The sequence below is a fragment of the Stomoxys calcitrans genome, chromosome 3 (assembly GCF_963082655.1).
Source record: "Stomoxys calcitrans chromosome 3, idStoCalc2.1, whole genome shotgun sequence".
Taxonomy (NCBI): domain Eukaryota; kingdom Metazoa; phylum Arthropoda; class Insecta; order Diptera; family Muscidae; genus Stomoxys; species Stomoxys calcitrans.
The window spans coordinates 191,236,044-191,472,810 of NC_081554.1; the positions used below are offsets into that span (position 1 = coordinate 191,236,044).

At 37.2% G+C, this 236,767-nt stretch overlaps 1 protein-coding gene across 3 annotated transcripts; it reads left to right on the forward strand.

Annotated features, from left to right (window-relative positions):
- Positions 1 to 14,325: 14,325 nt before the first annotated feature.
- LOC106080484 (neuronal acetylcholine receptor subunit alpha-7) lies at positions 14,326 to 204,312 on the forward strand. Of its 3 annotated transcripts, none has more exons than XM_013241858.2 (12): positions 14,326 to 14,721; positions 54,958 to 55,097; positions 110,114 to 110,158; positions 115,248 to 115,538; positions 119,358 to 119,433; positions 137,608 to 137,802; positions 147,887 to 147,973; positions 156,382 to 156,491; positions 198,438 to 198,589; positions 203,192 to 203,326; positions 203,412 to 203,550; positions 203,996 to 204,312. In XM_013241858.2, exons 1-12 carry the CDS (start codon positions 14,451 to 14,453, stop codon positions 204,146 to 204,148), a joined length of 1,794 nt encoding a protein of 597 aa, XP_013097312.2. In that variant the 5' UTR covers positions 14,326 to 14,450; the 3' UTR covers positions 204,149 to 204,312. The 3 variants fall into 3 exon arrangements, with proteins under 3 accessions (XP_013097312.2, XP_013097313.2, XP_059220680.1); XM_013241859.2 differs by having other exon boundaries at positions 203,192 to 203,311; XM_059364697.1 differs by lacking the exon at positions 147,887 to 147,973.
- The last annotated feature ends 32,455 nt before the right edge of the window (positions 204,313 to 236,767 follow it).

Here is a 236,767-nt window from a genome sequence, read left to right on the forward strand (position 1 = left end):
GGTCAAGAACCTGATATAGCTCCCATATACACCGATCTCCCGATTTGACTTTTCAAGCCCTTACAAGCCGCGATTTTTTATCGGATTTGAATAAAATTTTGATTAAAAGTGTTCTGTTATGACTTTGAATGACGGTGCCAAGTACGGTCCAAATCGGTCTATTACCAGATATAGCTCCATATTTTAGCAGAATCCGTGGTGGTGTGTTCCAAGATTCGGCCCGCCGAACTTAGCACGCTTTCGTTAATGAATCCCATTTTAATTTTGGTAAGATCTCGGTTATAATGTTATATAATTCTGATTCCTCTACTTTGGCCAAAAATTTATTAACTTCCCTAAGACTCCTCTCTCTCTCTCTCTCTCTGTATCTCTAACCTCTATTTAAGTTGAGGCCTTGCTCATATGTTTAGCAGCCATTTGTGTCTCTGCCATTCTTATCATCAGTGTCCTGTAAGAATATATAACCATCTTTATGTTTTGAATTGCTCTGCTGGAAAATTGTTAAAGATTTATTTGGTTTGCCATACTTTAAGGAGTTTGAAAACTCATTGAAAATGCAGTATGCTTACCAGCAACCGCATCATCTAAGATACTTACATACACTGTAACGACAAAACAAAAGAGCAGCGATGCAGGAGAATAAGGGACAGCAATGCGGAATAGTTCCAAAACACAAAGTGGCACTTATTGAAATATTAAATTTTATGACATTTGCAATTTAGCAGCTGCCGTGCACATGTGGTGTAGAAGAATGAAAAGCGAAAGAAAGAGAGAGTGAAATGGGAAAATTTTTCACTACAACTATTGTCAATGTCAATTTTCATAGAATATTTAGGACAAAAATTTTAGAAAGGGCTAAGAAGAAGGCTGGCCTTATCTTAGCCTTCACTTTTACTCCCCTTAATCTACATACCAACTCACGGTTAACAAATTTAGGAAGAGAATGGCTGTTGTTCTCCTTCAAATGCAAAAAGGATAAAGTTGTAAAGAGTTTTATGTTATTAACAAATTTCTTTTGGGGTTTGTCTTAGGCTGATGGACAATCTTTTTGCAAGTCATTACTATTACCCAGAGCCCCTAAAGGTTGTTTATGGACAGACTTTGGCCAAGGTTAACATTAACTTATAAAGGACATGGGGGAATGAGTTTGCTTAAATTTGTGTGTGTGTATGTGGAAAAGAATCTTGAAAGCCAGTGTGGGGACATTTGGCCCTGTAATTTTAAATTAATGCATTAATATGACAAACTTTTAATTAAGTGTGCAGGGCCAAAACTATGCAACATTTTCAAATCTAAGGTCAGCCTAAAAAGTCAACTACACATTTTTAACAACAACAAAGTTAGGCAAGAAACAGAAAGTTACCATGGTTTTTGGAATTTTTTTTTAGCAACTATTTACTTTGGAGACCTTTACTACATGTGGGGTTAAAGTAATAAAAAAAGTTTTTTCTAAGTAGTTGTAATTGGAAAAGGTTTTTTCGGATGTTTTCATCGCATTTGAATTGAAAGCAAATAGTAAAATTAATAAAACTATTAACGGTGGTGAGTATAGCAAAGTTAGATGCAAGTTATGAGAGAAAAAAAATTTAGTCTAACCGAATGAAAATTGCTCCCTCTATAGGCACAATGCATTTCAACAGATACATTGTGTGTCGGATCGCCTATTTGTGTTCAATTGTGAAAAATAGATCTTTGCCGATAGTATCGATAGGAAAAAACATCAATCGATATTCAGACAGAAAATAAATTTTCGATAGTGCGATCGTTATTTTGCCAGCTTCTACTATGGATGACATATGACAAGTTAGACAATTTTTATGGGCACTATATGAGGTTATAAACCGATTTGGACCATACTTGCAACAATGAATATTGGAAGTCATAGGCAAAACACTTTGTCTAAAATAGAAAATTAATTGCTCCCATCGATGGCTTAAGGAGACCGATCGATTGGCAGATAATAGGCAGATAATAGAAGCTATCTTGCGAAATTTTGTTGAAATCGGCAGAAAAATTATGCTCTCAAGGGGACCAAAAAGTAAAAATTGGGAGATTGGTTTATGAGAGGAGCCACATCTAAACATGGACCAATTTAACCCATCTACGCTCCCAACTAACCCCTACTAATAAGTATTGGGTTGCCCAAAAAGTAATTGTGGATTTTTTAAAAGAAAGTAAATGCATTTTTAAATAAAACTTAGAATAAACTTTAATCAAATATACTTTTTTTACATTTTTTTTCTAAAGCAAGCTAAAAGTAACAGCTGATAATTGACAGAAGAAGAATGCAATTACAGAGTCACAAGCAGTGAAAAAATTTGTCAACGCCGATATATGAAAAATCCGCAATTACTTTTTGGGCAACCATAGTATTTGTGCAAAATTTCAAGGGCATAGCATTATTCCTTTTTGAAATGCTGTTGTTGTTGTTGTTGTAGCAGTTTGTTGTGTTCTACATTTTGTCTGCTTGATTCTGTTGAGTGTCTTGATCCAGGCACTCTGCGACTAAGATGGGGTGCCTACAGAGGGGATTTCGGAACGTAATTGAGCCAGAACTACTCTGGTTTGCCGGTGGAGGTCAATTTCTTCAGGGTGCAATGGGAGGCGGTCGTTCTCCAAGGAGCTATTTGCCGCATCTGCTACCGTGTCTGCATGAGTGATGTCTAGGACCCACCCGCTTGATATGCCGCTTGATCTTGAGGTTCTCTCTTGGAGCGTTGAACCTCACGCTCTAGATCATGCAGATCTTTCTAAAGGCTTCTCCCATCGTCCATCACTTTCAGCTCAGTATTCATCTCACGTGTATTTGTAGTGAACAATGTGGCTGAAGATTTGGTGGCAAATATCTTCGGATCGCTTGGCGCAAATATGAGTTCGTTGAGATAGACGTTCAATCTATCGCAGATGTCAACAATGCGTGGGGTCTGATACCATGATCGTACAATCGCCAACATATGATACGATCTCTATGCAGTCTGGAGGGGATGGAATGGAGGATAGGTAGACGTTAAACACTGCCGGAGATATCACCCCGCCTTGGGAAACTCCCTGTTTCACTCTACGGTACTTCGACTTTTTTATCAGCTAATTCGGGACCCAGTTTTTCAGGTCTGGGTGGAGGGACGTGTTGGCGATGTCCTCAAATAGCTTGGCATGACTGACCGTGTCGTTTTGCCTTTGACAGGTCCCAGTGCCACGAGGACCGTCCTATAACATGGCCTGGGCTGGTTGAAGCCACAACAAATGTGTGCGGTATGTACAGCTGTTGTTGTGCTATGCAGTCTCTTTAAATCATGCTGATGCTTGGGGAATGGAAATTTTCTTACGAGGCTCGTGAGGAGTAATGCCTCAAGCGTCTTGGCTACTGGTGATAGAAGGCAGATTTGTCTGTACAGGCTCTTCCAAACTTGGGTCCTTTCCAGGCTTCAGAAGCGAGAGCACTCTGCCCATTTTCCAGACATCGGGAACTATAAGAGAGTTCAAAGACAGGCTGAGGACCTTAGTAAGGCTTTCTACTCCAGTTAGATCCAGATTCTTCAGCATAAGTGTAGAGATTTCGACGGGTCGCAACGCTTTGGATTATTTGGGGGCCTTGGTTAATATTCGTAACTTCGTCCACGGTAAATTGTGAGGGGCTGTCCATCGGTTCTGAGACCATGGATACAACGAACGGCTTCCCTATTCGCCCTGTCACTCTCGGGTTGCACAATAAATTGAAGGTTGAGCAACCTGGTGCATTTTTTCGGATCAGTCACGATTACATCGCCAAAACTGACTGAGATTCTGGCATCCCGTCTACCGGCGTTCGAGAGTGACTTAACAGTAGACCACAGCTTGCCTTAACCGGTGCCTTAGTTACATTGCCCCCAAATGTTCCAGCCACAAGTTACGCATATATTCGTAGACTACCCTGTTTATTTCCAGATTCAGCTCGCTGATTCTGTGATTCTGGGGTTAGTGGGGATCGTACAATGAATGCCATCACACTCGTCTGCTAGTACCACTGCCTATACGGCACGGAATGGTTTATCATGTAGGTCAATCCCCAATTTCCCGTTCCTTGAGCGATCCTGACGTAGCACATTGTATCCGTGCACCTTTTATAGCACCAAAACCTTAAATCGAGAGATCGGTCTATATGGCATCTATATTCAAATATGAACCGATTTAAGCCGAATTCCAGAAGGATATCGAAGGGCCTAACACAACTCACTGTCCCAAATTTCAGCAAAATCGGATAAAAAATGTGGCTTTTATGGGCCTTACACCCAAGATCAGCGGATCGGTCTATAAGGGAGCTATATGAAGATATAGTCCGATATAGCCCATCTTCGAGTCCGATATAGCCCATCTTCTTGATTATAGGCAAAAACAGAATTTGAGCAAAATTTCAGCTCAATATCTCTATTTTTAAAGACTGTAGCGTAATTACAATAGACAGACGGACGAACATGGCCAGATCGTCTTCGATTTTTACGCTGATCAAGAATATGTAAACTTTATAGTGTCGGAAATGGATATTTCGATGTGTAGCAAACGAAAGGACAAAATGAATATACCCCCATCCTTCGGTGGTGGGTATAAAAATGATACACTTCCCGGCATTGGCCTGGCAATATTGGGGCTGGGATGCTGCCGCCTCACGTGAGAGATCGTCGGGGTCCATAGTCCGACGAGGACGAAGAAGGCGATGATTGGGACCCACTGCAGTCTATGTTTGATCATCACCTTGCAACATATTCAGTGTGACTATACTCCCTTAGTGGCGGAAGGCCAGAGCAAGACCGGCAATATACCCACTACATGCACTGGTTACACCTCACCGACACATATCGGAGGCGGTTCTGGCAAACCGAACAGAACCAGGGTCAATCCCGGCACGGACCAGAAGCGTGCGGAGAAGGCACTCCGCTATATGCCTCTCCCATGACGAAAAAAGGACGACCACGTACACTGAGGCGCCATGCCGATGAAGATTCCATCGTGTATATCCGGTGCGAACAACTGGCTGCCATGGGATTGTGAAAGTACTGTAACTTCATAAAAGTTTATTCATTCAAACTTCGTTCATTTATACTCATTTCTCTTATGCTATTTACTAAGGCTAAGCCTTCTATTCGTCTCTCATGAAATTCCCAAAGGATTTGACTACAATCCCTGAATAAAAAATTCATATCTTTCAAAAACACATAACTACAGAGAAAAAACAAAGCAAAAATATTTGTGCCATATATCAAAAACTCTGAATCAATTAATCAAAGCAAAGCCATCATCACCATCATCATGGCTAACACCTTCAAAATCACGCCATCCATTTCATTATATGGAATGAGGCCATCGCACCCTCTAAAAAAACGAATAAAACAAAGCGAATACGCAAAAATCTAAATATCCCGGGGTTAAATGTTCCCAAAAACATACTCGTCGTACTCAAAACTCCCACTATGAATGGCACAGCACCCATCATTCATTATCCTTAGAGGCTTTTACATACCTAAATCTCTGCTAGAGCAATGAAAGCGTAGCTAAGTGTGTTTGGACAAAAGAAGAACAAAAACTGAACTGAAAACAAAAACTAAAAACATATGCAAAATTGAATTTTTGCTAGGATTGTGTGTGCCAAATGATTTATCATTATAACAGTATCCCGCCGAAGCATAAGAGAGGTGGGAAAAGTCTAACAATGCAGTAACCCAGACATCATGTGATGACATTTGTTGAAGGAAACCCATGAAGAGGAATGTCAAAAAAAAAAAAAAATATGCGGAAGTAGAGCATGATACAAATCCCCATACATTTGAATTTATGGAAACAGTACCCATGGCTCTGTAAAGCATTAGTCAACGCTCATAGTATGAAGTTACATGTATGCACTTTTAATATACTCCCATTAGCATACGCATACATACAATAACTTAAGCGTCATTGTAAGTTATGGCACAATGGGAGAGAAAGTGAAAAAAAGCAATTTAAATTTTTTTTTTTAGGGTTTTCTAGATCAATTTCTTGGTCTATCCCTTCTAGACCAGAAAAGGAAGTGACAACTGCGCAGGATATAGACATACTGGTCTAGCGGATCACACAGGCCCTGAATAACTCGCTTGTGTCACCATGTCCTAGTGCTGAAGGGTCAAACAGCGACTGCCATGGTGGACGCCAGAGCTTGTTGGTCCAAGGAATGGCTGCAGAAAACTCTTCAACAGTGCGAAAGCCGCCAGAGCACTACACGATTGGGGCATCTATAAGGCTGAGCTAAGAAAAAATAATATCGAGCTGAGGCTCAGAACAAATCCTGGGTAGAATTCTGGAGCTCCGTGAAGGATACATATGAGGCCTCTAGGCTAAGGAAGATTCTGCCCGCGAGACCTATTACGGTGGAGTATATTCAAAAGTCTGAGAATGTATGGACAATGTCTAGTGAGGAAACACTAGTGCTACTCGTTGATACACATTTCCCGGGAAATTCTCCAACGGACAACGTGGCACCAGAAGAGGTTTTCACTGGTATGCATTCGTCGGAGGTTATTAGGGATATTGTGTCTGAGCCGAAAATCCTTTGGGCTATAAGAAGTTTCGACTACTTTAAGTCGTGAGGCCCTGATGATGTATCAGCGGTTGTATTATAAGCTGGTTCCTTGGCTTAAGGAGATATACTCTGCTTGTATCAGCAAAATTTGCATTTTTTATGAGGACATCGAAGAAGAAAAGACTATAGAATACATTCTGTGTGTGTGTGTGTCCCGCAATGGCAGTCAGAAGGAGTTCCATTTTAGGTTCTCATTTCTTTGAGAACCTGCATGGTTTAGCGGATGTGAACATTCGCAAGTTGTTGGTCTTACGTAATGCAATTTTGCCTATGAACATTCCTTTAATGAATAGGGACAAACTTCTCACATATCACTAAGTGATGTCATCCTTTTTATAGCCGAATCCGAACGGCGTGGGGCAGAGTGACACATCTTTGGGGAGAAATTTTTTCTTGGCAAAGTACCTCACAAATCTTGCCAGCATTAGGAGAGGATAATCACCGCTGAACATTTTTCTCTGATGTTCTCGCCAGGCGTTCAGCGTCATAGAAAAAATCCTCCCACTGTGTTATGTTGCACAATTAGATTAATAGGCACGTACTTGTTAATTTAAGGCCCGAACATGATAATTAAATACCCATAACATACGAAAGAGATTTATTGTAGCGTTGTGGACGGAGTTATGAAGAATGGGTCGCAGAATATTTTACTGCTGGGGTTTTATTTTGCGATATTTGATGAGCTTTTAAAACTACGTTAGCGATACGTGTATTGTTATTTTGAATTGCTAGAAACTCAAAAATTAAGTATGAATACCTCGCTTAATGGTTATCAGAAACTTTTTGTTGATGAACACGAATTTGGGACAAAGGTGTTTTAGATTGATATTATCACCTTCGAGCGAATATAAGGGCTTTTTCGGGTACTTTGTCGAAAAATAAACGCATTTTTCTGCCTAACTTTAAAAAACAAGTTTTTTTTCAGTTCCATTTATAATAGAAACAGATTACCCTATGGTCTGCAGCCGAATAATATTTGATTGTTAAAAACGCTCTTAAAAAATGTTAAATAAATTTTTCAAGAACACTCCTTAAAGGAACAGGTGATACTTCTCTCATATCCGTCTTCCGATTAATGTTTAAGCCCAATGATAAGAGGCCTCCTTTTTAATGCAGAGTCCGGTCGCATAACAACACCTCCTCGTGGAGAAGTTTCTAACATGACAGAACCACTGCTGAAAATTTTTCTGGTGTTCACGTCGAGATTTGAACCCAGACGCTCGGTGTCATAGGCGGACATGCTAACCTCTGCACCACTTTGCCGTCCAATTAATTGAAACAGTAGGTATTTGGTTTTTGTTTTTCCTTTTGCAATACAACGAAATATCAATTTTCGACCCTACAAATTTTTATACCCACCACCATAGAATAGGGGGTATATTCATTTAGTCACATTGCAACACATAGAAATATCAAATTCCGACTCTACAAAGTATATATATATATCGGATCGTCGGAAAAATCCAAGATAATTTAACGATGTCTATCCGTCTGTCCGTCCTTCTGTTGTAATCACTCTACAGCCTTGAAAAATTGAGATATTGGGCTGAAATTTGGCACAGTTACGTCTTTTTGATGCACGCTGGTTGAGTTCTCGAACGGGCCAAATCGAACCACATTTGGATATAGCTGCTATATAGATCGATAAAGGGTCTAATGGCCATAAATGGTTTATTTTTCATCCGATTTTGCTGAAATTTGAAAAAGTGAGTAGTTTAAGGCTTCCCTTCTGACCTAAATATGGTTCCGATCGGACTATATTTAGATATAGCTGTCATATGAACGATTGGTCCTTTAACAGATCTTCGGTAAAGGATACTTGGGCAGGCAGATATGGCAAAGAGGAATAGTAAATGATTTTTTATTCGAACAGCCCATTTTGTCACATCCACAGTCGTGATGCTAGATTGATGCTTTTGATTATAAATGCCACATAACTTTGGATGTCAAGTCGGTACGGGTTATCGTTAACCTATCGCCATAAATTTCAGCCAAATCGGATATGGATTACGCTTTCAAAAGGATCATGAATTATAATCAGGAAATCGTTTTGCATGGGGCTATATCAGGTATTGAACCGATTTCGACCAAACTTAGTGCGTATATTATAAGGTATATAAAAAGCTACTGTGCCAAATTTCAACCAAATCGGAAAAATATTACGCCCTGTAGACGCTCAAAAAGTATATTTTGGATATCGCTTTATATGGGAGCCATATCTGGTTTTGGCCCGGACCATACTTGGTTCATGCCAAAGAAAACGTCATAGTAAACCTATAGAAAGGCGTTTAGTTGGGTCTGGCCGAACTTTGGATACCCAACACCTCGCGTATATATGTAAACCACCTTTCGTCATAATGCCCTCATAGCAGCTATATCGAAATATGGTTCGATATGGACCAAATTCGACACGGATATTGAGAGGTCATATAAGTACACTTCATTCTTCACTTTTGTAGAACAAAATATTGGTATTTTTGATAGCCATAACCTAATATTGACCGGTCTGAACCATATACGACACGGATGTCGAAAAGCCTAATATAAGTCACAATTTCAGCGAAATCGGACAGTAATGTGCTTTTTATGGGGCCAAGATTTTAAGTCAAGAGATCGGTCTATATGACAGCTATATCCAAATCTGAACCGATCTGAGCCAAATTGAAGACGACTGTCGAAGGGCCTAACCCAACTCCCTGTCCCAAATTTCGACGAAATCGGGCAATAAGTGGGCCTTTTATGGATCCAAAACCTTAAATCGAAAGATCGGTCTATATGGGGGCTATATCCAAATCTGAACCGATCTAATCCAAACTGAAGAAGGCTATCGAAGGGCCTAACACAACTCACTCTCCCAATTTTCGGCGAAATCGGACAATAAATAGGCTTTTTATGGGCCAAAAACCTTAAATCGAGAGATTAGTCTATATTGCAGCTATATCCAAATTTGGTGCGATTTGGGCCAAATTGCAAAAGGATGCCAAGGGGCCTAACACAACTCACTGTCCCAAATTTTGGCAAAATTGGACAATAAATGTGACTTTTATTGGACCAAGACCTTAAATCGAGAGATCGGTCTATATGGCAGCTATATCTAAATCTGCACCGATCTGTGCCATATTCCAGGAAGATGTCGAGGGGCTTAACCTTATTCAATGCCTTAAATTTCGGCGACATCGGACAATAAATGCGCCTTTTATGGGCCCAAAACCATAAATCGAGAGATCGGTCTATATGGCAGCTATACCCGAATCTGAACCTATCTGGGCCAAATTGAAGAAAATCGGATAATAAATGTGACTTTTATGGGCCTAAGACCCTAGACCGTCGGATCGGTCTATATAGGGGCTATATCTAGATATAGTCTGATGTATCCCATCTTCGAACTTAACCTGCTTATGGACAGAAAAAGAATCTCTGCAAAGTTTCGGCTCAATATCTCTATTTTTAAAGACTGTAGCGTGATTTCAACAGACAGATGGAAAGACGGACGGACATGGCTAGATCGTCTTAGATTTTTACGCTAATCAAGAATATATACACTTTATAGGGTCGGAAATGGATTTTACAAATTGAATTAGTTTCCCGTAGAAAGTTATATCGACAATGAATGTCATTGTAAATTTGGTCGAAACTTTTTTTGGTCAATCTCGCATATGTTGTTCTCGCACAGTGTCACTCCACACGCCCATATGTTGTAAAATGTTTCATTTGCAGGATATGGGAGTGTATCCATCTCCGTCCTGATTCATGATAGCGCCTGGAATCTTTGCCTTTGGCTGGCGAATGCCCACTAAAACCCAACGGCAGTGGGGTTTCATTGGAACGTATATGGGACATTTCCGGCCTAGTGCACAACACCGTCAGCCTTAACGCTTTGAAGATTTGTCAGATCTAACCTATAGATTGTGAGACAACTCGTTTCACGTCGCAATGCCCGGGCACTCATCGTAGTTAGATATTGCCATCTATATATCATAGCTTCTTCCAGCAAATACATATTTCCACAAACACTCGCATGCTCGTCAATCATCATGGAGAACTTTCTAAGGTCCCCAGGCTGGGGTCTGGCCTAAAACCCAGGGTCTTTGTTATATTAGACAAAAACAGACATCGCTAATTTCTGGAATTGAGACTATATGCGATTATTGTCCTTAGTTTTTTGTATTACATCGTTCCCACTCAGAGTCCCTTCGAAATGCCCAATAGTATCCCAAATGATACATTCAGCTTCAGAGACTCTGGGGCTAATCATTTCTGTCATATCATTTCTTTGCATACACCAACCAGCTTAATCCATCAATCAGTGATGTTTTTCGTTCAAGTTCGTCAGTTCCAGGAAAAACATGGTATTTCCTGGATCCGTAGTAGTTCCAATGTAAGCCAGAATGCAAAGGGCACTTTAAGCCATAAGCATCCATATAAAATAGGGCTTGGTTATGCCCATTAGATACGGACCCCCTATATCAATGGTTTGATTAAGATTTGGATTACACTTTTTGTTTAGCATAGTGCTAAACTTTTGCTCAGCACTGTAGTGCTAAACTTTTGCACATAACAATAACTAGCGGGTTGTCACTGCATGCATATGCAATGTATGTGTGTGTGTCAGCAGCCGCTAGTTACAAGTTTTTTCATCTCATGGTTGTTGTTGCCGTCTGCTGAATTCAATCAGCAGCCGGCTTCAGTGACAAAAGAAGAAGTCAAAATAATTATTAGTGATCGATACCTTAAACAAAACGTTCGCTCTCCCCGTGACAACAAACAAAAGCAACAAAAAAGGGAATTAGAATTTTTGAAAATTAAGAACAAATGTGAATGTGAAACCAAGTGTATAAAAAAGAAAATGTACATAAATCAACTTTTGTAAACCAAAGAAAAGAAAACAAGTTTAATAAAAAGACAAAAATTGGAAAATAACAAAGTTCAAAATCTCAAATTACAACAAAAAAAAAATGAAAATGAATTTTATAAGCTAAATTAAAATTATTAAAACTATTATTGCACGAATTGATTTAACCTAAATTATATTGCACCTTTGTTACTATATTGCACTTACCCATCGTTTTGATACATAATAAATTTGTGAACTGAAAATTAAAAGTGCCAATTGTACATTCCTTGGAAAGAAAAAACAAAAGGTTTGTACACGAACACTTTTTATAAATTTTATTTTTAAAATTTAATTGTTGTTCAAAACACCTAAGTGGCGTTTTTTGATAGCTCTTGGATTCCTCAATTCAATATTTTAACTTCACCTATATTCATTTAGAACTGTCTTACCATCTGTCTAAAGTTATCTGCCAATTATCTTTTACCCTCATCACTGAAAAGGTATAAATAAAATGATAAGGACAAGAAATCGGTTAAATCTGCATAAACTTTCCATGAAACACATAAAACTGTAGCATACCTTAAGGAATAAGCTTCAACATAAATGTATTCACACACACACATACACACAATAAAACATTTGAAGCCATTAATCTCATAACATTTTTCTTCTCACTTATCTTTTCTGCAGGAGTTATCTGCAACGAGAGGGGCAACAACAACTACAACAGCAACCAAATAGAAGAACTTTTTATATCACAGTATACGTCACTGCCATAAACATAAGAGACACCGAACTAACGAATACTGGCAATTGTAAAGAAAAAACAAATTCAAATCAAGAATAAGCAGCGATAAATTACCGACAACACAACCAAAAAAAAAAACCATAGAGACATAAGCTTAAACTTTAAGGCACCTAGAGAGAAGCGGAAGAAAGAAAGAAGAAAAAATACTACAACAACAAAATACCAGCAGCAGCATTTAACACAACAACAACTTCAACAAGAACACCTAGCAAACAAAAGCACTCGCAGGAAATTTAAAAAATTAAACATAAAGCACAAGCAAAATTTAAGCAGAATTTTTAAGAAAAAATAGAAATAAAAGCTCTTTGGGTTGTTAAAGAACTGATAATAATACAAATTAAAAACCACAAAAGATCACAAAAGCTACAAAAGCACCTTTTATTAGAGGTCTGCAAAAGAACTACAACAATAAATGCAATACTCGCCATATTAATAATAATAATACAAAAAACAACCCCTAAAAACATGCAACATAAACCAGCAAGGCAAATAAAACAAGCTTAGAAGAAAGGAAATGCAAAATGTGATGTAGATTAAAAAAGCTTCTCCTGAGTCATACAAAGAAAAGCTGTTGGCATCAAAGCTTTTGAAAAACTCATAAAAAGCTTTTAAGAAATAGGCTTTAAGAAGCTTTTGCCATAAAAGCTTTAAGAAAATCTCTAAAAGATTTAGACAAAATCATAGTTCTACCATCTATCTTCTGTTAAAAAGCTCTCAGCCTTTCTTTTCTTTTGTCCATTATATCGAACTTGCTACCCTCCTTTTCCTCCCCTCTGCCAGCTACATGGATTGGTAATTAATGGCTCGTTTTTGATAAAAGCTTAAAAAAGCCTTTAAACCGATAAACCACCTACAATAATAACATGCTGCTGCACAACGACGAAGACGATTTTATAAATAAAAAGCTTTATATAAATCACAAAACCCGACGGAAAACAACGGGTCTCAGCTTAAAAGCTTTAAAAGCCCCCAGGCTTAAAACCAACTATCCCATATTCAAAGAAAAGCTGCATTTGGCTTTCTCATGGAGAAAAGGCTTGGGGAAAGGGCTTAGAGGGACGAGCTTAAAGCTGTTTCCTAGTAAACTTTCAAGCAATAGCATTAAAAACAATCATCACAAGCAGCATCAACAGCACCATCTACAAGCAAATGATGAACAAAGGTTGTCTTCTTTATCCAAAAATAGAAATTATGAGACTTTTTTAATTAATGGCAAAACAAATGCTAAAAAATCCAAATATAGAACCAACAACAGAGGACCTGAGAATGGTCCGTCACCATCAAGTTGTAGCTTTGGCAAATATACAAAAAGCTTAGAAAGCTTTAAAAGCTTTGAGAATGGCGTTGCCATTGCAGCAGTGGTTAGAGCGACATCTACATCAACTACTGACTTAAAACAAAGACTGGCTTTATGCAAACGCTATTTAAGGCGTAAGAGAAAAAGAAAATTTCATTTGCCATCAACCATCAAAGGTCAGCGAAAATTGTTGGTAGCAGAAGAAGAAAAAGAAGAAGGAACACAACAACAGCAGCAACAACAACAACCACAAATATCATTAGGTCCTAGTAAAACATTTGTAGAGTTTTCAACAGCACCAGCCATAGTTAAAACCACAAGCACTAGCTTAGCTAAGACAACAACCAAACATGTCCAACAGCAAGAGATTCATCAACAGCTACAGCTTCAGCAGCAGCAGCAGGTTAATCACGAAACTCATCATCACCACCATTACGAGCATCAGCAAAGTCTTAACATAAAACCAAATTTATCGTATCCACCATCAACATCGCCACCAAGACTTAGCAACTGCCATAGCATCAGAAATAGCAGCAACAAAGCGATTAGCAACAGATCCCTTTGCAATCCTTGCAGTCTCAACCCTGCTTACGATATGTGGAAGATACTGTTGTTAAGTGTAGTACGTATATGTGTGACCACAATTGCAACACTGTACGGCAAGGCGGTAACCGCATTGCCACAAACCGCACAGCATATTGTGAGAGCTGTTATTGCTGCCACAACACTGCCAATTATACAAAGAATACAACAACAACAGCGACAGCAGCAGCATAGACATATATTGCCATCATCACCATCATCGTCATCAACAAAATCTCTCGCACCACAAAACCCTGAAAAACAATGGGAATATCCTCGTCCAACAACACCATCGCTACAACAACAGCAGCAACATCACCAACTGCTTAAAACCCATCCCCTAATGCAGCAGCAGCCGCATCAGCTGCACTATCTTAGCCAGCCCGAAGACCAACACCCACAGCAATATTGCCACAATCAGCAACAGCAGGTGTATCACAGTAAGAGTAGCAGCAGCAACAACAACAACATCACCATAAGTAACAGCCACAGCAAGTCATCGCTGTTGCAACGTTGTCATCGTCGTCGTCTCCAACTACTACCACTGACAACAAAAGGACTTAATAAATACTCATGGATATTTTTATTAATATATTTAAATTTTTCTGCTAAAGGTAAGTGAGATGCATCATCAAAACCTAGCTAACGAACCAATAACAATAAATACGCTGACAAATTAAGACGAGACATACTATAAATAGTTAGAGGAAACAAGCCAATATTGGTTAAGAAGTAAAAATATGGGAAGCTAAGAATGTTTTAGCTGAGACATAAACCAAGGACTTGTGAAATTTAGCATTAGTTTTTGCAAATTTTTCAAATATTTTTAAGTGGCAATCCAAAGGAAAGTCGCAATGCAGCTTTTAAAATTTTAGAGTTGGAAATCATTGATGGAAAACTTTTGAAAATTTGAAACTTTCAGCAAAATCGGGAGTCAAATGATCCTTTTAAGGGCTTAAGACCCTAGTTGGAAGATCTCTATCCCTTCTTGGTCTCGTACCTGAGGAGACTTCCCAGATAATCACCTTCATAAGTTGGTGTAGACCCTATAGACCCAGACATGAGCAGAGCAAATGCTCATCCTCAACATACCCTGCCACACACTTCGAACTTATTGTCCTCAATCCCAAAGTCTTGTGGGCCGCAATACTGTCTACATAAACCCTAAGTTTCGTAGGTTGTAAATCGCTTCCCAGGATTATATTTCCGGTAGTCTCAAATTCATACCGATGTGTTTAGTTTCATTCCGCAGATGTGGTGGAGAGGCTGAGCACGGTCTAAGACCGAAACCGATTTGGGAAAGGATCTTCGGATATCGCCGGGGGGGTCGTGCGTCAAGATGTGGTGAATAGCTACCGGGTCAATGTGTTACCCGGTGGCTATTCACCGTATCTGCACGAATTTTGTCTAGATCTGCTTAATATGCCTATTCTGAATTTCTTCGCGGGCAGGAATGTATGTACAAAATACTGTTCTCCAGTATTTTGAGAAAAAACAAACACAGATTGATGGATCTATAATAATTTTTCGTCTTCTGTTTTATTTTTCCCGCCTTGAGGAGAAAGACCACCCTGACCAATCTCCATGCCCTGGGTATGTAACACAATGAAAATTCACTGCGGCCACAGAAGAGTAAATCCAAGGGACTCCTGCAGTATCGTTGAGATGATTCCGTTGGGTCCGGCTGGAAAATGCAAATTGACGTTCTCTAGTTACAGAAATAACCATAATTGCCCTTGAAACACCTGAATAGTAACATAAATCAGAAATCCACGAAATCCAAACTGAGATACCATCTGTGTGGTATGGCCTAGGAGCTACTCAAATATTTGCCATAAATTTATTAATATTTTTTTTTATTATTTGGGAACTCTTAGTTTGTAGGAGAGATAGGGGATACTCCAGACTTCACCTTACCTTTCTCTTTCACCTTAATTGCCCTGGAAACACCTGAATTGTATCGTAAATCAGAGATCCACGAGCTCCAAACTGAGATGCCAGTTAATTCGATTCTCATGTGTGTGGTATGGCCTAGGAGCTAATCAGGTATCTGCTATAAATTTATTATTATTTATTTATTATGCGGGAACTCTTAGTTTGTAGGAAACCCCTGTCTTTCCTACAAACTAAGAGAATATTTCGATTCAGACTTCACCTTACCTTTCTCTTTCACCATAATTGCCCTGGAAACACCTGAGTAGATACGTAGAAAAGAAATCGAGGAAATCCAAAATGAGATGCCAGTTAATTCCAAAATCTCATTTGTGTAGTATGGCCCATGAGCTTCGCAGATATCTGCCAGAATTTTATCAATATTTATTTATTATGCGGGAACTTTTAGTTTGTAGGAAATACAGGGGACAAAAAATGTCCCCTTACCTTTCCCTTTTAGTCCACAAAACTGAGAAATGCTGTAAATAAAATTGCCTGTTGATAATCATGAGATAATTGATTCGATGATCATCGTTTTCAATATTAAAATCAATAAGAAAATTCAACTATTCCCATTTTCAAGAAATATTTAGTTTTATGCAACAATAAAGTGTCCAAAAAAGTTTTCAATTCTTTAAAAATATATCTCTCCACATACTTTGAGCAATATACGAAGTATCAAATCTGAAGCATACTTTCAGGTGCTCTCATATTATGCTGCAATAACAAACTCATAATTATATCAACATTTTTAATGACTTCACAAACCATAAACATACAAGAAATGCACATAAATTCCGAGCAACCATAAGATTGTGTATGGACTAGAACATTTTATCTTTCGGATGAGCAGTGAATGTCATTATGAATTTCATTTCCATTTTATGGCATAAATTATGATTTTTTGCACATCCTCATTACATGGTAGTCTTGGCAGTTTTTTAAAAATGAAAAAAAAAAAATCAAGGAAGGCTTAAGTCTCTTAGACATCACCTATACTAAGAGCTCACTAGGTAACTTTCGGTCCCAATTTTTACTATCCCACACATTAGTAGTAGCTTTGGTACCATTCCTCATTTGCTTTGCTTGCTTTTATTTGTGGAATGTAGACCTTTCAATTTTATTCCTTATCCCTATCATCTATGAAACATCTGTGAAATATGTTTGCAATATTTATTTTATTTCGTTTCGTTCGCTTTTTTATGCTGCACAACTGTTACGAGTTTCGTGACGCTTGAGTTGTAAAGTGTTGTATATATTTGAAGTTGTTGGCCGTGCTTGTCTTTTGCTGCATGATGATGTCTACTATGACGATGACTCTTTCGTGCCATGAAAACATGCAATTTATAACATTTCGGTGTGCATTTGCTGCAAAATCATAGTTTATGTATTCTTGCAATGGAAAACATCCACACAGTCGTAGTGTGAAATACCAACTCAGTAAACGAGACTTTTGAGTACCCTAAAACATGAAAATAGTGATATACTTATAGAGTGATTTGGTTTGTTTTACAAAGCAACAAAATTTTTCCAACCTGGAAATTCCAAAATGGGATTAAAATTCGATGAGAAAGAATAATTGAAGCATAATTTTAGGGGCCCAAAATGGGAACAAAAACACAGTCATAATCATGGTTAGAATTATCAATTCAGCAGCCAGCAGCCTTTTGAATACCCTATAATATGAAAAGGTTGACTTGTTTATAAAGTGATTTCGTTTTCTTACAAAGAAATGGGGTTCAAACGGCCTGACAATTATATTATTAGAGTAAAATTTGAAAAAAAAAAAATATGAAGCATACTTTACGGGGTCCAAAAACAAATTTGTAATCATTCCAACATGAAAATTATATTTTTAGAGTAAAATTTGAAAAAAAGTATGAAGCATACTTTATGGGGACCAAAATATGAAGCATATAATTAGGGGACGAAAAATAAATTCGTAATCATATCAACCTATAATAAATTTTAAGCCGCGCACATGTAAAAAAGGCCTGAACATTTTTAAATATAATTCAAATTTGTGAAAGAAAAATTTTTTCCATCAACTTTGCTCATGTCGGGTCTTACACAGCCATGGTTTGAACTATCATCTTACGATCCAGCAATTTTGAATACCCTATAATATAAAAGGTTGACTTGTTTATAAAGTGATTTAATTTTCATTGCAAAGAAATAGGGAAAATTATATTCTTAGATTGAAATTCGGTGAAAAGCAAAATCTGAAGCATACTTTTGGGAGGACTAAAATAAATTCGTAATCATATAATTTTTTCATTAATTTCAAACTGTGTATTTTTAGAGAAACTTGTAAATTCTGAAACATAGCTGAAATTGCAACTCAAATTCGCCAAAATTTTTTTTCCAAAAATCGTTGCTTAAGTTTAAAGTTGGGTCTAACGCAGTCATAGCCTGAATTATCGACTTACGATCCAGGACTTTTGAATAAAAAGGTTGACTTGTTTATAAAGTACTTAATTTTCATTGAAAGAAATAGGCAAAATTATATATTAAGAATGAAATTTGGTAAAAAGCAAAGTGTGAAGCATACTTTTGGAGGCACAAAAATTAATTCGTAATCATATGAACTTTCATCAATTTCAAACTAGTGTATGTTGAAAAACTTTTAGATTCTGAAATATAGCGGAACTTGCAACACAAATTCGCAAAAAAAAAAAAATTCCAAAAATCGTTGCTAAAGTATGAAGTTGGGCCTAACGCAGTCATAGTCCGAATTATCAACTTACCAGCCCTGAATACCCTGTAACATGCAAAGGTTGACTTTTTATACCCTCAATGAGTGTATATTAATGTCGTCATTCTGTTTATAACACCTCGACATTTTCGTCTAAGACCCCATAAAGTGTGTAAATTTTTGATCGTCTTGACATTTAAGTCGATCTAGCCATTTGAATGAAATTTGCATGAGGTGTTTTGTTATGACTTCCAACAACTATGCCAGGTATGGGCCAAATCGATGCGTAGCCTGACAAAGCTCCCATATAAACCGATCCCCGATTATACTACTTGAGCCTATATAGGATCCAATTTGGCTGAAATTTTGCATAATTACTTCAATTTTAGTCTGTAACATCCAAACCAAGAATAGCCTTAATTGGTTCATAACTTCGCATAGCTCTAAAAGCATAGCAATTCTTATCCATTATCATTTGTTTGCCTATAAAGAGACATTGGGCAAAGAACTTGACAAACGCGAGCAATAGTGGGTAGTATATCAGATTCGGCCCGGCCGAACTTAGCACGCTTGTACTTGCTTATCAAGTAATTTCGTTTCCATTACAAAAAGTGGGGTTTAATGGTCTGAAAATTATATTATTAGGCTAAAATTTGGTGAGAGCCAAAATATGAAGCATACTTTAAGGGGAGCCGAAACAATATCGTAATCAACTGAACTTGCAGATCGAATATGTCAAAGAAAATTTTATTCCAACAATCGTTGCTTAAGTTTTAAGTTGGGCCCCACACGATCATAGTCGCAATTATTTACTTAACAGCCAATACCTTTGAATACCCTATAATATGAAAAGCTTGATTTGTTTATAAAGTGATTTCGCTTTCATTACAAAGAAATAGGGTAAAAAAGGCCTGAAAATTATATAAAAAGAGTAAAATTTTTTGAAAAATAAAACTTGAAGCATACTTTTGGGGGGACAAAAACAAATTCGTAATCATATCAACTTATAATTACTTTTAAACCTGGAATTGGCAGCTCAAATTGGTCAAAGAAAATTTTTTTCCAACAATCGTTGCTTAAGTTTTAAGTGTGGCTTAATGCCATTAAATTTGATACGACGGGTGTCGAAAATTCTCTCTTGCCGAACTGAATACTCTTCCTCCTTTAGTTTCTTTATGTTATCCGAATAAGCAAACATTCATGCCAACAGCTGCATTTAACCACGCCAAATGACGCTGCTGGCAAACTAACATCAACACCCGGCAGGAAACACGACTGAATCCACGGGGAATGCTTCAGTCTTGATAACTTAGTTAAGTGTTCACATTTGTCAGTTCGCTTCATTTAACAACGAAATGCAATGAAAAGCGAATAAAGAATTTGCCATCCAATGGCAACCAACACTTTCACAAGAATCTACCGACTTCTGTTAAAAAAAAAACAGCTAAATTATCTACAATAAATGAACACAGATACCATTATGAGATGATGAAGAGGAAGAAAGCGAACAGCAACAACAAACAAGGATGTGAATCAAAGCAACAAAAGAATAGCTCTCATTCATTTTAATGGGCAAAGAGCCAACACTGAGAGGGAAAAAAGGCCCACTGAACAATAAAATTATCCAAAGCCAAAGTGAAGGAGATATTTGTTGGTCTTAAAGCGGAAACGGATATGATTTCTGATATAGCCATTCATAGTTGAGGGGAGCCAAGCTCATAAAGATAATTGAAATGCATGTTCTTTCATGGCAAAAGAAAAAACACAATAAAAGGCAGTAAATAAAACAACAAATTAAAGTTTCAGATAAGAACCACTTGAAATATGAAGTTAAATGAGTTAAAGCTAATTTTATTAATCCATAATGACGAATATAAAAAAAATAGCCAAAAATGTAGCTATTGAGAAAGTGGCAATGGTCAGCAACTGTTTTCCTGCAATGGACCTCAAGAGGCCATTAGTCCTTAGCATATACATCTCAACTGCTACTTAGATCTCCACATGTGGGGTAGTTGCTTTTAAAATTCAAGTTTTGATACGAATCAGACAACAATTCTCTAACCAGAACCCAAAGTTGGAGTATACCAAATCCCACTCAAAATCCAAGACAATTTAAATGACATGTAGTACTTTCAATCATATTCCTTCAACTTAAACTTATTCCAGGCTTTTGTCATAGATTTCTTCTCAAATTGAATGTCTTAAATGTTCACCATCTACTGCAACAACAATAAAAAAAAAACACACTCACTTAAGCATGCGATATAGTTTTGGCCCATGTCATGAAACTCAACTTTTACATGACATCCAGAGTGGCTTTCGTTGCATGATGTTTGAGAAGTTGTATGCCAACCATTTTGCCCCTCTAATGCGCTTCGTTAGTTTTCTACAGCAGACACATGTCAGTTGGTGTGAAAATTGCATGTAGAAAAAATGGAAAACTTGCTCCATGATTTGACAGAAAAACTAAATAAACAAATTGGCAAAAACTAACACAACCACAAACAACAACAAAAGAAAAATAAACCAATGACAACAATAGGAAAATTAAGCGAATCAACGGAAAAGCTTAGCAGAATGTCTTGCACCTCCCATCTTATAGTTGGTGGCATGAAAATAACGCAAATTTTGGGGGTGCAAGGAAACATGAAAGGCTTTTATCTGCAGGATACTTGAGTTTCAAGCATGAACCTTCACAGAAATACATGGAGTAAAGAGACATGCAAACTATATATAGACATTTCTGTTGAAGGAAAAGAAATCTAATTTACTTTTGAGGAGTTTATTGAATGAAAAATGAAACCACGGTTTAACAACATTTCACCGAAATTAGATTTTTATGGAGTATATGATAAAATTTTGATTTGTATCGGATTTCAAATAAAATTTTCATTAACATTTGATATTCATTATAGAAAACGTTTTCTAAACTTGAATTTCTTATTTATACCCACCACCATAGGATAGAGGTGTACTAATCTAGTCATTCTGTTTGCAACGCCTGGAAATATTGATCTAAGATCCCATAAAGTCTGGATCGCCTCGACATTCTGAGTCGATCTAGCTATGTCCATCCGTCTGTCGAAATTACGATAGCGGTCGCAGGCATAAAGCCGCTTGAAATTTTGCACCGGTCGTTGGAGATTGCAAGCGGGCCACATCGGTTCAGATTTTGATTTAGCTCCATATAAACCGATCTCCCGCTTTGACCTCTTGAGACCCTGGCAGCTGCAATTTTTGTCCAATTTGGCTGAAATTTGTGTGTTCTTCGACATTTTTCTGCAACTTGGCCCAAATCGGTCCAGATTTGGATATAGTTGCCATATAGACCGATGTCTCGATTTAAAGACTTGTTCCATAAAAGGCGCATTTAAAGACTTGTTCCCATAAAAGGCGCATTTATAATCCGATTTCACTGAAATTTGACACAGTGACTTATGTTAGGCTTTTCGACATCCGTGTCGTATATGGTTCAGATTGGTTTATTTTTAGATATAGCTACTAAAAAGACCATTATTTTGTTAAACACAATTAAACAATGATTAGTAATTATTAGCCATAGCTGCTATGATGTAAAAGGTATGCATTTTTCAACGGACTTTGACGAAAGGTGGTGGTTTTAAGCGGAACTTAACGCTTTTTTACTTACTGCGCTAAGTATGGTTCAAATCAGTCCATAACCTGATATAGGTGCCATATAAACCGATCGTGAATCTTGACTTCTTGAGCCATTAGAGGACGCAATTCTTATCCGATTTGGCTGAAATTTTTCATGACGTGTTTCAAACAACTGTACCAAGTATTGTTCAAATCGGTTCATAACCTGATATAGGTGCCATATAAACCGATCGTGAATCTTGACTTCTTGAGCCATTAGAGGACGCAATTCTTATCCGATTTGGCTGACATTTTGCACGAGATGTTTTGTTATGATATTCAACAACTGTTCCAAGTATGGGTGAAATCGGTGCATAACCACAACGGTCTTGACTTCTTAAGAGGGCGCAAATCCTATCCGATTTCTCTGATTTCGCGCTCAAGGCCTTGGGGCGAGAATGGTGAGGTCGAGATGCGTGGCGGACTGTTTGGAATCCCTGGATAGGCTCCGGGCCCACGATGTGACGCTGACATGGGTTCCTGGGCGTGAGGGGATTACATGAAATCAGAGGGCGAACGAGTGCGCCAGGAGGGGTTCGCCTGCGCCGGGTGCACCAGTCATCGATCTTGCCAACGTGCCATTTGTCGAGCTACTGAACACAGTAGAGGGGATGGCCATGGCGTCGTCGGTGGCGAGGTGGGACACGGTAGATGGTTGTCGGATTGCAAAGACGCTATGGCCGGTCATCGACCGGAGGAGGACGTGGGAGCTGCTGGCATTCGATAAGAAGTTGATGAGTACTTTGAAGGAGGTCATAACCGGACACTGTGCCATAGGCCGCATGGCGGCGCGCATGGGAATACCCCAAAATGACTTCTGTAGGAGTTGTCTCGACGAGGATGAGCACTTGCTGTGTTCCTGTCCGGGTCTGCTTTCCTTTTTGGGGAGGTATTTCTTCTGTGATCTGGTTGAACTTGCGAACGTACCTCTGGTATCTCTCCTGAGGTTTGTTGAGGGAACAGTATGGTTCCGACAGGGATGTGACACAGTCTCCGGCGTAGTAAGGTCCGTGCTTGTGTAGGGAAGGGCGGTTCTTTACCTCCTGCTCGGGTTTCTCCACTCCTCCTATCTTTTACAAAACAAATACACAAATAAAAAATGTGTGTATAACCTTTAGTACGAGGTCTCACATTTTCCTTGTTCTTCCCTTTCTCTCTCTAGGGTACCACAATGGGCCAAACTGGCCTCCGAGTGAACTCACCTTTGGTGGGTGACTCATTTAACCTAACCTAACCTTAATTGGCACATACCGTCTTGTCGCCCTTCTTGTGTATAGGACATAGTATGCTGAGGTTCCAAACATCGGGTATGCGTTCTTCTAGCCAGATTACGTAGAGTAGCTGATGCAAACGCCTTATCAGCGTGACACCTCCGGCCTTAAACAGTTCGGCCGGTAACCCATCGGCTCCTGCTGCGTAATTACTTTTCAGCTGAATAACTGTTACGTGCACTCCGTTCTGACTAGGTGGTACAAATTCTATACCATCATCAGGGTTTGGCTCTGGGGTATACTCATGGTAACCATCATCGAATACCAGCAGCTGGCATGTCCTGTATGTGCATGAGGATGTCCCGTACCAAAGCCATCGGTTTAAGGTTTAATTCTGGCTCCTGAACATCTCGATTCGTTCACACTCAAGTCTTTCCATTTTGAGTTTTCAAGGAAAATTTCAAAATTTCATTTCAAATTATTTGAAATTTCCATTATTTTTGGGTTTTTTCAGTTTTTTAACTTAACCTCTAGTGGTCCCACTTTATCAAGATCGTACTAAGGAAACGTTGAGTAAAGTTTACAAAATTTTGCGTTTTTTCCTTTTACAGAGTTTGTTGCTTATTTTTTGCGAAATTGTGCTACAAGTATGTGAGCATGTGGCTGGGTGTGTGTCTTATGCTATGGTCCTTCCTCTACATAAACACAAACACACCCCCATCCACAGTTCCAATATGCATGTGTGTGTGTGTGGAAGCAGATTGTACTTAAATTGCGTGCCATCAAGAAAACTTGACTTGCTGCCATATGTTTTGCCGTTTTTTCAAAGACTTTGTCACCGAGTCCTTGTTGCTCCTGCTCCTGCTGCTGGTGGTGTTGTTCTTGTCATAGTTGTTGTACTTGTTGTGTGGCAAAATATTTCTAATGCCACTGCAACTTGGTAACTTTTCAAGTCAGCTTCAATGTACTGTTGCAAATTGTGATTGTTACTTTGTTGTTATGTTGTTGTTGTTTTCGTTGCTGTTGCATGACAGCAATTTTGTTGTTGCTGTTACACTGAAAACACTGCGTTGCATTCATGTCACTAATCCACTACTGACTCCACTCATGTCATTCACTGTCAAGCCACGCACGCACACATTTACACACTCCACCTCCTACATGTACACACACACGCGCGCACATACAAAAAGTCAAGTGAAATATTTCAGTAAAATGAAAAATAATTGAAAATTCCTAAGAGTGCTTATAATACGCGACAGGGGAGAGAGAGTGAGAGAGAAATTTAAGTATGTGTGTTATTTTCTTTTACTTCATGCTATCAAAAGCTTAAAATATTTCTTGGAAAAAAAGGATTTTGTCAAAGATGGCATGGATTGCCTAATGGAAGTGTGACTTAAAATCAATATAAAAATGACATCGTTAGCAATTTGTGCCATTGCAAAGTTCGAGTGCAAACAATCAACAAATAAATGATGGTGATGGAAGATAACGACTTTTAAGGAACACTTCAAGTGTCCTCAATAAGAGTAACAGCGTTGAAGTGTTTCTAAGAAATTTATCGTATAAATTCCCATGTCGTCATTTCAAAATTCAAATAGAAATTTTCTATGAAATTCAAATTTCGTTGAAAATTTGTATGAAAATAAATTTGTATACCCTACACCACTACTGTGGTACAGAGTATTATACAATACTATCATATATCGCCAGATTTTCACCCCAAGAGCCACCTCAAGCGCATTGTTTAACCAATCCTTCCAAAATTTTCCACAACGTTTTCCTTGACGATTTGCAATGATGTCATTGTCAATCTAGTTATTAGAGTTTGAACATATTTGCTCGCCGAAGTCCATCAAAATTGATTTAGAATTGGATATAGCTCCCAAATTGTACGCCCGACTTTTGCCCTTCCTTACTGGTTTTATATATATTTTTCATATCGAGAACATCACATTTCGAGGAAATTGGCAAAGAAAATCCAATTTCCAAAAAAATTTTCAAGGAAAATAAATGTAATGTTCAAGGAAAACTAAATTTCGACAACCGGATATTGTACGGTTGGAGATCATAGGGTTTTTTTATTGCAAATAGTAAACAAAAAACCCTATTTTAAAGTTACTCAGAAAATGGGTTTTTGATTTGTAATAGCATTTGACTGGTTTCCTAAATTTCGATTAAATTAAATTTTTTTGAAATTTAAATTTTCTTTTAAAATCAAGCTTCCATCAATTTCGCTGAAATTTTATAGGAAAATCAAATTTCCACCTAAATTCCTATGGAAATCAAATTTCATTTATTTAGATTCCATTGCTGGATATTGTCCGGTTACAGATCATTTCGTTCAATGCTTTCTATTCAAAGAATAGCACAGCAAAGAACTTTCAAAAGTATGGCAAAATGTGTAACCGGCTTCTTGTATCACGATTTCTGATTTCTGACATGGCGGCACATCGCATGTGGTGTAGGTACCACTGCCTATAGAGAAAACGGCACTGGCAGCATCAGCCGATGGCTGATCTCAGTGCAGAGAGGAGTTGCTATTGGCATTGTTGGATAAGTTGGATTTGAATAAGGGAAATAAGATTTTACTGGTTTTCTATTGCGCTTGTGAATCAAGTCGTCTTAAAGAGTCCTGTTCAAATTCTGATGTGTGCTTTCAACCTACTCTAGTTGAATTGGAATACAAAGCACTGTGATACATAGGACAAATTTCTGCTGATGAAGATTCTGGCGAATCAGAAATCTCGATACAGAAAACCTGTCAAATGGTTTAAAGCAACATCACACATTTTGCCTTACCTTTGATAGATCTTTGCTGTGCTATTCTTTGTCCCGTTATGGTGCAGACAAGTCACCTTAGGATGCGAATGAATAAGCGATAGGGTGTAAGGATGCGAGCGAATCGCGTTATTTGATAATTAAATCCTTAGGGTTTAGAGGCTTTCTGACTGCGGACTATGCCACACGATTTACTATTCTGTCTGCTCAATGACCCATGCCCAGCTTTAGAAAGATGTAACATTAAGTAGCAATCCCTACATAAAAAATGAGAATTTTATTCCACCTATCTTGTCAAAAAAGACGTCGAATAACGGTAATCAATGCGAGCACCGGTGTCAATAGGCAAAATGCCCTTTTCTATGGCCGACCATATGCCCTACACAATTTGCCCATTAACATTCCATTCAGGAACAGAGGCAAACTTCTCACATATCAATGAATGCTGGCCGATTCAAGTTTAAAGTCAATGGTAAGGGGCCTCCGTTTTATAGCCGAGTCCGAACGGCGTGCCGCCGCGACACCTTTTTGTTGAGAAGTTTTTACATGCTTGTCATGCCAAATGGTACCAAATGTCTCGGGAGGGGATAACCACCGCTAAAATTTTTTCCGATGTTCTCGCCAGGATGCGAACCCAGGCGTTCAGCGTCTTAGGCGGACATGCTAAGCTCTGCACTGCGGTGGCCTCCGCATTGGTGTGTCTGAATGTTCATCACTTGTGCTCAGGCCTTGCGTAATTAAATATATAGAGAAATGTTGAGAAAGGTTGTGCAACTGAACCGTGAGTATTTATGAAAAAAAAAAATGGTTCTAACATGTCGGTTGGACATAATTGTGTGTGAATGGTTGTGTGGCCCATGTGGATTAATGCAAATATAAGCGGACGGTTATAACGGCACAATGAACAGAAACATAACCATAGCACAGTGGCGAGGATCATCGTAAAATGTAACACATTTTGTCATATATATAATATGAATACAGGGTTACTAATGAAGCACAATGGTCAGGATGACATAAATATCATGTACATAAATATCATGCAAACTGACTCTTTACAGTACCCTGATATGACCCAATGTTCGTCTCAAAGCAGCATGTTTATACTATTGAACAGCTCACAAATTATTTGGGCCTAATCGGATTGATGAAAAGCTTTGGTTAGGTTCAAAATCGCGATTTCCGTAGCCTGCCCAATTCATCACACCACATTTTGCCTTAACTTTTTAAAAATGATTTTTATTTTGTCTTCTATTCAAAGTACAACCAACCTCCAAAACTTATTGGTTTCAGCTGGCCAAAGATATCCAACAACAAAATTAAACAACCAAAATTAAAGGAAATAAAAAAACAGAAAAGTCTAATTTGTAAAGTTTTCAAAAAAAAAAATCTAAATTTAACCAAATCTTTTATGAAAATCCAAAATTGACCCAAGAACCCTAGTAATTTAAACAAAATCTTTAAAAAAAAATCTACTTTCATATTTCCTATATTATAACAGGTCAGTATAGCACCTATTTTACATCCCCATATGGTTCGAAAATCTAATATTTGTAATCCTTGTCAAGTTAAGTCCATTTTTATGACTTTAAATAGTTCAATAGGTAGATAGCTCTATATAAAGGATATGTCAAGATATAAACAATCTTCAAAATAGCCTGCGCCTGTAGTTATGCTTTAGAAAACTAGGCGGATATCTTCCTAGATAGTTTATTCTATCTTTAAGCTGATACTCTTGCCTATCTTTAACACTTATTTTAAACTACAAAAATATAAAGTTACAGCTTAGCTTGCCTACCATTGGGCAACTATGACAAAAAGTTCTACTCTTACATTTGTACCTTCCCATTTCCACTCCAGCTTTCATTCCTTTCACTTCAAAGCTTTAGGCCTTAGTCTTAAATATGGGTCACGCAGAGTCTTTTGTGCAAATTCATTTGTAAATTTCGCTCTTTTTTTCTTAAATTACTTTTACAATAGCATTGTGTTCATTTCTACCAAATTGAAATACATGGACTTGCTGATGCTACCTAAAGTTGGAAGTTTACGTTTTGCAGTCCCACTCAAATGCTTGGCGTTACACACTACAAGTGTCAATGTTTTGCCCTTAGGGCGAAAGCGTACTCTTAGACGGGCTTTTTGCTATACTTCTTAGTTTGTGTTTACAGAGGCAGAGACAAATGGTAAAAACCATAGCATACTTTATGGGGAGGCGGCCAAAACCATACTAAATGCAAACAAAAAAAAATTTACATTTGTATGGAGGCGCTGGTGGGGGGGTGGCTAAAGAAGGAAGTTGTGTGAAGGCGCAAGTGCTTAACAAAACTTAAGGCTAGAAACTTTTTATTTACAAGACTTTAATTTTCCATCTTGAGTGAATGCCAGCGCCTTAGTACAGGCAAAACAATTAGCTAAGTACAACAAACTATTTTTAAAGCATAATTTTGGGGGTTTCTTATGTCACGACCGGATCAAGGCGATTTACATAAACACATTTACTATTCCTTTTGACAGAGTCACCTTGCTTCCGCTTTGCTTTGTTCTTTGCCGCGCCACAATTAAAGATTACTTTTCAAAACTGCATGGAAATCCGCCCTTGTTAAGGCTGTTAAGCTTTAGTCCCTTTGTCTTCTTCGGCCTTTGCTGTTTGGCTTTGGAGCCTTTATATAGACATTTTGAAGCGTTTGTGTTGCATTTCGTTTCTGGTTCTTGGCAAAATATTAAGAGATATATTTTTAACATTTTTCTGTTTGGGTTGGGTTTGGTTCAACCAAAATTTTCTGTATTTTTAGAATGCATTGATACCTCACTTTTGTACTTAATGATCTGTAATTAAGTTAAAGTACACACAAAAGACTAAACTTGCTACTTTATAATAAGGAGAAGGTTTGTGGGGGGAGGGGCCTTATTTGAGTTGAGGGTGGTATAGGCAATGGCTTATTTGCAGCTATACAGCATGCTGTTAAACATTTGGCTAAGCCATAAATTACGATTTTGTTAAATTTTTGGTTAATGGCTCCCGAAAGTATGCAAAGTTTTTAGAAATGTAATTTTATACACACACATCTACTCACGAAATGCCTGAACGTATTTTTGCCTCTGAAAATGACCAGCCTTTTATGAATATAAACAAATTGTGATAAAGTTTCTCGGCGAAAGGATTTACGCTATTTTTTTCTAAAATAGAAAGGATTGGCAGGAGGAACTTTAGTGTGAAAATTTTTAAAATAAGGTCAAGTTATTTTGTAATTTTATAAAATATTTAGGTAAATGCGTTAGGCTTGGGAGAGGGAGTGAAAAATATTTCATATTAACTGGTTTAGATGAATTAACACTTCATAAATGAAGGAAGGTACAACAACAACATTATTGTGTGTCCTTTGAGACATTTTAGGACCTGCCAAACGAAGAATTTTAGGAGGTTCAGTACTTCGAATTAGAACACTATGTCAAAGATGCAGTTAGAATATTAGAAAATATAGTAAAGATCTGAAGATAGCAACTGCCGAGAGATAGAATATGAACTCTGAACTCTCATCACAAAAAAATCGAGAATGGAGAAGAGTACTATAGCGTACAATATAAAAGAGTAAAATAGAGTGGGGTGGATTAGAGTAGAGTTCCGTAGAGTAGATGAGAGAAAAATAGAGTTGATGAGAGTAGATTGGAGTAGAGTGGACTGGATTATATTAGAAATGAGTAGAGTAAATTAAAACACAGCAGAGCAGAGTAGAGTAGAGAAGAGTACAACAGAGTAGAGTAGAGTATAGTAGGATAGAGTACAGAACAGTAGGGTAAAATAGAGCAGAGTAGGGCAGACTAGAGTAGAATAGGGTAGAATGGGATAGAATAGACTACATTAGAGTGGGGAAAAGTATAGTAGAGTAGAGTAGAGTAGAGTAGAGTAGAGTAGAGTAGAGTAGAGTAGAGTAGAGTAGAGTAGAGTAGAGTAGAGTAGAGTAGAGTAGAGTAGAGTAGAGTAGAGTAGAGTAGAGTAGAGTAGAGTAGAGTAGAGTAGAGTAGAGTAGAGTAGAGTAGAGTAGAGTAGAGTAGAGTAGAGTAGAGTAGAGTAGAGTAGAGTAGAGTAGAGTAGAGTAGAGTAGAGTAGAGTAGAGTAGAGTAGAGTAGAGTAGAGTAGAGTAGAGTAGAGTAGAGTAGAGTAGAGTAGAGTAGAGTAGAGTAGAGTAGAGTAGAGTAGAGTAGAGTAGAGTAGAGTAGAGTAGAGTAGAGTAGAGTAGAGTAGAGTAGAGTAGAGTAGAGTAGAGTAGAGTAGAGTAGAGTAGAGTAGAGTAGAGTAGAGTAGAGTAGAGTAGAGTAGAGTAGAGTAGAGTAGAGTAGAGTAGAGTAGAGTAGAGTAGAGTAGAGTAGAGTAGAGTAGAGTAGAGTAGAGTAGAGTAGAGTAGAGTAGAGTAGAGTAGAGTAGAGTAGAGTAGAGTAGAGTAGAGTAGAGTAGAGTAGAGTAGAGTAGAGTAGAGTAGAGTAGAGTAGAGTAGAGTAGAGTAGAGTAGAGTAGAGTAGAGTAGAGTAGAGTAGAGTAGAGTAGAGTAGAGTAGAGTAGAGTAGAGTAGAGTAGAGTAGAGTAGAGTAGAGTAGAGTAGAGTAGAGTAGAGTAGAGTAGAGTAGAGTAGAGTAGAGTAGAGTAGAGTAGAGTAGAGTAGAGTAAGTAGGAGTAGGAGTAGGAGTAGGAGTAGGAGTAGGAGTAGGAGTAGGAGTAGGAGTAGGAGTAGGAGTAGGAGTAGGAGTAGGAGTAGGAGTAGGAGTAGGAGTAGGAGTAGGAGTAGGAGTAGGAGTAGGAGTAGGAGTAGGAGTAGGAGTAGGAGTAGGAGTAGGAGTAGGAGTAGGAGTAGGAGTAGGAGTAGGAGTAGGAGTAGGAGTAGGAGTAGGAGTAGGAGTAGGAGTAGGAGTAGGAGTAGGAGTAGGAGTAGGAGTAGGAGTAGGAGTAGGAGTAGGAGTAGGAGTAGGAGTAGGAGTAGGAGTAGGAGTAGGAGTAGGAGTAGGAGTAGGAGTAGGAGTAGGAGTAGGAGTAGGAGTAGGAGTAGGAGTAGGAGTAGGAGTAGGAGTAGGAGTAGGAGTAGGAGTAGGAGTAGGAGTAGGAGTAGGAGTAGGAGTAGGAGTAGGAGTAGGAGTAGGAGTAGGAGTAGGAGTAGGAGTAGGAGTAGGAGTAGGAGTAGGAGTAGGAGTAGGAGTAGGAGTAGGAGTAGGAGTGGGAGTAGGAGTAGGAGTAGGAGTAGGAGTAGGAGTAGGAGTAGGAGTAGGAGTAGGAGACTAGACTAGACTAGACTAGACCAGACTAGACTAGACTAGACTAGACTAGACTAGACTAGACTAGACTAGACTAGACTAGACTAGACTAGACTAGACTAGACTAGACTAGACTAGACTAGACTAGACTAGACTAGACTAGACTAGACTAGACTAGACTAGACTAGACTAGACTAGACTAGACTAGACTAGACTAGACTAGACTAGACTAGACTAGACTAGACTAGACTAGACTAGACTAGACTAGACTAGACTAGACTAGACTAGACTAGACTAGACTAGACTAGACTAGACTAGACTAGACTAGACTAGACTAGACTAGACTAGACTAGACTAGACTAGACTAGACTAGACTAGACTAGACTAGACTAGACTAGACTAGACTAGACTAGACTAGACTAGACTAGACTAGACTAGACTAGACTAGACTAGACTAGACTAGACTAGACTAGACTAGACTAGACTAGACTAGACTAGACTAGACTAGACTAGACTAGACTAGACTAGACTAGACTAGACTAGACTAGACTAGACTAGACTACACTACACTAGACTAGACTAGACTAGACTAGACTAGTCTAGAGTAGAGTAGAGTAGAGTAGAGTAGAGTAGAGTACAGTAGAGTAGAGTAGAGTAGAGTAGAGTAGAGTAGAGTAGAGTAGAGTAGAGTAGAGCAGGAATAGGAGTAGGAGTAGGAGTAGGAGTAGGAGTAGGAGTAGGAGTAGGAGTAGGAGTAGGAGTAGGAGTAGGAGTAGGAGTAGGAGTAGGAGTAGGAGTAGGAGTAGGAGTAGGAGTAGGAGTAGGAGTAGGAGTAGGAGTAGGAGTAGGAGTAGGAGTAGGAGTAGGAGTAGGAGTAGGAGTAGGAGTAGGTAGAGTAGAGTAGTGTAGTAGAGTAGTAGAGTAGACTAGACTAGACTAGACTAGACTAGACTAGACTAGACTAGACTAGACTAGACTAGACTAGACTAGACTAGACTAGACTAGACTAGACTAGACTAGACTAGACTAGACTAGACTAGACTAGACTAGACTAGACTAGACTAGACTAGACTAGACTAGACTAGACTAGACTAGACTAGACTAGACTAGACTAGACTAGACTAGACTAGACTAGACTAGACTAGACTAGACTAGACTAGACTAGACTAGACTAGACTAGACTAGACTAGACTAGACTAGACTAGACTAGACTAGACTAGACTAGACTAGACTAGACTAGACTAGACTAGACTAGACTAGACTAGACTAGACTAGACTAGACTAGACTAGACTAGACTAGACTAGACTAGACTAGACTAGACTAGACTAGACTAGACTAGACTAGACTAGACTAGACTAGACTAGACTAGACTAGACTAGACTAGACTAGACTAGACTAGACTAGACTAGACTAGACTAGACTGGACTAGACTAGACTAGACTAGACTAGACTAGACTAGACTAGACTAGACTAGACTAGACTAGACTAGACTAGACTAGACTAGACTAGACTAGATATGTTAATAAACAAATTTGCCAACTTTACGGGTTAGAAATTTTGTGCTTGTGCTTGTAAAATTCGAAGAATTTCGTGGAATATACATTTTTTGAATTATTTTTGACGTTTTTGAGCTTTTTTAACCTTTTACCATTTGCGAACAGCAGTAAATGTTTGCTGTTTAAGCAACAATTTACTGCTGCCCCATTTTCAGTAGACTTTCTGTTGTTTCAGCAAATATTTTTGCTGCTTTTACTTACAAATTTCTACGAGTGTAACTATGGAAATTTGCCCATCAGCATTCCATTAAGTAAGACGCGAAAACTTATCACATATCAGTGAGTGCTTAATCGCCTTTGATGCTGAATGCCTGGTTCCGAATCACGGCAATAACATCAGAAAAATTTTCAGCGGATGTTATCCCCCCCAAATGCTGGCGACATTTGTGAGGGACTACGCCATGCATAGAAGTCATGTAAAACCTTCTCCCTAAAAAGTTGTTGCACTGCGACACGCCGTTCGAACTCGGCTATAAAAAGGAGATTCCGTTTCGTAAAGATTTCCCAAAAACATGTAGTCTAAAATGAACATTTTAGATGCAGCTGCACTATTGAGAGATCTGCCGATGTGTGGTCTTGAGCCGATACAAATAGCATTTTGTTTTCTTAAATTTGAATCACATGGTAGGAATAGGCACTCTGGTATGACTATTCGACAAATGTGTGTTCATATCGTACAATATTTGACATAGGTGCCATATAGACCGATCTGCCGTTATGAGGTCTTGAGTTTATATAAACCACGTTTATTGCCTGATTTCGCTAAAATTTTAATGATAGAGTGATGTCAGATCACTCGGCATCTCTAAGGATTATGGTCCATGTAGGACCATATTTGGGTAAAGCTGCCATATGGACCGGTCACCCGTTTTAGGGTCTTGAGCCTATAGAAAGTGAATTTTGTTTTCGATTTTGCTGAAGCTTAGAAAAGTGGGTATTGTATTGACCTGTCAACACCGGTGTTGAGTGTTGATCTCCTGATTTAAGACCTGAAGCCAAGAGAAGATGCATTTTTTACCCGATTTCGCTGAAGTTTCGATCAGTGAGTAGTATTTGACCCCTTGACGCCCGTGCATGGTCGACATTGCAGCATATTTAGATATAGGGCCATTTTATTTTATTTAAAATTTAGAATAGTCAGTAGATTTAGTAGGTTGGTAGGAGACTACCGCAGCACAGAGGTGGGCATATCCACCTATGATGTTGAACGCCTGGGTTCTTGCTGGCGACGTGTAAGGTACTAAGCCATGTTCAAACTTTTCTCCAAAGGACTCGGCTATAAAGAGGACAGCATTCATTGATATGTGAAAAGTTTGCTCGTATTTCTTAATGGAATGTACAAGGGAAAATTTTCTATAATAAGCAGTTTCGACTTCCTTGGTATCCTTAAAAGAAAATAAATTTCTGAGTTCTGAGTTACGACATTATTGTATATCCATGGTGGTGGGTATGCGCTTTTATATGTTTTTGATCAATTGTTTAGGAAGAGTTCTACACCAAGCAACCAGAAACAAATTATCACTTGAAACACCTAGAATTGAAATAGGCAACCATGTCATCGATAAGAACAAGAAGTTACTTTATCTTTAAATCAACCTTGAGCAAAATCATTGAAAAAAAATCTACAAGTAGTTTTTTATAAGAATTCCATCTTTTTGTGAACCACCCCATGTAACACCTAGCCTGAAGATTATGTAAATGTCTTTTGAATAAAAATCTCAGAAAAGAAAGAAAATATACAGGGTCCATTTATTTGCACCTTTTTTGCTTTTCGCGATTATATTTAACACGTTTAAACATAAGTATTATGCTAATGAAATTCTTCGTTACCCAAAAGTATGCTTTATAATTTACAATTAACATTGTCCCCTAAGCTATGTGCTTCCTATTGCTTCCTATTGTCACATTGCTTCCTCAATTCAAAACTACTTGCACAACAAGAAGGGCGCTTAACCCATAGCCTGTGGATGCGAGTTGTCTTTTCCTCCTTTAAGAGGTTAACTTGTTTGGCTTAGATCTTCTGCAGCTCAAGTTACGATGCCACTAGGAGTCTTCTTTTGCACTAAACACCACAACAATGGAAACATTTATGCAGTCGAGTTGCAGCTGAGAGATATGTTGTCATGTGAAAGGAACACATAGACATATACAAATACTCTTTTTTTTAAGACGTATGTATGTAGATGGACTTAGGCTTGTGTCTGTTATTTTGTTTGTTTATATTGTGGTTGAGAGTAAAGTAAGTGCTAGATATAAAAACACTTTAACCACTTATTGTCATTTTACCACTAAAGGCCTACTCGCCGTTTGGCAGAGTGAATCTGTCTTCATTGTTACTGTTATGACATAGACGTTTGCGGTTAGGCTGCTTGACAGACATCATTGCAGTTTCAAATTATGGTAGCTGCCTTAAATAAAGCTTTGAGAGCAAAAACTGTTTAAATCGAAGAAATTAAAAATTTTACATTTCCCGCTCGATTTCAATTTTACATTCAAGGTTTCTGGGGCAAAACTTCTGGGAATTTGTCAGAGGTTTAGATTTTGCGCTTTACTGAAGTATATGCCAAATACTGAAAATTTATGGTATTGGCATTTTCAAAAGTTTTCACCGGTCCAACGTCATCGGTGTTTTATTTGCTTGAGTGTATTTTTGCCTACTCTACTCTTACTCCTCTCTATTTTAAGTTTTGCCAAAGAAGGCATTCGTATTATCATCCACAAGTTTTAGTTTCAAGTATTTGTCGACTATGCTGTCAAACCGAAATTTGCATATTATTAGTCAAAGGGGAAAAATGGCAAAACTCTGTAACGATATGTACATTTACTGACTGCTCAGAGGGATGTTTAGTTTTAGTAAAACTACAAATTATTCCCACGATATTGCAGTTATTTACTTCAGTTGGCAAAGAGTGCATGAGATTAAATACCAAAGTGGACTCAAATGGGGAACGATTTTCACTAGGAACAGCAAACACCAAATTAAAATAAATACCTTTGTATGGACTGAAGTGCAAATTTTAATGGCATATTGAAGTAGGTTTTATTTCTATAGAAAATAAAAGCAAAAATTTACTACAAATGTTTTTTTTAATTTAATTTTTTGAAGGTTTTGAACACTGAACTTTTAGGAAAATTTTTTTAAATATTTTTTTTCAATGTAAAATTTTGGCAAAATTTGATTGTTTTTGGAAACATTTACTACAGATTTTAGTACTATTAAAAATTCAATATGAATTAGTTTTTCATAAAAAAATATCTTAAAATTTTATGTATAAAAAATATTTGTCGAAATAAAGTTCCTAAAGAATATATTGTGAAAATTTATTTCTATTTTATTGATTTTTTTTGCCCATCACCATACGATACACAGTGGGATAGAATAAAAAAATCTATTAAAAATACCCCGTACGAGAACGAATAGTGATAAATCTTTGAAATTTTGAGATGGTTGGACTGAATTGTAACCGAGATCATGTACAGATTTCGTAGGATGTCCAGGTTCCTTATGGCAGGACCCTAACGTTGGACACCTTGGCATTTCGAAAAATTGTTCAGGCTGCCAAATATTCATTTGATGTTAAATTTTCAAAATTCATAAATGGCTTAAGAACCACATCATTTTTGATACATTGGTAGAAGAGATACCCACTATATCAACCGGAAAAGCAAAAGGAAGACCAACAAGTTAAAGCGTGCTAAGTTCGGGCGGACCGGATGTTTGGAGCCCTCCACCATGGCTTTTACTAAAAATTTATACAAACTAAATTTAGTTGAAGGGCATAATTTTAGTCTACATACCAAACTTCAGTCAAACTAATAAAATTCAAAGCTTCTAGGAACCGAACAAGGATAATCGAGAGACCGGTTTGAATGAGAGCTACATCAAGTTAAAGTCTGATTTGGACTGTACTTGGCACAGTTGTTGGAAGTTGTCCAGAACACCGCATGTAAAATTTAGCCAAATCGGACGAAATTTGTGGCTTCCAGGGGCTCAGAAAGTCAAATAGGGAGATAGGTTTATATGGGAGCTATATCAGGTTATGGACCGATTTGGACCGTACTTAACACAGATGCTGGAAGATATAAGAGAACACTATGTGCCAAATCTCAGTGAAATTGGATGAAATTTGTGGCTTCCAGGGGCTCAGGAAGTCAAATCGGGAGGTAAGTTTATATGGGAGCTATATCAGGTTATAGACCGCTTTGGACCGTACTTAGCACAGTTATTGGAAGTCATAACAGAACACTATGTGCTAAATTTCAGCTGAACCGAGCAAAAATTGTGGCTTCCAAGAAGTCCAAGTCCAAAAAGAAGTCAAATCGGGAGATCGGTTTATATTTGAGCTATATCCAAATCTGAACCTATATGGCCCATTTGCAATCCCCAACGACCTACATCGCAATTACGTATCTGTGCAAAATTTCAAGCGGTTAGCTTAACGAGTTCGACCGCTGTCGTGATTTCGGCAGGTGGACGGACTCGAAGCCTTTCGGGTCGACGCAGTCCGAGTTAAAGGAGTTGGCGACACATGCGCATGCAACATTGTGGATCAGCGAAATGGTCGGTAGGACGGCGAAAATCATATGGGGGGATCCAGATCGTCAGAAGACGAGGCTATTACTGAAAAGAAGCAAGAAGGAGGTCAGTATAGCTATTGGTATCATAACGGGACACATAGGACTGCGAGCTTACTTATGTAAAATCGGTGCGGCAAGTGATAGCATGTCTAAGGGCATTCGGGCAAGATGATGAGACGTTGGAGCATTTCCTTTGTCATTAGGTGGGGACACAATACCAGACATGAACCAACTTAGGGGAGTGGTATGGAATACAATTAAGGATTCTGTAAGTAGCACGGAATTCATATTAAATTTTCTTTTTCTAGGTTACTTTTTAGTTTTAAGAGCGCGCAATAAGCCGATTACTGGCTTAGGTGTATGTACATAGTGGCATGGGGCGGATTAACATCCGCACCCTATTTTCAACCTAACCTAACCTAGCTGAAATTTTGCATGTAGTGTTCTGTTATAACTTCCAGAAACTGTGTCAAGTGCGCTCCAAATCGGTATATAACCTGATTTAGCTCCCATATAAACCGATCTCCCGATTTGACTTCTTGGGCCCGTACAAGCCGCAATTTTTGTCCTACTTGGCTGAAGTTTGACATGTGATGTTCTGTTAAGATTTCCAAAAATAGTGCCAAGTACGGTCTCAATTGGTCTATAACCTATTTGGTTGCCCAAAAAGTAATTGCAGATTTTTCATATAGTCGGCGTTGACAAATTTTTTCACAGCTTGTGACTCTGTAATTGCATTCTTTCTTCTGTCAGTTATCAGCTGTTACTTTTAGCTTGCTTTAGAAAAAAAGTGTAAAAAAAGTATATTTGATTAAAGTTCATTCTAAGTTTTAATAAAAATTCATTTACTTTCTTTTAAATAATCCGCAATTACTTTTTGGGCAACCCAATAATATAGCTCTTATAAAAACCGATCACCAGTTTTGACTTCTTGAGTCCTTACAAGCCCCAATTTTTGATCGATTTGGCTGAAATTTGGCATGAAGTGTTTTGTTATAACTTTCAGCAACTGTGAAAAGTATGGTCTGAATAGGTCTATAACCTGATATCCCGATTTGACTTCGTAAGTCCTAACAAGACCCAATTGTTGACCGATTTCCCGATTTGACTCCTTGAGCCCCTGGGAGCTGCAACTTTTGTCCGATTTGGCTGAAATTTTGCATGCGGTGGTCTGCTACGACTTCCAACGCAAATGCAAATTGCTAATTTTGCCCATGAACATTCCACTAAGGAACAGGTTCAAGCTTCTCAGAAGTCAAAGAATGCAGTCCGATTCAAGGTTAAGCTCAATGCTAAGGGACCTCCTTTTTATAGCCGAGTTCGAACGGCATGCCGCAAATGCGACACATCTTTGGAGAGAAGTTTTACATGGCATAGTACCTCATAAATGTTGCCGGCATTAGGAGGGGAAAGCCACAGCTGAAAATTTTCATAGGCGGACATGCTAACCTCTGCGCTATGGTGGCCAACACTTCCAATAACTGTGCCAAATACGGTACAAATCAGTCTACAACCAGATATTGCGGTCTCTCGATAATCCTTGATCGGTTTCTAAAAGATTTAACTGTTGTTCAGTTCCTAGAAGCTTTGAATTTTGCTGGTTTGATAGAAGTTTGGTATGTAGAATAAATTATGTCCATCAACTAAATTTATTTTGTATAAATTTTTAGCAGAATTTATGGTGCTGGGTTTTCGGTCCGGCCGAACTTAGCACGCTTTTACTTATTACACCCTACACTACTACAGCGGTACAGGGTATTATAACTTAGTGCATTTGTTTGTAACACCCAAAAGGAAGAGAGACAGACCCATTGATAAGTATACCGATCGACTCAGATTTACTTTTTGATTCGATTTAGCTATGTCCGTCTGTCCGTCTGTCCGTCTGTCCATCTGTCTATTTTATTTTGTGTACAAAGTACAGGTCGCAGTTTTCATCCGATTGGGTTTAAATTTGGTACAAACATGTTTTCCGGTCTAGAGACAAAGCCTATTGAAACTGGAAAAAATTGGTACAGATTTGGATATAGCTCCGATATATATTTTCGTCCGATTTTTATACCCTCCACCATAGGATGGGGGCATACTAATTTCGTCATTCTGTTTGTAACACCTTTAAATATGCGTCTAAAAACCCCATAAATTATATATATATTCTTGATCGTCATGTCATTTTAAGTCCATCTTGCCATGTCCGTCTGTCTGTCGAAAGCACGCTAACATTCGAAGGAGTAAAGCTAGTCGCTTGAAATTTCGCACAAATACTTTTTATTAGTGTAGGTTGGTTGGTATTGTAAATGGGCCAAATTGGTCCATGTTTTGATATACAATAGCTGCCATATAAACCGATCTTGGGTCTTGACTTCTTGAGCCTCTAGAGGGCGATATTCTTATTCGATTTTACTGAAATTTTGCAGTTAGTGTTTTGGTATCACTTCCAACAACCGCGCTAAGTATAGTTTTAATCGGTCCATATTTTGATATAGCTGCCATATAAACCGAACTTGGGTCTTGACTTCTTGAGCCTCTAGAGGGCGCAATTCTCGTCCGATTTAACTGAAATTTTGCACGTAGTGTTTTGGTATTACTTCCAACAACTGCGCTAAGTATGATTCAAATCGGTTCATAATCTGGTATTGCTGCCATATAAACCGATCTGGGATCTGGACTTCTTGAGCCAATAGAGTGCGCAATTCTCATTCGATTTGGCTGAAATTTTGCATGAGGTGTTTTGTTATGACTTCCAATAACTTTGCTAAGTATGGCGTAAATCGGTACATAACCTTATATAGCTGCCATATAAACCGATTTGGGATCTTGACTTCTTGAGTCTCTAGTGGCGCAATTCTCATTCGCAATTCATTTTGTCATTCCGTTTGCAACACATCGAAATATCCATTTCCGACCCTATAAAGCATATATATTCTTGATCAGCGTAAAAATCTAAGACGATCTAGACATGTCCGTCCGTCTGTCTGTTGAAATCACGCTACAGTCTTCAAAAATTGAGATATTGAGCTGAAACTTTGCACAGATTCTTTTTTTGTTCATAAGCAGGTTAAGTTTGAAGATGGGCCAAATCGGACTATATCTAGATATAGCCCCCATATAGACCGATCCGCCGATTTAGGGTCTTAGGCCCATAAAAGCCACATTTATTATCCGAATTTGCTGAAATTTGGAACAGTAAGTTGTCTTAAGTCCTTCGATATCCTTTGTCAATTTGGCCCAGATCGGTACAGTTTTGGATATAGCTGCCATATAGACCGATCCTCCGATTTAGGGTCTGAGACCCATAAAAGCCACATTTTTTATCCGATTTTGCTGAAATTCGGGACAGTGAGTTGTCTTAAGCCCTTCGACATCCTTATTCAATTTGGCCCAGATCGGTGCAGTTTTGGATATAGCTGCCATATAGACCGATCCTCCGATTTAGGGTCTTAGAGCAATAAAAGCCACATTTATTATTCGATTTTGCTGAAATTTGCGACATTGAGTTATCTTAAGCCCTTCGACATCCTTCGCTAATTTGGCCCAGATCGGTCCAGTTTTGGATATAGCTGCCATATAGACCGATCTCTCGATTTAAGGCTTTGAGCCCATAAAAGACGCATTTATTGTCCGATGTCGCCGAAATTTGGGACAGTGAGTTGTAATAAAACTTTCAATATTATTTTTCAATTTGGCTCAGATAGGTCCAGATTTGGATATAGCCGCAATATAGACCGATCTCTTGATTTATGGTTTTGGGGCTATAAAAGGCGCCTTTATTGTCCGATTTCGCCGAAATTTGGGTTGTGTTAGGCTCTTCGACATGTATCTGCAACGTGGTCGAAATCGGTCCAGATTTGGATATAGCTGCCATATAGACCCATATCTCGATGAAAAGCCTTGGCCCAATAAAAGGCGCTTTTATAAGCCGATTTCACTAAAATTTGACACAGTGACGTATGCTAGGCTTTTCGACGTCCGTGTCGTTTATGGTTCAGAGCGGTTTATTTTTAGATATAGCTACTAAAAAGAGCAAAATTTTGGTTTACACAGTTGAACAATGACTTGTACTTATTAGTATTTGGTCCAAATCGGAACATATTTCTATATAGCTGCTAGGGGTCATAAGGTATACATTTTTCCACGGATTTGACGAAAGGTGGTTTATATATATACCCGAGGTGGTGGGTATCCAAAGTTCAGTCCGGCCAAACTTAACGCCTTTTTACTTGTTAATCATTTAATTTTGTCTCTGCTCCTAGTCCAAACCACCGCCCTAAAAGCGAAATAAACCAAACAAATTGTGAAAGTAAAATGTATACCTTAGGATATTTTATTCTCTCCATCTATCTCCCCCTCTCTCTCTCATTCATATTCCAGACAATGGAAAAAATCATGCCGAAAAGTTTTATTGTTCAACAAAGCGTAACAGAAAGTTAGAACAATAAAAATTGTATGTTCGCATAAAAACCATATAAAACGAAGAAAAATTATTGGGTGAACGAACATATACAAATACAATACAAATGTAGGAAATATAAAAGTACTTTAATTATCGAAAGAAAGTTAAATAGGAAACAAAAAAAAAACTCAATCCAAAAAAAAGTTTTGGAAATGATTTAATCCAAACAAAAATTACTTTTGTGATAAAAAAAAAAAACATTGATGCCTAAATTGATAACCGGTCTTATATAGGCCGGTAAGAATTGCGTATAGCTTTGGCTTTCATATCATCTTCAAAAATCCTGTGATTAATTCATATAAAATGTGAAAGAAAGGCAAGGTTTATGGTTTTTATCAAGCCTACACCTTATATTGCCTAGTATTTATCATTGAATCCGTTTGAACTCTTCTTGCATATACTTTCCTTAATATTAAATTCCCATGCAATTTCGCATAAAAAACATAATTTAATTGTCTTATCCACCATTTTCAGCTAGCAAATTGATAACCTTTGACATATCAAGTGCTGAAGATGCACAATTTATAAATAAATAAATAGGAAATACCACTGGTGCACTGGTCCAGTGGTGTATGTGCGTGTAATTAATTTTACATTTCCTCGTTTTGTTGAAAATGGAAAATTTTTATTTTTCATGGTTTGGTGGCAGCAGTGTTCCATCATCACCATCATCATCATCATCATTGCGTGTGTAACTGATGATGTTTTAAATATTGAATTATTTATTACCATTATGAGCATTTAATCCGTACAGGGACTGAGACTGAGTGAAAAATGTGTTTCCGTATGAAAGTGCATTTTTTATTATGTTGCATGTAAAACAATGCCATTACTTAAGCCACAAAAGGACCCAATTAAATTACTGGCCACACCTTGTATGCACGTTAAATGAAAAACAAACAGGCTGCATAGGATATGGGGTAATAAGGATATACAATGGGTATCCATACAAACGTATAATTCGCTTGTTTTTTTTTTTTTTTTAATGCAAACTTTAAATCAATTTAACGTTAATTGATGCCTATGGAAAGTTATTTGTTATAAAAATTTCTAAAATTTTCTTTCCATAAAGTTAAAAATTTTTACTATACGCACCACCCTAGGATTAAGGGTATACCAATTCGGTCTTACGTTACTTTACTTTACTTAAATTGGCCATGACAGAACATTTGTTTCACTAGCCGAACGTAGAATAGCATTCCAAGCGCCTCCGTCTGCTGCGCTCATTCCAAAATCTCTGGCACCAAGTTTCGAGGTGTCTCCCACCACTTGATCTTTCCATCGAACTTTTGGTCTTGACGGTTTGGGTGTACCACCGTGTTCGCCTTCAAAAGACTTCTTTGCTAGAGCTTCTTCATCCTTTCTGACAACATGACCTAGTCATCGCAGCCGTTGTATTTTGGTGCGTGTAACTAAGCTATCGTCGTCATACAGATCGTGGTTCATACGTCGCCTATATTATCCATTAACGCAAACTGGTCCATATATTTTACGAAGAATCTTTCTCTCAAATACTTCAAGCACTGCCACATATGCTTTCACAAGAACCCATGCCTCAGAACCATATAACAGCACTGGTAGTTTCAGTGTCTTGTATAGTGTGATCTTCGTCTGTCGAGAGGTAGCCTTGTTTCTAAACTGCATACTTAGTCCAAAGTAGCATCTGTTTGCCAGTATTATTCTTCGCTTTATCTCAAAACTGGTGTCATTCATTTCGGTTACAGCGGTGCCGAGGTAGATAAGGTTACTGACTGTCTCAAAGTTGTGGTTCCCAACTTTCTCCATTTCCTTTATCTGCTCGGTTGTACAAGGCGTTTTGGGAGTTGAAACCATCCATTTAGTCTCATCTCCATTTACTGCTAGACCCATTTTCAATGACTCTTTTTCGATTCTTTCAAAGGCTACAGTTACTACTTCCGGGTAACGACCTATGATGTCGATGTCGTCAGCATAGGCGAGTTGAATGTGTTCTCTTGTGTTCTCTATTCACACCTGCACTCGTACAATCTTCTCCAACAGGATTTTAAAGAGATCACACGATAGGCTGTCTCGTTGTCTGAAACTTCGTTTGATATTAAATGGTTCGGAGAGATTCTATCCTATTCTTACTGAGGAACGCTTAGTAATTTTGCAGGAATACCAAACTCAGAAATGGCTTGAAATACTTTTGAACGTAAAGGGGTATCGAAGGCGGCCTTATAATCAACAAAGAGATGGTAGGTGTTTATTTGTCCTTCTCGGGTATTTTCCAGGATTTGGCGCAGTGTGAATATCTGGACCAGGCTGGATTTACCAGGCTTAAAGCCGCATTGATAGGGCCCAATTATCTCATTGACTTTAGGTTTGTATGTGATGAAAAGAAGGCTAATTCCTCTGTAGTTGACACATTCCACCTTGTCTCCTTTCTTGTGTACGGGACATAGTATGCTGAGGTTCCAATCATCGGGAATGCATTATTCTAGCCAGATTGCTCAAAAAAGCTGATGCATATGTCTTTTCAGCGTGTCGCCTCCGATCTTAGATAGTTCAGCGGGTAACCCATCGGCTCCTGCTGCCTTGTTGTTCTTTAGTCGGGTCACTGCTACTTGGACTTCATTCTGACTAGGAGATAAACATGCTATACCATCAACATTGATTGGTTCTGCGGTATCCTCTTCGCCCCCAACGTCGGACACTAGCAGTTGGGTAAAATGTTCTTTCGATATCCTCAGCATGTTATCTGTGTCAGTTACCAGATTTCCTTCTTTGTCTCTGCAGGAGGATGTGCCTGCACCAAAGCCATCGGTTTGATGTTTACTTCTTTGGTAGAATTTCCGGACTTCATTCTGACTCCTGTACATCTCAATTCCTGCTCGGTTCCCGGTGTTTTTAAAAATTAGGGTAATGAGAAGTGCTTTTTAGGGGAGAGATGGCAAATTTCGACTCAAATATGGATATCAAATTCGTGCTGCACTTCCAAATCCCTTTAATTTGAGCCCCATATTGCCAAGGCCAGTAAATATGAACCGTTTGGAGGGTGCTTTGAGGCTGGGGCGACCACCGGTACTTTGCACTGAAAATAGATATCAAATTCGTTCTATATTCCCAACGGAAATTAAGTTCAGTTTACGAGGTGCTTTAGGGCGTACCCCAAAACACTTGGCTGCAAAATTGGTTATCAAATTCGTTTTCTACTCTCAAATCCCTTTCATTTGACTCCCATATTGTCATAATGGGTTAAATAACTCATTTGATGTATCTTTAGAAGGAAAAGCACGACCTAGACTTGAACGCAAATTTTAATGTCATATTCGTAATCCACTCCCTAGTACCTTTCATCTGAGTCCCATGTAGCTATGGTCGGCTAATATGTCCATTTGGGGGTATTTGGGGGTATGCGATCTCCCATTACTTGGACTTAATGTTTTATGCCATATTTGTAATCTACTGCCTAATACTTTTCATTTGAGTCCCATATTGACATGAACTTCGAATATATCTGTTTAGAGGAGTTTTGGGGCTGGGGGGGGGCCCGCTGGGTACTTGGACCCAAAGTTTAATACCATATTCGTTTTCTGATCTCCAATACCTTGCATTTGATACCCTTATTTCGGATACCCTTCGGACCAATTTCGGATACCCTTCGGACCACTTTCGGAAACACAGGCTATAACTAATATAGACTGTATTTCCTTCCAGACAAAATTTAAAGAAAATCGGTTTAGCCAAGTATCATATAGTCATAATGGGTCTATAGCTTTTTTGAGGGGTGGCGTGACCCCCTATACTTCGATCGGATTTTGTCTGCCAGATTCGAAATCTACGCCAGAATACTTTTCATTTGAGCCCCATACTGAAATGAACGTCCAATATGTATGTTTGGGGGAGTTTTAGGGTTGGGGCGGCCCTTTGGGAACTTGAACTCAAATTTTAATACCATATTCGTAATCTTCTCTACAATGTCTTTCATTTGATACCTGTATTGTCCCGAAAGGTCCACTTTTGATTTTGGGTTGTGTTTTTGGCATAAGAAGGAGGGTCCCCTTCCCCTTCCCCTTCCGCCATCGAAAAATTATATAGCCTATGTTTCCTTCCAGACCAACCAATACACAATATGTAAAAATTTCGAGAAAATCGGTTTTGTCGTTTTTCTATACGGAACAAACAAACCGAGTCCCATGTATCCGTGATTGGATTGACCTCCAATTCTTGACACCTTGACATGAATTTGTATGCCAGATTCGTTATCTACTCCCGCATACTTTTCATTTGATACCCATATTGCTTTATCGGTCCACTTTTGATTTTGGGTGGTGTTTTTGGGGTAACAGTGGAGGGTCCATACCCTTCAGTTATCAATATATTATAAAGCCTATTCCTACTTTCTCACCATATTCGTAATCTACTCCCAAATACCTTTCATTTGAAGCCCATATTGTCAAGATCATCAAATAAACCTATTTTAAGGGGTTTTGGGGCAGGGGCGGTCCCCCAGGTACTTGGACCCAACTTTTATTATGAAATTCGTACTCTACTCTTGAATACCTTTCATTTGAATCCCATATTGTTCCGATCGGTCCACTTTGATTTTTGGGTAGTACTTTTGGGGTATATGGGAAGGTCCGCCCCCCTCCCGATACCAACAAATTATATAGCCTATGTTTCCTGCCAGACCAACCTACACAGTCTGTGAAAATTTCAGGGTAATCGGTTCAGCCGTTTTTGAGTCTAAATGGAACAAACAAACAAACCAAAACAAATTGAATTTTATATATAAGAATAAAGAGTTGTAAAAGACATCTTATTTTTATACACTCCACACTCCAGGATAGGGGTATACTAATTTCGTCATACTGTTTGTAGCACCTCGAAATTTATTTCTGAGACCCCATAAAGTATAGATATTCATGATCGTCATGACATTTTAAGTCGATCTAGCCGTGGTCGTCCGTCCGTCTGTCCGTCCGTCTGTCCGTCCGTCTGTCCGTCCGTCCGTCCATCCGTCTCTCCGTCTGTCTGTCGCAAGCACGCTAACTTTCGAAGAAGTAAAGCTAGGCGCTTGAAATTTTGCACAAATACTTTTTATTAGTGTAGGTCGGTTGGGATTGTAAATGGGCCAAATAGGTTCTTGTTTTGATATAGCCGCCATATAAACCGATTTTGGATCTTGACTTCTTGAGCCTCTAGAGGGCGCAATTCTCATCCGATTTGACTTTTGCACGTAGTGTTTTGGTATAACTTCCAACAACTGTGCTAAGTATGGTTGAAATCGGTCCATGTTTTGATATAGCTGCCATGTAAACCGATCTTGGCTCTTGACTTCTTGAGCCTCTAGAGGGCGCATTTTTCATCCGATTTGGCTATGATTTCTAACAATTGCGATAAATATGGTTCAAATCGTTACATAACCTGATATCGCTGCCATATAAGCCGATCTGGGGTCTTGACTTCTTAAGCCCATACAGGGCGCAATTCTTATTCCAATTTTCCAAAATGTTGCACGTTGTGTTTTGGTATCACTTCCAACAACTGTGCTAAGTATGGTAGAAATCGGTCCATGTTCTGATATAGCTGTGATATAAACCGATCTTAGGTTTTGCCAATAGAGGGCGCAATTCTCGTCCGATTTGACTAAATTTTGAACGTAGTGTTTAAGTATCATTTTCAACAACTGTGAAAACATAGTACAAATCGGCCTATGTTTTGTTACAGCTGCCATATAAACCGATCTTGGGTCTTGACTTCTTGAACCACTACAGGGCGCAATTTTCGTCCGATTTGACTAAAATTTTGCACGTAGTGTTTTGTAATGACTTCCAATAACTGTACTAAGTATGGGTGAAATCGGTTCATGTTTTGATACAGCTGCCATATAAACCAATCTTGGGTCTTGATTTCTTGAGCCTCTAGAAAGCGCCATTGTCCTCCGATTTGGCTTAAATTTTGCACATGGTGTTTTGTTATGACTTCCAATAACTGTGCTAAGTATGTCGCAAATCGGTACATAATCTGATACAGCTACCGATCTGGGATCTTGACTTCTTGAGCCTCCAGAGGCCGCAATTCTCATCCGATTTGGTAGAAATTTTGTACAACGGCTTCTCTCATGACTTTCAACATCTGTGTCTAATATGGTCTCAATCGATCAATAGCTTGATACAGCTCCCATATAAACCAATCTCCCGATTTTGCTTCTTGAACCCCTACAAGGTGGAGCTTTTATCTGAATGAACTGAAATATTACACAATGACTTCTGCAATGTTCAGCATTCAATTCATTTATGGTCCGAATCGGACTATAATTTGATATAGCTCCCCTAGCATAATAGTTCTTTTTCAATATTCCTTGTTTGCCTATAAAGAGATAACGCGCATAGAACTCAACAAATGCGATCCATGGTGGAGGGTATATATATATTCGGCCCGACTGAACTTAGCACGCTCTTGTTCGATTTTTTTTTGTCAGTAGCAAATTAAATTTGCTCGTTTGCTCTTATTATGAAGGCCATTTCAAAATTCATGTGTATTTGCCCAGCGGACTTCAAACATCAGGTTACCTTATAATATTTAAATATGTGCAAATTTATTTGGCCTCATTAAATATTATGGCAATAATAATAAATTGCAATGCAATAACAACGACAAGCATTTTCCGTTGTCCATATCAATTTTGTTGGTTCCCTTAATAAATTATTAATATGACGAAATGATTACGCAATGTAATATTCATTTGAGTGTGTGGGTGTGGTATAACTGCAACTTCAGCATAATTTCAATATTATTCTTTATTTTAAATGTAAATTACGGAGTATTTTAAATAAATAGGCAATATTAATATGAATGTGTGTTTACACACACTCACTCGCATTTTATGTGTGTGTGTGTGTATACACACACATGTACACATTGTATTTGTTTGTGTGTTATAAAGGATCCCCCATTAACATGAACAAATGTAAAATCAATGTAATTTAATAAACAATTTTCACCACACAAATTAAACATTTGCTTTGCCATGTAAATTCTAGGTTGCCATTATGTGCGTGCATGTTTATGTTAACATTCAGGACCTTGTTAGAATTTCCTTAATCCTGTTTTGAAATGTCTATGTGGCACACAGAAGGGTTTAAAGTGTAGTTTAAGGGATTAATGAAAATACAAGAGAAGGCCTTTTGAAAAAATTCACCGGCGCAAGAGTTTCTCATAAAACTTTCTTTAGCCATCTCCAAATATGTCAACTAAATTTTCTTTATCAACATTTGATTTTTCATAAAAACTGAAGCGATCCCATTCCATACACCTAAGGAAGGATGAACAAGTAAAAGCGTGCTAAGTTCGGCCGAGCCCAATCTTATATACCCTCCACCATGGATCGCATTTGTCGAGTTCTCTGAGCAGTATCTCTTTTTAGGCAAACAAAGAATAATGAATAAGAACCGATTCGGACCATAAATAAATTGAATGCTGAACATTGAATTGAATGCTGAACATTGTGTAAAATTTCAGTCCATTTGGGACTCAAGAAGCAAGAAAGATCGATTTAGATCTTATTGTACACGTATATTGAAGGACATGGGAGAAGACGTTGTATAAAATTTCTGCCAAGTCGAATGAGAATTGCGCCCTCAAGAGGCTCAAGAAGTCAGGATTCCAGATCAGCTTATATGGCAGCTATATTCGATTATGTGCCGATTTGCGCCATACTTAGAACAATTGTTGGAAGTCATAAAAAAAACGCCTGCGGCAAAATTGTATAAGAATTGAATAAGAATTGCGCCCTCTAGCGGCTCAAGAAGTCAAGATTCAAGATCCGTTTAAATGGCAGCTATACCAGGTTGTAAACCGTTTTCAACCATACTTGGCACAGTTATTGAAGGTGATACCTAAACACCATGTGCAAAATTTCAGCCAAATCGGATAAGAAGTGCTCCCTCTCAAAGGTCAAGAAGTCAAGACCCAAGATTGGTTTATATGGCAGCTATATCAGTTTAACAACCGATTTTAACCATACTTAACACAGTTGTTGTAAGTGATACCAAAACACCATGTGCAAAATTTCAGCCAAATCGGACGATAATTGCGCTCTCTAGAGGCTCAAGAAGTCAAAACAAAAAGCCGGTTTATATGGCAGCTATATCAGTTTGTAAACCGATTTCAAACATACTTGGCACAGTTGTTGGAAGACGATAATTGCGCTCTCTAGAGGCTCAAGAAGTCAAAACAAAAAGCCGGTTTATATGGCAGCTATATCAGTTTGTAAACCGATTTCAAACATACATGGCACAGTTGTTGGAAGTGATATCAAAACACCACGTGCAAAATAACAGCCAAATCGGATAAGAAGTGCTCCCTCTAAAATCTCAAGAAGTCAAGACCCAAGATTGGTTTATATGGCAGCTATATCAGGTTATATACCGATTTGAACCACGTGCAAAATTTTAGTCGAATTGGGCGATAATTGCGCCCTCTAGAGGATTAAGAAGTCAAGACCCAAGATCGGTTTATATGGCAGCTATATTGAAACATGGACCGATATGGCCCATTTATAATCCCAACCGGCCTACACCAATAAAAAGTATTTGTGCAAAATTTCAAGCTTCGAGCTTTACTCCTTCGAAAGTTAGCGTGCTTTCGACGGAAAGACCGATGGACGGACAGACAGACAGATGGACAGACGGACGGACGGGCATGGCTAGTTCGATTTAAAATGTCATTACGATCAAGAATACATGTATGTATTATGGGGTCTTAAACGCATATTTCGAGGTGTTACAAACATAATGTCGAAATTAGTATACCCCCATCCTACTGTGGAGGGTATAAAAATCATTCCCAGAAATATTTTATTTTAAATTGTTTTGAGAAAAAGATTTCTATTGAAGAGTAAGACAACGAGGGCTACTATTGTTCTTCCCCTAAGGCCTCTTATAGGTCCTACATCCCGTTATTCCTCTTTTATTTGGTTAGTTATCATTTCATACACGCAGACTTCATATTCTATTCGTAATTGCAAGAGATTCATTTGTGTCCTGATAATATTTTACCATCAATATTAAATGTGAAAACTGCATAAGAGCCATCACATGTTTGTGAGTGTAAATATAGGACAACAAAGGCATTACGTTTGACAAAGGATGTCTAGCAGATATAGGGGTTTGAAATGTAAGTTTGTTCAAGTGCAATTAAAAATATTAAGACAAAGGCTTGAGATGAAATTCTGGCAAACTTTTTTTACGAAAACCAAGATTTGATTAAATTGTAGATTAAAACATGTAGGGCAAAATTCGGGTGGTGCTGACTATACTATATTCTTACCCCAGGCCAAAAAGTGGAAATCAGGAGATATCAGAGAAATTTGTCAGGAAAAATGCCAAAAATATTTGCTCCCAAAAATATCTGCTGAAAATGGGCGGAAGTGGTTGTTTGCTGAAACAGCAAACATTTTCTGCTGATTTCAAATATTAACAAGTAAAAACTGCCCAAGTTCGGCCGGCCGAATCTTTGGTACCCACCATAAAGGATTCCGTTAAAAAATTTGCTCTTATTAACTGAGTTTGTATATGAATTATTATACCCACCACCGCAAGATGGGGGTATATTCATTTTGTCATTCCGTTTGCAACACATCGAAATTCTATTCTTGATCAGCGTAAAAATCTTAGACGATCTAGCCATGTCCGTCTGTCTGTCTGTTAAATTAACGCTACAGTCTTTAAAAATCGAGATATTGAGCTGAAACTTTGCACAGATTCTTTTTCTGTCGATAAGCAGGTTAAGTTCGATGATGGGCTATATCGGACTATATCTCGATATAGCCCCCATATAGACCGATCCGCCAATTTAGGGTCTTAGGTCCATAAAAGCCACATTTATTAGTCGATTTGGCTGAAATTTGGGACAGTGAGTTGTGTTTGGCCATTCGACATCCATCTTTAATTTGGCCCAGATCGGTTCAAATTTGGATATAGCTGCCATGTAGACCGATTTCACGATTTAATGTCCTGGGTCCACAAAAGGCGCATTTATTGTCCGATTTTGCCAAAATTTGGGACAGTGAGTTTTGTTAGGCTCTTCGAAATCCTTCTTCTATTTGGCCCAGATCGGTCCAGATATGGATATAGCTGCCTTATATACCGATCTCTCGATTTAAGGTTTTGGGCCCTTCAACTTTCTTCTTCAATTAGATTCAGATCGTTCAAGATTTGGATATAGCTGCCATATAGACCGATTTCACGATATAAGGTTTAGGGCCCATAAAAGGCGCATTTATTGTCCGATTTCGCTGAAGTTTTGAGACAATGAGTTGTGTTAGGTACTTCGACATCGTTTCTCAGATCGGTTCAGATTTAGATATAGCTGCCATATAGACCGATCTCAAGATTAAAAATCTTGGGCCTATTACAGGCGCATTTATAATCCGATTTCGCTGAAATTGTCACATTGACTTATGTTAGCTTTTCACGATAGCGGTCGATCGCGTAAAGCTAGCCACTTGAAATTTTGCACAGATACATAATATTCATGTAGATCGTTGGAGATTGCAGATGGGCCATATCCGTTCAGTTTTAGATATAGCTTCTATATAAACCGATCTCTCGATTTGTCTTTTTGATCGGTACACTTATCAATGGGTCCACCTCTCTTACATTCGGGTGCTATAAACTAATTCACTAAGTTATAGTACCCTGCGCCACAGTAGTGTAGGGTATGAAAATCGGTTTATATGGATGCTATATCAGGTTAAGAACCGATTTGAACCATACTAAGCACAGTTGTTGGAAGTAATACCAAAACACCATATGAAAAATTACAGCCCAATCGGATAAGAAGTGCTCCCTCTAGAAGATCAAGAAGTCAAGACCCAAGATTGCTTTATATGGCAGCTATATCAGGTTATATACCGATTTGAAACACCACGTGCAAAATTTCAGTGGAATCGATCGCGTAAAGCTAGCCACTTGACATTTTGCACAGATACATAATATTCATGTAGATCGTTGGAGATTGCAGATGGGCCATATCCGTTCAGTTTTAGATATAGCTTCTATATAAACCGATCTCTCGATTTGTCTTTTTGAGCCCCTGAAAGCCGCAATTTTGTCCGATTTAGCTGAAATTGAGCATGTAGTGTTCTGGTAAGACTTCCAACAAATTTAAGTACGGTCTAAATCGGTCTATAACCTGATATAGCTCCCGATTTGACTTCTTGACCCCAGGAGGCTCCTAATTGAGCCCCTGAAAGCCGAAATTTTTGTCCGTTTTTGCCGAAATTTTGCATGTAGTGTTCTGTTATGACTTCCAACAACTATGTTTAGTACGGACCAAATCGGTCTATAACCGGATATAGCTTCCATGTAAACCAATTTCGGATCATAAGCCGCTAGAGGGCGCAATTATTAACCGATTTTGTCTTAATCGGTTCACCACCCGATATATTGTAGTTCCCATATACGTCGATCTTCAGCTCTTCTAGAGGGAGCAATTATTATCCGATTTGGCTGAAATTTTTGGCAACGACTTTTTGTATGAGCTTAAATATATGTGCCAAATATTGTCTAAAACGTATAAACGTATCTCCCGATTTTTCTTCCTGAGCCCCTGTAGGGCGCAATTCTTATCCGATTTGGCTGAAATTTTGCACAATGACTTCCACTTCGAATCGGTCCACAACTTGATATAGCTTTAGTAGCATAACAATTCTTATCCATTATCATTTGTTTGCCTACGAAATCGGATTTCACCATACCATCGATAAACACTGGTCCATCGATAAACTGATGGAGTTTCATGGCGAAAAATCGAACTAAGTTCACCGATGCTCTAATGTTCAGTTCACCCACGTCGAAAGTAGTAAAAAATATTCGCACGAAAATGATTACTATTTAATTCTATTTTTTGGCGAAATGAATATTTTAAATTACAGTAAACAACACAAATAGCGCTCGAATGTCAAAACATTCTGAGTACGTATAACCTCAAAAATGTCAAGCTTAACGATAAAGCTGTCAGTTAGCAGATTGCATTACAAGGCTTGTCCAAGCCCAAAATATAAAGAGCAACCCTCGTATAGCTAGTCAATGCTTCTAGATTGGGAAAATTGTAATTACTACCCCTTTCCTCCTCCGTTTCTTAAGTTATTGGTTATACAAATCAAACTTTAGGCTTGGCAAGTTACTGTTTTTTTTAAACATTGAATAAAATTTGTATGTTTTATCTCCCCATTAGCAATATTTCAAATTGAGGTATATGAATATCCATGTGGGTGTTATGTTATTTGTTTTTATCCCATCTTTTTATATGAAACCCGTTGTTTGTATGCCAATTGTCAAACGTATTCGCTGTATTTCAGGTCAACGTTTCGCAAATTGAATTGACATCTGAGCTCATGTGTTGTCAGTTGCTGGCTGTATTGAATGAAAGCCATACAATAATGTCAGTGAGCTCTGTATTAAACCCTCAATAAACATATCAGCAACATATTGTGTGCAGGGCAAGCAAAAAAAAAAATAGCAGAAAAGGGAACCAACAAAAGGCTGGAAAGTTTAAAGCAGGTGTCTTACAACGAAATTGATAATAAAATGAATAGTTAAGGGAAAACTTTATGCAATTGACTTTGATTGACATAAGGTTAGGACAAAAAAAGGAGACTTGCCAAGATAATATCACATAACTAAGCCATACAATTTTCTTATCTACATGCCAAAGAAATTGACTAATAAAACTATATCCTTTTTCTTCCCTTCTGTTCTCTCTCTTCTCGTTACAGTTTGCTTAGCAGGTTACAATGAAAAGAGACTGTTACATGATCTATTAGATACATACAATACACTAGAGCGGCCGGTTTTAAACGAATCGGATCCATTACAATTAAGTTTTGGTTTAACTTTAATGCAAATAATTGATGTGGTAAGTACAGAGAACTCGAAACGATTTTATACAATTCCATTATCAACTTGTATACAAGTTGTAATACATTTCATAAGGCATATGACATTAACATGCCATACATATTAAAATGATTTTTAAACAAAAAACTGAACATATGTTTTTTTTTATCGAAAATGAAGGTTAAAATGAATTGCCATGCATTAAACAGGTATAACCAATTATGCTGAAAACTGTAAAACACAAACGCTGGGCTTAAATTGTGCCATAAATACCAAATAATCCCTCGTCAGCGTTTGTCATTTTATGCAAAGTGACATAAGCCAAAAATGTCACAGCTATTTCACTATTATATGAATGGAAAAGGAATACGTAATTAAAATCCTTATGGATTAAATGATTATTCAATAAAAAAAAAAAAAAAAAACAGACAGGCAGGCCTTAACAAATGTTAAAACAGTGATGTGTTCGGCTGGGACGAATCTTGGGCTACCATCATCCTGGATTCTGCTGTATATGTATGTATCCTTATTAACTCATTTTGTATTTGAATTATTTTTATAACAAACTAGCTGGCACGGTCCGCTCCGCTGCGTCTTCTTTTACTTTATATGGAACAACATTTTCCTTGGAATATTTATTTTCAACAATTAAAGAACTTTTAGTGAAATACCATGCAACGAAAATAGTATATCGCTTGACTAACAATTTAACAATATAAGTGCCTTTGTCCGAGTTCCATATGATCTTTATTGGTCTACGAATTTAAGTTTGGATGTAAGGTGTACTCCATCCTTAAAATAATTTATTTCTGCCCGATATTCTCATGATGTCTTATTAAAGAATGTTTTCGGGGGTAAGGTGGTCGCCCAGACACTTGGCCCTGAAAAAATATCAGCATCGTGATCTTCTCTCAAATGCCATTTATTTAAATCCCATATTGCCATTGGGGGGAGTTTACAGGATGAGGCGTCCCCCAAATACATGGTCTCAAAGTGGTTACCAAATTCGTTTTCTAATCTAATCTCAAATACCTTTCATTTGAGACACATATTGGTATGGTCGAAAAATGTTTACCCCTTGGGGGTGTTTTGGGAAAGGGGTGATGCCCTACATACATGGCCCTACATTTGGATATCAAATTCGTATTCTACTTCCAAATATCTTTATTTGAGCCCCATATTGCAATAGTCATTAAAAAAGTGCTGTTTGTGGGGTATTTTGGGAAAGGGGTAGACCCCCAGAAAGTTGGTCCTGAAAATGGGTATCAATTCTTGCTCTACCCCCCAATACCTTTCATTTGAGCTCCACATTAACATGGTCGGTAAATATGCCCGATTTAGGGAGGTTTTGGGGATTGGGGTGGCCCCCCAACACTAAGCCGGGAAAATATATCAGCAACGTGCTCTATACTCATGTATCTATATATCATTTATTTGAACCCCATATTGTCATTGGCCTCAAAATTGGATATCAAATTCGCATCTCATTTAGACTCCTCATTGCAAAAGTCAGCAAATATGTCCGGTTTGGGGCATTGGCCCTAAAAACTATGAATATTAAGTTCCACTCTCTTTAAGACCCATATTTTCTTGGTGAGCCAATGCGTACTATTTGGGGGTTGTTATGGTGATGGGAGGTCCCCTAGACAGTTGCTCCCTAATCTTGATATCAGATACATGGTCTACTCCCAAATACCTTTAATTTGAGCCCGATATTTCCATAGTCAGCAAACATGACCGGCCCTCTTATTTGAGCATAATATTGCAATAGTCAGCAAATACTTCCTATTTGGGTGGTGTTGTGTGGGTGGGGTGGCCCCATAGACACTTTTCCCGAATATTGATATCAGATTCGTGCTTTACTCCCAAAGACTCCCTTTCATTTGAGCCCCATATGGCTATGGTCGTAAATTTGTCCCCTTTGGGGGATGTTTTTAGGGAGAGGCGGCCCCCCAAACACTTGGTTCCATGTTTGGATATCAGATTCGAATTCTACACTCAAATACCTTTTATTTAAGCCCCATATTGCCATGCTCAGTAAGTAAGACCTGTTTGGTGGGCGTTTTGGGGAAGGAGTGGACCCCCAGAAGCGTGGTCCCACATTTGGATATTAGAATCGTATTCTAGACAGTTGGATATCAGATACGTTTTCTTATCCTAAATACCTTTCATTTGAGTCCCATATTGTCGTGATTGTTCTAAATATATGTTTGATAGGTTTTAGGTTGGGGCGACCCCCCTAGGTACCCCATCCGAAATTTGGATACCAAATTTTTATTTTTAGGGTACTATATGAGAGTACACAAAATTTCGCTTAAATCGCACCACCCATTTCCGAGATCGGGCGTTTTTGAAAATTACGGTAAGGGCAGGGTCCACCCCCTTCAGATATCAAAAAATGTATCACCCTATTTCCAACACGGGATCATTATGCGCCATCTGTGAAAATATCAAGAAAATAGGTTCAGCCATTTCTGAGTCTATAAGGAACACCCAAACAAACAAACACAAATTGATTTTTATATATAAGAAGTTACATTTGAAATTTTGCTTGGGCGGAGGGGACTTGGCAAGACGAAGACGGGAAAATACAGTCACGTTTCCATTCTGGACACTGTGGACGCGGTGGGCAGACTGAGGTGCCCGAGTACCTATCATCAATTCGGTAAAATATTCATGATTCACTTTCCCGAAAGGGAGGAGTGGAAGGCGAATGCTGAGTTTGGAGAAAATTAATCCTTGGTCATCACAGATGACTCTAAGATGAAGTCAGGGACTGTATTGGGGTATACTGCAAGACACTTAATATTGGTAACTGAGGTCTGCCGTATGGGTGAACAACATATGCTGACTGAGGAGGGATTTGAACAAGTCTGCTACGCAGACGATGTTATAATACTTGTAGGGAGTAAGATCGTAACCAGCTATGCAGTTGGTATAAACCCTGGGTTTAGCCCCCTGGGCGTCTCAAAGATAATCTAATCAATTTATCAATCCGTAGTTGCTGCACATAAAAAATAATAATTGAATCGATCCGATATTCTGAGTGTATTCTGGGTGTATATCACCTTTGGTTGACTAATTTTTTATTCTTAAACTACTGCAAATTAAACCTTAAAATAATTCAGTACAAAGGCCACCATGTGTTTTTTAGCAGTTCACCAAAGGCCCACACCTTAAAAAAACCATCTCAACATCTGCATTTTGAAGTGAACATTTTAAATTCAGCGTGAAAGAACTTAAAACCATTTTGACATTTCTACTCTTCACTTCAGAAGATGAGAAAAAAAATGATTTCATTACACTTTTACTTTCATTCAAAAGCACCTGGGTGCCCGCACATGTGTGAGTGACTAACAAATGCGTGTGAAAATGATGATTATGATTTAGGTTACATAATTTATTATGAATTGAGGTTGTTTAGATTGCGACACACACACACACACGCATACACTCACTTAGATTCGTGCATATAACTGTCTACTTTACAATGACTTTCTTTGGCAGCAAGGCTTGCTACTATTCTAAATGCATGTGTGTTAAACAAACGAGCAACTGACACTAACACACTCACAACCCCTCTCTCTTTTTCTCACTCAACACTATCATGGCATCTTGGCCCTTTGGCCTGGCTATGTCTGTGAGTTAAAACAAAACAACAACAAAAAGCATGCTTAAATGAAACAGGACATCTTGGAAACAGGACCAGGATGTTAACAACTTTTTTTCTAGGCTTTGTGTCATTCATGTTCCCCGTTTTGTTTCATTTTGCTGCCTATCCCATTTTTCATTCATTTGTATGCAAAGGGAACATGTTGACACTTTAATGGTGTTCATAGTAGTAGTAGTTATTCATGCAATTTTTGCGGGTAATGTCCTGCCTGGGTGAGAAACTATATAAAAACAGGAATAGATTTGAGCATAGGGGAATATTTTGTACCCTACAACGAAGAGGGGGCTTAAGAGAAAAAATAAGACAATTTTGAAATTTTAGTCGAGGGATAAGGGGTTAGGGTATAGCTTCTGTTTAGATCGACAGGAGCAGAGAGATTCGAAAGAATCAGGCATATGAAATGAGGTGGACGAATAGAGACTGATAGGGAGAGAGTGGGGAAGACACCCGGCAGTGCATATCTATGAGCATCAAATATTCTTTAACTTAGTGCTCCAATCTGTGTTGTGTTTATCGTTTTCACGAAAAGCTCAGCTGAGCGTTCACAGGTAGCACCTAGTGGAATGTTCCAAAAGCAGTGGCTGCAACTACAGTCAAGGACAATCAGCGGTATTGAGGGGAGAGTCTCAGTCGGAGGCCGGGCAGTACCGACTCCTGCTTAAATACCGAATGCCTGTAATGGTCGATATGATACCTAACCTTATCATATCAATTACCAAAACGTTCCGGCGGCGATCGGTCCTATAGATCGGAATGTTTCATTTCGGACTCATACCTAAGGAGTCTCAGTAAGAAGTCGTGCGGAACTGGCTCTTGCTTAAATACCCTGTGCCGATGATGCTCGATATGACATCTCGATTTATCATAACAATGGCCAAAACATTCCTGCGACGATATGTCCTCTAGATCGGAATGAGCTTGCTGACATAAAAGAGTTTGACGAGGATTTCTGCCTCCACATACAAACGTGACTATAACGACAAGGGACAAATATGGAAAACACTACATACGGATCGGCATACAGTTGAAAAAGGATTTGTATGCAGAAGAAGGACGGACATACATATAGGCATATAGCAAATACGGGCAGATAGACGGACAAAGAAGTAGAAAGAGAGCAGTCGGACAGGCAGTAGATAGACGGACGTACAGTAGATGAATGGAAATCAGATAGACAGACAGCAGTTGGATAGGCACCAGATCTTCAGGCAGACTGCAGATGGCTATGCATCAAAGGGACAGAGAAAGGATGGGCAGACAGTAAAATTGATCCCATGGACAGATAGCAGGTGAAGAGAAATAAGTTGGACAGACATTAGATGTTGGACCGACTCAGATAGACGGACAACAAATGTACAGGCCGCAGATGGGTAGATATCAGATACACAAACAGCTGATGTCAGATGGACAGAAAGTAGATAGACTGACGAACAGATAGCAGATGCTGGATATAGAGCAAATGGACACACAGCAGATTGACGAAGGGCAGATGGGCAATCAGTAGATGAACAGACACTAGATAGATAGACATCTGATGTATTGACTCAAAGCAGGTGGACAGATAGTAGATGTAAAGAAGGCAGATGGGGAGACAATAGATGAACAGACATTAGAAGGACAGAAACCCCTTGAACCTAGCCAGATAGACTGACAACACATGGACAGACATCAAATACACAGATAGCTGACGTCAGATGGACAGACGGCAGATGGACAGAAGGCAACTAGATGGACAGACGTCAGATGGACAGACGGCAGATAGACAGAAGGCAAATAGATGGACAGACGAACAGATAATTGATGAACACGCATATGGGCAAACACAGCTAAATAGAGAACACATGGATATAGCAGATGGACAAACAACAGCTAGACGTGGGGCAAATTGGCAATCAGTAGATGAACAGACACCAGATGGACAGACCTCAAACAGTCAGACAACAGATAGACAGACAGCTGACGGATAAACGGCAGATGGACAGACACACAGCAGATGAATCATCAGCATAAGGACTCACAGCAGATGGACAGACCGCAGATAGATAGACAGACAGCTGAAGGATAAACGGCAGATGGTCCTGATAGACAGACAGCTGACGCACGATCGACAGATGAACAGACAGCAGATGACACTCTGTTGTGCATATATTCTGTGTTAGCATAAGGACAGATAGCAGATGACAGGCAGCAGATTAACTATCAGCATAAGGACAGACAGCTGATGGGCAGACAACAGTTAAATAGACACCATAAAAGCAGACACCAGTAGGACAGACACCAGATAGACAAACAGCCGACGGACAAACGACTGATGAACAGACAGCAGATAAAACATCAGCATGAGGACAGACAGCAAATTAACAGACACCTGGCCGACACACAGTAGATGAACACTCAGCATATGAACAGACCGCAAATGGACGGGCAGCAGATGGGCAGATCTAGCTTTGATCCATCTATGTAGCATAATTTTGCAGATTGTAATACCATAGTTCCGCTAATTCAAGACTGTGCCGCTGGATCAGTGTCTAGCACACAATCTCAAGTACCATCTCAGGTATCCGATTGGAAACCTCTTCTATACCATCCCGGTTTCCTGTTGTCACCTCGATTTTACCGCGATGGTGTTAGCTGTTCATATCCTCTATACATTTTCCCATCGTCATAATTGATAAAGCCGCTGTGGCTGCCTCACACTTAACCTGTATGCCCATGGGTCGGATATCTAGAATAGTCCCCAGTGACATAATGGGCGTGGTGCTCATCATCCCGCCTATGCCAAGACAACATAATGTCTGAACCTGTTGTATTGTCCTTACATTGCACTTTTACTCGATCGCAGTCCACCAAACAGCTGAGGCGTAAGTAACTATCGGTGGACTATCCTTGGATTCAGGCCCATTTCGTGCCTACGCCCCGTCTACTTAGCGCCCAACATCTGTGAGCCTTCTCGGTACGCTCCTGAATGGGACACTTCCAATTAAGTTTCCTGTCCAAGATCACACTTAAGTATTTTACCTTGTCAGATATCGAAATCGTTCTATTGAGACACCCTCTCAAATGTTCGCGAGTTAGTTCCATATTTTGGTCGAATTTATTTTTCAAGTCACTTGAAACGTTCTGAGCACCATTATGCTGGAAACTTTTAAACATTCCAATGTTATTGTCGGGTTTCACCTGATAACACTTTGTGTTGCCTTAACCAGATACTTTTGAAGCAGTCCTCGTAGATGGACGGATACCAGATGGACAGAAAACTAGATAGACCTGTCGGACAAACAGTAGATGAAAACACCGCAGAAGGACAGACAACTTAGGGAATGCCAGCAGAAGGACGGATTCGTAATTCTCCATCGCTTGCTTCCTTACCCTTAAGTCCATCTATCCTTTTTCTACAGGTTGCAGCAAATCCATTCACTAAGTTATACTATCCTTATACCTTAGTAGCTGCTCTAAATGTGAAAAGACTGAAACAAGGTTTCTGTTAAGATTTTCTTGCAGAATTTTTAATTTTGAAGTTGATAGGAAAGTGAAAGGCATCTCGCGGCTAAGTACGAGCGTTAAGGACTCTTAGCATAATGCAGAAGTGCTCCTTTATTTTCTACAACAATTTACCTGTCACAAGGAAAAGGAAGATCGCTTTCGCTTTTAAGACGGAAGTATTTTATTTTCTTTTGCATTTTTTTTTTTACTTCCACTAAGAGGCTGTATAACACTTGGTTAGAGGCAACATGGCCCAAGAGGACTATGGCTTTCCTTCATTAAGGCAGCAAATGAAGTACAAAGAGTAAAGGCTGGAAGTTTTGAAGGAAAATTCAAATTTACAAAAGGCCAAGTTTCTTTTGAGGTCTCTAGATGGACAGATAGACTGGCACAATATTTGAATATATTTAAGTTGAGAATATTTTAAAATGAGACATTTTAAATGTTATGATGATAGTGATAATGAAATGATGATAAAATAGGTAGAAATTAAAACCAAGATGTGTTAAGCAGATTGAGTGAATGGCTAAAGAGAAATGGATTTTGAAGGAAATGGAAGATTTATCAAAAAGTTTAAATAGGTAAAGAGGATGAATAGTAGGATATGTCTTAGTACGTAGGGGTTAAACCTTGGATACACACCGCCTTAGGTTAGGTAAGGTTTAAGAACAGTCTGCCATCAGACTTGTGATACCACAGGAACAGAAGAAGGAAGATATCTTCTAGTTCCTACCGTTGAACCATCCAAATTGCTTTAAAAAGTTTGTAATAGTAAAAGTTAGTGAATGGGTTTGTTGAGTTCTGCAGGAATATTTGGGGTGGACTTAATGGCAAGGAATCAAGCGGTGCAGAATAATGAATCCGTCCTTCTGCTGTCATTCCATATGTTGTCTATCCTTTTACTGCATATCCATTTGTTGCTTGTCGGTCAGGTGTATGTCAATCTAATTTCTGCCCATCTGGTATCCGTCCATTTACGAGGTCTGCTATATAAGTTTCTGGTCCAGCCAACATTAAGTGTTGCCAGGTGCAATCTGACCCACGACCATCATTTGTATTGTTTACAGTGACTTGAAAAAAAAAAATGCTACAAAAATATGAAATAACTTGTGAACATTTGACGGGATGTCTCAATAGAACGATTTCGATATCTGCTAATAGCAAATTTTGCCCATGAACGTTCCACTAGGGAACATGGGCGAATTTCTCACATATCAATGAGTGCAGTCCGTTTCAAGTTTAAGCTCAATGATAAGGGGGCCTCCTTTTTATAGCCGAGTCCGAACGGCGTGCCGCAGTGCGACATCTCTTTGGAGAGAAGTTTTACGTTGCCTAGTACTTCACAAATGTTGCCAGTATTAGGAGCGGAAAACCACCGCTGAAAATTTTTTCTGATGGTCTCGCCAGGATTTGAACCTTGGCGTTCCGCATCATAGGCAAACAAGCTAGCCTCTGCGCTACGGTGGCCCCAATATCACACAAGGTCCAAGATGTGATCTTGGACAGGAATTGGAAGTGTCCCATTCAGGAGCGTACCGAGAAAGCTCACAGATGTTGTAGGCCCGAAATGAGGCTTGAATCCGAGGATAGTTCACATGCGTGATTAGACCCATACTTACTTATGCCTCATTAGCTTGGTGTACTGCGATTGGGTAAAAGTGCAACATAAGGACAAAACAATAGGTTCAGAGGACATGTTGTCTTGTCGTAGGCGGGTTGATGAGCACCACGCCCATTATGTCACTGGGGACTATACTAGAATTCCGACCCATACATACATATTAAGTGTGAGGCCACTGCGGCCTTAAGATTAACTAAGATTGGAGAATGTATAAAGGATGTGAATAGATCACTCTATCGCGGTATAATCGAGGTGACAATAGGAAACCTGCATGAAATAGAAGAGGTTTCTGATGGGATACCTGAGACGACGCTTGAGGTTGAGTGCGAGACACTGCTTCCAGCGTCACAGTTTTGGATTGATGGAACTATAGCATTACCACCTACAAGATCATGCTACATAGATGTATAAAAGCTGGAGGTCAGAGTGGGTCTGGGGGTCTACAGAGAGAAACCGGGGACTAAGATATGTTTTAGGCCGCCTGACCTGAAAGCGGAAATCCGAGCGATCACGGAATGTGTGAGGTGTTGCGGTGTTAACGAGAGGACATCGGTTGTAAACACCTTTAGCGACAGTAAACTGGCCATAGGGGCAATAATAGCCTGGAAGATAAAGTCATGAGTCGGAGGGTAGTCGGATTCGCATCGTTTGGGTGCCGGGCCATTGCGGAGAAAGGGGGAATAAAAGAACAGACGATTTGGCAGTGAAGGCTAGAGGACTGCCGTCAATAAGCTTGGTTTACCCGAAGCCTTACGAGTCCCAGATAAAGTCGTGGGCTAAGAACGCGCATGTAAAACAGCGAAACGGTAGTTTGGACGACGAAAATCCTATGGGGAACTGCGGATAAAAATTGCGGCTTGCAGGGGCTCAAGAATCAAATCGGGAGATCGGTTTATATGGGAGCTATATCCAAATCTGAACCGATATGACCCATTTGCAGTCCTCAACGATCTACATCAATAATAATTATCTGTGCACAATTTCAAACTGCTTTCTTTACGCGTTCGACCGCTATGGTGTTTCGACAGACAAACGGACATGACTAGATCGACCTCCCATACTTCGATCTGATTTTTTATGCCAGATTCGAAATCTACTCTCGAATAACTTTCATTTGAGCCCCATATTGCAATGAATGTTCAATATGTATGTTTGGGGAAATTTTGTGGTTGTGGCAGACTCAAATTTTAATACCATATTCGTATTTTATTCTCAAATACCTTTCATTTAATACCTATATTGCCCCGATCGGCCTACTTTTGGGTTGAGTTTTTTGCATGAGGGGAGGGTCCGTCCCCCTTCCGATACCGAAAAATTGTATAGCCTATGTTTCCTTCCAGACCAACTTATACAATATGCGAAAATTTCAAGAAAATCGGTTCAGCCGTTTTCAGTCTATACGGAATAAACAAACCGAGTCCCATAAATCCGTGATTGGCTAATGTGTCCATTTTGGGCGTTTTAGTGGGGGTGTGGTGACGCCCTATACTTCGACATGAATTTGTATGCCAGATTTGTTATCTATTCCCGCATACTTTTCATTTGATACCCATATAGTCCTTATCGATCCACTTTTTATTTTGGGTGGTGTTTTTGGGGTAACGGTGGAGGGTCCGCCCCCTTTCGTTTTCAATAAATTGTATAGCCTATTCCTACTTCCTGAACATATTCGTAATCTACTACCGAATACCTTTCATTTGAGTCCTATATTGTGGTTATCCTCAAATAGACCTATTTTAAGGGGTTTTGGGGCTGGGCGGCCCCCACAGTTACTTGGACCCAACTTTTTTTATGATATTTTTAATCTTCGCTTAAATAACTTTCATTTCAATCCCATATTGTCCCGATCGGTCCACTTTTATTTTTGGATAGTACTTTTGGGGTAAGAGGGAGGGTCCGCCTCCCTCCCGATATCAAAAAAATATATAGCCTATATTTCCTTCCAGACCAACCTACACAATCTGTGGAAATTTCAAGGTAATCGGGTTAGCTGTTTTTGAGTCTATACGGAACAGGCAAACAAACACAAATTGAATTTTATATACAAGATTTCCCGATTTTCACTTCTAGAGCCACTGCAAACGCATTTATTGACTAATCTTACCTTTTTATAGCCGAGTCCGAACGGCGTGCCGCAGAGCGACACCTTTTTGGAGAGAAGTTTTTACATGGCAAAGTACCTCACAAATGTTGCCAGCATTAGAGAGGGATTACCACCGCTGCAAAATTGTCTGATGTTCCTGCCAGGATTTGAACGCAGGCATTCAGCGTCATAGGCGGACATGCTAACCTCTGCGCTACGGTGGACCCATTTACATATAGCTCTCAAATATATAATTTCGTTTGATTTTGAGAAATATTGCAATACCGTGGTCATTTGATAGCCGAATCTATCGAAATTTGGGAGGAAGGTGAATCTTATTACAACTGGCGAATTTCATAGAAATCGATTCAGATTTAGATGTAGCTACGATCTCCTCGACTATTACCGTAATATCTTAAAAGTTTGATCCAAATCGGTTCAGATTTAGCTTCTATATATATTCTTCAGATTTTTGGGTAATTCGCAACAATGTTGTCATATGTCAACCGTAGTTATTACAGTCCGAATATATTTTCTCATTGAACGAGGAGTTAAATAACCCATCTGAAAACATCCGCCAAAGTCAATCAAAATTGGTTTAGAATTAGACATAGCTGCCACTTTGTACTTAAAGGATAGGTGTAGGGTATTATACTGTCGCTACCACCCGCCCTTTCCGTACTGGTCTTTAATTAGTTTCATAATTTCACTCTACGCCAAACCAGATTTCATTAGATTACCTGTTTCCGAACTCGAGCTGAAATTTTTCTGACAGTAGTTTTTTTCTTGGATATTTTTCAAACCATTAGGCGTTAATGGTTTAAGTTATGTAGCAAAAGAAATGACTCTTCTGTTATGCCTCTCTTCCATAGCGAAGGGTATAGAATACAGTTTTCAGTTTTCTCTTTCACTTTCATTTTCAACTTTTAGCTACCTATATGGAATATATTTAAGTTACAATTATTTTAAATAACATAACCCAAATCTTTTTCGAATCCCAATGTGGATGTTGCCACAGTTTTCTTTCATTGTAACCACATACATATGTATGCACATATATTTTAAACCATGGGGCAAAAATTACATTTAACCAGGTTACATTTTTCTTCATTAAGCTTAACTTGAAAGTACCATTATTGTTGTAGTAGTAGTTTGGGTTTTTATTTCAACAGATTTTGAGTTGTTTTGTAGCTTGGGTGCGTTTTCTGTTTCATTGCGAATAGCCGGGTGAAAAATGTAATATCCTCAAAAATGAATGCAGTGAATGAATGTGAACCGAAAAAACAGGACGAGACAAAACGGAAAAATATACAACATACTTTTAGGCATTCAACAAACACCAATATATGGAGCATATGTATAAGGATGCTCACATCCTGCACCCCTTTTGCGCTCCACCTAGGTATGGGGTGATTGGGAAACACAGCTATTGTGTTTCCATGTTGGTGTGTGTGTGTGTGTGTGTGTTTAGCCCCTATATGGGTATATTTATTTAACTGCCACAAGACAAATACTCTTTCACACAATCACACACCGCTTGTGGTGTGTTTGTATGAGGATTACATGTGATATATGAAATCCATGTATGTATGTGTGTGTGTGTGAGAGTCTTTGATCACGTAGTGCCAGGGTGAAAGGGAGAAGCCTAGGATTGCGACACATTTGTAATTTAAACATTTATTGCATCCATAGAATTGTTTGTTGATTTAACCCATATACGAGAGAGTGAGAGAGAGAGAGAGGGGAACAAAAAGCCATAAAGACTGGTCACATGCCCAAACACAAAAGGCTGTTTGCCAGCAGCCTCCCAAAGAGACCACCAACACACATTCATCTTGGGAATAAGGATTCCCTGAGACCCATTTACTTTTTGAAAAGGCATTGAGGTTTCGTGGCAGAACCAAAGAGGGTTATGAGACATTGGGATTTAAGGAAAATATTCCTTAAGTCTTAGTTTGCTTGCAATATGAAAAGAATTGGAAGAGAGAAAGAGGGAGATCATAGTAATTTTAATGGCATATTAAGAATCTGCATTTAAATTTTATAAAATTTCAGTTGAATTGGGGGATTGTGTGGTCAGAAGACGGGTGACAGGTGGAACCTTGTGATTAATGAAATCCTGATGGATCTCGGTGGGGACGGCACGAGGGTTATCGCTTATGCGGTCGACGTCGTGCTGCTAGTCCGAGGCAAGTTTCTGTCAACCATCAGCGAAGGGTCACTGAGGAGGTTGTCGCGATGAGCTACCAGAAATGGGTTAAGAACCAACCCAGGGATGACGGAGCTGGTGCTCTTTACGCGTAGATATAAGATACCGGAGTTCAGACTTCACGTCCGTGGACGGTATCACCCTGCGAATGAGGCGAAGTACCTAAGCATAATCCTCGATTCGAAACTGTCCTGGATGAGGTACACCGAGGAAAGAAGCCGTAAGGCACTGTGCGCCTTTTGCTCCTGCAGGAGGATGTTCGGTGGGAAGTGGGGGGTGACTCCCGAGATGATTTATTGGATGTATACGGCCATCGTGAGACTAGTACTGGCCTATGGATCACTGGTATGGTGGGACGCCGTAGGGAAGAGGACGCTTGCGAAGGAGTTCGAGAAGGTCCAGAGATTGACCTGTGTCGGGATCACAGGGGCGTTGAGATCCGCACTGCAGGCAGACCTGGTGGCAATGCTGGTTATGCAGCCTATTGGGGCATATATTTGGAACTGCGCCGCCAGTGTCGCGCTTAGGCTGAAAGAGCTCGGCATGCTGAAGGAGGATGGTTGCGGCGTAGATACGAAGATACAGTAGACTGGGAGGATTTCCGACTACCTGCCACCAGTGCCGACTGGAGTGAGGGCATTCGCGATTCGTTTTCCTGTGAGCGACGAATGGAGATCGGATGGTGTACTTGAGGAGGAAGAGACCTCGATCTACATGGAGTCAGGGACTGGATTGGGGGTCTACTCTGATGCACTCAATATCAGTATGTCTCTGAGACTGTCGGACGAGTGTACGGTCTTTCAGGCAGAGGTCTGTGCCATTGCAGTAGCCGCAAGAGAAATTCTGGCAAGGGGCCTACCGCTCTCGAAACTCAGGGCGGCGTCGGTGGCGAGGTGGAACACGGTGGATGGTTGCCGGACTGCGAAGGCGCTATGGCCGGTCATCGACATCAGGAAGACGAGGGAATTGCTGGCGTTCGGTAAGAGGTCGATGAGTACTTTGACAGGGGTCATAACTGGACACTGTGCCATAGGCCGCATGGCGGCGCGCATGGGGATACTGCACTATGACTTCTGTAGGAGTTGCCTCGATGAGGATGAGGAGGAGACTATTGAGCACTTGCTTTGTTCCTGTCCAGGTCTGCAGAAACGTAGGCTCTCCTTTCTGGGGAGCCGTTTCTTCTGTGTTCTGGGTGAACTTGCGAATGTACCTCTGGTATCTCTCCTGAGATTTGTTGAGGGAACAGGATGGCTCAGAAGGGGGGGTGACACAGGCTCCGGCCTAGGTAGATCCGTGCTTGCTTAGCGACGGACGGCTCTTCACCTCCCGCTCGGGTTTTCTCCACTCCTCCTATATGATATATTAAGACAAGGAAAATATTTCACTACTCACCCTCTCTCCATATCTCTCTGAGCATAGTTTTATTAATACAAAATATTTTATCTACCATCCACTGACAGCATATTTTATTTGTCATGGCCACAATTGGGAATGCATCACCAATGAAATTCCATAAAAAGTATTAAGCCTTTTTTATGGTTCTTCTTTTTTTTTTTTTTTTTTGATGAGTATTAATGAAATTGCAAAACTCAAATATGTGCTTAAATAATGTTGGCGAAAGTTTGTACTTGCTTTTTTTATTGTTTTATGGCTAAAAGTTAATTAATTAGTATCAGAAATTCAGCAAAGCATAGTAGCAGGATTTGGGCATGAACCATTTTTCATAGCATACTTTTAGGCATTTAATCGTTTTTCAGAAAGCAACAACCATTCATTTGCCAAAAAATTTTTTCGCTGACACTTTTTATGGCCGCATTGGGTTGTGTATCCCTTCTCTCTTTCTCACTCTATCTGCCCTTCTCTTCTTTTGTTGGCCCTATATATATTCATTTTGTCCGCAACAAATTCATTATTTAACCATTGTAACACATTTACACTTTATTGTCAGCTACGACATTTTCAATTCCCTTCAACTTTCAGGCATTAGCATTTTCTCCTGCAACCCTCTCTTGTGCTCATTGAGGTTTGACATCATTTGGCATACTTCATCATTCCAACACCACATTCATCGGAGTCAATTCATAAAGAGTGAGGGAAAATTGAAACGATGTCTAAAACTAAAACTTCTTTTCGAAGCTTCAAATGTCCCTATCTGCATCCGTTGCTTGCTTTGACTGTTTCACTTAGGGGGTTCAATACCCACTTGTCTGTCTGTCTGTCCATTTATTCATTCCCTTTCTCCTTAATTTTTGCTTCGTTTCATTTTGTAGCATTGCTGTGAGTGCCGATTCTGTCGCTTGCTAAATGTTATGTCCTGCCATCCTTTGCAGGAATCCCCTTTTCGCTGTATAGAATGGCTTAAATGTATATTAAGGAAGTGTCATTCAAGTCAATTAATTTCAATTTTACATTTTGCTGTTAACTTTAATCAATGATGTGCAAAAAGAGAGCGAGACATTCTCCATAGACAGTAAAGTCTCTAGCCCACATGACATGAAGGGCCTACAAAAATGTGCAAACGCCTACAAGGATAGGGGCCTTAAAGGAATTGCCGCAGAGCAAACATTATCGAAGATTAGAATTGAAGGATCCTTACTTGGATATTGTTTGAGCCCCCGGTAAAAATAGGGTACTACATTTTTTAATATCCGGTTTAAGTAAAATTTTGAATGCCAACTTATGGTACCCCAAAAACACAAAATTGGTATAAACTTTTGGGATCAAATAACCTGGGGGGACGCCCCATCTTAATATCCAGCCGAACGGACATGTGTACTGATTGGGACAATATGGGTATCATATGAAAGGTATTAAAAAGAAGAGTACAAATTTGGTATAAAAATGTCACTCTTGAATTGCGGGGGTTCCCCCACCCCCAAAAAAGTCCAAAAGGACACTTTAACCGCTTTGGGCAATATGGGTATCAAATGAAAGGAATTTAACAGTAGAATACAAATCTGACACAGAAGTTTATTTTTGGGTTGGGTTCTGGGTTGTCTGCTGATATTTTTTTAGGGCTAAGTACGTGGGTGGCCGCCCCACCCTACATACCCCTCAAAATGGACATAATTGTGGATTATGGCAAAAAAAGGGCTCAAATCTGTATCAGTTTCATGGCCAACTGTTTCAGGGACGCCTCATCATTAACTCCCCCTAAACCACACATATATGCCGACTATAGCAATATGTAACTCCAATGTGATTTTCGGGAGTGTAGTATGAATCTGATTTCCACTTTCGGGGCAAAAAGTTTGGCTACTCCAATCCACCACCAAATCTAAGAGAATAAAATAGATCTAACATCCAAACTTTAATGGGCGGACCCTCCCCCAATCCACCCTCAATAACACCAGATCTCGGAGATGGGTGCGATGATTTAAGCTAAATTTAATTTGTTTATAACAACTTAAATACAGACATGTGTATCCTTATTTAGGATGTGGGTCGACCCACCTCCAAAGCCAGCCAAATGGAATATAATCCAATAATGACAATATGGGACTCAAATGAAAGGTATTTGAGACCAGAGCTCGAATCGGATATATGGGGATCCGCCTCACCCCCAAAACACCCCCATACCGGATATATTTACCGACCATAGCAATATAAGGCTCCAATGAAAGGTATTTGGGAGAAGAGCACCAATATTATATCCACATTGGGGCGAAATATCTGAAAGGCCGTACAACCACCCCAAACAGGACTTATTTCCTGACGTGACCGCAAAGGGCTCAGATAAAATAAGAGAGTGAAAGAAGGCGCAGCGGAGCGGGCACTGTCCAGCTTGGTTTATATAAATGGCCCGAGTTATATTTCAATGCCACACAAGGGCATGGCCTAAGGAAACATAAGGCATGGGTTTGGATTAACCCCACACCGAAGGGGCTTGTAAAAAATTTTCATTAGTTGTCTTGCAGTTCAAGAAAGGCCCCTCCCCTCTTAACCAGTTAACGTTAGCCTTTTTAGGGCCCCTTCATTGCAGTTCTAATCAAAGCATATACCAGCCCAAGCCCTTTTTTCCTATAGAGACACAAGCCAGTTTTTTTTTTTCATTTAACCACTACTACAACTATTGGGCAAATAATTTCAGTTTGTCCAAAATTTGTTGTATTTGTTTTATGCCAAGAAAAAAAGCCTCGTTGTACGTTTAAACGAAAGTTAGTCCTTATGGTTTTTGGTCCTCTGGGGCATAAAGTTTCCAAAACATTTAGCGAAAACCATGCCAGCAAACAAACTTTAATTGAAAATATAACAAAACCCTAAAAGAAGAAGAAAAGGAAAGTGATTTGACAAATATGGAAAAAAAAAGTTTAGCATGGATTTGAATAAACCCTGGCAAAGGTTTCATTTAAATGGACATCCTTCGCAAAATGGGATTTTGCCATAAATCCAAGACCCAAGGAAAGTAGAGGAAACTAAAACCTTGAAAAGTTTGCAAAATTTCATAGCTGTTTGTCAGGTTGTTAATTCATGTCGAAAAATTTAACGCAAGAATTGTAGTCAAGTTGAGTTTTGGTTTTTAACTCGAAATGTAAAGAATCGACAAGTAATTAAAAACATGATATGCAAATCTTTCAAAGATTTAAGAAAACGCATGCATTGTAGTTAAATTTAATTATGCTCTTTATAACCTACAACACTATTGAGCTAAGATGTAATTTGATATTTGATATTTGCTTGCAGTTCCATAAAGCAAGAAATTATGATCTACTCCACGAGTACTCTTCTCTAGGAATACTCTACTCTACTTTATGTGTAACTCTTGTCTACGAATACTGTACTCTATTCTCATCTAGGAGTACTACGTCCTGCAAGTACTCTACTCTACGAGTACTCTACTTCACTGTACTCTTCTCTACTTTACTCTGCTCTACTCTACTCTACCCTTATCTTTTTTTTCAACTTCATTCTACTCTACGAGTATTTTACTCCACTGTACTCTACTCTACGTTACCATGCTCTACTTAACTCTTCTCTCCTCAACACCACTCTACTCTACTTTACGAGTTCTCTACTCTACCCACCTCTGCTCTACTCTATTCTTCTCTTTCCTACTCTCCTCTATAAGAGCTATGCTCTACTCTACCCAACTGAGCTCTGCTCCACTCTACTCTGGTTTACTCTACTCTACACCACTCTATTCTACACTACCCAACTCTGCTGTACTCTACTTTATTCTACTCTACGAGTTCTCTTCTCTACTCCACGAGTGCTCTTCTCCACGAATTTTTAACTCTACTGTACGTGTAACTATTTTCTACGAATACTCTACTCTAATCTAGGAGTACTACGCCCTGCGAGTACTCTACTCTACGAGTATTCTACTTCACTGTACTCTACTCTACGTTACTAAGTTCTACTCTACTCTACCTTACTCTTCTCTTCTCAACACCACTCTACCCTACTTTACGAGTTCTCTACTCTACCAAACTCTGCTCTACTCTACTCTATTCTTCTCTTTCCTACTCTCCTCTACAAGAGCTATGCTCTACTCTACCCAACTGAGCTCTACTCCACCCTACTCCACCCTACTCTTATCTACTACGCTCTACTCTTCGAGTACTCTAATCTACGAGTACTCTCTTCTACAAGTACTCTACTCTAAGAGTACTCTACTTTTCGAGTACTCTACTCTACGAGTACTCTACTATTAAAGTACTCTACTCTCACGGGGACTCTACACTGCGAGTACTCTACACTACGAGTACTATTCTCTACGAGTACTCTACTCTACGAGTACTCTTCTCTACGAGTACTCTACTCTACGAGTACTCTACTCTACGAGTACTCTACTCTACGAGTACTCTACTCTACGAGTACTCTACTCTACGAGTACTCTTCTCTACGAGTACTCTACTCTACGAGTACTCTACTCTACGAGTACTCTACTCTACGAGTACTCTACTCTACGAGTACTCTACTCTACGATTTGGAACAAAGACTTGAAATTTGGAACATAGACTTGAGTTATAACTTTCAAGATCCATGCCAAATATGTTCCGAATCGGTCTATAAACAGATATAGCCCCTATATAAACCGATCCCCAGATTTGACTTCTTGAGCCCTTAGAAGCCACAACTTTCATCCGATTTGTTTGAAATTTGGTACAAAGATTTCAGTTATGACTATCAACATCCATGTTACGTATGAATCGAATCGGTCTGTAAACAAATATAGCCCCCATTTAAACCGATCTTCGTTATTTACTTCTTCATCCCTTAGAAGCCAAAATTTTCACATCGCCAGGATTCCAACACATTCAGCGACATAGGCTACAATGGCACGAATTCGATATCCGCATTCAGGGCGAAGTGTCCCCAACCTAAAAAGATATTAGAGAGTTAAAGAAGGCGCAGCGGAGCGGGCCCGGTTCGGCTAGTAATTGAAATACAAACTCAGTTAATGAGAGTACATTTTTATCGGAATCCATGGTAATGAATTCCCAAGATTTGGACCGGCACCCTTTAACTTCTCATAACCCTAATTTTTAAAAACACCAGGAATCGAGCAGTGGCAAACTTCTCACACATCAATGAGTGTTTTTCGATTCAAATTTAAACTCAATGATAAGGGTTTTTTTTGTAGTCCGAACGGCGTCCCGCTTTGGGGAAAATTTTTTAAATGACCATGCATGTACCTCGCAAATGCTGCCAACCACCGCTTTGTCCGATGTTCTCGCTAGGATTCGAACGCTTTCAGCGTCATAGGCTACAATGGCACGAAGTGTCCACATTCAGGACGAAGTGTCCCCAACCTAAAAAGATATTAGAGAGTTAAAGAAGGCGCAGCGGAGCGGTCCCGGTTCGGCTAGTAATTGAAATACAAACTCAGCTAATAAGAGTACATTTTTATTGGAATCCATGGTAATGGATTCCCAAGATTTGGACCGGTACCCTTTTACTTTGTTTTGTAATATATTGTTGCTTTTGACTCCCTGAATTTATGCCTTACCTCTTTGTGTTGTTTGAGGTAGACTCTAAATTAGTCAGTATTACCCGCATCAAAGCAATTCTTATTCTCTCCAAAATTTACTATAGAGAACTCTTACATACACCATTGTGGCTATTGAAATTTGTGACATATTTCACGGCTTTAAGAAGTCGTTTTTTGTTGCCAGTTTCTTTCAGTCAGTTATCAATGTCATACAAAATCGAAAGGTAGAAAAATTTTATAAAAAAGGGAGAAATTTTCATCGTAATGGACATCCCATGAAACGTTTCTACACGTTCACAAAAGAACTTTTCTTTTTTGTTGAGGGGTGAACTTGTTGAGGGATGAACTTGTTGAGGGGTGAACTTGTCATTGAACTTTATTGGTTGTGGACAGTGACAGCCACAAATGGATTTGATTGCGATGCGATATTTTATCGTTCTGAGGAATCAAACAACAAATGTAACAGCAACTTGAATTGGTTTTTCGAATATATCGAAATATTTCATGGGAAATGCAGTTTCAATGCATTTATTGGCGTATTATGATCAGAAAAGCTAGTGAGGTAAGGCAAAAGTCAGAAGGAGCCGACTTTATGTTCCCCTATATGTGATATAGGAGACCACCTTGACGCAGAGGTTAGCATCTCCGCCTAAGATGCCGAACGTCTGGATTCAAATCTGAGTTCACAGAAAAAATTTTCATAGGTGGTTATCCTTTCACTAATGCTGGCTAAATTGGTGTGGTAAAGGAAGAATCCTCTTATCATTGAGCTTATCGCTTTAGTCGGACTCCACTCATTGCATTGCAATTTGATGAAATTCTTTAAAAAAAATCCGTAAAATTTCCTCTCAAGACCAAAATTTCATTCAAATGTTTTCCGAGACAAGTTTTTATGAAATATTGATGACATTTTTTTCTACAAATTTATATCAAAGTTAAATTTTAGAGAACACTAGCTGGACAGGGCCCGCTCCGCTGCGCCTTCTTTAACTCTCTTATATCTATTTAGGGTGGGGACACTTTGCCATACCATGCATGGTCATGTAATAAATTCTCCAAAAGAGGTGTCGCACGGACTCGATTTTAAAAATGCCCCTTATAGTTGATAAACTCAACTTGAATAGGAAAGCGCTCATTGATGTATGAAAGTTTGCCCCTGCTCGGTTCCTGGGCAAATTTTAACTCTACTCCCAAATACCTTTCTTTTGAGCCCCATATTACAGTATTGGTAAATATTTCGGGTTTAGGGGGTATTTCGCGGGTGGTCACTTGGCCATCAAAGTAAATATAAGATGCGTGCTCTACTTTCAGAAACATTTTGTATGAGTCCCATAATGGCATGATCGGTAAATAGGTTGTATTTGAAGGTTCTCTGTCCCGAAAATTAATATAAATTTCCCCAAAATCAATAAATTTTCACCCCAAATAGCTTTTAAAAAATAGGGAGGTATTTTGGGGTGGGCGGCTCCCCAAACACATGGCTCTATATTGTCGTGATTGGTCTATATATCCATTTGACGGGTTTTGGGCTGTCCCTGCGACACCCGTCTCAAACCATGTTTTTTTTGGTGATTGTTAGAGTGCAAAAAATTTCGAACTAATCGCATTACCAATCTCCGAGAAATTACATTTTTGAAATTAGGGTAATGAGAAGTGCTTTTTAGGGGAGACATTGCGTCTCAAATATGGATATCAAATTCATGTCCACTCCCAAATCCCTTTTCTTTGAACCCCATTTTGTTACGGTCGGTAAGCATGAACCGTTTGGAGGGTGTTTTGGGGCTGGGGAGGCCACCGGTACATTGCCCTGAAAATAGATATCAAATTCGTTCTTTTCTCCCAAATGCCGTTGATCTAAACTCCAAATACTTTTAAATGGAATCCTATAAAGCCATGGTCGGCTGATATGCCCATTTGGGGGTATTTGAGGCGACCTCCCATTACTTGGACCAAATTTTTTTTGCCATATTTGTAATCTACTGCCCGATACTTTTCATTTGAGTCCCATATTGATAGGAACGTCGAATATTTCTGTTTAAAGGAGTTTTTGTTTTGGGGCGGCCCGCTGGGTACTTGGACCCAAAATTTAATATGATATTCATTTTCTAGTCTCCAATTCCTTTCATTTGATACCCATATTGTACCCATCAGTCCTCTTTTGGTTTTGGGTGGCGTTTTTGGTGTAAGGGGGAGGGTCAGCCACCATCCTATATCTAAAAATTATATATAACCAATATGTTTCCTTTTTTTTTGATTCTACGGAACAAACAAACAAACCGAGTCTCATGTAGTCATGATGGGTCATATACCCATTTGGGGAGTTTTAAGGGGGTGCGGTGATCCCCTACACTTCGATCTGATTTTGTATGCCAGATTCATAATCTACTCCCGAATACCTTCCATTTAAGCCTCATATTGATATGAACAACCAATTTGTCTGTTTTTAGATATTTTGGGGTTAGGGCGGCTTCCTGGGTATTTGTACACAATTTTTAATACCATATTCGTATTCTACTCTTCAATACCTTTCATTCGATATCCATATTGTCTTTATCGGTCCACTTGTGATTTTGGGTGTTATTTTTGGGGTAACGGGGGAGGGTCCTCCCCCTTCCGTTATCAATAAATTATAAAGCCTATTCCTACTTTCTGAACATATTCGTAATCTACTCCCGAATACCATTCATTTGGGTCCCATATTGTCATGATCGTCAAATAAACCTATTTCAACACTACTGTGGTACAGGGTATAATAACTTAGTGCATTTGTTTGTAACACCTAAAAGGAAGAGAGATAGACCCATATATTTAGATCCATATACCGATCGACTCAAAATCACTTTCTTATTCGATTTAGCTATGTCCGTCTGTCTGTCTGTCCATGTTAATTTGTGTACCAAGTACAGGTAGCAGTTTTCATCCGATCGTCGCAAAATTTGGTGCCAACATGTTTTTCGGCCTAAAGACGAAACCTATAGAAATTGGAAAAAATCCGTTCAGATTCGGATATAGCTGACATATATATGTTCGTCCGATTTGCAGTAATACAGCAATAAAATGGTCATTTGTTAACCAATTCTCTGGAAATTTGGCAGGAAGGATTTTCTCTCTTGACTCTCAACAACACTGGTGCATTTCATGGAAATCGGTTCAGATTTAGATATAGCTCTCATATATAAAAATCCCCGATTTTCACTCCTAGAGCCACTGCAAGCGCATTTATTGACCATTCTTGCCAAAATTTTGCACAACGCTTTTCCCAACTACCACCACAATAACTGATAAGTTTGGTCGAAATCGGTTCAGATTTGGATATAGCTCTCATATATATATTTATGTCCGATTTTGAGAAATATTGCAGTAAAGTGCTCATTTGTCAACCAATTCTCTCGAAATTTTGGCAGAAAGGATTTTCTCTTGATTTTCAACAATACTGGTAAATTTCATGGAAATCGGTTTAGATCTAAATGTAGCTCTCATATAGATAAATCGCCCGATTTTCACTCCTAGAGCCGCTGCAAGCTCATTTATTGACCAATCTTGCCAAAATTTTGCACAATGCTTTTCTCAACGACTATCACAATATCTAAAAAGTTTGGTCGAAATCGGTTCACATTTAGATATAGCTCCCATATATATGTATATCCGATTTTGAGAAATATTGCAATAAAGTGCTCATTTGTTAACCGATTCTCTCGTTGTTTGGCAGGAGGGATTTTCGTTTAACTCTCGACATTACTGGTGAATTTCATAGAAATCTGTTCCGATTTAGATATAGCTCTCATATATATAAATCGCCCGATTTTCACTTCTAGAGCCACTGCAAGCTCATTTATTGACCAATCTTGCCAAAATTTTGCACAACGCTTTTCTCAACGCCTACCACATATCTGAGAAGTTTGGTCGAAATCGGTTCACATTTAGATATAGCTCCCATATATATATATACGTCCGATTTTGAGAAATATTGCAATAAAGCGCTCATATGTCAACCGATTCTCTCGTTATTTGGCAGGAGGAATTTTCCTTTAACTCTCGACATAACTGGTGAATTTCACAGAAATCGGTGCAGATTTTGATATAGCTGCCATATATGTATATCGTCCGATTTTCACTTCTAGAGCCACTGCCAGCGCATTTATTGACCTATCTTGTCATTTTCCTCGACAACTACCACAATATCTGAGAAGTTTTCTGCAAATCGGAGCAGATTTAAATATAGCTCTCATATATACGTTCGTCCGATTTTGAGAAATATTGCAATAAAATGCTAATTTGTTAACCGATTCTCTCGAAATTTGGCAGGAAGGATATTCTTATGACTCTCATTTCCAAATGAATTTAACTTTCTCCTATAAAAAATATTTTTGCAGAATATTTCTTTCAAGAAAAAATGTCAGTGCAATATTATCTCTAAAGTCAATATTTCCATGAAATTTTGTGTAAAGACAAGATCTCAGTGAAGAAGAGAGCTTTGAAGAAGAGAGCTTAAACTTTGAAAATTGTGCCAGTTTTAATCGAAAATTCTTCCTTACATGATAGAAGTTTTCATTCATTTGCTTTATTATTTGTTCCGCAACTTCATCCCCTTGGTAAATGTAGGTTCCATGGGTCACTCACTTTGTCCTAACGTACAACTCTCCAAATTTAAGGTATTTCATCAAAGTTTCTTCATAGTCTAGTCATAACAAAAAACCATAGATTTGTTTTCCATTTAAATTCATTCCAGAAGAAATACTTTCAACAATTTGAATGAGGTCTTAAGCCTCAGTTACACAAAATTTTTTCAATTATTTTGTCAGACTGTTATCTACACCTAAACCGGATTTGATTTAATTTGAAATGGAAAGCATAAAACAAAAAAGAAAAAAAAACGCACAAAAACTCATTCCAATTTAATTGTTTGTAACAAAATTGTACTTTCACTCAAACGATTTTAATTACTTTTGTTTGATATACAAAAACGAAATTGGAAAATACAAAAAAAAATTTAGAGCAATGCAAGCCCAAAGGATTTCATTAAACAAATGCCGAAAATAACCAAAAAAAAAAATTCAAATGAAATCAATTGAATAGCAATGGCCTGCATTTAAACTATGTTGGAGATAGATAAGCACACACATTTTGGGAAATTAATTGCTGGTAAAGTAGGATAAACTTTATGGATATCAGTAGGCATAGTTTTGCAAAAGATTTGAAGCGGAAATTATTGAATTATTAAGTTAAATTTTCACCAATAGGCTTTCAGAGACAGAATTTTAATGATAATACAGATTGTAATGAATTTTTAAAGAGGCAATTTTGAAGAGGACCATGGACAATGGCGAGACCATCAGAAAAAAATCGTCAATGGTGGTTTTCCCCTCCTAATGCTGGCAACATTTGTGAGGTATTATGCCATGTAAAAAACTTCTCTCCAAAGAGGTGTCGCACTGCGGCACACCGTTCGCACTCGGTTATAAAAAGGAGGCCCCTTATCATTGAGCACTCATAGATATGTGAGAAGATTGTCCCTGTTCATTAGTGGGATGTTCATGGGCAAAATTTGCATTTGCAATGAACTTATTGAGAGACGAGTTCGGTGAACATTTTATTGCACATTCGGGAGCGGTCAATTAGCCACCTAGATCATGCGATTTAACGCCTTTAGACTACTTTTTGTGGGGCTATGTTAAAGCTCATGTCTATACAGACAAGCCCAGTTCAATTGACGCATTGGAAGACAATATTGAAGCATTTATTCGTGAGATACCGGCCGAAATGTTGGAAAAAGTATGCCAATATTGGGCCATTAGACCATTAGACCATTTGAGGGCCATTTACGGTCAACATTCGCATGAAATAATCTCCAAATATTCAACTATACGGACCGTACTATCGATTCAAATAAAGATTTCGTGCATTTTTCTGAATCTTATGAGTTTTTATACCCTACACCATTACTGTGGTACAGGGTATTACAACTTAGTGCATTTGTTTGTAACACCCAGAAGGAAGAGAGATAGACCCATTGAGAAGTATACCGATCGATTCAGAATCACTTTCTAATTCGATTTAGCTATGTCCGTCTGTCTGTCCGTCTATCTGCCTGTCTGTCCGTCTATCTGCCTGTCTGTCCGTTTGCCTGTCTGTCTGTTCGTCCGTCTGTCTGTCTATCTATCTGTCTGTCTGTCCGTCTGTCTGTCCGTCTGTCTGTCTGTCCGTCTGTCTGTCCGTCTGTCTATCCGTCTGTCTGTCTGTGCGTCTGTCTATCCGTCTGTCTGTCCGTCTGTCTGTCCGTCTGTCTATCTGTCAGTCTGTCTGTCTATCCGTCTGTCTGTCCGTCTGTCTATCCGTCTGTCTATCCGTCTGTCTGTCCGTCTATCTGTCCGTATGTCTGTCTGTCTGTCTCGTCTGTCTGTCCTTCTGTCTGTCCGTCTGCCTGTCTGTCCGTCTGTCTGTCTGTACGTCTGTCTATCCGTCTGTCTGTCCGTCTGTCTATCCGTCTGTCAATCCGTCTGTCTGTCCGTCTATCTGTCCGTATGTCTAGCCGTCTGTCTATTCGTCTGTCTGTCCGTCTATCTGTCCGTATGTCTGTCTGTCCATGTTAATTTTTGTACAAAGTACAGGTCGCAGTTTTCATTCGATCGTCTTAAAATTTGGTACAGGCATGTTTTCCGGTCTAAAGACGAAGCCTATTGAAATTGTCTGTCCGTCTATCTGTCCGTCTGTCTGTCTGTCCATGTTAATTTTTGTACAAAGTACAGGTCGCAGTTTTCATTCGATCGTCTTAAAATTTGGTACAGGCATGTTTTCCGGTCTAAAGACGAAGCCTATTGAAAAAAATCGGTTCAGATTTGGATTTGGATAAGCTCCCATATAGTTCGTCCGATTTGCAGTAATAATGCAATAAAATGGTCATATGTGAACCAATTCTTTCGAAATTTGGAAGAAAAGATTTTCTTATGACTCTCGACATTACTGGTAAATTTTTTGGAAATAGGTTCAGTTTTAGATGTAGCTCTCGTATATATATCGTCCAATTTTCCCTCCTAGAGTAAATTCAAACACATTTATTGACCAATATTCGCAAAACTTTGTACAACGCTTTCCTCCACGACTTCCACAATGTCTATAAAGTTTGCTCGATTTAGACATAGCTCCTATATATTTTCTTCCGATTTGCCGTTTTAATGCAATCTCCTTCCTATAGATGTATCAGAAGGAAATTAACGCCAGACCAGAGTTCCGTTAATCCAAGACTGTACCTATGGCAGCAGTGTCTCGCATTCCACCTCAAGTGTCATCTCAGGTATCCGATCGGAAACCTCTCCTATTCCTTCCAGGTTTCCTATAGTTGTCTTGATTTTACCGCGATGACATGACCTCCTCTTTTTCTCTATCCATTCACCTATCGCCTTAGGCTTAAAGCCGCAGTGGCTGCCTCCCACTAAATCTGTATTAATATATGATATATATATGATATTTATGATATTTGATATATATATGATATATATTTATATATATGATATTTAGAATAGTCTCCAGTGCCCTAGTGGGTGTGGTCTTCATCGCTCCGCCTTTGCCAACATGTTCTCTGAACCTCTGCATTATCCATACGTTGTACTTTTTCTCCGTCGCGGTTCAACAAACAATTGAGGCGTAAGTAACTATTGGTCTAATAACGCTTCTGTGGAGTCAGTGGACTATCCTCAGATTCAGGCCCCATTTCGAGCCTTTGGCCCGTCTACGTAGTGTTCAATAGCCGTAACCCTTCTCAGTCCTGTATGTGACACTTCCAATTCAGTTTCCTGCCCAAGATCACTCCTTAGTATTTAACCTTGTGAGATATCGAAATTGTTCTATTGAGTAAACGTGGTGCGTCAAATTGACGCATCCTTAGGCAGATTTCAGCCTTCTCTGGGATCCCTAGGTGTCGCCCAGTCGTGTACCACCTGCAAGATCCTTTAGGCCGTTCTGCATAGCTGATTCGGATCCCTATCCCTGAAGTATTTTAAAATCGTTTACATAGCAAACTGGTTGAAATCCATCCTTAGTCAGCATCTGCAATAGGTTATGGTGATAAAATGCCCCATGAGGCGTGTTCAGTGCCACTTTCCCCCTTATATTGTATTTATGTCATGGGACTCACAATGTATCCCACTGTTCCTTAGCATGTGGTTTATCCAGTCTCTAAAGACATGGTCCACCCGGTTTTGCTCTAACGCATAGATCAGTGTGTCGATCCGATTTCAAAAGCCCCCCCGATGTCCATATATATATACCACCCATGTGTACATCGTCGCACGGAAGGATTCTTCTGTTTTATGCACAACCTTGTGCGAGGCAGTCTCCACCGACCCTCCCTTGACATAAGCATCCTGTGTATGTTTGAGCAGTTCGCTGGATGTCCTACTCTATATCTTGGTATTCACAATACGTTCCATGGCCTTGAGTAGAAATGACTTAAGGCTTATAGGTCCTTAGAAATTTGGTGTACCATAACTTACCTTGTCAGGCTGGAGTATTAAATTTCCTCTAAAGGGAACTTTTCTTTGAAATTTCTCTGAAGGCAACATTTTTATTAAAACTTCTTGTAAATCTCCATGTAATTTTCTATAGGAACAACATTTTAAAAAAATTTTCTTTAAACATCAAATTCAAAAAAAAAAAATTATCTTAAGACACCTACCGACTTATCAAGCATTTCAACGAAATTAATCGAATTAAATTTCATTAAAAGGGTGCAACCATCCATGACACGCATCTAAACACACCCACGCACACACGCACAGAATTTTAATGCCATTTCTTGCATTTGCCATATGCCTTGCCAAACCCCAACCGCAGTGTGGACATAAACTATACGTTGCAGTTTGTTTTTCCAAAAAGTTCCATGTCAACAACATGTACGGAAATCTAAAAAGGCGAAAATTTCTGTTCCGCACCAAATGACCAAAAAGGTTCAAAAAACTTTCAACACCCAAAACACACCGAAAGACCAACAAAATATTTTGTTTATAAAACTATTCCATGTTTGGTGCCAGAACGTAGTTTTCATTGTAGCTATTTTGTTTTTTTTTTTTGGTTTGGTGGTAAAATTTTTAAAAGCATGGCTTTTTTTTCAAAATAGTTGGTGTATCGTGTTATTCTGTGTTGTGAACCCCCACACACATTCATTAGATTTAAAACAACAAAGTTTGCACGCAACATAATTTTTAGCCGTATGGCTGTACTAAAAGGCCGATTGCGTTGTTTTCAACTCTAACCACAGAGCCAATGCACAGCACACACACACTAAGTGTGGAGACCAATACATATGGCAGCAATAGTAGAATTTTGTGCATATAGGGGGCGTTAGATGCAATTGCAGAAAGAAGGAAGAAAAATCTGGTAATACAATTTGAAACATATTTTCCACAAAATAAATAAGATGTGGAAATTTTTCTTAAAGAAAGGTAATTGAACAAAAATATGTATTTGAAAAAAATTTTATCATATCTATAAAATTGAATTTGTGTTTGTTTGTTTGTTCCGTATAGACTCAAAAACGGCTGAACTGATTACTTTAAAACTTTCACAGATTGTGTAGGTTAGTTTGGAAGGAAACATAGGATATATAATTTTTTGATATCGGAAGGGGGGGCGGACCCTCGCCCTTACCCTAAAAGGACTTCTCAAAAATAAAAGAAGACCGATCGGGACAATATGGGATTCAAATGAAAGGTATTTCAGAAAGGAGTACGAATTGCATAATAAAAGTTGGGTCCAAATAACTGGGGGGCCGTCCCAGCCCCAAAACCCCTTAAAATAGGTTTATTTTATGACGATCATAACAATATAGGACTCAAATGAGAGATATTCGGGAGTAGACTACGAATATGGTCACGAAGTAGGAATAGCCGTTATAATTTGTTGATAACGAAAGGGGGAGGGACCCGTTACTCCAAAACACCACCCAAAATCAAAAGTGGACCGATCAAGACAATATGGGTATCAAATGAAAAGTGTGCGGGAGTAGATAACGAACCAGGCATATAAATTCATGTCGATGTGTAGGGGGTCACCCCACCCCCACAAAAACGCCCAAAATGGGCACATTAGCCAATCACGGATATATGGGACTCGGTTTGTTTGTTCGGTATAGACTGAAAAACGGCATAACCGATTTTCTCGAAATTTTCGCATATTGTGTAGGTTGGTCTGGAAGGAAACATAGGCTATATAATGTTTCCATATCAGAAGGGGGACGGACCCTCCCCTTTTGCCAAAAACACAACTCAAAATCAAAAGTGGACCGAGCGGGACTATATAGGTATCAAATGAAAGGTATTGGAGAGTAGTGTACGAATATGGTATTAAAATTTGGGTCTTAGTACCTATCGGGCCGCCCCAACCCCAAAACTGCCCCAAACATACATATTGGACGTTCGTTTCAATATGGGGCTCAAATAAAAAGTATTGGGGAGTAGATATCGAATCTGGCATACAAAATCATATCGAAGTATTGGGGGTCACGCCACCCCTCATAAACGCCATTATGACTATATGATACTTGGCTGAACCGATTTTCTTACGATTTTCATAAATTGTGTACGTTTGTCTGAAGGAAACATAGCCTAAATAATCTTTAGATATCGGGTGAAGGCGGACCCTCCCCCTTATCCCGCAAATGCCACCCATATCCGAAAGTGGTCCGATGGACACAACAAGGGTATCAAATGAAAGGTATTGGAGACCAGAAAACAAACATGGCATTAAGTATTGGGTCCAATCCTGAGCGGGCCCCCAACAGATATTTTCGAAGTTCATGTCAATATGGGACTCAAATGAAAAGTATTAGGCAGTAGATTACAAATATGGCATAAAACATTAGGTCCAAGTAATGGGAGATCCCCCACCCCCAAATACCCCCAAACGGGCATTTTAGCTGACCATGGCTATATGGGACTCAAATGAAAGGTAGTTGGGAGTAGATTACGAATATGACATTAAAATTTGCGTTCAAGTCTAGGTGGCGCTTTTCCTCCTAACGATACGTCAAATGGGTTATTTGACCCAATATGACAATATGGGACTCAAATTAAAGGTATTTACCGGCTATGGCAATATGGGGCTCAAATTAAAGGGATTTTTAAGTGCAGCACGAATTTGATATTCATATTTGAGTCGAAATATCTGAGGTACCATCCCTGCCCTAATGAGAACATTACCCTAAGGAAGAACATTACCAACAGGAACAGAGAAGGAGCAAATTCTCACACATCAATGAGTGCTTTTCGATGCAAGTTTAAACTCAATGAGTCGGACCCGAGAACGGCGTTTTTTTTTAAATGTCCATGCATGGCATCTTTCCTCGCAAATGTCGCCAACATTATGAGTGGATAAACACCGCTTTGTCCAATGTTCTCGCCAGGATTCGAACGCGTTCAGCGTCATAGGCTACAATGGCACGAAATCGATATCCGCATTCAAGGCGAAGTGTCCCCACCCTAAAAATATGTTAGAGAATTAAAGAAGGCGCAGTGGAGCGGCCTGGTTCAGCTAGTATCAAATATAAGCGAAAACGGGAATATATGTCTTTGGGGAGCTCAAGAGGTTCTATCGTAAAAGAGTCCATATAGCAACTATGTTATATCCAAATATGGTACGAACTGGTAGTATGGGGCTCAAATTAAAGGGATTTGGGAGTATTGCACGAATTTGATATCCATATTTGAGTCGAAATGTTTGAGCTGCCATCGCTCCCCTAAAAAGCACTTCTCATTACCCAAACTTTTTAAACGCCAAGTGTCTCCATCCTAAAACGATATTAGAGAGTAAAAGAAGGCGCGGCGGAGCGGGCCCGGTTCGGCTAGTTTGCTATTTTTGGCACAATTCTGTGAAGAAATTTTTTAGATAGCTAAGAAGCAGAAGAAAATTTGACCGGAATATCCATCAGAAAAAAGAAAATAAGAAAAAAAGGTAAAAAGGCTATTAAAAGAATTTATTCGATTGAAAATTCTTTAAAGTTATCTATAAACAAGTAAAAATCGGTTACATTCGGCCGTTCCGAACTTTGGATACCTCTCAATAGGGGCTGGTCTGGGTCATATTTAATTCAAGTCAGGAGAACTCGTTTGCAAGTCACAGATTCAGCGAAATCAGACAAAAAATCTGTTTTTTATGGGATTAAGACCCTATATTGGAAGATTGGTCTATATGGCAGCTATATCTAAATATAGTCCGATCTGAACCATATTTAAGTTGGATGTCGGGAGGCTTAAAACTACTATTTAAAATTTCAGCGAAATCGGGTAAAAATTTAGATTTTATTGGCTTTAGACCCTTAATCGGCAGATCGGTCTATATGGCAGCTATATCAAAAAAAAAATGTGATCTGAATCACACTTGAGTGGAAAATCAGAAGGCTTATAACAACTCACTGTTTAAAATTTCGGCGAAATAGGGTAATAAAAAAAGCTTTTATGGGCTTCAGACACTTAATCGGCAGATCGGTTAATATGGCTGCTTATTCTAAATATTATCCGATCTTAACCATTTATGGGTCGTATTAAAACAACTCACTCCTTCAATTGGAGGCCACCGTAGCGCAGAGGTTAGCACGTCCGGCTATGACGCTTAACGCCTAGGTTCGAATCCTGGCGAGACCATCAGAAAAAATTGTCATCGGTGGTTTTCCTCTCCTAATGCTGGCAACATTTGTGAGGTACTATGCTATGTAAAACTTTTCTCCAAAAAGGTGTCGCACTGTGGCACGCCTTTCGGACTCGGCTACAAAAAGGAGGCTTCTATCATTGAGCTTAAAACTTAAATCGGAGTGTGGGCAAATTTGCATTTATGCTTCAAATTCTAGAGATATCGGGTAATAAATGCAGCTTTCATGGCTTTCAGACCCTAAATTGGCAGATCGGTCTACATGACAGCTATATGTAAATATGGTCCGATTTGATCCGTTCAAGAACTTAACCTGCGACCAAAAAAATATTTGTACCTGTGCCAAATTTTAGCCCAATTTCTCAATTTCTCATATTGTGGTACAATCATGTTTTGTCCGATCAGGGCAGCCACATATTGACCGACTATGGCAGTATGAAAAGAAATTTAAGTTATTTAAGTTTAGAGTAAAATAAGTAAAAGCGGGTTAAAATCGGCCGGTCCGAATCTTGGGTGTCGTATATCACAATTTTGACCGACTCGGATAGAGCTTGGCACGGATGTTGTAAGTCCTATCACAATTCTTTGTTCCAAATTCCAGCAAAATAGGATGAAAATTGAGGCTGGTAGGAGCTAAAGAAGTCAAATCCGGGGATCGGCTTATTATTGGGCTATATTCAAATCTGAACCGATATGGCCCATTTGCAAACCCCAATGACCTACGTCAATAAGAAGTATCTGTGCAAAATTTCAAGTCGACTGACAGACGGACGGACTGACGAATATGGCTAGATCGACTCAGAATGTCAGAATGTGTGACGATCCGAAATATATAAGCGGTATGGGGTCGCAGATCAACATTTCGAGGTGTTACAAACGGAATGACTAGGTTAGTAAAGCCCCATCCTATAATGGTGGGTATAGTGAAATTAACAAAGGGTTGCGTTGATGGTTAACCCACACGATGCCCAGACTTTTACTATATGCCTTAGGCGTCATTGGCGGATTCCCGGCATATTTTCGCCGATTTCCTAGTATTTTCTGAAAGGGGATATGCTTATAATCATGCAGGTAGAGGATTCCATCGGGCTGTTTTGTTTAGTGTCAATATCGTTTTGTGATTCTAACAAAATATTATTTTGCTTTAAAGGATTTTGTTATACCCATCAACAAATTATGTCATTACATTTTCATTTTATGGAAACATTAGAATTTAAGCTACGAAACCAACACTATTTTTTTTTTTTTTTTTTTTTTGCATAGGCGATTTAAGTTCGATGATAATCAATTTCGGACCATCCATACCAAACCATTCACCTATTCTTCGATTAAACCAACTTTCGATTTAAAACACTTCTTTAGTATTTCCCCTGAATCTCGAATCTTGCCTTATTTAATTTCCGACTTGATAAGTGTATCTAGCACTTGATTTTCCCGCTGACTGTTTTGTTCTCTACTTTTAATTTCCACTTAGCGGCAGTTGCATTTCCAAGTGTAGTATCTCCTTGACTTGAAGTGAATTTTAATGAAAACCTTCCGGCTCTAAATATTGTTATGGACTTTCTGACATTCATCCTGCTGTCCTGTCCTCTTTCATAAAAAACTGGCAATTTTAATTACCAATAATTGTTGCCTAACCAAAAGAAAGTCATGAAAAGATGAGCCAAAGTAATGCAATAAGAAGCAAAAGGATGCAGAAGGGATCACAAAGGAAATTCAATTGTATTGTATTTTAGTGCCATTCTGTAAAGATAGATAAGGCCAACGAAGCAAACAAACAAAAAACTCTAATGAGTGGTGATAGTTGACAATAAATATCCTCAAAAACTTGTTGACAATAAAATTGTTTAACAGATATGCGGTGAACTAAAGCTAAAAACGGGCAATTTTAATTATATGCAGTAAATTTATTGATATTTAAATTAATGACTTTTTAATGGATATTTATGTCAGTAATATGCTGATACAGAACAAAAATCCCAAACGATTCTCTGTGTCACATGGACCAAAAATCTGCAGGGATGCTTGGTGAGAATACAGCAGTAGCGTGCGATTTGTAGACAAAAATGCATTTTATAAGAAGCACCTTTGATTTCGCTGAAATTTGGAATGTAGATGTGGGTTGACCCCAGGAACACGAGTCTGAAGACCTTTATTGGGGCAATGGCCCCTGGACCCCTTTAGGGGCAAAAAATCAATTTTGGGGAAAGTGGTCTGACCTAGACAATATGGGTATCAAATAAAAGGTATTTTCCTGAAGTTTACCAAAAATTGGACCCGAGAAGGACCTACAGGGTCTTGAGAATTTTGAACCCCCCTAACCCAGGCAATATGGATATCAAATGAAGGGTATTAACTATTAAATAACGATAGAAAAAAATCACTAAAAAATCTCTAAAGAAAAAAATTTTTTTTTTCGGCTGCGCCTCTTTTTCTGAGCATCACCAAACAAGTACCAAATTTTTATTTTTTATACCCACTACCGAAGGATGGTGGGTATAAAATATTAATTTTGTCATTCCGTTTGCAGCACATCGAAATATCCATTTCCGACACTATAAAGTATATATATTCTTGATCAGCGTAAAAATCTAAGACGATTTAGACATATTCGTCCGTCTGTCTACTGAAATCACGCTACAGTCTTTAAAATTAGAGATATTGAGCTGAAACTTTGCACAGATTCTTTTTTTGTCCAAAAGCAGGTTAGGATTGAAGATGGGCTATATCGGACTATATCTTGATATAGAACCCATATAGACCGATCCGCCGATTTAGGGTCTTAGGCCAATAAAAGCCACATTTATTATCCGATTTTGCTGAAATTTGGGACAGTGAGTAGTGTTAGGCCCTTCGATATCCATCATCAATCTGCCCCAGATCGGTTCAGATTTGGATAAAGCTGCCTTGTAGACCGATCCTCCGATTTAGGATCTTAGGCTCATAAAAGCCACCCTTATTATCCGATTTTGATGAAATTGGAGACAGTGAGTTGTGTTGGGCCCTTCGACATCCTTCGTCAATTTGGCCCAGATCAGTCCAGATTTGGATATAGCTGCCATATAGACCGATCTTCCGATTTAAGGTTTTAGGCCAATAAAACCTCATTTATTATCTGATTTTGATGACATTTGGGACAGTGAGTTGTGTAAGGCCCTTCAATATCCTTCTTCAATTTGGCCTTGATCGGCTCAGATTTGGATATAGCTGCCATATAGACCGATTTCTCGCTTTAAGGTTTTGGGCGCAATTATTGTCCGATGTCTTCGAAATTTGGGACAGTGAGTTATATTAAGCCCGTTGACTTATTTCTGCAATATGGCACAGATCGGTCGAGATTTGGATATAGCTGCCATATAGGCCGATCTCTCGGATTTAGGTGGGGCCATAAAAGGCGCAGTTATTGTCTGATGTCACTGAAATTTGAGACAGTAGTTAGGCTCTTCGACATTTTTCAGCAGCTTGGCTCAAATTAGTCCAGATTTGGATATAGCTGCCATGTAGACCGATATCTCGATTTAACGTCTTGGCCCCAGAAAAGGCGCATTTATAATCCGATTTCACCGAAATTTGACACAGTAAAGTATGTTAGGCTTTTCGACATCCTTGTCGTATATGGTTCAGATCGGTTTATTTTTAGATATAGCTACTGTTCATATTAGTATTTGGTCCAAATCGGAACATATATCGATATAACTGTTATGGAACAAAGGGTATGCAAAATTGTTCCCGAAATCATTGTAACGTGGTGGTTGGGCGATAATGGTGAAGAATTGGTAGATAAACTGATGGAACTCGGTTTACGCAATTATTTTCCGATTTGGCTGAAATTTCCAAGAATATATATACTTTATAGGGTCGGAAATGTATACTTCGATGTGTTGTAAACGGAATGACAAAATGAATATATCCCCATCCTTCGGAGGTGGGTATAAAATTAAAAAACTTTACTACCAAATTCAGGTAGAAGATGCGATTACTGTAATACAAATTTACTTAATTTTTTCTTAAATAAATTTCTTAAATTTTTTCGTAAAAAATTATTTTTTTTTTTTTTAATTCTTTTTTAAAGTTTCTTTCCCATAAAATTGTTCTCAAAATATAGATTTTCTCACAAAAATGCCTGGATTTCTATTTTTATAAAAATGTTCCTCTGAATATTAGTGTTCTCCCCAATGCTACGCCTATGTATGCAACTCAACTTTTAAACTCCACCTGTCTCGTTGGAAATGCTCCAACCTCACTAGTTTTGGGTTATGGCTCAAGAGGCCAAAAAAAAACGTTACGAGTCAACGACAGAAAAACAATATGGCATAGTGTAATTAATTCATGCATGCCATGGCAATAAATTATTGCTATGCATTTGAGTAACAGTTGCAACATTTCCGGTTTACCTACGTCGAGTTGTTCGCTCGCTAGCTGCTACGCTTTCCTTGATTATTGCCATTTTTATACAATGGAGCTGCCAGCATAGTAATTGTAAGGCACCCAAAAGTAGGCAACAGAAAATATAAGGCCAAAGCGCCATACATACATATATGGTCTCAGAGAGATGATGACAATGTTGGTGGTGGTAACGATGGTGGAAATGTTGGCATTTGGCAGGATGAAAGTTAGCATTGCAAGTGATGTTCGAGGTTGATAAATGATTCCGTAGCTCCGCAACAACAGCAACCATGGTTGCAACATCTGGTAAACCAATATCCCAAAGAGAGCACAAAAAAAATGAAAATATGACAAAAATTACTGGCTCTCAATGCATGTCATCAGCAATCTATATAGCCAGGCTACTATATTTGGATATTATCATTTATGCCCTGCAGGTTGACTTGTGTCGTTATTAGGGACAACACCATACACACCACATACACCATGTAAATTCAGCACGTTCCTATGTGAATTTGTGATTTTTTGGCATTGGTAACTTTCCGCAATGCATGTTTTGGTTTTTGGTAGCATATTTTGGTTATTATGGCAAAAAAGGCAGAATAAATATTGCAGGAGATAATTTTTGGTAAGCATCAATTGTTATCTTCAAAGAGGAGGTGAATTTTATATAGAGTTGAGTTATTATGTCGAGCCTCAAGCGCCCTCTAGTGGCTAAAGAAGTTTTATCGGAAGATTGGTTTACATGGGAGCTGTTTTAAGTTGTGGAACCATTCGTATCATACTTAGCGGACATTATCCAAAGCCATTGTGCAAAATTGCAGACAAACTGCATATAAAACAATGCCACCAGGGGGTTAACGAAGTCAAATAAAGGTTAATGTTAGGGTTACACAGACTGCACCAAAGAACTTTTTTATTTGAAAAAACACCCGATCGGTGAGATGGGCGGGGGAGGGGGTGCATCTGGAGAGGGAAGCTTCCAAGTTTGTTTCTCTCTACAGTTAGTTGCCATAATTGTCTGATCAGCGGGCCTTCGCCCTCGTGATCTTCTTTTCTAAAGGTTGTTCACTTTTTGCTACGTAAAGTGCCTTCCTTCTCATTTCCACATCTGTACATAGGGTATTTGTAGTCGCAATCACATGACCCGATTCTCATTCGCCCACTTTTGTTGTCATCTCTCGATAATCTCCTCTCGTATTGCCCTTGTATGGTCCGTTTTCATCTCACCTTGTTTTTTCTACGTGTTGCACTTCGCGGTGTAGAGTCTGGGACGCTCCATGGCCTGTAGGTCTATCGAAACCATTCCGGCTATTATAAGGGCTGCGGGCTCTGCCACTGTCCGGTAGGATGATATGACCCTAAGAGCCGCCGTCCTCTGTACCGAGAGCACGGATTTCGCTAGACATGCTGTCTGCAGTATCTGGCCCCATATTTCCCTCCCATAGAGGAGGATGCTATTATATGTAAGTGTCTGCTCCTACTCGGGAGAGGAACATCAATGGTTGCCATCAGTCGACTGAGTTGTGCCGTTATCCACACGGCCTGATTTTCCGGATTGGCTCTGCATAGGTCAGCTTTACGTCCAGTCGGATCTCTAGATATTAAATCAATCTCTTGGCCTTCACCAGTATGTTGTCTATGCGAATATCCACTTCCACTGACATATTTTTTTCTCATAAGGAGTAGCAACTCCGTCTTCTGTTGTAAGCTGTCAGAGTCCAGCGAATACTTTGCCCTTAGCATCACCTGCCGTAGTTTGCGCTCTGCATCTTCCGTGTCTCTCCCCGATATGACTGCAGCGATGACATTAGCATATCTCACTAAAAATATTCCGTCTGGCATTTCTTTGCGCAATATGCCATCATAATTGAAATTCCAAAGATTCGGTCCAAGTATGGAGCCTTACGCTGCTTCTGATGTGAACTCATATTCACTCGTTCCATACTGAGAGTCATATATAAGTACCCTGTTACGCAAATAACTTATCATTATTCTCATCAGATATGCCGGAATATTAAAGTCCTCTCTCAGTGATTGGAAGACGTCAGATCATCTGAGGCTATTGAATGGTCAATATCGGGATATCTTTGAATATTGCAAATTGCAAATTTTGCCCATGAACATTCCACTAAAGAACAGGGGCAAACTTCTCACATATCAATGAGTGTAGTTCGATTCTAGTTTTAAGCTCAATGATAAAGACCCTTCTTTTTATAGCCGAGTCCTTACGGAGTGCCGCAGTGCGAGAGGAGAGAGAAGGTTTACATGATATAGTACCTCACAAATGTTGCCAGCATTAGGCAGGGAAAACCACCGCTGAAATTTTTTTCTGATGGTCTCGCCGGGATTCGAACACAGGCGTTCAGCATCAAAGGCGGACATGCTAACCTTTGCGCTACTGTGGCCTCTTTGAATATAGCTGCTATAAATACCCATCTCTTAACTCAAGTGGCCTTAAAAACAGCATCTAATACCCAATTTCAACGATCACGCCAAAACCAGATCTTCGAGAAAGGACCATATTTCGATGTAGCTGGCTTCATTATGGTGCAATTTTCACCAGATTTTGACAAAAACTGCCAAAATATATCCGAGGTTGTTGTCCAAATTTCTACCCTGCAGAACTTAATGCATTTTTATCTGTTATTAAATCGGGTAGTGCACGATACCTTGAAATATGCTCTTATTTAAACAAGCCTCTTAGGATATGCTTTAATTTTTTTGAACCTTAGTACTCATAAATGTAATCATTTTCATAGATTTTCAATGAAGCATTCCAAACTTACATTAATTTTCTTTGATATATAGAGTCACTAAAATTAATAAAAGCCCAAATGCCTAGTGACCCTGCAATTCTCGATTCAGCTTTGACAAGGACAAGTTTTCTTTACCAATGTAATCTAACATCAAGCCAAAATGTTCATATATCAATAGCTTTTATAAATTATTAAAATAAAAAATATGTTACATTAAGATTTTTCAAAGTTTGACCTAAAATCACTGAAGTGCATGACCTACCCAAAAGATTTTAATTTCAAACTAGAAATCCCCTTACGATATGCAACATGTTTAATAACTTACTACAAAATAATATTGCATGTAGGGAAAAAAGTTTAAATATTACAAAGATTTTCCATGCAACAACGGACAATATCAAAGCAAAGGAATAATTTGCATCTATTGCTGGTGTCACCGCTACCAACACCATCTAAAGAATCGTTTGCTCACTAAAGTCACTGCACTACTTGGCTTTGAAGGGCGACAATTCAACGATGCATATAAATTGTTGATAATCTTTGCACCCATCATCATAAATACCATCCGTGACGATTTGCATGTTCAATGTTCTTCCTTTTTCTCTTGGCGTTGTTAGGGAGTCAAAGTTGCCAAAGGAAACGAATGATGAGAATATTTATGTTCAAGAGTCGGACTTTTTTTCTATTTTTTTTTTCTCTGAGTAACATGCAAATGTCAAAATTATATCGTGTGATGGTTTTGCTTTCAGTGGAGGTAAATATTTTAACTTCTGTTAAATGGTACTTGTCTCTTTGATTATATAGCTCCGTACATATATCTATAGTGAATTGAATATGTTTTTTATATGTTTGTATCTTGCTCTCTCGAGCTGTATGGGTATATGTGTGTTTGTGTTGGAGTATGCACACTAAAGTAATGTCTATGATTTGCATATGAATTTCATAAATATTTCAATTGATATGCAAATGCTTGGCTCGGTTTGCTTGCAATCGCTGCAAATGGGAAAATCGGATAATATCAGCTTACGTGATGGCACTGCTGTTTGTGATGGCAGTCTTTCCACCCTAAAATTATGCAATAACTTTAAATCACTTTTCGCTAGCATATGTTTATTAGGATATAAATAATAAGGGGAATAAGGGGTGTAATTTAAGGCATATGACTTGAAATTTGTTAGGAGCCAATCTTCAAGGCATAAATCAGTGAGAACGGACTAAGTTTGGTCGTACCAGGCACACTCTCCAGTAGAGACAAAGACATAATTTTGGTAAAAGATATAGATAATGTGCCAAGGTTATAGCAAGGACATTTTTCCCAGCTGTTGGTATCCTATGGATGCGCCGCCGAAAATTCCACAGAACCAATACTTAATGATAGTATATAAGGTATACCATACCGCCTAGTCAGAATAAGCTCAGTGTGGCAGTAATATAGCTGAAGTATAACAAGGCAGTAGGAGCCTATGGAATGCTTGCTGAACTATTTAAAGCCGAATATGCTACCCATATGAGGATATACATAAGCTTTTCCACGCAATCCGACGATAAGGGGGTTGGGAAATCAGAAGACGACTCAGCAGTTGTTGCTGAACACTTGCCTGAGGAACTATCGACCGCATAGCTAAAGTCTGGCGGATTGCAGGAGACTTAAAATCCCCCTGCCACAATCGAGACAGGAGGGGATGGCATCAAAACAAGACACGACCTATATGGATGGGTCATCCAGCTGTACTGGGCTCAAGGAGTGTGCCAGCGGGAAGTACGGAACTGAGAAAGTAGCTAGTGAAACATCTAAGGAGGAATCGTACTGCAAGTGATCAGTTTTCTGAGGAAGAGTGGTTCCACAACTTTCTCAGCTGCCCCTGGATACGTATGGAAACTAATCATGACAAAATTTAACGAATCTTATGAGGATGAACTCATGGTGGAATCAGAAGATGAGGCTAATACAACAGTGGTGGAAGTTCTGAATTTTGACTATGGTCCGGTTTCTACAGATAAATCTCCAACATTGTTAGGTCGCTTCGGCGGCACTAAAGGACCTCCTGATGGCAGGGGGATTTGACGTGGTTATAATCCAGGAACCAAGTTAAGTTAGGGGAGTGGGCGAAGAATGCGCATGCAACCCCGAGGAACAACAAAACGGTCGGCATGAATGTGAAAATCCTATGAGGGGATCCAAATCGTGAGAAGAGGAGGCTAGTACTGAAGGGAAGCAAGAAGGAGATCAGTTAAGCTGTGAGTATCATAACGGGACACATAGGACTACGAGCTCACTTATGTAAAATCGGTGCGGCAGGTGATAGCATGTGTAGGGCATGCTGGGAAGATGATGAGATGTTGGAGCATTGCCTTTGTCATAGCCCGGCTTTTGCGTCTAACAGACACCGGCACTTAGGTGGAGACACAATACCAGACATGAACCAACTTAGGGGAGTGGTATTGAAAATAATTAAGGATTTTGTAAGTAGCACGGAATTCCTAACTAGTTTTTAGAGCGCACTAGTTTTTAGAGCGCACTAGTTTTTAGAGCGCACTAGTTTTTAGAGCGCACAACAAGACGATTACTGGCTTAGGTGTATGTCCATAGTGGCATGGGGCGGATTAATATCTGCCTTCTCTTTTCAACCTAACCTAACCTATCCAGGAACCATGGGTGTGTGAAGGAATGGTTGGTGGACTAAGAATTCCGGGATTTAAACTATTCAAGAGTACGGGGAACGGGAGACACAGAACCTGTATTCTTGCAAAGAGTAGTCTAAATGTTTTTCTTCTATCGTCGCTAAGTACTGAAGACTTAGTAGTAGCCAGCCTTGAAATAAACAAGTCTTATTACTGGCTGGCTTCCCAATATATGGCACACGATTCAGAGATGCCGCCTTCAAACCTTAAGTCGCTGGTGGAAGCCGCTTCTGTAGGAAAGAAGAGCCTCATTGAAGGAAGTGATGATGATGCACATCACCAGATATGAGGAAGTTACGAAGTCAACGAAAGGGGTGAGCTGCTTATCGAATATATTATAAGTTGTAATCTGGCGATTTGTAACAAAGGGGATGAACCGATCTCTATTACCAGGAACAGGCGGAGCTACAAGATATTACCTTTGTATCGGAAGATACAAGTGGAAGAATATGCGAATGGGATGCGTTGCATGATCACAGCTTCTCTGATCATCGTTATATTAGGTTCAGAAAATACTGCATTGGTGGTCCCCTTGGCTAAACAGAAGTAAGGAACATTGGGATAAATATCAGGGTGTTTGGCTGGACAGGAAATTGAACTTCAAATCCAAGATTTTGGAAAGGGCATGAAAGCCAACTCTTGCCCAACAAAACAGAGCCATTGACAAAAGTTGGGGGTTTAGATCGCGTGTCATGCATTGGGTATATACTGCAGTTGTCAGACCTATAATGCTATATGGTGTTGAGGTCTGGTGGATAGCGCTTCAAAAGTCCACCTACTGTTCAATACTTAACCGGATCCAAAAGATGGTTTGTTTGTGCATCACAGCCGCACTAAGGACGACACCATCTGATGCACAGAACTTAATGTTACATCTTATGCCTCTGGACATTGTGGCGAGACAAATTGCAGTGACCACTGCCGTGGGGTTAAAGGAGCTTTCCCATTGCTCAAGTGGCTTCTACGGACACTGTGTTATCCTTGATACAATATCCGATGTTCCTGAGCCGATTTTTGATAAAAGCTACTGTACCACTATTCCTGATAGAACCGTTTGGAATTACGACATCCCTGGTAACAGAAGTTACATAGACATCTATACGGATGGTTCCAAACTAAACGACTAGGTGGGCTGTGGGGTGTACTCTAAAGATCTATAACTGGTCTTATCGAAGAGGTTACCCGACCAATGCAGTGTGTATCAATCTGAGATCCTTGCAATGGAGGAAGTAGTGTTAGATATAATGTCATTACGACGATTGGCATAAATATCTTCTCAGACAGCCAGGCAGCCATTAAATCCCTGGAGAACGTATTTCTGAACACAAAAACCGCCCTCGACTGTCGCAGTTCTCTCAACGAGATGGTTGAATAGTTCAAAATTCACCTGTTCTGGGTGCCGGACCACAGCGATATCCCAGGGAATTGTAAAGCGGACGAGCTTGCGAGACTAGGGGCTACCCTACAGATTCCAGGGAGACTGGAATCTGTGGGTATGCCTATAGCGTCATTAAGCTAAGTTTTCGGGTTCAGTCCCGAAGGGAAACGAATGATAAATGGTCACAAAGAGGGGGCTGAGAGCATTCCAAAACTATATAGCCTCATCTAGACTTGAAGAGGTCTACTGTTTTGCTGTCATTGGCAAGAACAGACGTCCCAGTCATTGTGTCCGTCATGACAGGTCATTGCCTGATTGGAAAATATGCTGACAAACTGCAGGTTGCCAGCAGGGACTTTTGCAAAAGCTGTGAGCACATCGAAGAAGCTATAGAACACCTTCTGAGTGTGTGTCCCGCACTAGCAGTCAGAATGAGTTCTACTTAAAGTTCTTACTTCCTTGAGAACCTGTCTGATTTAGCATGTCCGCCTATGACGCTGAACGCCTGGGTTCGAATCCTGGCGAGACCATCAGAAAAAAATTTTCAATGGTGGTTTTCCCCTCCTAATGCTGGCGACATTTGTAAGGTACTATGCCATGTAAAACTTCTCTCCAAAGAGGTGTCGCACTGCGGCACGCCGTTCGGACTCGGCCATAAAAAGGAGGTCCCTTATCATTGAGCATAAACTTGAATCGGACTGCACTCATTGATATGTGATGTATGATGCATTTTTGCATTCCAAATGTCACCAGCATTAGGATGTTCTTGTCTGGATTCGAACCCCGGGCGTTCAGCAGTAACAGAGTAAAATATAAAGTGAATGTAATAAGTAGGCCTTATCAGTGCTGGTTTAGGCCTAGAAAAGACTAATACGAGGAAGATCAACAGATAATATGTTGTTGCTTATCGTGTGATCTCTTGATTTTTCAAAAAATTAAAAAAAAAAACTTTTTCGTAAATTTTTTTTTACCAAGTCATAGAAATAAAACCTCTCCAAAATGTTCATCAAATGATGACATTGCACATTAAGTCCCAATATTTACACTTACTTTAATAATAGTAGCCTACTTTTCGTTGTGACCCAAAAAAACTGAAAGCCACACAACTCACAGTCACTAACCAACAAACCACCAGCAATTCAAAGGTTTTCGCAGTTCCTGACATTTGTCTGTCAATGTTGCACTTTGATTTACCTTTCCGTTTGGTGTTGCCGTAGTTGTTGTTTTTCATGGAGAATAATAAACAAAGAAACTTTTGCATAAAACCACTTTATAAAAACACTCATTTCCCTGATCGGAGCTCCCTCCCTCCCTCCTTGCCATCTCCCTCAATTTCAACAGAATTGGAAAAAAAGGAAACCAAAGTGAAATGAAAGCACAAAGAAAAACAATCATATTTTGTGGTTTCAATTTATATATACAACGGAAATCACTTATTTTGATTTCTTCCGTTTCGCTCTCTCTTTCCCGCTCCTTTTGGGCTGTGGCAAACCGCACATTGGTAGGTTTTTCCACTATAGATCTTTAGACCCTTCAGCAAAATTCAACGACAATGAAAAGCTTTCTCTAGAATAAACCATTCACAAAACTCTGGCATACAAGCACATTTCCAACACACAAACACAGCCACATGCACAAAAGGTCAAATTTATGTTGGTAATAGGGTCTATGGAAATACAACGGCACTAACACCCATACACATAAAGCCATATTAAAAATTGCATTATTTCACTCAATATGCACAAATTTCTTTTAACCTTCTTGAAATACAGCTTGTTTCATGTAAAAGGCGTAGGGAAGAAACCCAGATGGGGGGGATAAATGCATGCCTCTTTAAAATAAAGCATGCAAAGACGGGCTTAAGTCTGGCGAAGCCAACCTTTTGATACCCTACACCACATGGGATATGCAGGGTAAGTCGTCAAAATTAAAATTTGCTGCAATTTGATGTTTTGGGAAGATTGATTGATAAATGGGTTAGCAAAGGCCTTAAAAGTGTCTAGTAAAAGCGTACTAAGTTCGGCCGGGCCGAATCTTGGGAACCCACCACCATGGATTCTGCTACAATATGGGAACTTTATCTGGTTATAGACCGATGTGAAGCGCTCTTGGCGCAGTTGTTGGCTCAAGAAGTCAAATCGGCAGATCGGTTTATATGGGAGCTATATCAGGTTCTTGCTAGATTTAAACCGTACTTGGCACATTTATTGGAAGTCATAACAGAACATTATGTGCAAAATTTTAGTCATATTGAATGAAAATTGAGGCTTCCAGGGTCTCAAGAACTAAAATCGGAGATCGGTTTATATGGCAGCTATATCAGGTTCTTGACCTACTTGGACCGTGCTTGACACAGTAGTTTGAAGTCAAAACAGATACCATGTGCAAAATTTCAGCCAAATCGGACAAAAATTGCGGCTTCCAGGAGCTCAAGAAGTCAAATCCGGAAATCGATTTATATATATTATATATATAAAATTTCAACCAAATGAAAAAAAAAAAACCTGCGGCTTCAAGGGGCTCAAGAAGTCAAATCGGATGATCGGTTTATGTATGACAGGTATATCAGGTTAATGACCGTTTTAGACCGTAACTGGCAAAGTCTTTGGAAGTCATAACAGAACACTTTGTGCAAAATTTCAGCCAAATCGGATGAAAATTGAGGCTTCCAGGGGCTTAAGAATTCAAATCGGGAGATCGATTTATATGGGAGTTATATCTAAATCTGAACCGATTTCTATGAAATTCACCAATTTAACTTCTTGATCCCCAATTTTTGGCTGAAATTTTACACATAGCGTTCTGTTATGACTCTCAACAACATTGTATACATTGGTATACAGGACAGTATACATTGGGTTGCCCAAAAAGTAATTGCGGATTTTTCATATAGTCGGCGTTGACAAATTTTTTCACAGCTTGTGACTCTGTGATTGCATTCTTTCTTCTGTCAGTTATCAGCTGTTACTTTCTTTTAAAAAATCCGCAATTACTTTTTGGGCAACCCAATATATTCTTTATCGTCGTGACATTTTAAACCGAACTGGCCATGTCCGTCCGTCTGTCTGTCGATAGCACGCTTACTTTTGAAGGAGTAGAGCTAGCCGCTTGAAATTTTGTACAAGTACTTCATATTAATGTAGGTCAGTTGGTATTGTAAATTGGCCATATCGGTCCATGTTTTGATATAGCTGCCATACAAACCGATCTGGGGTCTTGAATTCTTGAGCGTGTAGAGGGCGCAATTCTCGCCCGATTTGACTGAAATTTCGCACATAGTGTTTTGATATCACTTCCAACAACTGTGCTTAGCATGGTTTAAATCGGTCTATAACCTGATATAGCTGCGATATAAACCGATCTTGGGCCTTGACATTTTGAGCCTCTAGAGAGCGCAATTCTCGTCCGATTTGACTGAAATTTTGAACATAGTGTTTTGATATCACTTCCAACTACTATGCGAAATATGGTCTTAATCGGTACGTAACCTGATATCGCTGCCATATAAACCGATCTGGGGTCTTGACTTCTTGAGCCACTAGAGGACGCAATTATTATCCGATTTGGCTGAAAGAATTGTTCAAATCGGCCAATAACTTGATATAGCTGCCATATAAATCGATCTGGGGTCTTGACTTCTTGAGCCTCTACAGGGAGAAATTATTATTCGATTTGGCTGAAATATTGCAGTAGGTGTTTTATTATGACTTCCATCAACTGTATTAAGAATGGTTCAAATCAGTCCATAACCTGATATAGCTGCCATATAAACCGATCTGGAGTTTTGACTTCTTAAGCCACTAGAGGGCGCAATTATAACCCGATTTGGCTGAAATTTTGTACAGTTTCTCTCATAACCTTTAACATAGGTGTCGAATATGGCATGAATCGGTTTTTAGCCTAATACAGCTCCCCTATAAACCGATCTCCGTATTTTACTTCTTCTGCCTCTAAAGTGCGCAATTTGGCTAAAATTTTACACAATGACTTCTACTATGGTCTCCAATATCCAATTCAATTATGGTCCGAAATGAACCATTACTTGATATTGTTCCAATAACATAGCAATTCTATTCTTTTATCCTTTGTTTGCTTAAAGAGCCATGGCAAGAACTCGACAAATGTGATCCATGGTGGAGGGTATATAAGATTCGGCCCTGCCGAACTTAGCACGCTTTTACGTGTTATTTATGAAACCAAAATTTTTGCACTCGAGAAGAAATTTTTGCAAAAGTTTGCTTTAGTCACAAATTTTCGAACCCTTCCCATACATACGCTCCTGCCTTTATTCTTTCCCTTAATCCACCATATTGAATACTTTTTCTACCGTACAGCATAGTTTTAACAATGAACATTGAAGCATACTTTTCGGCGGAAGACATTTATGGGCAAAGCTCCATGGAATTACAAGCAATAGGATGTAATCAACATTTGTTCTATGAAGCCACAAAACAAGATGCAATGAAAACAAGTGTTTATCTGGAATGAGAGTTATGGCAATGGCAGATGAGTTTGAATATTGAAGGACTTGATGTTAAGGATGTATGTAGGTTTTAAAAAAATGAAATAAGAGTATAACAATAAAATAACATATTATTGCTTCAATATCATGTAAAGGAGTCCTTGTCGTATCGATACCACAATACAGGAAGATTGCAAGCGGAAAAATAATAAGAGAAATGGGAAATTGCTCCACCTTCGGGGATAGCCAAATGTAAATGTGTAACCAAATATGCAATCGAATTGAGCATGCATTGTTTTATTGATGATGTTGTTGATTGAGTTGCCAATGTACAATGTTAAACAGGATATTGGGGGTTAAGAACAATTTAAATTCAGATATGACAATACATTCACTGCAACATACCTATAGAGCAGTTCGAACTGAAAACAATGGCAGCATCCTGTAGCATGAAACAAATGTTGTAATTATGCCATGTAATGGATATGGAAACTTATCCCTAGAATTTTTGTTGCATATGTTATGGGGTGGCTATGGCAACTGCAATGCATGAGTTATTGCAAAGCTATCGAAAAACGTTAAAGTCGTATTTGGTAACATCAAATTAAGTTGAAAGTTACGAAGATATTTGTTGGGAATTTAGTAGCAGATTTTTCAAGTAATTGGCAGAAAAGATAAATAGATGAGTAATTTAAATGATAGATGAAAGAGAACAAGTAATAAGGCAATAAGTTTGGTGTGGCCAATTTTTGAATATCCACCATCTCGGATTTATATATTAACAACATTTCGTCAAAATCCGGCGAAAAATTAACTTAAATATGGTAGGATTTGCCCCATATACGGAAAGGATGTGAAGAGATCAGGTACAACTCTCTTAGGTAGAAATACGCCACTTATGATTAAAAAACCTTTAACGGGGAGATCTGTATATAAAGGGACAATATCTAAATATGGAAAGAAATACAAAACGGAAGGAAAGAAATACACGACGGAACCTTTTTAGTGGCATGTGCTAACGACATCGCTACAGACATCACGGCAAGAATCACAAAAGGTGCAGAGCACATACGGTGCAGAGCTGGACTCCCACGGCTTGCAACCTGCAATGCAGAAGGCAGAGTTGCTACTCCTAACGGAAAAAAATAACCCAGTGGAAGTGGATATGCTCATAGATGATATGCTGTTGAAGAGGATGAAATCGGTCAAATTTTTAGGGATCCGACTGAATGCAAAGCTGAACTATGCAGAGAAAATCCGGAAAATCAGGCCACGAGGATAACGGCGTGTCCATTGATGGCGAATATAGATGGGCCTCTCCCAAGCACGCGCAGACTCTTAATGGAGACATGCAATAGCATACTCTTTTATGGGGCGAAAGCATGCCGAGCAAAATCCCTACTCTTGGCACAGAGGACCGCGGCTCTTAGGTTTATATCATCCTACCGGACAGTGACGGAGCCCTCCCGCCCTTATAATAGCCGGAATAGTTCCGATAGACCTACAGGTCATGAAGTGGGCCAAGCTCTACACCGCTAAGTGGGATACCCAGAGAAGACAGGGTGAGATTTAAACGTATAATACACAAACCATACGAGAGGAGACTATCGAGAGATGACAACAAAGATGAAGGAATGAGAATAAGGCCAAGTTGGCGCGACAACTTATATATATAAGAAGCATGGCAACGTCAACTATTACGTCACACAAAAGTTGATAGGCCATGCATTTATGAAGAGCTAGAAGTTGCAAACGATGTAGAATACACATTCCTTCACTGCGAGCGCTGGAATGACAAACGCAGAAAATTGGAAACAGCGATTGGCGACATTTCGCCTGGGACAATAGTGAAGAGGATGCTAGATGGCAAGAAGAACTGGGAGGCAGATATGAGCTACGCCGAACAAGTACTGCGCAGGAAGAAGATAGATCTGGACGAAGCGGCGTAGAGTATGAATGTGAAGGTCTGAACGCAGGCTCAAAGAAGATGATATGGATTATAAACAGATATGGGGTTCACCTCAAAGTATTGCGAAAGGGGTTCCGGTATCACCCCTAGGAGATTAATCCCTAGGTGTGATACAGGGTGATTTTTTAGTCGGCGCCGTTAATAACAGATTCCGGCACAAGGCGGGAGACGTACTCATCACATGCGTAAAAAAAGCAAATGTCCATGTTGGTGGGTATAAAAATGCTAACGAAGAAAATGCGAGCACATTATGTAGATTGGTACATAGCGACACCACATGGTAGAAAAGTTTTAACATGTCAGAATACCTCACAAATATAGCCAGCAATAGTAACGTGAAAACCACTGCTGAAATTTTTTTTTGTTTTGAAAGTCAGGATTCGATCCCAGGCGTCCTAGGCGGACATGTTAATATCTGCGCTACGGTGGCCTCCGTATGACTATAACTTCCAACAAGTGTGCAAAGCATGGTTTAAATCGGTACATAACCTGATAAAGCTGCCATATTAACCGATCAGAGATCTTGACTTCTTGAGCCACTAGAGGGCGCCAATCTGACTGATCCGATTCGGCTGAAATTTTGCATATAGTGTTTTGTTAGGACTTCAAACAAATGTGCTTAGTATGGTTCAAATCCGTACATAACCTGATATAGCTGCCATATAAACCTATCTTGAATCTTGACTTCTTGAGCCACTAGAAAACGTAATTCTTATCCAATTTTGCTGAAATTTTACAAGTAATGTTTCGGTATGACTTCCAGCAACTGCGCTTAGTATGGTTCAAATCGGCTCATATCCTGAGTTAGCTGCCATTTTAACCGATTAGAATTCTTGAGCTTCTAGAGGTCGCAATTCTAATCCAATTTGGCCGAAATTTTGGATGTTGTGTTTTGGTATAACTTCCAATAGCTGTGCTAAGTATGGTTCAAATCGGTGCTAAGTATGGTCCAAATCGGTTCATAACCTATTTAAGCTGTCATACAAACCGATCTCCCGATTAGCCTTCTTGAGCTTCTAGAGGGCGCAATTCTTATCCTATTTGGTCGAACAACAACTGTGCCAAGTATGGTCTAATTCGGTTGATAACCCTTTATATCTGCCATATAAACAGATATCCCAATGTGACACCTGAGCCACTTGACGGCGCAATTTTGACTCGATTTGCCTGAAAATTTTGAGGTGGTATTTTTCTATGACTTCTAACAGCCATGACAAGTACGGTCCATAGCGGTCAAAAACTTTTTTGTTGCTCATATATATATTGAAAGTTCATTCGAAGAATTTGACAAATGCGATCCATGGTGGAGGGTATATAGGATTCGGCCCGGCCGAACTTAGCACCCCTTTTACTTTACGGGTCTTATATCATTATGAAATAAAACCCCATTTTTGGCTCTGGGGCTTTATTGTATACGGTTTTCTGAGTAAAATTATAAATGTTAAGGGAATAACTCATATATGAACATTTAAAACAACAACTCTTACGTCTATTCGCCTTATTAAAACATATACTCACTTAAAAATTTGCCACATTAGGTACAGCCTGCAGATTTTTTAAAAATCTATGTGTATTTCACATGCAAGCAAAAACACGCACATCACCCATCACTCAATAACATAATGGGTGTGATAGTGGTATAGTATGTGTATGGGTGTGTATTTAAGCAAGTGTGTGCTTATCAAGCCATTTACATATGCACATTTAACAGTGCACAAAGGAACACCTGTTTTGAAGAGTAAAGTTATTTATCTAATATCCAAGCTATTTACATAAATGGACATATGCAAACTTTGGCTACAGCAAGCCAAAACCAAAGCACTCACCTACACAAACGCATATGTATAAACACCAAAACCAAATTCAAGCACATGTGTGTGTAAGTAAACTTTTCTACCCACATGTGTGTGTACTTTGCAACTGTCAAACGCACACACTTGCTCTTGCTTGCTTACTCACACATAATCGTTCAGCTTGCCTTAACTTACCTGCTGAGATAAGTGAAACAGCTTAAAGCAGATAGAACCCTTATGAGTGTATGTGTGTATGTGCGAATAATTTCTCTATGTAGATGTGTAAGCTAAGCTAAATATGGACAACTTTGAAAAAACATCATCGAAAGCATATACCCTGCAAACATATTTGATCGCCGAATAATACTATCGCTGAGGAGCTCGTCTAAGAGTCGTAGACGATTCCCTAGTAGTGAGGAGTTGTATCCTCAAAACGACTCCTGTGGAAGAGTGTTCCACGAATCTTCGATGAGGTGATTACGAGGAAATCAGAAAAGTCTTGGAATATCTCAGAACCGCGCAAGAATCGTGTGGGCAAATAAAAAGGAGTATTTTGAAAGATTAATAAAATACTCTTCTAGAAGAGTTGCGCATTACCAGAGTAAACAAGTAAAAGCGTTCGGCAGCGCCGATCCTTATATACCTTCCATCATGGATCGCATTTGTCAAGTTTTTTGAATGACTTTTTCAAATAAAAAAACACCAGTCTTAGAAAAGCACCACCTTAAACATTTCAGACAAATAATTGCGCCCTCCAGAGGCTCACAAAGGCAAACTGGGACATCGGTTTATATGGCAGCTATATCAGGTTATATACCGATTTAGACCATACTTGAAACAGTTGTTGAAAGTCATACCAAAACAGCATATGCCAAATTTCAACCATGTTGGATAAGAATTGCGTCCTCTAGAAGCCCAAGAACTAATCGGGAGATCGGTTTATATGGCGGCTATAACAGGATATGGACTAACTTAGACCATAATAGGAATCGGATAGGAGTAGCGCCCTCTAGAGGCTCAGTAAGGCAATACCCCAGATCGGGTAATATAACAGCTATATCAGATTATGGACCGATTTTAACCATACTAAGCAGAGTGGTTGGAAATCATAACAAAACACCTCATACAAAATCAGCCAAATGGGATAAGAATTGCGCCCTCTATAGGCTAAAGAAATCAAGATTCGAGATCGGTTTATATAGCAGCTTTATCAAGTTATAGACCGATTTGAACCCTACTTACCACAGTTGGTGGAAGTCAAAACGAAACACGTAGTGCTATATTTCAGGCAAGCCGGAAAGGAATTGCGCCCTCTAGAGGCTCAAGACGAAGACCCCAGATCGGTTTATATAACAGCTATATCTGGTTACAGACCGATTTAAACCATTTCTCTCACAATTATGGGAACTCATAAAAAAACACGTCGTATGAAATTTCAGCTAAATCGGATAAGAATTTCGCCCTCTATAGGCTCAAGAAATCATGATTCGAGATCGGTTTGTAGGGCATCTATATCAGGTTACAGTCTGATTTGAACCATACTAAGCACATTTGTTGGAAGTCATAACAGAATACGTCGTGTAAATTTCAGCCAAATCAGATAAGAATTGCTTCCTCTAGTGGTTCAAGTCAAGATTCAAGATAGGTTTATATGGCAGCTATATCAAAACATGTACCGATTTGGCCCATTTACAATACCAACTGTCCTACACTGATAGGAAATATTTGTGCAAAATTTCAAGCGCCTAGCTTTACTCCTTCGAATGTAAGCGTGTTTTCGACAGACAGACGGACGGACGGACGGACAGACAGACAGACGGACGGACGGACTGATGTGCATGGCTAGATCGACTTAAAATGTTATGACGATCAAGAATATTTACACCTTATGGGGTTTTAGACGAATATTTTGAGGAGTTACAAACAGAATTACAAAATTAGTATACCCCATACTATGGTGGAGGGTATAAAAATGCATTTGTTCGTTCATCAAATACGTAACAACTCCGAAAACCCCTAAATTTTAGTTTCACTCGTCGTATTCGTCATACTCAGTACTAATCGTCAAACAAACCAAGTGAGAATCCTGTTTGTTGTTGTGAAAGTTTTCCGCTCAAAACAAAACATCGAATAACACAATTCAATACAATGCCTAAACTCACCGGACATGAAAATAAAAGCAATCTCGAAAGGTTAACTCAGGCGATTTATAAACAAATCTTATGGGCGATTAAAACGCAATGAGTTGCGTTCTAATCGCCTTAAAGAGTCGATATTACTTCCGCACACTTGATGGATTGTCCAATGATATCCCAAAAGTGTGTTTCGCGACTTATAAGGACGATTAAAACGCAACGAGTTATAAGAGAATGGTCACAAAGCGATGCTTAAACTTGCACACATGGAATGGATTGCCAAATGCTATTCCAGAAGAGTGTTTCTTCTTCCATCTCGGGGACTAATGCTCTTCCCGAATTATGAAAAATGTTTGCAGGGTATATGTATGAAGGGTGCGGTGCGTGTGTGTGTGTATGTTTAGAAACATCTACTCATACTACTCTTTTGCTAAGGATATCTACATTTAGGTGTGCGTTGGCCTGTTTTTAACTTAGCAACAAGCAAGGAAACGGAAATAAGGTCAAACAAGTCTTTGCTGAAGATGGGTATTTGCTCTCAACAGGGTTTATGTATGGTCACACATACGGGCATTTATCCACAGAATACATACGGAAAACACATTGAATGATAAGGATAACAACGATATATCGTATGGCCATATCTTGCCCGCATATTCAAAATTGAAATTTCATATAAAATGGCAAGCAAACTAACACATAGAAGTTAAAACACACATACAGCAGCAATGATCATAAATATTTGTCACTTTAATTTGAATTTAATTTACCATTTATTCGTAACCACTATCATTAGTGTTCTAATGAGTTTCCATTGTCTTTCTCATTGCAGGATGAAAAGAATCAATTGCTGGTCACAAATGTCTGGTTGAAATTGGTAAGCTAATTGATTTTAACTAAATTTTCATTTAAGCCATTAACCATAAGATTATTTTTGCATATTTACAAATTGTCTAAATAACTCTTAACAAAACTAAATGATGCTCCTATTGGAGAGATACGATTTGGGTGATTATCTTTAAACAAATCATTGTGCTTTTGAAGCAGAGGGTTGGCCCTGCATGTTAGGTAGGAACTGCATAGAAATTCATTGCGGAAAAGGAATTATTCGGTTAAAAGTCCTCCATTTTAAAAGGAGTGGTCATTTTAAAATATAACTACACCACAACTTTAATTAGGTTAGGTAAGGTTGAAAAGAGGGTGCAGATGTTTATCTGCCCCATGCTACTATGAACATTGTATTGCAATATTTTTTTTAAATGACCTCCATTCGTGCGTTCTGCTGCTGTGGGGATGTCGAAGTGGCAGTAATGATAATGAAGATAGCACCCATGACGTTTAATGCCGATCTTCGATTGAACGATTGTCATCTTGAGTAGTCTGGAGGATATTCTTTGCTAGATGGCACCAAAGCTGCAAAGCTGATCTCTGCGGGGCGAGGACGATACACTGGATGTTTACCGCTTAGGTCATTTTGCTGCAATGGATATCTGGACTGGCATCGAGCTCGGGAAAGAAGGATTATAGACAGGATGATCATAGAGCTTGTTCCCCATATGATGCTCTAAGTACCATACTATCTCTGAAGCTTTGCTTCATTACGTTAAGTGTGTAGGGGGCCAACATATCTGGACTGGCATCGAGCTCGGGAAAGAAGGATTATAGACAGGATGATCATAGAGCTTGTTCCCCATATGATGCTCTAAGTACCATACTATCTCTGAAGCTTTGCTTCATTACGTTAAGTGTGTAGGGGGCCAACATAGTTCAGGATTTAGTATGTCCGTGTTTGACGTTTAACAACTCCGAAGAGAAAATCAGAAACAAGTAAGAGTGCGCTAAGTTCGGCCGGGCCGAGTCCACCATGGTCCGTCCGTCCGGCCGTCTGTCTGTCGAAAGCACGCTAACTTTCGAAGGAGTAAAGATAGCCGCTTGAAATTTTATACAAATACTTCTCATGAGTGTAGGTCAGTTGGAATTGTAAATGGGTCAAATCGGTCCATGTTTTGATATAGCTGCCACATAAACCGATCTTGGGTCTTGACATCTTTAGCATCTAGAGGGCGCATTTTTCGTCCGATTTGACTGAAATTTTGCACGTAGTGTTTTGATATCACTTCCAACAACTGTGCTAAGTATGGTTTAAATCGGTTCATAACCTGATATAGCTGCCATATAAACCGATCTTGAGTCTTGACTTCTTGAGCCTCTAGAGGGCGCAATTCTAATCCGATTTGGAGAAATTTTGTACAACGGCTTCTCTCATGACCTTCAACATACGTGTCGAATATGGTCTGAATCGATCAATAGCTTGATACAGCTCCCATATAAAGCGGTCTCCTGATTTTGCTTCTTGAACCCCTACAAGGCGCAATTTTTATCCGAATGAACTGAAATTTTACACAATGACTTCTACAATGTTCAGCATTCATTTATGGTCCCAATAGGACTATAACTTGATATAGCTCCAATAGCATAACAGTTCTTATTCAATATGCTTTGTTTGCCTAAAAAGAGATACCGCGCATAGATCTCGACAAATGCCGTCCATGGTGGAGGGTATATAAGATTCGGCCTGGCCGAACTCAGCACGCTCTTACTTGTTAAGGATAATTTGAACATCGTTCTCATGAAAAGAGAAATATTGGTCATAAATACAAAAGAATCCTTTTTAGACGGGACAGTGTCCTTATTGAGTTCTTAGGAATTAAGAAGGTCCTTGGACTTCTTATTGGGTATATCGATTTTTCAGGTGGACGTCTTTGCGACCGGTAACGCGGTATCTGGACACGATTTTGAGGCACCATCAGAAGTTGGTGAAATCTGACGTAGCCGAAAGGCTTGTCAGAAGTGGTGCAACGATAAACGTTACCCATAGTCGGAAATTAGTGAGTTCTTTCCTGAGCTAATTTTTTGCTGGAGTAGACGCTTTCTACTAATGAGCATGACCGCAAACTGATAGAATTGACGCTTTTAATTTTGATAGCTCAAATAGGACATGGGCTAATTCTATGCATATTATGGTACCAAAGACACTGTAGCCCATTTTCTCGAAGAGATTATCTCTTAACAGGAGTATTAGAAAACATAACCATAGGCTTACAGAATAGACACCTACTTCTACAACTCGATTAAGGCATGACCGCAGACTGATAGAATTGACGCTTTTAACTATGATAACACAAATAGGATGTGGGCTGATTTTATGCATATTATGACACCAAAGACACAGCAGCCCAATCCTCATGACAAGAGATTTTCTCTTTTCATGAGGATTGGAAAACATAACCACAGGCTAGCAGAATAAATACTTACTTCTACAACTCAATTAAGGCGTGGCCCAAAATTGATGGTTGGCTAAAGCCTTTTGGCTCAGAGAGACTATGACTTCAGCCTTTTGGAATAGAAGCCTTTCTAGGATGGGGAGTGGACTGAGACAATGCGTTTCAGGTTTGCAAAGCCCAAGTAGCTAAGATTTTTAAGTAAGAAGAGCTCACTCATCCTAAGACCAAAACAGCATGATAACAGACTGGCAGAATATAAACTTTTTACGATGACTGCACGCATGAGTTATCCATTCCTGCAATGGCCAAGATCTTATTTCACAGATTCTCAAGGAGATGGACATATCTTACACTAACATAGACACACTCTATAAAGACTGCACGAATAGGGCTGACATTATATATGAAGACTACACGTGGGGTAAGGCTATGCCGTCCATAGTGACCGAGGCCCAGCGGCCCATTTTCACAATAAGGAGAACATTCCTTGTCTTGAGCCTGAGAAAGTTTAACCACCGGGTGGTAAAAAAGATGATTTCTATGATGAAAAGTCAAATCTGTGTAACCTGAGGCTATAAGTTGCAGAGTGACCAAGACTTGTGTTTTCTTTTCTCAAGGAGCTGGACATCTCTTACAAACTTTGAGAGCTTCACCTCAGGCTTGTGGATCAAACACCTTCTACAAAGAGTTCTCGAAATTGTAATAGGGTGAGGATATAGGTTTCATGCTCATCAAAGCACTATGAAAGATTTTCTTGGACACACTTTAGCATATCCCAAAGCCTTACAGCAGCGAGGAGATGACGTGAACCACTATTTTCCTTCAACATTTACTTCGGTCACTTACACATCTTATCATTTTGAACTACTGTAAAGGATTAAAGTAGCTGAACTTGTGCTGAGTAATATTCCAGAGTTAGTTTTTGCTATGTTCAAAATTTTCTGCAATATTTCCATAGAGACTTAAATATTCCTTTTTTATATTCCTTGCCAATCACACAGTCTTTCTTGCATGTCAGCCATGGACTTTGATGTAGTTTAAATGTTCTTACAAAAATAAACCAATATCTTGTTTTGTACCGTTTTGTGGTGGTTTTTGTTTATTTTACAATATTTTTAAATTGCACTTCCCTGACATAAAATATATCGATCAAATATCATTGCCATGGCTACTGAACTTCATTGTTGCTGTGCATGGAAAGGGGGAGGAAGAAATGCGTTTCTGAAGTAAACACAAATGTGATTGGTTCTGTATGCAAGGTACAGGGAGGATAAAGAAGGGCATAACCCTGCCATTTTTTATTCTCAATGGTCTGAGGTATCACACCCAAGCATATGGAATACTTCCGGGTTGTGTTTGTTTTCCTTCACTTTGTGGTAATTTGTTGAGAACATGCAAAATTATCCATAACCATAAGAAATGTTGTAGGCATGTAGCATTCATGCATACATACACATACACAAACGGGCACATGACACAAGCTGCTCATTCAATACATTGAACTTTGGCGGTTTGGCAAGCATAAATAAAATACAATCATCATATGAAAATGAAAATGTAAAAACAAGGAAACAAACAACACAACAACAATTCAAAAGAAAATACAACGAAATCAAGTGAAATAATTTTCTACACACTCCATATACTCCAAGCAGCCAGCAAGCCATCCATACATCCAATCAGGCAGGCAGGCAGTCAGTCAGCCATCCATCCATCCATCCATCCATCTAACCAACCATCCACATTCACACAACACTCCATGGAACGAACCATTGCTTGAAACTGTAAAATGCATTAAAACTTATCTTGTGTTTGCATTTAATGTTGCTCCCTTGAATTTACGACAGTGAATGAATGAATGAACAACTGAACGAATGACTGTGATAATGGAAGTTTCTGCTCGTAACTAACAAACGATAAGGAAGTCACACGCACATGCATATGGAGACCAGCGATTGAATTTTGGGTGCCAGACTTTAAATAAAATACTAAAAATAAAAATCAAGTAAATTAAAAATATAAATAAAGAATAAAAAAAGGGGGGGATATTCAGTTAAGACTGCAAACTGGCCAACGATAGAGGGCTATGAACGAAACCGTGAAATATGGGCCTGATACTGCTCTTTGGTACTGCAGCTGTAGAATGAAACAAAGTACCTAGCCATATACTTGATACTGACCTATTTTGGAATGGAATAGAAAGGAAAGAAACTAAAAAAAGCCTTGATATCCTAACGGTCGTAGTTTGGTGGGAGTCAGTGCACGGTGTGGTATCAGGAGGTTCGAACTCTGACAAATACTGCCGATATTGGTTACGCCTCCAGCCCTCCTTTATATACAATAAATCTCAGCTCAGTTCCTTAAGGAGTTGAAGAGAGAATACTAGATCTAAATGTACTTAAAAGAAATAAACTTTAAATTAAATTTAAAATGTTTTCCATTGAAACCAAGCAATTTATTCATAAGCTATTTATAACAACCAAATCTTAATATCTAGTAACTCCATTATGCCCTCATGACTATGGGCCAAGTAAAAATTTGTGTTCTTAAAGACTTTTTGCCATTTATGCCCTTAAATAAATTATGCTCTTTCTCTGCCTTTTACTAATGCTTTTATACCTTTTTCTTGTTTCTTCCTTTTCTTTCATTTTTTTCCATTTTCGTTTTTTTTTTTTGGCACAGGAATGGAACGATATGAACCTACGTTGGAACACTTCCGACTATGGTGGCATCAAAGATTTACGCATACCGCCACACCGGATATGGAAGCCGGATGTGCTGATGTACAACAGTGCCGATGAGGGTTTCGATGGGACATATCAAACGAATGTGGTGGTGCGCAACAATGGTTCGTGTCTCTATGTCCCGCCGGGCATATTTAAGTCGACATGCAAAATCGACATAACTTGGTTTCCATTTGATGATCAGCGTTGCGAAATGAAATTTGGCAGTTGGACATATGATGGATTTCAGGTTTGGCACAAACAAAAAAAAAAAAAAAACAGGAAACAAAATTAAAATTCCGAGTATTTCAAAAAAAAAAAAAAAAAAAGTAGAATAAAACAGAAAAAACTCTCGAAACTGGGATGTAAGATACCAGGGAGTACAGTAGTTTCTGTTTGAAAAATTTAAGTTGATTTTAAGTTTATTTGTATGTTAAGCTAATTTAAAGTTTCTAAAAAAATAAAATAAAACAAAAAAATTAAATAAAATAAAATGAAGAAAAATACAATTAACATAAATAAAACAAAATAAAATAAAAAAAAAAATAAAATAAAAAAAAATAAAAAAAAAATAAAATTAAATAAAATTAAATAAAACTAAATAAAATAAAATAAAATAAAATAAAATAAAATAAAATAAAATAAAATAAAATAAAATAAAATAAAATAAAATAAAATAAAATAAAATAAAATAAAATAAAATAAAATAAAATAAAATAAAATAAAATAAAATAAAATAAAATAAAATAAAATAAAATAAAATAAAATAAAATAAAATAAAATAAAATAAAATAAAATAAAATAAAATAAAATAAAATAAAATAAAATAAAATAAAATAAAATAAAATAAAATAAAATAAAATAAAATAAAATAAAATAAAATAAAATAAAATAAAATAAAATAAAATAAAATAAAATAAAATAAAATAAAAAAAAAAAATAAAATAAAATAAAATAAAAATAAAATAAAATAAAATAAAATAAATAAATAAAATAAAATAAAATAAAATAAAATAAAATAAAATAAAATAAAATAAAATAAAATAAAATAAAATAAAATAAAATAAAATAAAATAAAATAAAATAAAATAAAATAAAATAAAAACAAATAAAATAAAATAAAATAAAATAAAATAAAATAAAATAAAATAAAATAAAATAAAATAAAATAAAATAAAATAAAATAAAATAAAATAAAATAAAATAAAATAAAATAAAATAAAATAAAATAAAATAAAATAAAATAAAATAAAATAAAATAAAATAAAATAAAATAAAATAAAATAAAATAAAATAAAAAAGTAAAATAAAATAAAATAAAATAAAATAAAATAAAATAAAATAAAATAAAATAAAATAAAATAAAATAAAATAAAATAAAATAAAATAAAATAAAATAAAATAAAATAAAATAAAATAAAATAGAAAAAAAATAAAATAAAATAAAATAATATGAAATAATATAAAATAAAATAAAATAAAAAAACATTTTGAACTTTTTAGTGCCAAAATGTTAAAACTTCAAAAAAAAATATCTTCTAGTCATCCAATATATATTGGGTTGCCCAAAAAGTAATTGCGGATTTTTAAAAAGAACGTAAATACATTTTTAATAAAACTTAGAATGAACTTTAATCAAATATACTTTTTTACACTTTTTTTCTAAAGCAAGCTAAAAGTAACAGCTGATAACTGAAGAAAGAATGCAATTACAGAGTCACAAGCTATGAAAAAATTTGTCAACGCCGACTATATAAAAATCCGCAATAACTTTTTGGGCAACCCAATACAACTAAGATGAACCGGTATCCTAAATTTTAGAGAGTCACTCAGTCTTTAAATAAAGTACCATTTTGAATCTTTAGTACCTAAATGTACGAACTTCAAAAAAGTCTTCTGGTCGCCCGATAAATACTGTTAAGGTGTAACTATTTCGTAATTTTGAGACCTTTAGTTCAATCCGTAAATAAAGTACCATTTTGTACGTTTAAGTACCAAAAATGTACATATTTCAAAAAAAAAAACTTCAAGTCATTCAGTATATACTGCCAAGGTACAATTTTGTATGGTTCAGTTCCGAATATAAATAGAATCTTCTAGTCGCCCGGACATACTGCCAAGATGTAGCTGCATCAAATTTCAGAGCTGTAGCTCTATCCGTAAATAAGGTACCATTTTGTATGTTTTAGAACCTAAATGTACAAATTAAAAAAAAAATCTTCTAGGCACCCGGTACATTCTGCCAAGATGTACCTGTATCCCGATTTTCAGATATATATTGTATGTTAAATGCAAAAATTAAAAAAAAAATCTTCAGGTCGCCCGAAATATACTCTCGAGTTGTAACTGTATCGCAATTTTGAGATCTTTAGTTCAATCCATAAAAAGGTACAATTTTGTCCGTTTTAGTACCAAAATTTCAAAAAAATCTTCTTGACACCCGGTACCAAATTTCAGAGATGTAGCTCAGTCTGTAAAGAAAGTACTATTTTGTACGGTTTAGTTCTAAAATGTACGAATATCCAAAAGAATACTTTTAGTTGCCCGGTACATACTGCTAAGATGTACCTGTATCTCAAATTTCAGAGCTCTGTCCGATACATACTGCCAAAATGTACGAGTATACGAAATTTCGGAGCTGTAGCTCAATCTATAAAGAAAGTACCAAATAGTACCAATTACAACACAAAAGTACGTTTTCTTCCACACTTCTGGTACGATTTCAGCATTTCGTATTTGGTACAACTTAGAGTATTTTTGTCAAGACTACTATAATTTTTGCCAAATTATTTAATACTAACCGTCTCCGTTTACTATAAAAGTAAATAAGCTTTATCGTACTAATTAAAACTTTTTGGTACCAAAACATGCGGTATATGAAACCAATCACTTAGACAGCCCACATTTATTTCATAGTTTGACCTACATGTTAAATTTCAGAGCTCTTGTTCAATCTATAAAGAAAGTACGAAATTGTACTAAATACGGTACTAAACGTACGTTTATCCCATTTCCAGTACAATTTTTCATATTTTTTCTATCTACCCCCTTTTTTTGCAACAATAATCATTTAAGCCAAATTTTTAAGCTCTACCCAATCGCCCTATACAAAAATGCAAAAATCACCTATTTCGTACCGATTTTGGTAGTTTTTAGTACCTAAAAGTCCAAAAATCCAAAAGTCCAAAAACTTATTTGGCCTCCCAATTAAGGTTGCCATAGCGTGCCTAAGTACCAAATTAAAGCTTTAGCTCAAATAACAAAAAAGGTACCAAAAAGTATCAATGCGGTACTAAATGTACTATTTCTCTGACCTCCGGTACGATTTTGGGAAATTTTTGTTAGTAAATCTTTTTTCGAAATATTTTTTTAATTTGAGCCCAAAATCACAATTTTAGCCAAATCCGTTCGCGCAGGGTAAAAAATCTCCATTTCGTACCATTTGGTAGTTTTAAGTACGACCCAAGACCCAAAACTTTACCAAAAAGTACCAATGCGGTACTGAACGTACTATTTCTTCGACTTCCGGCACGATTTTGGGAAATTTTTTGTAAACATATTTGATCAGTCAGCCAGTCCGTCAGTCACGGTAAAAAGTCACCACTGGGTAAAAAGTCACCATTTCGTACTATTTGGTACTTTTTATTTAGTACCTAAACGTGCGAATTTCACAAAATCCGGTCTTGCCATGCACCTATGATCCAAGACCCAAGACCCATATTCATGACCAAGTCCCAGTTTCATGGATCTAACTTTAGCCGTTTGGTCTGGGCTGGGTTGATCAGTCAGCCAAGCAGCTCTTTTATATATAGATAAACTAAAACCAAACAAATAAAATGCTATAAGATAAAATTAAATAAGAAATATAAAATAAAACAAAATAAGATTAAATGCAATAGTAAACATTTTAAACTTTTTATTTCTATTCTATTTAATTTTTTGTTTTTTTTTTTCATTATTTTCTTTTTGTTATTTTGTCTGTAAAAAATGTGCTTTATTGAAAAAAACAAAAAAAAAAAAAAACGAAATTTAAACAAAAATCTCATCTCAACTGTGTCTGTTTCGACAGCTGGATTTACAATTACAAGATGAAACTGGCGGTGATATCAGCAGTTACGTGCTCAACGGCGAGTGGGAACTACTGGGTGAGTAGGTTATCTTTGTTTTGTGTGGAATGCTGCTACGGCTTCAGCAAAAGCAGTAGCAGCAGCATACACAGCATATATACCAAAAATGCGAAATGACTCCCTTTTTGTAAATCAAATGAATCATGGCTACCCAACAAACAAACGAACCACCAACCCAAAACGACCACAACCCTCTCATCCTCAAAAACATATCAAGATAAAGTTTTTTCTTTTTTAACTTTCCCAAAATCACTGACATACCACAATAGGGCTCTGTCATTTTTTGTTGTTGTTTTCATTGTACTCTCATAGTACTTATCCATAGAGCGGAAACATGATGTTTGTTCTATTTCCGTTTCACATCTGCAATGAATAGGAAAGATCCCCCCATGCTACAAAAAAAAAACTGCAAATGAAACAGGAAACTCAAAAAAAAACCAGCACGCATACACAAAGAACCCTATAACCACTCTCAATACAGACTCCCACACTTTATAGATGTGTGGTTTCATACGCCTACCCTCTTTAATCCTTGTAGACCTTTCATCAAAAAGTAAACTCTTATCTAGAATTCTGTAACAAAAAAAAAAAAAAAAACGAAAAACATTGTTCCCTTCTAAAAGTAGCCAACTTTGTGTTCTGTGTGTCTGTTAGAGTATCTACAGCCTCTCGCTCTCCCTCTCAATGCATATCGATTAGCATTCAAAGTTCACTCTCGCCATTGGTGTGTGCGTGTGTGTAATGTAGATGGCGAGTGATTGAGTGGAGAGACTTTTGCGTAAGAAAAATTATTGAAACATAAATGTTTGTAATGGTTGTTACTATAGTTGTTGTTGTTGTTGATGTTGTTATTGTAAATGTTGATGTTTTACTGCTGTTATTAATGTTGCCATACTTTTATTGTTTTTTTTTTTGAAATATTAAATGTGTACCCAGCCGAAGTAACTGAAAAATATAGAACATTGGCTTTTCCAATGATAACCATAATGGCACCGTACACAACATGCAATATGCCATAGGACATAGAAACACAACAAGCATAAAACCCAAAAATTTACACTCCACGAGTAAACGAATATTTTCAAAACTGTAAAAATAAAAAAACTACTTCGTTTAAAAAAAGACGAACAAATTCATATTCTTTGACGAGGCGATGCAAATGCAATTTTTCCCCATGAACATTCCACTAAGGAACAGGAGCAAACTTCTCCCATTTCAATGAGTGCATTCCGATTCAAAGTTTAAGCTCAATGATAAGGGGCCTCCTTTATATAGCAGAGTCCGAACGGAGTGCCTCAGTGCGACACCTCTTTGGAGAGAAGTTTTACATGGCATAGTACATCACAAATGTTACCAGCATTAGGAGGGGAAACCACCGCTGAAAATTTTTTCTGATGGTCTCACCAGGATTTGAACACAGGCGTTCAGCGTCAAGGGCTCTCTGAACATAACCTCTGCGATACGGTGGCCTCCACGTCGCCTTTGGTGTCGCCTAACTTACCTTGCTTGGGCTTGTGTATAAACATCACCTTTGCCTCCTGCCAGGCTTTTGGAGTATGTACAAGTCCTAGGCATCAGCAGTTTATCATGGTATCCACAATGCGTTCCATGGTTTTGAGTTGAAAAGACGTAAGGCTTATAAGTCTGCAGGCCTTTGCAAATTTGCAAATGTTCCCCATGAACATTCCACTAAGGAACAGGGGCAAACTTTTCACATATCAATGAGTGCAGTCCGATTAAATTTTAAGCTCAATGATAAGGGGCCTCCTTTTTATAGCCGAGTCCTAACGGCGTGCTGCAGTGCGACACCTCTTTGGAGAGAAGTTTTACATGGCATAGCACCACTGAAAAATTTTTTTGATGGTCTCGCCAGGATTAGAACACATGTGTTCAGCGTCATAGGCGGACATGCTAACCTCTGCGCTACGGTGGCCTTTGGTGTCGCATAACTTGCCTTTCCGGTATTGGGTATAAACACCACACTTGCCTCCTGCCAGGCTTTCGGAGTATATGCAAGTCCTAGGCATCAGCAGTTTATCATGATATCCACAATGCGTTCCATTGTTTTGAGTAGAAAAGATGTATAAGTAGGCCTTTGGCTTATAAGTCTGTAGGCCTTTGGTGTCGCATAACTTACCTTGCTGGGCTTGGGTATAACGCCATCTTTGCCTACTACCAGGCTTTCGGAGTATATGCAAGTCCTAGGCATGCTGTAAAAATAATGACCAGATGATAGTCGGCCTCTTTTTGTAGTAACGCCGAAAATATTCCATCAGTTCCGGGTGACTTAAATGGTTTGAAGCTCCTCAAGGTTTCTTTGACCATAAATTCCGTTATGGTAAACCTTCAAACAACCTCATTATTCAAAGATACAAAGATACCTCATTATTCAAAGATAAGAAAAGGTACTTGGTAACCAAGGACCAAGTACAAGTACATATTTGTATAGCCTTTAAATAACTTCAGACTACTGATTTATGAAAGATTCCTCAAAGATTCATAGTATAGGGGCAATAACCCGGCCGGGACAACATCATGTCTGTTTTATCTTCTTCATTGCCGTGATGTTGGGAGGTAAATCTTAACTATATATGATTCTTTAATGATATGCATGGGCAATTTTGTTGGCAAAATCATTGGTGTTGATATTGGGTTGCCCAAAAAGTAATTGCGGATTTTTCATATAGTCGGCATTGACAACTTTTTTCACAGTTTTTGGCCCTGTAATTGCTATTACTTTTAGCTTGCTTTAGAAAAAAAGTGTAAAGAAGTATATTTGATTAAAGTTCATTCTAAGTTTTATTAAAAATGCATTTACTTTCTTTTAAAAAATCCGCAATTATGTTATGAACAATTTTAAATAAAAAGTAAACAGCAATATGATACATATCCTACAACTTCCTACACTCGATATATATAAGCTGCTGATTTGCCTGTAAAGCAATCGATCTAAGGGACATTAAGAGCTCATAAATTCTTAGTCTAATGGTTGCTTTCATAACATACACACGTGAACAAATTTTTAATGAATGTGTTTAGAAATGAAAACGGATGTTCTGTATGTTAGTATATGTGCTCCCAAAATGTGTTTAAAACAATTATTTTATGTTGCTTTTTGTACATTTTAGATGTGTAATATATTTATATAAAAATCAATGCATAATTCTTAAAATGTAAATGCCTTATATAACCCCTTGTTGTTTATTGTATTCCTATAATGTGTATAAGTGATAATACCAGAACCTTGTTGTGATGATTTTTCTTGTGCGTCTGCAAACATAGAGTTTATTGAATGAACTGAAACAAACTGATTTTAGCTTTTAAGTCGTATTTGTTGTATTTTAGGCCTACTTAACTATAAAACCAATGTAAAGCATCTTACTGATAATATTACGAAACCCCTGAGGAAGTCACCAAAAAAGTGACGAATCGTTGGAAAAATATCAGCATCGTGCTCTTCTCTCAAATACCATTTATTCAAACCCCATATTGACATTGGTTTAAGGGGAGTTTACACGATGAGGCGTCCTCCAAATACATGGCCCCAAAATTGGTTATCAAATTTGTTTTCTAATCTCAAATACCTTTCATAAGAACCACATATTGGCATGGTGGAAAAATGTTTACCCTTTGGGGAATGTTTTGGGGAAGGGGTGATGCCCTTAATACATGGTCCTACATTTGGTTATCAAATTCGTATTCTACTCCCAATTACCTTTATTTGAGCCCCATATTGCGATGGTCAGTAAAATATTGCTGTTTGTTGGGTATTTTGGGAAAGAAAATTGGTCCCGAAAGTGGGTATCAAATTTTGCTCTACCCCCCAATAGCTTTCATTTAAGCACCACATTGACATGGTCGGTTTAGGGGTGTTTTGGGGATTGGGGTGGTCCCCCAAACATTAAGACCTGTAAATATACTCACTGTTTACAATTTAAGCGAAATCGGTTAAAAAATAATGCTTTTATGGGCTTCAGACCCTTTATCGGCAGATCGATCTATATGACAGCTATATCTAAATATAGTCCGATCAGAATCATATTTAGGTCGGATCTTGGGTGGTCTTAACCTACACACTGTTTCAAATTTCGGCGAAATCGGGTAATAAATAAAGCTGTTATTGGCTTCAGACCCTTTATCGGCAGATTGGTCTATATGGCAGCTATATCTAAATATAGTCCGATCTAAACCATATTTAAGTCGGTTATCAGGAGTCTAAAAATAGCTCACTGTTTCAAATTTCAGCTTAATCGGATAAAAAATAAAGCTTTTATGGCATTCAGACCCTTTATCGGCAGATTGGTCTATATAGCAGCTATACCTAAATATAGTCCGACCTGTACCATATTTGGGGCTGATATCGGGAGGCTTAAAATAACCGACTTTTTTTAATTTCAGCGAAATCGGGTAATAAATAAAGCTTTTATGGGCTTCAGACCCTTTATCGGGTGATCGGTCTATATAGCATCTATATTCAAATATGGTCCGATTTGGCCCGTTCTAGAACTTAACCAGCGTGCATCAAAAAGACGTATCTGTGCCAAATTTCAGCTTAATATCTCAATTTATGAAGGCTCTGGAGTGATACAACAGACGGACGGACAGACACACGGACATCGTACTATGCCATGCAAAACTTCTCTCCAAAGAGGTGTCGCCCTGCGGCACGTCGTTCGGACTCGGCTATAAAAGGAGGCACCTTATCATTGAGCTTAAACATGAATCGGACTGCACTCATTGGTTTCTGAGAAGTGTGCCCCTGTTCCTTAGTGGAATGTTCATGGGCAAAATTTGCATTTTTTTAGTTCACATTATCGGCATTTATCTCTTATGCGATAACTTTGCCAAGGAGAGTATATTTTCCATGTTGCTACTACTTCAATAGTAGTCAACCAATAGTTTTCCTTTTCATCGCTGATGTGATGATATTCGGTATCTACATGTTTACTGACGAAGGCCACCGTAGCATAGAAGTAATCATGTCCTGACGAGACCATCAGAAAAAAATTTCCAGCGGTGGTTTTCCCCTCCTAATGCTGGCAACATTTGTGAGGTACTATGCCATGCAAAACTTCTCTCCAAAGAGGTGTCGCACTGCGGCACGCCGTTCGGACTCGGCTATAAAAAGGAGGCCCCTTATCATTGAGCTTAAACATCAATCGCACTGCACTCATTGATATGTGAGAAGTTTGCCCCTATTCCTTAGTGGAATGTTCATGGGCAAAATTTTTTTGTTTTTTGCGAGTTTAATAAACAAGATTCCTTATGAGATTAGTTGCACCCATCTAATCAGCATTTATAATCATTAGCTCTGGACACTGAATTCCTACTTCATATGAAAGATTTTTCTAAATACAAACCTTCTTTGCAAGCTGAAGAAACTTTGATATATTCTGCTTCCCTACTGCTGAGTGCAACTGTTGTCTGTTTTCTTGGCTCCTACGATATCACAGCGCCTGCCACGATCAACAAATATATTCTACTAGCCGAACTGGGCCCGCTCCGCTCCGTCCTCCCCCTTCCGTCATCAATTAATTATGAAGCCTATTCCTAATTCCTGACCATATTCGTAATCTACTCCCGAATACCTTTCATTTGAGTCCCATATTGTTATGATCGTCAAATAAACCTATTTTAAAGGGTTTTGGGGCTGGGGCGGCCCCCCAGTTACTTGGACCCAACTTTTATTATGTAATTCATACTCTACTCTTGAATACTTTTAATTTGAAGCCCATATTGTTCCGATGGGTCCACTTTTATTTTTCGGTAGTACATTTGGGGTAAGGGGGAGGGCCGCCCCCCTCCCGATATCAAACCGACAAACAAACACAATTTGAATTTTATATGTGAAGATTGAAATGGATAAACAGACAGACACACCAAACTTTTGAAAAAAGATAACTTTTTTCATGAAAAAAAACAACAAAAATCAATTACAACAACCTTCTGCCTCATCGCATAGCAATTAATATTTTAATATAAAAATCTTTTTGCAGCGTTTGAGTGATATGAATTCAAAGTCAAGTGGAGCGTATGATGCACATTTGAGGGTTTTACTTTAATATAACGAATCTACAATAAAGTATGAGAAAAAGCAAAAAAAAAAAAGAAAAAATGAATGATCATTTTTTTGGGTGTTTTGTTAAATAAAATTGAATAAAAGCACAAGGACCATGGAAACAAATTGCAAGTATACAACAAAGCATTCAAAGACATTTATGAATTCATATAAAAAAATTAATAAAATTGTTTGTGGTCATTTACGCTGTTTTGTTAACATTAATAAAAGTGTAATTCATTTTTGATACAACAATTCATTAAATTATTTATTGTTGATATAAATAATCCTAACCCTAAATTTTTTTCTTCGATATATAAGTCTTTGATATATAGGAACCATACCATAAAAAAGGTTTCAATTTTAAAGAAACCCATTATACATTGTTTTCGAAATTTATTCTGAACATAAACCACAATTGATTTAAAATGAAGGCTTAAATTTATCCCAAAAATATGTACCAAAGGAACCTCTTGGCTTCTCCTAAAATGTAACTTAACAACACCTTACCATAGTATTTACCCTTCCAGCTCATCGTATATGCCATTTTATTGGCCTTTGCTACGAATAGAAAATATAAAGAACCTCCAAAAAAAAATATATATAAGCTTTATAACCACATTTATCTTTTCGTGGCCTTATACCTGAAGAATATTTAACACTTTATTATTGCTATCTGGTGTTTTTCGTGCAAAGGGATGTGCTCCTTCAAACAAGCAGCAACAATTTCCCGGCCTGCATTTAATGGTTTTTTATTTTATCTAGCAGCGCGGTTTAAAGTACTCCAACAAAAGGCGTAAATTTTGTGGTTGGGAATATTATAACCATTTTGCAAAAGGGAAACATTTAAATAAGTACTTTGGTGTGGTGTTGCTTCTTTTTGCCAACTGTTCTTCTTCTTCTTCTTGCCAAACTCGAAGGTTGAGGTAGCTAGCGGTAGAGCTCGTTGATTTATGGTAAGCAATAGTCAATTGCATTTTGGTTTACATCTTCTTCAATAGCTATACAGGAATATAAAATTAAAGGGGGAGAACAAGTAAAGCTTTAAGGGTGATTGCAAAAAATTTTTTGCTACAATTCAAAGGAAAATACAGGAAACTAACCAAAAAGTAAAAATAAAATTAAAAAAGAAACCACAAAACAATTTAAAATTTATCTTAAAAAATATTTAAATATATAAGAAATATTTTAGAAATGTATTGACCACCCGCCGAACTGGGCCCCCTCCGCTGCCCCTTCTTTTACATTATATGGACAAAAATTATCCATTGAATATTTATTTTCAACAATTAAAGAGCTTTTTGTGAAATACCATGCTACGAAAATGGTATGTGCGTATCGCTTGACCAACAGTTTGACAATAACCAGTAAGGATAGGCAAAAGTCGGGCGGTGCCGACTTTATAATACCCTACACCTACCCTTTAAATACAAAAGTGGGACTATATCTAATTCTGAACCAATTTTGATGGACCTCGGCGGATGTATTCAGATAGGTTTTTAAAATTATTGTACCAAATTTTGAGCAAAGCAAATATGTTCAAAATGTAATAACTACGGTTGACAAATGATGGGAGATGGGAGCTATATCTAAATCTTAACCGATTTCGATCAAACTTTAGGGATATTGTGGAATTCGTCGAGGAAAGCGTTGTACAAAATTTTGGGATGATCGCTTGCAGTGGGTCTAGGAGTGAAAATCGGGCGATATTTATTTATATGAGATATACCTAAATCTGAACAGATTTCTATGAAACTCAGCAGTAATACCGAGAGTCATAAGAAAATCCTTCCTGCAAAATTCCTAGAGAATCGGTTAACTAATGACCATTTTATTGCTGTATTACTGCAAATCGGACGAACATATATATGGGAGCTGTATACAAATATGAACCGATTTATATACAATTCAGCAGTTATATTGGAAGTCATAAGAAAATTCTTCCTGCCAAATTTCGAGAGAATCGGTTAACAAATGACCATTTTATGGCATTATTACTGCAAATCGGACGAACATATATATGGGAGCTATATCCAAATCTGAACCGTTATGACTTTCAATAACTGTGCCAAATATGGTAAAAATCGGTCCATAACCTGATATAGCTGCCATATATACCCATCTGGGATCTTGACTTCTTGAGCCTCTAGAGAATGCAATTATTATCCGATTTGAATGAAATTTTTCTGCAACGGCTTTTCCCATGACCTTCTACATACGTTTCAATTATGGTCCTAATCGGTCTATGGTCCTATTATGGTCCTAATCGGTCTATACAGACCCCTATGAAGCAATTATTTTCTTTATTATCCTAGGTTTGCCTAAAAAAAGATACCGGGAAAAGAACTCGCCAAATGCGATCCATGGTGGAGGGTATATAAGATACGGCCCGGCCAAACTGAACACGTTTTTACTTGTTTTTTACCATTTTCGTCTGTGTTCTCTTAAAATTGAAAGAGGTTCGGCAGAGCCCGCCCGGAATTTAGACCTGAACATAGGGAACATCGGTAAAATAGTTAAAAAATATTTTGAGAATATTTTAAAATTATTTTGAAAATATTTAAAAATTAATCTTAATATTTTTTTGACCTTCTTTGAAATATTTAAATAAAATAAATAAATTGAAAATATTTAAAAAACATATTATATATTTTAAAAATATAAAAAATAACTTTTTAAAAATATTTACAAAATATATTTAAAATATTTTAACATATTTTCGAAAATATTTCAAATAGTTTTTGATTTTTTAGTTTTATAAATGGAACAAAAAATAAACAAATTCTCCACAATTTCCTATTAATATTAAAAAAGTTTATGCGAAGAAATGCTTTTTATATGAAAAATATAACTTATGTGGGAATACCATGCTTATTTGTAAAACTAACAAGATGCAACACATTAAACATCCGTTTTCATCTCTACAGAAAATTAATTTTTTTTTCGTGAGATATATTAAAAAAAAACTGACATCCTTTTACACTATTCTAACATTTCACTCTAACTTAACTCTTCTACAACTATCTAAGTTTCTACTTAAGCTTTATACTGTTATCTATATTTTACTAAACAAATCGTCGTTGCAGAAAATAATTCACATTTAAGAAGCTGATGACCTCGTTTAAAATTTTCTTTACAAAAATTACGTGGGAGTAGCAGTAGGAGTAACAATAACTTTATGGTGTCATGTGGCGTATACGTATTTCGTTATAAAATAGCAAACGTATACGCCAAGGAGGCAAACACAAGAGGCTATGTTGGTACAAAATGAAAATGGTGATATGTGGCGTATACGTATTGTGTTATAGAAGAACGAACGTATACGCCATGGAGGTGAATACAAGAGCTTATGTTGGTACAAAAACAAAAACCATTAATCTTGAGTTTATTCGCCGCTCTAGTCTTTATAGGGCGTAGAGAAAACTTTCGGTACCTCTAGGTGGTTGGCTTACAGTTCCGAATCTGGAGTGTATTTATGATAACTGGAGACCATGTTGACCTTTTACATACATAACATGGTTACTAAGGAACATAAAAAGTAATTTTTCCTTTGGAGAAAATTTGATTAAGAATATGTTTTGTAGATTATTTGAAAATTTTTCTTTCTTGTTGACATCTCGACTTTAGAAAAATTTATTTTTAAAAACATTTTTAGAGAAAGTTTTGCCAGGGGTTTTATGATGTATGGTGGAGATAGACTCATTAGAGGCGAGCCTATGTCACAGTCGTCCAGTGTAGTTGCTTTTGATGGTAGTGATAACATTGGATAGTACGTTATGTTAACTTAGGTTTGGCTAAGCTATGCTAGATTGCGCATAGGACTGAATTGTTGGTTTTTATTGCATTTTGCTAGGGACTAGCGCGACACAGTCTAGGGTAAAGCCAGTAGTACCTTTGGGGACTAGGTTAAGCAAGAGACCATAACAAAGTACCACAAATACAAAAAAATGCAAATTTTTCCCATGAACATTCCACTAAGGAACAGGGGCAAACTTCTCACATATCAATGAATGCAGTCCGATTCAAGTTTAAGCTCAATGATAAGGGGCCTCCTTTTAATAGTAGAGTCCGATCGGCTTGCCGAGTGCGACACCTCCTTGGAGATAAGTTTAACAAATGTTGCCAGCATTAGGAAGGGAAAACCACCGCTGATGGTCTCGCCAGGATTAGAGCCCAGGCGTTCAGCGTCATAGGCGGACACGCCAACCTCTGCGCTACGGTGGCCTACATAGTACCACAAGCTTTCCAAAAGTCCCTGGAGTTTAAGTTTCAAAAATAATAAAAATTTTTTAAGAGAACAAATTTTTTAATTGATTTTTTTTAAGTAAATTTTGATGTTAGAAAATATGTCAGTGAAATTTAGATTTTGGCGAAGATTTAATTGAAATTTCGTCCTTAAGAGAATATTTAATAAGGTTTTTGTTATATATAAATTCATAAAATATTATTTGAAAGAGAATTTCATTGGTACTTTGTTAAAGGGAAAATTTGCCATTATCCTAATTACAGTTTTTTTTTGTTCTGAAATTGCAAATTTTTTATAGAAATGAAGGTTTTCTGAGAAAATTTCATTTCTATAATCTTGTCATTATATTTTCCTATCATTTAATTAAATTTTAAACATTTTAAACTTTTAATAGAAATTAAAATTCCTTTAATATTCCCATGTATTTTCATTTAAATTAAAGAAAAAAAAAAATAACTCTAAACCTAAATGGCATTTAACAAAAAGCAAACCATCTGTCGGAAGTGCATTTGCTGCAACTCCGTCATCATGACTAACATAATTTCTTGTACTCCGACATCATCAGTGCCCCCATTATGTCTATGTGTTACTCATAGCTCTTTGGCCTCCTCTTCAACTTTGCTGCCGCATCAACAACTTTTCCACACAACAATTGCAAACATATTTTCTTAGATTTCCTTATTTCCCCTCTGTACACCCTCTACCATATCTACCCCATTAACTTGCTCTTCTTGCTCTTTCATAACAAACGAAAATCGCTCATACTACATGTAGCAAAATAGCAAATTACGCAAAACGCAAAGAAATCACAAAATTGCACTCATTTCTCAACAACTTTCCACAATTTTATGAAGTTCCATGATTCCACAACAACATTATAACGAGTAAACTATAGAAGAAAATAAAAAAAAAAATGTTTTAGAAAAAGTATCAAAGAACAGCAGAATAACATTTCTATAAGGGAATTTTCGAAAATCCCATGAAATAGCCAGCCACTATGTAATAAAGTTAGCAACCATAGGACGAACATAAAACACTTGACATGAACTTCTTTTATGCAACACTGGCTTATCAACTCAGAGTTCTTACCCACCCTCCCTTGACAGACAAACAAACAAACAGACAAAAAAAAATCAAATTTTCGCAAATTTATATAAGCAAAGAATCCTACACAACCACAGCATTATTGTAAGACTAAAGGAAATTTTTTTGGTTCATACACAAAAAAATTCACTGCATACAATTGGGCGCTTTAACTTTACAAGTCCGAAATAGCCGCCTTAAATGTTTCACTATGTAAGACTAACTAACGTTATAACTCAAAATAACACTTCAAATAAGACACTAAGCATACCATGCTAAGCGGAAATTATATTTTTATAAAACTTGGAAATTCTTCATAAATTAGATGGGATGGGTTAAAAAAATATAATTTCTGCTTATATGCGTAGCAACAGAAAAACGAGACAAAAATCTAACTGTCTTCGAAGGTAAGAAACTCCACTCCAATTGTACATAGTCCACAATAATAACTTAAATAAATACCATTTTGACAAGTATTTTTCTTGAAAAGGTTATTTGCCATATTTAACAGTGTTATGCAATTGTTTATACAAATTGGGAGACATTTTCACAATGTCATCAACAAAATTCCCTAAGAAAAAAAAAGGAAAAAAACAGATCCTTTGATCAATTCATAAATCATGTAGAAAAAATTAGTTATTATTGCATGAATTTCTATTTTTTCCCTTTCGCCTAAAAGCATGCAGTGTTTATTAAAGATCACACAAAAAAATTTAACTGTTATAATAAATCCTATAAATAAAATTTAATATCAACTATTTTAAATAAATTTTCCATTCAAATACATTTATAAAAAAAAATTTAAAAAATTATAAGAGTTTTATTTTTTTTACATTTATTTGTAATAAATGTGCATAATGTAAATATAAACCTAAATATACTACTAAAACTTTATGAAAACAATTTAAAATGTTTTTGTAGCTAAACACTAGTATTTTATTTACTAAAAAAATTGTTTTTTATAGCGGCCAGGGTAAGGTGTTAACCAATTATTTTATTATTTGGATTTATTCTGGGTACAGCTCCCAGCGCAATTCTTCAACAGCCTTTCACGCTTCGATCTGGTTGGATTAACTGGAGTCGTCACTGATTGCTTCGCAATTGATCACTATTCCCTCTCGTGCCATTTTGATAATAGAACGAAAGACTTCAATCTTCTTGGATTCAGTCCTCTTAACTCCTTCAATGCCTGAAAGAAAAAAGTGCCGAGTATCTTATTCTTACTATGACTTAAGGCCGGACATTGGCAGCGTCAGTTCCGTGGTGCAGTAGTTTTTCCCAAATAGTGGCTCGGAGAATAGGTACTACACACTCTTAACTCCTTATGTTCCCCAATCGATGAAAAGCAACCTGCAATTTCAATTTGAATAGGCATCTGATTTCTTTATCACGTATTTTAAGTATAAAATTGAAAGATGGCCATGAATGATTAAGTGTTCCACTTTGATTTACTCAATCCAAGCGGTTGCTGAGTTTACAAAATGCCTTTCTCTTCCCTTTAAATTCAAATTCCCTTCAATCCTACAAAGTTGTATGTTCAACTGCATTAATTGCATGTCCTTGAGGCACAAATAACATGCATACATCTGCAGTTTTTTTTTGGCAAACACAAAAATCTTCCCTGGAAGTATCATTAACTAATGAGATTGCATTTCAAGGCATACCCAAGCGGAATTGCATTAAAATGCTGTTTATTTTAATAAAACCATCCATGTTTGATTGAAGGCAAATTTTTGGCAATTCAAGCACATTCTACACTCAATTAACATAATTAAAAGTACAAACAATTCTGGGTTTGTATATAAAGCAAGAAATGGAAGAATACCAAAATAAAATGAAATGGACGAAGAAAGGCCTAAACAGAGAAAGAACACTTGAAATGGTAAAGGAGCATGCTAAAGTATACGGACTTTGTAAAGGCTATGTTTTTTTTCAAATCTAAAACAAATTAAACTGTGTGTGATATCCTCAAAATATGCTACAAAATTTAGCTTTACTGCTTTGTTAGACTACAACAAGAACTACTATAGTAGGTTTATTTAAAGCCATGATTTTATAACAGAGCTGTTTAAGAATTTAAGAAAATGGAAAAAAATTTCTAAATGGGCGAGCTTTTAACCTAATAAATGCCTATTTATCCTGGAAATATACTTTATTTTTTAAAAGTTAAAACTAGCGCAATACATAGTTTACAAAAAAGAGTTTGCACTGAAAAGAATCTACACATATATTGCTAAATTGATTCAAACCGTAAACTTAAATGTTCAAAATAAGTCAATTAAGCCTGAAAGTATGCTATGGTATTAGATTTTTTTTATCTATAGTTATAATTAAGCAATGGCAGATGGGTGATGTGCCCGCGTAATATGAAGTAAAGGCTCCCATTTCTTAAACTTACGAAACTCCTTTAAGCCTAGAAGTATACTTTAATTTCCAAACTTAATAAAATTCGAAAAAACGTAATGTTTGTTAGAAAGTGTAGGTTTTTCTCCTGTTCTAATGAAGCGACTGTCAAAGAAAAGTTGACAAAAATTCACAAGAAATAATTTTTAAAACTTTTTAAACCCTAAAAGAATACATTAATTTATTTAAATACTTAAAACTGTGATAGTGTTTATATTTAAGCTTATGAAAACAAAAGGGTGGTAAACACAACACAGTTCAATGTTACTTAAAACAACAAATTTTAAACTTTAGAAATAAGTGCTCTCTATTAAAATTTAATGGCATGCCTTCAGGCGCTCAATTTAATAAATATCTTCAACCATTTTTATCTTAACAGAAAAAGAAAAAAGGGGCAATCTAATACCAAAACAGCATTTTCTAACAATTTTGCAGCTCAAAATGCCAAATATCAAAGGGAGTAAAGAGCCTAATTGAAATAGTATTGCCTACTTTTGGGCACTAGATTTATACCCAATTTTAAAGTCTTAATTTATTGCTGCGACTACTTTCTTTCACTTTTTACTGAATTTTCAATTTACAAATTTGGATTTGATTTAGTATTTCTCTTTGTAAATTTAAAACTTTGAATTATGTCTAAGTAGCGAAAAATTATGCTACATAATCACATTTTGTAACTACAAGTATAATAAATATAGCAGTGGCACATTGGGGATATGCCCGCGCAATGTTAAGGGACCCACTTTTTAATATTTCGATACTCCCTTAAATTTAGAAGTATACCTTAATTCTCAAGCATCAAAATACAAAAATACATAATGCTTGCAAAGATCGTATAGTTTTGGTGTTCTCAAGCGGCGACTTTCTAAGAAATGTTGCCAAAAATTTATAAAGAAAATATTTTAAAACTTATTAAACCTAAAAGTATACTTAAATTTATTTAAGTTTTAAAAAATTGTGATAGTGTTTGTTTTAAACTTGTGAAAACAAAAGGTGATAAACACAACACAGTTCGAAATTTCCTTGAAACATTACTTAACCATTAACATTTAGAAGCATAACTTCAGGCGCTCGAAATAATAAATAACTTTAATCTTTTTTATCTTAACAGAAAGAGAAAAATAAGGAAATCTATACAACATTTTTTACAAATTTTGCAACTCCAAAGGTCAAATATCAAAGGAAGTATAGAGTCTAAGGAAAAAAGTATTGTCTGCTTTTGGGCACTCCTTCTATTCCAGATTTAAGAGTCTTGTTTTATTGCTGCAACTACTTTTTCTCACTTTTTACTGAATTTGTAATTTACAACATTTGCATCTGGATTACTATTTCCCTTTTTTCGTTTGCATTACAAAATGCGTTTGCTGTCCATTGTCTCTGCCATGCAATGTCCCCATTGGATAAATTGCAAAGTGGATGATTGTTAAAATTTTAACAAAAACCTAAAAGTATACATTAATTAAAGCTTAAGTTTGTCGCCTATAAATATCAATGGGGTAAGCACTTTAAAAATTTTGTTTGAAACAACAAATTTCATAGCATACTTTAAGTTGTGTTAAATAATTTTTAAGTGGTTTTTTTACTTACAAGAAAGAAAAAAATGGGCAATCTAAAGCAGTTATCGCAATTTCATTAAATTTTATCCACTCCAAAAGCTTTTTTCGAAGAGAGTTTCGAATCGCTGAAAAAACATTGCCTACATTTGGGTTCAACTTTTATTGCCCATTTTGGAGTCTTATTTTCTTGCTGCAGTAACTTGTTCTTACTTTTTACTGAATTTCCAATTCACTCCATTTGCAATTGATTTATTTGCCGGTTTTTGTTTACATTACCAAATGCGTTTGTTATCTATCGTCTCTGCCAAGCAATGTCCCTATGGGATAAATTACAACATGGTTGATTGTTACAATTTTAACAAAAAACTATTAAAAATTGTAATGCTTTTATGTAAGCCTAAAAGTATACTTTAATTTAAGCTTAATTATGTCGCTCATAAATACCAAAGGGGATAAACTTTAAAAATTTTGTTTGAAACAACAAATTTTAAAGCATTCTTGAAAGTGTGTAACATTACCAAATGCGTTTGCTATCTATTGTCTCTGCCATGCAATGTCCCTATTGGATAAATTGCAACGTTGTTGATTCTTACAAATGTAACAAAAAACAATGCTTATAATGCTTTTATGTAAGCCTAAAAGTATACTTTAATTTAAGCTTAAATATGTCACTCAAAAATACCAAAGGGGTTAATAACTTAAGAATAACTTTAAAATTTCATTGCATTCTTTTGGGCATGTAAAAATATTCAAACCTGGTTTGTCTTGGAATAAAGAAGAAAAAATGGGCCATTTAAAAGCGTAAACGTAATTTTATAAAATGTTTCCCCCTCAAAGGCCATATATCGAAGAGAGTATCGAATCGCTGAAAAAACATTGCCTACTTTTGGGCTCAACTTTTTTTTGCCCATTTTAGAGTTTTATTTTTTTGCTGCAGTTACTATTTCTCACTTTTTACTGAAATTCCAATTTACTCCATTTGCATTTGATTTATTAGCCGTTTTCCGTTTACATTACCAAATGCGTTCGCTATCTATTGTCTCTACCATGCAATGTCCCTATTGGATAAATTGCAACGTGGTTGATTCTTAAAATTGTAACAAAAAAACATTAAAAATTATAATGCTTTTATGTAAGCCTAAAAGTATACTTTAATTTAAGCTTAAATATGTCACTCAAAAATACCAAAGGGGTCAATAACTTTAAAATTTTTGTCTGAAACATAACCAATTTCATTGCATACTTTTAGGCATGTAAAAATCTTCAAACCTGGTTTGTCTTGGAAGAAAGAAGAAAAAATGGGCAATGTAAAAGCGTAAACGTAATTTAAAAAAATGTTTGCCCCTCTAAAGGCCATATATCGAAGAGAGTATCGAATCGCTGAAAAGGCATTGCCTACTTTGGGGCTAAACTTTTTTTTTTTGCCCATTTTAGAGTTTCGCTTTTTACTGAATTCGCAATTTACTCCATTTGCATTTGATTTATTTGCCGTTTTTCGTTTACATTACCAAATGCGCTTGCTGTCCATTGTCTTTGCCATGCAATGTGTCCCATTGGGTAAATTGCAAATTGGTTGATTGTTTAAACATACAGGGACCTATTTGATTATCAACGATAGTGCAGCAATAAAAGAGAGAGAAAGAACAAAAACCAAATGGTTTTCATGAATATTGCATTTGGTACTTTGTAACACCAACAAAGGCTAAACAAGTGAAAATAGATATAGCAAGAGTATGGTAAATATACTCGTGAAAATTTTTTTATGATCCGGGAAAAAAAACAGAGGGAAGTATAAAAAGGGAATTTGCATATTTTTTTTTCAGTTTTAGTTAAGCTGTATTTAAAGAAACTCAGGTATTATCTTCTTTATGTTACGTTTAAGTATATGAAAACTTCTTTAATATTTTTGTTTTAATTTGAAATCACATTTTTATTTTTAACTATTTTAAGATTCCTTTTTTTTACTTTTTTTTTAATTTTTAAACATTTTCTTATTTTGAATTGTATTTTCAATATTTAATTAAGACATTTTTTTTAAATTATTTTAAATTTACTTCTTTATGCTCCGTTTTAGAAAATTTCAACATGTAATAACCATATGTAACTTTGTTCCTTATTATCGAAAATTTATTTTTTTTTTTAATTTGTGATTATTTTTTAGTTTTTAATTAATTTTTTAAACATTTTTTTTATTAAAATTTTTTAATTTTTGTTTATTTATTTATTTTTTTTTTTTTGTTTTTGAAGCCAGTTCTTTAGTTTCAGCATAAAAGTCAAATCCTTTAAAAAATATTTTACATAATTTAACAATGAAACTTTTTCATCTCTTTGAAAACTTCGTTTGTTTCTACAACAATAATATATATATCCCCCAATAATATCATCTTTTACCTGACAAATCGAATGTTGTTACAATTTACCCCTCAAATAGTCATTAGAATTTTCTTAACCTTTATCTCTAGCATAGAACAAACAACAATCTTTTAATGGCATGTCACATCCTTTTTCTTACAACATCTTGGTCTTCCTTCTAACATACATGCATACATACATATGCACTTGTACATACATACCAACATACCTAGAACATCATCACCCAACATTGTCTCTAACAATATTTGCTTAACATGAACGACATCAATTCATTACATTTTCATAGGAAAGCAAGGACCAACCTACAAACCAAAAAAAAAAAAAAAAACAAAATAATGCAAGAAGTCGCAATATAAAAATCAAATATCCTAATGTTTTTCTAATTGTTATTAATTCTCTTTCAATTTCCTTTATTTTTCCTTCCTGCATCATCATGATTATGTATGTGTGTGTGTGATGGGGTATGCATTTAGGTGTTCCTGGAAAGCGTAACGAAATCTATTACAATTGCTGTCCGGAGCCATATATCGACATAACATTTGCCATCATTATACGTCGGCGGACGTTGTATTATTTTTTTAATTTAATTATACCATGCGTACTGATAGCATCAATGGCTTTATTAGGTTTTACACTGCCACCGGATTCGGGTGAAAAATTATCACTGGGTGAGTACAGATTTTTTTAACATAAACTATATTTATAAGAAAGATTGTGTAAAAATAAACTACAAATTTAAACCAGCGAGGAAAGGCAATAGTTCTTGTACTACCATCGACTCTAAGTACTTCTCTTAATACATAAAACCTATGTCTAAATATAGCCGTACCAAATTTCGCTTTAATCGGTGCACCCATCTCCGAGATCTTGCGTTCAGAAAATGGTGGTAAGGGGGAGGGTCCCACCGCCACCCCCACCCCCTTCGGATATCCGTATTTGGTACCCTATTTTCACCGGTTCAGCCGTTTTGGAGTCTATACGGAACAGACAGACAAACAAACAAAAAATGCACAAAATTTCATTTTTATATAATAGACTATCTAGAAAACGGAATATTGGTTCATCCTACACTCAGAGAAATTTTTTAGCAAAAACAGCAGCAATGTTTACTGCAACAGCAGAAAGTCTGCTGAAATTTTTTGCTGAAACAGCAAACATTTTCCTGTCTCGTAGTACACTCTCTGCAACTAGCGCATCAGAAGCGAGCGTCAATTCACTGAAGCAACGTTTGGTATTTTCTCTAAAGACGACCCAACCGGTCTTCTTTTGATTGATAAACGTCCGGCGCTCAGAGGTTATGAAGTCGGGTGGTCGGTCGATGGTGAGAACTATGGAGAGATGGTCTGATCCCAAGGAAATTCCGGCTTGCCAGGATACGTCTCTGGCGAGCTGCTGCACCTCCTCGTAATCCTAGAGGGCGTATCCTCATTCACCGTGCAGAACGTGGAGCCTTTAATCTGCTCTTCCAAAACTATGTCCTGCTGCACAATGGGACAGAACCGAAAAAAAAACTAGTAAAAATATGCCGTGTGGGTAAGGATATCTCTTTGAAATGGTTATAGCTGAGGTGTCATTGATTTCAAGGCCATAGGTGGTACGGGCACCTCTTGGCAGGCCGCTAAAGTTGGTCACCACGCCATCTCGAAAAATTGTTCGAGTTGCATAATTTTTGTGTGTGGTCTGATTTTCAAATTTCTTTTTTTGCTTAATAGCAAAACAAGACGAGTTGTTGTAGACCTTAATCAGACTTATTTGTAGGGATTTTTAAGCACTTAAGCACTGGCAAATAAATTTGAAAATCGGACCACAAATAAATATTTGACAGCCCAAACAATTTTTCGAAATGCTGTGATAGACATCGTTAGGGACCTGAAAATAGGCGTCCGGGCTACCTAGGGTCTTTAAGTTTTGCTCATAATCCTGATTGCACCTCAACTTTTAATCATTAGAAATGTTAAGCAGATATATCTATCCGTCCTCAAATGGCATATTTTTTACTAGTTTTTTTTTCGATTTTCTCCCACTGTGCGCTGGTCGTTACCTATGGGATATTGCCATAAAACGAGATTATTAAATCCCTTAGAACCAAGCTAGGCCACCATAGCTCATTGGTTAGTATGTCCGCCTATGATGGTGAACACCTAGGCTCGAATTCTGTCGAGAACATCTTAAAAAATGTTGGTTATACCCTTCTAATGCTGGCGATATTTGTAAGGTACCATACCATTAAAAAACTTCTCCTCAATGAGGAGTCGCACCGCGGCACGTCATTCGGACTCGGCCATAAATAGGAGCTCCGTTATCATTTAGCTTAAACTTGAATCGGACAGCACCTATTGATATATGATAGCGGCTGCCCCGGGCCGATGAAGGGTGCAATCATATTCAACATTCTGTTAACATTATAACCATGATCATCCGTCCGTCCGTCTGTCCGCCTGTCTTTAGAAATCACGATAGCGGTCGAACGAATAAAGATATCTACTTGAAATTTTGCACAGAGACTTTTTATTATAGGTCGTTGGAGATTGCAAATAACCCTTATCGGTTCAGACTTGGACATAGCTTATATATAAAAGGGTCCTTCGGAATGACCTTGTGAGTCCCTAGAAGCCGATTTGGCTGAAATTTTGCACGTAGTATTCTGTTACAACTTCCAACAACAGTGCCAAGTACGATTTAAATAAGTCTACAACCTGATATAGTCCTCATATGAACCTCCTTTCCGATCTGACTTCTTTAGGCCCGGGAAGCGGCAACTACTGTCCGATTTGACTGAAAATTTCCAAGTTGTATTCTGTTACGGCTATTAAAAAATGTAGCAAGTACGGTATAAACCTGATATATTGGGTTGCCCAAAAGTCAAAATTTTGTTCTGATTTGGCATTAAAGTACAAATGTGCCCTTCAACTAAGTTCATGTGTGTAAATTTTCAGCAGTATCCAAGGTGGTGGGATCACAAGATTCGTCTCGGCCAAACTTAGCACGTCTTTACTTGTTTTTCTTTCGAGTCCAAAAAGCATATGACGATATGTTATGGCGATTGGCTAACAAAAGTCGTCGGAAGTTGGATATAGGACTTTCGAAGGGTTGAGGGTTTTAGATCTTAGAAAGGTCTGAATGGACGTTTAGGCCCTAGGCTTAATTCAGTGACATGCTACCTCAAAGACCCCCTTCCGCTTTTCTGCATAGCTGATTTAGATTCCTGTCCCTAAGAATTCTGCTAACATGGTGTACATTGCATGCATGTTTAAATCCCAAATTTCAGGAAAATCGATTTTATTTTAAATTTCATTTAAATATTTCGTCAGCAATTTTAGTAGAAATTATTTGAAAATCGAATTGTTGGCATAAATAGAGAATAATCTCTTAATATCAAATCTCTTTCACTTGAAACATCTTTTATTTCCTCTTTCGACTCCTTGCCTATTCGACTTGCCATTTCAGTTGTGTGGAATTAAAGTACCATTACAAGCTAAAATTGATAAATCGTTTAATTTCAAGATAACATCTGTGAAAACTGAGAAAGACACCCCTCTTCCTTCATGAATTTGTAGGTCTTATAACTGATTCTTAATTTACATAACCATGAGCAGCATCGATAATAGCCTCCATTGGTACAAGCCACAAGTAGTTGTGAAATTTCCAATGAGCGCTCCCAAAATGACTGCCCACAATTGGTAAATTGACCATAGTTAAGTCCCAATGTTGTATACATGAGGCAATATTAAATTTCGTGGCAATTCTGAAGTAATTAGAGGCTAAGCGTGCAATGCTAATTGATATGAGGTTAAATGAGGGCATGCACTAGGCATAATAATGTGTTGCCTACTTTAAGGGGCATATATGTGCAGTGTAGAGATAGCTGACATTGGGCGGCATAAAATTTGGTAAACAGTGTGATTTTTTACTTCAGTTTTTTCCCTAAATTGAATGTTCTTTTGCCTACCTATAAATTTGTCATTTTAAGCAAATTGGGTCTCTCGAAATGGTTTTATTTGTTTTATATCTTGCAATTTCATTTAAAACTATTTGCTTGTTGCTCCATTGGCCTTTACTTTTTGTGGTCCTTGCCATTTTGTGCTGTGGCAACATTTGCAATCGAATTTCAGGCAGGTTATTCCCTCAAAACAAAAAAGAAAAAAAATTATATTTACTTTTTCGGCCGCCACATTTTTATACCCACCACCATAGGATGGGGGGTATACTAAACTCGTCATTCCGTTTGTAACACCTCGAAATATTGCTCGGCGACCCCATAAAATGTGTATATATATTCTGGATCATATTGACATTTTAATTCGATCTAGCCATATCCGTCGGTCCATACTTCCCTCTGTCTGTCAAAATCATGATAGCGATCGAACGAATAAAGATATCCCCTTGAAATTGATACACAGAGACTTCTTATTGATGTAGGTTGTTGGGGATTGCAAGTGAGCCATATCGGTTCAGGTTTGGATATAGCTCCCATACAAACCGATCTCCCGATTAGTCTTCTACGGCCTCTGCAATTTGTGACTGATTTCCAGAAATTTAATACATTAAAAACATATATGTCTTCAACTGAGTTCATTTGTGGAAATGTTTTTGCAGAATCCATGGTGTTGGGTTCCCAATATTCGGCCCGGCCTAACTTAATATTTTTTTATTTCTTATGTCTTCACTCTTGTGACATGCATCTGAGTTCTCGAGTAGAATTTTGAAGGATTTAGTTCTCATCAAATATTTAACAATGTTAAGTTAATTTAGCAAAGGCCATAGGCAGGAGTTGAATTGGAGCCAAACGACATAAACCAAAAAAAAGTAAAAAGACAGGGCGTTTAGAAAACTTCAATAGAGCGCAGGAGAAACCTTGACCGAAAAGAAATTTAATGAAAAATAAACTGAGGGTGTCCTAAAGGAGGATATTTTAATTGAACTTTAATTGAAGATATGTTTTGCTAAAGCTAAGGAAACAAGAGATTGATGCATTTCAGGCTTATCAGATAACAAGAAACAAGTAAAAACGTGCCAAGTTCGATCGGCCCGAATCTTTGAAATCCCCACGATGGATACTGCGTAAAATTGACATTAAATAAAAAAAAAGTTGAAGGGCATAGTTTTACAGGAAGGAAAATTTTGTTCCGTATATTTTAAAAGAAGGTGCAGGGAAGCGGGCCCGGTTCAACTAGTTTCATTTAAATATTTACGTATTTCATGCTAGGATCGAAAATCCTCAACGGGTCTTCATAAAAAGGAAATCGTCATAATATTTCGCTTCCCTATTTGGAACAAAGAGTTCCTGCTTTATAGCGTGGGGCGGTCTAATACATATGAAAGGCTTAATTCAAAAGTTCAATTCTAAACAGTATAAAATTTAAAAAAATATTTCCTGGTTGTTGTTGAATTTGCTGATAAACTCCCATTTTTTGAAAAAAAAAATAAATCCAAAAAAATAACAAACCCTTCTTTTTTCGGGGAATGCACAAACTTAATCATTGAAAACAATTCCACATCTAACCACAAACCTCATAACATTTACACCACTTCACCCACCAAAGAATTCACACTCTTGCCTGCGCCCACAAACACCTAGCCGCCAACCATCATAGGCCTCCTTTGCGTTGAATTTGGCTTAAGTCTGTGTGAAATGTTTGCAAACTTTAACATGGCCCCTGCCTCATTCTGGGCCACTTGCATTAGTTTTGCAAATGGGCGCGCATATCACCAGAGGTAAGGGCTGAGGACAAGTATTTGCTCAGAGTTTTGAGTGGATTTAAATTAATGTATCTCTAAGTTAGTGCTTGTGAATTCAGTCATACCCATTCAGACAAACACACGCACACACACACACACACAACCAGCAAGCTAGTCGCACTCAAACTTACACCGCTAAGTAGAGAGGATTAGAAAATGCATTTTATGCTTGGCCTAGCCTAACACACAGGGCGGGTGACAGACGACGAAAGGGCGAACAGACATCAAATAGAAAAATGAAATGCTTTTATATGGAATGCAGTTTAATATGCCATTAGTAAGGATTGAGGGGGGAGAGGGCGGCAGCAAGGGTTTTAAATGCTTCTCGTAACGGTGTGCATATATCAGAAGAATTTTTGGAAAGCTCCTAAAACTATGCTTTATACATTTCGATTGCATAAATCACTACAAATGTGTGTGCGTGTGTGTGTAAAAGAATAATTTCATACAGTGGTATGCAAATAGGTAAAGCAGAATTAAGTCCAGAGACATGAAAATGAATTTCATTTCATGGGAAGTGCCTAAACCTTTAAAATTCTCATTTCATACTAAAATTAGGATTTCTTGGCATCAATGGCACATCACTAACGAAAAGTTGTAAATGGAATTTCTAAATTTGAAAGCACAGCCTAGAAAAATGATGAATAAATCACAAACAAACTTTGGGTGGTAGAATAAGGCGTTTATAATTAGATTTCCGTGGGGCCCATACTAAAATTTACGGTCTATACGAAAGGTATATCCAAAAACAATCTGGAGCACATTTTGCATGAATGCCACACAACTCACTGTTAAACATTTAAGCGTTATTTGGTGAAAGATAAGCCTGGCAAGATGGCAAAAATGAGGGATCAAGCAATATCGTGTTAGAATCTTGCAAATTCATATCAATGTGTGATGTCCGTTTCAAGTTTTTAAGCTCTCAAAGATAAGTGACCTCTTTTTACCGACGAGTCCAAACGGCGGGCCGCAATGCGACCCGGTGAAGTTTTTACATGAGTGCCATACCAAATGGTACAGTACCCCACAAATGTCGCCAGCATAAGGAGGGGTTTTCGCCAGGATTGGAATCCGTTACATGCGGACATGCTAACCTCTATGCTTAGAATCTTACAACGATCCAATGTATATATAAGGATGAAGCATTTTTGAGTTTTTTTTTTTCTAAAACTACTTCTGTTGCACGAATGAATGAAATTTTCTATCCAACACCAAATTCCCGAATCTTGGGAAGCCACCACCACGGATTCTGCTAAAAATTTATTCAAAATAAATTTAGTTGAAGGGCAGGGCTCCCTGGTAGCCGAGTTGGTAGCGTGCTTGGATTGCCAGTGCAGTGGTCGTGGGTTCGATTCCCGCCAGAAGCCTTGACCTGTCGCTACTGTGGTATCACAATGGACTTAAAATTGTCTAAGGGAGTCTGTAAAGGACTGCCACTCTTACCTAACCTAACCTAGTTGATTGACACAATTTTATTTTACAATACATACCAAACTTCCGTCAAACCCCCAAAAATTAAAACTTCTATGAACAGAACAAGGATGATCGAGAGACCGGTTAACATGGGAGCTATACAAGTTATATACTGATTTAGACGGTATTTGGCACAGTTGTTGGAAGTCATTACAGAACCCCGCATGCAAAATTTCAGCCAAACCGGACACAAATTGCGGCTTGTAAGGACTTAAGAAGTCAAATCGAGAGATCGGTTTAAATGGGTTCTATATCAGATGAAAATCGGATGAAAATTTAAGCTTCCGAAGGCTCAAGAATTCAGATCGGTTAATATGAGAGCTATATCAGGATTTAGACCGATTTGGACTTTACGTGGCGCAGTAGTTGGAAGTCGTAACAGAACACCGCATGTAAAATTTCAGCCAAATCGGAAAAATCGAGGCTTGTAAGGGCTCAAGAAGTCAAATCGGGATATCGGTTTATATGGGAGCTATATCAGGTTATAGACCGATTTTGACGGTACTTGGCACAGTTGTGGAGAGTTATAACAAAACACTACATGCTCAATTTCAGCCAAATCGGACAAAAATTTCGGCCTCCAGGACTGAAGAAGTCAAATTTGGAGATCGGTTTATATGGAAGCTATATCTAAATCAGAACCGGTATAACCCTTTTGCAATCCCCAACAACCTACATCAAAAAAGCATCTGTGCCAAATTTGAAGCGGCTAGTTTTACGCGTAGGTTGTAAAAAATTCATTACCCTGCTGGACACTAACTATGTGCTTATATCTATCAAGGGAGCTCTTTTGTTTATTGGCGAGAGACTTAGAATCAGTCCCACAAAACTTTTCCTAACTTTAGACGGGCGTATGTTTTTGCCAGTTTAGCTGGAAGTCGTCATGGGAAGTGGTGATCTGTCATGATCTCTTATCTTAAATCCAATGAATACATTACCCCACCACGCATCTGACGAGGTTTCAGTTGTTTCATAATCTCTGCTAAGACGTTTTGAAAAATTGCCTATGAACATTCCATTTAAAAATGGGGGTAAACTTCTGACATTTCAATGAGTGTTGTCCGATTCAAGTTTAAGCTTAATGATAAGGGGCCTCTTTTTATAGCCAAGCGTGCCACAATGCAACATCTCATTGAAGAAAAGTTATTACATCCCATAGTACCTCAGAAATGTCGCCAGCATTAGGAGGGCATAACCACCGCTGAACAATTTTTTCTAATGTTCTCTCCAGGATTCGAACCCAGGCGTTCGGCATTATAGGCGCATATGCAAACTTCTGCCATTCAGTGGTTTCCTTAAGGTTTTGGTAGCAGATAAAATGCTGCAGACTAATACCACTACCCCTGTTTTTGACCAATTATTTGGGGTTTATTCCCGCACCCCCGAAAATCCCACATACGAGCCGATCAGGATCAGTACATAATAGGACAGGAATGAAAGGCTTTTAAAGTTGAAATTCGAATATATTATAACTGTTGAGGATAAAGTGCCTGGAAACTGTGACAACTCTTCTCCCTTCAAGAATATCCCAACGGGACAAGGCAAATCATAGGTCTTTGGAAATAGAGTACCAATATGATATCATTATTATGGGTCAAATCTTTCAGATTAGATGGGTCCTCCAAGCACTTGGAGCATTGCCCCAGCTTCTATTTGGAAGTAGATTACGAATCTGATATTAAATTTGTGTTCAGTTGTCTGGGAAGCCACTTAGCCCCAAAAAAACATTTCTACTGCGCCCTCTATAGGCGCAATTCATCTTAAAAGATACATGAAGTGGCGCATCGTTTATTTTTGTTTAATTTTGCAAAAAATTTAAGTTTTCCGATAGTATATATCGGAATAATATCATTCGATATTCAGTCAAAAAATTAAATATCAATAGTGCCATCGATATTTTGCCAGCTCTAGTCCCAGATCAATATTTCGAGGTGTTACGGAATGACTAGATATAGCCCCCATATAGACCGATCCTCCGATTTAGGGTCTTAGACACATAAAAGCCACATTTATTATTCGATTTTGCTGAAATTTGGGACAGTGAGTTGTGTTAGGCCCTTCGTCATCCTCCGTCAATATGGCCCAGATCGGTTCAGATTTGGATATAACTGCCATATAGACCCATCCGCCGATTTAGCGTCTTAGGCCCATAAAATCCACATTTATTATCCGATTTTGCTGAAATTTGGGACAGTAAGTTGTGTTAAGCCTCTTGTCATTTTTCTTCAATTTGGCTCAGATCGGTTCAGATTTGGATATAGCTGCCATATAGACCGATCCACCGATTTAGGGTCTAAGGCTAATAAAAGCCACATTTATTATCCGATGTCGCTGAAATTTGGGACAGTGAGTTGTGTTAGGCCTCTCGACAATTATCTTCAATTTGGCCCAGATCGGTCCAGATTTGGATATAGCTGCCATATAGACCGATCCTCCGATTTAGGGTCTTAGGCCCATAAAAGGCGCATTTACTGTTCGGTGTCGCCAAAATTTGGGACATTGAGTTCAGTTAAACCCCTTGGCATAGTTCTGTATTATGGCACAGATCGGTCAAGATTTGGATATAGCTGCCATATAGGCCGATCTCTCGGTTTTAGGTTTTGGGGCGAAAAAGCGCATTTATTGTCCGATGTCGCCGAAATTTGGGACAGTGAGATGTGTTAGTCCCTTCGACATCCTTCTTCAATTTTTCTCAGATCGGTCCAGATTTGGATATAGCTGCCATATAGATCGCTCTCCCGATTTAATGTTTTGGCCCCATAAAAGGCGCATTTATTATCCGATGATGCCGAAATTTGGGACAGAGGGTTGTGTTAGGCCCTTAGACATTTTTCCTCAATTTGGCCCAGATCGGTCTAGATTTAGATATAGTTGCCATATAGACCGATCTCCCGGTTTTAGGTTTTGGGGCCAGAAAAATCGAATTTATAGTCCGATGTCACCGCAATTTGGGACAGTGAGTTGTGTTGATCCCTTCGACATCATTTTTAATTTCACTGAGATCGGTCCAGATTTGGATATAGCTGCCATATAGACCGATCTTTCGATTTAATGTTTTGGACCTAAAAGACACATTTATTGTCCGATGATGCCGAAATTTGTGACAGAGAGTTAAGTAAAGCCCCTCCACATATTTCTGCAATTTGGTCTAGATCGATCAAGATTTGTTTATAGCTGCCATATAGACCGATATCTCTATTTTAAGCCTTGGTACGAAAAAAGGCGCATTTATAATCCGATTTAACTGAAATTTGACACATTGACTTATGTTAGGCTTAACGACATCCATGTTATATATGGTTCAGATCGGTTTATTTTTAGATACCAATATTTTGTTATACATAATTGAACAATGACTTGTACTTATTAGTATTTGGTCCAAATCGGATCATATTTCGATGTAACTGCTATGGGACATAAGGTATACAATTTTCACTGGATTTTCATAAAATGTGGTTACGTCATTTTACTTGTTTCCACATAATTTACCTGTCTTGATTACTGAATTTGTATACATTTTCCCTACTCTTGCCATTTCAGGTGTTACTATTCTACTCTCTCTCACCGTTTTTCTCAATATGGTTGCTGAAACAATGCCGGCCACCTCAGATGCTGTGCCCTTGTTAGGTAAGTTAGCTTTGGGTTCCAAAGCCTTTTTGTAACCAACAAACAAAAACATTTCAAAACTATTTTGGAAAAATTTACCTAAACTGGAAAAAAACACAATTCCGGTTGTTAATGTATCTAAAAAAAAAAACTTTGAGTTACTATGTAACAGTTTAAAGTTAAATATATGTGTGTGCGTGTGTGTGTTACTTAAGTTGTATTTATTAGTTAAAATAAATGTTGAATTTATGGTAATAAAAAATTTTGGTTGTTCTTTGTTCTCTGGCTTCTCACTTACTTTTTGAGTTAAAAAAAATCCTAATTAATTTTCACCCATTAAAAATTTATACAAAATATACATTTAAAACAAAGCGAAAAATATATTCCTCTTAAAAAAAGTAGTTATTTAAACAAAAACTAATCCATAGCCAAATCATCATTGTTAATTTTTTTGTTTTCAAAAAATTCGCGTCCAATATTAGCAAACTAACAAAAATCATCTCAACAAAATTTCATAAAAACAAAAATTCAGAAATAAAAAATCAAACTCAAACTTTGCAAAATCATATCTCATTGATCCAAAAAAAAAAGAAGAAACTAAAAATAACCCAGCCAAAAAAATTTTACATTTATTTTTTAAAAAAACCAGTACAGGCTTAAACCAAAATGCATTTCATGTTTTTTTGTATAGAAAAATTTCTAAAAATAAATCTAAAAACCACCATACCAACAAAAAAAAGTTGATGATTTTATGATATTAAAACTTTGACACTCAATAAAATGAAAACTAAAAAACTTTAAAAAACCAAAACCCTGCGCCAGTTAATAGTTAGGGCAGAAATCAAATCGTTAATAAAAAACTGCAGCTCTTATAATTTCTCTTTGGATTTGCTCATAAAACCAGCGAAACCGGGAATTTATAGGAGATTTTTTGCCCTCAAACTGGCTTAAATAGATTTGAGTAGCGGTAATACTTTCATGAGGGTGAAATCTTTTCACCCTTATTAATAATTATGGAATTTTTAAAACTTCCTCAGCAATTAAAATGAAGAAAAATTTAATTCCCTACCCCCACAAAAAAAAACCTTAAGCCCCCACGACCTATTTCACTCACAACCATGCCCCCTAAACAAAAATAATAGAAAATTTGTAATATGCACCATTTAGAGAAAACCGAAATCATTATGAATAGCAAAAAATATTTTTTTTTTTCAAAATTTTAGACCCCATAGCTTCACCCTATCACACAAACGATAGTTGTAAATTTAACGAAAAATCTGATAGTATTTTTTTTTTCTACTACAAAAGAAAACTAAATTATAAAAAAAAAGAAAATTAGGTTTCACATGTTAATTTTATCGATGTTGTTTTTGTTTTGTTTTTTCTTATAAAAATTATTAGTAACAATAAATTTTTGATTCTATTTTTACTGAAAAAAAAAATCCTTAAAAAATAATTAAATATTTAAAAAAATATCTATTCAAATAAATCACCCGGTTTTTGCACTTTAATGCGTTTTTAACAGCCCTTCGCAAATATTCGTATATTTGTTGTTAACTTACGTTTCCGGTAGTCTCTCGCTCTCTCTCTCTCTCTCTCTCTCTCAAACTCTTTCTTTCTCTCTGGTAAATGCACCATTTGATTTATGGTTTTCGGTTTAAGTATTCATAATTGTAACTTTTTAATCTCTTTCGCTCTCTCTCTCTCTCTCTTTAACAACACCATGTTATATTGTTACTATTAAACTATCTTAAAAAAAATTGGTTTTCTTTTGTTTTCTCGTTTTGTTTCTTCTCAAACACCCTAATTACCAATACGTACGTTTTTGCACGTTTTTTTACCAATGAATACATACCCCCCAACCGTAATGTTTCTTTACATGGATATTGTCAAAATAAAAAAAAAAGAGTTTGGAGAATAAACTCAATATATACATTAAATATAAATGTTAAATATTAACACAACCTTTAAACATATATGTCATTAAAACATTTATAGCAATATGGAGCAAAAACAATGATATAACGATACAAAAACTGGTTGCTATGGATACTATTTTTAATATCAAATTTATAGAGAAAAAAAAATTTGGAAAAAGAAATCCTTTTTTTTCATCAATTTTGGTTAATTTTTAGCAAGAGATACTCCTTGCCTTCAGGCTGTAGGGCTTCCATTTGTTTTAATTTGATTATTTCCAAGTTGTCTGTCTTCTAGAGTTTTACAGGCCTTTTAGGGTCCAGTTATTGGCCCATTCATTTCTATCAGACCTGTTCGTTAGCGTAACTTAAAGTCCTTGTTCAGAGATCGCATGTGTAGCGCATGTTTACAGGTGTTACTTTGGCATGCGCCTCTGGGCAAAAGAAACATGCTGGCCGAGTGAGTCCTAAAAAACACTATATCCATGTGATTCTACTCCCTAAGAATCCTACCGCATAACATTCAGGAATCCTGTATTTTTATACCCTACACCATAGGATGGGGGTATACTAATTTCGTCATTCTGTTTGTAACACCTCGAAATATGCGTCTGAGACCCCACAAAGTATATATGTTCTTGATCGTCATATCATTTTAAGTCGATCTAGCCATGTCCGTCCGTCCGTCTGTCTGTCGAAAGCACGCTAACTTTGAAGGAGTATAGCTAGCAGCTTGAAATCTTACACGAATACTTTTTTATTAATCTAGGTCGGTTGGGATTGTAAATGGGCCAAATCGGTCCATGTTTTGATATAGCTGCCATAAAAACCGATCTGCGGTCTTGACTTCTTGAGCTTTTAGAAGGAGCAATTCTTATCCGATTTGGCTGTAATTTTGCACGTAGTGTTTTGGTATCACTTTCAACAAATGTGCGAAATATGGTTCGAATCGGCCCATAACCTGATATAGCTGCCATATAAACCGATTTGGGATCGTGACTTCTTGAGCCTCTAGAGGGCGCTCTTCTCATCCGATTTGGCTGAAATTTTGCATGAGGTGTTTTGTTATGACTTCAAATAACCGAGCGAAGTATGACGCAAATCGGTACATAACCTGATATAGCTGCCATATAAGCCGATCTGGGATCTCGACTTCTTGAGCCTCTAGAGGGCGCTCTCCTCACCCGATTTGGCAGAAATTTTGTATAACGGCTTCTCTCATAACTTTCAACATACATGTCTTATATGGTCTGAATGAATAGCATGATACAGCTCCCATATAAACCTCTCTCCCAATTTTGCTTCTTGAGCCCCTACAAGGAGCAACTCTTATCTGAATGAATTGAAATATTACGCAATGACTTCTACGATGTTCAGCATTAATTTATGATCCATAACTTGCTTTTTCTTCTTAGCGTCTAAGAGTGTAAACTTATATCAATCATCCTTATGATGGCTAAGCTACGTCTAATTTGCCATAGAATCTTGCAATGCCTCTAGGTGATTAAGGCAATGCAATATTCTGACCTTGGGTCTAAAGCAGGTTAAGTTTTGATTCAATCTACGACGCACAGTGGGATACGAAAAAAAATTATAGCAAATATAGCCATTTGAGAACAAAACACTTGATGCAGAATTTCAGCCAAATCGGATAATTATTGCGCCTTCTAGCGGCTCAAGATGTCAAGATCCCAGATCGGTTTATATGGGAGCTATATTAGGTGAAGAACCGATTTGGACCAGGATATGGACCGATTTAGACAATACTTGGTAGAGTTGGTGGAAGTCACAGCGAAACACTTGGTGCAAAAGTTCAGCCAAATCGGATAAGAATTGCGCCCTATAGCGGCAAGAAATCAAGATCTGAGATCGGTTTATACGGGGGCTATATCAGGTTATAAGCCGATTTGAATCATACTTGGCAGAGTTGTTGGAAGTAAAAAAAAAAAACAAGTAAAAAGGCATTAAGTTCCGCCGGGCCGATCTTTGGATACCCACCACCTCGGGTATATATGTAAACCACCTTCCACCAAAATCCGGTGAAAATTGCATTCCTTAAGTCCCATAACAGTTATATCGAAATTTGATCCGATTTGGACCACATACTAATAAGTACAAGTCATTGTTCAACTGTGTATAACAAAATATTGGTCTTTTTAGTAACTATATCTAAAAACAAACCGATCTGAACCATATACAACATGGATGGCGAAAAGACTAACATAAGTCAATGTGTTGAATCTCAGTTGAATCGGATTATAAAAGCGCCTTTTTTGAGGCCAATACTTTAAATCGAGATATGGGTTTATATGGCAGCTATATGCAAATCTTGATCGATCTAGACCAAATTGCAAAAATATGTGGAGGGGCTTAACTTAACTCTCTGTCCCAAATTTCGGCTACATCGGATAATAAATGCGCCTTTTATGGGCCCAAAATATTTCATCAAGAGATCGGTCTAAATGGCAGCTATATCCAAACTGGAGCGATCTGAGTGAAATTGAAGTAGGATGTCGAAGGGCCTAGCCCAACTCACTGTCCCAAATTGCGGCGACATCGGACAATAAATGCGCTTTTTATGGCCCCAAAACCTAAAACCAAGAGATCGGTCTATATGACAGTTATATCCAAATCTAAACCGATCTGTGACATAATGCAGAAGAATGCCAAGGGGCTTAATTTAACTCACTATTCCAAATTTCGGCGACATTAGACAATAAATGCGCTTTTAGACCGATTCTCCGCACTCTTGATCGGAGGATCGGTCTATATGGCAGCTATATCCAAATCTGAACCAATCTGGGCCAAATTGACGGAAGATGGCGAAGGGCCTAACACAACTCACTGTCCCAAATTTCAGCAAAATCAAATAATAAATGTGGATTTTAAGAGCTTAAGACCCTAAATCGGAGGATCGGTCTATATGGCAGCTATATCCAAATTTGGACCGAATTGACGAAGAATGTCGTCATTGTCCCAAATTTGAGCAAAATCGGATAATAAATGTGGCTTTTATGGGCCTAAGACCCTGAATCGGCCGATAGGTCTATATGGGAGCTATATCAAGATAAAGTCCGATATAGCCCGTCTTCAAACTTGACCTGCTTATGGACAAAAAAGAATCTGTGCAAAGTTTCAGCTCAATATCTCTATTTTTGAAGACTATAGCGTGATTTCAACAGACAGACGGACGGACATGTCTAGATGGTCTTAGATTTTTACGCTGATCCAGAATATATATACGTTGTAGGGTCGGAAATGGATATTTCGATGTGTTGCAAACGGAATGACAAAATGAATATACCCCCATCCTTCGGTGGTGGGTATAAAAAAACACTTGGTACCAAATTTAAGCCACATCGGGTGAGAATTGCACCACCTAGAGGCTCAAAAAGTCATGATCCGATATCGGTTTATATACTATACCAAAGCATGGACCGACCATTAACAATTCCAATCGACCTGCTCTAATAAGAAGAGAGCGGACCCTCCCCCGTTACCCCAATAACACCACTCAAAATCAAAATTGGACCGATAAGAACAATATGGGTATCAAATGAAAGGTCTTGAAGAGTAGAATTCGAATGTGGCATTAAAAATTGAGTGCAAGTACCAATGAAGTCGCTCTAATCCTAACATTCCACCAAGCAGACAAATGGAACATTCTTATCAATAAGGGGCTCAAATCAAAGGTTTTCGGGAGTCGATTAGGAATCTGTCATACAAAATCAGGTCAAAGTAAAACGCCCAAAAACGCATATCACGACTATATGGGACTCGGTTTGTTTGTTTTTTTTTTCGTTTTTCTTGAAATTTCGTATCACAACACTTGAGGCTTTTAAGGGTTCAAGATGTCAAATCGGGAGATCAGTTTATATGGGAGCTATATATAAATCTGAACCGATATGACCCATTTGCAATCCCCAACGACCTACATTGATATAAAGTACTCGTGCTAGCTTTACGCGTTCGACCTCTATCGTGATTTCGACAGATGGACGGACATGGTTAGGTCGATTCAGAAGGACGATACCTTCAAGTATATATATGGTTTATTGACACTTAGACGAATATTTCGAGATGCTATGAACGGAATGACTAGATTAGTATAGCCTCCTCCAATGATGGTGGGTACAAAAATTGAGTCTAAGTACCCAGCGGGCCGCCCCAACAAACAGACATATTGGACATACATGTCAATATAGGACTCAAATGAAAAGTATTTGGGTTTAGATTACGAATATAGAAAAAAAATTTAAGCCCATGTAATGGGAGCTGTCCCCCTCCCCAAAAACCCCCAAGTGGGCATATTACCCGATCTATATGTTACTCAAATGAAAGGTTTTTTGGAGTAAAGCACAAATTTGATTCCTATTTTTAGAGCAAAGTGGCGGAGTGCCAGACCCAGCCCCAAAACGCCTTCCATTCCGTACATATTTATCAGCCATGGCAGTTTTGGGCTTAAACGAAAGCTATTTGGGAGTTGAGCACGAATTTGCCATTCATATTTGGGATAATGTCTGAGATACCATCCCACCTCCAAAAACATCAAATGGATATATAGACCAATCACAACATCCTTGTTGAATTTGGCTCAGATCAGTTCACATTTGGATATAGCTGCCATATCGAACGATTTCTCGATTTAAGGTTTTGGGGCCATAAAAGGCGCATTTATTGTCCGATTTTGCCAAAATTTGTGACAGTGAGTTGTGTTAGGCCCTTAAACCTCCTTCTTTGGCTCGGATCGGTCCGGATTTGGATATGGCTGCCATATAGACCGATCTCTCGATTTAAGATATAGCGCCCACAAAAGGCGCATTTATTGTCCGATTTTGGCAAAATTTGGGACAGTGAGTTACGTTAGGCCCCTTTACATCTGTCTGCTATTGAGCTCAGATCGGTCCAGATTTGGATAGCGCTGCCATATAGACCGATCCTTCGATTTAAGGTTTTGGACCCATAAAAGCCACATTTATTATCAGATTTTAATGAAATTTGCGACAATGAGTTTTGCTAGGCCCTTAAACATCCTTTTTCAATTTTGCTCAGATCGGTCCTGATTTGGATATGGGTGCCATATAGACCGATATCTCGATTTAGAGTCTTTGTCCCATAAAAGGGGCATTTATAATCCAATTTCACTGAAATTTGACACAGTGACTTGGGTTAGGTTTTTAGACATCCATTTCGGACTTGATTCAGATCATTTTATTTTACGTCTTTATACGTGTGCAACATTTCATCAAAATCCGTTCAGATTTAGATATAGCTCCCATGTATATCTTTCATCCGATATGGCCTTTTGAGGCTGCAGTAGACACAATTTAGGTCCCATCTTGAGAAAATCTTACAAGGTTCTATACAATATTTCAATAGGTATACATAACTAATCACTGAGTAGACAAAGGTTCTATGTATTATAATGAGTATTCTGACTCGTTGGTGCAGGATATTTTATAGTCGCTTTAACCCTGCTTTTGCCTAGTCTCGATGGTTTCCTATTAATTTGATTTTGTTAATATTAAGTCTATGCATCCTTTCAACCAGATTTTGTATCGCTCTGTAAACATTGCAATCGATTGAAATTGAAGACTCATTAAAATCATTTTAAATAAACCCAATAAATAAAAAATACTTTTTTTATTATATTTAAACAGTAAAGTAAATTATTTAAATATTGTTACATTTTCATATATATATATGCAATTAAATATTTTAAAAATAATTTAAACAAATATATGTAAGAGGACATTAAATGAAGTTATATTCTTGACATATTTACAGAAAGAACAAACAAATCTCAGAAAAAGAAACACAAACGCTGTATATAAATTTTCAACGAATCCCCCCACAGAGAAATTTCATAATTTTTACTTTTTCTTCTTTTTTTTATTCTCTACTTTTCTCTCTGTCTTTCTACGAAATAAAAAACAATAATAAACAACAACAAAAAATATATATAAAAACATCACCAACTTGTTCAACTTCAAACTTTTTGAAAAAAATTTAAACATTTTGAACATATATCTGTATATGCTGCCTCACTTTTACACCATTTCCCTTTAACGAATATTTGTAAAAAACAAAAAACTTTTGCAAAACACCATGTTCTTCACTTAACCAATTCAAAATCCAAACACATTTCCTGGCCTCAATTCAATCTCTAAATCCTTAAATCTCTCTCTTTGTCTATGTCACTTTACAAACTTCTGAAAACTTCCTTTTAAACGAAATTAATTTTTTGCCCTAATCAAAATTTTAAAAATTTGTAATGTCACTTCAATTTGAATTTGGTTAAAATGTATTTCCTTCCCTAAAAATTTTCCAAAATTTTTTGAAAATTTAAAATTTTTTAAAAATTTTGAAAATACCACAAATCATTTGTTTTTTTTCGAAAAAATTCCTAACAACTCATACTGAAATTTTATGAAAAAATTAAAACCAAAACAAAAAAAAAACTACAAATCTGATCGTAAACAAATTATTATGACACGCCCAACCAACCAACAGGTACATATTTCAATTGCATAATGTTTATGGTAGCTTCATCCGTTGTGTCAACGATTTTAATATTAAATTATCATCATCGAAATGCTGATACACACGAAATGTCCGAATGGGTAAGTTTGTGTTTTTGTTTTTTTTTTCTTCTACTACTACTCTAACTACTTCAAAAACGAAAACTCTCGCCATTTCAAATCGCCACACTCTCCACTCTCAGACTTAGAAAACCCGAATATATAAAACACCTTCATGTCCAACCATCAATCAATCAATCAATCAGTCAGTCAGTCATTCATATCAACAAAAAAAAAAATTCAAAAACTATTCCCCAATTTCACCATCAAATGAAAAACATCAAAGAATTTCGAGCCTTAAACTCACTCTCGTTCTCTCTCACCGGAAACACTTGACATTTCCGTTTCATTACAAACTAACAATCATTGCCAGCCACCCTTTTGTTACTCTCTCTCTCTCACACACCCACACACACCAAACACACTTCATTGAAGGGAAATTGGGTTTTCCCTGGAAAAAAACTACACCAACTGGCAATTTTCAAAGGATAGCAAGTTTTTTGAAACCAATTTGTGGGTGTGTGTGCGTGTTTTTTTTTTTTTTTTTTTTTTAAATTCATAACCCAACTTAGTCGTTCCTTACCACTTAACAAACCAAAAAAAAAAAAAGCGCAAAAATCAATCAATGTTGTCTTTATAGCGTGTTTTTAGTTGTATGTTCGTTGTTATCCTCACCCACAAAAAAAAGAAACTAACCAAAAAGCAAAAAAAACTGTTTTTACAAAAATTAATTTTTCTGTTGGTTTTCATTTGTTTTTGTTATGTTTGTGTATTGTTTTTTGGTTGTAGTGCAAATTATTGTTATATGTCTGTTGCATATCCTTAGGCGACTTCATATGATGTCATTAACGTGCATTATCATTTATCATTCTGAATATTTCCCCCCATAGAAGCTTATAGGTGTTTCACTAACGAAAGATTTAGGAACTTTTCCCTATCGTTTTATTTGGAGAAAAAGCTTTTAGGCATTTCCTTCAATAGTGATGTGGTAGAAACTTTAATGTCGCTTTAAATGGAAAAGCTTTGTTAGCAAAATTTAAATGAGTTAGCTTTTGGGTAAAAGCTTGCTTCGTCACTTTATCAAAAACAACTTATATATAATAATGCATTTATATTTTCATTTTGTTAACAAAAATTATTTGTTATCTTTTTAATAAAAATCCTTATTTCAAGATTTTCAAGAAAAAGAAAAGCTAAAAAAAGAAACAAAACTTTTCATGCAAAAAAACAGGGTTTTCAACAAAAAGCTTTTCAATAACAAAGATTTAAGGAAAAGCTTGCCAAGAAAAAAGTTTTCCAAGATAGAAGCTTTCCACGAAAAAACTTTTCTAGGAAAATCTTTTCAAGAAAACAGCTTCCCCACCTAAAAAAAGGGCTCCAAGAAAAAAATTGTTTTAAAAAGAAAATAAACTTTTTCATGATATAAAGCTTTTCAAGAAAAAAGGTTTCCCTAAAAAAAAAAACTTGTGAAGAAATAAATTTTATAAGAAAAAGATTTTCAAGAAAACTTTTCAAGAAAAAAAAGTTTGCAAGAAAAAAACGTTCAAAAAAGCTTTCAAAAATGATACATGAAAAAGCCTTTTCAATAAAAAGCTATCCAAGAAAAAGTTTTCCGAGAGTAGAGTTTATTAAAAAACCCTTTTAGGAAAAAAGCTTTTCAAAAAAAAAAATGCTTTCAAGAAAAAAAACCTTCACTTTTTTTTAATTTAATGAAAGACTCTCTTGTTCTTTTTTCTTTTTCAAAGCTTTTCGATCTTTGTTTTAAAAAGCTGTTAAAAGCTTGTTTTTCCTAAAAATGGTCTCCAAGAATTCTTTTCTATAATTTTTGAACTCTTGATAGACATACTATTTTCCTGAAAAGGAAAAAGTTTATCAAACATAATCATGTCAAGAGAAAAGTTTTCAAAAATATTGTTAAAAAAATAGCGAGAGACGTTCTTAGAAGAACTTTTCTAGAAAAAATGGTTTCCAATACAATAAGCTTTTTCAAGAAAATAGCCTGGTAAGAAAAAGCTTTCCAAGAAAAAAGCTTTCCAAAAAAAGCTTTCCAAGAAAAAAGCTTTTCAAAAAACAAGCGTTTCAAGAAAAAAATATTAAAAAAAAGCTTTTCAGATATAAGGTTTTCAAGAAAAAAAAGCTTACAAATAATCCAATTAATAATTGATATAAAATGTTTTGAAGAGATTTTTTTATGAATTAGTGCCCTTGAAAAGAAAAAGACTTTTAAAGAAAATTTCTATAACAACTTTTCGAATATGGGGGGAACAGTTGTTTTTATTTCTTTTAATTTCAAAAATTTTCGATCTTTCACTTTAAACAAAAAGTTTTTAATGGAAAAAATTTTCATATATTGTTTTGGTTTTTTTTCTAGTGCCTTTAATAAAAGTTTTTAATGAGAAAGATTTGAATAAAAAAAAATTATGTAAAGCTTTCAAAAAAGTTTATCAAGAAGAAAACCTTCTTACTAGAATATTTCAATATTTAATTTAAAATAAAGCTTTTCAAAAAATTAAAAAAAAAATAAACAATAAGTATTTTAAAAGAAAAGATCTTTTTTGAGAAATTGATGAAGGGCTAAGAATTTTTAAAATTTTCCTCTAAAGCTTTTCTGTTCAAATCTTTCATATAATTTTTTTTACAAAATTCCGAGCACAATCTAAAAATAACTCAAAGCTTTTAGAAAGAATAAAAAGCTTTGTGAAAAAATAAAATGCTTTTAAAAAGAATAAAAAGTTTTTAGTAAAAATGGAAAGCTTATTCAAGTAGCGTAACATACATTTTTTAAATTTGCTTTCAGCAGGATATGAAAGCAATTATACCACACATATCCTCATATCAAAGTTGTTTTGAATTATTATCGATATCTTGCGATAACAGTTGATAAAATATATTTTGCACCTTTAAAAATTAAAATAAACTTAAAGGTTATATGAGAATAGATTAGGTTAGCTTGTATTAGGTTATGTTAGATTAGTTTAGATTAGGTTCAAGAATAGGGTGAGGATTATAATGTGTCTCATGTCACTGTGGACATACACCATAGCCAGACAATTAACTTATTGTTCACTCTTAACATGAAAAAGCTTCCCCGAAAAATGTCTACGTCAGGAACTTCGTTCTGCACTCTTACTATTCAAAATCGAAATCGTTGTCTATTCTATGCCCCAGTTGGTTCAAGTCTGGTATCGTACCCTCGCCCGTGAAAAGCCGTTCATTGTCAAAGGAAATGTTCCAGCGTCACATCATCTTCCTCATATGCCTTACATACCCTGTCACTTGACACACTTATACTGCATAAGTGCGCCCGTAGTCCTATGTGACCCATAATGATACCCTAAAGCCAATCAAACCTCCTTCCTCTCATTATTGGTCTCGTTTTGCCATGATCTGCATACCCCAAAAGATTTTCGTTGTACTTCCACCCGTCTCTGTTCCACAGAGTTATATGCGTACTCGTCGCCCATGTCATTTTACTGGAACTTAGCCGCTTTAAAACGATTCATATTCACCAAGCTTGTCAATGGCAAACCTCTGGCCATTTCAGTCAAGTCCTCCTTTCTTCGCTATAGGCCACCATAGCGCAAAGGTTAGCATTTCCGCCTATGACTCTGAACGCCTGGGTTCGAATCCTGGCGAGACCATTAGAAGAAATTTTCAGCTGTGGTTTTCCCCTTCTAATGCTGGCAACATTTGTAAGGTACTATGCCAAGTCTATCTTCTATCCACTCTCCAATCGCCTTACGTCTGATAGCTTCAGTGGCTGCCTCATATTAAATCTACATCCGTTCGCCATAAAAAAGGAGACCCCTAAACATTGAGCTTAAAATTTCAATCGGACTGCTCTCATTGATATGAGAGAAGTATCCCCTGTTCCTTAGTGGTAGCACAACATGACAATCATGACAATGGTCAAAGTTGCATTTTCAAGAGGTTAATAACGTTTCCTTGTCCATAACCCAAATGCTGACTGACAAACATTGCAGATTTTGTTTCAGTTTCTTGCCGTATCACCGACTGCACATGCGTGGGCTGATGACAAAAATGGTCTGTCGTGGGTCACCCCTAGGATCTTTGGTTGATTTACTGGCGGAATTCATTGTCCATCTACTACGATTTCAAGCTCCATTTTAACCTCTTTCGTTCAGGTGGTGCATAGTGTAGCTGACGATTTCGTGGAAGTGATTTTCAAGTAGGCCACCGTAGCGCAGAGGTTAACAGTTATGGTATGAGTGTAGTGTTCCATACCATCGTGTTTGGTATAATAATGGGCGCATACCGCACACCCACCATGGCATACTACTACATACCATAACTGTTAATATGTCCGCCTATGATCCTGAACGCTTGGGTTCAAACTTCATATCAGTTCTACAAATTGCCAAGTTTTTGTTATAGGGGAAAAGCCAATAGAAATCAGAGATCTGCAGCGGTGTATCGCATTTGTGATGCACCGCAAAAATACTTGCAATTATCAATGAACGCTACTAACGACACCAGCTTGAGAAAAACACACAAACGATTTTGCGTTGGTGCTGATGTGTATGTACGCTATGAAGCAAATGAGCGAAGCCAGAGCTTTAACTATCACCGCAAACACTAATATCCATATCCCTTTTATATTAGCGGTGGTACGATGAGTGTTTGCTGTTTTTGTTTAGAAACGAAATTACTTATCAGGAAATTTTAAAATATATTTCTTGTAAAAATAAACAGGATTCAATTCAATGTATTGCTTTAATGCGGTGTTTAGTTTCTCGTTTTCCTTCCACTCATAATACCGCCATGGACGAAGATGAAGTTAAAAGCGGTAGTATACAAAGGAAAAGACAATATAAATCAGAGATCTGCAGCGGTCTATCGCAATTGCGGTGCACCGCAAAAATACTTGCCTTTTTGAATAAACTCAACTCATGCAACCATTCAACTTTAATCAACGCAACAAGCTGCACAAAAAAAAACAAACGATTTGGCGGTGGTGCTAATGTGAATGTATCGCTATGAAGCAAATGAGAGATTCCAGGGTTTTAACTACCACCGCAAACATTAGTGGTAATATCCCTCTTTGTATTCGTGGGGGTATGATGAAACAACATTGATTCAATTCAATATATTTCTTTAATGCGGTGTTTACTTTCTCGTTTTCCATCCACTTATAACACCGCCATGGACACTCATATCATTGTGATGGCCATAACACCGCATCAATTGCGGTGTATATAGAAACGTACAACGCACTTACGTGAGTATACCGCAAATTAGAAAAAAAAAACCATTTGCAGTTCTCTGATATAAAATGATTAAGATTTGGCTTTCTGTATCTAGAAGATAGTCTTACATGTAAAGTTTTACCAACCTTTCATAAGCTTTTTCATAGATGCATTACACCGCATTTTATGAGTATACCGCAAATCAGAAAAATACCACCGCTTATCTGATAGAAATTGATTGGAATGTTGCTTTTTGCATCTAAGAGAAAGATTTACATGTAAAGTGTTACCAACCTTTCATCAGCGCATTTTTATGAGCATACCGCAAATCTGAAAAATGCCAAATATTCTCTGATAGAAATTGATTTGCATATTTCTTTCACCATCTAATTGATAGTCTTGCATTTATAGAATTAGCCACCTTTCTGCAGCCTTTCCACAGAGTTATTCAAGGATTACCAAGCGTTATTCAAGGTTTCACAAAGAGATACAGAATTTGCTTAAAGGTGTCACTTCACTTTAGTCTATAGGTTTCCTCTCAGTCGCCCTCGTCATATATATTCATTCATTTTGCTTACTGCTGTTCATCCATTATACCACACTCACATTCATTATCACATGGCCCCCTCATAAACATCACTCACCAGCGAAAAGGATATAATGAAATGATAATTGTAGCCTACTTTTAGGCATTCATGCACACAATGAAACTCAATCTTGTGCAATTTGTTTGGGGTTTTTATGTTTATCTGTTGTTTTTTTGTTTTTGTTCCGATACAGTGACGTATGCTTTTTCTGAGTTTCTGTTGTTAATTTGTTTCGAGTTATTTTCAATATATATGAAAAAAAAATGAAAACTATAACAATTTCCCCTTTATGTTTTTGGTTTGGTTACAATTTTCTGTTGAAAATAATGAATTTAATTGTTCAGTGTTGTCAACGTCTACCATTTAAAATATGTAATGAAAAATATCGTAATGTTGATGTTGGGCCATAACGTACAACCTATGCAACTCACCTACTGCTATCTTCTGTGTTCGTTCGTCCGATGTTGGAACATTGAAAACGTTATGGAAAAAAATGGATGAAAAAAAAATACAACAGCAAAAAAAAAGATACAATAAATAATGACCCCCACCATCCTGAAATGAAAAGCAATGCTATGCAAAAACGCCAACTATGGTCAAGAATAATAATTTTTTAAATGTTTTGTTTTCGATATTCTGTTTTCGTTTTCCTGTGTTCAACAAATATTTGTGTATGTGTGTGTGCGCTTTATTGATTGAAAATATGTGCAAATGTTATTATTATTGCTGTAATATTTTAATAAATTATTAATTATTTGTTCAAATGCCGCTTATCAATGTACAAACAATTAAATAATTTATGGTGAAAAGCGTTTTTATTTTATTTTAAATATTTCTTAAACAGAGTAAAAGGTGTTTGGATTTTTTTTTCCTACAGAGAATCTATTTTTTTGCAATCAAAACAAATATTGTAAGTAAATTTGTTAGTTAAAGGATTTTAAACACAATAAATATTTAATACAATATATAAAAGTATACTAAACTAATGAATTTAATTCCAACTATCGTACCATATAACAACTCCATAGAAAACTATAGCTTGAAATGTAATAAAAAATGTTTCTTTAACATTACATTTTAATATATTTGTGATAATTATTAAATAAGTAACAACCCTTAGCTTTGCCATAGTATTCCTACTGTCCCCATCTACTCTATACTAAAATTTGGTAAATAGTACAACAAAATATTCTTGCTATGTTTATAATTTATTAAATATCTCAAAATAATGTATTCATCAATCAGAAAGTGTCTTACTTTGTAAATAAAGCTCAAGTATCTTTCAAGATGACTTCAAAAGTATCTTTTATGTTGTCGTCAAAAACACCTTTCAAAGGGGTTTTTGGTGCAAAGCCTATCACTGATTTCATTCACAGCGAAAATGCCTATTAAATTATCGCGAAATCTGACGGACTCTATTCTTTGCCAGAACACAAACAAAATTCAAACAAAAACACAAAAAAAGACAACATCATAGGGAACGGAGTTGATTGTTGACCATTTCGTGAGCATTTAATTGCATTGGCAAATAATTGATGCGAAATTTGTATTGGCGCAGCGACATGTCGCTACTACAATATTTTGCTTATGGAACTCAGTACCACTTCTACAGAATGTGTTCGCATTTTCTTCGTGGCCATCATTTTTAATGCGTTTTGACAGTTGTTCGTCCGAAAAGTTTAAGTCCGTACTAGGGTTAAGGTTAGGCTATGTTAGAGGGCAAGAGACTGGCGAGATCGGTTGCAAGACGCAGGAGTACTTTCTATTGAACGGGAGGCCATCGTAGCGCAGAGGTTAACATGGAATCCTGGCGAGACCATCAGAAAATTTTTCAGCGGTGGTTTTCCCCTCCTAATACTGGCAACATTTGTGAGGTACTATGCCATGTAGAACTTCTCTCTAAATATATGTCGCACTGCGGCACGCCGTTCGGACTCGGCTGTAAAAAGGAGGCCCCTCATCATTGAGCTTAAAACTTGAATCGGACTGCACTCATTGATATGTGAGAAGTTTGCCTCTGTTCCTTGTTCCTTGGAATGTTCATGGGCAAAATTTGCATTTTTACTTTCTATCAAAAAGCGGCTCAGGTAGGGTGTAATCCACACTGCCTGGCACATCGGATATTGTATCAAGGATAACACAGTGTAGCCGCCACATAACCAAAAAAAAGCTCCCTTAACCTAACGACAGTGGTCGCTGCAATTTGTCTAACCACAATATCCAGAGCCATTGGATGTAGTATTAAATTCAGTGCATCAGATGATGTCATCCTCAGTGCGAATGTGGTGCACAAACAAGCCATCCTTTGGATCCGGTTGAATATTGAACAGTAGGTGGACTTTTGAAGCGCCGTCCACCAGACCATAACACCATATAGCATTACAGGTCTGACAACTACAATATATACCCAATCAACGACGAGCGGTTTTAAATCCAAAATTTTACCAATGACCCTCTTGCAGGTGTATAGGGCAAGAGTTGCCTTTCTTGTCCTTACCAAAATATTAGATTTGAAGTTAAATTTCCCGACCAGCAAAACACCCTGGTATTTTGCGCTTTCTGTAAATAGGACATTATCTCCTCCCAAGAAGACAGGTGCCACTGTTGGCAACTTGTATCTCCTGCTGAAAATAACTCCTTGTGTCTTGCACAGATTTATGCCTAGGCCACTTTCGGTAGACCACTTCGCTGTTGCACTTAGAACTTCCTGATGTATATCTCTTAGAGTGCAGGGAAACTTTCCCCCAACAGCAAATTACCACGTCTACCGACCCATCTTTTAAGAACAACAGATCCCAAATCTGTCGTAATGTATCTTTTAGTAAGTAAATTATTAATAAACTTTCTTGCGGTAGATTTGACGCCTAGAAACTCCAACTTTTTCGAGATTGACGTCGGTTTTACATTATTTAAAGCACCTTCAATGTCAATAAATGCCACCATTGTTTATTCCTTACAGCGAGAGATCCCGACCCATAGAAGCCGACTAGGGCGTGAAGGGCAGTTTCAGTAGATTTGCGCTTACCGTATGCATGCTGCTGCAGCGACAGGCGATCTTCAGGGATCTTTGCCCTAAGATTTGTTTTCATCAACCTCTCAATAGTCCTCAGCTTAATGAATGACAGACTAATAGGATGAAAATCTTTCGCTTTCGAGTGGTAAAAATTTATCTGCTTTCGGAATGAAAATGACCATTGTGTCCCTCCATCCCACAGATATATGACATGCTGATACAAGCAGAGTATATCTCCCTTAGCCAAGGCAATATTCGGTAAATAAAAGACTGGTGGAAGCTCAAGTAATGAGAGCCGCCGTTTTATTTTGTATTACCATACCAAACCATAAATATTACAATATTTAATATAAAGAGACAAAATTCCAAAGACAAAATTTAACGAAATTGTTGCTCAACACAAAATTTCAATAAAATCTTTACTAAAAAATTTATAAAAATTTATCTCATGATAAAATTTCAGTGAAATCTTGGTAAAAATAAACTTCTGAATGGTAGGGTATTAAAACTCAAAAAAAATTTTTTTTTTTTTTTTTGAGGCCAAGAAATTGTCAAAGTGATGTAAACTCTTCACTTCTGGCTTCCCTGCCTATAATACAAGGCGTGGGCTAGCCTTGTACGCGCCGTCATCGTGGAAGGCGTCCACTCTACCAAGAAACTGTCATTGTAGAGGTTTCACTGATTTCATAGCAAGATCTGAGGCAATCAGCGATCCATTGCCGGCCAGCTCGTCTGTCGGCTTGTTCCCTGCCACACCTTTCTGGCCTAGGACCCAACAAAGTCTGATAGCCTTTCCTTTGGTTCGAAGAAGCTCTTCGTGTGGTTTATCGGGCGGCCCAGCGTTAGAGCGTATAGAGCCAGCGCCATTCCTGGCCAGTTCGTATGATGCTTTGTTACCCGCCACACTTTTATGGCCTGGGATCCAGAAAATATAATTTATCATGGTTTGAATAAGCTCTTTGCATCTTTAACCTCACGCGTCATGTTCCCTTTCCCAAAAAACACCATAATAACCTCTGCGCTACGGTGGCCTCCGTCTATCCATGGCAATTTGTGTACAAACAACAGGTCGTAGTTTTCATCCCATCGTCCTCAAATTTGGTACAGACATGTTTTTCGGCATAGAGACAAAGGCAATTGAAATTGTAAAGAAATCGGTTCAGATAAAGACATAGCGCCCATACATATATTCGTCCGATTTGCAGTAATAAAGCAATAAAATAGTCATTTGTTAACCGATTCTCTCGAAATTTAGCAGAAAGGATTTTCTCTTGACTCCCCACGTTACCGGTGAATTTCATTAAAATCGGTTGAGATTTAGATATAGCTCTCATATATATACATCGCCCGATTTTCACTACAAGAGCCACTGCAAGCGCATTTATTGACTAATCTTCCTAAAATTTTGTTCAACGCTTTCCTTGACGACTTCCACAATATCTAAGAAGTTTGGTCGAAATCGGTTTCGATTCAGATAAAGCTCCCTTTTTATATATTCGTCCGATGTTGAGAAATATTACAATAAAGTGCTCATTCGCTAACCGATTCTCTCGAAATGTAGCTGGAAGCATTTTCTCTTGACTCTCGACTTTATTGGTGAATTTCATAGAAATCGGTCCATATTTAGATATAGCTCTCATATACTTCAATCCCGATTTTCAATCCTGGAGCCGCTCCAAGCGCATTTATTGACCAATCTTGGCAATTTTGTACAACGCTTTCCTTGACAACTACCAAAATATCTATCGGTTCAGATTTATACATAGCTCCCACATATCAGATTTTGGGAAAAATTTGGAAAAAATGGTCATTTGTTAACCAATTCTCTCGAAATTTAGCAGCAAGGACTATCTGATTTTTTGAGAGCTATAGGAAAGTTTTTCAAAAGTAAATTATGTAAAATTCTGAAAAATGCATGAAATCTTGATTTAAATCGATAATATGGTCCATATAATTTATGTTTGAAGATTATTTCATGGAAATGTTGACCGTGCCTGCAAGCCTTTCCCAGACTAAACCATGTTGCATACCTGTGCAGGTACGAAAGCCTTGTGTGCTGACCGATTATCACAGTTTCCAAGGACCTTGACAGTTTCCATTATATCTTCAGGTCAATTAAATAGTGTTTTTTTCAGCTGGCCCACATCTTCAGCCTCATTCAAACGAATGGCCCACTTGTATATAGCTGGTATCTCACGAATAAATGCTTCAATGTTTGTTTGTTTGTTTGTTTGTTTGTTTATTGATACCAGACATCACAAGATAAAAATCTTATAAGTGACGATGCCGGTTTAAGGAATGGATTACATCGAATATGTGTTAAGAAAAATATAAATAAAAAAGTAATTATATTATAAAATTTATCATAAGAGAATTTTTTTAGGAATTATACTTTAAATATAGTGTTTGAAGATTGTTTTCTTGAAAAGAGTAGCATTACTTATGGTTTGGATGTTGGATGGCAAATTGTTCCAAAGACGAATACTGTTGATTAAAAATTGTTTTTCAGAGTTTGAGGTTCGGAAGCGTGGTAGAATGATTTTTAGTCCTCTGCCAGATCGAGCAAAATGGAGATGATCATAAAGATATTTTGGCTGCTTAAGATAGATTATTTTTTGCAGTAAAATAACGCATTTCGCTTTGAGGAGGTTTTCGAAACTAATGTCGAATATTTTGTGGGCGAATTGAGAAATTCGGTCTCTCCTTTTCTTATTAAATATGTAGCGAGCAATGTTATTGTAGCTTACTTTTAGTTTGTTGAAGTCTCTCGAATCACAATTTGCGAAAATTTCACATCCATAAAGTAGAGTAGGTATAAGGTAAGATTTCGCTAAAAGCATACGTACTTGAAAAGGTGTAGAAGTCCGCACAGACCACAAACTTCGCAGCATTCCTTGAACTTTACCAACAGCTTTGTTTATATGATTAGTCCAAGTCAGTTTGGAATTGAATATTACACCAAGGTTGCAGGATGTATCAACAGTTTCTATTACCGAGTTGTTCAAAGTAGCTCTTACAGGAGGAATCTGGGTGGTTGATCGTTTTAAAATTTTCATCAGTTTAGTTTTTGACGGATTTAGACAGAGACTATTTTTACTCGCCCAGTTCTGGATTTCATTCAGATCGCAATTAATATTATTTATACATGATTGTACGCAATTTGGTTTAGCGCTGGAGAAAAGCTGAACATCGTCAGCGTACATTTGCACATTACAATGCATTGGAATATCAGGTAGATCATTTATGTATACAGAAAAAAGTAAGGGACCAAGGATAGAGCCCTGCGGAACACCTCTAGGTACATCAAGTGCCGCAGATGTTGTATCACCGACATTGACGGATTGACGGCGTCCGGTAATGTATGATGAAATCAGTTTACAGGCCGGTTTGGAGAAAAAGAAAAGTCTGTCAAGCTTCGAGATAAGAATATCATGGTTCACTGTGTCAAAGGCTTTACTGTGGTCCAGTAAAACCAGAAATGATACCATATTATTATCCATATTTTGTCTCAATTCTTCCACAACGTCAATTAATACAGTAGAGCAGTTTCTTTTTGTTCGAAAACCAGATTGTCTATCATTCAAAAGACCTCTGAAACTCAGGAAGGCATCTATTTGAGTATTTATAATACGTTCCAAAGCTTTAGAGAAAAACGGCAGGATAGCAATCGGACGGAACTCTGAATTCTGTTTGGGTATCGGTATAGTTTTTGCCAATTTCCAGTCTGTTGGGAACGTTGACTTTGTAAGAATGTTGTTATAAATGTGTGTGACAAATGGAAGTATTTTCGGCAGTACCAATTTGGCAAATCTAGGATGTATGCCATCAGATCCCATTGCGTCAGACTTTATGGTTGCAAAACTTTGTAAGACTTCTTCGGGACTAACACATCTAAACGAGAATGTGTCTTCAATCTGTGCTGTAGAAATATTAGAATAAGTGTTTGTGCCAGGGTCCACAGTATTTATTTTCAAAAAGTTTTCATTTATCTCATCTAGGTCAGAGATAGAAAGACAATCAGTGTTGGTATTGGATTTCGATCCAATTCCGATGTTCCTTATTTCTTTCCATTTTCGCTTACTATCAATTGCATTTTCGAATTTCCTTTTATAGTACTGCTTTTTGGACTCGTTAGTCTTTTTGAGCACATCTCTTCTAGCGGATTTAAACGTGTCATACAGTGTAGGCAGTCTATAACGTTTCCATCTTTTATATGCCAAATTTCGAACGCTGATCAAGTGCTTGATTTCAGGAGTAAACCATGGCTGTTGTTTTCTGTTAGTATAAATGACTTTGACAGGAACGCATGTGTCGTAAATTGAGCAAAGGTTATGATTTAGGAAGGAAACTTGTTCGTCAACACCTTCCATATAGAAAATCTCTTCCCAAGGTACTTCATCTAAACTTTGATGCAGAAGTGGCCAGTCAATGTTTTTGAAGTCGCGATATGTCGATGTACAAACAGTGGGATTAATTTCGAAGTGGTATGTGACGAAAAGCAAATCATGCTTGGAGAATGCGGGGGCATCTAGCTGATTGTAGAGAGATATTTTGGACAAATGGTTGACAAAGAACATATCTAGCAGACTCGCGTTACTTCTTGTGAAGTGAGTTGGTGCGGAATCATTCACAGGAAGTAGCCCTAGGGTTTGCATTGAGTCGGCAAGACAGCGCTCAACAAGCAAGTTGCTATTAAAATCACCAGCTACGATTATATTGTCGTACTCGATGGAAATTATATCAATAGTTTCTATTAATTCTTCAAAATCTATTGATGAATTTGGTCTGTAGACGCAACCCAGCAGTAATCTTTTCTTGTCATCAGATAAAAGTTCCAGAAATAAGTATTCAATGCGGGAAGAGCGGTTTGACATACATTTGAGAGAGCAGCTTATACCATGTTTGATATATATAGCTACCCCGCCGCCATGAGTATGACGATCCGCTCTAAACAGTTTGTATCCCGTAACATGAAAAATGCTGCTATCGATTTCAGGATGAAACCACGTTTCAGATATACAAATGGCGTCGATGTCGGAGTTAATAAATGTATCGCGAAACTCATCCATTTGTTATTTTGTTGTCTTCCAATGCATCAATTGAAGTGGTGTTGTCTGTATAGCCATGATCGTTAACAAAGCCCCAGAAAAATAATCTAAAGGTGTTAAATCGCACGATCTAGGCGGCCAATTGACCGGTCCCGAACGTGAAATAAAATGTTCACCAAACTCGCCTCTCAATGTTACGTGTGCTGTGTGGCATGTGGCACCGTCTTGTTGAAAACACAAGTCAAGCTTTTGCATTTTGGGCAAAAATAGCTGGATATCATCTCACGGTAGCGCTCATCGTTTACAGTTACGTTACGATTCGCATCAGCTTTGAGGAAGTGAGGTCCAATGATGCTACCAGCCCAAAAACCGCATTAAATTGTGACTTTTCTAGGATGCATAGGTAGCACTTTCAATGCTTCTAGCTGATATTCACTCCAAAATCGACAATTTTGCTTATTTACATACCCATTGAGCCAAAACCGAGCTTCGTCGTAAAATGGAAGAAGCGCGCGATGAACTTTCCTAACAGAACACGCATTTTGATAATAAAATTCAATAATTTGCAAGCTTTGTTTGTTTGTAAGACGATTCATGGTGAAATTATAGACCAAACTGAAGATGTTTGACAGTAACACAAAACACGAAGCGTGCGTGAGCTGTTTAAACCAGTGTTGCCAAAAACATAATAGCTAAAAATCACCCTTTACTTATGTTACTTTTATTCAGCTATTATAGAAGTCCATCCAGGACTTGTAGAGAGCTCCTTTTTCATTACGTCCTTGAAGTTTTGTAACTCTGCCATAGACGTCTCAGTCGTGAGAAGATTTAAGCAATTTTCTGCAAGCCTTACCCAGACTAAACCATTTTGCATACCAGTGCAGGTACGAACGCCTTGTGTGCTGACCGATTATCACAGTTTCCAAGGACCTTGACAGTTTCCATTATATCTTCAGGTCAATTAAATAGTGTTTTTTACAGCTGGCCCACATCTTCAGCCTCATTCAAACGAATGGCCCACTTGTATATAGCTTTCGGTTCTCACATTTTTATGGTTGCAATCCAATTCATTGAGGTTAAACTCAATGACAAGAGACCTCCTTTTTATAGCCTAGTCAGAACGGCGTGCAACAGGTGAAAAATCTTTGAGAAGAAGTGTTTACATGGCTTAATACCTTATAAATGACACCAGCGTTAGGAAAGGATGGAATAGGTTGGAAGAGGATGGCGTCAAGATTTATGTCTTAGCATCCGCATCGGTCAAGAAAAATTTAGAAAAAAATTTTCCAAAAATCAATTTTTTCATAAGAAAATATCGAGAAAAAAAACTACTCTCAATAAAACCTGTTGGGAAAATAAACAAGAAAAAACCACAACATATCTTCACTAAGCAAATGACTCCCTGCAATTGTTTACAGTGTAATAGAACATCCTTTTAAAGAAATATCTAAAAACTTTCCAAACAAACATCAGAAAAATTCCTTGTCAACACCACATAAACTTTTCTCAAATTAAAGTTTACAAAAATGAAAGAAACATCTTACAACCAACAATCATAGCCACAAGAATCACTCAAAACATTCTTTTCATAACCGACAAGACAAAACTTAAAATCCTGGAAAATCCAATATTGACATATGAGTGGTTTTTACACTCATTCCTTGGGTTGCAAGCTTACATTACAAACTGACCCAAATGAAACTATTTTATGGACAATTTAAGATCTGTTTACATGTTTCTCCTTTTTTCTATCTGACCAAAAACGGAGTGGCAGAGAAGGCAGAAATAAGACGACGCTAAGGAAAACAAAGAAGCTCATAAAATTCCTTACACAAAAACAAAGGAAGAAAAATGGCTAAAGGAAGCTGTGTGTGTGTGTGTGGTGTGTGATGCTACGAACAGCAAAGCACATTTGGTTGTTGTGGTTCGTTTCACTTTGAATTTCATACTCCCACTGCTACGCCTCCAGTTGTTCATTGCATCCCCCATAAGCCATGAAATTGCATTTTGAAAATTGAAATGTTGAAATCCTCATTTTAAATAAGATTAAGTAATAGTAAAACTGTGTATGTATGTGCAACTGCGAAAATTGTAAGTTGTGCTTGCAATTGTTTCAAGGCATAATAGGATTTTCATTCCTGTGCTATTTCAAGCGGAAACGGAAGGGAAAAGGGGATATTGAAGGTTGCCACTGGGATATGAATTTAATATTACATCTATAGAAAACGACGTTTTTTTCCACTGAAAAGCTTGCCAAAATGAGATTTTTTGAGGAAATTTTGATCAAAAATTTTTTTTATAGAAAACTTATTAAAATTCTATTATCAATGCAAATATGGGAAAAAATTTTGTTGCATAGAATATTTTGTTTTTTTTTCATAACATTTTTTATAATAATTTAAATTTTGTTAAAATTTTTATAAAAACGTTAGAAATATGAAAAATATATCTCATAACAAATTTCATTTTAATTTAAAATTTTATTTACAACGTAGATTTTCTTTGAAAATTTCCAAATTTTGTATAATACGAATTTTATAGAAAACTCATTTTTATTCAAAATTAGATTTTAAAAAAATGTTTTAATGTCATAAAAATATATTCAAATTATAACAAAAAAAATCAATTTTAAAAATTTAAAAACCAAACATTTTCATGAACATTTATTTGTAGATATTCAAATGTTGAAGTATTTTCTTTAAGTTTCTAGTGAAAATGCAATTAAATTTAAATTTTCATTGAAATTTTCAATTTTTTTTTATATTATTATTAACAAAATTTTAGTTTTTTTATATATTTTATTGGCTGAAACAATTTCTTTTTAATTTATTTATTACAAAAATCCTAAAAATATTATAGTCATAAAAAAACTAATGAAATTTTCTCAGAAATATATTCGTAATATAATTTTTATGGAGAATTTAATTAAAATTTGTGGTTATTGAAAAAATTGCTATAAAACATATTGCAAAATTTTAATTTTGGTAAAATTTCCCTAAGAAAATTAAGGCAAATGAAAAAAAAAAATATATTTCTTAGAGTAACTTTCATTTTAATTTAAAATATTTGATTAAAACGTATACTTTCTTAAGAATTCCAAATTTAATAATACATAAATTTCACAAAAAAATTTAGTTTTTACTTAAAAATACAGAAAAGGGTAGTTTTAATAAAAAAAATCCTAAAGGAAACGGTACTAAAACTAACATTTCCCAAAAGAAAATGGTAATGAAACTACCCTTTCCTAAAACTACTCATTCCTAGGGGAAAGGGTCCTGAAACTTCCCTTTCCTAAAGAAAAGGTACTAAAACTACCCTTTCCCAAGGAAAAGGGTATTAAAACTACCCTTTCCTAAGGGAAAGGGTACTAAAACCACTCTTTCCTTAGGGAAAATGTACTAAAACTACCCTTTCCTATGGGAAAAGAAGCTTTAACTACCATTTCCTAAAGAAAGTGGTACTAAGAGTACCCATTGCTGAGGGAAATGGTTTTAAAACTACCCTTTTCTAAGGAGAAAGATACTAAAACTACCCATTTCTAAAAGAAAGGGTTATAAAACTACCCTCTCCTAATTGAATAGGTACTACAACTAACCTTTCTTAAGCGAAAGGGTACTAACACCACCCTTTCCTAAGGAAAAGCGTACTTAAACTACCCTTTTCTAGGGTAGGGTTACTAAAACCACCCTTTACTATGGGAAAGGGTACTAAAACTAACCTTTCCTAAGAGAAAGGGTACTAAAACTTCCCATTCCTAAGGGAAAGGGTATTCAACTACCCTTTTCTAGGGGAAGGGTACTAAAACTACCCTTTTCTAAGAGAAAGGGTACTAAAACTACCCTTCCTAAGAGAAGGGTTCTAAAACTACCCTTTCCTAAGCGAAAATTGTACTAAAGTTAACCTTTCACAAGGGAAAGAATACTAAAACTACCCCTTGCTAAGGGAAAGGTTCTAATGGAAAGGGTACTAAAACTACCCTTTTCTAAGAGTACTAAAACTACCCTTTCCTAAGAGTACTACAACTACCCTTTCCTTAGAGTATTTAAACTACCCTTTCTTATGAGAAAGGGTACTAAAACTACCCTTTCCTAAGGGAAATGGTACTAAAACTAAATTTCCTAAAGAAAAGGGTACTTAAACTAGCCCGTCCTTAAGGGAAGAGTACAAAAACTACCCATTCCTCAGGAAAAAGGTACTCATATTTCCCTTTTCTAAGGGCAAGGGTACTAAAACTACCCTCATCTAAGAGAAGACGTACTAGAACTATCCTTTCCTACGGGAAAGGGTACAAAAACTACCCTTTTCTAAACAAAAAGGGTACTAAAACTACCCTTTTCTAGGTAAGGTTTACTAAAGCTACCCATTTATAAGGGAAGGGGTACTAAAACTTCCCTTTCTTAAGGAGAAGGCTACAAAAACTACCCTTTTATAGGATAGGGTTATTAAAACTACCCTTTTCTAAGGGAAGGGGCACTTAAACTTCCCTTTCCTAAGGGAAAGGCAACTTGAACTACGCTTTCCTAAGGGAAAGAAAACTTGAACTACGCTTTATTAGAGAAAGTATACTTAAACTATTCCTTCGTAAGAAAAAGTGTACTAAAACTACTCGTGCCGAGTGAGAAATGTGCTAAAAATACCCTTTCCCACTGGAAAGTGTACTAAAAATACCTTTTCCCAGGAGAAAGTGTACTAAAAATACCTTTTCCCGGGAGAAAGTTTACTAAAACTACCCTTTCCTAGAGGAAAGATAGTATAATTTATAATCTATACAATTGTGGACATTAAAATTTTTAATCTTTCATTTATTTTTTTAAAATAAACTTAAATTTTCGTTAAAATCTTTTCTACTTTTTGACATTAAAACTTGCACATTTTATTTTTTTTTAATTTTTCTTTGGCCTTAATATTTTCTTTTTTAATTTGTTTGTTATAAAAATTTAAACAAATATTATTGTTATAAACAAATTTTGTAAAATTTTGAAAACCTTAATTATAAAGGAATTCCCCTTCTAAATATTCAAATAGAACTCAAATGTTCATCAACAAATTTTTAATTTTGTCAGAATCTAATCGTTATTCAAAGTATTTTTTTTAATTCTTTATTGGCTTAAAATTAAATTTTTTAAATTTTTAAAAAGTTTTAAATTTTTTTCAACAAATTTCATAAAATTTGAACATCTAAATGTTAAACGGAGTTTTCATTTAAATGTTTAATAAATCTTATAAATGTCCCATTTTTTCAAAAAATCCTTCCATATTTCATAACTGACAAATATAACCGAACATTTTCCACAACTGACAAACTTAGCTGGTCAGTTGGGCAACAACATTTTCACTGGTCAGCTTTCATTCCTTCAACTATGCACAATTATAATTAAAATGAGTTATAATAACAAGACTGTCTGTCAGACAGTCATGGAGCCAGACAGACAGACATAACTATACAAAAATATTGAAACATTCTAGAAAGAACCACAAAGCGCTTAACACTGTTGGTGTGTCAGTGCAAACGGAAATCATGGTTGCGATGTCAGTACTAATGATCATATTTACAGTTATAGTTTTTCCTAGCCTCAAGAAAACAAGCAGAGCTATGAACAGTCAACCAGCAACGGAAGCAGGAAACACGAAACGTCTATAATTAATGTTATGAAATATTAAATAACCATGAAATGAGAAAGGATAGACGAATGTCTGCTTTGAACAACAAACTCCAGTGGAGCTTAGTTGAGAATAAGGCAAGGATTAGGCAACAGATGACAGCATACGAAAAGACTGAAAAAGAGCAATATTTGAAAAGACCAAAAAATAAGTAGAACGCGTAAATACAGGGCCAAATCCTGTGTAACCTTAGTTATGGATCGGTTTTAACAAGTTTTTAGAATATTTTTTTTGTGGCATATCTATAGGAATTTGTAGACCGATTCAGATCAAATACGGCATAGATTTGAAATTTATAACAAAGCAGCAAGCCTCTAGCGGCTCAAGAAGTCTTATTGAAAGATCGATACATTCGAGAGCTATATGGGATTCAAAACCATACAGGATGTAGATGTTGGAAGTTATAACCAAACACAAAGTCGAAAATTTCATCCAAATTAGCTAATCGTTGCGCCCTCTGGCGGCTAAGGAAGTCAAATCGGGAGATCATTTTTTGTGGAAACTACATCAGGTTAAAGGCCAAAAAAAAACATCTGGGGTGGGAATATTTAAAGTCAGAACAAAATGTAATGTGCATAATTTCAACCAAATCGAATAACAATTGCGCCCTCTAGCGTATTTTTGTATTTTATTCGTATTTTTGTACCCATTCGTCATCAAAGGAATAAGAACTCAAAAAGGGCGATAGGTTTATATCAGCAAAATATCCATTTGACCCATACAGGGTATGGATATTGGAAGTCGCAAAAAATACCATCTTAATAATTTCATCTAAATCGGATAACAACTGCACACTTTTTAATATTAAAAAGAAAAATCGTGAGATCCTTTTTTTGGGAAAGACGGGCGGACGAACGACAAAAGCTGATGGCAAATAGGACTGAGAACGGATGAACAGAAGGACGGACAAATAAATGACAAAAGGCCTCCCGGGTAAAAATATGAAGAGACATAAGGACGGATTGTCCAAAGGACAGACGGACAGAAGGACGGACGGTAAAAAGGATGGTCTGCAGAAGGACAGAACGACGGATTGCAGACGGAAGGACTAGCAGAAGGACGGACGGACGGGCAGAAGAACGGACGGACGGGCAGAAGGACGGACGGACAGAAGAATTGACGGACAGATAGACGGATGGACAGAAGGGCGGACGGACAGAAGGGCGGGCGGACAGAAGGGCGGACAGAAGGGCGGACAGAAGGGCGGGCGGATAGCAGGACGGAGAGAGACGGACGAAAAGACGAACGGACAGAAGGACAAACGGACAAAAATACAGACGGATAGAAGGATGAATGGTGAAAAGAAGGACGGACGAACAGAATACCGGAAGTTCAGGAAGATGGACAAATAGAAAGACGGTCGAAGAGACGTACGGACGGACAGATGGACGAACAGACAGAAGAATTGGGTGGACAGATGGACGGATACACAGAAGATCGAGCGGGCAGACATTCAAAGAGAACCAACATCGTTAGATCGACTTAAAATACCATGACGATAAACAATATCAAAAGTCTTTGACCAATATTTCGAAGTGTTGGAAAAGACGTATAAACAGACAGAAGCACGAGACCAATTTTTATGGGAATTATATTTAACATAGACCGATTGGGCTCATTTACAATCCCTACCGTCTTACACTTATTAGAAGTATTTGTTCAAAATTTCAAGTTCCTTGCTTTAACGGACGGACAGAAGGACAAAAATACAGATCGATAAAAAGGCGGATGGTCAAAAGGACGGATGGACAGAAAGACGGGCGGGCAGAAGGTCGGACGGACAGAAGGACGGAGGGATGGATGGATTGATGAAAGGACGGACGGACGAATGGATGGATAGATGGACGGACGGACGGACAGAAGGATGGACGGGCGGACGAAAAAAAGGATGCACAAAAGAAAGTACGGACAAACAAAAGGATTGGCTGGAAGATGGACGAACAGATGTACGGAAGGACAGACAGAAGAACAAGCGGGCAGACATAAGGACGGATCGAACATCGCTAGATCGAATTTACATATCATTACAATCAAGAATATCAAAGGTCTTAGAGCAAACTTCTAAGTGCGGCAAACGGAATAATAACCCATCATATAAAGTTGGGTAAACTATCCTACGATAGCATTCAGCAACATTGTCTAAATGAGCTAAGAAAATATAAGGGTGAACTCAGAATGGCTCAGAACAAATCCTGGAAGGAATTCTGTAGCTCCGTGGAGGATACATCTGAGGCCTCTAGGCTAAAGAAGATTCTGTCTTCGAGACCTATTACGTTGGGATATATTCAGAAGTCAAAAAATGTGTGGACAGTGTCTGTGAGGAAATACTAGAACACCTTGATGATTCACATATCCCGAGAAACTCTCCAGCGAACAACGTGGCTGGTATGCATTCATCGAAGGTTATTAGGGAAATTGTGTCTGAGCTGAAAATCCTTTGGGTGATAAGAAATTTCGACTCCTTTATGTCACCAGTCCCTGATGATGTATCACCGGTTGAATTACAAGCTGTGTCTAATAGACTATTTCCATGGCTTAGAGAGATATACCCTGTTTGTATCAGCATATCATATATACCTGTGGGATGGTGGGACACGAAGGTCATTTTCATTCCAAAGGCAGGAAAAACTTACCGCAGGAAATCGAAAGATTTTTGTCCTATTAGTCTATCAACCGTTATGCTGAAGACTTTTGAGAGGTTGGTAGAAACATATCTTAGGGCAAAGATCCCTGAAGATCGCCTGTCACGGCAGCAGCGTGCATAAAGTAAAGGCAAATCCACTGAAACAGCCCATCACGACCTAGTCAGCTACATAGAGAGTTTTCTCTCGCTGTCAAGGAATATTCAATGATAGCATTTCATGACACTGAAGGAGCTTTCAATAATATAAATCATGTTAATCATGAAGGAGTTGGAGTATCTAGGCATCAGAACCACCGTAAGAAAGTTTATTAATAACTTACTTACTAAAAGATGCATTACGGAAGGCTTGGGATCTGTAGATCTACAGAGATGGGTCAGCAGAGGAACTCCTTAAGAAGTCAAACTGTCTCCTCTACTATAGCCATTAACAATATATTATTGTCTCTGGAAGAAAAGTAAAGTAATGTTAAAGTAGCAATTGCGGTAAGGGGAAAGTTTCCCAGCACTCTAAGAGATATACTTCAGTAGGCTATACGTGCAATAGCAAAGTGGGCTACTGAAAGTGGTCTAGGCTTAAATCCGTGCAAGACGGAAGTAGTTCTTTCCCGCAGGGGATACAAGTAGCCTACAATGGCAACTTTCTCCTTGGGAGGACATAATATTCCATTTACAGAAAACGCAAAATACCTGGGTGTTTTGCTGGACAGCAAACTGTACTTCAAATCTAACATTTTGGAAAGGGAAAGAGAGCCATTGGCAAAATTTGGGGGATAAGACCGCGCGTCATGCACTGGGTATATACTAAAGTTGTCATAGCTGTAATGCTGTATGGTGTTGTGGTCTGGCGGACGGCGCTTCAAAAATCCACCTACTATTCAATACTCAACCGTATCCAAAGGATGACTTGTTTGTGCATCACAGCCGCATTGAGGACGACACCATCTGATGCACTGAATTTTATGCTACATCTAATGCCTCTGGACATTGTGGCTAGACAAATTGCTGCGACCACTGCCGTGAGGCTAAGGGAGCTCTCCCTTTGGTCAAGTGGCGGCTACGGACACTGTGTTATTCGAAAAACTATGTCCGAGGTTCCAGGCAGTGCGGATTACACCCTACCTGAGCCGCAATTGAATAAAAAGTACTATACCACTATTACTGATGCAACCGACTGGAACTACAATATCCTTGGTAATAAAAGTCACATAGACTTCTATACGAATGGTTCCAGACTAGACGACCAGATGGTGTACTCTAAAGATCTAGAACTGGTCAAATCGAAAAGGTTATCCGACCACTGCAGTGTGTATCAAGCGAAGATCCTTGCAATTAAGGAAGTAGTGGAATGGCTAAGATGTAATATCAAAAAGACGATTGGCATAAATATCTGCTTAAACAGCCAGGCAGCCATTAAATCTCTGAAGAACGTCCTGTGGTATCACAATGGACGAAAATGTGAAACTGAGTCTGATAGCAGACTGCTACTTAAACCTAACCTAACCCAACCCAACCTTCTGTTATGACTTACAGCATCTGAGCTAGATATGATTTGTATCGGACTATATATTGATATAGTCCCTATATGAATCGATTCCCGTATTTAAATTCTTTAGCCCTTTTAAGCCTCTATTGTCATCTAATTTGGCTGTGCGTTCGTCCGTTTATCGAAAGCACGCTAACTTTCGAAGGAGTAGAGCTAGATGTTTAAAGTTTGCACAAAAGCATCTTATTAGTGTAGGTCGTTTGGGATTGTAAATAGGCAAAATTGGTCCATATAAACCGATCTTGGGTCTTGATTTCTTGAGCCTCTAGAGGGCGCAATTCTCGTCCGATTTGACTGAAATTCACTTTTCACTTTTATCACTTTTCGGTTCGTGTCTCGGCTAAGATTACTTAAACTTATGACAATATATGTCAACTTCTGTTCTATTTGCCAGATTGATATAAGTATCACCTCTGTCCATTAATAGAAATATTATGGTCAAATTTACATTGCAGTATCTCTTCAAATTCATTACTTTCTGGTTCGTGTCTCGGCTATAATTACTTTAACTTTGAACATTGGAACATTTTCAAAAAATACATATATTTTTAATGTTGTATAAATATTCTACGAAAATGTTTGAATGCAAATCTTTTGAATCATGTTTAATAACTGCAAGAAACTTTGAATTTATTTTGCTGCAGTTCAGTTTTTCTTCAAATTTATGCAATTACAAATTGCAATATGTCATGCAGTCAATCACATGCTCAAATAAAACTTTTACAATTTTCTTCATTTTAATCTACTGAAACTAAGTTTTCTTGCAATTAAGGCAAAGCCATGCATATTATCTGTAATTGGGAGTGCTGGTCTGTTACAAAGTAAGTCAAAGTTTTAGATATCCATTATCCTTTGGGTTTTAGATATGTAATGATGACAACAAATTGACATTAGAAGCAGCTAAAACTTACTTGCAACTACTTTTGCTTCAAGACTTATCTTAACATGACCAAAAACTTTTTCCTCTCTCAAGAGTTATGCAGGACAATCAAACGAAAAGTAGTTGAAAATTATCTACATTGAAAGATGCAATGTATGGTTTTAAAATGAGGATCCTAAGGAAAATGTGTATGTGTGAGTGTGAATTATGCTTAGGAATTCACACTTAAAAGAACTAAGCAACAAAATTAAAAATTATTATAACTAGAGAAGAAGAGTCTAGGACGGTATGAGTGAAAATAGGGTACACGTTTACGAGATTTTCTAAATTTACATGGCGCCGTAATATTAAAAATTTAAATACTACCATTCAATGTGCACCAACAAAATCATGGCATTAGAATAGCTATTTCCAAGATTCAATTGATGCACATTTTTCTTAAGAACTCTGTCTTCCCTTTCAAAGTACCTTTCAGAGATTTATTACTAATGGCATTTCTAAGCCCTTGCCTGTTTCCTAATATTTGCCTTCTTATGCAAAACTTCTTTTGCAAATTTTTGTTTGTTTTTTCTCCTTTTCTAGTCCTTGGAAAAATCTGTTCGCCTAAAGTTTACAAATACAAGAAAGTTATTCTTTCACTTGCAGAGCCAGTAGAAAAATACAAAGTAAAAAAAAGACGAAAGAAAATCCAAGAAAGCAATTCCCATGAGGAACTGAAACATTTTAAGCCACATGATGGTTGGAAGGGAATCGTATGCTGTACGATATAATCAAATGAATGGATAACAAAATCAACAATTGCTTGAGGTTGTAAATTTACTTGTATGTGTGTGTGTGTGCGTTGCCATTTTCAAATATCATCTCAACTAACCATTAAAGTGCACTTTCACAAATCTCTTTGTTATGTGCATGTGCATAGATTTCGATGGCATTAGGGGATGTCATCTAAGCCATCGTCATAGAAAATCGCTTATTTGTCTTTCTTTGAAAATACAGACATATGCTGGTAATATATGGTTCTTTTGCAATTTTAATATTGAATTGTTGAAATGGAAAATATTGGGTTGCCCAAAAAGTAATTGCGGATTTTTCATATAGTCGGCGTTGAAAAATTTTTTTACAGCATTCTTTCTTCTGTCAGTTATCAGCTGTTACTTTTAGCTTGCTTTAAAAAAAGCTTAAAAAAAAGTATATTTGATTAAAGTTCATTCTAGGTTTTATTAAAAATGCATTTACTTTATTTTAAAAAATCCGCAATTACTTTTTGGGCAACCCAATATATTGCCAGAAATCAGGCAACAAATCCGTTTTTATGGGATTGCAATTGCAAATTTGCCCATGAACAATCCATTAAGGAACAGGGGCAAACTTCTCACATATCAATGAGTGCTGTCTGATTCAAGTTTAAGCTCAATCATACTCCTCTTCTAAAGGGGCCTGGTTTTTAAAAGCCGAGTCCGAACGGCTTGCCGCATTGCTACACCTCTTTTGACAGAAGTTTTTACATGGCTACCAATAATTTTTTCTAATAGCACAGTTCCTTACAAATGTCACCAGCATTAGGAGGGGCTCACTATTCCAAATTTAAGCAAAATCAGGTTACAAATGAGGTTTTAATGGGCAAAATACCCTAATCGGCAGATCGGTCTATATGACAGCTAAATCGAAACATGGTCCTATCACGATTATATCGGTTTGGATATAGTCCAACTGACTCTTCCAAGTTTTGGAAAAATCGAGCAATGCGCCTATTATGTGCCTAAGACCCTACACCGGGAGTAGGTCTATATGGCAGCTACATCAACATATTGTCCGATCTGAACCGAATTCAGTTCGGGTCGAGGGAACCATACTCGGCTCGGATATCAGGAGCCTAGTGCAACTTTTTGTTCAAAATTTCAGCGAAATCGGGCAACAAATGCCATTTTTATGGGCTACAATCCCTTAATCTTTATGTGGGTCTATATGACAGCTAATCCAAATATGGCGCTCAATCTGGACCATATTCGGTTCGGATATCGGAGGGTCTAGTGCAACTGACTGTTCCAAGTTTTGGCAAAATCGAGCAATGCTCCTTTTATGGGCTTAAGACCCCATATCGGAAGTCTGTTTATATGGCAGCTACATACAAATATGGTCCGATCTGCAACCGAATTTGGTTCTGGTCTGAAGTGGACCGTAATTGTCTTGTATATCGAGGGAACAATACTCGACCATACTTCGCTCGGATATCGGGATCCTAGTGCAACTCCATGTTTGAAATTTCAGCGAAATCGCGAAACAAATGCCAATTTTATGGGCTGTAGACTTTTAATCTAAATCGAACATGGCGCTCAATCTGGACCTTATTCGGATCGGATATCGCAGGGCCAAGTCCAATTTACTGTTTCAAGTTTCGGCGAAATCGGCCAATGGCCTTATGTGGGCTTAATACCCCACACCAGAAGATCGCTCTGTATCCAAAAATGGTCTGATCTGAACCATAATCCGTTCGGGTCAGAAGTAGATAATACTCGGCTTGGTCATTGGAATGCCTAGTGTTCGAAATTTCTACGCAATCGGGCAACAAATGCCAATTGTGTGGTCTTATGATTCCAAATCTGGAAATCGGTCTAAACAAATGCGGATCTGTGCCAAGTTTCAGCTAAAAATCTTGGCTGTAGCGTGATTACGGGCAGATGGACAGACCCACGGACATCACTAACTCGTCTTTTACGAAAGTTCGGTGTGTTGAAAACTGAATAAAAAAATTTAATATGCACTCTATCCTATGGGGGTGGGTATACAAATTCGATGAGAAATCTTTATTGAATTGCCAAAGCAGTAGATTTTTCGTTTCTACGGGAAGAGTTTTTTTAATTAATATATTTTAAGGATATTTTGTTGATAAGAAGGACTGTTTAAGTTATGGTGGCAAAAGGGTTGAAGGCAACGAAGGGTTGTTTAAGTTATGGTGGTAGGCTGTCAGACACTAAGTAACTTGAAGAAGAAAACCTCCCATGACAAAATTGTCCTCTTAAATTTACGCTACAACATCCACATCAAAAAAACGCTCAGGCTATCGCTGCACTCAGCCATCGATACGCGATCGTAAACGGATGACAAGAACAAAGTGCTGGCTACGATAATCAAAGAGCTGTGATTCACCCAAGGTTTTGGCGTGGCATTAATCATCGGGATACGGTGGAAGGCAGATGGCGCTGATGCGTGTTCACTAACTCAGCGACTTCTATGGCTGATTTACAAGAGCGTAGGGCTGACAACGATAATTACCGAGATGTAATTCACTCGTGTGGCACGGTCGTAAGCAAAGGACACGGACGTGTTAACTGGCTCAGCGGTTTCTGGTCAGAGGGACAAGGACGAATAGAAGGTTACGATAGTAACCAAGACGATTTTTCATTCATGGCGTAAGCCTGGCACTAAATCACCTGGTTTGCGGTAGTATACTGATGGTGCAGATGCGTGTCGCCGGGACTCTGTTTTAGACAGTGACTCTTATGTCAAAGCGGCAAGGGCGAAGTGTTCGCTACGATAATCACCGATACATGTTTTTACTTACGGCGTGAGTGCTGCACTAAATTACTGGCATTGCGTCGTAAAGAGGGCGCGGATGCGTGTTCATTGTCTCAACGGCTTCTATGTCAGAAGGATTAAAGCGACTTGCTGACTGCCTGATCATGCCAGTAGATCACTTTCTTTGACTATGACTTAGGCAGATGGCGCGGGCGCATTTTCACGGGCTTAGTGGATCCTATATCAAAGAGATAATACCGAAGTACTGGCCACGATAATGATCGAGACGTGATTCAATACATTCAGGAGGTGGTCGAATTCAGAGCTCAGCGGCTCCAATGTCAAAGGGACAAGGGTGAAATGCTGGTTACTATAATAAATAACACGTGATGTACTTTCGACACGTTTGTTGAACTCAGTCATTGGGACTCAATCGTGCGGCTTCTATATCAGAAAAACAAGGGCGATGATAGTTGCTACGATAATCACCGAACGTGATTCAATCACTGAGTGATCGTGGTGCTAACTCACCTGGATTGTGGCCGTTGCCAGTTGGCGCGTGAGCGAATTCTCCGGTGCAGCGGCTCCGATATCAGAAGGATAAGAGCGAAGTGCTAGCTACCATAATCAACAAGACTTAATTATTGCTAAACTCAGTCACTTGGACGCGATTGCAAGCGGATGACGGGCATGGGCGTGTATTCGAGGGTGGCTCCTATATCAGAAAAAAAAGGGTGAAATACGAAGTCACCGAGACGTGATTCACTCACCTGGATTGCGGTCGTTGACAGATGGCGCGGGCGCGAATTTTTTTGGCTGGCTACGACAATCATCGAGAAGTGATTCACTTAGCATTGACAGATGGCGCGGTCGTAGGGGCTTTTATGACAGAGGGACAAGTGTAAAATGCTGGCTACGATATTTACCAAGGCATTATTCACTAATGTAGCATTTAATCAACGGGACATGGTCGTAGCCAGATGGCCAAACGGTTATTAACGGACTCAACATTCACTACACTTTTTCCACTACACTTTATTTAGTACTGCCTCAGCTCCGATTAATTTTTGACTGTCATTCCTTCGGCTCCTGCTGCCTTGTTGTATTTTGTCGCCCCCTGCCAGATGGTCTCAACGTTGTCTATAGCCAAACGTAAAAATACCATAGTCTTCTCTTTCGCAAAACCGATTACTCTGACTACGCCTTTCCAATGAGCGCTGCTGCTCTTCTTGTCTGAGAGCATCGAATTAACCAGCATTGTGTCCAGTGTACTGGGATGATTTTACCATAAGCATATGCACTGTTTATAATAGTCCACTTCTGGCTCAAAGACTCCAGGCGTCCAGGCTCCAACTGTCGCCAACCCGGGCGCACAAATGACTTGGATGTCTTACAAGTGGTCCCATTCCCAGAGACATGATGCACCCACGTAGCACCAAATCAATAGGATATGGTCATAGACAAATGGCAAGGAAAAAGGTAAACAGGCTCAACATGCACTATATTTTTCCCACTTCACTTACTTTGGTACTTTCTTGGCTTCGGATAATTTTTGACTGCCAACCCTTCGGCTTCTTCTGCCTTGTTGTTTTTTTTTCGGGTTATTACTACATAGATTGAATCACCACGTCTTTAATAGCGAGAATCTCCGCTTGATACACACTACAGTGGTTGGCTAAAGCTTCACGTTATGATCAGTTGAAAGTTCGTCTGTTAGCGTTTTTGCTCGCCCAACTTTGACCAAGTGCGGAGAGCATTCTGAAGAATGTCTAATCGGCGTAAGGTATCTGTGAACAATTTGAACACTTCTGAACCGAGATGGCAAAGTGTCAGCACAACTTTATTCAACAGACTGAAAACTACCTAATGGTCCTACCCCGGTATACAAATTCAAAGGTTACCTTAAATAAAAGACTTATCTGTATTGTATAAAATTGTCTACTTCCACTGTCTATCCGAGTCTTTTGACCGTTTTAAGCATTTATCCTCATGTCTGCTATGATCTATCAATTTTTTAAAACTTAAGCTCCTAATTTTATCTGCTTAATGTTAGACAACTTAAACTTTTCAATTGATACCATAAAATCCCATTTGGCATTTAAGCCAATTAAAGCTGCAAAATGCATCCTTTCACTCCCTCTCACTGTGGGTAATGGCTGAAACTTTACTCATTATGCGATTATTGTTTGCTCGTAGATAGCTCAACGACCATCAACGGCTCAAATGGGAAAATACATCATGGACACTCGTGGAGAAAATATAATTCAATCATTCTCTTCCCCCCTCCCCTCTCTCTCATAAGGGAATTAAAAACCACTTGCATAAATATATCAATTGTCCAGTTTAATTAAAAACAAACCAAACTGCAATAAGTTGCTATAAAAATAAAATAAAATACAAACCAAAAAAAAAAAAAACAAAAATTGTAACGCCATAAATTCTCACATATATTGCTTGAAACGTCTCTTATTACCATGAGTTATGTGGCAGAAAATTATGGCAACAAAGAAGGAGCAGCAGCAGCGATGGCGGTGAGCAGTACGAAGATAAGCAGCTTGTGTTAAGTGAAAGCAGCCAACAAAAATAAATAAAAGGCTATTAAAAATATTAAGGACTTCACATAAATCTCGATAAGGGAAAACTTTCAGCCAAAAAGACTCTCATACAGAAACCAACAATGCTTTCACATACTCGAATATGGCAAACCCTTTGTAGTAGCATGGAAGAGTTATAAATTTTACAAGAGTACACACACTCCTAAGGAAGGACAGTGACCTATAACTGTAGCAAAGAAGTTTCATATATTTGATATTTGCTCTCTTTCTCCCACTTTCCCTTCTTTCAATGAAATACTTACCTCACTAAATACATATGACATCAGCATTGGAAAGGGTATAACCATCATTCAAAGATTTTTTGATTTTCTCGCCGAGATTTGAATCCAAGGGTTCAGCGTGACGGGGCGACTAACTAACCTCTTATCTAAGGAGTACTCCACATACCCCTAGGCCATACTAATAGTACAGGAATCCTCTTACCTCTGTGACTCGACTCGCTATCACTTCGGATCCAACCATATACAGAGTAAGTGTTAATTGTTCCACCGCATTAGTTCATGTATTTCGAAATCCCTCGGATATTTGCCTGCCGAAACTCGTAATGATCCGTCTGGTCGGTTTCTAAATATACAACATACAAAGTAGGCATTTAGATCCGTTCACTTCTTTAGGTTCCGTCGACCTAAGTAGCAAACGCTACAAGGTACCAGTAATGCTACGCTTCCTTCTATCCATTCCTGCATCCTTGGAATTAAAATTTCATACACGATTTCAATCGTCGTCACAGATATAGTGTTCCCATAATGTCACCTAGTTTATCCGAAGTTTGATGGATGAACAGGAATGACGACAAGAAGAAAGGTTGGAAGGAAGTATTACAAGAATACTAAAGTGATGGACAAGAAAAAAACCAAGGTCAAAAGCAGGGATATTAGAAAGTTAAGACTAAAAAAAGAAATATCAATCGTGGAGACCGACAACCATAAGGTCTGAAGGAAGTTTTTAATCCTGTTGAGAACAATATAGACAATAGGAATTTTAACTTAAATAAGGGAATAATGTTAAAAAGTTCCGTTTGATCATATCTTCCCTCTGTGCATATTGCCCAAACAAGTCCTTCCAGATGGTGTAATTGATTGCAACTCAAAGCATTATCGACATTAGACGATTGAAGACTTTTAAGGACAAATGGAACGGAAGAAGAAAAGTGTAGCCAAATGGATAATAGAAAAAAAATTAGGATCGAATGCAGGATGAAAGATAGAAAAAAAGAAAAGGCGAGAGATAAGACTGAAAACAATGAGCTAGAAAGATAGTTCAAAATGAAGATTGGATGGAAGGAAACCAGAGGAAGATCTATGAAAAACGAAGAGAAGCAAAGGAGGAGGAAGGAGGTTTGAGGGAACCAGATAAGAAGGAAAAGGAAGGGAGTTGGAATGGAAGAAGTTAGGAAGGACGGAGGATAGATGCAAGAAGGAATGACAGGTTATAGAAGGAGAAGCGAAGGAGCAAGAACGGAAGATGAAAGAAGGAGCAAGAAAAGAAGGCAGGAAAAAAAAGATCAGCAAAGAAGTGCGGTGAATAGAATGAGTATGGAAGAAAAAACAAAGGAATAAGAATACACGGACGGAGGAAGGATTTAGGAAGGAACGATGAAGGAAGGGGAGGGAGGAAAAAAGAAGAATAAAGTAAAGAAGGAGGACGAACTGAGGTGAAAGGAAAGTAGAAGGCAGGTGAAAAATAAAAACAAGGACGGAGGATGGAGGCGAGGAATGGAGGAAAAGCGAAGAAGGAGTTTGGAGAAATAAAGGAAAGAACAAGGAAGGAGGGATGGAGAAAGAAGGGACGAAGGAAGGGACGAAGGAAGGAACGAAGGAAGGGACGAAGGAAGGGACGAAGGAAGGGACGAAGGAAGGGACGAAGGAAGGGACGAAGGAAGGGACGAAGGAAGGGACGAAGGAAGGGACGAAGGAAGGGACGAAGGAAGGGACGAAGGAAGGGACGAAGGAAGGCACGAAGGAAGGGATGAAGGAAGGGACGAAGGAAGGGACGAAGGAAGGGACGAAGGAAGGGACGAAGGAAGGGACGAAGGAAGGGACGAAGGAAGGGACGAAGGAAGGGACGAAGGAAGGGACGAAGGAAGGGACGAAGGAAGGGACGAAGGAAGGGACGAAGGAAGGGACGAAGGAAGGGACGAAGGAAGGGACGAAGGAAGGGACGAAGGAAGGGACGAAGGAAGGGACGAAGGAAGGGACGAAGGAAGGGACGAAGGAAGGGACGAAGGAAGGGACGAAGGAAGGGACGAAGAAAGGGACGAAGGAAGGGACGAAGGAAGGGACGAAGGAAGGGACGAAGGAAGGGACGAAGGAAGGGACGAAGGAAGGGACGACGGAAGGGACGAAGGAAGGGACGAAGGAAGGGACGAAGGAAGGGACGAAGGAAGGGACGAAGGAAGGGACGAAGGAAGGGACGAAGGAAGGGACGAAGGAAGGGACGAAGGAAGGGACGAAGGAAGGGACGAAGGAAGGGACGAAGGAAGGGACGAAGGAAGGGACGAAGGAAGGGACGAAGGAAGGGACGAAGGAAGGGACGAAGGAAGGGACGAAGGAAGGGACGAAGGAAGGGACGAAGGAAGGGACGAAGGAAGGGACGAAGGAAGGGACGAAGGAAGGGACGAAGGAAGGGACGAAGGAAGGGACGAAGGAAGGGACGAAGGAAGGGACGAAGGAAGGGACGAAGGAAGGGACGAAGGAAGGGACGAAGGAAGGGACGAAGGAAGGGACGAAGGAAGGGACGAAGGAAGGGACGAAGGAAGGGACGAAGGAAGGGACGAAGGAAGGGACGAAGGAAGGGACGAAGGAAGGGACGAAGGAAGGGACGAAGGAAGGGACGAAGGAAGGGACGAAGGAAGGGACGAAGGAAGGGACGAAGGAAGGGACGAAGGAAGGAGGAAGGAAGGAGGTGGAAGGAAAAAGAATGGATGGAGAAAGGAAGGAAGGAAGAGCAAGAAAAGAAAGAGGAAGGTAGAATGGTAGATGGAAAGAAGGAGTAGGAAACAAATAAAATAAATAAATACGTATAACGAAGAAGGAAACAAATTTGGACTGTTAATGAAAGGAGAAGGAAAGAAGGAAGAAGAGAAAAAATGACTGCAAAGCGAGGGAGGGTGGAAGGAAAGCAAGATCAAAAAAGAAAAGGAAGTGGAAGACAAGAAAAAAGGAAGGAAGGATGCAGGATGGAGATATGAAAGGATGAAAGGAAAAACGTAGAAGGGAGAAAGGATGCAGGACGGAGTATGGAAGGATGAAGATGGAAGGCAGGAGAAAGGAAGGTAAAAGTCTGGAGGAAGAATAATGAATATTGGAAGGAAGGAAAAGCAAAGGAGGACGGTGGAAAGTAGACGTGGAAGGAGGAAAAATGGAAAGAGGAAGTATGGAGAAAGGAAAGATAAAAATAGGAGGAAAAAGTTGAATGGAAAAAGGATGGTTGAGAAAGCAAGGAAGAAAGGAGGAAAAAGGGAAGTGGGAGGGTAGAAGGAAAGAAAAAGGAGCAAACAAAAAAAATAAATAAAAACGTAGAGCGAAGGAAAAGAAATCTTAGATGATGGGAGAAAGAAGAAAGAAGGAGGGAATAAGAAGGAACGAAGGAAGATCGAGTGAAGGAGGAGGGAGGGTGGAAGGAAAGTAGAAGAAGAGAAGCAGAATGTGGAAGGCATTAAAAGAGAAAGGAATGTTGAAGGCAGGAAAAGAGAAAGGAAGATTCATCATGGAAGGATGAAGGGTGGAAAAACAAAGGAAGATAGAGGGATCGGGAGGAGAAGAAAAGTGGAAAGAACAAGGAAGGAAGGCGAAAGAAAAAAGGAGGAAGAAGAAGGGCGGTGGATGGAAGGAAGGAAAAACGAGGGAAGAGGATAGAAGTAGGCAGGAAGGTTGCAGAAAGGGGAGTTAGGAGGAAGAAAGGATAGAAGAATGATGAAAGGAATAATGAAGGAAGGAACATCTGAGGAGAAAGGAAGTTGGAAGGCAGGAGAAAGAAAAGACGAAGAAAGAGGGGTGGAGGATGGTAGCGAGGAAAAGCGAATATGGGCGGTGGAAAGTAGGCGAGGAAGGTGGAAGAAACGAAGGATAAAGGAAGGAAGGATGGATGAAGGAAGGAAGGAAGGAACGTTTGAGAAAGAAAGGAGGAAAGAAGGACGAACGGAGGAGGAAGGAAGTAGGTTGGAGGAAGGAAGGTGAAAGGTAAAAAGATGGTTTGATAAAGGAAGGAAGGAGCATAGAGCACACAAAGAAAGAGGATGAAATGAGGTGGGAAGGTAGAAGGAAAGAAGGAGGATCAAACTGATAAAATAAGTAAAAACGTAGAACGAAGGAGAAAAAAAGCTTGAACGGTGGATGGAAGGCGAAAGAAGGAAGGAGGGAAGAAGAATTGGGGAGGAAGAATTAACAAAGAAGGATGGAAGGTGGAAAGACAGCAATAGGAAAGAAGCAAAAAAGATTGAAAGCAGACGAACGATGGATGGATGAAATGAGAAAAAACGAAGAAGAAGAAAAAAATTGGAGGGGAGGAAAATCGAAGGAAGAAACGTGAGGGAGGAGAACTTAAAAAAGGAGGAAGTATGAAGGAAGGAGCAAAAAAGGAATGAAGAATGGAGGACGGATAGACAAAGGAAGGATGGACGGAGGACGGATGGACGAAGGACGGATGGACGGATGAACGGAGGACGGTTGGACGAAGGACGGATGGACGGAGGACGGATGGACGGAGGACGGAGGACGGATGGACGGATGGACGGAGGACGGAGGACGGAGGACGGAGGACGGATGGACGGATGGACGGAGGACGGATGGACGGAGGACGGATGGACGGAGGACGGAGGACGGATGGACGGATGGACGGAGGACGGATGGACGGAGGACGGATGGACGGATGGACGGATGGACGGATGGACGGAGGACGGATGGATGGAGGACGGATGGACGAAGGACGGATGGAAGGAAGGAAGAAAAAAGGAACGGTAGGCGAGAGGAAGTAACAAGAGGAAAACGGAAGGAAGAAGTACTGAGGAAGGAAGAAGTACTGAGGAAGGAAGAAGTACTGAGGAAGGAAGAAGAAAGGGCCTCAAAGGTCTTGAGAATACCCACCACCATAATCTAGTCATTTCACTTGTAACATCACGAAATATCGATCTGGGACTCCATAAAGTAAAGGGTGATTTTTTTGAGGTTAGGATTTTCATGCATTAGTATTTGACAGATCACGTGGGATTTCAGACATGGTGTCAAAGAGAAAGATGCTCAGTATGCTTTGACATTTCATCATGAATAGACTTACTAACGAGCAACGCTTGCAAATCATTGAATTTTATTACCAAAATCAGTGTTCGGTTCGAAATGTGTTCAAATTTTGACAAATTTTGTTCAGCGATGAGGCTCATTTCTGGTTGAATGGCTATGTAAATAAGAAAAATTGCCGCATTTGGAGTGAAGAGCAACCAGAAGCCGTTCAAGAACTGCCCATGCATCCCGAAAAATGCACTGTTTGGTGTGGTTTGTACGCTGGTGGAATCATTGGACCGTATTTTTTCAAAGATGCTGTTGGACGCAACGTTACGGTGAATGAACACATTTCGAACCGAACACTGATTTTGGTAATAAAATTCAATGATTTGCAAGCGTTGCTCGTTAGTAAGTCTATTCATGATGAAATGTCAAAGCATACTGAGCATCTTTCTCTTTGACACCATGTCTGAAATCCCACATGATCTGTCAAATACTAATGCATGAAAATCCTAACCTCAAAAAAATCACCCTTTATATATATTCTTCATCGTCTCGACAGTCTGAGTCGAACTAGTAATGTCGGTCCGTCTATCGAAATCACGATAGCGGTCGAACGCTGAAGCTAGCCGCTTGAAATTTTTTTTCCCGGACATCGTGGGGCAATGAAAATTTGCACTAACACCTCAGCTCGGGCCAATCCAAATTTCAAAGTAATATACCCCGGAGTCAGCAAAGCCTGAAAGATTTCCCATGGTTCGAAGAAGCTCTTTGGCGCCTGATTGTCTATGTTCTTCACATGTTCGCCCATCGAGGTGCCTTTAAGACTACCTGATTTTAAAAAATTCAATGAAAGCGGGCTCAGGTAGTTTTACTGCACCTCACACTCCCATAAATGTTAAGAAAACATTTTTTTTTTTTTTTGAAGTTTGAATTTTCCTAATTCAAAAGCTACAGTTACTCTTAGACAATTCTTATTCCTAACGTTTATGGGTTACAACTATAATATATTAAATTTTCATCAGAAATCTTAATTTAGGATATTTTAACTCCACACCAAGCTTACTCTGTCCCGTGATAAAACTTAATGAATGAATACAGATGACTGCACACATGCTCTCCATAGTATTGTGCGTCTTTGTTGTTTACAAAAAAGCTGAAATAATTATAAATCCATTACTTAAACCGCAAAACTGAAAAATAAATGACAAAAAGAAATATTATTTTTATTGAAAGAAAACTTAAAAAAACCCACTCTAGGACAAACAACAAAAAAAAAAGTAATGACAAACGGTTCATTGTTAACATGGACATGAAAAGGAAAACTGAAAATTATTTTGCTGCATCAGACTTCAGCCCAGTCAAGGGTCAGCCAGTTGTGTGTCATTATGCCATTATACCATTGCAATTCGTGTGTCAATGACATTTAACACAGTCGCAAAGCTGAGCAGAAGGAAGAGGAAGTAGGAATAAGTACTGGGTCTCTGAAAAGAGTCGACAGAATTTAAAATGTAGTAAGGATGATTTGAGTATACATATAAGCGGCCTTATACACAAAAAACTTTGTGAAGCTTTAAAACAGCTTTATTTGACAGTTCTGCAATGGAAATATGTCAAATAAATATATTTCAAATCAGCTTTAAGTTTTGTGAATTAAGCCTAGTACTGACTTCGAGTATTCGCCCGAACAACTGTCAAAATTCAGTACAAAAAAACATTTGCGCAACGACTACGAATTTTTCTCAAATAAGCAGTACCAAGTTCTACATTGCAACATTGTCAGATTTTGTAGGTTTAAAATGTACATGCCTATTATATTGAGGAGAAAAATTACAAACAGCTGTTTACAATAAATTGTTGGTTTCAGTCTTTTACGAAGTGTTGTCGTTTTTATACCCTCCACCATAGGATGGGGATATACTAATTTCGTCATTCTGTTTGTAACCACTCGAAAAATGCGTCTGAGACCCCACTAAGTATACATATTCTTGATCGTCATGACATTTTATGTCGATCTAGCCATGACCGTCCGTCCATCCGTCCGTCCATCCGTCCGTCTGTCCGTCCATCTGTCCGTCCGTCCGTCCATCCGTCCGTCTGTCTGTCGAAAGCACGCTAACTTTCGAAAGAGTAAAGGTAGTCGCTTAAAATTTTGCACAAATACTTTCTATTAGTCCGTTGGGATAGTAAATGGGCGAAATCGGTCCATCTTTTGATATAGCTGCCATATAAACCGATCTAAAGTCTTGACTTCTTGAGCCTCTAGAGGGCGCAATTCTCGTCTGATTGGAATGAAATTTTGCATGACGTATTTTGTTATGATATTCAACAACTGTGCCATGTATGGTTCAAATCGACCCATAACCTGATATAGCACTTGATCTTGGGTCTTGACTTCTTGAGCCTCTAGAGGGCGCAATTCTTTTCCGACTGGAATGATATTTTGCGCGATGCGTTTTGTTATCATATCCAACAACTGTGCCAAGTATGGTTCAAATCGGTTCACAACCTGATCCATGTTTTAATATAGCTGCCATAAAAACCGATGTTGGGTCTTGACTTCTTGAGCCTCTAGAGGGCGCAATTCTTATCTGATTTAACTGAAATCTTGCACGCAGTGTTTTGATATCACTTCCAATAACTGTGTTAAGTATGATTCAAATCAATTCATAATCTGGTATAGCTGTCATATAAACCCATCTTGGATTTTGACTTCTTCAGCCAATAGAGTTCGAAATTCCCATCCGATTTGGCTGAAATTTTGCATGAGGTGTTTCGTTGTGACTTTTAATAACTGTGCTAAGTATGGTGCAAATCGCTACATTTCCTGCTATAGCTGCCATATAAACCGATCTGGGATCTTGACTTCTTGAGCCACTAGAGGGCACAATTCTCATTCGATTTGGAAGAAATTTTTGTACAACGACCTCTCTCATGATCTACAACATACGTGTCTAATATGGTCTGAACCGATAAATAGCTTGATAAAGCTCCCATATAAACCGATCTCCCGATTTTGCTTCTTGAGCACCTAAAAGGCGCAATTCTTATCCGAATGAACTGAAATATTACACAATGGCTTCTGAAATGTTCAGCATTCATTTCTGGTCCGAATCGGACTATAACTTGATATAGCTCCAATATCATAACAGTTCTTACTCAATATTCTTTGTTTGCCTAAAAAGAGATACCGCGCATAGAACTCGACAAATGCGTTGCATGGTGGAGGGTATATAAGATTCGGCCCGGCCGAACTTATCACGCTCTTACTTGTTCGTATTATTATTAGTTTGCGTAGGTATGTTATGTATAATGAAAGACACTGCACAAGTCCAGAAGTCTATGTACCTCTCTTATACCTATAAATTCAATAAAAAACCCCCCCTCCAGTGCCCTATTCAACTAATACCCAAGCGTGTAAATCAAGGGACCTGAGAAGTTCAGGACGCCCCCAGTCCAAGGCTTCCTCTCCGGGAAGTAAACTCCAGGTCGTCATCGAAGAAAGATCCTTTCGGCACAAAGTCCCTCGCTTCGCCAATGTCACATAGTCATCAACGCCATCGGCCTTTCGCAGCAAAAACAATTACCCGAAATCCGAAGAGCGACCAGTCCCTGACTCTCTCAGTCAGAAGAAAGTCCACAATGCCACACCCTCCACGTACAACAAGTGCAAAGGTCTCAGATCAGGTATTGCATTCAGTGCTGCTCGCGGAACTTTCTTCCTCGCACTCGATATTAACGCCGCTACAATGCCATGTACCTTCTCAATTACCCTCTACATCTAAATTTCTCGATTTAAGGTTTTGGGCCCATAAAAGGCGCATTTATTGCCCGATGTCGACGAAATTTGGGACAGTGAGTTGTGCTAGGCCCTTGGACATCTTCCTTCTATTTGGCCCAGATCGGTCTAGATTTGAATATAGCTGCCATATAGACCGATTCTCGATTTAAGGTTTAGGGCCCATAAAAGGCGCATTTACTGTCCGATGTCGTCGAAATTTGAGACAGTGAGTTAGGATAAGCCTTTTGATATACTTCTGCAACATGGCACATATCGGTTAAGATTTGGATATAGCTGCCATACAGACCAATCCGCCGAGTTAGGGTCTTAGGCCCATAAAAGCCACATTTATTATTCCATTTTGCTGAAATTTGAGACAGCGAGTTGTGCTAGGCCCTTCGACATCCCTCTTCAATTTGGCACAGATCGGTCCAGATTAGAATATAGCTGCCATATAGACCGGTCTCTCGATTTAAGGTTTTGACCCCATAAAAGGCGCATTTATTGTCCGATGTCGCCAAAATTTGGGACAATGTGTTGTGTTAGGCCCTTCGACATCTATCTCCAATTTGGTTTAGATCAGTCCAGATTTGAATATAGCTGTCATATAGCCCGAACTCTCGATTAAAGGTTTTGGGCCCATAAAAGGCGCATTTACTGTCCGATGTCGTCGAAAGTTGAGACAGTGAGTTGTGCTAGGCCCTTCGATATCTTTCTCAAATTTGGCCCAGATCGGTTCAGATTTAAATATAGATGCCATATAGACCGATCTTTCGTTATAAGGTTTTTGGCCCATAAAAGGCGCATTTATTGTCCAATGTCGACGAAATTTGACACAGTGAGTTTTGGTAGAAGTTTTAGAAAAAATAGACTATCGAAACAGATATTGTAAAATTTAATGATCTCGCCCTAACCGGCAAAAAAAAACTTGGAAAATGAAAAAAAAAAATCGGCAGAGATTCGCACCTGGGCACACGGAGCAACAGCGAGAGCCATTGCCGTTGTCGTAGCGTTCGAAGCCAACAATACAATTTCCAACAGATGAATAAAATCATGTGTAGTACGGAAGAAGTATAATTTTCCACAGACAGAATGTTTGTCATTTCACAAAAATGCATGCATGGGGAAAAGTACAGCTAATAAGCAGGGTTTGTCGAGCTTGGTTAATGTGGTATTTGTATTATAGATGCGTTTTCGCTATTAATACGATTCAAATACAACATACCAACGCACGGCCCTTGAAGCTATCACACCTAATATGGTTGAAAAGTCTCCTAACCAAAGACGAAACGCGTCCCATAGTGGTTGGTTTGTGTTGCTATCTTTGGCTTTCCTTTTCCATTTGCATCTCCGATCGTTGAGCTCGTCTCGAAAGAGAAACAACAGAAATTGAAAAATCGACAATGCTAAAGGTTTCACATCAACTTTAATGATAAACTAGTAAAACTTTCTCATATAACAATGCTTAATTTTTGTCTAAAATCTACCCAATAATTATAACTAGAATTTTTTTCATATAAGAAAATCTAAATATATATCTTTTAAAAAATAAAATAAAATATTTGTAGCCTAATTCTAGATAAGAAAAAAATCCAAGCACCTTTATACTCTTTTCAGCTTTCACCACAAAGAAAAACACAAACATTTTTATATAACACAAAATTAAAAAAAAATCCTTACCCAGTTATTTTCCATATATGTTTGCATGTCCCTTACTTTTTTAACCTCCAAACATGTATTTTTTAAAACCTAGCAAAAAAACCCAAACTAATAACCAAACTGTTAGCCATAACAATATGTCAAACCACTTTTCTAACGCTTAAAATCCTTTTGTTAAAAAAAACAGCTTAAGAAAACTTACCCAAAATAATGAAACAGTACAACTTATCATAACCTTTTTTCTCTTGACCACACAAGAGGAAAGCCCTTCACCTCAACGACAGCAATTTTAAATAAACCCTTCACTCTCTGCTCAAAACCATACAAAAATCTTTGATGCTTCATCCACAAAAAAACTAAGCCAAAAAACCTAAATAAAAAAAATCCCACGAATCATGCTTAATAAACTCTTTTGTTAATGCTTCTTTAGAACATAACGATGTTTACTAATGATGTTTCTTTAATACAAAAAAAAAATTATTACAATTGAAAATTCTGCCCCCTTCAACAAAATATAAACAACCAACCATATGCCACCTTACGTTCAACGGTGGCGTCCCTTGCGTATGGTCAAATTATGCCTTTGCGAACCTAAAAACTAACGGGAAAACATAGATACGTGTGGTATTTCTATGTTGGTTACCATGGATATTACGCATGCACCGACCAGGTAGACCGATCATAATGGATTTCACATCAACACCGTGTTCGGATACATCCTCGGAGAGGAAGCATCAGATCTTATCCGATGTGGAATTAAAAGAGCGGTAGGAAGAACTTCAATATTGTGATGTAGTAAATGTGTATTATTGATTTCAACATCTTATGATTTATTAGTTCAAATGAAAAAAAAAAAATTTTTTTCAGTTTCAAAAAAAAAAAAAAAAAAAGAAAAAAAAACTTTTTTAGAAATAATGACTAAACAATTAGAAGAAATTACATTTTCATATTTATTAGTTAGTAGTTAGTTTGAACAAAACATCGAACTAATTGTTAATTATATTTTTTTAAACGCAATTAAATAATATGAAATAAAATTAAAAAAATTTTTAAATTTTTTGTTGAAAGTATTTTTTACTGTTTTATATGTTTTTCGGATAAAGCATCTAATATATATACACAAAAAAAATATTAAAAATTTATAAAAAATTCAATTTTAAAAAAATTAAAGTTTTTATCTCCAACTATATGTATAGAAAACATAAAATAAAAGCATTATTCAATATATTTTCTAAAAAAAAATTTATTTTAATTCATATTTTCTCTTAATTTCAACTATTAAATTGCTAAATATTGTACGATATAATAAAAAGAAATATTTGCTGTATAAAAATAATAATTATATATTTTTTTTTAATTTTTCTATCATATTTAAAAAATTTAATTAGAGTATTTTTTGTACAGAATTTTAAACTAATTTTTGTTTATGTGTAACGTATATATTTAATTTTTTTTTTATTTCTTTATATATTTTACTATCTGACCCGGGCCCGATCCGCTGCGCCTTTTTTTACTTTATATGAAACAAAAGTTTCATTGGAATATTTATTTTCGACAATTAAAGACCTTTTAGTGAAATACCATGCTAACTTGACTAACAATTTAACAATATAAGTGCCTTTATCTGAACCCCATATGATCTTTATTGGTCTACGAATTTAAGTTTGGGTGTAAGGTGCACTCCATTCTCAAAATACTTCATTTCAGACCGATATTCTCATGATGTCTGATTTAGTGGTGTTTTCGGGGGAGAGATGGTCCCCAGATACTTGGCCCTGAAAAAATATCAGCATCGTGCTCTTCTCTAAAATACCATTTACTTTATCCCATATTGCCATTGGCTTAAGAGGAGTTTACAGGATGAGGCGTTCCCCAAACACATGGCCCCAAAATAGGTTATCAAATTCGTTTTCTAATCTCAACTACCTTTCATTTGACCCACATATTGGCACGGTCGAAAAATTTTAACCCTTTGGGGAAGGGGTGATGCCCTAAATACATGGTTCCAAATTTGGATATCAAATTCATATTCTACTCCAAAATACCTTTATTTGAGCCCCATATTGCGATGGTCATTAAAAAATTGCGGGGTAGACCCCCAGAAAATTGGTCCCGAAAATGGGTATCAATTCTTGCTCTACCCCCAATACCTTTCATTTAAGCTCCACATTGACATGGTCGGTAAATATGTCAGATTTAGGGGTGTTTTGGAAATTGGGGTGCTCCCCTAAACACTAAGCCCCGAAAATATATCAGCAACGTGTTCAACTCTCATATATCTATATATCATTTATTTGAACCCCATATTGGCATTGGCCTCAAAATTGGGTATCAAATTCGTTTTCTAATCTCATTTAAACTCCTTATTGCAAAAGTCAGCAAATATATCCGGTTTGGGGTATTGGCCCTAAAAACTATAAATATTTAGTTACACTCTCTGTAAGACCCAAATTGTCTTGGTGAGCAAATAAGTCCTATTTGGGAGTTGTTATGGTGGTGGGACGTCCGCTAGACAGTTGGCCCCTAATGTTGATATTAGATACGTGGTCTACTCCCACTTACCTTTAATTTGAGCCCCATATTTCCATAGTCAGCAAACATGACCGACCTAGGAGGTGTTTTGGTAGATGGGCAGCCACTCAGTGAGTTGGCCTTGAAAATATTGGGTTGCCCAAAAAGTAATTGCGAATTTTTCATATAGTCGGCGTTGATAAATTTTTTCACAGCTTGTGACTCTGTAATTGCATTCTTTCTTCTGTCAGTTATCAGCTGTTTAGAAAAAAAGTGTAAAAAAGTATATTTGATTAAAGTTCATTCTAAGTTTTATTAAAAATGCATTTACTTTCTTTTAAAAAATCCTCAATTACTTTTTGGGCAACCCAATATATATCGGATTGGTGCTCCACTTTAGAAACCCTCTTATTTGAGCCTCATATTGCAATAGTCAGAAAATACTTACTATTTGGGTGGTGTTATGGGGTGACCCCATAGACACTTTTCCTGAATTCGTGCTTTACTCCCAAAGACCTTTCATTTGAGCCCCATATTGCTATGGTCGTAAATTTGTCCGCTTTGGGAAATGTTTTGGGTGAGAGCCGGCCCCCCAAACAATTGGTCCCATATTTGGATATCAGATTCGTATTCTACATTCAACTACCTTTTATTTAAGCCCCATATTCCCATAGTCTGTAAATAAGTCCAGTTTGGGGGGTGTTTTGGGGATGGGGTGGACCCCCAAAAACGTGGTCCAACATTTGGATATCAGATTCGTATTCTACTCGCAAATACCTTTCATTTGAGTCCCATATTGCCAAGGTCGGTAAATATGTCCTATTTAGGGGTGTTTTGGGGCTTGGGGTGGTCCCCCTAGCACTTGGTCCGATAATTGGATATCAGATACGTTTTCTTATCCTAAATACCTTTCATTTGAGTCCCATATTGTCGTGATTGGTCTAAATATATGTTTGATAGGTTTTAGGGTGGGGCAGCCCCCCTAGGTACCCATCCGAAATTTGGATACCAAATTTTTAGGGCACTATGTGCGAGCACAAAAAATTTCGCTTAAATCGCACCACCCATCTTCGAGATATGGCGTTTCTGAAAATCAGGGTAAGGGGGAGGGACAGGGAGTTGGGTTCGGCCTTGCGATATCCTTCTTCAATTTTGCCCATATCGGGTCAGATATAGATATAGCTGCCATATAGACCGATCTCTCGATTTAAGGTTTTGGGCCCATAAAAGGCGCACTTAATTTCCGATTTCGCCGAAATTTGGGACAGTGAGTTGTGTTAGGCTTTTCGACGTCCTTCTTCAATTTGGACCAGATCGGTCTAGATTTAAATATAGCTGCCGTATAGACCGATCTCTCGATTTAAGGTTTTGAGCCCACAAAAGGCGCATTTATTGTCCGATTTTGCGAAATTTTGGGACAGTGTGTTGTGTGAGGCCCTTTGTCATCCTTCTTCAATTTGGCTCCGATCGGTTCCGATTTGATTATAGCTGTCATATATTACGATCTCTCGATTTAAGGTTTTGGGCCCATAAAAGGCGCCTTTATTATTCGATTTCGCCGAAATTTGACGCAGTGACTTATGTTAGGCTTTTTGACAACCGTGTACTATATGATTCAGATTGGTTTTTATTTGGAGATGGCTACTAAAAAGACCAATATTTTGTTCTTCAAAATTGAACAATGACTTGTTCTTATTAGACCACTCAATGTCCGTGTCAAATTTGGTCCAAAACGGATCATATTTCGATATAGCTATTATGGGGACAACAATTATGCATTTTTCACCGTATTATGACGAAAGGTGGTTTACATATATACCCGAGGTGGTGGGTATCCAATGTGGGGCCCGGGTGAACTAAATGCCATTTTACTTGCTTTTTTTATTTGTGAAAAAAATAACTTTTTATTTATTTTTTTTTTTTTTTTGTATGATAATAAATATTTTAAATAATAAATTAATAATATTTTTACTTTCTACAGTTTTATATGACAATCTAAATAAATTGTTTACGATTATTCTTCTTTAATTAATTTCCTTTATTTTTTATATTTATGACTTACATTTTGTAATATAAAAAAAAAAAATATTCATTTGGGGAGAACAAAAACAAATTTTAAATGTAGAAATAATATTTTTTATCATACAAATTTATAACTTTTTTCATAAATAAAATTTAAAAAAAAAAAAAAACATTTAATTTTTTTAAATAATTTTTCATGTTTTTTTTTAATATTTTTGCAATCATTATATTTAAATAATTTTTTATTACATTTTATGTTACAATAAAATCGATTAATAAAAAAAGAAATATATTTTCTTTTTTGAAGACATTTCAAATATTATGTAAAAATTTTTATAGTTCTTTATATAACTGTAAGAATATATATGAATATTTAAAAATAATCGTTTACCAGTTTTTATTCATTTATTTAACTAAACTTTATTTTATAGTAGATACAAAATCAATAACTTCGGCAAAAATAGCCTAGGCAGCTGCTGTGGCCTTCAGCTGTTATATAAAAAATTTATTTTATTATATATTTATTTATTAAATAAAAAATTTATTTTATTATATATTTATTTATTATATAACAATGTATTTTTTTATAAGAAAATATATTGAATTTGTATGCATAATGTGTATAGCCTTATTGTTATAATATTTTTTAAATATTTTTTATTAGGATCTACAAGCTAACAATTACTTATTTCTTAAGAAAAGAATGCATATTTTTTTTTATTTATTTCTTTTTTTTTAATTTATAATTGTTCTTCAATTCTAACTGTTTTTAACAAACTTTCAATAACATGATTTTCTTACTTTTATCCCCTAAACCATTTCATTCCCTACTCTAGCTCTTCAAAGTCTTTATTGGCCAATGTCTTGGATATAGATGACGATTTCCGTAATGTACGACCTATGACACCGGGTGGCACATTGCCCCACAATCCCGCTTTCTATCGTACTGTTTATGGGTATTTAGAGAATTTGTAATACAACGTGCCTTTGTTTGCTATTTATGAAATAATTATCATATTATTTTTCCCTTGCCCCCCCCAACATTTGTGATTTTAGGCAAGGCGATGATGGCAGTATTGGTCCCATAGGTAGCACACGAATGCCGGATGCGGTAACGCATCATACATGCATTAAAACACAAACGGAATACGAATTAAGTCTAATATTAAAGGAAATACGTTTCATCACCGATCAGGTAAGTGAAAAAGGGGAACAATTTGAGACACTACAAATTGGCGAGAGGAGTGCTCACAAATATTCATTTCTAAAAGGAAGGCTATAAAATAGGTTCCTAGAATCAACATGTCCTTAGAAAAGGAACTCTCATATCCTTCAACATTAATCCAATTTTTGAAATACTTCGAGTGAAGCATTTATTTAAGAACACTTGTAGATCGACTTTAAAATTAATAAAAAAATATTTATTTTATTTTGTGAGCCCTCTCGCCTTATTGCCTCCTATCTAAGATGTTTAACATACAAACTTATCCCATCTCTTTACTTTGAAATTTTCTATATAAAAATGTTTATATACAATTTTGTTTTTTAATATTATAATTTTGAAAAATTATTTTTTTTTTTAACTGACTGAATGACTTTGAACTAAAACCTTACACTACCTTACACATACATACATACAGCTTCGCAAAGAAGATGAGGAAAATGATATAGCCAATGATTGGAAATTTGCCGCTATGGTCGTTGACAGACTGTGCCTTATCATATTCACAATGTTCACAATATTAGCTACAATAGCTGTACTACTATCGGCACCACATATTATTGTCTCGTAGCTATATGAGAGAGGTGGTTATTGTTATTGGTTTTATCATAAAATCAATTTGTTAATTATTAAATTAATAACGAAACTTTTTAAATAAAAAAATCCATTAAAAAAACAACAACAACAAGAACACACAAGAAGACACAATCTAAAAAAAAAATCTATAAAAAAATCTACAAAAAAAATCTATAAAAAACAATTTCAAAAAAAAAATCCATAAAAAAAATCTAATACACGCTTACAAACAACAACAATAAACTATACACATCACCACAAAAAAATTGCAAAAATCTAAAAAAAATAAATAAAACCAAAAAAAAAAAAAATAGTAAAACTCCGTTTAAACCAAGGAACTGAAAATTCCATACAAAAAAACCAAAAAAAAAAGAACAAACCAAACTAAACAATAAATAAATCCATTTTTTCCTAAACAAAAAAATAATAAACTCAACCAAATCACAAAACACAATAATTTAATTTTCAATATTAAAAAAAGGACCTCTAAAAACCAGAAGATTAACTGAAAAAAACTAATTTAAAACATAGTTAAAATCCCTACCAACAAAAAAAAATTAAAACAACCCAAACACGGCAACTAATCTCCAGCAAAGCTCCTTTTAAACTCTACAAACACTATCCTGTAAAGAGATTACCTAACTTTCAAGAGATTACCTTTCCATACACTCAATACACATGCTAATTCCATACACAATGAAAAATCATACCAAACCGAAAAAAAAAATCATAAATCCCTTTTCCCACTTCCTCAATCGAGCGGAAAAAAATCACATTCTTCCATTTGTTTTAAATTAAAATGGCACACTTAGATAATTGACGAAAATTTAAATATTTAAATAGCAAAAAAAAATGTCAACCGATTATCATACAGAAAAAAATATATAAATAAAATAAAATCCAATCTTGCATATTTTGTATATACTAGGAAATTTAATAAATTTTGTCATTCTTTCATTGCCCGCGTGTGAAAAAAAATCGGAGAAGAGAAAAGAAAATCATGAAATAGAAAGCCATAAGTTTTCTATTTCGCTTGTACATATAATTTAGAATTTAATAAACTAAAAAAAAATTTCTTAAGATAAAATTAATTTAAAAATAAAGAAATTGAATTCAATTCACAAACCCATATCAAAAGAAAGAAAAAAAAGTTTTATTTAAAATTTTTATTTTTGAAAGCAAAGTAAAAAAAAGCTGGTTTTGAAATACTCAGGAGAAGGAAAAAGATCTTTAAAATGAATGAAAAAGCAAAAATATGTAAACAAAAACTTCTAAAATTATTTTCATATGTTGGACTATAGAGCGTATGTTTAACGTTAATTATATCCATAAAACTTATACGCACCCAAGGTCACCTCAGTTGCACTCAAATAACATGGGTACTCACAAAATGCCATTAATTCGTCGAATGAAGAGGAAAACACCCCATAAGAGCAAAGTATCTTCAAATCTAGAAGTTAATTTAATGAAGTGCTAAAGAGTAACTACCGTATTCTCAAAACCTTACGTAGCCTTAAATTTGGTTTATTTGAAATCTCTATGAAGGAAATCATAGATTGGCAACAAAACACAACCGCACCGCCCGCGGGCATAGAAAAACGAATAATGGCACACGGATAGTGTAAGCAGTTCGTGTGCCTTCGTTCGATCGACGCATTGTTGGTTATTTTACATAGAATTGTTGTCATTTTGCACTTGGTGGCTTGGTAGGGACTATCTGTCTATGACAAATACAATTTATTATTATACCCTACACCACCACTGTCGTACAGGGTATTAAAGATTTGTGAATTTGTTTGCAATGCTAAGAAGGAGAAGAACTAGACCCATCGATAAGTATACGGATAGGCTTAGAATCACTTCCTGATTCGATTTAGCTATGTCCGTCTGTCCGTCTGTCTATCTGTCCATGTATTCTTGTAATCAAGGTACAGGTCGCATTTGTTGTCCGATTTTCACCAAATTTTGCACAAGTGTCTTTTTTGGACCAAAGACAAAGGCTATTGATTTTGAAAAAAATCGATCCAGATTTAGATATAGCTCCCATATATATCTTTCATCCGATGTGTCCTTTTAAAGCTGTGCAAGCCACAATTTTGCTCCGATCCTTACAAAATTTGGCACGAAGTGTTTTTTTAACGACCCAAAAGGCTTGCAAAATTTCATTGAAATCGGTCCAGATTTAGATATAGCTCTCATATATATCTTTCATCCGATATGCACTTTTAAAGCTGTGCAAGCCACAATTTTGCTCCGATCCTTACAAAATTTGGCACGACGTGTTTTTTTTAACGGCCCAAAATGTTTGCAAAATTTCATTGAAATCGGTTCAAATAGCTCTCATATATATCTTTCATCCGATATGTCCTTTTAAAGCTGTAGGAGCCTCAATTTTGGTGCGATCTCTACTAAATTTGCCACGAAATGCTTTTTGTAACGTCCCAATATGTGTGCAAAATTTCATAAAAATCGGTCCAGATTTAGATATAGCTCCCACATATATTTTTCATCCGATATGGCCTTTTAAGGCTGTAGCAGGCACAATTTTGGTCCGTAGCGCAGAAGTTACCGGCATGGATCATTTTATTCAACGTTCTCCTATGTGTGCAAAGTTTCATAAAAATCGGCCCAGATTTAGATATAGTTCCCAGATATAATTTTCATCCGATATGGCCTTTTATCGCTGTAGAAGTCACAATTTTGGTCCGATCTCTACTAAATTTTTTATGAGATTGGTTAATTGACATCCCAATACGTGTGCAAAATTTCAAATAAAAATCGATGTAGATAAAACTCCCATATATATCCTTTATGCGTTTCGAATTTTAAAGCTGTAGAAGCCACAATTTTTGTACCATCGTAAGATAATCGTATAAGGTTATATTCAATATTTCAATAGGTATGCAAAATTTAAGTCTGTATAAATTGGGATATAAGTGCTATCTATTAAAAGTATTACGTATATTCGGTGGTGTAGGGCATTATATAGTCGGCTCCGCCCGACTTTTGCCTTTATTTGCTGGGTTTTCAACTGTGTTAGTATGACCATCACTGTTTCAAATAAACCTATTTCAAAGTTTTGTGTATATCGGTGTAAGAACACCGTTAACTTCTGCACTACGGTGGCCTCCACCATGTCCACCTATAATGCTGAACGCCTAGGTTCGAATCCTGGCTAGAACATCAGAAAAGCGGTGGTTTCCCCCTTCTAATGCTGGCAACATTTGTGAGGTACTTTGTCATGTAAAAAACTTCTCTCCAAAGAGGTGTCGCATGTTCGGGATGCCGTTCGGACAGGGCTATAAAAAGTAGGCCCCTTATGAGCACAATAGGCACCTAATATTTATGGAAGAGCCGGCGCCGTCTGGCCGTCCAATGAGACTCTCCGCTCGATAGCAATGATTGTCCGAGTCTGCTGTTGCAGCTGCTCCGTATGGAGAATTCTACTATCCGCAACCTGCGGACGCGCCCAGTAGCTCGTGACAGCGATGAACACCATAGAGATCGAACCTTAAAGTTCTAGCCTGGGTAGTGCTCTTAGGTACTCACGTAACGGGTCAGTGACTATGTAATTATATAGCAGCCTACTGTTCATTCGAAAGCCAGTTTGTCCCATTGTGATAGAATAAAATTAGAACACAATAGAAAATCCAAAATCTCCCAAGCGGTGAGTTGGGTGCGAGAGGGAGCGTATCTGGAGCGGGAAGTCCCCAAGTTTGTGAGGGGAGGGCTTAGCTCATCCCCAAGAGGCCTTTCTTCGCTTATGGTCGACAAGCAAAACATGCGTTATTAGCATAAGTATTGCATCTTATAGGTTCTTGAGAAGTCTATTCGACACAAAGGTTTATATAGTAGCTATATTAGGTTCATAGTTGGCATGGGTAATAGACAACACATGCCTTTGTGGCAAAATTTCAGCCAAATCGGTGGGGTTCAAAAAGTCAAAGAAGAATATCACTTTAAACAGGCGGACGTACGAAAGGAATGAAGGGTATATTAAAGAAGGTATCTTTCCCCCCAAGATCAGGCCTAGAGACGAGATAGAAAATTAATACACAAAAAATATAGAGAAAAGAGAAGAGTTAAATTCTAAGAAGTTTTTTCAATGAGACCATGTTGTCTAACATCAAAATTGAGTTTCCCATTTAAGAAAAAATCGAAAGTTCGTTTATATAAGACAGAGAGAAGCAAATAAAAGCGTGTTAACTTCAGGCGGGCCGAATCTATTTACCCTCTACCATGTATAGCATTAGTAAAGTTCTTTGGACGGTTTCTATTTATAGACAGAAACTAAAAAAATAATAATAATAGGAGGTCACAAAAAGAAATCCATCTGGATTTTGTATATGCATGGATAAGAATTCGCGCCTTAGAGGCTTAAGAAATGTATTCGAGAAATCAGTTTATGTGGTATATTAGATTTAAAAACTAGTTAAACCATTCCTAGTACATCTATAGAAGATCATAGGAAAAATTTTCGAAAAAAATCAAAGTCGGATAGGAATTGCGCCCTCTAGTGGCTTAAGAAGTCAAGATCCAAGATCGGTTTATATGGCAGCTATATCCGATTATGAACCGATTTAAACCATACTTTGCACAGTTATTGAGAGTCATAACAAAACACGCCATGCAAAGTTTCAGCCAAATAGGGTAAGTATTGGGCCCTCTAGTGGCTCAAGAAGTCACGATCGGTTTATGTGGCAGCTATATCAGGTCATGAACAGATTTCAACCACACTTAGTGCATAGGAAGTCATATCAAAACACGTCATGCTAAGTTTCAGCCAAAACGGATAAAACTTGGGCCCTCTTGATGCTCAAGAAGTCAAGATCGAAGATCAGTTTATTGGCAGCTATATCAAAACATGGACCGATATGGCCCATTTACAATCTCAATATATATATGTTCAAAAATGTAATGCGGCTAGCTTTACTTCTTCAAAAGTTAGCGTGCTTTTGACAGACAGACAGACATAGCTAGATCGACTTTAATCACGATTAAGGATATATATACTTTATGGGATCTTAGACGAATATTTGAGGAGTCACAAATGGAATGACGAAATTAGTATACCCCCATCCTATGGTGGAGGGTATAAAAATGAAGATCAAGAATATATATACCTTATGGTGTTTTAGACGAATATTTCAAGGTGTTACAAATATTTACCCTTGAACATTGCATTAAGGAAACGGGGGAAACTTCAAATATTTATATCAATGTCTCCAGTCCGATTCAAGTTAAAGCTCAATGATAAGCGGCCCCTTTTTACAGCCGTGTCCGAACGGCGTGCCGCCGGGCGACACTTCTTTTGAGGAGAAGTTTTTACATGGCATTGTACCTCACAAATGTCGCCAGCATTTGGAGGCCACAACCACCGCTGAAAATTTTTATGATGGACTCGCCAGGATTTGAGTCCATGTATTCAGCGTCATAGGCGGACATGCTTACCTCAGCGCTACGGTGGCCTACAATGGAATTGGTTAAATGGAATGCCCTATTTTCAGACTAACTTAAGCAAAACTAATTGCTACATAGTAATGCGTATGAGTTATATTAGCTTATTAATATTTATCATACGCTCTATGAACTGGATTTCTGAAGGTTTTGCTATTGTCTACCTAATTTTTTAAGATTTTAAACAATCACCAAAGTAAATAATGCAAGTGTTTTGAGACTTATGAGTTCCATTATTTAAAAAAATCCACTCGAACGCTCTACCATATTTCTCTTAAATTCTAAACCAAAAGAAAGAAAAGACCTACAGCTACAGTGGCATAGAAAAGTCTAGATAGCCCGCAGAAAAAACAAGCTTTACAAAACTATTGCTAGGCACGATGAGAAAATAGGTGATTTAAATGGCTGAAAGCTCCTAAAACTTTATCCTAACAACATTAGAGTCAGTTTACGTTACTACCATTTATGAAATGCCAAGTGTATACAACTGTGCCACTGTAAATTCTAAGACTTCAACTTAACCCTTCTCCTGAGTATTTTATATATCAACGGTATTTTGGTTTTTATCAAAATTTTTTTTATGTTCATATTATTTTTGTAACAGCAAAGTGTCCATGCAAATATTCATTACGGTTTCCCCATATACATTTTTAGATAAAAGAAATTAATAAAAAACAAATTTTGCAAATAAAGCAAAAAGGAAATAATAAACCAAACTGCCATACTATATCAATAAAGAATTTTTTAATTTAAAACAAATAGTAAAAAAAAACACGTGACAAATACTACCTAAGATAATATTATCCCCAATCCATACACCATAGACATACCAAAAACCCTTGGAAAAAAAAATAAAAAATATCATGAATAAACTTTAATCATCAGCTTATATACACTCACGGCATTATTCACAAAACTTTATGAAGCCTTAAAATAAGTTTTTTGATAGTTTTATAAAGGAAATCTATCAAATAAACCTATTCCAAACCCACATATAGTTTTGTGAATAAGGCGTCAATATTTTGTGTTTATTTATGTTTTAACTCCAGCTATACTTCTCATACACATTCCTGTATCTTCACTATCTCCAAAGTTTTTTTTTTAGAAATGGTAATGCGTTATATAAACGTTGAATGAAAACTCTAAAATTACCTTCGATAATTTTAATATATTGATGTACGAGTATGCAAACTGCAGTCTTCTAAGTTTCATTTGTTAATCATATTCATGGGATGAGCGTATAGCTAGCAATTTTATTCCAATATAATTACTAGGAAATAGCATTAACAGCATTTTAGAATTTTTTAAATTATTTTGATTTGAATTTAGTAATAATAGAAACTTATTTTCCATCAAGTCGCTTTCGCCACAAACTCCACATACAATAAGAAGTATTTGTACAAAAATTATGAAAAAAACGTACATGGGAGCGTATGGATAATTGCAATTATATTGGAAATACTCATACGCACCACAGGTCTGAGAGATTTCGTTATAACAGTTCAATAATGTGATAACGGAAGACACAATCTTGGGATCTCACCACCATGGATTCTGCTAAAAATTTATACAAAATAAATCAAGTTGTTTGGCATAATTTTATTCTACATACCAAACTTCTGTCAAACCAGCAAAAATTAAAGCTTCTAGGAACCGGCTTACCTGGAAGCTATATCAGGTTACAGACTGATTTTGGCCGTACTTAGCACAGTTGTTGGAAGTCATAAAAGAAATAGACAAAACTTGAGGCTTCCCGGGGCTCAAGAAGTCAAATCGAGAGATCGGTTTATATGGGAACGATTTGGAACGTACTTGGCACAGTTTTTGGAAGTCATAACCTAACACTACATGCAAAATTTCAAATCGGACAAAAATTGCGGCTTGTAAACTCAAGAAGTGAAATCGGTCGATCGGTTTATATGGAAGCTATAGCAGGTTATAGACCGATGTAGACAGTACTTGGCACAGTTATTGGAAGTCATAACGGAACACTACGTTCGTTATGACTTCAGCCAAATCGGACACAAATTGCGGCGTGTAAAGGCTTAAGAAGTCAAATCAGGAGATCAGTTTATATTGCAGTTATATCAGGTTTTTGACCGATTTTGGGCCGTACTTAGCAAAGTTGTTGAAAGTCATAATAGAACATTACGAGCAAAACTTTAGCCAAATCAGACAAAAATTGCGGTTTCCAGAGACTCAAGGAGTCAAATCGGGAGTTTGGTTTATATGGGATCTATATCTGGTAATAAACCTGTTTGAACCGTACTTGGCATAGTTGTTGAAAGTCATAACAGAATACTATCTGCAAAATTTTAGCCCAATAGGACAAAATTTGCTGCTTCCAGGGGCCCAAGAATGAAATCGGGAGATCTGTTTGTATGGGAGTTATATCGAGTTAGAGACCGTTTTACAATTTTGTAGAACAACATTTTGGCCCTTTGGTAGCAATATCCAAATATACACCGATCTGAACCATATATGACATGGATGTCGAAAAGACTAACGTAAGATAATTTGTCAAATTTCAGCGAAATCTGATTAAAAATCAGTCCTTTATTTGGCCAAGACTTTAAATCGAGAAATCGGTCTATATTGCAGCTATATCCAAATCTGAACCGATCTGAGCCAAATTAGTATGTCGAAGGGTCAAGGGAACACAACTCAAAATTTGCAAATTTTGCCCATGAACATCTCACTAAAGAACGGGGGCAAACTTCTCAATTATCAATGAGTGCAGTTCGATTCAAGCTTAAGCTCAATGATAAGTGTGCTCCTTTTTATAGGTCAGTCGGATCGGTGTGCCGTAGTGCGACACCTTTTTGGAGAGAAGTTTAACATGGCATAGTACTTCTTCACAAATTTTTCTAGCATTAGCAGAGGAAAACCACCGCTTAAATTTTTTTTTTTGTGGTCTGTCCATGATTGGAACCCAGGATTGGACAGCAAATGTGTTTTATGGGCCTAAAACTTTAAATCTAGAGATCCGTATATAGGGCAGTTAAATCAAAAACTATACCGATCTTGGCAAAGGGCTTAACACTACTCACTTTCCCAAATTTTGACAAAAATCGCAATTATTGTTTTATGGTCCCAAGATCTTAAATCATGCTACGTACAAAAGGCCTACTTATCTTCCATACCAAGCCCCTAAATTCATTTCCTTCATTTCTATTACTGTGTTCCCACCTATGTACCGATGTACCCAAAGAGGAATAACTTTAGCCATCAGTTATTTTCAATTATGGTTGGTAACGCTTTTCCACTTACAGAGCTTGTTAGTTAGCAGTTATTTTGCACTCGCAATTATTATACCCTACACACCCACTCTGGTACAGGGTTGTTGCTGTTGTAGCAGTGTGTCGTACACCGAGGCGGCAGCCCTTGCCGATGAAGGATTCCATCGGGTCCATCCGATAAGCTTCAGCCATGGGATTGCTGGTACAGGGTATTATAAGTTTATGCATTTGTTTGCAACTCTAAGAAGAAGAAGAGATAGACCCATTGATAAGTATAGCGATCAGCTTGGAATCACTTCCTGATTCGATTCAGCTATGTCCTTCTGTCTGCCTGTCCATGTACTCTTGTGATCAAGGTACAGGTCGCATTTATTGCCTTGAAATTTTGCACATGTCACTTCTCTGGCCCAAGGACGAAAGCTATTGATTTTGAAAAAAATCGGTTCTGATTTGGATATAGCTTCCATATATATCTCCGATATATATCCGATATGGTGTTTTAAGGGTGTAGAAGCCACAATTTTTGTCCGATCTTTATAAAATATGGCACGGGGTGTTTTATTTAAGGTCTACATATATGTACAAGTTTTTTTAAAAATTGGTCTAGATTTAGATATAGCTCCCATATATATCTTTCATTCGATGTGCACTTTTAAGGCTGTATAAGCCACAATTTTAGTCTGATCTTTAAACGATTTTACGCAAGGTGTTTTTGACATAATGTGTGTGCAAAATTTCATGAAAATTGGTCCAAATTTAGATATAACTCCCTTATATATCTTTCATCCGATATGTCCTGTCAATGCTGTAGAAGCCACAATTTTTCTCCGATCTTTGCAAAATTTGGCACGGGGTGTTTTATTTGACATCTGCATATATGTACAATCCAGATTTAGATATAGCCCCCATATATATCTTTTCTCCGATATGGAGTTTTAAGCCTGTAGAAGCTACAATTTTGTTCCGATTTTAAAAAAAATGTAGTACAAGGTGGTTTGTTCGATGTTGTCGTATGTGTGCAAAATTTCGTCAAAATCGGTCCAAATTTATAAATAGCTCCCATATATTCCTTTCATACTATATGGAATTTTCAGGCTGTAGAAGTCACAATTTAAGTCCGATCTATACAAAATTTTGCATGGGGTGTATATATTTTTTTATCGGATATGTCAATATTTCAATAGGTATGCAAAATTAAATTCTGACTAGATTTAAAGAAAAGATTTTAATATTAAATGTAGCATGTGCACTAGGTGGTGTAGGGTATTATATAGTCGGTCCGCCCGACTTTTGCCTTTTCTTGCTGGTTTTCTCAATAATAATTTTAGAGTTTTTAAGCCATTGCTAATTGTTTTCAAACGATTGCCTTAAGCAAAATGCTTTCAACAAACCAAAATATTCCAAAATTTATGTTAAAACATTGCAATTCCTGCCTTTCCCAATAAATACACAATAATCCCTTAAATCAAACCAAATACCCTAAATCGTAAACTTCCTGTAAATCGAACAACTAATTAAAAGAAAATCTATAAACTCCCGTAAAACAAACAAGCTAACAAAATCCCCCAAAAATAATTTAAACGTAAACGCAACAAAACCAATAGAATAACCCGAGAGATATTGAGAACAAAAAAGGCTTGACAATTTTCTTAAGGCCTTACGAAGAAAAACAAAAATTTGCAAAAAAAATATAATTAAAAGAAAACTAAATAAACCAAAAGCACACCTCAAGCTCATAAAACAAAACTAAGGTAAACAAAGTCCTAGGGAAAAGAAAAAAATTTAGAAAATTAAATTTTTTAAAAGTTTTAATTTTCCTTGGAAAATGTTTATCATGTGTTTTGTCTAAAAACCCCTAACTAAACAGCGGCAAAACTATTTGGCTTAATTCGAAAATGAATGAAAAACGCGTTCAAATGAACAAAAGACGATGGTATTGAAAATCGTCCTGATTAATTGAAATGGCTGCGAGCAATAATATCTGCGTGTTGATGAAAAGCAAATGTTTTGGTTTAACAAAAGCCAAAATATAAGAAATTCGAAATAATCGAACAATTTATTGTTAAAAATTAGGAAATTTAACAAAAAATTGCCACTTTCGATTATTATTTAAAACATTAGCAAGTCACAGTTAAAAGCAGGAGGAAGTAACACAACATAAGGATATGTAATTGATAAAATTCCAAACATATTTTCCTAGACCAACAGACCAATAACAGAACAATATCCAACCACACTCAATCATTATCAACCATTTCCAAAGACCACTTTAAAATTTAAAATTTATTTCAACAAATATCAACACTCTTGAAAGAAAAAATCAGAAAAGAAATAGGCAACTACACCGCCCCATATGAAACTGAAGCGAGAAAAGTTCCATTGCATTTTCGATACAGAGAAAAAGAGAGAGAAGAGAATATATATAAATTTTAATTTTAAAGTTACAGTTATTCAGCTCTTCATTGTAAATAATGTGTAATATATCATACATAAATAATCAGAATTTTTTTACAAAACCACCATACAAAGACTCAGACAAAACTGAGTTGTTTACAAAACAATTTGTCTTTTTTATTTTATTTTTTGATTATTGTTTTGTTTATAGCAATATTTCTGTTTTTAAAATACCAGGGGTATATCACAGCAAAAAAAAAAAAGTGGAAAAACTTTAAATATTTAATTACCATATGCAAACACCTATACAAAACAAAGCAAACCAAATCATATAGAATTTATGCTACATAAATTCTGCAGAGAACAAAAACAAGTTGCATTGAATGTCATGCAGTGAGTGTGAAATAATAAAAAACATAAAAAAAAAATTGTTATAAATATCATTGAACAAGGCACCTAGGTTGTTATGTATGAGAAAAGAGACATAAAATGAGAGAATCTAATAATAAGTAAAACCAAAACCCATTATAAAACAAAATAATTAATTTAATTGTATATACAACTAAAATATAACATTTAGTGCATGCATAATTAATACTATCATGTAATTATTTAGGTCACTTTAAGTTTAAATTAAAAACAAAAAACCGAAAAAAAGAAATACATTAACCTAATTGGCAACAGTGAAGGAAAATAAAAAGTAAACAAAATTTATGATATTTGAATAATTCAACTGCGGGACAATGTGGCGTATAACTGATATTACGTTCGTTGAGCATACGTATACGCACCACTGGTCAAATTAAACGGAATGTTTGCCTTATGCACCACAAGAAGCATGCTCAATATCTATTGCATCAAATCTGAGAGAATGGCTGAAAGAGAAAATGGCAAGGGAAACCATTGACCTTACCTCTGAGAATGGCTGCGAGTAATATTGCCCAATCGCAAGCGTTACAATTTCAATTTTCAATCCTATAATTTTCTTTTTTCAGCTGGTTTTCGTTACACAAAGTAAGGAAAGATCTTTATTTTCCAGTGAAGGAAAATAAAATGTAAACAAAATTTATGATGTATAAAAAATTCAACTGGGGGACAATGCGGCGTATAACTGATATTATTTTCGTTGAGCATACGTTTACGCACCTCTGGCCTTATCATATGAAATGTTTGCCCTATGCCCCACAATATGAAGCATGCTCAATATCTATTGCAACATTTCTAAGAGAATAAGTGAAAGAGAAAATGGCAAGGGAAACCATTGGCCTGAGTACGGCTACGAGTAAAATTGCCCAATCGCAAGCGTTACAATTTCAATTTCAAATCCTATAATCTTCTTTTTTCAGCTGGTTTTCGTTACACAAAGTAAGGAAAGATCTTTCTGTCTTTGATCATTACCTTCCAGTTTCTAACACCATTTTTCGTGATGTGCTACTACACTACAGTCTTTCTATCGATAATACCTAATTGGGCCAGACAGACTTGCAACCAACATGAGAGTGTTATTTAAGTACATCATATGCATAGATATTAGGCCACATAGATAGGAGGCCACCATAGCGCAGATGTAAACACGGCCTAGGACGCTGAACGCCTGGATTCGAATGCTGGGGAGACCATCAAAAACAAGTAAAAGCGTGCCAAGTTCGGCCGGGCCGAATCTTATATACCCTCCACCATGGATCGCATTTGTCGAGCTCTTTCCACGGTATCTCTTTTTTGGCAAACAAAGGATAATCGAATATTGAATATCGGAGACCATAGTAGAAGTCATTGTGTACAATATCAGCCAAATCTAGTAATAATTGCGCCCTTAAGGGGCTGAAGAAGTAAAATAGAGGGATCGGTTTATAAGGGAGCTGTATTAAGCACTTGTACAAAATTTCAACCAAATCGGATAACACTTGCGCCCTCTAGTGGCTCAAGAAGTCAAGGCCATATGTCGGTTTATATGACAGCTATATCAGGTTATGGACCGGTTTGAACTATACTTGGCACAGTTGTTAGAAGTCATAACAAAACACGTCGTGCGAAATTTCAGCCAACTCAGTTAGGAATTGCGCACTCTAAACGCTCAAGAAGTCAAAACCCCAGACCGGTATATATGACAGCTATATCAGGATTTCAACCATACTTACCACAGTTGCTGAAAGAAAACACCTTATGTAAAATTTCAGCCAACTCGGATAGTAATTGCGTCCTCTAGTGGCTCAAGAAGTCAAGATTAAGAAGTCGGTTTATATGGACCCCATATCAGTTTATATGTGTTATGGACCGATTTGAACTATTCTTAACACAGTTGTTGGAAGTCATAACAAAACACCTCATGCAAGATTTCAGCCAAATCGGATAGGAATTGTGCCCTATAATGGCTCAAGAAGTCTAGATCCCAGATCGGTTTGTATGACAGCTATATCAGGTTAAGGACCGACTTCAACCATACTTTGCACAGTTCTTGGAAGTCATAACAAAACAACATCATGCAAAATTTCGGCCCAATTGGATAAGAATTTTGCCCTCTAGCGGCTCAAGAAGCCAAGATCCCAGATCGGTCTAAATGGCAGCTAAATCAAAACGTGGACCGATATAGCCCATTTAAAATCCCAACTGACCTCTACTAATAAGAAGTATTTGTGCAAAATTTCAAGCGGCTAGCTTTACACCTTCGAAAGTTAGCGTGCTTTCAACAGATAGACGGACGGACGGACATGGCTAGTTCGACTCAAAATGTCATGACGATCAAGAATATATATACTTTATGGGTCTTAGACGCATATTTCAAGGAGATACAAACAGAATGACGAAATTAGTATACCCCCATCCTATGGTGGAGGGTATAAAAATGTTCAGCGTTGGTTATCCCCTCCAAATGCTTGCAAAATGTGTGAGGTACTATGCGATGTAAAAACTTCTCTCCGACGAGGTGTCGCACTGCGGCACGCCATTCCGACACGGCTATAAAAAGGAGGCCCCTTATCATTGAGCTTAAACTTGGATATGAGTGCACTCATTGATATGTGAGAATTTAGCCCCTGTTCCTTTGTGGAATATTCATTGGCAAAATTTGCATTTTTATACCCTACACCACTACAGTGGTAGAGGTCGTTAGGAAGATCATTGTATTCTAACTACATCACAAGATAGTGGCTGAACATGCTCACCATAACCTTGAAAAGCGCGGAGCATGTCGTGATTGGCCGATAATTCGCAGGGTTATTCGTCTCACCCTTGGAAGCCCCCGTAGCGCAGAGGTTAGCATGTCCATTTCTTACTTCCTTTCAGTTATTAGTAATCCCCTATTGGATTTTCGTCGTTCTAACGACAGTGTCGCTGTTCCACAGTGTTATATGCGGGTTCGTCGCCCACGCCCTTTATTCGAAATGCGTCGCACCGAAAGGCTTCAGGTTAACTAAGTTTATGCTCATGCGGGGATGACAATGTCGCTGCAGGCATGCGACAAGTTAAAATCCCCTAATGTAAACTACCCCCTGCGGGAACGTACGGCCGTCCTCGATCATGATCATTTGTCGCCGTCACTTATTCAAATCAGCCTTCATTTTCCCATTATCCGTAAATAGCTCAACAAATGGCTTTTTAGTTATTCGTGTTTTTCCTACAATTTAACCATCAACGTACAAGTCACAGTGTGCCATCCTCAGAGATCGCTCTAATCACGCTCCTATTGGCTCAATAGACTATCTTCGGATTCAGTCTCTGAATGTGACACTTCCAATTCAGTTTCCTACCCAAGATCACTCCTAAGTATTTGACCTTGTCAGATATCGAAATCATTCTACAAAGAAAACGTGGTGCGTCAAATTGGCCCACCTTCGTCTTCCTCGTGGACGGGCAGATTTCAGTCTTCCCTGGTTAAATATTGAGACCCCTAGGTTTAGCCCAGTGATATGCCATTTGCAACACCCTTATAAGTATTATAACATAAACCGTAACACAACCGTATAGGTTATAGCTACATTTTTATGTTGAGGTGGCCATCCTCGTCAAACTCCTGTAGGTGAGAAAGCTCGTTCCGTTTCAAAGGACGATCTCCGCTGGAAGATGATAGCCTTTGGTAATTTTAAGAAGAAAATAACTCGCCTTATCGTATCGGGCATCATAGGCACTCAGTACTTGTGCAAGCGACGGTGCCGCCCGGCCTCTCATTGGGACAAGCTCATGTAGGTCAGAAAGCTCGTTCCGGTCCAATGCACCGATCGCCGCAGCAAGAAGGTTGTCATTTATTTTATAAAAGTGCTAATAACTCACCTTGTACTATCGACCATCATATGCACACAGTATTTTTTACCTCTCCCGTCCTCTCACTGAGACTCCCCTCTCAATACCATTGATAGTCCGCGACTGCCGTTGCATAGCTACTCGTTATGGAGTATTCCACTATCCGCCGCATGGGGACGCTTCCGGTAGCTCGCAGCTAAGCTTCTCGTGACAACATTGAACACCACACAAATTGGACCTTAATGTTCCAGCCTGTGTGGTGCTCACAGCTATCTCGTGCTGGAATTTATGGTGGTCAACCATGGGAGTGGGGATAGAATAACCCTCGTGGCATGCCCGGCGCCACATTCTCCCTTTTATTTGTCATGGGACTTACAATTTATCTACCTGTTCGTTAGCATATGGTTTATCCAGTCTCTAGTGACCCAATTCAATCGGTGCTGGTCTAAGGATTGGATCAGTGTGTCGGTCCGCACATTTTTAAAAGCCCCCATGTCAATGCATGCCACCAATGTGTACTTCTTCTATTTTAAGAAAAACCTCGTGCTGGACAGTCTCTACTGACCTTCCCTTGACATAGGCATGAATTTTGTATTTTAGCAGTATGTAAAAAGGACGTAAGGCTAATAGGCCTGAAGGCCTTTGTTGTCATAGTGGCGTATTTTTCAGCATAATGCTGCTTCTACATTAAACTCTTGGCTTTGTTAGCTTAAAAGTGAAGCATTTTTGAATTAAACGTGGCCCTTGTCGCCAAACATAATATAAATAAAATATATTTTTTGTCCAAATTTTCGAAGGGTTATTCCCTAAAGGAAGAATACTAGCCCTAATGGATTCCCTGTTATTTTATCATATGGGTCTTTGAGTTCAAATATGCAAATTTGTCGATGAACGTTCCATTGAGGAATAGCGGGGATACTTCCCTCATATTAATAAGTAGTGTCCAATACGATATAAGCTGGAGCTCGAAGACAAGAGACATCGTTTTTATAGTGAAGTACGAACGGCTTGGCTTGGCTTGGCTGATTACCTAAGGTAATTACTTCATCATTCTCGGCAGCACTAAGAGGGAATAGCCAACGTTGAAAGTTTTTTCGAATGTTTTAGCCGGGATTTGAACCCTGGCCTTCAGCGTCAAAGGCGGACACACTAACGTGCCCCTCACTTTAACTAAACTGCCCATGTTCATTAAAACAAATAAAAAATTAAAAATATGAGAATTGTTCACTATTGCGTATGATAAATATCATTTATTATTTAAATACATCATACGCTCCATAGGCTTAAACTTTTCCCATACCGCTACTGCCATCAATGTTGCGATTTGCATACGAAATTTACAATTTTCCTTCACTGTGTGCATTCACAATTCGGTTTTGCGTATTGTATTATTAATGTATGTAATTATTATTTAATAGTTATTTTTAATGCATAAGTAAGTGTAAAATATAGAATATTCAATTAAGCAATAAGGGGTTTTAAAAATTTGCAAAAGGGCCAAATAAAAATTGATAATTAAATGATATTGCCATGGTTGTAAAAAGACAGGCAAAAAATTGTTTCAAGAAATTTTTGGTTTTTGAATACAAATATGAAGAGTATCAAGATAAGGCAGTTACGCGTTTTGTTTAAAACTTATCTATTATGGTAATAAACCATACTATTAGCCGTATGCGATTTTTAGAGACCAGGGGATCAATTCTCTTTCTATGAAAACATTAAATAAAAAAAAAAATATTTTCATTTTGTTTTCATATGCAAACAGGCTGTCAACGTGTCTTTTTGTTTTTGTGTTTTAAAACAAGAATCAGAAGTGATATGGAAATGTAACAAAAACTTTTCATTTTGTGATTTCATAGAGAGAGAATTGAGCCTCAGAAATGCATGTAAATTTTTAGGATAATTTAGGATAAAAAAAACCCTACAGGGCATTAATTTCCTTTAATTAAAAAAAAAAAAAACAATTTTACAAGAAAATATCTTATATGCAGTAAACATATGGAGTGAATGTACTTATTTGATGCCGCATAGGCTCCAATTTTCAGCATTTGCAAAGAGAATAACATTTTTGAAGCCTAGTTTCCACTGCTGGACTCTGAGTAACATCTGTCCGTAATGAACATCTCTCTAGTTAGCCTCACAAAGTTTGCCTCCATTAGTAGGAGGATAATAGTAGCTGAGAGAAATGTTTGTTATTTTTAGTATTCGAGTCCAATCTTTATGAGGTGTAAGCGAATATACTTTTGCCATAACAGAGAGGTTTTTTAAAAATTAGAATAATTTGCGAGCAGTTAAAGCTTTAAACATCACATCACATACTCTATTGAATGCAAAATGAGATGTCACTATTTCCTTTAACGGTTTCTATAACCATAGAATTAAGCAGTCGTTTAAATTAAATTTTTGCTTGGTCAAGCCTTTTTTCTGAATCAGAGTCCAGAAAAGTTACAAAAACCACTTTGAGATAGCTTTTTAGGTTGTCAATCTCTCTGAGGAAGCATATTTCCACGGCTTACATAATTTAAGATGATGTGCGGGTTAGAGCATGCACTGGTAAGAGGTTGGTATATAAAAAGAGATTTAAAAATAAATAAAACAAAACGAACTGAAGTTTCTTCGAGGCGTCGTTTTGATAATGGAAGTCTCTCGAGCGACTGATTATACGTCCAGCTATATGAACAAGTTTCAAGAAGGGGGGAAGAGAAAGGAACAACCCAAACCATTTGGGCTGTAAAAGAACAGCATTTTATGTGCTTCCAAAGTGAGAAAGTTTGTTATTTTCCTATATCTTGGGAAATAGGTTAGGCAATGTCTAAGTGGCAGTTTATCATCAGAATCACAAAGGCGTTGTCTTTCATTGTGATAGCACAGAAATAGAAGAAGGAAGATGCCTTCTAGTTCATACGGACGAACCATCAAAATCGCTTTAAAAAGCCCAACAACTTGCGAATATTCACATCCGCTAGATCAGATAGGTTCTCAAAGAAATGAGAACCTAAAGTGGAACTCCTTCTGACTGCCAGTACATTACACATATAGGTGCTCTAATGTCCCTTCTTCTTCGATGTCCTCACAGCTTCTGGCAACCTTCAGTATGTCAATATGTTTTTTGATTAGGCAGTGACCTGTAATGACAGACACAATTACTGAGACTTTTGTTCTAACCAGCGACAGCAAAACGGTAGACCTCTTCAAGTCTAGAATAGGCTACATGAATTTGGAATATTCAAAACCCCCTCTTCGTGACTATCTTACCATTCATTGCCCTTCGGTCCTAATATTGAAGGCATACCCACAGACTCCAGTTCAGTTGCAATGTGTAAGGTATTACATAGGTTCGTAAACTCGTCTGCTCTACAATTCCCTGAGATATCACTGTGTCCCGGCACCCAAAACAGGTGAATTTTAAACTGTTCAGCCATTTCGTTGAGAGATCTGCGACAATCGAGGGTGGTCTTCGAATTCAGAAAAAAAATTCTTCAGGCATTATATGGCTGCTTGGCCATCTGAGAAGATATTTATGTCAGTCGTCGTTATGACGTTACATCTTAGCCATGCCACCACTTCTTTAATTGCAAGGATATCCGCTTGATACACACTACCGTGGTCGGGTAAACTTCTTGCTATGATCAATCCAAGTGGAATCATGTTACTTCTATTACCAAGGTCATTATAGTTCTAATAGGTTCTATCAAGAATAGTGGTATAGTACTTTTTATCAAATGGCGACTCAGGCAATGTGTAATCCACACTTTCTGAAACATTAGTCATTGTATCAAGGGTAACACAGTGTTCGTAGGTGCTGCATGACCAAAGGGAAAGCTTTCTTAGCCTCACAGCAGTGATTACAGAATTTGTCTCGCCATAAAAACCAGAGTCATAAGATGTAGCATTAAATTCAGTGCATCAAACCATCCTATGGGTCCGGCTGAGTATTGAACTTTCAAAGAGACGTCCACCAGACCACAACACCATATAGCATTATAGGCCAGACAATTTCAGTATACACCCAGTGCATGTCACTTGGTTTAAACACCCAAGTTTTGCCAATGCTCTCTAGCAGGTATTTTGGACAAGAGTTGCCATTCTTGCCCTTTCCAAAATGTTGAATTTGAAGTACAATTACCTGATCTTTTTGACTCAGACACCATTTCCCCAACAACCTACGTCGAATGCATACCAGCAACAATCTCTTCTGGAGCCACGTTGTCCGTTGGAGAGTTTAGCGGGAAATGTGTTTAAACGTAGTTCTAGTGATTTCTTACTTGCCATTGTCCATGCATTCTCTGACTTCTGATTATATGCCATCGGTATAGGTCTCGAGGATAGGATATTCCATGGCCTAGAGGCCTTAGATGTATCTTCCACATAGCTGAAGAATTCTACGCATGATTTGTTCTGAGCCTTTCTCAGCTCACCCTGGTATGTCCCAATCGTGCGATGCCCATGTTGCTTTCGTTGTTTTGAAGAGCCTTCTGCAGCCCTAACCAGTTCTTGGGTCCAATAGAATATTTTTACTAATTTTTTTGTACATTTTTTATAATTTTATCTTTAATTTGTAGATTCATAACGCCATTTACTGCTATATAAAAAAGAAGGTATTGCGCTTTGTTTGTTTGCACGTTCCGAATAGACTCATAAACGGCTGATCGGATTTTCATGAAATTTTTATTTTTGAAATAGGGTACCTCATTGTGTGTAATCCGCGAAGGGGGCGGAACCTCCCCTAACCAAAAATTTCAAAAAAGCCTGATCTCGAAGATTGGTCCATCGATTTTAGTTAAATTTTGTATACCACCATATGGCAACCCAAATACAAAAGATTGGCATAAAACTTTGGGGTCAAATAACTATGGGCGTCGCTCTACCCCAAAGCCCACCCAAACGGACATGATTACCGATTGAGACGGTATGAGTATCATATGAGAAATATTTAAGAGTTGAGAATGAACTTTATATAACCATACGATATCACGTGTCCGAGGGTCTGCCCCACTCCAAAAATGGCACATTTACTAATAGGAGGTATCAAATGAAAGGAAATTTGAAGTAGAATACGAAACTTATATACAAATTTGGTGTCAAGTCGTAGAGGGGCTGCCCCACGCTAAAAATCACCCCCAAGCGGGTATATAAGGTCGATCAGAACAATGTGGGATTCAAACGAAAGGCATTTGGGATACGAAGCTTATATTAAGGTTTGGGATCTTTTCCCAGTCGGGTCGGCCCACTCCATAATTACACACGAAATGTACACCGAACGCGACAAGACTCAAACTAAAAGTATTTGAGAGAGGAATACGAAATTCTTTAAAACTGTGGGTCATTTGTTGGGGAGTCGCCCCACACCAAATTAAACCCCCAAATGGACATGTATACCAAACGAGAATATAAGATTCTAAAGAAAGTTATTTGAAAGTCATATAAATAATTTTCGAATTTGGTTCATATCGAAAAGGGGCCACAAACACTTATGGGTGTAGCGAAGCACTCCGGGCTGATTTAATTTTAATAAGTTTTAAAAATGGCCAATAAATTTAAAAAAAAAATTTTTAGAAAATTTTTCAATTAGATTTCGATTCGTTTGAAATCATTTCAATAAATATTTTATTTAAAAATTATTGAAATTAGTAACACGTTTTTAAATAATATATAATTCCTAAAGCACATTAAAAATGTCTTAACATTTAGTAAATATTTTTTTAAATTTAGTACATATTTTCCAAAATTACGTAAATATTTTCTAAAATTTAGTAAATATTTATTAATTCTTTTTAAACATTCTAAAACATCTTAAACAAGTAAAATCGTGCTAAGTTAGGCCCGGCCGAATCTTATATACCCTCCATCATGGATTGAATTTGTCGATTTCTTTTCCCGGTATCTTTTTTCAGGCAAACAAAGGATAGAAGTAAAGAATTGCTATGCTTTTTGAGCTATATCAAGTTATGGTCCAAATTGGACCCTAATTGCGCCCTTTAAGTGCTCTAGAAGTAAAATAGGGAAATCGATTAATATGGGAGCCGTATCAGACTATATACCGATTCATACCATATTTGACACATATGTTGAAGGTCATGGGAGAAGCCGTTGTACAAAAGGTCACCCAAATCGGATTATAATTGCGCCCTCTAGAGGCTCAAGAAGTCAAGATCGCAGATCAGTTTATATGGCAGCTATATCAGGTTATAGACCAATTTAAACCATACTTAGCAAAGTTGTTGGAAGTCATAAGGAAACACGTCGTGCCAAATTTAAGCTAAATCGGATAGTGGCTTAAGAAGTCAAGATTCAAGATTGGTTTGTATAGCACAGTTGTGAATTTATACTTGGAAAATTGGTTTTTTTTTAGCTGTGTACCGATATGAATCATGTTGGAGGTTATATGAGGGCTGCTATATAAATTTCTAGCCAAATCATGGAGATGCAAATTTGTTTGTTTGCATGCGCTCAAATCAGTTGTTAAAACACTTTTTCACTCCGACGTAAACATCACCAAAACATGTTTATTGAAGGGTTTCACGCATTTTTATCTTAATGTGAGGGAATAAAAAGAAGTCAGTAGGTGCCAAGGTTTGAGCCGATGTGTGAGAGCTCGCATTGTCATGCGATCTCAACCGACCATTTACAATCTCAACCGACCTACACTGATAAGAAGTTTTTGTGCAAACTTTTAAGAGACCAGCTTTTTTCCTTCGAAAGTTTGTGTGCTTTCGACAGACGGACGGACGCACAGACGGATGGACAGACAAGAAGTCAAGATCAAGACAAACAAACAGACAGACACACGGACGAACGGACATGGCTAGATCGACTTTAAATGTTATGACGATAAAGAATGTATATACTTAATGGGGTCTTAGACGAATAGAATGACGAAATTAGTATACCCCCATTTTACGGTTGATGGCATAAAAATGTTTTAATTAAAAAAAAAAATGCCTACATTTTATTAAAAACTGCATAAGTGTTTTAAAAGCTACTAAAGTTGTACAAAAATTCTTTAACATCATGAAAACGTCAGCTTCAAAAAATTATAAATTAAGGGTTACCCCAATTGGTATCATTTTCCCCCACACTGTTCTGTCCATGCTCTGTCATTCAAAGCATGAGAGCAGTGCAAGTAACGACGGGCTTATATGATTTGTGAATCGACTGTGGTAGTAAACAACAACAACAAGCCAATAATCGTGCAATTGAATGATAATAAGCAAGTGGCCGTTTTTAAAATAACTTTTTGTGAAACCATTTCAAACTTAGAAGGTTTAAGACAAAAATTATCAATAATTAGTAAAATAACAATGTCAAAATTGTTATCCTTTTTTCCAAACACTCTACCGCCCTTTTGCAAATTTCTAAAACATCATAACAAATATTTTTGGTTATGTTTTTTATATCATCTCCATCAACAACTGAAAGCATACTTATGTAAATATGAAACCAAAAATAAAACAAAAAATCTAGAAAACCAAAATACACCCGAAAAAAAAAACAGAATCATAATCATCTTCATTCACATACATCATGAGAAACATATAAAAAGATACATTTTTTGTTTGGCATTTTCGAAAAGCAATTGTTTGAGAAATTCACATTTCAACTTCTTTAGTCAGAAGATGGAATATGAACTTTGTAAACAAAGAAATATTGCTTAAAAACGTAAATAATATTCTAAATTATAAAATAAGTGACCAATGATGAAAAATGGATTTAAATACATTAAAATGCAAACAAAGACAAACAAAAACTAAAACAAAAGTTATAACAGAACAGCAGTACGAATAAAAATTTATAAAAACAGACCAAAAAAAGCGGCGAGAGAAGACAAATTCCCCATAGAGCCCCGAAAGCATACACTTAAAGAAAAAGGACAATGGCATAATCACTTCACAGATTTTTAAAACATTATCACAAAAACACAAAAAAAGGCGGCCCATAGAAAATGTTATCAAAAGCACAAACTAATGTAAATAGTTTAATTTTTAAAATAAAAAAGATAAACAAAAAAAAACTACAAAGCTGCCCTAGATTTAACTTAAAATAGTAACTATGTATAAAAAAAAGGTTAGAAAAATATTTTTATTTAAAAAAAAAAATCCCAGTTGAGGAAAACCCAAACAAAAATCGATTAAAAGCAATTTTAATTGTAAATTAATGGAAGAATTGAAACAGTTTAGCATAGCAACCAAACAAATACCAAACGAAAACAAAGCACAACAATTTGAAAAAGGAGCAAAAGTTTAAGTCCATTATTGGGAAAAGGAAAAGTTTTTAATTTCGTTTTTTTTCAAAAATACAAGCAATAAGATTCGCTTAAAGAATCACATGGGACTGCACGCAAGTCCGGGTTTTCAGTAGGTGAGAAAAAATAAATCAATTTAAAATTTCCCCTTTCCCCACTCGTCGAAAAGAGCACCATGAGTAGTAGCTGCAGCAGAGTGTTCTTGGCAAATATAGCATAACAGATATAGGACAGAAAAAAATAAAAAAAAAAAAACAAAATAATTCATTAAAAAAAATCATCATCTTTCACCTACTTGCGATAGTTAAAATGAAAAAAATGCAAAACACAATTTTTATTAATAAATCATTAAAAACAAAAAAACAATCAACAATTTCAATTTACAAAATCTAACATAAAAATCATAAAAACTACTTTTTTCTTGATACCAAAAAAAAAAAATATTAAAACAAAAATTAAAAAATAATTGCAAAAAAAACTTGTGAACAAATCATTGCAAACCGAAACCTAGATGCATTTAAAAAAAGAAAAATATTTAAGTACTTAAAAACTTTGTGACATACCGAACATCTATTTGCCAAGGAAGGAATTTTTAAAAGAAATTTTTTATATATGTTAAAAAAAATCATTTTGCGTTTTTTTATTTTTTATATTTATTTTCAAGGAAAATGTCAGAGCTATGCCAAGCTCAGAAAATAAGACAAATTTTAAATAATATCACTATCTGAAGCCCATTTCCTTAATGGCCCTCATACATTCATACATGCAGCTAGTCTGAGCAATTCACCAAAATTTTTCATTATTGTAGTAAAAGTCATATCAAATCTTCACTTGACTACAGACATGACACATAAATGAGCATTTATCCGTTTGCACACATGGATGGCCCAGTTTTACTTTCAAAGCTAAGATAATAATAAATCTCTAATAGTTAACAGATTTTCTGAATCAATTCGTTGTACTGATAAAAAAAAAACTATTTTTATGACAGCTCATTTTTACCAACCCTCATATGAATCTTTTGTGATACATAGATATGAGTGCAAACAGCTGCACACATAAACACCCAACCGCATTCCTAAAAGCCTAACAAACGACTGTATTCACGTTGTCCAACAATTCTTCATATCAATTCGTTTTGCTAATTTAGAGAGATTTAAAGTCGAAATTCATAAATGTTGAGTGTATAAATCAACAGCATTGGAAAACAAGTAAATAGACGTTAAGTTCGGCCGGGCCAAACTTTGGACACCCACCACCTCGGGTATATGTGTAAACCACCTTGCGTCATAATCCGGTGAAAAATGCATCATTCATGGCCCCATAGCAGCCACATCAAAATATGTTCTGATTTGGACCAAATTCGGCACAGACATTGAGTGGCCTAATAAGTACAAGCCATTGTTCCATTTTGTAGAAAAAAATATTGGTCTTTCAGGTACCTATATCCAAATATAGACCAATCTAAACCCTATACGACACGGATGTTTAAAAGCCTAATAAAAGTCACTATATCAAAATTCAGCTGGGGTAAATATACCCCAAACCTTCGCTGGTGGGTATAATAAGGCCTTGTCGAATACACACACAAACAACCAAATATCTTTCTTAAAGCTAGAAGCATAAACACAGACACGGCACATGCATTTTACGACATAGTAAAAAGGTTCATCGTTAGTGTAAACAATACACATTACACATGCGTCATAAGCATCGAGCAGATATGCAGCACATACGCGCGGCAATCTCATGACAGCCGGTTGTACGTACCGGAGTAACCCGATGGAGTTCTTCATCGTCAAGGGCTGTCGCCTCAGTGTATAACACACTGCAACAACAACAACAATAACTTACGCTACATTTCCCTGTTTAAAATACATTTGCACTGTTGTTGTTCTACTTGGCTTCACACAAGAAATCGTTAAGGGCTAAATATCAGAAAATTCAAACAAATGAGTTTCTGTGTGGAAACTCAGAAAATAAGAAGGGCAATATTTTGTCATGCATAGTAGACCAAAAAACAAAAAAAATGTTGGCACATGCAGATTTAAGGAAGTTTCGGAGCCTCACCCTTACCCAGATCACGTAGATGGGTGGAGCGATTCAAGCTAAATTTTTGTTTGCACTCTTATAGCAACTTAAAAACAAAAATTAGGTATATTAATTTGAGATGGGGTACCTGGGGAGACCGTAGCGCATGATTATCATGCCAACCTATGACGCTAAACTCCTGGGTTTAGCGGGACCTTCGAACTCCTGGGTTCGAATCCTGACAGGTACATTAGAAACATTTTTAGCGGTTATTATCCCCTCCTAATGCTGGCGACATTTGTGAGGTACTTCTCCTAAAAGAGGTGTCTCTCTGCGATACACCGTTTGGACTCGGCAAAAAAAGGAGGTCCCTTATCATTGAGCTTAAAATTGAAACGGACAGCACTCAATCAGAAGTTTGCCCCAGTTCCTTAATGGAAATTTCATGGGCAAATTTGCATTTTACCTGGGGAGACCGCCCCTTTGCCAAAACCCGCAAAAAGAATATGTAGAGCAATCATGACAATATGGAGTTCAAATGAAAGATATTTAAGAGTAGAAGACTAATCTGACATCCAGTTTTGAAAGCAAGTGTTTGGGGGCGTCCCACCCTACCAAACAGGATATATTTACAGACAATGGCAATAAGCGGCTCAGTTGAAAGATATTTGAAAGTTCGGGACCAAGTATCTTGTGGGCCGCCTCCACACCCATAACAGGCCCAAACAGGATGTGTTTACCAAAAATTTTTTATACACTTGGAAAATCCACTACATTTCTTGAAGCTTAGGATAAAACAAATTATATGTAAATTACAGTTTATGAATATCAATTCCTTGTACTGATTTAAGTGCTTTTGATAGAAACACTATAACTGTAAAATAAATTTCAAAATATTAAAATTTGGGCATCTTATGAAGCTTTAAAGTTATTTAGCAAATTTTTGACATATTTTAATACAAATTTTCCACTTCAGTATATCGAGGACTAGAAAATAATAAATTTGGGCATTTTATTACGCTTTAAAGTTATTTAGCAAATTTTTGGCATATTTTAATAAAATTTTTCCACTTCGGAATATAGAAGGCTAGAAAGAAGATTTTTTTTTTTTAATTTCTTACTTTTTGTGTTTCTTTTTTTGTATTAGGTTTAAGACTTATTTCCTAAGGAAATTTATCAAAAATTCTCTTAAAACCTTCATCCTTAGCAAATAAGCTCAACTAACTTTTAACTTCTTTTCTATAGATTTTAGTAAAAAAAAATTCGAAACCAAAAGGAAAACGGAAATGTTAGGCGAATAAATTATCTTTATAAATAATAAAAAAAAAAACTAAAAAACTTTAAATAATTAAAAATTAACTCAAAAACTAAATTCTATTTTAAGTAAGAGAAACTAGAAACTAATTACCCGCAGCAGAAAACGGAAGTAAATGAGTATTAGCATTTAAAATTAAAAAAAAATTATAATAAATTAAATTATAAAAATGCTGATTTTTTAATGTCGTTATAGTTTTAAACTTAAAACTAATATAAGTTAAGAAATAACAAATAAAAAAAAATAATTAGTATAAAATTAAAAAAAGAAATAAATAAATTAATTAAAAATAATTCCCTAAGGAAATGAGATAAGTCGTTTTGACTCAAATTAATTAGAACTAGCATTAAATAAGAATTACGATGAACAAACAAGAGATTCAAAAAACAAACTTGTGAACTTAATTTTTTATAATTTTTTGAAAATTATGTCATTATAAAATAATACAAAAACCAAAGAGAAAAATAAATAAAAAAAACAAACAATAGTTGTAATAAATAAAAAAAAAAACACAAAAACATATTCAAAATGGAGAACATTTTTTCGAAATATTTTTTTTTTTTAAATTTCTTTAAAAACTAAACTCCAGAGATTAAATTACTAGAAAATATGGATCACGAAACGAAATATACAGAAATAGTGAATATTACAAAACTATGACATCTGCAACAGAGAAAACATAAAACCAAGACATGATTAAAAGACTTTAAATGAAATATTTGAAACATTGAAAACCAACTAAGAAACAAACCAAAGTCTTTTCTCCATAGCTCTTTTGAAAGTATTATCAGCATACATACATATATCAACCGTAAAGCAAACCAAAACAGAAATCACACTCAAATTTTACGAATCATAAATGATGATAGAGATATGCAAAAACAAAACCCCGACGAATTATTAACAATTATGAGAAAAAACAAACAAGAAACAGCATCATTATTCCACTTTAAACATTTCAAAATGAACAAACCAACAAAAAAAAAAAACGTACATAACTTTGCAATAACACACAAATTTTCGAAATATTTTTAAAATAATAAAAAAAAAACAAAATAATAGGACAAAACAAAAAACCAAAAACAAGACATAAAGAAATTACAAAAAATGGATCACGAAGAGAAAATAACAAAAAAAAATCCTAAGGTGTTTTACTGTAGTTTAATATTAAAAAAAAAAAGAAAAACAAGAACAAAAACCAAACACACAAACAAAAATAAATGAACAAATTTTTGTTAAAATCAATTTTTTTATATATTTATGTTTATATTTATTAGTTTTAACAAATAAATAATAAATGAATGAATGAAAATAAAATTGAAAAAAATAAAAAATAATTTCAAAAAAAAAAATGCATATTAAAATAATATTCAAATTTATATTTGTTATGTAATGTGTATAACAGTTTGACGTTACACTAAACAACAGATAGTTCTGTTTACTGAGTATCATTTAAAGACTGATATTTATACTTAGTAGAATTTTATCATCATACCACATGAATATGGACTTGAGGAACAAGGGAAACTTCCACTTGACAACAAAAATAATGCCAACAAGTAGAAGCGTGCTAAGTTCGGCCGGGCCGAATCTTGAAAACCCACCACCATGGACTCTCAGGTCATAGACTGATCTGGACTGTGCTTAGCAATGTTGTTGGAAGTCGTAGCAGAACACCCCATGCTAAATTTCAGCCAAATCGGACAACAATTGCGGCTTGTAAGGACTCAAGAAATCAAATCCGGAGAGCGGCAGCTATATCAGGTTGTCGACCGACACAGATTATACTTGGCACAGTTGTTGGGAGTTATAACGGAACAACACTTGCAAAATTTAAACAAAATTGGACTTCAATTGCGGTTTTCAGGGGCTCAAGAATGCTAATCGGGAGATATGTTTATATGGGAGCTATATCAGGGTATACACCGATCCGGACCGTACTTGACATTGATATTTAAAGTCATAAGGGAACACTACATGTAAAATTTCAGTCAAATCGGACAAAAATTGCGGCTTGTAAGTCCTCAAGAAGTCAAAGCGGGAAATCAGTTTAAATGGGAGCTGTAACAGGTCATAGACCGATTCGGACCATACTTGACACAGTTGTTGAAAGTCATGATAGAACACAACTTGCAAAATTTCAGGAAAATCTAACAACAATTACTACTTGTAAAGAATCAGGAAGTCAATTCGGGAGATCGTACTAAGCACAGATGTTGGAAGTCGTAACAGAACACCACATGCAGAATTTAAACCAAATCAGATATAAAATCGGGGGATCGGTTTATAGGGAAGCTGTATCTAAATCTGAACCGATATGGCCCATTTGCAATCGACCAACGACCTACATCAATATTAAGTATATGTGCAAAATCTCAAGCGGCTAGCTTTATGCGTTCGACCGCTGTCGTGGTTTCGACAGACGGACGGACGGACATGGCTAGATTGAATAAGAATGTCGAGACGATCCAGAATATATATTCTTTATCGGATCGCAGATGAATATTTCTAGGTGTTACAAACGGAATGACTAGATAAGTATACCTCCATCATATGGTGGTGGCTATAAAAATGTTTGAACATTTCGAAAAATTTAATAGGATCAATTAAAAAATTAATTAAAATTTTCAAAAACATTTATACACTCCACCATAGGATGGGGGTATACTAATTTCGTCATTCCGTTTGTAACTCCTCGATCCTCCTCTGTTCTCACTTCGACCACCTTCAATAAGGTACAAAGATTCTACCCGTGCAAAGACATAATTATTCGCTGTCTAAGCAATACCTTCTGGGCTGTTACACAGCGAATCCAAATCATTATCACCTTTTGGATAGGTTTCCACCGCCTAGAAGCCTCAAGGTGGATTTTTATGATCTAGAGCGTAAGGCTCTTCACTAAAAGAGAGATCCTCTAGATCCAGCGGGTCTGGACAACATTCGTGAAGACACTGTAGCAAAGGCTTATCTGTGACAATCTCTTGTAGAGCCACATTGTTCGTTGGAGAGTATCCGGAGAAATATGTGACAATGAGTAGTTCTAATGTTTCCTCACTAGACATTGTCCATGCAATCTCTTTTAGGGTCGAAAATTGCCATTTCGATGTGTTGCAAACGGAATGACAAACTGAATATACCCCCCATTCATCGGTGGTTGGCATAATAATGCAACTAAGACAAGAGTTCTACCCATCAATTGTTGATAATAGAACTAAGTGTGAACGCATAACCAAATACTCTAAGAGTAATCTGGGTTACATTAAACAAGGCTTTAGAAGCTGATGGTTTGCCGGCAAGGTTTGGAAGTCGTAAAACACCGTATTTTATTTTTAAAGTTATGAAATACCAGTCAATACGGGATGCAAGTCCCACATTGAATTTTATCGACCTCATTGCTTCGATACGATAAGCAGCAACTTCAATACTTTGAAAAAAAAAATTATAACGAAACTGTTTTAGTGGTTCTGAATTATTACCAAAGTTATGGTAATATCCAGTAGGTAAGGTACAGTAGGTAACAAACAAAGGCTTTCACCACAATAACGATTATAAGCTTCTTTGGACTCAGCTGCCTATTAGCAAGCAAAGTGACTATTCACAAGTGGTACTGCACATGCTTCTTAAGCCGTAATTAATGCAACGGCAGTGGAGAGAGTACTTCGAGTGTTCAAAGGTAAACATTGTTTGGATGATATTAAAACAAAGGCGTTAATTGATATGTCTTACGAAACACAAGCAGTTTCAAGAATCTCTCGGTATGTCATCTTGGGAATAAAATAATCTTCAATGCTGCTGAAATTGTTAATCATGGAAGAATATGATGCTGGAATAAGTGTCATGTCGATTAGAAGTGCAAAGCTGAAACTTTAATGAAATATCAAGTGGAGCAAAACATAAAAATTTAAAATCCAATGCTGCTAAAATGGTTGATCATGGAGGAAAATGATGCTTGAATAAGTTACATGTCGATAAGAAGTGCAATACTGAAATTTTCAGATGCAGCAAAATGTACAGAAATTTACAATCAGAAACGGGAGACCATGTATAGAAAACAATCGATCTGGAAACTATTTATACATCAAGTTTAACAAACAAGAGTTTTGCAGGTTAGTTTAGGTTAGGTTGAAAGGAGGGTGCATATATTTATCCACTCCATGCCACTATGGACATACACCTAAGCCAGTAATCGACTTCTTGTGGGCTCTAAAAATTAAAAAGTAATCTCGACAAAGAACATTTTAAGTTCGGAGTTAGAGTTTAGTAATGTCCTCATAAATTTGTTTGTAAGAAAGTTTTTGTTTATAACCAAGCTTGCTATAGGCTATAAAGATATCCTCTGTATATAATTGATTTGATGGCATATATATCATTTTGTTAAAGGTTTTGAATTTAAGTTTACTCTTAAATAATTATTTCTTATGTTCTAGTTCAAAAAAATCCAAATTTTTTTTGTTTTTTACACACACTCATTTTTTTTTTACTTACACTGCTATAATGTCAATAAATAAAAAATCTCATAAAATAGAGATTTTGGAAAATTCTGGTTAAATTATACTGTGGCATGGTTTAGTCAACTTCCTTTTCAAAATTAAATGAAACGGCCGCTGCCTCATATAACTGAACTCTACACTTACCATACGAACTGTTGTTTTTGGTTTTGTTTATTTATTTATTTTTTATGATTTAAAATATAATTTTGAATTGAGAGTCTTACAGGTAAGGTCTACATTCATCTGAAGGTAAAAAGAAGAGCGGACAATGTAAGTTTGACAAAATAAACAAATGACATGCAGCATTAAATTGTCTTTTGTTTTACCATAAACATATTCATCATATATTTAAAATTTTACATATTTTATCACAAAATTGAGCCAGATAAAGAATAACCTCTGTGTGTAATACAATGGACAAATGGAGTAAGGAAGACTCCCTAAATGATATATGGAGAATACAAGGAATCCAGCAATCGATTTGATTTGAAGGTAAGCAAGTTATCTTCTTATGCTAAATTATGGTTAATACCAAAACTTAAAATAATCATAGGCGAAACATGATAGTCATTATCAGGCTATCACAATTTTGCACTTTCTATCATTAATCCTAAAATAATTATAGAAAAAGCTGTAGCTTTTGAAGTTTTTTTTTCACGTAACCAGCACGCAGGGTATGTCCCCTATATATGCAGTGCATTGCGTTGTCTATTAGGAAAGTTAAGGGTTGGAGGGGGGAAAGTGGGAGTAGTGTTTATTGCTATTAGTCTTAAATTTCTGAACGTCAACGTCGGTGGGAAAGACATTAGCCGGAATTCGATTCCACATACGAATGTTTCGGGCGAAAAATGAATTTTCTCGGTAATGCACGGTTCGGTCGACTGGCCAATCAATTACAAACGGGTGTGAGTTCCTGGCAAGTCTTGTATTCCTGGTGAACATCCTAACGTCAGGGATAAGGAGACGAATATCCCTGGAACACACGCCATGAAAATAACGATAGAGCAATACAACGCTACCCATATTTCGACGATGTTCAAGAGAAGCAATAGAGTTGGATACCCTACTGTCCCCAATCAACACCATCGCTCAACGTTGAAAACGTTCAAGTAGCTCCAAGGATTATTTTGGAGCTCCTGCCCATATATGAAAGTTATATTCCATCCTCGACCTGATGTAGGTAGTATAGATATTGAGAAGATCAGAAGAG

Coding starts and splice junctions, on each gene's coding strand:
- LOC106080484 (XM_013241858.2), top strand. CDS start 14,451: ATGCAGCAGCAGCCGCATCAGCTGCACTATCTTAGCCAGCCCGAAGAC. Junction 198,590..203,191: donor GATGTGGAATTAAAAGAGCG/GTAGGAAGAACT, acceptor TCCCTACTCTAG/CTCTTCAAAGTCTTTATTGG. Junction 203,551..203,995: donor TACGTTTCATCACCGATCAG/GTAAGTGAAAAA, acceptor ACATACATACAG/CTTCGCAAAGAAGATGAGGA.